Consider the following 288,358-nt stretch of genomic DNA (forward strand, 5'->3'; position numbering starts at 1 on the left):
CTCCTTATCACTTATTCTGCAGGAAGCCAGCTGCCACGTCATGAGGACACTTACACAGTCCTCTGGAGAGATCCATGTGGTGAGGAACTGAGGCCTACTTCCAGAAGCAAATAAGGAACTAAGTCTTCTGCCAACAACCAAGTGAGTTGCAAGCCATCCTCCAGACCCAGTTAACTACCTTGTAAGCAGATCTTCTAGATCCAGTTTAAGCCACAGATGACTGCAGCCCTGGCTGAAAGCTTCACAGCACCCTCCTGAGAAACCGCAAGCCAGAACCACCCCATTAAGCTGCTTCTATTTCTGGCTGCAGAAACTGTATGAGATAATGCTTATTGATGCTTCAAGCTGATAAATTTTGGGATAATTTACTACATAGTAATAGATTAGTAATACAATAACCCAGCCTAATCCATGGTGCTAGAAGTATTTGTTGTAAGCAAGCATGCCTTGTGAAGCCCCTGTCAAGCTGAGAGGTATCACAGTGACGTCTTCAAGGGTCATACGGCAGCAGAGAGCTAGTTACTGGTCAAATAGTAGTTTCTAGGCATGCTACTGCATTCATTCTAGAACTGGGAGCCTGAATTGAACTCATCCTGAACTGAGTACCATTAGACCCACCAAGCAATAATGTTGGGCAGGTAAAGCAACAATCCATCTCATGATGGAAATGGTATATGTTGGCTCAGATTTAAGATGGCTCATAAACTGCATAAACAGTATTAATTTTTAATTAGATTGCAGTAAATTGAGGATGCGATATTGTAATCTCCAGGTTAACCACTAAAAGAATAGAAAAAGAATGTGTAGTCTGATATTTTATTTTATTTTATAAATTTATTTATTTTATTTATTTATTTTTGGCTGAGTTGGGTCTTCGTTGCTGCGTGTGGGCTTCCTCTAGTTGTGGTGAGCAGGGGCTCACGGGCTTCTCATTGCAGCGGCTTCTCTTGTTGCGGAGGATGGGCTCTAGGCGCGCGGGCTTCAGTAGTTGTGGCACGCAGGCTTCAGTAGTTGTGGCATGCAGGCTCAGTAGTTGTGGCTCGCGGGCTCTAGTACGCAGGCTCAGTAGTTGTGGCACACGGGCTTGGTTGCTCCGCGGCATGTGGGATCTTCCTGAACCAGGGATCAAAACCATGTCCCCTGCATTGGCAGGCAGATTCTCAACCACTGCGCCACCAGGAAAGCCCTGATATTTTATTTTTAATCCCACAATTACTGAAAAGGATGAACAATTTATTCCAATTACAAACATATGGCTAACAAATTTTACTTAATCTCCTTTTTAGAGAACTAATGGAAATATATCTCATCTGTATGAAGAAAAAGATTTGCTTTAAAATGCACTCCTCAATACTAGGCACTTTTTGTTCAAGAAAGAAGGGCTTCTAGTGGCCATGATTGGAAAACATTATATTAAATACCATTTGCAGAAGAGCACACAACAGAAGATATGATCCTTACTTAAGTAATCTAAAACTCTACCAAAATTGAACACACAATTGAGAGGGTGTTTTTAATTAAGTTCTTAGTTTTAAACAACAAAGACCCATTCAAATGGGCTCAAGTGAAAGCACATTTATTTCAGGATCCATCAGATGATCTTATAGCTAAGAAACAGAAAACACTGATCCATAGATTAGTGCAGGGCTGCGGTTTCAAGCTGAGGCTCTGGAAGCAGACACATCTAGCTTAGCTCTTCCACTTACCAGTTATGTTACCGGGACAAGTTAGTTAATCTCTAGGCTCTGATTTCCTCTTATTTAAAATAATAATAATAGTTACTTCATAGAGTCTCAAGGATTAAGTTAGATCATGTATGTAACGGGTAAAGTGGCTTTCTCAAAGAAAGTGCTCAATACATGTCGGCTGTTAGAGGTGACCCTTGAACAAACTTGGGTTTGAACTACTCGGGTCCACTCACATGCAGATTTTTAAAAATAAATATGTAGCACTGTACTACACGCTCCACAGCTGGTTGAATCCACAGATGTGAAACTGACAATATGGAGGACTGATTGGGAAGTTATACTTGGATATCGAGGAGAGTCCTAACCTCTGCGTTGTTAAAGAGCATTTGTGCCCCTTAGGAACTATACCTACCATCATAGACCGAATGTTTGTGTCCCCTCAACATTTTTACATTGAAATCTAATTCCCAATGTAATAGTACTTGGAGGTAAGGTCTTGGGGAGGTAATCAGGTCATGAGGGTGGAATCTCATGAATGGGATTAGCACGCTTCTAAGGGGCCAGAGAGCTAGCCTGCCTTTTCTGACATTTGAGGACACAGCAAGGTGGCCCTCTGTAAACCAGGAATAGGACACTCACCAAGAACTTGACCATGCTGGTACCCAGATCTCGAACTTCCAGCCTCCAGAACTGTGAGAAATAAATGTTTCCTGTTTCAACAACCCTAATCTACAGTAATTCGTTTTAGCAGCTCAAACTAGGACACCTGGTCTGTTAGGGTTCTTCAGAGGAACAGAATCAATTGGGTGCATGCATATATAGAGAGCAAGTTACTTTAAGGAATTGCCTCATGGCATTGTGGAGGCTGGCAAGTCCAAAATTTGTAGGGCAGGCTGGTGTAGACTCGAAATTTAGGTATGATATGATGTTTCAGTTTTGAGTCCCAAATCCACAGAGCAGGCATTTGTCTACTGGAGCTTATTTTTGTCTGTAGTTGTTGGTGCTTCCATGTTGCTGGCTTCTTCCGCCTCAAATCTGCTATATATGAGGCAAAAAAAAAGCCCAGAGAAAAAACCAAAGGGTCATTGCCTGGATCCTGAGGGGCCTAGCCAATCTGCCCTCTTCTGATTGTTTTATATATAATGTTTAGGGTTTTTAGTTTTACTTAGTACAAGGAATAAGGAAAAGTATGTCTACTCCATCTTCCCAGAAGCAGAAGTGTTCAGATTTTTTTTTTTTAAATGTAGTTCAATTTGTTTCCTTTTGTGGCTTCTGAGTTTAGTGTCACATTTAGGAAGATCTTCTTCATGCCAAAGTCATTAAGAATATTTTCATGGTTTCTTCCGGAATTGATAATTTTTTTCACATTTAAATCTTATCCATTTGGAATCACCTTGCGATTAAGTAGTTTTATGTGAGTTTATGAACTAGCTAGCTACATTGCCCTGAATTGATCAATTACACAGCTACCTGATTTATTCTAGACAAGTTAAGATCACTATTTAAAAAGATGCCTTTATTGATTTATAAAACTAGAACTTAGTCCTTAAAGGCCATAGAAACTAGGCTAAGAGCCACCTTTTGGCGGGGGTGGGGGCAGAATCTCCTGTTTATCTGCTAAAGTAATTATTATGAGAAGAAATCTGCTTTTTCTGAAATTAATATCTTGCTTTTCATCTGTGCAAATGATGCTTTAATATCATCTTAATTTACATAAGGATGCATTAATCTCTATACAATTTCAAGTAAATACGAGGTTTTCCAAAATAAACATCAGTAAAGAGGTGCAAAAACACCTTGTACTGAGCTTCTTTTCCAACCAAAATAACTATAATCTAACGTAAAACTTGATGTGCCTTTGTACTTTTTCTAAGAGCATATAAATCTCAAAAATTTTAATTTATGTGCCTTCATTTTCCTGTTATATTTACATATATTTAACTTTTGAAATTTGATCCCATTTGTTTTCTAGTTGTCACAAGATGTATTACTGATTCTTTGTTTCTGACTTATAGAAAGCCAGATGAGAAATTTGCTCATGTAACCAAACCCCATAAACCCAGTGCAGAGCCCAGTGGATTCAACATTTTCCCCTCCTTTTATCCCTCTCTTGTCTGTGTCTGCTCAGTGGCTACATTCTCTCAGGTACCTCTACATGTCAGCTCTAGCAGCTCTGGAACTGAATCCCCGTAATTTATAATTGTCCCAAGGGAGAAACAAACAAACAACCTCCCTCTTTGGCTTCAGGAATGTAAACTTTCTGAAAAGTATCCTTATTGGCCTAGTTGCAAACCATGAGAACTGGAAGACATCTACCTCCCGCTCAAGAAGGGGACTGATTTGCTTCAGAAGCAGGGGAGATGATCCTGAGAAGATAAAAACACTGCAAGAACATCTACTTTAAGAATTTCTATTAAGTTTAATATCCAATAATATTAAAACTCAAGTAAACTCATATACATCATGATGACTAAAATCACTCATCTTTTTAAGAGCCTAGGGATTATCTACCACATCCTGTAAAATAATGGCTTGTCTTCAGAGCTCTGTTATTATCTTACATCTGCAGAGAAACTACAGTGATGGTAACATATTAAGAGTGTACAATGTTGTAGTCAAAACTGCAGACCTTGTTGAGTTCCAGTTCTGTACTTTTGGATACATTAGTAGACCTCTTTAGACTTTAACCTCCTTATCTGTGTTATGGGGATAAAAATAAAGTCTACTTCATGGGGTTGTTGTGAATATTAAACAAGATAACTTCAGGGATACAGTAACTTTCAGTGGTAGCTATTATTACCACCTATTGGATCAAAAAGCAGAATCCAATTTCCTAATAAACACACTGGCTAATTTAATATTCTATTACATCTGCTCTAAGTATAAGACATATTGGAATAGTAAGGCTATTCTTATCCTTTAGGTCTATTTTTGTTTGAGAAAAGTTTCTTGATGGCATATTGAAAAACAAAAAAACGGGTAACACCTGTTTTGATGGTGTTACAATGGAAACATCTATTTTTGGTTATTTATGAAAAAGGGAGTATAATGAGAACCAACCTCATTTCTCTTAAACCCCTCTTCTGACCACCCCTTTCTTGAAATACATCCATGGAAATTTTGATATTGACATGGCTTATATCTAAAGTTCTCTTTGTCCAATTGGAAAGTTACTATTAATGCCAGTTGTAGCTGTGTTAGAGTTCTGATTCATATTAGCATTCATTTCAATGAAGGGAAAATTACCTCTACGTTGCCTCATCTCTTGACTTTCCTATTCCCTTCTGCTGTTTCATAACCTTCCATGCTATCCAAAGACAGGGACCATGATAATACCACACACCCAGAAAATAATTAGAATCAGGGAACTCAGGTTAAAAAACATACTTGTGGAAGAGGAAGGCCTGGGAGGACTATTTTTCTGGTCAAAGATAAATGTTTATCAGTGTGTAGATTTAGGTACCTTGATGAGTGAAGGGAGGCTCGTCATGATTGACAAGTTCAGGTAAAATCTGCCTGTAGAATTCCTACCCACTTAACACTTAACTGTGATTTACTCACATGAAGTCTTCCTAGAGCAGCATGGTACAGAGTGTGCAGAAGATGTATGTGCTGGCACTGGGAGAAAAGTAACTGAGTGTAAGGAAGAGGAAAAGCAGCAAGACAGAAAAATCTAATCAGTGAAGTGAGGTGAGAATTCTAGTCATTTTGATTTGTAATTGTGAATATTAAAATAATTATACTGTGTTCTCCAGTATTTGCTAAGTTTCCTAAAATGTTTTAAGTTCTCTAGTATTTCTTTAATATTTGCCACCCTCGACAGCAAAACACTATGAAACAGGATGTGAGGTGGCTATATCAGTAGGCACAATTTATTTTACAAATCAACACAAGAAACTTTGAAACACAGCACTATCTTCAGATCTCATACTCTAGCTTTATTTAAATGCTCAGACACTAAAAACTGATGCCAGGACAGTCTATAAGTGACAGTTACAAATCAGTTTGTGGACAGGAAGAGCCACATGAAAAGCTTACAGGAAGGTAAAAGCCTTTCAAGTGGAAAATGGCACATGAGTTAGTTTTATAATTGTGGACACAGTATGTTTAGCCTTTGTTTAATTGACAGTTTCGTCAGACATCTTTTTAAATGCACATGCTGAGATAACTGTGGCTATGCCTTAGTTCCTCCTGGGGGATTTGACATTTCTGAAGGTACAAAGACTGTAGATAAAACACCACTGCAGGAACTATGTAAAGTTCAGGCTGCTCAGGATAAATTCTATAGAAAAACTACAATTAGCTGAACTATGGCAAAGATCCTTTAACATGTAGCTTTTCTTCATTTCATTGCATCTTTTTTTTTTTAACATCTTTATTGGAGTATAATTGCTTTACGATGATGTGTTAGTTTCTGCTTTATAACAAAGTGAATCAGCTCTACATATACATATATCCCCATATCTTCATTGCACCTTAATAAGTAGAACTTCACTATTGTAAATGCTATTTATATGCATTTTACTTACATATAAGTTATGATTCTTTTAACTACCCATCTCTATGGCTATAAAATTTTTCTTTCCTGAAAATCTCCTCTCTCCTACAACTGTTCTGCTTGCCTCTTTGTTCCCTAAAACCTATATTTCTTCTTTAAAAGGGGATTTATTTTCCTTTGAGAACAACTGCTGGGAGGCCTGCCTCAGAAAGGGAATAGAAATGTTTCTCCTATATTTTGGAAAAAAATTTTTCTCCCTAGGAATATGTGACCAATTATTGAACAGAATCAGTAGGAAATTAGGGCTTGGTAGACAGAGCTTTGCTGGAGAGCACGTATTCTATGAAAAGTGGAATCCTGCCACAGTGCCATGCAGGTGTGGAGGCAAGGAGGACACAGTCTCGTGAGTTTTCCAGCTGCCTGCCAGGGTGAGGACTGTCCACACTGGCACTTGCTCCGGCTCTTACTCCTCGGACTGCTGTGGACCTACAGGAGCATCCTGTAAGCATTCCAGCCCAGCATCACTCTGAAGAGATTCTCTCTCCCCTTCCACAGACTCTTTAGGATTGCAGTCGTCCTGGGAGATTCCTGTTTCAGCCTCTGGCTGCTCTTCATTAACACAGTTAGAATTGACATTAAGTTTGCCATCTGATAAAAAGAAAAAAAGTGAGTCATTTTGTTCCTACCGTGTGCTGGACACTCTTCTAAGTACTTTACGTGTATTCAATCATTTAATCCTCATAACAACCATGAGGCCAAGTATTATCTCTATTATCATTTTTCACAAATAGAGAAACTGAGAAGAGAGGGGTTTGTTAACTTGCTCATAGTTGCACCACTAGGAAAAGAACAGAACTGGCATTTGAACTCAGGCCTTGAAATCAGGATTGCTGACTGGCAAAATCCACATTCGAATACAGTTTTGCCATGAGTTAGCTTGACGTGCTTGGTTAGGTAACTGCCTGTACAAGGCTGTTTCCTTATCCATAAAGTGGGGCATAATAAAGCCTATCCTACATTTGTGGAGAATAAAGGTGTAGAATGGTGTGTGATACGGGCTGATGTCTAACAACCAGGAGTTCCCATTCTACTGACTGTCCTCCCATATGGCTTCTCTAGTACCTGTCAACATAAAGGATATACAAGTTTGGTTCAGAAAACAGGAGAACGCACAGCAGTCAGAAAGTCTGACTATTCTCTTAACAATTTATTTCTAAAAATTTAATTTTGTATGAATTCAGCTTTGTACCGATCATCCATTCCCACTAGTAGTGTTTCTCCACCAGGTGGTAAAGTGGACACAGTCCCTTGAGGGGTGGAGATGGACGTGCTTAGTGTTAGAATCACCTGGGCAGTGTTTTCAAACTATCACTCCCCAGAATGTGCTATATATCCTCTGGGTAGTGTGGGCGGTTCTCTTCTCCAATATATGAATCATTGCTCAAGCAACTCACTGTTCCTGATGAAAATGAGTCATATACTTCAGGAGGGAGGGAGAGGAAAAATAATATGGAACTCACTGCCCTCACACTTGTAGAAATTTAATTTGTTCAAGTTAATTTGTAATTTATAGATTTACTCTGTAATTTCACCTGAAGTTTCATAGTTAAGAAATTTAAAGGCTTCCGACCTTAAAATTTTTGGGTAGCCATTAGGGGAAATTTAATTATTTTCATATTCAAAGACCTTAAAATCCTTTGTGAGCAAAATATAAGTAACAACTCGTTAAGAGTGCATGGTTCCAGGGCAGTCTCATAAGTCATAACGTAGAATGTGGAATAAATGATATTCCTTAGAATCTTTTTTTTTAAATTAAATTAAATTAATTTATTTTGGGCTGCATTGGGTCATTGTTGCTGTGTGCGGGCTTTCTCTAGTTGTGGTGAGTGGGGGCTACTCTTCGTTGCAGTGTGAGGGCTTCTCATTGCAGTGGCTTCTCTTCTTGTGGAGCACAGGCTGTAGGCGCGCGGGCTCAGTAGTTGTGGCACACGGGCTCAGTAGTTGTGGCTCGTGGGCTCTAGAGCACAGGCTCAGTAGTTGTGGCCCACGGGCTTAGTTGCTCCGCGGCATGTGGGATCTTCCCGGACCAGGGTACGAACATGTGTCCCCTGCACTGGCAGGCAGATTCCTAACCACCGCGCCACCAGGGAAGTCCCATCCTCAGAATTTTATGTCTTTCATTTTCTAGTGATGGCTAGGCTGACTACAGTCTTGTACATTATTCCAGGGACTCAAAACAGGGATACATTTAAGCGTGATCCTTATGTTGGTTAACCCCAAGCTTCCTTGGTCCCCTGAGAAGACTCAGTTCCTGTGTGTCCTGTGTTAATATCATTGATCCTTCCTTTCCCCACTGACCAACAGTATGATCTTGGTTTTTATACACTTACGCTTCTCCTCTTCACTCTTTTCTTTGGCAGCCTCCAACTGTTGCTTCTCATAAATGTCCTTGAGACTCTTACAGATTTTCTTATGTGCAAACCAATGTGTTTTCTGGCAGGTTTGATCGCAATATATTACCTGAAGGCAATTGTACGTTTATTTTCAAGAGGTGTAATCGCATAATTTTTCAATTATGACATTCAACCAAGTACTGTGCTGTAAAAACGTTAACTTTTCTATGCTTTATTTTAAAGGACCTCCTGCTGGTCCAAGGAGGATGAGAAACACATGGAACACAAGTGCCCCAGCCAACCCCAGACATGAGAGAAAAAAATAAATGATTGTTGTTTTAAGTAAAATATTTTAGAGTGTTTTTACATGTGGCAATAGTTAATCAATATAGATGGTCACATTTAATTCTCACAACTCTAGCCCGATTTCACACATAAGGAAACTGAGGCTCAGAGAAGTAAGTAATTAAAGGAAATGAAACTGGAGAAGTAGGTTATAGCAGAATATGACAAGTTACAGAAGAATATGCTGAAGAATTTCAACCTTAAAAAACAAGAGGAAGTTAACATAATCTATAGGGTAAAGTGAATGTATAGACGCATGCATGTGGGTGACACTTGTATGTGAGAAGAAGAACCCATTCAGATATGCCCTTTATAAAGATAATTCTGACAAAAGTGGGTAGTAATCCAGAAAGCTTAAAGAAAGATTGGTGACAGTCAGAAGGGAGTTGTAGTTTTACAAGGAAGAGTTGATGAAGAGATTGTAGTTAAAGTCAACATCAGAAGATTTAAGACTGCATATTTAGAACTGTTCCATTGTAGGTTCTCATATCTGCACCAGTCTCAGTCCCCTATGTATAATTTTTCTCTTGTTTTCTTATATTGATTCATTCATTCATATTCTTTCCTTTTTGAGGATAGTCAGCATAGAAGTTGGGCAGCCTGGGAGTTTGACAGAAGGTAGAGAGGGCACAGAACTACATTTATCCTCTAGTTCTCTTCCAAAACTATTTTAAAATATTAGATGCAATACTTTATATCTAATGGATTAGAATTTATTAGAAAACAGACATCAACTATTATATTTACAGAATATTAAAACTGAATTATCAATTTGGATGAAATCTAAACCAGATGTCAATGAACTGAAAAGAACTTCATTCTTACCATTTTGCACACTGAGCATCTTTTACTTGCTCCTTTTTCTCCACAGGTGGTGCAAAATTCAACATCCACGAAACCCACCTGACCAGTGATGGCTTGGGTAAGTACCGAGAATGCAGTGGGATCAGAACCCTACAGTGGGTTAGAAGAGGAGGAAAAAAACCTCTGAAATCACCATTGAAAGACTACAGAGAAGACATGTCAAGAACAAGAGACAAAATTATTAAGGTGAGAGACTGCACAGACTATGACAAAATGATAGATGCCTTTCTGAGTACGCCTTTTTCTATACAAAGTACATGGCAGGTAAGTCATGTATCCAAATATTCAGAGAGAAAAAAACTGGCCTTATTCTAGAATAAAAGTATTTTTTCAATTAGGATTATTCAGTAAGCACACAAAGATTTCAGATATATGACAATGAGCTCAGAGTGGAATTTCCTTCTGAGAATTAAGACAATATACATATTCTGAGGGACAATTTATAGGGCACATCACAAATGTTTATCTTAATTCTTAAATGTTTAGTGCAATTTAAGTGTTTTAAAGACTTTAAACTATTTACTTGATGCTGGTCTGCAATTCTAATAGTTAAAAATTATCACCTTTATTACTGAAATTTTCCAAACTCTTAAAATTAAAAAGACATAGATGTGATTGCATTAGGGTATTAAGAAAGACCAAAAATATGAAAATTATCATATGGCTACTGAAAATCAGAATGGCTTGCTAAAGAGGATTTATGAAATTTTTTTACATGGGAAATTATAAGGGCAAATATTTATCTGCCTGGGATAATGCTATTAAGACCTATTTGAATGTTTATCAGCCTAGCATAATACTATTAAGACCTATTTAGAGGGTATGGAGCTGTCTTACCTACCAATTATAGGGTATCGAGCTGTCTTACCTACTCAAAACAGTTCTTGTTTCTGAGTTTTTCCAATTTGCTTCTTTATTCCCAACTAAAGTTTTGCCAATTTTCATAATTTAAATTTTCATTTGCATTTGCCTTTTCTTCCTAAGTTTATTTGTTTTAATATTATCTTATCAATTGTACACAACAGAGCTTTACAAATACCACCGTGGAACATTGTTTTACACAGTACTCATTTTGAAAACCGCCTTACTCCTCCTGAAAACAAATGATGACTGAGTTTCCTTTCACATTCAAGGGCTGAGAATTCTCTTTTGGAATGAAGATAGTATAACAGTGAGAAAAAAATAGTGAAATAAAACCTCAGATACTAGATATAAGTTAATAATTTCATAAGGAATGAATGTCTATGGCAGTTGTGCTCAGAAGAGAACTTGTTAAAAATTCAGATTGATCTATACTTTCTAAATTAGAATCGCTAAGGATGTGGTCCATGTACCTGCATTATTACAGGTAATTCTGAAACATACTAAAAGTCTGAGAATTACTGGTACTTAAATGTTACAATGAACACTTATTAATCTATAAAATTATTCTGCCTTAAAAGTAGAGTATTTGATCAGACAACAGTCTGGCCCACAGAGTATGATATATTCAACAGATTTTACAACAATTACTTTTTTTTTTTTTTGTAAAAGTGACTGAGGCATGTTCAAAATCTCCCCCACAATAGGACTTTTGTGGGAGTCAGAAAGCAATGACATTCTCACAGATGTAACCGGAGGTAAAACTAAAGGATTTTTTGCTAGAAGTATGGCTGTTAATGTGAACTATTGCTTCAGAAAAAAATTGACGGTACAGTAGAGTAACCACATGAAATCTTTCTTGTCACAGTTGAATGACAAGAATTCTTTCTTGCTGTGCAAAATCTTGTCATCTACTTTGTTAAATAAGAATCTGTTTAGGCACCAGAGCTCTACCTATAGAAGATATTCAGCCTAAAAACGAACAGGATGCTTTATTCAATGTATCCTATAAAATCAGAGACATTAGCTAGCCTTCCAGATGTTGAAATACACACTGTCAATTGAGAAAGCAAAATATCTTTAACAGTTATCATCTGTTACAATGCTGGAGCAGCATTTCTTAAGTGTAGCCATGCCTCACACTTCCTGCTGAATTCTGTCACAGGTGGAAGCCAGAGTTCCACAGTAGGCAGAGGGAATCAAAACCCCTCCGTGAAGGCCCAGGCATCAGCACTGTCAGAAAGTACTATAGGGGGCCCTCGTGGCAGCCAGCCATGAGAACCACCATGTCACGGGACAAGCTTAACACTGCTTCAGAGGCTTTTGAACTTGCAGGATACCGGAAGCCATTAGGCAGTAAACAGTGGCTATCTGGGACACTCACAACCACAAGCATTGCAGATAAATAAAGTTTTCCGGAGAGCAGAATATGTAACTCTTAAAGAACAAAAATGTTTAAAGAGAGAAATTTTTCTAAATTGCATTAAATAAATACTATCTTTTTATTGATGGCTCAGATCACTAGGATAAATATCAATCACACACCATACACTCTAACTACATTATTTTATGATACAGGGTTAAAATGGATTGTTGAGCCTTACACTGACCTGCTCTGTCTTTTTAAAAAATACTCCAGGCTGCTATTTTTAGTTTTTCTGTTTTCTCCCTTGAAGGTACAATGTCAGCTACACTTGTTAGTGCTGGAAATATCCCACAGCAGCCACTGTTAATTGCTTCTCTGATAGCCATTCCCCCAACTCCTTACTAACAGAAACATAATTTTGTCAGAGCAGCAGTGTTTAGACCAGCCAAAAGCCTTTCCCCAGAATACCCATTTCTCCAAAATACTCACTTCCACCTGTGCCACTAAGAGCACAGGTCAGCATGCGTTTCAGGGAGAGCTTATGTTTTCCAGCTACAGACCAATTTCCTTTGCTTGTCTGCCTAGGACAGGAATGTGAGCTTGGAGGAAGAGCATGAGATGCCTTGCAACTCTGAGGTCATAAGCATGTGTATGATAATCCGTATGGCTAAAGAATATCGGGTGGAAAAATAGGAAAGTGTTTGGGTCCCCAGTCCACTTCTGAGCTACTGTACCAGATCTGGTCTGCCTACCTTTGGGCTTCTGAGCATATGAGAATAAATAAACCCTTATCTATTTAATTCATAGTTGGCTGGAGTTTGATATGCACAGTCAAAACACATTCATAATTGATACACCACCCTCATAATTTGCTAACTTTAATCTTCCAAAAGCTTAAACACCAAATAGCCAAGCATATTAAAGAGCAAGGGGAAAGAATCTCTATGTGAAATCATGGAGAGCTCTCAGGAATAAATCAGTGCATGAACTTCATGAGATCATCTTGTCTGCTTAGGTCTTTCTTCTTCCATGGTTCTGAGTCGGTTAAGTCAATGTATAAAGGAACACCTGGAACCCATTTTTAGTCCTGATTTTTCAGACTGAGAATGATATAACAGCCTAGAGAAGGCAGAGAAGAACCAACATTGCCAGATGGAGGGAGGAAACCAGGCATGGGAATAGTGTCAGGATCAGTTTCTTGCCTAGTAGACAAAGGCTGATAAAGGATTTGGTTGAAATGCATAAAGCATAACTGGTGTAGATAAGGTAAACTGAAAGTTATTCAAAATAGGGAAGGCAGGGAGTGTCTTTCATACTACTTAAATAAATATATGACAAAAGGGCAGTAAATAATTTAAAGGATAGATAATAAAGTTAAAATTTACTTCCCATAACTGGCAAGTATAAATAGATTTTTTTTTAACGTATGGAAAATTTATAAAATCAGAGGTATTAAGGTAGAACATAAGAAGCTGGGACATCCTTTGAGATTGTTTAGCAGGACACACAATGAGCCTTCTCATGACTTATCCTCTCACATCCCCTGACAGGAAACCATCAACGCAGACATTCAATTCTTACTTTCATCTAGTATGGGATTTTGTACTGGTTTTTCACACACTACACCTGAACGAGTGTGGATCTGTATTACATAGTGGATGTGTACCCACCGTTAAGGTTTCACAGAGGCATTAAAAATGTACGTATCCACTGTAACTATCTATATTCTGACATAAGGATATACTGTTTATTAAACCATGAACCATATAAATGGAAGAAGAGGATTGAGAGAGGGGAAATGGATAAACAGAAACAGTGTTAACAGGCAAACCTATCTCCATGTTCACTTCTGAAATTTTTCTAAGATAATAAAGAATTAAGTCTTTATTAAATAAATAAGTAATGCTAAAGAGAACATGACTTTAATTGTACAAAATACGGTGATTAGGTCTTACTGATAGAGTTAACTTAGTTGCAAAGAGCCTTACAATTTCAACAGGAGCAATGCTTCGCACCAGCTGCTGGAGGAGTGTAGCTTCACAGTAAGGAAATTTTCTGATACTTTCTCTAATGATCTTTTCTTGATATATTGGAAAGCCATCAGAAGGTCGGCCTTTTAACAAGCTGAAAGATATTTTTTAAAAAGTAACTAGAGTTACTTTTTAAAGGAGTTGAATTACTAAGCATTTCCTCCCAGCTGAACCCATGAACTTTGAGTAGTTTCTTCTTTGCTGCGTAAGATTTTCATTGGGTCTTCACATCATGAGGATAGACTCAATTCAGATTGCTACTCTACCTGCACATTAGGCTAGGCCTTATCAGGTTTAGGGGCTCAGAGATGTATTTATAAAAGTAACCCCTGACATAAAACATACTAAACACTGTTATCAGATTAGCTAGTTACTTATTACCATGTCAGTTATTTGTACAAAGAATGAAAACTCTCATTGAGTCACACCCTTCTGACTTAGTTCTCTTTTCTTAGTAAAACTATCGGAGAATTTGACCCCCAGGGGTCAGAGAACAAGGGTAACACACAGCTCTCCCAGGTACAGAAACAGAGATACATTGAGCGCCGCTGTGAATCCAGAGCAGCAATTATGGCATAAGCACTCCTATCCTCAAATTTGGACTTGGGCTGCTTTCTAGCTGTATGATTTTACACATGATATTTAACATCTCCAAACTTCAGATTTCTCACCTATAATCGGGGATAACAAAAGCACTGTTGTAAAGAGTATAGAATGGAATAATCAATTTAGTTATGAGTGCCCCTTGTTTCTTACAGATGAAATGTGATCTCAACATTAACATCTGCTGCTAAAATGTTTAATTTTTAAATCCATAATGAGATCTCATATAATGGAACATTATTCATTTGAGTGTACTTTATACATTGACATGGGAAAAAACAGTACCTTTTGATCAGAGTGTCCAATTTATTCTCTCCGTCTTTTAAGAAGTTAATACATTTCTGAAAGATACAGCTGATGTAATGCATTTTCATAGCCAGTACTTCATTCATGTCTCTTTGCTTCATACATTTCTCACAAATCAAATCCATCACCTTGTAGCATTTATTCAGAGCTGCTGCTTCTGCCAGCAGAGGATTCTCATTTATAAGCATCACAATCTAGAAGAAATCCCAGTGAGCTTAGAAATTCATTGAGAGATTTTCCATGTGCAAATTAGGTAGTCAGTTTTGATTACCAAATAAAGTCTTTCTTATGGTCACATATTTACTGTGTTAATTTAAATTAGAATGCAAATTGCCACTGATCAAGTTGTAAAACTAATACAGAAGGACCCTGACATTATGGAATCTCTTGAATTCTGTGTATCAGTTATCGAGTGATTTGCCATCCAGCTAAACTAGGGTGTTAGTTGGCCAGTAGGAATCATGGTTTCACCATCTCTGTTAAAAGCACTTTCACTAAAGATAAGCATGGCATATTTGTACACCTTTTATATATAGAATCAACTAACAGAGCAATCACTACTTTTAGTTAACATTACTGTTAGGATTTCATGGCTAGGAAAACCACAATTCTCATTCATTCTTGTTAATTATAAGGAAATGAAGAATTTTACTGACAAGAAGTCTAAAAATAAAAGGTGTATTACTTACTGATTGACTACATTTCTCTTTGGAAATTTTCCTAATATGCTTCTAATCACCAATGCGAATAGGTCAAAGCGGAAAGCAAAAATAGCTTTAAAAAGGGATTCTAAGAGAGTTATCCAATCTGATGCATTATGAGTCCCACACTTCCCATATATGCCCAGATTAAGCCCAAATTTAGTGTAATAAGGAGTATTTATTTTTTCTTTATTGGTTGTGGTAGGCTTTCATAGGACAGCTGTAAAAATCCATAGTGAGATACAGTAATGTAAACGTGTGTAACATAGGCACAGTTGTATTCTCAGAGCAGAAGTTCATTCAGTATTTGTTAACTTACGTGTTACAGCTAAATACCTGTCCCAGGTAATCTTAGGAAACAACAGGTGGCAGATTTCATGAATTAGATCCTTTTCTTTAGACATGAAGATAATTTGTTAACTTAAGTAAAACCCATGCTGAGCTTCCTACTTGAAAATTTAACATATATTAAATGTTCTTGTTAAATTAAGATTTTTTACTTATTTTTGACACTACTAAATTGATATATAACCTAGTATTTTACTTAAAATATAGCACTCAATAACAAATTATTAGACTTCATGAAATAAGTATAATCAGAATCCTTATTGGTAACAAAAAGTTTGCTGAAAACTTTCCCTACCGTAATATATATCATTAATTACCTGTTTATATTTCTGCTGTCAACTGCAATCAATTGAAGCTGTTTGCTCAATATTTTGTATACAGCATTTGTAATCAAAGGATAGGATCTAAACTTACATGTAAGAATTCTTTAAAAAATCCCAAATAGAACCCAGATTAATGATTGATTTTTTTTTTGTTTAAGACATTATTTTATAATATACAGCAGTACACACAATAAAAAATGATATATACCCACAGCTCAACAGTGAGCTCACTGAAGCATTTACATAGCTGCACACAAAATAATAATATTTGAATTACTTTCCTTCCTTTAATCTCTGCAGCATTATAAAATAATATATTTATTATAAAGGGAATCATTAATTACTGAAGAGGAATAAATAAATTCTGGGCTTAAAAATCATGTTAATCAAAAGATAGGATCACTTGCACACATCTGTTTCCTAATCACTTACAGACTCTGCTAAACTCTATTGTCATTTTTCCTGTGACTCTGTTTTTCTCCATTATAATCTCTGTATTCTGGGGATTAGCACAATTCCCCAAGTCCCTGTTGAAAGCAAACATCCTTATTGCTATAGCAGCCACTTAACCTCCATGCAAATGTATCTGTGTTAGGTACAATGCAGCAAAAAGGTGCACTGTTGGATCGAGTGTTGTGCTGTGCTTATTTTAAAAGGTCTTTGATTTGGTAGAGTGGCTATTAGTTACTTTTTTATAATAAGCCCTATGAAGACCTGTGCCAGCTTGAAAAGGGGTAAAGCAATGAAAACGGGCCACCACAAAAGCAACTGGGCAGCTTTTATCTAAAGTATGGATAAAAGAAAGGTTTTCAAGTGAATAGACTATTTATACATACAAAAAGCAAGGTGTGGTCTGAAGGAAGGTACTATAATCATAGAATAGTCTCTCTTATAAGACCAAGTGCTCTAAAAAATACAATGTAGGCTATTTTAGTTTATATACCTTTACAATTTGTCTGTATAAATATACCCCTAATCAAATTTACTCAAAATATGTGCCTTTAAAGGTAATTGGAGGTACAGTAATTCTTAGGATATTTAACCCTGAGAAACTAGGTTCTGTGCAAACATCAAAAATTACTCCATAGACTCAATTATCACAATAATTGAGATTACTGCAATCTCAAAGGGTGGACACAGATATAAGACACAGTGAATCAGATACATACAGGAAACTTCTTCAAATCAATCATACCCAGAATATTCTGTAATGCTTAGGCTAGAGGGGGAATGACAAGGGCCTTGTAAAACCACACACGTTCTCTACATTGAGAAATACTGTATCCCTGGGAAAAATCCTGTCTTCCCACTCCAGCTTGCTCCACTTCTAATAGAAGAAGTGCCACGGAGAGGGAGTCACTGTTTACAGGAGTTCTGTCTTTCCTGTGTGTGTTGGGAGGGAAAGAAAGACTGAAACAGAAGAGGCTAAATATTTTTTAGAGGTTAAATTCTAAGTCCTATAAAATCTCCACTAGAAACACAAACACCTGATTCATGACTGAATTTCCTTTTTGCCCGATTAGGGTCATAAGTGTTGCCTCTAGCGGTTCTTTCAGAATGTTAAGTAAAACATTTGAGTTTTGAAAAATAAAAACAGAATAGATACCACTTGTCTGTTGTATGAGAAAGGATCTGCTAGTCTGTCATCTCTCTAGATGGTCCAGAAAATTAATTTGGGTGAAGGACCACATGAAAGGTATTTTTTGATTTGTTTGTTCCTCGAGCTTCAAAGACCATATGCAAAGGGATGTAGCAATAAAGTAATAAGATTATACACAATTTGGAACTTGAGTGTTAGTTTTCAAAAGAGTTACTTTATGAGAGTTGTCCACTTACTTTAATGACAATAAGTATATTCCAGATTCTTCTGTAACAGACAAAGGAAGTCTATTTCACTACATTAACACTTTGTATTAAGGGAAAACTTCAATTTTTGACCCAACATACTGTCTTGCTCACCAAACAGCTCTGAATTACTATCAAATCTATACATTATGAATGAAGACATATGGTAGACATTGAAGTTTGAAAAAGGACAGCATCATTGTTGCACACATGGAGTTTTATGTGATGACTCACTGAAAAAATAATATTAATTTGGATCAATTTAAAAAAAACAATCAGTTTATAAATAAACACAAAGGTCATATATAAAACATGAAGAAAATAGCAGTGGAAATAGTTCACAATAGCCCTTGAAGTTTCCCAGTTAAGCCATTTGAACTTCCGGGTTGGTCTACTGAGTTTGAAAATCTGTGTGATTTGACTATTTACTAGAAGTGTATCACTTAAATGCATCAAATACCTACTTGCATGAAAAAAAAAAGTGTGTTCATTGTTACATTTCAGAACATTTCCTGGAAGGATAATTAGCGTAGTAGATGCTGTTGGTTCCCCACCCAGATTCTCTTTACCAGGCCTGTGTACCAGGTCCCTGCTGCTGGATTGTTGGCTGCTGTGGGCTTCGAGCTGCCTCCTTCCTCAGGGAACTTTCTTCATCCAAAGACAGCCACCTCACTTGTCACTATCTGGGAAGCTGTCCTTTCCCTCTGGGGACAGACCTCAGCCAATTACAGACTGACATATGAAAGCCTGGCTCCCTTGCCTCTCTGGAGCCATTAATGATCCGGAGCTCACTGTGAGATGGGGTGGAAGCTAGGCTTCGGCTGAACCCATCTCTCTGCCTAGCTTTTCCTCTTGCTCTAGGCTGTGTCCCTCACTCTCTTCTAGGTTTCAAACGACAGCACTCCTTCACTGTATCAAGTGAACAAGAGAGTCTATCACAAGCTTTACATCAGCAAAAAGCAGCCCAAGACAATTATGATCCTATGTACTAAGAGCCGTTTAAATTCTGAAGCAATATTTGAATAGAAAGCAAATACAGTAGACGTTACAGTACCTTGACAGGATGCAGATTTGTTGTGGTGATAATTTTGTGCAGGGGGCTTGCCAACTTCGGGGGCAGCCTCGGCTCTTTATCCAGTCCCTGTGGTTTAGTGTAATAATCCAGTTTCTCTCGAGGAAAGAAATTGTTGATTATAGTCACACAATCATGTTGACCTTTTAATAGAAAAATAGGAAATATATAATTTCATTATTCAAAATAAGACATTTTCCATTTTTTTATTATGTTACTCTGTTTTCTGAAGTAAACATGCATCAACATCTTCAATTTGTAGGAAAGTAGAGTACAGGGGGAGGAGGAGAGGTAAAATGTTCTGGGGAACATCTATAAGCATGCTTTGTGATCAAGAAATAATCTTTTTTTTTTTTTTTGCGGTACACGGGCCTCTCACTGCCGTGGCCTCTCCCGTTGCAGAGCACAGGGTCCGGACGCGCAGGCTCAGCGGCCATGGCTCACGGGCCCAGGCGCTCCGCGGCATGTGGGATCTTCCCGGATCGGGGCACCAACCCTAGTCCCCTGCATCGGCAGGCAGACTCTCAACCACTGCGCCCCCAGGGAAGCCCAAGAAATAATCTCCTTTTAAAGACACAGAATTCACAATACATGAGAAGATTATGTGGATAACAACAACAAAAAAGCAACGTTCAACTTAAAATTGACCCTAAATGTTTAATAAAAGTTGCTTGTAATTTAAATGTCTCTTCTTCCACCCCTACACAAATGATATTCATTCTTCCCTAATCACATCTGGCTTTCTTTACACAGAATTTAAATTTATTCTGTATAAAGTTATTATCATAATAATTACTGTTCATATTGTTAAGCTAATCTCTTCCCCCCTTGAATTTGAGAAAAACTTGGCCTCTTTGTGAAATGAATTAGAGAAAAAGCTTTTGCCCCCGTCAGCTTGGAATCCACATTACGGCTCCTCCTAGATCCCTGTGCCACTTCTCTAAGCCATCTCCAGAGGTAAAAATCGTTCTAGGAAAGCAAAACCTTCCCTGGCGAAGCTGGTGGCCTGTGTTTTTCTGCTGCCTCCCCCTCCCTGGCTCCCTCTCCACTACTTCTCTGGAGCAAGAAAGTGGCCACTCTGGGCAAGCAGGCTGTGCCTGCAGGGCACATTTGCAGGTGCAGGCTCTTCCAGAATCTCCGGAGGACAGACTTCTTCCTCCGCTCTGCCTGATGAGGGCTGAGGGACCAGCGGCGGAGAGTCCTGGGGAGCCGGCCCAGACGCCGGGGCTCCCAGAGAGGGGTCCACTCTGGGTGGCCCTTGTGTCCCCTGCCCACTTGTACACAGTCCAGGGAGCATCTGCTCGATCCTGCCAACAACAGGTGACCTGTGGGGGGATTGCATTGTGGGCCAGGTGGACCCTTGAGGTTGGCCAAGGGCTCAGCCTGCCTGAGAGTTCAAGGAGAACTCAAGAGTGGACCGGCTTCCCGCTGTGTCTCAACAGAGGACAAAATATCTCGTGGTTTGTTGACCCTAAGACCACAGGTATAGAGAGATGGCACTTCCCTTCACTGCTCCACGACGCTGTCGGCTTTACCTGACTGCCTAGGAGATGCAGACCAAAGGGGATCCAATCTCGAAAGACTCCGCAATGCCTCCAGCAAAGGGCTTCTTCCGTGGAACATGTTCTTACAACTACAACCACACCACAACCAAACCATAACCACAACCACCAAAGAAGAAAACGTAAATTAAGCAGATCAACTACAGTATGTAAAGAGACTTTCATGGACCACAGAAAGATTCCATTTTTAAAAGTTAACAGACAAACTGAAAGAGGTAATCCTGGTTACTACCGAGAACTAAAATAGTAATGTAGAAGATGAAGAGGATGAAATATCTCAAAACAGAGAAAAACTAGGATATAGAAATCATTATGGAAGAGATGAGCTGAAAAACAGATCCAGGAAAACAAAGAAATGGATGGAGAATTAATAATTAAACAAATGATAAAAGAACACATCCATGATATGAAGGGAAATTTTAGTAGTGATCACAGTATCATTTTTGGTATTTGATGTTATTCTTAAATGCTGAAACACCAGTTTCTCTTTCTTTTCTTGTTTTAAAACCAGAAATCTCCATTGTATATATCTTGAGGAGAAGTCAAACAGTAACAGGAAATATTAAAAATATGAAGTGTTCTGTTTAGAAAATGATCATTTCTACCTACATAATCTTCAAGAAGGGAGAAAAATGACAATCAAGCAAATATACTACAAGTAGGATGTAAACACGACAGCACCAAAAGTAACAGAGAGGATGGCGTGCAGGAATTTACAACTGTACCTGAAGAAATTAAGAAGATGAAGACAGATTGCACTGCTTTCTAAAACACATCCAGCTTCAATAAAAAGATAGAGGTTCCTGTTTTAAAAAAAAATGGTGCTCTAAAATAGCTTCTAGAGACTTCCCTGGTGATGCAGTGCTTAAGAATCCACCTACCAATGCAGGGGACTCGGGTTCGGGTCCTGGTCTGGGAAGACCCCACATGCTGCGGAGCAACTAAGTGTGTGCACCACAGCTACTGAGGCCGTGCCCTAGAGCCCGCGAGCCACAACTACGGAGCCCACGTGCCACAACTACTGAAGCCTGCACGCCTAGAACCCATGCTCTGCAATGAGAGGCCACCGTAGTGAGAAGGCCGTGCACCACAATGAAGAGTAGCCCCCGCTCACCACAACTAGAGACAGTCTGTGCGCAGCAACGGAGACCCAACGCAACCAAAAATAAATAAATAACTAAATTTAAAAAAATTAAAATAAAAATTAAAATAGCTTCTAACTATCAAAGTAGTCATAGGAATATTTGAAGGTAAAGGGATCAGAGGAAAATATAGACTTACCTTGTAACTACATCTTCTCATCAGTCCCCCAACTAGTATACCCAGAAAAAGCCTTGTTAGCAGTTGGAAATATTTGTACATAAAATACTGGCTACCTAACAATGACACTGTCGTAGGACTAGAGGTTTGTTAAAATTACACCTTTGTGAGAAGGAAAAAAATAATATTACTTTACTTTTTTCCAACATTAATCTTTCTCATTTTAGGTAGTATTTAGGTAATTTTGATATTTAATTTTTAAAGATCTGCCAATAATTTATATTAGAGTTATATACATATATATTTAAAGTTTATCTTTATAAATTTTTAATTTATATTTAAATTTTAAAATTGAAATTATTAAATATTTAGTTTTATGAGTTTTTAATTTATGAATTGTGAATACCTACAAATAAAATAGTACTATTAATATAGAAAATGAATGCTGGGGGTGGGGGCTGGGTGGGGACCAGTGCATCATTTTGCGCCATTATTACTATCACTGGACTTGAGTCTTCTAGACTGAATGGGCTCACTGAGTCAGCCCTTGGCAGGATTAATGAGAACATACACACAACCAGACACATGCTAGTAAAGTTTTTTACTTTCAAGGATAAACTGAAATTGAAATACAGTTCCAGACTAAGAAATGAAAAGTTGACAAAGAAAAATAAATCACATTCTCACTTACAAAACCAGGATTTAGAAAACTGTGGAGTAACTTCTACATATGATTGAGAGAATAGAACAGTGATATAAGAATCATGAAACTAGCCAACATATGACTCGCATTTCAGAGAAAAAGAGAGTTTTGGTTATGATGGGTTTCAAACAATATACAACCTACGTACCATCTGAGAATGTCCTGTAACCAAAACCTAAATGAGAACAGAGATCTCAAGATGCAGCAACGAGAAAAGAGAGGAGAGAGTGAAGAACAAGAGCCCTTGGCAGCAGAGTTAGTTAATTCCAATGGGTGGAGACAGCACGATGGAGAAATTATACTGTAGATGGTGAGGACTGCTGAAGCAGAAAGAACACACCATGAATGACACTCTAATGACATATTGGCCCAAACATTCTAGACTTTCTCAGGCAAGTCCACAGCTAGTCGTAGTGGTGGAGGAGGAAAGGAAAGGCCTGTTGCCTGACAAGGCAAACACAGAGAATGTGGAGAAATAAATGAGTTACAAGGATTTCATCTTGTTGGGGTTGCTAAATGGGCAAATGCAAAACCTTAAGGGTAGGGCACAGGGTATAGTTTTGCTCTTGTTTCTAGATAGTAACTGAGAAATATGGGTTTAACTGGGAGCATTGTGAAGAGGAGAGTACGCACTGGTAGAATATAAAAGCATTCTTGATCTTTCAAGTTAATAAAAGGAGAAAGAAAATTTACTCTAACAAGACCAGGCCAATCACATTAAGGAAACACACACACACACACAAACAGTCACATACTGAGTGAGACGGGAGGGACTTCCATGGTGTACTGGTAAGTGAGGAAAACAAGTTGCAAGGAATATATTTGTATGACCTTATTTTTAAAAGATGAAAAGATCTTGCACGTGTGTGAGTACGTATGTATACATATTGATCTGCTTGAGGGGAATGAAAGTGGGAGAATGAGCTTTTAATAAGACTAACTATAAGGAAAATATAATGTCAACTTGAAAGGGTACAATGTAATTTTCTGTCTATGAAATTAGTCTAAATAGATTCAAATGGAATGAAAGCATTACCCTCACTTTAGGATGGAATTGTGGACAGGCGTACATTAGATTTTTATTAACGTAGTATTGATAGTATTAAGAAAACAGAGAAAAAGAAAAGCATCGTATTAATGGTTTAAAGTGCAGGCTCCTCCACTTCCAGCCCTGTGATCTGGGGAAAGTTACTTAACCTCTATCTCAGCTCTATTTCATTACATTGTGGATATAATGAAAACTTGTAGAGTTAAAGAGAACTTCAGATCATCCAATTCCCTGGCTTCTTCGTACATATCAGAAAACTGAGGATCTGGAGGTGAAGGGACTTGCCTGTGATCTTGTAACTAATTAGGAGCAGATATGAACTAAAGTATGAGTCTCATGATTCCTAGTTTAGTGTTTTTTCTTACTAAACGGACACCCTCAAAATTAGCTGAGGGCTGAGGTGGTAGCAACCGGGGAGCCCCTAACTGTGGGAGATAAATATTTCTCTGAAGTTTGCACAGCAAAGCCATACCTTTTTCAGATCCTCCTGAACTGAAGTAAAATAAAACAAGAATATTTGTTCTTAAAGAGCTGTCATAAAGTGACTCAGTGACTGTTTTGACTTAATCAACAGTACTTACTATTAGTAGTTTTAAGTAATATAATAATAAAATTTAACACCATATACAGTTACTGTGCCCCATATCTGACTAATTCCCACTGTACCTTAGCTTACATGTAATTTCTCTCTTGAAATTCCCTTGGAATGGGAGAGAAGATCCCTCTCTTTGATGTATTTTATGGAACCCTTAAGTCACCCATTGGAATACATTTTCACACAGTCATTGCCTTTATCCTCTTAGTGCCATGAATGGAGGAACACCCTCTGTCTTATTCACCAAAGCATCTAGAGTGATGCTTGGTCTACAGGTTGTGAATGTTAAGTATCTGTTTAATGAATCATTAGGCCTCACTGAGCTACTTACTACATTCCCGATAAATCAGATATTTCTATCATTGCTTTTCTATCAATGGACTCTTCTAACTGCCAACTCATTGGGGCCAAAATACCAAACATCAAATATTCATTCCCACTCTCTTCTAAACCCCCTATATTATATCAAGTAACAGGATTAACACACCAAGAAATATTGGGCACACGCAATAAATGTCTGTGGTTGATGAGGATGATAATGAAACAGCTGTATATTGTATTATCATTAATGCTCCTTCCTAATCATTGTTGTAATTATTATAAACAGCAATAACTGATGGCATTTATTGAGAGCTACGTGTAAAGCTCTTTCGGTCTCTCATCTCATTTAATCCTTTCAATAACCATGTAAACATTTTTGCAATGGGGAAACTGAAGATCAGAATCATTAAGTAACTTGCTGTTAAGTGGTACAGCCAGAATTTCAACCCAGGATCGCTGACTCCACAGTTCCTGTTCTTAAACATTAGGTTAAACTACTTCCTTAGAGGAGTAAAATATTCTCATTCAGGCATTTGACTGCAACAAAAAGGCCTCACCACACTCTGTATTTCAGAGTGGAGATTCAAAATAGCTTGTTCATGTTATCCAAAGTGTCATTAGGTGTTTCATTAAGTTAGACAAAACTGTAAACATTTGCTTTTTTAAAAATAAACATGACAGGGCTTCCCTGGTGGCACAGTGGTTGAGAATCTGCCTGCCAGTGCAGGGGACACGGGTTCGAGCCCTGGTCTGGGAAGATCCCACATGCCACGGAGCAACTGGGCCCGTGAGCCACAATTACTGAGCCTGCTCATCTGGAGCCTGTGCTCCGCAGCAAGAGAGACCGCGATAGTGAGAGGCCCACGCACCGCGATGAAGAGTGGCCCCCACTTGCCGCAACTAGAGAAAGCCCTCGCACAGAAACGAAGACCCAACACAGCCATAAATAAATAAAATTAAAAAAAAAAAAGTGAAAGGGAGACAAGGTCATTTACATGGCTGTTATAAAAAAAAAAAAAAAGAAAGAAAAATAAACATGACAGTATTTACACTCTGAGAAGCAAAGTGGTATTTTTTTCCATGGGGGAACTCTGGGTATAAGCTAATGTAAAACTGCCATAAAAACTCACCCACAAAGGCTGCCATCTGAGCTGCTGTTCTTCCTACAGAGTTGACAACATCTGTCTCGGCACCAGCTTCCAACATTACCCACGTGATGTCTTTATTACCTAGAGTTAAAAAGAAACATACTTGTTAAAATTAAGGACTGCACAATTCAAATATTCCCTTTTAAATAATCTGTACCCTTTTTTTCCTGCTGAGTTTTAGGTTTCTATTTTGTGGATATTTTCATTTTTTCCAAAATATAAATCATAACTATAGCAAAAAGTAAAATGCTATAGAACCTGCATAGAAATTAACCTTATTTTCTAGAAAACACATCAAGCAATACAAAAATGGTATGGAATTGAATATAACTTTTTTTTTTAACAAGACAAAGTATGTTTTTCCTATGATAATACTTAGTATTAAAAAAAAGAATAATGCTTAGTATAAAGTCAAAACAAAAAATAAAAAAAAAAGACAGAAAAAATAAAATGACTAAAAGTCTCCCCTTAATGTCTACTAACTCATCCCATCCTTCACACCTACAGGCCCTGAGATAACTACTGACAGTTGAGGATCGATCTTTTTATACTTTGTCCTATCTACACATTCACAGTGATTCTATTTGTGTTCTTTCACTAAAGGAATCCTTACAGATAATCTGCTATTATAAACTATACTCAGTGGACAGCATTTCCCATTACTTTTTGCAGGCTTGAACTATGATTTCCTTAGGAACAGTTCCTGGAAAACACTGTAGGATCAGAGGTTATGCATATTTTAAATGCATTTTACCAGGCTGCCTTCCAGCAAGGTTGGGCTGATGTACACTCCCCAAAACAGTGCACAAAAGTTCCTGTGCCAAGACTGGGCATCATCATTCCTCCTTAACCTTCGCCAATATGTTTAAGTGAAAGGTTATCATTTGTTGTTCTAATCTGCAGATCTTTGAGAGCGTTTTAAGCGTATTAGCCAGTTGTATTTCTTTTGTTCTCTGTTCAATTTTCTGTCTAATTTCCTACTGTAGTATTTGTTTTCTAACTGATTTATAAGAACTCTTCATATATAATGATACAACCCTTTTAGAAATAGTAATAACTATTTTCCTTAATTTTTTAATTTATATTTTAACTGTATGGTATTTTCTATATATGGAAATGTTTTAAGATTTTATGTAATCAAATTAGGCAATGTTGCCCTTTTTGAATTCTATATTTTATACTATGTTTAGAAATGCTTCTTTTCCCCGTGGTTTATAAAAATACAGATTACTGCTTTTAAAGCATGGTAATATTAAGTTACATATTTATTTTCTTAAAAAACTGTAACAAGGACAGATAATTCCACTTAATTTTAGATATTTCCCAATTGTCTTTATTCAGCAAATTATAAGCAACATGAATCAGAGTAAGTTTCTAAATGGATCATCATATTTAGTACTTAAATGTCACTGAAGCAAATAGCCCTATCATAGCAGGTATTCTCTCAAGAGAACAACAAAGAAGCTTTCATATTACTTCAAAATATAAAACTATAGAACAGCAAAGGAACTAAATTGTAAGAATAATAGATCTAGCTCCACAACTCTAAACAAAATATATTGTCAATACAAAGAATCAAGTGATTTAAATAACTAAAGAAACATCACCAAATAAACTATATAACATACTTCATACATTATAGCTTTTCAAAACCGATTCCCACCATGTCTTTCCACAAGACATGATCTTAAAATTACTATAACAAAAATGTGCTTAATTTAAAAATGTACACATAACAAATTTGTATAGGTGACTATTATTGGTATATTAGAATAAATGCTAAAACTTCACCAGAAAGTGCAGCAAACATGAGGGCTGTGTATCCATGTTCATGTTGATGACAATTTACATCAGCTCCATGTCGTAAAAGTAATTTGCACATATCAAGTTTTCCTTTATATGCAGCATGCATTAGAGGAGTCATTCCATTCTTTAACAGAAAGGGAAAAAAAGTATTAAGTTTACTTATTTACCTTTCCCCCTGCCTATTAACAATTCCTGCAATTAAATTAAAACACAAAATAAAATGAATTAATAAAATCATCTTTATAATCTGCATTTTTATACTCAATTCCCCACTTGGATCTTCCATAAACTGCTGAAGAAAAAAGATGGTTTTATTACCTGAGGTTTTCTACAGATTAGCAAACAGATTCAGAGAAGAATTGCTCAACTTCACATGACTAGTAAAATGGCCAGGGCAAGGACCAAAACTTAAATTTATCAGGGCTTTCATCTCTACTACACATACTTAGCTCCTGGGGAAACAAATGAACAAGCAGATACAAATGCGTTAAAAAAAGAAAAGAAAAGAAAAAAGTAAGGAAAAACCTTAAAGCAAATAGAATGCTTATCAAGGGGAAAGTTGAATATGGTATATCCATAGCATGGAATAGTACGGACTAGTATGTTACTAATTGAATACATTTGTGTCTATTGAACTGAAAAAATTTCCATGAATTACTGCCAATGAGAAAAACAAGATGTGGGTAATGTATATTAGAGTGTTCTCATTTTTAAAAAATGATCCTCAAAATCACATTTATATTTTGATCATATATATGATTTGGTTATATATATGATTATATGAATATGGAGAAATGATTGATAGTGTTTACACCAGGCTACACTGTTTAGTCTCCATATGTTTTGTCCATATCCAATGAAACATCCAACTTTATATGTTGAGTACCTAATACTATTTGGTGGATAAATAAATGAGATGTTCCCTGTAAGTAAATCTTCTCAGAATCCAGGAGAGACTCTCTGAGTGCTGGAATTTCAGAGTTACTCTGGATGAAAACCTCTCTAAAACACATAATCTCTTTTTTTTTAGCAAATCTTAGAATACTAACATAATTTGAATTGTTCTTGATGATTCTAGACATTATCTAGATAATATTATTTATTATCTATTTAATACATATCTATTTAATTATTATTAAATTATAAATAAATTATAATTTATAAATAAATTATAAATAATAATTATTATTAAATTATTATTAAATTATTATTATTATCTATTTAATTATTATTATTATCTATTATCTATTTAATAGATATCTATTTAATAGATATCTATTTAATATCTATTATCTAGATAATATTATTATTATCAGAGGCTTGTTGATGTGAGAATCATAGGAAGGTTCTACAAGAGGCAACTTAGTAGTAGTCAATGTTTCTTGAGAGTAGTAATGGGAAAATGATAAGGAGATTAAAACTTTAGTAGTTTTAAAAACTTTAAATATGATGATCCTAAAAATAAAGTTTCTCTCCCATAATTTTTAAATCAAAGAATTCATCAATATTAGTCTATTGAGTTACAACTCTATATCATTAAATGCAGCATTCATTCATTCAGCAAATATTTATTGAGTGCCTAAGATATGTCAGACACAGATCTATGCACTGTGGGTGGCAATGAGCAAATTCCATGCCCCTAAAGTCTAAGTCCCTGGCACTAAATTTTAGTAGGGGTGACAAGGCAGATGGTGATAATAAGTGCTATAGGGAAACAGCATCGAGTAAGGGGGAGAGGGAATGGCAGAAGGTAAGACGAGATTGTTATTTTTAAAAGGACAGTCAAAGAATGTCCCTCTGAGCAGGTGACATTTGAACAAAGCCCTGGAAGGAGCAAAGGATGTAAATAACTAGAGGAAGAATGCTCCAGTAAAGAGAATGCAAGTGTAAAACTCTTTGAGGGAGAGGAGCATTGGGTTCAAGGAATACCAAGGAGGCCAAATCTGTGCGCAGCTCACTCATAGAAGCTCCAGGAACCTCCTTGTCTTGAATCTGGTGCCCCTAGGTTTAAACATTAAGTACAGGAGTGTGTCTCATGTTTTAACATTAAGTAGGATGCCAATGCTTGTGGAAGGTTTCTGCAAACTTATTCAAGTTACAGAAAAGCCATTCTATCTTAAGTTGTTAAAAGGGTTTTTAATGCATTATATCTATTGAGATGATCATATTTCTCTTTTATTCTGTAATATAGTGAATTTTTTCTAAACTGAACCATCCTATCATTCTTGGAGAAACCTTACTTGGTTAAGTCTTATTATTCTTTTGATACACTACTGGATCAAGTTGGTAATATTTTATATAGTGTTTTTGCATCTGTATTTACAAAGTGAATTGAGCCCACAGTTTGCTTGGGCTTCTTCCTGTTTTGGCATCAGCATTATGCTAACTTTATCAAATGAGTTAGGCAGCTTCCCATCTTTTTATGAACTAATGGTACAATCTGTGTAAAATGAGAATTAAATAGTCCTTGAATGTTTTGTAAAGCTTACTCAGGTGTGCAGCTTTAGAAGGTAGTTGGCACTTAAATACATTTATACAAATCTTCCTTAATTATCCCAGTTTTTCTATTTCTATACGAGATAAATACGTTCATTTTTATTTTTCTAAAAAATCACTACTTCCATATGGGTTTTCAAATGAATTGGCTTTAAAAAGTTATGACAATTCCTCTTATAATTGCAGTTATGCTCTCACTTCCTTGGTGTTTATTTATTATTTTCTTGCTTATACTTTCCAAATTGTGTCTATTTTTTTGGTCTTAAATTGATAACTTTGTTTTATCTTTTCTTTTTTAACAGCTTCACTGTGATATAATTTACTCATTTAACGTTACAATTAAATAGTTTTAAGTATTTTCAGAGTTGTGCAACCATCACCACAATCAATTTTAGAATATTTTTGTCAAAACCAAATGAAATACCATACCTATTAGCAGTCATTCCCGTTACCCCTCCCCATCCCATTACGCAGCCTTAGGCAACCACTAATCTACTTTCTGTGTCTATGAACTTGCCCATTTCGGACATCTCCTATACATGAAATCATACAATATTAGTCTTGTTTGATTGGCTTCTTTCACTTGGCAGAATGTTTTTGAAATTCACCCATGTTGTAGCATGCACCAGGACTTCATTCCTTTTTGTGACTGAATAATATTCTGTTGCATGGATATACTACACTGTGTTTATCCACTTATCAGTTGATGGATGTTTGGACTGTTTCCACCTTTGGCTCTTATGAATAATGCTGCTATAAACATTCATGTTCAAGTTTTTGTATTGTCATATGTTTTATTTTTCTTAGTTACATACCTAGGATTGCTGAGTTATATGGTAACTCTATGTTTAATCATTTAAGGAATTGTCAACCCATTTTAAAGAGCAGCTGCACCATTTTATATTCCTACCAGCAAAGCACGAGGGTTCCAGCTTCTCCACATCCTCACTAATACTTGTTATTATCTATATATATATTTTTTTATTATTGCCATCCTAGTGGGTGTAAAGTGGCCTCTCATTGTGTCTTTTTTTTTTGCGGTACGTGGGCCTCTCACTGTTGTGGCCTCTCCCGTTGCAGAGCACAGGCTCCGGACGCGCAGGTTCAGCGGCCATGGCTCACGGGCCCAGCCACTCCGCTGCATGTGGGATCTTCCCAGACCGGGGCATGAACCCATGTCTCCTGCATCGGCTGGCAGACTCTCAACCACTCTGCCACCAGGGAAGCCCTCATTGTGGTTTTGATTTGCATTTCCCTGGCAGCTAATTTTGAGCCGTTTTTCATGTGCATATTGGTTATTCATATGTCTTCTTCAGAAGAAGAAGATCCTTTGCCCATTTTTTAATAGGGTTATTTGCCATTTTTATTATTGAGTTGTACGAGTTCTTAATACGTTCTAGTTACAAGTCCCTTACCAGATATGATTTGTAAAACCATTCTGTGGGTTTTATTTTTACTTTCTGGATGGTGTGCTTTGAAGCACAAAGGTTTTAATTTTTATTTTTTCTTTATTTTTTCTTTTGTTGCTTGTGCTTGATGGCTTAAAAATTTTTTTATTTCTATTTTATTTTTCTTAACTCACTTCTTATATTTTCTGAGTATACTTTATTCTTTTTATCTAATTTCATGAGTTGAAAGCTCAGAACAACACAAAGATTTAAAGTACAATAACAAGTGCTACAAAATTTCCTCTGAATGTGACTTTGGCCACATGACACAGCTTTTGATAAACAGTAGCTTTTGATAAATGTTGTGTTTTCAGTTGTTTATAGTAGGAAATTTCTATTTCTTCTTTTACCCAAGAACTATTCAGAATTTTTAAAAACATTCAGGTTATATGTTTTATTCTTTGGAACATATTTTTGTTTATTTTCAGTGTTATATTGCATTTGGTAAACTTGTTTAAAGTTAGTTAAATTTTTCCTTTACAAAATAGTATAATACAGGACTTCCCTGGTGGCGCAGTCATTAAGAATCCGCTTGCCAATGCAGGGAACACAGGTTCGAGCCCTGGTCCGGGAAGATCCCACGTGCCGCGGAGCAACTAAGCTCGAGAGCCTCAACAACTGAGCCCGAGTGCCGCAACTACTGAATCCCACGCACCTACAGCCTGTGCTCCGCAACAAGAGAAGCCACCGCAATGAGAAGCCCGCACGCCGCGATGAAGAGGAGCCCTGCCCTGTTCCCCGCAACTGGAGAAAGCCCGCGCGCAGCAACAAAGACCCAACGCAGCCAAAAAATAAATAAATTTTTTTTAAAAAAGAAAAAAACTCGTTTCTAAAAAAAAAAAAGTATAATACATAAACCAATTTTTTTTTTTTTTTGCGGTATGCGGGCCTCTCACTGTGTGGCCTCTCCCGTTGCGGAGCACAGGCTCCGGACGCGCAGGCTCAGCGGCCATGGCTCACGGGCCCAGCTGCTCCGCGGCATGTGGGATCTTCCCGGACCGGGGCACGAACCCGTGTCCCCTGCATCGGCAGGCGGACTCTCAACCACTGCGCCACCAGGGAAGCCCATAAACCAGTTTTTTTTTTTTTTCATAAACCAGTTTTTAACAGTGTTAAATGTAAATGGAGATGTACTATTTCTGTCTTATATAAAGTGCATAGACTGTTAGGTTATTCAAATTTTCCATCCCTTGAATACTTTTTTCTACTTATCATTTTCTAAAAGATGCTATCGTGGTCTTACAAATTTCTCCTTTGAATTCTACTTTTTTCTTTATAAACCTCAAAGCTTATAAGATTATTAGTGAAGGCTTAAGGCTGGTATATTCCTGGTGGTTTATCAACTTTCTATAAGAAAGAGTCTTCATCTTTTTTTGTTTTTTTTTTTTTGCTTTAAACTTTTTTTTGCGGTACGCGGGACTCTCACTGTTGTGGCCTCTCCCGTTGTGGAGCACAGGCTCTGGATGTGCAGGCTTAGCAGCCAAGGCTCACGGGCCCAGCTGCTCCGCGGCACGTGGGATCTTTCCGGACCGGGGCATGAACCCGTGTCCCCTGCATCGGCAGGCGGACTCTCAACCACTGCGCCACCAGGAGAAGCCCTTTAAACTTTATTTTGTCTGATATTAACTTTACTACCCATGTGCGGGTAAAGGGTTAACAAAACACCTCCTTTGCTGCATGAGAAACTGAAATTCAGTTAATGTTCTAGTACTAGAACTGTCCTGTATAATATCTACTAGCCACACATGGCTAATGGCTGCCATACTGGACAGCTCTGAAGAGAAACTACCATCTCAGAAAGTTATTCTGGATTGCAATTCTAGAAAGTTGAGTTTAGGTCAGTTAACCCTCCCGAGAAGTAGAATTGCTGGATCAAAGGTATATACATTTAAAAATGAGAAATATTCTAAAATTTTCTCCAGAACATGATGCCAATTTATACCTAATCCAGTAGCATATAAAAGTCCAATGTTTCACAAGAAATGATATGGAATTGGTTTAACGGTCACTTATTCGATTACCAGTAAAATTAAACATGTTTTTACATCCTTATTATCTTTTGCAACCTGTCTGCTGACATTTGCTTTAGAGCTTGGTATAACTTGAGCACAAATGCTAGAAAACAACTCTTATTATTAGATTTTATCCATTCTCATAGGAAGTAAAACTTTATTAAATGTTTTAAATTTTACCTCATCCAAGCAGTTGACATGAACATTCTTGCTGGCTAACAATGTTCCAGCTTCTTGGACAGTACCTTAAAAAAAAAATAAAGAAAGTACAAAGGTTTTTTATATCTAGAACAGAAAAAAAATCTAACGTCAAGGAAACAGACTTCAAAGGGTTATCTGTAAAACTAAGATGAGTCAGGTCAGGTTGCTAAGAAATAAAGCATCAATCGCATACTGTTTATTCTGCAAAGTAATTATCCCAGAGAACAGATACATATAGACTAAAATAGCTGCATCTTGTTTTTACTTCCACTGGCCTTATAGTATATTAAACTGGCCACATTTTCCTTTCGGCAGCAATACAATAACCACAAAGCATAACATTTTAATACTGAAACAAATCTTAAAGGGCATCTAATCCAACCCACCATCTGAAGCTTAAATTACAGTCAATGTAATAACAGTTCAAAATACAGTCAGTATTTATGTACCTTGTCACCACTACGTCCTGTGAATTGATGGCACGCTCCTAATAGAATTCTTGGTTTGGAAATGCTGAGGTAAATGTATCTTTTATGCCTCGTACTATATAAAAGTGCCATATGGTCAGTATTCAGACTCTCATACTGAAAGCCATCTGATGTAAACCTGAAGGTCAGTCTCTGTAAATTTGTAAATAAGCTGTAATTGGGCCACGACTATCAGGTTTTCCAGCCTTCTGTAAGGCATACTAAGGCATAGTTGCAGGAGAGAATGTTGCTATTATCATCCTTAATAGGAGCCAATCACATGTTCTGCCAAAAAATTTCTGGTGTGACAGGGAACAGGATAATGAAATTGCATGTTCTCAGGGAGAAAGGATGAGATAAGCCTCTCCTCTAAAAGGACATAAAAGAATAGAAGCATCCTCAACTAGGAGTTATTTCTTGTCTTTAAATTTAGAATTATAGTTCAAGAATGTGTTAAACTTTGCAATTCTTCTAGAGCTAAAGGTGGAATGCAGAATGAAGCTTAGCCTGCTTCTTTCTACCCAACCTGCTTCTTAGGCACATGGTCTGAGTGCCCCTCACCAACAGAGGGGAGATACAGAAATGTCTCCTAGATTGATAGCGAAATAGCTCAGCTGGGGAAATGTCAAGTGAGGGATCTACGAGGCCCCGAATTATGACAGCAGCTATTGTGCCAATAGTTCATTTGTCTGGTCCCACACTCCACCTGGGCAGTTGGTATCACTGGCTGAATGGCTACAGAGGGAGAGGGGAAAGCCTTCAAGCATGCAAGCAAGTTGTGCAGGGCAGCTTATCCATACCTGTGGCTTCTCACCAGAGATTCTCAAACATCTTTGGAAAGGAATTAGAACAAACTCCTGCACACCAATTTCACTTGAGGAAGATGCTTCAGCTGAATCCCATTATCCACTGAGGAATAACTGAAGTTATTTTCCATCTGACTGAGACATGTTTATGCAATAAAGGGAGAATACTACAGGGATTGTGATCATGCCAGAGCCTGCTATATGTTAGGGAAAGGATGGGGATTGCAATCATAAACATTTGGCTCATATTAGACAACAGGCCAATAATTCTATAAAATGTTTAGCCCAGTGGCTAACAATGCATGGTAAATCTGTCCAATCGCAGGGCAATTAAAAAAAAAAAAGTGAGTTGTTCACTCACATACCATGGAATACCAGTTAGTCTTTTGAAATGCAGGGACCAGGATGGGAAAATTTTTCTGAAACTGTTTGGGCTTCTAGAGAATGAAAGCATATTTTGGAAAATAGATGAACAAAATACCCACAAGAGGAAAAACTTTTGATGATTTCTAACTTGGAGTTCCTAATTTAATGACATTAGGAAACTGTAGAAGGTCTAGAATAGCATGGAAATGGGAAATACATAGTTTACACAGAAGGATTTTTATTTTTTGTCATTCCTTACTGTGCATAGTATACTCTCAAACAATATTTTGCAATTAAAAGATTATTTGCTTTACTTGGGAAAGAAATATGTTAAATCTGATTTAACAAACTCTTAAGATGAGGGGATGTGGTACTATAAGGGGGATGGGAAATGAGTCAACATTTATCCTCACTGGAGACAAAAAAGAATAGACATAACTGACGAAAATAATATTTAATAATTTGTTTCCCTTGTGAGAATTTCTCCAAGCTGCTCCAAAGAAGAAAACACAACCCAACCTGCTCCATTAGGGTGGGATAGATAACTTATCTGGATGGACCAGCATTTTAGCAGAGAAGAGATGATGATAAGAGTGATATTCTCACTGTTACTGCCCTCTCTTATATCACACTAGAGCCCTTTCAGGACCACTATAAAACTGAACAAGTCCTATAAAACCCTCAGTTTTCTTATATAGGAAGCAGAAATAATAACATCCATCCCACAGTGTTCTTAGGACTAAGGGCTTGTCTTGGTGCGGGGCACAGGGTACAACCTCAGTGCATATTAGATGCTCTTGTTATTTATATTTACAGCAGCATAATATAATTCATTGCGACATTTCTAATATCTAGTTTGGGACCACTGGTCTCTACTGAAGACAAGGAGAAGTAGCCAAAACAAACAAAAAGGGAGAAACAAACTAACGTGTCATTTTCTGTTTCCAGCAATCCATCAGATAGTCATGAGATCTGAATATTTATGAGTTTCAATCACTTAGTGGGATCCCTCAACAGGAATGTTTTGAGGAATCTATATCTAAGTTAAGTATTTAAAAAACGATTGGCTTGTTAGTTGCTGTTACATTTATGTATAAGTAAAATCATGTATAAATTAAAGTGTCTGAATTTAAAAATAATATATGGATACAGACTTAATCATAGATACATAGTTATAAATGTATTTTAAAATAGACTTCTAATTACAACATACATTTTGAAATAGTGAATCTGTTTAAGTGTAAAGTTTCTAAATTCTCCTATGTGTATCTATTTTTAGACTTTGTAACAAAATGTCTTCAAGTTAGGATTATGAATCACTATATAAAAATTAGAGTAACTAAAAGAGCTGTTGTTTTGTAAAGGAAGACAATGAAGCCCACAGAGGTTGCAAAACCTGCCCAGTCATATAGTTAATGGTAACTATGTATTTGAATTTAAATTTGTCCTTTAACTCTATTCTATAATTATTAGTAGACCTGAATCTTTCTATATACCAGAGGTACTAGAAATAACATTATTAACTACACAGGACCTTAGAGCAGGATCTCTTAACAGCCCCAAATTGTAAACTGAAATGTCTATCAGTGTCACCAGATAAGCAAATAGTAGTTATATCCATATATAGAAAATAAAAGAAAAAAATAAGAAACAAATTATTGGTGCAGTATGGATGAACATCAATATCATGATGCTGAGTGAAATGTCATGCAAAAAAAAAAGGAATATTTATTATACTTACTGTATAATTCCACTTACATAAAATTCCAGAATAGAGAAATCTAATCAATAGTGACATCTATCAGTGGTTGCCTGGAGACAGGGGTGGAGGGAGTGACAGATTACAAATGGGTATGTAGAACCTTTTGGGAGTGACAGAACTGTTCACTGTCTAGATTGCAGTGGTTTCATGGATGTATACTTATGTCAAAACTGACTTTTAAAAAACTGTACACTTGAAATATGTACCATTTATCATACTTTAGTTATACTCCAATAAAATTGGTAGAATAAACCTTATTGTCCAAGTCCGCTTCACATCTCCTTTAACACAAACAATAATAATAAAAAAAATAATTACGTTACTTTCTTGTGAAATTGGCAACAGTGATCCCAGGGATTTCAAGTACTAAACAAGATAAGTAATGAAAGACTTTCTGGTTTATATTCTTAAAGTTTAATTTATTTTGAAATAGTGCTTCCTCAGTGTTTAATGAAAAAGATATCAGAGCTTAGAAGAATGGGTCAATCTACAAATAATATAACCCAGTTAACTGTGCTTAAGTGATTTCATTTCTCTTCTGAAATGTTGTGAAATGGATGCTGTTAGTGACTATCATTTAAATGGATATGTGAGAAACAGCTTCTCAGTTTCATCTGGAACTTCTTTTTGGCATTCTAACAAATAAACAACCTGTAGAATACCTAGGATGTGTATTTACTCAGAAGAAGAAATTGTCTAAAAGTGTCCGGTAGCAATGTGCAGTATTCTCTGGACTGTAAGTCCCACTTACAATCGGCTTAACTTCTGGAGGGCAGTGGTTAGCCGGAGGGAGAACTCAAAAATTTGTTGAGTTTATTCCAGATTGGCCAAGATGACAGGTCACACGTGGCTGGAAACTTATTGTTAGTTCCACGTACTAGTACTGACTAAGCCAGTGGTTCTCCAAGTTGAGAAATGTACTGAAGGGAAAAATATCAGAACTTTACTCACCTCCTTTAAAGAAAATTGCTTCTTATGAGCACGAATACAAACTTTGCTTATGAGCTTCGTTCAACTGTAAGCCAAAAATTATTTTACAAATTTTAAATGCACACAAAACTACAAAATCAATGACGTTTACAATTAAAATTAATTTAACTTGACAGATGAAAATATTTTGCTGCAATTAAATTGCCTCTCAAAGTGAATAAGATATGGTATGGACTCTGGTGCTGGTTTCATTTTTTCATTTTGTTTAGTTTGTTTTCAAGTCCAGCATATTTCTAGGACTGTGGGCCATATGATATCTCTGCTCTGCCACTTATTACCTGTATTATATTGGGCAAGCTATTTGAACTTTTCAGTTTCTTGGTTTCTTCTCTATCAAGTAGAGACTGCCATATTTACCATAATAATAGCCAATAGAGTATTTTAAACACATTACTCATACTAACTCATTTTATCCTTATAGCAGTGTTGTGAGGTGGGTACCATTTTTCACATGGAGAACCTAAGGCTCAGAAACAGTAATTTGCCCAAGGCCAAGTCACCAGCAAATGAATGAGGTAGGATTCCAAATCAGACTTGAAAGGTTAACTACCATCCTATGCTGTCCCTCATAATGTTGTAGCTTAAAAATAATTCCTAGCTTATCAAGTTTAAACGCATGGATATATGTAAAGTGCTAAGAATTATGCCAGGCCCAAAGTAACAATCAGTAAAAGTTGGCTATGGTTGTTACTTTCTCTTATCTCCCATTACATTTTTTTAAGAGTATGGTAATGTCCCACAGACCTTCACTTGACAAGAATGTATCACATACTATGTCTATCTCACTTCTTCTCCCATCAGCTTGGACCAATTAAATAGGTGAGACAGTGTCCGTGTAATTTGTTGCACGATGTAGGCCCAGAAAAAAATCACAGTGCTAACCAGGCAAAATTCACATTAATTCTTTTATTTAATTTTAAAAAATAAAAACTAGTGGACACCTAATAATGTATCCAAGGATTCCCTCCCTACGTCTCCACACACACCACCTGCCGCTTTCAGAGACCCCCTTTATAAAACTGCTCACTTGTTTACACTTTTGAGAGAGGGTGATAGCTCTGGACTGCTTAAAAACAGAATTTGCATCCCTGGTGGATTATAAGTTGATGCGTTGTCTCCTTTTTTTGCCCAGCACTGTACTTGGCACAGAGCTGAGACTCACATGGTTGCTGAGCTGAACCCCAGGGCCACCAAAGGCACGGAGACATGAACCAGAGACAGGCAGAAAAGGGAGACTGCAGTGCCAAAAAGGTCAGCGAGGACCGTGCTGGACAAACAATCTGCAACAACTCCAAGTCCCACAATTCTAGGCAAAGAACACATCATAGCAAATTACAGCTGTGACTGAGTTCAGCCTGTCGAGATCAGATGGAGTGGGCTCAGCTCATGAGCACCTGTTGAGTTCCAATTCGATATTTCTCTCCTTTACGTTTAGACTTTTCTTGTCAGTATAAAGAATACATGTGCCTTTCTCTCTGTAGGTCCAGATGGGAGGCAGGCTACTTAGAAAAAAAGACTGGAAATTGGGAAGTTTATATTGCAATGACTGGCTCCTCTGCCGTTCGAGGGAGCTTAAAACAGCCAAATGAACAATGCCCGCAGTTCCCACACATCCGTATCGCCGCGCCGTGACAGTGCAGAAGCCACGTAGTCACGCTGTTGTCACCTGCCAGGTAACGGGACTTCGGGAACTCTTCTGGGACGTCCACTCGGAGACGGAGCGGAAAACATGGCTTCTGGCTCGTCCCCGGGGCCTGCGTCTCCCTCCCTAGGACCCAGAGCGGCGGAAGTGGGACGCGCGTTGGGAGAATGGAAGGGAAAGCGCGGAAGAGCGCGATTAGAAGGTCGCAGCCCTGCGAAGTGCGCAGAGCGGTGTGGACGCCTCCCCAGCCCCCTCGCTGTTCTGCGAGTTCCAGCGGCGGCCGGGGGTTTCTGGAAGGAAGCCAGGGTGGCCCTGGACTCAGAAGCCTCAATGCGGCAAATTACAGACCTTGTTTTGTGCCCTTGTAAAGAACCCTTCTCCTTAGGAGCTCCCTCCACCCGCCCCAAGCGAGGGCGGGGACAGCCAAGGGATCCAGATCTTTCGGCCTCCGGAAGTCGAAACGGCCCTCAGACACCGATCTAAGAACCTGAAACTTCCAGGCCACTACCGCCCAGACGGACTGTGGTCAAAATCACCTTAGGAGTTTTGAAGAATGCACATTCTGAGGCCCCACCCCGGGTCGCTCATTATCATCCGAAGTGGAGCCTGGAAATGTGCACCCTTCCAAAAGCTGATTTAGAAGACGAACGTCTGCAACCTCCGCTCCCGTCCCAGCGGCGCTTCTCCTTCCCCACCTCTCCGCCCCCGCAACCGGTCCCAGATCAAAGGTAGGAGTGCTGTTTCCCGGTGGCAGGATGTCAGCCTCGCAAAACCGCAACCCAGGGTCAGCCGGGCCGGGGGCGCCGCCCGGGCTCCGCCACGCCCCCCTTCCCTCCCAGGCCAGGCAGGCAGCGCCCCCGCCGCAGCCCAGCACCCACACCTTTTCCGATGACTTCCAGCAGATCCTTTTCCTCCTGGGTCAGCTCGCCTTTCTTTATGTGAACCATTGCTTCCGCCAGCTTGACAGGTATTGTTTCTTTGGGAGTATTAAAAAGAAACGACGTGTCTGTATTAGGAACGCCAGCCGCAAGGTTAGGCAACTTGAGACTAGGACATTAAGTAGCCAACCGCGGAAGCGTTCGAATTCTCTCCACCCTCCCAGGGGCTGGCGAGCAGCGGGCGAGCTCGGGCGAGCCGGGCGGGCAGTCTCTGCAGGCCCAGCAGTAGTCTCCGCCCCCCGCGAGTCATTGGCCCGGCCGGGAGGAGGAGCTGCAGGAGGCGGCAGCGAGATTCTCCCATTGGAACAGCCTGGGAAGGAAAAACCAAATGGAGAAAATCAGAGGGGGGAAATTAAATGCCTGTTACACGTCTCCCACCGCCATCCTTTCCGGTGCACGTATTTAGGGACACACAGTATTTAAATTCTCTTTCTGGAATTTCTGTGTTCGGCAGTTTCTGCTAGGGGCATGCATCTCCCTTGCTCTCGCTATACACCCCCCTTCATTTCCCAGGGAGTGGAGCGGCCCGGGACGGGGGCGGGCTGGGAGGCGGGGCGGCGTGGTAGGCGGGTCTGCGCCGAGCTCAGTGTGTCGGTGTCAATGTGTCTGTCCTTCACTCCTCCATTGTCTGCCGCCACCACTGCCGCCGCTGCCACCGCCGCTGCCGGAATCGCTGCAGCCCCCAGCCTCGCGCGTCGCCGCTACCTCCTCGGACAGGTGAGAAGCAGCCCAGGTAGGGCAGCGGGGGAGCCGGGAAGCCTTCGACAACCGGAGCCAGAGCCCCACCGGGAGCTTCCCCCCTGCCGGTGCTGGCCCTAAGGAAGCATGTGCCTGCTGGGGCGGCTTCCTTCCTCTCGGTGGGGAAGCCGCCCCTCCACCCCATTACCATCACTTATACCGCGTATCAGTGCCCCGGAGTGAAGACCCGCCACTTGCCACATTTGGCCGTCCCGGGAGACCGAGAGCGGCCAGGCGCCGGCCACGAGGTGGGAAGTGGCGGGTGCCCATCGTCCCGTGCGTGGCATCGCCAGATGTAACTCCTGGGGAAACCAGGGTTGAGGCTTTGGACTCGGGGTGGGGTGGAGAGGAGAGCCTCCCATTACGAGCGAGATGAACGCATGTGAGAGTAGTCTCGGGAGAAGGTAGTTCTCATTTGGCAACCTGCCCTCCTCACCCCTCCACCCACCCACCCCCACTTGTCATCTCCTCTGGCGTCTGTGGGAGCTGTAGAAGAAAACCGGATCTGATCGCTCTATGGTGCCCGTTAAGGACGTTTGGAAGCAATTTACACTTGAACTAATACTTCGTTTATGAAAGACAGCCGGGGATGAGGGGGGGAAGGAGGGCCTCTTCTCTCTTCTAGAGTTCCCAGTCTCTTTGTAACTCAGATCTTGAGATTTATGGAAATAGGAAGGGGAGGGAGAAGGGGCGGAGATTAAATTGGTGTTGCTGTCTATATATAGCATTAGATTAGCCTCTTAATCCAACCTTCATTCAACTGTAATATGTAGCTTCAGGCTTTCACTATAGGAAGCCAGGAGCCAAATACAAGCGTGTACCCTCCTGTGACTCAGAGACAGGACTTGCTTGCTAATACGAAGTCAGTCGTTCCTCCCGGGTGCACATCCATAACATATTTACAGCATCAGCGAAAGCTTCTGTAGAAATTAGTGTTTACTGTTGTTTCTCTACAGTCTAGTATTAGTGTTTCTCCCAAGACGCGTCTGCTTCAAAGAGAAATATTTGTATAATTATGTAGATTTTTTTTGTTAAGCATCCCCCCCATACCATCACTTTCTCCCCGCTGTGCCATATATGAAGTGAAGTGTATTTTCCTCTGGCCTTACGCCTTCATTTCTTGGAAGCATTCACTAACACTTGTGAAATCCTGGAAGATGTTCATTATTTCCTGCCTTTAACAAAATTTTTTCCCCAAATCCCAGATATTTTCTTGTCTAAGGCTTCATCTTTACAGGCTGGGGCAGATCTGAGCCAGAACATATCACATGAAAATGGTTTGAAATTATTCATCGCAATGTATAACAAAGAAACTTTTGTTTGGGAATGCTTTAATAATGATGTGACTGTTCAAACAAGTAGTAAGGCTTTTGAGTGACCCATCTTTTGTAACACTTAGAATACTGCTATTGCCACAGTTACAACTGATTGAAAACACAGTATTATGAAGAAGAAACCCAGAGACCTAAGAAAATGCTTGCGGAGTAACCTTTCCTTACCATGTGACTTAACATTTTACAAGGGATGTTACAGAATTGGGTGCTTCATTGACAGTATTTCCATCTCTTGTGCCAAATTGGGGCCATGATTACTTGAAGGTCACACCTGTTTGTCTCACTGAAGTTGTCAGTTCCTCGAGGATAGCAACTTATTATCTATTTTCCTGGTGCCTTATGGCACCTCCTTGGTATTTAGTCCTCTGTGAGTACATGAATTCAGTAAAGCTAGAGTCAATGACATTTAAAGTAAAAAAGCTAACATCTGCCTAGAAATGTATATAAATAATATGTTAAGTTTAAATTTCTAGAAGCAGATACGTAATGGATTGTGTTCATCAGATGGATTCCATTAATCGTTTTTGGCCAGTGTTAATATTTAATGTAGGAATAAGATTAGCTAATGACCATACCTTAGACTAGATCAAGGAACTTTTTTTGTATTAAGAATGTATTCCCATCAAAGGAGTTTTGTTGGTAATAAAATAGCTACTACTTATTGTGTCCTTAGTCTGTGCCGATATTCTACCAGATGCTTTGTTATAAGATTTGTTTAATCATTGTTGTAGCGACCTAGGAATTAGCCAGTATTACCCCTGTTTCTGAAAATAAGAGGACAGAAACAAAAAGAAGTTAATTTGCCCACAGACCCACAGTTTGGAAGCATCAGAGCCAAAATTGGAACCTAGATCTGTCTCCAAAACCTTTTCGCTTTTCATTATTCTCTATCTCTGTGGCTAGCAATAAGGGGGAAATTATATATTCTTTAGCTAATAGATAACACATTCATGTGGTTTAGCGTGACAAAGGTACAAAAGACTCTCTGACCTCTTTGCACAGTTTCTTCTCCATGCCCTACAACCCATGGTGTCTATTTTTCTCATACCTTTCTGAGAAATTGTATGTGTTTATATAGCTTATATGTATAGTTCCACTTTTTTTTTTTCTTACAGAAATGAGAGCATACTAACACATTGTTCCACAATATGCAATAGAATTTATGTGTTGCTTTGGTCTCTGTTTCTTTCTTCTCCTTTTAAAAAATAATGATTTCTGAAATGTATGAAATCCTTATATGTGTCCCCATCATCCCTTTTTCTACTGCTACCACCCTGGACGTCTCTTGGCCTGTTGCAATGGATTCCTAAGTAGCCTGCTTTCCAGCCAGCTCATTCAAGGCACCACCATTAAGGCACCACCACCAATATACACTGAGCACTCATCATGCACCCAAGGATGAGACATACTTTGTAAAGACAGAACTGATTCACTTAAAGCATGTCAATGGCTCTCCACCTGCTGCAGAATAGAGGCTCTGGTCTCGTACTTCTGGTTCCTCTCCACCAGCCCAGGTTCGGTCTAGGAGGCTCCGACTTCTGGTCCCAGCCGGCATTTCCAGTCAGCCAGCCCCTCCCACATACTCTGCTCTAAGGTCACCTCACTGCTGATTCCCTAACATGCCAGTAGTTTCCACCCCTTTGTTCCTGCTTTTCTCTTCCTGGAGTGACCTCCCTTCCCTCTTTACCGAGTCTTTCTCTCCTTCCCAGATCTGATGAAGTGTCAGCTTTCAAGATACTTTCATGGTCCCCTCTCCCACCCCATCCAGGAGGGGAATACAGGCCCTAGTAAACATTTTTATTCCCGTCCCTCAGCCAGGGCGATAAGAACAATCTTTCCTCAGGAGTTGCTGGTACAGTTGCTGACATCCTCTAATTTTCTCCTATCTTCTTAGGAGCCCTGGTCCCCACCCGCCTTGCACCCCGAAATTAACATCATCTTTGCTTCTTCATCTGGATCCCCATGAAAATAACCTAAGGCAGGCACCTTTTTCATGACATCCTAGTTCAGTTTTTGGTAATCTATTTGACCCCTTCTCCTTCTAGACTGTAAATTAACTAGAATTAGTTTACCTTTGCTTCTCAAGATTGTGACCCACGTCTCGCACCTAGTGTATGCTCAGTACATGCTGAGTTGAATTCAGTTTGATCTCCAAGTTATTTTAGGTGGATTTGTTTCCCTACTTGACTAATCCTTCCCGGCAATGTGAGGTGATGTGGCCCTAAGCACACACAGTCATAACCAAGGGCAGAAGGTCTGTAAATGTTTTCGGTCTCAAGCTGCTTGACATTCTGATGAATGCTACCAACCAAGAAAAAAAAAATTGTTCATATGTACATGTTACAAATTTTGCAGACCATTCCTGGACTCCCTCTTTGAAGCCCTTGACGTATAGCTCTGTGCTTTAAGAGAATGCCTTTTTCTTTTTATTGCAGTGTAATAGCTCATTTTTGAGTGTTGTAACTTTTGGGGTAATGTTTTCCTTGACATTTAACTTTCTTTTCTTAGGTACATTTCTTGACTGAGTGGATATTTGATGATATTAAGGATTTTTATTTTCTTTGAAACTAATATTGTGGTTATATGTTTAAAAGGTCCCTTATCTTTTAGAGATATGTACTGAATTGTTTAAGGGGGGGAAATGGTAGGACATCTAAGACTTGCTTCAATATAATTTTGTGACAGTGGGGGACAGGGACTGAGTAAGAGTATTAATGAGACAGAGTTCACTGTGTTGTTAAGGGTTGAAGGTGGGCAATGAGTACATTGACTTCATTAGACTGTTCTCTCTGCTTTTGATATGTTTGAGATTTTCCATAAGGAAGTTTTAAAAAGGAAATCTGGATGTATTACAGCCCCTAAGAAATTGTCGTTGTAGTTTAAACCAAAAAAAGAGAGAGAGAGAGAGAGAGAGAGAGAGAGAGAGAGAAAGCAATATGGATACAAATGCTCTTTCTCTATACTTAGAGTTGAGCTTATGCGGTTATCCATTTAATGTTAAAACAGTTACACCTAAATCTGCAAAAGACTGTCTTGTGAACAATGCATTTCCATAAACTGTTCACATCACCCTTTAGCTTCTCCACAAAACGAAGAGGTAGGTGGCATATCTCAGTGCTGTGTCACAAGCTTATGAATATCCTACTGGCAGCTAATCTTCATCTTTTTTAGACCCTGACGAAGTAATTTGCAGACACGTCTCAACAAGGGGTGCAAATATATTTCGTTTAACTGAGAAAATCAAGACATGAATGAAGTGGAGATACTGATTTTCTTCTGTGTCACATAAATCAAGTCAGAAGGCATTTCCAAAAAAAGAAGTACTTTGGTAATGTCATGAGCAATAGTTAGAGGAGGTATCTCACTGCATGAAAATCGGAAGCACACTCAGGTGTGTCTGCCACGTCCTTCCTCGGGATTTGCTTAACTAAATGCCTGCTTTGACAACTGCTTTCTGAATTCTTAAAACTTTATAACTTGCGTGTCTTGATGTTTATGTTTCTTTTATAATGTTTTGCACTTATGAAATGTTAATGTTTCCAGAAGCCAACATGGAATTTTTCGGTATCATTTATAACATTTCTTCCCAGATTTGGTTTGAAGCATTCTTAAAGAATATTTAATTAAGCTTCAAAGCCAAGCCTTCACAGTGTCTAAGGGCAATGTAGCCAGTCCAGTCTCATTGCCAGGTAATGCTGAAGCACACATTAGTGTATATCCACCTTCAACTCATATATATTTATATTAGCTATGTCACTGTGGAATTTAAAACTCAAGGCTGGTGCCTCTTATCTCTGAGTATAGTAAAACAGTTCCAGTAATTAAAAATAGAAAGCTATTTTTGCATCAGAAGGGAAAAGGTAGCATTCACCTTCCCAATAAATACATTTAAGCTAGAAAACTGGTGTTTTTATCTCTTGTTATTTGGTTATCTATTGCGGGGTTGTGTTAAAAAGACCCGGCAGACAAAGCAGCCCTTAAAACTACATTCATCAGCCTCTGAGTAAAATCTCTTCCTGGTCTGTTGATGGTGGAGTAAAGCAGTCCCATTAAGTAGCCTCTTCTGACCTGGTAGGAAATGATTATGGATGAGCCCTGGGAGACAGCCAAGCACAGCCATAGCTCTGAGAATTAGAGTGGGAGAACCAAGACTCAGTGATGAGATGGCTTTTCCAAGGCAATGTCTCTTGCTTTCACTTTCTTCATATATAAAACAGGGATACTAACCAAACTTACAGGATGACTCTGAGGACACTTGAGGATCCCCTGTGAACTATAAAATGTTATATAAAAATTAATTGTTATTTTTAGGGCCAATTCTACCTGTTTTTACAGTTGAGAAGAAGATGAATAACACAATTACAGGCCTAGTTAAGAAATCATTTTAAAGTAAAATTGTATAGACGTTAGTATTTGCCATAAGCCCAACTTCCTACATTTTGGAAGAGATTTATTTTTCAAGAGAGACTTTCATAAAAGATATAATTCTAGTAATTCTATCTCAGGATTAACTTATTAAAAATATTAATCAGGATTAACTTTTTTTTAATAATAATAAGAAAGTTCTTGGTATGCATCTGTTGTTTTCAGCGAATCCCAAATGATAAGACATGATATTTGTTCCCAAAAGGCCTCTATCCTTTAGGAGAAGACCCGCCAGCCCCTGAAACAACAGGGACTAAAGTCATCATCCAAAAGCCGCCCCCCGGCCTCTGTCAGCCGACAGGTTAGACCCCTTTGAGAACTTCCCTTTGCCTGTTCAGGTAGCTGTCCGGCTCCGTCCAGTCTTTCAGCTCTAATGTGAACAATGTGGTTACTCCCTACCCACCCACTGGCTTCCTGCTCCCAGAATACCCTCCTCCACCCATTTCTGCATATCACATTTTACTCCAATCCTTCTCAGCTCAAATGACCCCTTCCCCACACAGCCTTCTCCAGTCCCCAACCAGAGCAGTACAGTCACAAGTGCAGATTCCAGAACGTGTGGAGCTCAGTGGGAGGACTAGAGAAAGTGAGATTCTGAACAGAGTCTGGAAGGATTGGTGAATTTGGGCAGGTGAGCCAGAAAATGGAGAACATTCCAGGGAGAACAACCCCCAAGAAAACAACTCCATACAATATTATAACATGTTATAAATATTTATAAAATAAATATTGGCTGTAATTTTCTGGCCAACTGTATTGGAACTAGAAATTTTTTCTTTCAAAGGCACATTTTCTTCAGTATGTCAACTTTTTTAAAATCATGGAAGTGGAGATTATATTTTAAAGCACACTAGGTTTGTTCTTGCTCTCAAGTAATTTATGACATCACATGTTTTAGACTAAACTGAAAATTATAAAGCAGTATCTTCAGAATTGGTGGTAGCAGGAAAGTTAATAACGGACATAAAAAGAAACATAGAAGAGAAAATCATATACTTATTCGGATATTTTGCCCTTGAATACAAACTAATTTGAAATTATCCAAAATAGCTAGAATATCAATAGCCAAAATAGCTAGAAAATAAAATGAGTAGGAAATTGTGAAATTTATTTTGCAAGTAAACTATGATGCATGGAACTGTTTTTATCTATATAGTGCCTTAAAGGAATTTTATTCTCTCAGTTTGATTTGTTTTCCAGTTGGACTGTTCTGATTTTTTGTTTTCTACTTTTATTGATGAATGGAATAAAGACATGGCTGAAACAGTTAAACCTGAGAGATGCAACTTGGGGATTAAATAATCAGGTTAATGTGAATCATTTTAATGCGGGATTGTGGTTGTCGTTAGGAGTTTCCACAGCATTTTTCCTTTGTATCTATTAGGGGAAAAAATACACGACAATTTAGAATAATTTCTAAATTAAAAAAATCTGCTGCATACCAGTATCAGCAGTATACACAAGAATACTTTTCTTTCTTAACTCATTCTGATGTCTATGTTGGGGCCATGGGTCTCTTCAGCAAGTATCTTTTAGGCAGTTAAATGCTAACTGGAATAATTTGGCCTGTTCTAAATTTGGCATGTGTTGAGTGAAAAGTGCCAAAAAATATTCTGATAGTCATATTTGTAAACTGCTTTGGAAATAAAAGGTTTAGGTAACTCACTGAGTGAACCATTCTTTTGGCAAATGCCAAAGAGACAATGCTTTCATTGTTCTTTCTTGATTTTTTAATTTCAGGTGTATCCTTTGGTGTTTTTTGTTTTGTTATCTTTCATTCTCTTAATTATATATATATAATAATATATTAGTAGGAAAACAATAATAACAAATTTGTGAGATGTGTAGAATTGTGTTTCCTCTTTTCGTAGTTCGACTTATTTTTATGTTAGAAGAGGACTTTTAAAAAATAATTGTTAGATGCACTGTTATTTTGAGGACTTCTAAATAAATCTCAAGAAAAGTGCTAGGCAGAGGTGAGAAACAGTAAGGAATATTAACTCTTAGCACTATGGAGACTATAACATAAGCCACCATGGGGTGTTCAGTTTTATAATATCCTACTGTATCCTCTTCTTTTTTGCATATTCACACAAAAGACTTTAATGCTTTTCAAACCAACCTCGACAGCTTCCTGGATTTGTGATCATTTCTAAGGAAAAAAGAGAACATGACATATGTTTTTCTCAGTATACAAGGTAATAGAATGGGGTTATTGTAAACAGGAAGGAGAAGCCCATATTGCTGGTACAGAGGAAGCTGCTGGCTAGAGGAAAGGACGCCACATCGGGCGTGGAGGAGTATGAAGATGGTGTTTACGTTAGTGTTGAGCCTCTGCAGGAAAGAAGTTGAGAACCAGCTCCAGTAGTACCAGAAACCATGGAGCCATAAATTTCCTACGATTTACATGTCCTTAAGAGGCAGGATTTCTGTTAAATCCTCTTGCTAAAGACAAATGTTTTTCTCCTTACTAGAACTCCACGGAGAACTATTTGGCATTTGGGAGGTAACATATGTTGATTCAGTTTATCCAAGTGCTGAACTAGATGTTAAAATTAATATTTATGCTTCACTTTCTGACTCTAAACCATAAAATTCATGAGGCAAATAATAAAAAAGCTGCTTTCAAGAATCATATAAATGTTACCCAACAACTTCAGTTGGTTCTTTGGAGAAGTGCACTGCAAGTAGACAGTTGACGGGTTCTGGCCCTGACCGTTCTGTGTTTGTGAGGGCCTGATTTTCCTGCTTTGATCTCTGCTTTATCACCAAGGTTAGAATGGAATGCCTGACCTCAAGGCAAGTGGCGTGACATCTCAGAACCTTATCAGAGTGTGAGATGAGGGTCTAGGTTTAGCTCTTCAGGTTTCAAAGTGTTCCATACCTCATGGATATCCATTATAAGTTAAAACGTAAAAAAACAAAAATGCAACACACATTTAATTGTTAAAGCATTAATAAATGCAACTCAAATTCATCATGTGATATACTTTAACATACTGGAGACCATTACTTCTTCTTAACTCACACTGCCAGGTTTTTCTGTGCAGTGCTTGGGTCAAACCTCACCTGCTAGAAAGTGAGCACCATGCATCTTGCCTATGTATTTTGTCTGATTGGTCCCATCTGCATCCCTATTGACCAGTACCAGATAGAGGTATGTTTAATAAATGAATGCAAATGAATGATTTTAAGCCTTTTGAAAAAGTATACTTGAAAGTTTGTAATGTGGCACTGGTCTTCTCTCTCTCTCTCTCTCTGTCTCTCAATTTGAGTTTCTGTAATTCACTCCTTTAAAATTGTATCTGGGAATACAGTTTCATATCATCAGTGTGCTGTGTCCCATTAAGTCCCAGGCTAGGCTAGGGCATTTCTATCCATTTCACGCTGTCCTCATTGTAAAATAGGCATGTGTATGGTAGGTAACTTTTTGTGTGTGTGCAGCCTTTCAAATAAAGCTTCATCTGCTAGACAGGCTTGGGCAGGTCCCCTCCTGGGAGGATGGGGGCCGGAGTGGCCTGGTTGAGAGAACTCACAAGTGAGAAGACATTTGGACTCCTGTCCGTCACCACCTTTGAACTTCCTGAAGTTTCATTCCCATGTTTTGTAAAAGCCATTGCTCCAAAGCAACATTCTCCCACTAGTAACCAGTCTAGGGTGTTTTTTTTTTTTTTTCCTGAAGATTCTGTCATCTTCTCTTCCTTGATTACAATGCTAAGAAGAGAGGAACAGACTTCAGTCCCCCTCTCCATAATAACTTATCTCCTACTCTTCTATTTGTACTGATAGTCATAAACACTCCCATCAGTTTTGTGTTTGATACAAAATTAGCCTTAATCAACTGAATGCTCTCTGGCATTTGACACCACTCCCTGCTGATTTTTTTTTTTAACTTAATTTTTTTTTTAGAGCAGTTTTAGGTTCACATCAAAGTTAAGAGAAGGGTACAGAGATTTCCCATATACCCTCTCCCCCCATACATACGTAGCCCCTCCCCATTATCACCACCTGCCAGAGCTACTCGGTGATGCATTTGTTTTGTCTACAATTGACATTAATGTTTGGCAAACAGAAATAAGTCTTTCAAGGAAATATCTGGCTGGTTGCTGCTCTGATGTGTTTAGACCTGTGTGCACAATTTTCAATTCTTGAGAGCAAGGCCCATCTCTGGCTTTGCTTACCTTTGTTTCCTCTTTAATGCAGGGTTTTCCAACCTTGGCACAATTAAAACGTTGGGCGAGATAACCCTTTGTTGTAGGGGGCTCTCCTACAGCGTTGTAGATCGTTGAGCAGCATCCCTGGCCTCAACCTACTAGATTCCAGTAGCAGCCCCCTTCTCCCAGCATGACAAGCAAAAATGTCTCCAGACACCGCCAAATGACCCTTGGGGAACAAAATTAACCCTGGATTGAAACCAGTGCTCTAGTACAGTGCCTGATACACAATAAGCCCGCCCTAAAATACTTGATAAATTAATAAATATATTTAAACCACAACTAGACATTTAATCATTGGATATTTCTGTTTCATGCCACCATTTCCTCTAAATTCTCTGAACTTACAACTTGAAATACCATAGGTATGCAATTGTTATCACTATCCTGTTGTCTTGCAGACAAAAGTTCTAAGGGTCTTAACTAGAACAGAGGTTTTAAGACATTTTGCTATTAAGATACCCTGAAATGTTACGTTTGAGGAATGAGTTTTCTAAAGGCCAAAGTATGTACAGTGTGTGTAGTTGAAGGTGTGTTTGTGTTTTTCAAAGTGTTGAGACATAAGAATGACATCAGCAAGATTAGGCCATCTGGGAAGCTGAGTGGGGCTGGTCAGTTGCTGGGGGAAGGGAAGGGCCTGGGAGAGATCCCAAATGGGGAAAGTGGAAGGGCCCAGAGAAGGACATGTGCTTGCCCCAGGGACTGCTTACAGAGTCCCTTGAGTAGATGGCATGAATTGATAAGCAGAGTGAAACTATTTCAGAGTTAATTTATACTTCTTGAAAGTTTTTGAAAATAACTTCATTGAGATGAAATAAGCGACATTATGTAATTGTCTTTTTTTCAGTGAAGAGGTTGTACATTAATACTTAAAATGTAATTTCTGGAATATTTTTATTTACAGGGAAGCAAGAATCATTATTCAAAAATAAGATAAAGTTTAAGAAGTGAAATCAATTTGGAAATGTCATAATGAAAATTTAATCATGATGCTTTTTTGTCTTCTTAAGGCAGATTTAAATGAACATAGTTAACTTAGTGTACTTTTTTTCGCAGCACAATTCCTTTGGGCTTCGATCCCTCTTTCTTAAAGGGTCGTTGCTTAACACAATTTAAGTTCCTACCATTAATGTCCCTTGCTGCAAACTACCGTTGTAAAATTTTGAGGAGAGAACTATAGTTTAAGTTTTGTGCTTTTTAAGAAAGATATCTTTGTTCTTTTATATCATTAATTATAAGAATGAAGAGGATATGAATATAATAGTAATATTTTTGTATTAAAGAAGTATTTGAATTTATTTAGAAACATTTTTATAGGTAGGCTATTTGTTATTTTAAATTTTTAATGTTTTTTCAATTATTATAAATACTGAAACTTAGACAGAATTTTCTAGGAGCTATAGCGAAGTTTGTTGTAGAGGCTGGGTGATTTTGAGTCCAGAGAGGCTGTTAGAAAATCATGGTAAGGATATTGAACAAGCTAATGTTATTCTGGACAACAAAATTGTGTAGTGTAATTATAGGCAGATATTTAGCGTATCACTTTAGAATGTTCATAATTTAAAGTTTCACAGAGCAATTTAATTTTGTTTTTCTTTTGAGAGAAGGATGCTACAGTGTTATCAATTCAAACGATCCCTAGATATGACAACTTTTTGTACAGGAGTTTATGATGTTTGTTCTTGCAGTTTTAGCTTTAACGGAAAGGAGAATAGTTTATAATTATGGGCAATTTTTAGTTTTCTTTTATGGTATATTATTTTACCCATTTGAAATATAGAATAAAAGGTAGTTCTTGAAACTTACTCCCAAACACAGAGTACATCCTGAGAACGTTGCAGTAAAGTGGGTCAGTTATATTTTGAGTTTTGTGTGCTGGTGTTATTGCATCTTTATGACACACTTTATACTTTGGGGATAATATTGTTGCCCTATAATTTTTATTATCTTAAAATCGGAAGTCTCTCTCTTCCCATTGTCTTAAGTAATATTGACGGTACAAAGAGAGTTTCACTTTGAGCTTTGGTACTTTTTCTTTTCTTTCCTGCTGTAGCCACATAGTTTTGAAATTTGGGCAAAATGCTCTGCAGAGCTACTTTATTTGAAAAATATTAATTAAAAAATTCCTATCCTTTGAGTGTGTTTTCACCTTTTTATCAAGTTTGTGTGTTGGGCCATAGGGAATGCTTTAGAACTGGGTTGCCTGACATGATAGCCACTAGACACGTTGGCTATTTCAATTTTAATTTTAATTAATGAAAATTAAATAAAATTAAACATTTAGTTCCTCAGTCACACTAGCTGCACTTCAAGGGTCCAATAGCCATATTAGACAGTGCAGATAGAGGACATTTTCACGGTCACAGATAGTTCTGTTGGGTACACCTCTCCAGGATGGGTGTTGGCAAACTGCAACCTGGGGGCTCATTCTGATCCACTGTTTGACTGGAATATAGCCATGACCACCTATTTATATATTGCCTATGGCTGCTTTCAGGCTATAACAGCAGAACTGAGTAGCTGGAACAGAGACCATGTAGCTCACAGAGCCTAAAATATTTTCTTTCTATCCCTTTATAAAATAAGATTGACTCCACTTTAGAGTATCCATATTTATAATGTAAAGGTTGTTTGAATAGCATAGTTATTTTATGTGTAGCATATATTAGTAATATTAAATGCCTTACATAAGGCAGATAATCATACTTCAAAGATGAGCCAGACCAGAAGAACAGGCAAGAATAGAGTATCAGGCCAAATCTCTTGATTACTAGTTGAGAACAGGCATCCACTAGTAGGGACAACTAGAAGGTACAGCCTTCTGTGATAGGTCAGACACTTTCCAGAATGGAGAGAATTAAGGAAGAATACGAGGGAAGACAACATGCAAGGTGTCAATCTACTCAGGGTGGGCAGGGCAAGTGGCAGAATTAATACACAGTAGCCATGAGACCCTTCAATGCTGCTGGCCCATTGTCACACTTGGACCCAGAGTCTGGTTGGGAGTAAGGGGTGGAATATGAAAAGAGCATGAGGGCAGTTAGAAGATAAAGTGAGGTGGGGGCGATATTTATCTAATATGTTAGATTTAAAAATCTTTCAATTAAACTTTTCCATTTAGACTTAAATAGAAATTGATTCAAAAATGTTTATTTCATTAATAAAGTACGTGGTTTCTAATGTTTGGTTGATTGTATCGCTTTAGAATTTTTATGGCCTTCTTTTATCTTCTAAACTATCCAAGAAATTTAGTCTCTTAGATGACATGTGAAATACTTAAATCCATTTTGTTTTACCACTTTACATACAATTTTTAAAAATTCTATTTTAAACCGTGGAGCTTTTCCATTTTGGTGGGACATAAGCTTCTTTTCTTTTTATTTTTTTAATAATTTATTTTTATTATTTATTTTTAAAATTTTGACTGTTGGGTCTTTGTGCGTGGGCTTTCTCTAGTTGCAGCAAGCAGGGGCTACTCTTTGTTGGGGTGCACAGGCTTCTTATTTTGGTGACTTCTCTTGTTGCAGAGCACAGGCTCTAGGTATGCGGGCTTCAGTAGTTGTGGCACGTGGGCTCAGTAGTTGTGGCTTGTGGGCTCTAGAGCGCAGGCTCAGCAGTTGTGGTGCACAGGCTTAATTGCTCCACGGCATGTGAGATCTTCCCGGACCAGGGCTCGAACCCGTGTCCCCTGCGTTGGCAGGCAGATTCTTAACCACTGCACCACCAGGGAAGTCCTTTGAGCTTATTTTCTATGTGAGTGTTTGGGTTATAGTTTTTATGGAAGCGAAATCATCATGATTTCAGTTGATTTCAACTTGTAAGTTGTAATGCAGTCTAATAAAAGTGAGCTTTTGGGCTTACCTGGTGGCGCAGTGGTTGAGAGTCCGCCTGCCGATGCAGGGGACACGGGTTCGTGCCCCAGTCCAGGAAGATCCCACATGCCACGGAGCGGCTAGGCCCGTGAGCCATGGCCGCTGAGCCTGCGCGTCCAAAGCCTGTGCTCCGCAACGAAAGAGACCACAACAGTGAGAGGCCCGCGTACCGCAAAAAAAAAAAAAGTGAGCTTTTCACCTTGGCCTAAGAGAACTGCCTTTGTTAGTCTTCCTTTGTTACTTACCCAGGTTTAAGCCAGCACAGTTTCTTAGTCATCTTCCTTTGTTACTTTCCCAGGTTTAAGCCAGCACAGTTTCTTAGTCAAAGTGCCCTTGCTCTTCTTCAGCCAGAGCTTCAGTGAGTGCCTTATAAAGGCTGACCCTCACTGGAGCAGATTATAATGTAGCACCAGAGCTAAATTTAGAGGGAAGCCAAGCCTCTACTCCAAATAGTAACAGCTAAACGATAGAGACTTTTGGTGAACAGAATATCTTCATTTAGTCTTTCAATACCAGTAGGTGAGTCTCTGTGTTTGTTTTATTTTGCATGTCGTGTGTGTCAAAATCTTTGCATACTTTTTTTATGTTTATGTGTTCTTTTATTATTTTCCCCATAGACTATATTGAGGTTGTGTAAAATAAGCCTGCATAACTGGGCTATGAAGAAACAAACTTTTGTATTTAGAACTAAAGAAAGTATAAACAGAGCTAAAGAATTTTTAAAATAGAGTAATTCTCTCCAGTGTAGGCTGTGTTTGGTAGTAATTCCCCATTAGCAGGAAAATAGAAACAAGGTGTAAAGGTAGAGTTAATTAGGGAATTCTATATGTTTATATTCTAGACGTTAAAATAAGTCTTCTAGAGGGGGCTCCCACTTTAAAAATATTTTTAAATTCTAAAATAAAAACATCTTTGGCAAAAAAAGAAACTCCTTCCTTGCTTGTTCACCTCCTGGAGGAGTTTCAGGCTCTATTTTTGGTTTTGTATCTCAGTAGGAGACCCAAACTCTTTAACAGGTATTTTTCTTCGCTAACACAAGAAAATATTTTGTATGGTATTTCGGTATTTGTTGTGTTTTGGGAGGTGTGGAAACATTAAGAAGAACACACACACACACACACACACACGTATATTCATTACTTGTGCTCCAATGGAAATGTTTGCTGGTATAGAGTGAATCTGTTGAAAATTCCAACAGGGAAAATTCTGAATGAAAGAGTTTTGCAGTGAATATAAATAATGCATTAGAAACTCTATTTCCAACATCTTGCAAATGAAATGAGATTTCATTGATTAAAGTTATTGCTTTTGTAGTTATTTCACTGTGCAGCTGCTGCCCCATACACATACAGCAATCATTCCCTTCTCTATACTGGTTAGCTAGGTGTGTCCCGCTGTTGTTTCACCTGTCACATTGTACTGTAGATGTTTGTGTTTTATCTCTGCTGGGCTCTGTGTTCCTTGAGGGCTTGGAATCCGGCTTAGTCACCTTTATATCTCCAAGCAGGATGTAGTAAGTTCACTTTATAGGATTGATAAAAATTCTCTCTACTTAAACCATAAAAGAAATTACTTTTGGGCTTTGTTACTTTATTTAAAACATTTTTTTTAGTTTCACTTTAAAAATGGTGATTCAAGTTTTCAATGATAAACAGATTGATTTCTATGTGAAAATAGAAGTTTCTCTTTTTTCATGGGGTTGGAAGAAAGTTTTAGTATATAAATTGAATAATAATTTTTCCACATTCTTGAGGATTTTTTTAAATTTTTGAGATATAATTAGTGGTATAAGTAATGGAGAAAATCTATACACTTTCAAATCACAATTTTAAAAATCTTTGAAAGATAATTAAATCATTTGCTTGACATTCTCTTAATCGTTTGGTCCTCATAATTTAGGCAATCTAGACATATTTTCAGATTGTAATATTTATGACAGCAAGGTTATTCTCAGTTTGTAAAAGGTCTTTTAGAGCAGATTTTTCACTTTTTTAAAAGATCATTTTTGATATTTTTAATTATATATTAAATCCAATAGGAGAATTTAAAATACCCAAATACTCATCCTTTGAGGTTAAGCAAACAAATGAAAAGCTTACTAACAGTTTCTTGTATCGTTCTTAAATGTTCCTTGCCTAGAAAAGGAAATATTACATGTACCCCCGTTTTTAACCGAAATATTATGCTTTACACTCTTTCATTCAACTTGCTTTTTTCCTTTAACAATTTTACTTGAACATCTTTCCATATCAGTGCAACAGCTTATTTGACAATTATTTATTAAATTTAAATGCTTACTCTCAGTATTGTTTTAGGTGCTAAAGATACAGTATTGAGTAAAACCTACAAAATCCCTACCCACATGGATGTTGCTCTTGGGGGAAATAGACCATGGCAAACAGATGCTAATGAAATGACAGGGTCTGCTGTGAGCTATGAAGAGAAATAGAGCTAGATGAGAGGGAGATAGAGAGAAGGAACCTTGTTAGTCAGGGTGGTCTGGGAAAGTCTCTGAAATGGAGGCATTTGAGTGAGTGCAGAGAGTTAAAGCCATGTGAATGGCTTCCCTGGCCCACTGGAAGAAGCAAAGAGGGCAATGTGGCTGGAGCAGTGAATGATGGGACGAGGTATATGTAGAAAACATAATCAGAGAGGTAGCCAGGGCCATATGTAGTACATTGGATATAATTTATTTTGTAAAGCTTCATAGTTCCATTTGATGGCTTATTATAACTTATTGAACTAGATAGGTTTATGAGTATTCAACTTCCATTTTTTTATACATCCAACAATGTTGCAGCTAAATCCTTTTATATATACACATACACGTATATTTGCATACTCGTGTGGGTATAAATTGTAAAGGGAAAGTTATACAAATTCCTTGTAAAGGAATTGCTGGACCATAGGTTATGCACATGTAAATATTTATAGATATTCACCAAATGCTTCCCAAAAGTATTGCATGGAGTTTATCCTTTATATCAAAGTTTATGTCTGTGGTTATTTTCCTTGTGTCTTTTGTCCACACTAAATCTTAAAGTTTTGCTAGTTCAGTAGTTACAATTATCTCATTTTTAAAAGTATATTTAGTATGGGTGAAGTCAAACATATACTTATTAGCTATATATTCTATGAACTGCTTATTCGAAGTGCCTAATCTTATTTTCTTTGTTTTCAGAAATTTTATGAATAAGCATCAGAAGCCAGTGCTAACAGGCCAGCGGTTCAAAACTCGGAAAAGGGGTAGGTAGTGTTGTGTGTTTGTGTGTGTGTGGCGGGGACAGGGTTGGGGGAAATGTGTGTCTCAAGTTCTAATCAAAATATAAGGTTGGTGAATGTCACGTTTAACAATACAACAGCCAGTTATTTTACTAGCAAAAGCGAGTTTCTTCGGAAGAGCCCAGAGGAATTGCAGTTCGGGGTATGTGAACAATGGGGCAAGTCAGAGAACAAGGAAGAGGAACTTGCTATTATAGGGAAAAGAGGAGAGTTGAGAGGAGCTATAATAACCCAACAGTCCATGTGAGGAAGCTGGGAGTCCAGAGTATGGAGGCTACTCATAGGTTGGTCTGGTACATTCTCTGATTGGCTGGGCTGTGGTTAGGTGGAGAGAAGTTCTCTGCTTCTTTCCGGATAGTTAAGTAGGCAACACCTTTCCGTTGGAGACTAGAGAGGAAGGCATAAGTATCTTCCTGTTTGGAGTAATTGATGGTGCATGGCAGGGTATAAGAGCTCCCCCTACAGGTCTGCCCGGACTCCAATTTTAGCTGAAATTTCTTAATTAATTCCACAAAGAGGAATTGGGATTATCTTTGTTTCCACCTGACCTCACTAATTTCTGTCTTTTGAACTCTGACTGTAAAATCTGAAGGTGTGCATTCAAGCCTCAGAACCACCAGTTACTTAGGTGTTTGATTTTGGACAAGTCATTTAACTTGTCTGAGCTTTGTGTCTTCATCTACAAAATGAGGATGATTATATCTGTTCGGGTTGCCTTACTCTCATGTGAGGCTATGAAGGCAGTTGATAAACTTTACTGTTTTTAACATCAGCGTTTGCATTTGGTTTTTGCTTTCTTTGTGTTTTTAAGAAAACATTCATAAGCCAAGATAGTAAAACTAAGAGAAGAGTAAATTAGGGAAGACATTAAAGAGTTTTAGCCTTTTCAGAATTTAGAAAGTCGAATTAAATTTACTGCCCTAAATATCTGTAAAACTCAGGATATTTTCAAGTGTCTTTTATCGTGGGAAGAGAAGTGATATAGCCAGTTTGATGGTGGCTGGTACAATTTCTATATGTGAGTGACTCCTTTTTGTTATGTTCATCTTCCCATTCTTTTTGTGTAAAGAATTTTTAAATCTTTTATAATATTTAATCAGTTTTGTATAATTATGTAGATATCCTCTTGGTTTTAAGAGCAGTTGAGTCAAAAGTTGATAGGGAAACTTTTTAATCTATTTATTTATTTAAGCTGTGCCAGGTCTTAGATGCGGCATGTGTGCTTCTTAGTAGCGGCCTGCAAACTCTTAGTTGCGATATGCATGTGAGATCTAATTCCCCGACCAGGAATTAAACCCTTGCCCCCTGCATTGGGAGCACGGAGTCTTACCCACTGGACCACCAGGGAAGTCCCAATAGGGAAACTTTTTAAAATATGAAACATGGTATGAAATTATTATGTTGACTGACACTGAGGAGAGTGACTGAAAAATATTTAAGGAAGTATCATGTGTAAAGATAAAGGATGATTGAATATCTTTTTGAAGGCCTCGTAGCTGATTATGAAGCAGAATGCCATGTAATGGTCATCGAGTGCTAAATTGTTGAACTGATAAGCTATATCACATGCCTTTGGCATTTTCAGCCAATGCGTGTAGCTGAAGTTCTCTTGCAATGCTGTGACTATGTAAGTAGCAAGTGTAGCCATGTAGAAAGAAAAGAATTCTCAGTACAATAGATCATTTGAATTAGAAGAGATTGCAAGAGTCACTAGGTAACAGTAAGGACTAAAATGCTGCCTGCCAGAAAGCTTCACATTCCCACTAAAAAAATGAAAATTAAAAAATATTTTAAAAACCAAAAGATACGGTTATTTTGTATAGTATTTCTGTCTTATACTCTTTTTTATTTTTATCTTTTGCATCCTTGACTCATCCCCATAAGCTAAGTATAAGTATAGTCTGAACCACCTCCTTCTATTATATTTAGCCCTCTTACAAACTGTGTCCCCACTACACAATGTGGATTGAAATCTGGAAGCAGGTAGCAATGCAAGGTGCTGCAACCAGCGTACGTTCTTTGTCTCATTGTTTAAAGCCGTCTTGAAAAACATAAATGACGTCGATGATTTCCAAAGGACTTAATCAGAAACCTAGTTACAGTTAAGCTATTGTTGCGCCTAGTAATGTGATAATATTTAATGTATGCCCAACTGTCAGGTGAAGGAAGGTTTGCCATCGCCTGCCCGCTGAGGGAACGTGTTAATCTCAGACCTGGATCTCCAACTCGGGCAGCTTCCTTAGTGTGACGCTGACTCACGGTAGCTGAGCTCCAACGCCAGGAGAGGGCCCAAGGATGTCTTGCACAAGAGCAGGCGTGATTCAGCGAGTAAACTGGCCCTTACGGTCCGTCTTCAGTTTTGGACTGGAAAGGTTGCCTCTAGCACTGAACTGGTTTGCCTCTGATTCATTTGGTGGGCAAGACTGTGCCTGTGTCTGATAGCTGCGGGAATACTCACAGAGAGCCACCCAGAAATATGTTATCTATCATTTGTCAGTTGATCTAGATTTATATAACTCAGGTCTGTTGGGGATTAGAGCAGCACTTGGGCCATTTTGTGCCAAACTGCTGACTGGAAAAAAAAAAATGGAGTCAACCTCATTTTCTGCTTTTCATAATAGTGAATTGCATCCTGACGATTCATTGTGCTTTGGCTTTTCTTCTGCTAGTATGATGGGGCTGAATTCAGGTAAATGGTTGGCAGTTTTGTAGAGCCAAGAAAAAAAATCTACGGAGGATATTTCAAGGTCATTTTAATAGGCTGTCTTCTGAAGCTCTGTCTTCAGTTTGTACCTATTTCCTAGCAAAGTTAATGCTCTTCCCTGCCAAGTTAGTATAAAAATGTATTTCTTTTTGCTTAACATCAAAATTAAACATTATGGTTGGACACATCATATCAAACATATCCTTTGTGAAATATGCACATCTTGCTTATAATATTTTCTCCAGAGAGATTATGTTTTCTAGTGTGACTTGGAGGAATCTGAAAGGATGAACACTTCTCCCTTGAGCCATTGTTATGCTTAGTGAAATGAAATATTTAATAATTGAACTGGCCTCCCTCTAAATTTTGTGGAGAAATTGGATTAAAATTAGTGAAAATAGGAGGGAAAGAAATGACCAAACTTCAGGCCTCCAGAGGGACCACAATACTCAGGTTTCTCTTTGAGGCTTTAGATCCGTTTTGGTGGTTTTAAATCACTCTTAGATTTGTAATAAGTGGTGTTAGGAACTAATGAGGTAAATCTTTAAATATATACGGAAGTAAATCTGTGTGTGTATAGTTAGAAAACCCATGATCGTTCTTATTCATTTACTGTAACTCAGTGACCTTCAGAAAGGGAGGGTAGATTGTTATTTGTCGCTTAACACATTGGGAAAATGCTGTCTTAACAATTTACCATAGTTCTTAGAGAAAGCAATGCATTTAGATAACTTACAGGCGTATTTGAGTGTCGGAAATAGGCCTGTTTCTCTATGTTGTGTGAGGGTGATTATGACTGACTCTTCAGTGTCACACTTGTGATTCACCAACACAATATAAATGTGAGACCCTAATTGTGTACTTCCTACCTCAAGGGAGTTTTGACCTGCCAAATGGAAACTCAAGGAAGCAATGGCATATTTTCGTTAGGATTTTGTTGGTACTTCTGCTACACTGTCCTCAAATGAAATACAAATCATATACACTGTTGATTGTTTCAGATGAAAAAGAACCTATGGGTAAAATATTGTCTTGTTTCCCCAAACTTCCAGTAATGTTCTTGCCATTTTCCTGTACAGGAATTTAGTTTTCCTCTAGATGGACACTTATCTTAGCAGGTGGGAGTTTTGCTTTTCATCCTGCAAGAGAATTATTAATCCTCCCAGGCCATCATGACTTTTTAAGATTCCTAAGCTATACTTGATCATTTTGACCTAGTGCATTATTACTCACTGTTGAAATATGTCTGGCCATGATGTGCTGTCTTCCTCCTTTTACTTTCCCTCTCCCTTAGCAAGTCTTTTGGAAAAGTATAGCTGGTGGATGAGGGCCTTTTTACAAAGAAGAGTTTTTAAGTTGTCTCTTAGATTCAAAACAAAGCTGTCTGCATGAAGTTGTAGCTTACCTTATTGCTCAACTTATATTTTCCAGTGTCTTGAATTTATAATTTTCAAACCACCAAAGTCTGTTCTAACACCTGAGTCAATGTCAAAGCATGTTGGGGTCCATTGTGCAGATGGCCTCAGTTGATTTTGGGAGCTGGTCACGAGACTTAATAAGCAGCTCGTGGTCTTTTTACTTATGCTTTTGTGTTCAAGGAGAGGGAACACAAGGTGGGTGGTGAATTACCCTTTGGCTGGACCCCGAGTAGGGGATGATGCTTGCCAATGAGTTCATCCTGTGGGTCACAGTTACCCACTTCTTCCGAGCCCCGTGATCTACGCTTCTAGGGTGCCCATTCTCTCCCTCCCCCGCTTCACAACAAGACCCCAATTATGTTTTTCCTGCGGTCAACATTTGCATGTTCTTGGCTGCATAATGTTTTGCTTATGGCATCAAAAGGACTTTTATCTCTTGTTCATGACGAATAGTGTTCAAGTTAATTTACATCTGTCTTCATGGTATCTTATGCTGCGTGACTCTGACTGGTACTGGGAATGCCATTCTTCTCTGTTTCTGAGGCTGTGGTATTAACCCCTTACAACGCATCCCTTCTGTTAGGCTGTAGGTAGGCAGTCTGTACAAACCAGGCAGCTGCTGTCTGGTTTTTACATGTAGTTTTTAATTGTTATCAAAGTCATGTGTGTACGTGGTTTAAATAGTCAAACAGTTCTGCAAGACCCCAGCGGAGCTCTTTCTACTCTTTAACCGCTTCTTTTAGCATTTGCATTCCTGTGGCCAAATAACACTGCTGTATGGCTGATGCTTGATGTTTCTGTTGGAGGTATTCTAGATGCATTTCCTCCTATGGGAGATAAGGGTTCAGCTCTTTCATGCCTCACCCACCTGCAAACCTCTTCTCATTTTCCATCCTTTCATTATATCACAGTTTTAGCTAGACTCCTGTTTAGGGTGTATATTATTGTGACTTGGTACATGTTCTTCAGAGCTGAACTATTATTTGATTTATTTTTCTGAACACCATTTTCTCTTTGGATTTAATGAGTTTAATAATAATCAAAATCTTTTTTTTTGCTTAGTCTTCTGTACCTTAAGACTAGTCAACCCCATCCTTTCCCTTGTTATGTAAATCTCTTAATATAAACACTTTAGGAATTCTAACAATGATATTACATTGAAGGAATTCTGACTACGTATCATATCATATTGTATGATTGTATTGAAAAACCCTCTTCCATTTGGTTTGCTCTCTAGGCCAAGTGTCCAGCTGTTAACCTGAAATGCTTGAAATGTCCTTTCACCACTGTCCTGAAGAGTACTGTTGTCTGTCTCTTAGATTTTTTTTCTCTTTTTCCTGGGATCTCGTGACTTACTAAGATTGTGAAATCATGAGTTATTCTCTCATTTCGGTGTGGTGTCTGTTTCAGTCGCTTTTAAAAAGAGTGTATCAGAAACATAATTTTTGAGGCCTTGAATGTCTTGAAATACGTTTATTCTGCTCTTATGTTTGATTAGCAGTGTGACCGAACACTGGAATTCTAGTTTGGAAATTGTTTTTCCTCATAATTTTGAAGGAATATCTTCAGGTTTCTGGTATTTCTGTTGCACAATTCAAAGTCATTCTGTTTCTTAATACTTTATATGTGATTTGGTTTTTTGCACCTGAAACTTCAGAGAGTTGCTTTATTCCCAGTGTTCTGAAGTTTCACGGTAATGAATGCACCTGTGGATCCATTTTCAGTCCTTGTGCTGGGTCCCTAGACAATCCTTTATTGGGAAACTCATGTCCTTCAACACTGTAAAGCTTTCTTGAAATTTTTAAATCCTTTCCTTTCCTTTTTTAAAAAAAAATATTTTTATTCACTTATTATTTGGACATTTGATGGGTCGGCTCTTTTTCTTACCCTTCTGCTCCTATTTTGTAGGTCTCTGACTTTTTTCCCAGTTTCTAAGAGATATTCTCAGCTTTCACTTTTAACTCTTCAGTTGAGTTCATATGTTTTTCTGTCATATTTTTCATTTCTAGGAACTTTTTCTTTTAATTCATGAAATGTTTCTTTTTCTATAGCATTCTTTTCTTCTTCTCCTTCTTCTTTTTTTACAGTTGCAATATCTACTTATCTCTAAAGACACATGTGATAGAATTTTTTTTCTTTTTTTAACTTCTGGGTTCATCTTTTGCCCCTCTCTCCCCATATGCAGACTCTGCATAAGGGTGGGGGGAAAGGTGAAATCCTTTGAACTGAATCCTACATACTTTGCCTTTAACCTAGCCTTTTTTTTTTTTTTTTACACCTCTTCTGACCTCTAGTTTGCTAGCTTCACATTTTTTCAACAGCATATGGTCTTTATTTTGTTCAAGATTTTGCTCCAAACTGACCTTCCACAAGATGTCTCCCTAGAGTCTGCTGAGGAGAGGAACTTACCTAATATCTGTACCCCTAAATCCTCTGAAATACTTCAGGGCGTCTGCAAAGTCCAAACTGCTTTCGAATTAAATACCGAGATATCATTTGCCCCTTTCACACATTCTCTCATGAGTTTACAGTGGGTGGCCACAGGTTGTGTGATATTGCAACAGATTGCATGCAGCATGTTTGGAAATCTGTCTGCCATTAAGCCAGACATTAAAGAGCTTTGCAACAGTGTAAAACAGTGCTTCTCTTCTCACTAATATTTTTCATGTAATAAGTAATTTTATGCTCTAATTTCTATAAAGTAAGTATCCATGGATGTAACCTCCATAAACAAGAGCTCTTTGGAATCTTTAATACTTCTGAAGGGCGTCAAGGGGTCATGAAAACAAGAAGGTTGAGAACATCTGCTCTGAAGCTGGATATATAAACGTATATAGCTCACGATATTTTTTAAATATTTAAGTACTCTGGAATAATATATCTTATTAAAAAAAAAAATTCCTCCAGGAAATAACAAGTGTTTGGTGAGGATGTGGAAAAAGGAGAACCCTTGAACAGTATTGGTGGGAATGTAAATTGGTGCAGCCACTATGGAAAACAGTATGGAGGTTCCTTAAAAAATTAAAAATAGAATTACACATGATTCAGCAACTCCACTTCTGGGTATTTATTGGAAGAAAATGAAAACACCAACTCAAAAAGATACATGCACCCCAATGTTCACTGCAGCATTATTTACAATAAGCCTAGATATGGAAACAACCTGTCCATTACTCGGCCATAAAAAGAAGGAAATCCTGTCATTTGTGACTACATGGATGGATCTGGCGGGCATTATGTTAAGTGAAATGAGAAAGGCGAATTCTGTATGATCTCACTTACGTGTGGAATCTTTAAAACAAAAACAACAACAACAAAACAGCTCATGGGGCTTGCCTGGTGGCGCAGTGGTTGAGAGTCCGCCTGCCGATGCAGGGGACACGGGTTCGTGCCCCGGTCCGGGAAGATCCCACATGCCGCGGAGTGGCTGGGCCCGTGAGCCATGGCCCCTGAGCCTGCGCGTCCGGAGCCTGTGCTCTGCAACGGGAGAGGCCACAGCAGTGAGAGGCCCGCGTACCGCAAAAAAAAAAAAAAAAAAAAAAAAACAGCTCATGGATAACAGATTGATGGGTGCCAGAGGCACACTGGTGGGGACGTGGTGGGGAGGGGGCAGTGGGTGAAGGTAGTGGTCAAAATGTACAAACTTCCAATCATAGAATAAGTAATGAGGATGTGATATACAGCTTAATAACTCTAGTTAATAATACTGTATTGCACAAAACAGAAACAGACTCACAGACTTAGAGAACGAACTTATGGTTATGAGGGGGGAAGGTGGAGGGAGGGGATAGTTTGGGATTGACATGCACACACCGCTATATTTAAAATGGATAACCAACGAGGACCTACTGGATAGCACAGGGCACTCTGCTCAGTGTTATGTGGCAGCCTGGGTGGGAGGGGAGTTTGGGGGAGAATGGATACATGTGTATGTATGGCTGAGTCACTTTGCTGTGCCTCTAAAACTATCACAACCTTGTTCATTAGGCTGTACTCCAATATAAAATTAAAAGTTAAAAAAAATACTGTATTGCATACTTGAAAGTTGCTAAGAAAGATCTTAAAATTTCTCATTACAAGACAAAAATGTGTGACTATGTAGGGTAATGAATGTTAGCTAGACTTATTATGGTGATCATTTTGTAATATATACAAATATCAAATCATATTGTATTCTTGCAACTAATATAATATCATATGGCAATTATATCTCGATTAAAAAAATTTAAAAAGAGATACCCCTCTTGATTTTCTTCCTCCCAATCTTTATTTTGTTTGTTTATATATTCTCCCTTATTCTTAAGTGATTCTCCCCGCATCATTTTCTTTTTCTGTCTTAAGTGGAACAAAATTTTAAGTTTTGATTGTTATACTTTATTGTTTATCAGATAGATAGGGTTAGTAGTTTACATTGGCCTATCCTATGAGTGACACAAATGATCAATCATCAATTTTTTAATGTATTAGATAGAGTGTGGCCCCTTGCAACAGAAATAAATTGCTTGAATAAATATTTAAACAAGGGCTTTAACATGAAAAACTAGTAGAAAAACTTAGTCATCCTTCAACTTTTAAATAATCATACTATCAAATAAAAACCAGTGAACAAAGGAAATGTATGGTTGCATTTGGGAATATGTTGTGTAAGTAAAAGGATAATTGTATTCTGTATTTATTTTAGATGAGAAAGAGAAATTCGAACCCACAGTCTTCAGGGATACACTCATCCAGGGACTTAATGAAGCTGGTGATGACCTTGAAGCTGTAGCCAAGTTTCTGGACTCTACAGGCTCAAGATTAGATTATCGTCGCTATGCAGACACACTCTTCGATATCCTGGTGGCTGGCAGTATGCTCGGTAAACCATACATTAGAGCACCTTCTTGTAATATTATGTACTTTCAATTCTACTGAAAGATTTTCTTATGAGATAGAATCTTTATAAGCTTACATTTATGATAGTTGGTAAAAAAAATGTAAATGGGAGTCTACAACTTTTGCCTAGATTACGATTTAGAATGGTATTAATGTGGCTATGAAATGATTGTTAGTTAAGAGAGGCATAGCATTGAGGATTTTTGTTGACATACAACATGATTGGCCCCTTGACTTTAGGTAAAAGCCAGTTTTTCCATGTGTCCCTAATATTTGAATGTTTCTGGAGTGGACTTACGAGGAGTAATTTCTACAGTAGAGTATAACTTTATGTTTGTCATCTAGATCCTTCCAGTATATATCATTAAATGCCAATTGCCATAGCACTTTTCTTTTGAGTCCCACCCTTTTTTTCTTTTTCTTTCTTTCTTTTTTTCTTTTTTGATATAGTGAGCAGTGAGATTTAACTGTGTCAACAAATTTAAAAAGAATCCCCATTAAATTTAATTCTCATTAAAATTTATTTTATCCATAGAAAACTGTCTACGAAATATAGTTTAAATCTAGTTTTTAAAAAATTCTTTTAATTGTGAGTGTATAGGTAAAAGGATTAAAGATAGAAGTTTGGAAGTTGTTAAAGATAGATAAAAAGCAAAATAAAAACTATGTCTTATAGAGCAGGGACATCAGGGGAAAAGGCTTCAGAATACTATTTAAGTGGTATGGTATATTGTTCTAAATGTTTATTAGGTATCACAACCACCCATTTTTCCTTTCATAGTTATTCTTAGAACTTGGTTTTCATAATTAGTTCCTATGGTAACCATAAATCACTGGAAATTGTCAGATCCCCAGGCCAGTGACTTTCAGCTGCCTAGGGGCCCTTCGCAAATGTGTGGAAGTGTTTTGGTTGCTACAAAGACTTGGGAGTGGAGGCCAGGTATGCCACCTACTTTGCTATGCGAGGAACATTCAGTACAATGAAAAATTGCCCTGCCCAGCGTGCTGTGAGTGCCTTTCATTGAGAAATGCTGCTTAAGCCAATCTACTTTAAGCCAGGGTGTATACATGCATTTTTAGGTAGAGCTACCCTTTAATTCTTCCCAATGAGCTCTTAGATCTATCTGTACTGGTACATGGTCCCCTTTACTTTCAGACCCCGTTTTGATCTGAACTGCTTGTTTTCACTGCGTACCAAGTTTATTTTGTTTTATCATTTATGAAAGTCTCAGTTTATCCCTGTAGATAATTCAAGTCCACATATAAAAAGCTCTTTATCGTGTGTTCAAATCCCAATACACAGAGATAGCTATTGTTAATATTTTGGTTAATCCTTTCCTAGAAATCTCTTTACCGAAATACATAAACTTTTGAGAATGGGATGATATTATACAAATGTGATACTCTACATGCTGTTTTATATTTACTCTGCAGTATGTTGTTGCCTTTCATGCCCATGAGTGTTATGTTACCTTAGATGATTCTAAAAAGAATGAAAACCATAATTAACAGTGAAGTTGAACCTTTCCTGATGTGATTATTGGCTTTTTCCATTTCCTTAGTTACGGTATACTTTTATCAATGCACTGGTAAATTGTCTGCAAGAATAGTCTTCGGTCGGTTTTGGTTCTTGCCAAAGTCACACATGACTTCATCATTCAATTCAACGCACGCTTTTCAGTTCTTAGCGCCTTCCTGGCAGCACTGTTGACCCTTTCATCATTCGTGAAATGCTTTCCTTTCTTGCCTTACATAGGACCATTTAGACTCCGTCCTACCTCTCTAGATGCCACTTCTCACGTGACTCCTAGGTTTCCATACTTGTCCCCTTACATATGTTTAAAATTATATGCTTTGCATTGATTATCTCAAGACTTCATTTACCATCTCTATAATGATGATCAACAAATTTATATCTGCAGCCTAGATTTCACTCCTTCACACCACACCTATCCATCCAAAAGAGGGGAGGGCAAATGTTTGGTACAACTTATGAGCACAGGCAGTACAACCCCAGATGTCTACTGAGGCCAGACCTATGATATAATGAATAAAGTCAGCCAGCTGCATTCTTTTTATATAAACATTTTGTTTACAAATGGAGTATGTAAGAATTTTCTTCACACCTACAAAAATATTTACCTTCCCCTGTTATTCTTGAGACAAGTTACCTTGGTTTTTCAGTCGTACCCTTTGAAGAGTAGATACAATAAATACTTTACTTTTCCCGGGGCTTCCCTGGTGGCACAGTGGTTGTGAATCCGCCTGCCAATGCAGGGGACACGGGTTCGAGCCCTGGTCTGGGAAGATGCCACATGCCACGGAGCAACTAAGCCCATGTGCCACAACTACTGAGCCTGTGCTCTAGATCCCGTGAGCCACAACTACTGAGCCCATATGCCGCAACTACGGAAGCCTACAACCCGTGCTCCACAACGAGAGAAGCCACTGTAATGAGAAGCCCGCACACTGCAATGAAGAGTAGCCCCCGCTCTCCGCAACTAGAGAAAGCCCGCGCGCTGCAACGAACACCCAGCACAGCCAAAAATAAATAAATAAAATAAATACATTTATAAAAAAATTTTTTTAAAAATTCTTTTACTTCTAGTTTGAGAAAAACAGCAGGATCACCAAAATTTTTAGAAATGGCAATTCATACTTCGTCCCGATATCAGGGAACAAAATTTTAAATGTGAGGTGTAGCAATATTATCAATGTGTAACAAATATTTTCTTTTGTAAGGGATTGCAATTTTTAAATCTTACCTCTTAAGAGAAAAGACTATAGTTTCAAAATCAGACTTTTCAGTTATGTAACTTCTATCAGATAGGAATCATTAGCCCAGGGTTTTTAGAAGATTATCATCTTAATAAAATTTTGTTCCAGGTGGTTGTATTCATTACAAAGAGCTAATTAAGTCTTGTGCATAAATTAATTGCATGAGAATAGACTCCTGAAGGAGCGGACTTTTCTAAAAACTAATTTACTTATAAAACTGTATGCCGGGGCCTGTAAAAAAGTTGGTTATGTGTAGCTCATTTCATCCAAAGATCTGAAATATGACTCAAATCAAAACACTAAAATAAATAGAGTGGCCTATACAAGTGTATACTCTGCAAATACTTGTTGAGTGTGTAATAGTTATTACTCTAACTTGGCTTGCTCAAATTTCTACCCTTATTCTGATAAAGTAGAATCAGAAAACAAAAATACCTAGTGTTCTGACTCCGGTCTTCTAATCAACCAATGTTTGTAATGACCACCATTGAAACTTACAGGAGGAGCCTTTGAATGAGGAAAGTGGAGTAACGGAAAAAAGGCATTCTTTTGGTCTATCCATTTATTCTATGATTACTGTATAGGCCATGGGGAAGAAAGGTTAGAGAGGATAAAATACACTCTTTCCTAGCCAGTGCAACTGCTGGGTGATCAAATACAAATGACAAGGGGTCAGAGTGTATACTGTTCAACCCTGTGTGAATAACTGAGTTGGTGGAGGAGGGAACATTTTTAATGCCTACTGAAGTAGAAACCAGCAAGATCTGTAAAAGCCAGGTCTGGGCAGTTCCAGTATTGGTGAACTGGAGTCCAGCAAAATATCATCAAGCCTAAAAAGTGAATCATGTCCCGATGTGGGAAAACATCAGGAACTGCACTGAGAATAATCAAGTTAAATTCACTGAACAAATGTTATTGTTTAGCTGCCATGGTTAAAGATATACTTTGGAAAGAACCAGACTTGTAGTGGTAGGATCTAGTGAAGGCAAGTATGTAGAACAACAATCTCATCATACACTATGGTAGGAATAGAAAATCGAACAACCACTTTGCATTATGTTAGAAATGTAAACAAATCATAACATGTATGCATCTTTTATAAGTAAATTAGTTTTTAGAAAAGTCACCTCCTTCAGGAGTCTATTTTCATGCAATTAATTTTTGCACAAGGTTTAATTAGCCCTTTGTAATAAATACAACCACCTGTACAAAATTTTATTAAGATGATAATCTAAAAACTGTGTGTGTCTACACATGCACATCATTCTATGAAACTTTATGTGACGTCTACCTTTATCGTTTTCCTTGATGTGCAGGAATTGATCTCTTCTGCAAATGCTCTTCTGATTTCAGCATCGTCCTAATGGTCATTACCTTTCCCTTTTTAGCCCCTGGAGGAACACGCATAGATGATGGTGACAAGACCAAGATGACCAACCACTGTGTGTTTTCAGCAAATGAAGATCACGAAACCATCCGAAACTATGCTCAGGTAGAGCCTGTCACTGAGAGATTGTTGTACTGGAAGGGAAACATTTGAACAGGATTTAGGAAAACATTAGGTTCAGAAATTCTACAGGCCACTTTTTAAATAGGGATATTAGATATCCCTATAGGGATAATCTTAAGCATAGGAAGAGACACTGAATTGCATTCGTAATAATGGACATTAAAGCTTCTCCAAAGTAGAGTTTCTTTACCTTTCACCTATAAGAGATAAGGGGAATCATAATTTCTGGAGGAGTATATATTGGTCCAAGCTTTAGGGAGAGCAGTTTAGCACTCTCTTTCAAAACTAAAACTACACATTCCCTTTGACTCAGCAATTCTACTTCGAGGACTTCATCCTGCAGACAGTGGCAGGTGTAAAGTGACGCAAACAGCGGCAGTTATTATAGTGTTGCTTGTAATAATATCAAAGGATGAAAACAATATATAAGTCAATCCATAGAGTTTAGTAATTCATATTAACAGACTCTCAGGTAACTGTTTAAAAGAAAGAGGCAGGAAGATACTTGTAATACATAAAACCGATAAAGGATTCATATCCAGATTAGACAAAGAACTGTAAGTCAATAAGAAAAGGACAAGCAACCTATTAGGAAAAGACTTACAGGCATTTCAGAAAAGAGGAAACACAATTCCTCCAAAAAACAAAGGAAATGAGTTCAAACTCATTGAGAAAATTTCAATAATATCGAGATACCCTTTTGCATTCATTAGATTGGTGAAAATTAAGAAGTATTTAGGCCCTGGTGAAGATCAGGAAGCGGTGGTAGTGTAAAATGGGACAACCTTGTAGACATTACCTTCTAAAGCTGAACATATGTGCATTGTGACCAGCCAGCTTAGGGTTGGTGTGTTCCTATTCTGATTCTTTCACTGACTCTTCTTAAAAGTCAGTTTTTATTCCCATCTAAACCATGAAGGCAAGTCCCAGGTCAACAAGTCTTCTTGTTTTACACATTTCATTATATATATATATATATATATATATATATATATATATGAAAAAGGCCATAGGAATCCCTGGCACCTACGTGATTTCAGATGCTAGAAACTGTCTTTACTTTGTTTATTAAAATGTGTAAGGCATGCTAAGCTGAGTAATTTGGGATATGTGGCCATTAAGAATTTAAACTTCAAAAATTATTATTTTAATCACATGCTATTTTAGCATAGATATTTCTTCCCCTTTTTTATATTTAAGAAATGTGTAATAGATAAAAACCAAGGAAATCTTTAAAAATGGACCAAAAGGTTAAGCACGTGGGTTCAGTGGACGATGTTCTAACCTGTCCTCTCTAAATCTTTGCTTCTACTGTCTTATGTCAATGGCCACAAACACCTTGGGCCAGGTGGATACTGAAGCAGATGTTCTCAATTCAAAAGCTGTTCGTTTAAAATTCTCTCTTGCCTTATGATATATTAGATAAGTTCACTGAGGATCAGAATTACTGAGTTCTGTTCCTGCTCTGATACTTAGTAGCAGTTTCCAGGTCTGTCAATGATGTTAACGCCTGCCTTACCTTCCTCAGAGAATTTTTGTTAGGATTCAATTAATGCAAGTACAAGGTGTATTATTTGCTATTTGAGTCCCACTGGGAAAGAAAGATAAGAAGGCCTGGAAGAAAAATCAGTACTCTACTATTCTCATAAAATTGAAAAGATCTATATAGACTTAACCTCATCATTATTTCTAAATAGGATAGTTTCTTTTACTTATGATTTATTTTTTCATATGGAATATGTATATTTGAAAGAACTTTTGATACATTATTGTTTCTAAGTTTATTAAACATTATTATATACTGATAGACTGACAGAGGTCAATGGGGTAGTCAGGGAGAGAGATTAAATTGAGAAAGGTATTTGAGTGGAAGTTAATTTTATAAGCTGTTAGTTCATTGAAGAGTACTTTGGTAGTATAATGACTTTTGCTTTCATATGTAAACATTTACCTGTGGGGATTTGGATAATCATTCTTGGATAAGGAGAATTCTTTTTCCTGATGATAATCACACTAAGAAATATGTGAGTGCTCGTGTAAGTTGGAAATCACATCTGTGGGACTTCAGTATAGTTTATTTATTTTTTTCCTTATTGCATTATCAATTCCCTCCTGGCTCATTTTTCTTTCCTCATAAAGGGCAACACTATAATTTTTACTCTTGAACTCCATCTTGATCACATTAAGGAAGAAACACAGAGTTTTAGATGAGAGTATATCACGTGGGTATAAGAGAAAAGAATTGTATTCAGAAATCATTTTGACACTTATTAAAATAGTATTTATAAAATCCCCATTTAAATAAGAACATTGTATTAGTCTGTTCGGGCTGCCGTAACAAAATACCACAGACTGGGTGGCTTAAACAAGAGAATATTATTTCTTGCAGTTTGGGAGGCTGGGAAGTCCAAGATCAAGGTGCCAGTGGATTTGGTTCCTTGTGAGGTTTCCTTTCCTGGCTCTTAGAAGACCATCAGTCCTGTCAGACTAGGGCCCCACCCTTATGACCTCACTTAACCCTGTCCCGAAGTCCCTACCTCCAAATGGTCACATTGAGGGTAGGACTTCAACATATGGATTTAGGAGGAACAGGAACTCAATCCATAACAAACATCATTCCTCTTAAAAACAGTCTAGAATTCCACTGACACAGTTGCAAACCCTGCTTGAGAATTCTAACTAGATTGTGGAGGCCAGTAATCTTTATTGCTTATCTGCTGAAATCATGTTTGTGTTCACCTGGAGTATATTCTCTCCTGAACTCTGATCTCCTCTTCATCATATCCAGCGTGTAAGTGATTCTATCTGTGATCCCCTTAGTTTCAGTTATTTTCAATCTCTGCATCACACAGTTTTAAAATTATATTCATTTCATTTTCATCAAAGTTATTTTTGGTTCTCACCTGTTACATTCTCAAATGAATCTGTTTTATTCTACATGTGCATTTTGATCCTCTTTTTCCCTCAGGTCATAATAACTCCTTGAAATGCTGATAGTTCTCATACCACAGTCTGAGAATGTTTAACTACACCTTTTTATTAGTGTAGACCCTTGTAGTTAGGGTGAGTTTCTACACCTCCTTCTGTTGCCTTTTAAAATTGTTCACGTAATATTGACTGGTTCTCTTTTATGTTTAGGTCTTCAATAAACTCATCAGGAGATATAAGTATTTGGAAAAGGCATTTGAGGATGAAATGAAAAAGGTAAAAATTCAACTGTAATGCTCTGTTTGCTAAAATGATGAAATGATGAAATGAAGAGGGACAAAAATTTTGTGATGGTCCAGAAGTACCATGGACCTCTTAAGTTTTTAATAAATGTTTGTTGAATGAAGGAATGAGTATGACAGATCATTAGCTAATAGCTGTAGAAAGAAAACGTGATTAGCCTAGAATTTTTCCTTCATGTTTAATGTAAGCCAGCATGCTTTGTTCAAAGGAATAACTTTACAGAATATGTAATTAGTTAAAGCTTGTGAAAGAGCATAGCGCAGCAGCTAATACTCAGTAAAGTTCCTTAATTTTAGAAGATACAGTTTAGCAAAGGGGATAGAAGCACATCTTTGGAAATAGTGTCTGGGTGTAAATCTCAGTGGTTTTTCTCATCTATAAAATAGCTGCAATAAAAGTACATACTTTATGGTTGTTGTACTAATAAATGAGATGAGCTGTAAGGTACTTAATACAGTAATTGGCCTCTAATAAGTAGCCAAATAAACAATAGCACCTTATTAAAGAAGCCCTCTTTTCAGAAACTGCAGCATGTTCCTCCTTCTAATTTGGAGCTCCTCTGTATTTATATATAGCAGTCACTACATTAACTTGTTACTCTGATTCTAGGTATATGCCTAAATTATAAACCAAGAGAATAAAGAAATCATCTACTTTGTTACTTTGTTACTTTGCAACATCTACTTTGCTGCTTACCTACTCTTACTTCCCTTTGTTCAAAGCGGTTCCATGTATAATGAAGAACATTTAAATAGTAAAATCATTGTTTTAAATTTACATTCTCCATGACTCAACTTTCACACTTAAAAGAATCCTTCGGCATGGATACATACAACTATATGTATAAAGACGTTCATCACAGTATTGAGATGTAACCTAAATGTTCATGGTGGGAGATGGGTTAATTAAATTATGATCTCTCAATACAGTGGAATAATATGCAGTCATTTAAAGAATGAGGCATAACCACATGAATTGATAAAAGAAAATGTCTATGATGAATTGTTGAATGAAAAAGCAACCATTTGGTAGAAGTTTAACCTTAGGCAGGTCACTTAAGTTCTTTGTGCCTCAGATTTCTTTGTCTTAAAGCGAGGATCAAGACTTTTGTAATTATTAATACACATGAAGTGTTCAGAAGACTGTCTGCTTCACTTAAGAAGTTTGAGCTATTATCAGTGCATAATTCAGTAAAAGCATGTGTATATGCATCTAGTTATTTATAAAATGTAGACATATATAATTGCATTTAGAAATCTGAAAGAACACGTCAGACTGTTAATAATGTTAATTCTAAGGAAATAGGATTAAAGAGGAGATTACTCACATTTTTATATTATTCTGTGTTGTTAGATTTGTTCTACTAGCAGGTATTACTTTTTTTAACATGAAAAAACATTTAAATGGATAAAAGTGGTCCATTATATTGATAGATGTTTAGAAAATAACAAGTGCATCATTAAAATAGAGGGATAGATATGACAAAAAAATGATGTTAAAGCATTCAAATAAACATCTTATCATTTTGCCTAATAATATCACTCATGTTTTTCTTTTAGTTCATTTGAACCTTGAAAACTTTCCATTTGATTCATTTGATGAACATGCTTTCAAGAATTATTTATTTTTCACAGTGTATCCTTTTTTTTTTTTTTTTTTTTTTTTTTTTGCGGTACGCGGGCCTCTCTCTGTTGTGGCCTCTCCCGTTGCGGAGCACAGGCTCCGGACACACAGGCTCAGGGGCCATGGCTCATGGGTCCAGCCACTCGGCGGCATGTGGGATCTTCCCGGACCAGGGCACGAACCCGTGTCCCCTGCATCAGCAGGCGGACTCTCAACCACTGCACCACCAGGAAAGCCCAGTGTATCCAATTTTTAGAGAAAATTCTGCTGCAATACATGTAGCATCTGATTTTAATGCTGACTAGTATAATTGAGCAATGTGGATATTAATTTTAAGAAAAGATATAATTTTTGCACCATTTTGTTACAATTGAGGGGTTTTTTGATGCATATGAGTATATTAATGTGCTTAAACAAGTAGTGTTAATATTTTAATCTTGGGGGCTATTTTTCATTATTTACTTCAATCTTACTTATTTTGATAATAAGAGAAAGAAGCCAGATTAATATAAAGTAGCTACAGTTTTGTCGGTTTTTTTTACCCCATTCCTGGGGCTTACTGGAGCTTTAACCATTGATACCTCCTTCCCTCACTCCCTCTTTTCTTGTGAACTTAGAAAGTGACTTCTTTTTAAATCAGTGAGATTTTAATAGGCATAAATTGGGAGTGAAATGGACTGGTTGGTTCCAGTTCTGCCACTTACTCATCATATAAATATTTGGGGTCACATAACCTCTCTGTAATGTAATAATCCTTTAACTGTTGGGAATGGTAAGTTAATATAGTCCTACCCACTGCACAGAGCTAATGGAATTTCATTGGCCCTAAAACATTTAATAAGCCTTTATTGATGCCAGTGATTTTTTGTCAGTACAGAGTAATGAAAAAGTCAACAGGGCCCCGATAGTGATACTGGGCCCTGGGGAATCTCAGTAACATGCCCAAGGTCTGTTGAAACAGAGAAAATAGCCATGGAATATAAATATAATGTAGTCAAAGCCCTAAGTGGAGGAGGGTTAGGAAGGAGGGCATTCTATAAGCCTGGATACTCTTAGAATTCAAAATGGCAAGTGGGGTCTAATCCCCTTTGCTTTGGCTTCCCTTCAACCACTCTGGGGTTGCTACTTTGTTACTTTCCCTACTGCTGGGATAAGAGGATGGCAGCATTGTGACCCAGAAGGACCCAAACAACACTGTCATCCTCTCACTACAAAATCACAGCAGAGGCCTTTACTCTGCTAGGAACTTTTCTTTATCTTACATCCGTCATTACCTCATCACCAGGGCTGGTGGTAAAACTGTATGATCTAGGAAATACCTAGTTTGAATTTCATTTTTGTTTGTTTGTTTATTTATATATCTTTTATTGTTTTTATTTTTTATTTTAACTTTATTTTTTTATTGAAGTATAGCAGATTTACAATGTTGTGTTGAATCTCATTATTTTAAAAGAGGCATCAAGAACCTAGAAAACCCTTTTTTCACTCAGCAGTCTTGTTTTTAGAAAGTTTTTTGTGCTGTGGGCTCAGAAAAGTATATGCTACATGTCAAAGCTTATTGACTCCTGTTTTTTTTTGTTTGTTTGTTTTTTGTTATAACCCAAAGAAGATGGGTTAGATGTATTGTAGGATGAGGATGGAGGGGGGAGCATGCATAGAAGTGAAAAACATGAAAGACAATAGTGTATTTCAGAAAACGCTTTGTAATACTTACACTTTGTCATATACAAAGTCGAATGTAAATTATTTATGTGACCCATTTACATTGTTCTCCAAATGTCTGTTTTCCTTCCCATGAATGCTATCTATAGCTTTGTTGTAAGTGAACTTGGAAGAAAGGAACTATGATAACGCATCCAATTTATAATCGAACATATGGGTGTGTCTCCAATGAATAAGAAGTGTGCTGCATAAGACCCACCGGTTGTGTGACGTCTAGCTATGGATGTACATTGTGTGTTATTTTTCTACCTTAGTCCTTTACTTTATAGACATGGTTTCTTTTGTTTGACCCACAGCTTCTCCTCTTCCTTAAAGCCTTTTCTGAAGCAGAGCAGACCAAGTTGGCAATGCTGTCTGGGATTCTGCTGGGCAATGGTAACCTTCCTGCCAACATCCTCACCAGTCTCTTCACTGACAGCTTAGTCAAAGAAGGTATTTATGCTCATTTTCTTACCTGTCAGATGTGAAAAGAAAAGAAAAGCCAAAGATAGAAAAATACCAGTACCTCTTCTTAGTGTTCTCTACTTCCCACCCATCCTCCATGTAAGAGACTTGTGTGTGTGTGTGTGTGTGTGTGTCTTCAAACAATAAGAGAATTGTACATATTTATTGTAGGCAATTAGGAGAAAAAATATGCACACCTATACAAAGACAAATAAAGAATAATAATAAGCTGGAAATTTTGGTTTAAGACTCAATGCCTAGGTCAAATACCCTGAAATTGATCTGGTCCAACGTAGATGCTTACTGGCATACTTCGTTGGGACAGTGCTTCATTGTGCAGGACTCTTTTGTGCTTTGTGAGTCATTTAACCTTTTTGCCCTCAGACACAGAATGCCAGCCTAAAACACCCGCCTGCATTTAGCAGAATAGCCAAAAATGGCCCTTCACATTCCTAAATGCCCCCTTAAACTGTTTTTCATTTCCCTGGTTGGGGCCATTCTTCTGAACTGTTTCCCCTCAAGATGTTGTGCTCAGATGTTCATTTTGATCACATTTTTAAGATATTCATTCTGTTTTAGAAGTCCAGGTGGCTGCCTCAGAGTTTTGCTTTAATTTTAAGACATTAAGAGTTTGATGGGCATACATACGATTACTTGATTATAGAATAATACAAAAGTGGGCTTTTTTTCTTGCAGGAGGATGATGATATTCAAATTATAATGCAACACAAAACAAAGAGTTCTTTTTTTCTTAAAAATAAAAGAGCTTTTGTGAAAACATCTGTTTCTTCTTAGAACTTGGTTTTTCTCCTATAAATGTGAAGTCCCAGCCCCATTAATACCTGCATTGAAATGAGTTATAGTTTCTTGTAGCTGAGAAAAGAATAGTAAACCAGGGCTTCCTTGGTGGCGCAGTGGTTGAGAGTCCGCCTGCCGATGCAGGGGACGCGGCTTCGTGCCCCGGTCCGGGAAGATCCCACATGCCGCAGAGCGACTGGGCCCGTGAGCCATGGCCGCTGAGCCTGCATGTCCGGAGCCTGTGCTCCGCAACGGGAGAGGCCACAACAGTGAGAGGCCCGTGTACCGAAAAAAAATAGTAAACCAAGAGTCAAATGATATTACTTAGAGATTCTCTATAGTTTTCAGGCTCTCTAATTGTTATTAATATATTGTTAATACTATAGCACTTTAAAGTATTCTCCTGAAGAGAATTCATGATCCTTCATGTTTTACTTATGGTGCTAGACATTTTATACTAGGAAGACAAGATAAAATGTAAATATTAATTACATCAGATTATCCCTAGTGTTTATAACAGAAAATAATTGCCTTTCTGGTTGTATTAAAAACCTAAATGATGTATACAATTTCTTTTGAAATGTATTAAAAAATAAATTATTAGAAGGATAAATGGACAGACCAAAAGCAAATGCAGCAAAATATTAACTGTTATAGAATCTAGATGGTGAGTAAATGAGTGTTTATTGTTCAACTTTTCTTATGTTTAAAATTTTTTATGGTAAAATGTTAGAGGGGTAGGAAAGGAGAAGAAAAATACCTTTGTTATGGAAGTGACGTAGTACCTATGTCATTATGGTTTTTCTTTATACTCCTGCATCTCTAGAAACAAAAGTATTAAGCTTCTGCTTCCCAAATAGGAAGGGATTATGAAATTATACCTTTTCCCCAACCTCCCACCCAACAAATGGCTATGGGGAGACCCTCCACTCAGTAGAATCTCAAGTACAAAGAAATTTCTCCAATCCTTCCACCAAGAGCCACTTTTAATGTAAAATGATAGGTTTGAGCCTGGTTTTTAGACTCCTAGTTTCAAGCATGCTTTATTTCTCTTACTTACAATGAGGATTACAAGATCTGTTATCTTTATTTTTATTTAATTACATAAATTTATATTGTGTTTTATATTGACTTTTGGAACGAATGGTAATGTTAAAAATCCAGGTCAACAAGTTGATAACATAAAATTCTCCAGGTCATATCACAGGTGTTATTGTCATAGACAATTTGGGGGGCTTAGTTTCTCTGCTATTCAAAAGAAAAGAATTGGGTAAAGTTGGTGTCTGTATAAATTTTATTATATATATATATATATATATATATCTCAATTGAATTTGTTTACCAGCAAGTAACTGGAAGGCAGGACTCAAATTTGTATACAAGGGCATTTCTTTTTTTCTTTCTTTCTTTTTTTTTTAATTTTTTTTTTTTGCAGTATAGTTGATTTACAATGTTGTGTTAGTTTCAGATGTATAGCAGAGTGATTCAGTTATACACACACACACACACACACACACACATACATACATTCTTTTTCAGATTCTTTTCCCTTATAGGTTACTATAAAATATTGAGTATAGTTCACTGTGCTATACAGTATGTCCTTGTTTGTTATCTATTTTATATATAGTAGTATGTATATGTTAATTCCAACCTCCTAAGTTATTCCCTCCACCCAGCCCCACCAAGGGCATTTATTTCTTATGTAACAATAAATATAAAAGCAGAGCAGACTTCAGGGTGAACAGCAATATCATTCAGGACTCAGGCATTTTCCCCCATTACCATAGCATCGACTTCATTCCAAGGGTGGACTCCTTAGCCTTTAAAAGAAGTCTGCTAGTCCAGTTATGGCACAGGCTTCTTCATTCAGGTTCAGTGGAAGAGCACTTCTGAACATAGGATAATTTATCTTGCCTTCAGCTGATTGGCTGAAATTGGTCACATGACCCACCCAGTAGTAATTGTTGGGGGATGCTATGGCCAACAACTTAGATCACTAGGCTAATCATTGCAGAAGAAGGTGGTGCCAGGGCTTAGACTAATTAGATGGAAGTCGCCTGGCCTGAGCAACATGGGAACTCTCTTAGGAAAGAGGAAAGGAGAATAGACACTGCTTAGACCATCAACGATACTGAAGCCTTCAACTCAGAAAAATCAGTTTAATATTTCAACTACTCCTTAACTCTTCATTGAACAAATGCAACATTAATTTAGAAATCTGGAGTGTTCACAGAAAAGCTATTAGTTATCTGATTATTTATATTGGAAATAAATCTTATTATAAATATGGGTATGTAATTGAGTAGATTCCTGATTAACATAGCTATTTTTTTTTTTTTTTTTTTTTTTTTTGCGGTTCGTGGGCCTCTCACTGTTGTGGGCTCTCCCGCTGTGGAACACAGGCTCCGGATGCGCAGGCTCAGCGGCCATGGCTCACGGGCCCAGCCGCTCCGCGGCATGTGGGATCCTCCCGGACCGGGGCACGAACCCGCGTCCCCTGCATCGGCAGGCGGACCCTCAACCACTGCGCCACCAGGGAAGCCCAACATAGCTATTTTTAAAATCTCTTTTAAAATATCCAGAAAAGATTTCAGCTTAAAACAGCACTGACATTTTCATACCTTAACTCGTGAATATTTTAAAATGCTTTTTACAAAAAGCAAAACTGGGAAGTAAATGATGCATGTTCATCTATAGCTTTATTTATTTATACCGGTCACTATTGATGTTCTTTCACTGGTATTATTTATCAGCAAATTAGTTGACACATTGACATTTCAGTTTTATGGCTTGCGGTTTATTTGGTGTACCTCAGGATCACGGTTAAAAATATGAAATACTGGTGAACCACAGGGTGAAATAGAGGCAAAACACTAGAAGATCCTTGGCTTTGAATCTGGCTTTGACCAAGGTAAAAATAAATAAATTTACAGTTATAACAGGTTGGAATTAGGGAGTCCAACTTTGAAAAGTACTTTAACATTTTTTTTCCCCTTCTTATGAAAATATTTCCTTGAGTAATGAATAGTACAGTGCCTAGAGAGCTTTCCATTTTTCCTTTGTGCCAAATCAAGTCTTTGAGTTATTTAGTCATTTCAGGACGCCTAATGGGAAATGTTGCCTTGTACATCATCACAAGTGGTTTTTGTTATAAAAGGTTTACTCTTTTTTTTTTTTTAACAGGCATTGCAGCCTCATTTGCTGTCAAGCTTTTTAAAGCATGGATGGCAGAAAAAGATGCCAACTCTGTTACCTCCTCTTTGAGAAAAGCCAACTTAGACAAGAGGCTACTTGTAAGTGTTGTTTGGGCAAAGGATTGTATGTTTCGTGCTTCTGCCTTGGCTCTGTCAATTGTGATGTATGTAATACATAACTGAAATGCCCGAATCTATGTCGAATTGGAACATGGTTCTTTTTATTTCTGTGTTGTTGGCAGAGAGAAACTAATTCCAGTTTAATCTTTGTTGCATAAATAAATGGAATGATAAAATTAAAGAGTCATAGGGAGTACAGAGACTTTCAAATTTAGAAGTTTGTTGACGTGGTGATAACATTTATCAGAATTAACTCTTTTGCAGCTAATAACTATAGAAATGTAAAGTTTTAATATGAAATTTAAAGTCACATCGATCCCACCTAATTAGACATTTGTGATTATCTTGGGTCGTAGGTGAATGACACTGACCTCAAATACACGTTAGTTTGTTAACAAAATAAAAAGTTAAAGAAGATTCCTTGTTTATACTAAGATTCCTTGGAAATACTTAGATATTTAAGAAAGCTAACAAGTTAATAGTAGTAATTTGAAGCTCCCAGTGTCATGATTGCTTGATTATATTTTTACTTCTCTTTGTATTTTTCAAAGAAAAGAAAAATATTTTGTCCTCATAATTCCTATCTGCTCCCTATAATTTCTTTCTGCCAGAACCAACAGCTGTGCAGATGACAGAGATTGCTTCAAGTGAAATTGCTTTTAAAATTTTAGGACAAAGTCTAAAATTGCAAGACATGCTTGCCATCTTCTCTTTACCTAGTTACTTATCTGTTTTCTCTTCCATTGTGTTCTGTGCAAGGGTGTTGATTCATGGGATAATTCCAAATCTGGCTCATTGTAAACTCTTGTATTTTCAATGACTCAAAATTCCTTTATCTCTTGAGGTTTACCTAAAATAGCCCTATTTGGGTCTTGGAAGTCTTTAGAATATGATAAAGAAGAAAAATTAAGTCCAGATTCTTGTTAATTTCTGCCACTGATAATACTTTTCATTTAACTTATATATATATATATATTTTTTTTTTTTTTTGTGGTACGCGGGCCTCTCACTGTTGTGGCCTCTCCCGTTGCGGAGTACAGGATCCGGACGCGCAGGCTCAGCGGCCATGGCTCACGGGCCCAGTCGCTCTGCGGCATGTGGGATCTTCCCAGACTGGGGCACGAACCCGTGTCCCCTGCATCGGCAGGCAGACTCTCAACCACTGCGCCACCAGGGAAGCCCTAACTTATATTTATTAAGTGCCTGCTCTGTGCCAGGCACAGTCCTAGAAGCTGTGGAGCCAGTAGAGACAGGACAGAAATGTTTCTTGCCTTCACGGAGCCTACTCTCTACCAATGAAGGGTATATAGAAGTCACAGAAGACAAGTGAATAGGTTGCTGATGTGGGTGGAAGTTCATATGAAGGAATACATTCGTGTCCCTGAGTCTGTGGATTAGCTGTATCTTGGCAAGGCCCCAGCCCTTTCATTCTGGGTCCCAGGCTGAAGGAACAGCTCACATCTGGGCTATTCTGTCCTCATGGCAGAGGACAGGAGCACAGGTGACTGAAGGGAGACATTCCGGTGCTTTAAAAGCTCACCTTCTTTCGTCAAAAGAAGTCACGGAGAAGCCTGGCATGGGGTAGGAAGATTTAGTCCACTCATGGGCTACTTCTCCACCTGTGAAGACAGATACAGCAAGGAGGGTCTTCACTGAATACTTGTTTAAGGGAGAGGGGTGGGGGATGAATTATTAGGAACAAAGATACAATTACAACTTAACCACAAAAGACTCAGTTATTTCTTAAATCATGGTTCCTTAAGGATGCCAATAGGCAGAGCTTGGTTAACTTAATTAGGTTACTTCATTAAAAAATTTTTAATGTATTTCCTTTTTGAAAAATACATATCATTTAACTGTTCTTACTAGGTTTCTTTGTCTGCATATGTTTTGAACATGAAAAGCATAGGTAGCAGTTTCTACCAGAAACTCCATGAGGACAGGGTGGCTGTGCCTTAGAACCATGCCTGCCTGATATCATGCCCCCATCCCTGGAAAAGGGAGCAATGATCAAGACATTGGCTAGAAACTTTTCTAGGAGCTGAAGATATTGAAAGAAATCAAGCAGGCAACCTGTGCCTTTATGGGGCTTACATTCTGTTTCAGGGGGACAGGCAATAAACTAAATAAACAATTAAAATAATACATGGTATAATAAAAAGTGAAGAGTGCTCCGAGAGAAAAACTAAATAGGGAAGCACTGAGGAGTGTCAGTGTGGTATGAGAAGGCCTCTCTGATAAGGTGACATTTGTGTGAAGAAGCGATCTATTTAGATATCCCCAGGAAGAGTATTCCAGGCAAAGGCAGCAGAAAATGCAGAGGCTCTGAGGCGTGGCATGTTGGGGACAGCAAGAAAGAGAGGGTAATTAGTAAGAGCAAAAATGTAGGAGATCAGGTCAGAGTCATAGCAGGTCCCCTATCATCTAAGAACTCCGGCTTTTATTCTGAGTAAGGTGAGAAGTTTTTTGGAAAAGTCTCTGCAAAACGTGCATAATGTGATTTTGGGGTCTTAACAGGATCTCTCTGGCTGTTGCATTGGGAGCAGATTCAGGAGGAAGGGCAGAAGTAGGGAGACCTTAATCTAGGGATGAGGTGATAAAGGTTTTTACCTGGGTAGGATTTTTTTTTTTTTTTTTTTTTTTGCAGTACACGGGCCTCTCACTGTTGTGGCCTCTCCTGTTGCGGAGCACAGGCTCCGGACGCGCAGGCTCAGCGGCCATGGCTCACGGGCCCAGCCGCTTCGTGGCATGTGGGATCCTCCCGGACCTGGGCACGAACCCGTGTCCCCTGCATCGGCAGGCGGACTCTCAACCACTGCGCCACCAGGGAAGCCCTGGGTAGGATTTTTGTAACAAATGCAAACTATGTTCCAAGTTAGTAAAGGTCATGACATGATTTATACTGATTTTAGCTCAGTTTAATCTGAATAATAATTTTTAAGATGTTATGTATCATTCATAAGGACTGTGGTTATAGTTCATAAAAATAAATAAAAAACCACTAGTAACATGTTTGATGATGTCTTACTCTGAACATAACTTTCCATCAGAATTTGCAGTCAGATTCTCCCTAATTTGAGTATTGAATGCTGGCACGAGTAACAGAGTAATTATTGCCTTTGGGGTCACACAGCTATGCCCTTAAATATTTCTGGCTGCATAATTTGGGTCAAGCTGCTTAGCCTTGTTGAGGCTTAGTTTATTTTTGTAGAAAAATTTCTACTTTTTACAATTATGAGTAAAATGCCCACCACCTCTTGATTCATAGAAGAAACTCAAAATTAAACTAGTTCCCTGCCCCCCAAAATTTGAAAGGCCTCTTGAATGATAGAATAAATATCAGTGACAACATTTCAGTCAGGTATGAAATGTTTGCTTTAACATGAATGTGTGTTTGATAGCTGCTCCCACCAACTCTGTTCTGACATTTTGAAACTGATGACTCAACAAGGCAAATTATGGGATGATGGTACAGAGAATATTGAAATTTGAGTCATGACAGAAGCCATCTGGCTATGTCCCTATGCTTGGTGGCAAACTCGTTGCAGATCTTTCTTCTGAGATTTTTATTGAAGCCACGTAGCCATTGGCCATCTATATATGCAAATCTCACCATCATAAAAGTTTGGATCTATTTTATAGACTCTGCAGCAGTGTGAAAAATGTGAGAGCTTTGAAAATTGCCTTCCTTTCTTAGTTGGGTGTTGGCGTCACACAGGGTTAGAACATGACTAAGTGTTCCTGAGACTCTGCCGAGCTGTGTAAGGTGAAATGGAAGTGAGGTGAGAATATGAGAGCAGCCATGGCGTGCTGCTCTTTTAAAAAATTTCCAACAGAATTATGTAATGAACTGAAGAGACAGTAGGGCGGATTTAGATTAGATCTTGCCATGAACTTAATTTAGAGCCACCGCCATTAAGAAATACAACAAAAATTCCCTTTAGCTCTGAGCTGTTATTTTAGAATAATAGCAGCATTTTCCTTAATGAAATGCTGAATAGAGGTCCTTGAGATGATAATAGTCAATGTTGTTTTCCTCATATTATCTCACATCATTTCAGCATTACTAAAACTGGCTTTGGTCTGTTAACTCATAGTTAAGGAAACAGTGTGGTTAATGATTTCAGTTTTTTCTAGTCGGTTTAAAATAATCCCAACGTTATTCAGGGTTATCATCTTATTGGTACTTAATAGCAAATTTAGCTCTGTTTTTGTACGTGCTGCACTTTGATTAAAGTAAAAGAAAAAGTAAATAGCAGTGCCAAATGAGTGCAACTAGTTTATGTAAGTTGCTTAGCATTTTTTATTCTCTTTCTTTGTCAAATTGCCTAATTTTGGAAGGCACCTTAGCAGATGCTCAAGAAATATATCCGAGATTTATTCTTTTGAAAAACTCATCCTTCTTCTTTTCTTCCAAATATGAGATATTCTAAGTGTTCTCTTAATATGAAAATGTTGTTCTTTACGCTTGCTGAAATGTGAATGGCATGTTGTATAACAGTCTCTCTTCTTTTCTCTCCCAGGAGCTCTTTCCAGTTAACAGACAGAGCGTGGATCATTTTGCTCAGTACTTCACTGACGCAGGTCTTAAGGAGCTCTCTGACTTCCTCCGAGTCCAGCAGTCCCTGGGCACCAGGAAGGAGCTGCAGAAGGAGCTCCAGGAGCGTCTTTCTCAGGAATGCCCGATCAAGGAGGTGGGGACCATGGACTGACATCACTGCAAACCCGTTCAGCGAGAGGGATGACGTAGCCTGTGCAGCACAAGCTTGACCTCCCTTAAGGAGACCTCCCTTTGTTTATTGCTATGAACTCGAGGCCCTTTTCATACCATTTAAGTGAGCTCGCTTTCAAAGTATTGATTCAGACTCCTCCAGGATGTTCCAGAAAATAATGAGTGTTTCCACACAAGTGCCTTATTTACCAGGTTGCTATGGTTGTCAAAATGTTTCATCTGTTGAATAGATTTACTCTCCACTAGCAGTATACCTCGATTTATGGTGGTTTTCCCATTTTATTGCAGATTACATAATATGGTTAAGTATTGGGTTAATATACATAGGTTTTAATTTTAAGACAAAAAAGGGGTGATTTTGCAGTCATATCATGGGTAAAGACCAGTTGGACCAGTGACTCATTGGATCCCACTCATAATAGTCACGTATTCACATAACATAAATACTACCTTTTTGTATAGCTATCTTTCATACAGCTATGATTGTATCTTTTTTTTTTTAAGTCCTGCCTGAAGAAAACTTCCTATTTGAACTTTAAAAACTTTTACATGATAATTCAAAAATTGCATAAAGAGTCCTTTCCTTTTGCCACTTACTCCCAAGTCCCAAATCCTCACTATCCTGCGTGCTCACAGCCTTGCAAGATACCTTTTGCGGTTTAAGGCTAGAGAATTCCAGACTGATGCTGTCCAGCAGGTGGAGGTGTTGGTCCTAAGTCTCATGGCATTAAGGTCAGCAATATATTCAGTAATCTTTCTCCAAGCAAAGAACTTGAACATGATTTAACATGGGGGAAAAAAAGCAAACCAAATAACACTGCGATACCTTTAGGTGCAGAGATGCCACCTTTCTTTGCAGCTGGGGGACGAGGACTTCCCAGTTCCTTCGGTTCTCAAAGGCTGCTTAACCCACAGCTGACCCCCTCTGTACCCCAGGCCAGCAGGAAAGAAAGCAACGTATTTTCATTAAAAAAAAAGGAAGGGAGAAAAATAGCTGTACTACTCACAAAGTAGTACACGTGAGATATATTGACATTATGGTTTTTAATCACTTCTGAGGCCCTCACCTCTATTTGTGATTCTATTCAAAAGGAGAAAGATTTTTCCAAACAAGTTTAACATAAGATACACTGTTAGGCAGATTTTATTCCATACGATCAGGTTTTAGGATACATTTGCACATTTAAAAGTAATTCTGAAGGGAAAATAGCCTGCTGAGGGTTGCTGCTTTGATATGTATCATATGTAAAGTCTTTGCACTTCACAGTTTATTTACATGAGGCACCAGGATCATCAAAAGCGATAATTAAAGAATGAATTGCAGAGAATGCCTTGTACAAGCCCAAGACATTTTTCAAGAGGTTTAAAGTTAAGGATCGGAAGTAAAAATTCACAGCTCTGTTGCCTTCTTCAAACCCCAGAAAGTCACACTGGCTTAAATAATCTTGGCCCTGCTTTACTCAAAGGGGTTCCTACCTGTAAGAGAATAGCCCCTAAGAAACCACGATTCTCTTTTTTTATTTTCTATTATCCAGCACCTCCTGGCCAGAGATAAGCCTATTAATTTGGGGACTAAAAATAAATCTGCTTTGAGAACAAATCATTGTGTTTTTCCTGCCTCTCGTAACTGGAGAGTATATGCCAGGAAGGGAGGAGCTGAGCAGAATATTTGCCCCTAACCTTTTACTGATTGGGCACAGTGAGAGGGGAACTCCCCATCTGTCTGTTACTCTCTGACTCCTTTTTTTGTGAAATTTAGGTGGTGCTCTATGTTAAAGAAGAAATGAAGAGGAATGATCTTCCAGAAACAGCAGTGATTGGACTGCTGTGGACCTGTATAATGAACGCTGTGGAATGGAACAAGAAGGAAGAGCTCGTCGCCGAGCAAGCCCTCAAGCATCTGAAGGTACTGGGTCCCAACAAGGCACAGTCTTGGCTGCAGGCCAACTGCAGCTCTTAACAATGTGATAGATGGGTTCTAATCATAATTCGCCCACACTCAGTCCAAACACGTACTTCCTAGTGTTTTTCTTTTCAAATTTGCCACTACCTAAAATGTTTCAGATGTAAGAGCTTATGAAATACCTAAGGGTAAGTTCTTACTAAAAACAATGTCAGAAAATCCACAGAATAGTCATATATTCAATATTTAAAGGGAAATGTAGTCGAACTATTGGTTCTCCTTCTACATGATAAAAATTCTTAATGAGTATTTTTTAAGTAAACTACAAGCTGACATTAGAATTTGAAAACTGAGTGGTGGAAAAAATCAACCGATTGTTTAAATTATATATTTTTGTGGGGAGATACATATGTTTTTGCTTTTATTGTCCTCTCCCTATAAAAGTGTCTTAAGACAAGTGGAAGACTTAGAGCCTGCCTTCAGAGTTTACACTTGAATTGGGAAATCAACAGGTACCTAGTTTAAACTAGGTAGGATGTAAATTCAGATAACTCTCAGTATTTAGGAAGACAGAGCAGTGAGTAGCCTATGCAGGTTAAGTTGACCAGGGAAGGCTCAGAGGAGTTAAGCGTTGAGCTGAGTAGGTCTTAGAGAAAACAATAGCCAAACATCAACAACTGGAAGCCAAGGTCATTTGGGACGAAGGGAACAGTATGAACAAAACCATAAAGATGACATGTGGGGGGTCGGATGTTTAGGAAGGAGACGCCCACTCTTCCAGTGGCAGAGCCACACTTCAGTGATGGAGGGGTCACAGCAGCCCTGGGAGCCTTTGGAACTTAGGAACTCTGTCTTGTTTTCACAGGACCCATTAGACAGACACAGTAGCATAGCAGTTATCTTTAATATAGTCAGAATTTCATATTTGGTTTCTTTTAGTGGGTACAGTGAGAGAAATCTGATAAGGTGCAGGGGTAAAAAATTCATTTTGATTGGTCACAATATTAGAATAAGATAATCCTCAAAGTGAAGATTTTCTAAGCAAACCTCCAGATTATTGTTACGATTCAAGTGGTGTCAGCCCTGCACCTCTCACGAGAGTAAATGGTTTTACTCCCCACTTCTGTTCCAGCAATACGCTCCACTCCTGGCTGTGTTCAGCTCCCAAGGCCAGTCAGAGCTGATCCTCCTCCAGAAGGTGCAAGAGTACTGTTATGACAACATCCATTTCATGAAAGCCTTTCAGAAGATCGTGGTTCTTTTTTATAAAGGTGTGTATCTATGTCGTCCTGCCACTATGTTTCTATGTTTTGTTGAAGCTTTTCGAGGGACAGAGTAGGGGGTGAGGCGAGGGGGATATACGTTAATGATAGTCTTTGAGTTTTAGTCATGCAGCTGTATTATGTAGAGAGAGAAGATTGCAAACACCGTAGACATGCGTGGCCTCAGGAACCAGCCTGATTAGGCCCCTGTACACTTGTCACTGGTGGAAATTGCTAGAAGACTGGTGATGAACTAATAATTTTGGTGGGGCGGGGATGGTGAAAAAGACTGTAATTACAAAGAATAAGGTCTGTTTTTGCATTGTAAGGATTAGCTATAACAACGGTGATTACCAAATGGTTACATATAGTATGTTCGTGCCTTTTCAGATGCCATAAAGCTGACTTTAAAATTACTGAAATAACTAGCTTTTCACTTTGCATTTTAGTTATTTGGCCCAGCCATTCTCCTGTTTTCCAAGGAAATGGCTATTTTTAGAACTTCACATTTACTGTCTTGTTATTGTATTTATAAGGATTAGGTTGCCATGACAACTGGCACAGCCAGTTTATTAAAAATGAATGCTGTTAGGGTTTTAACTGATCTCAATCTCTATACCTATAGTATATGAAGAAAATGATCCTGGACTCTTCTTTGGTCTAGGTGTTTGTAGTTTTATGAGGCGGGGGGGAAAGGAACACTTAAGAAACGAGACGTTTTGAACATTATAAAATGTTAATTAGAAGTTACTGCTATCTTAAATGGCATAACACAGAAAAGGCTAAAGTATAAATTAATACCAACCAAGTGTTTCTTTTCTTTTTGATGTGTTCTTAAATTTGTCTATCTTGAATGACAAGTTGGGCATTTGGAATGTAAAAATTTTACATTACTGATTACTAGCTATTTTTAAAACGTTTAATAACATTTCACAAAGAGTTTTAACTGGCTGTCCAGATTCTTCAAATGCATACGTCTTGCCCACAAGGGTTTGGGTGATCTTTTGCTTTCTCAGCACTAAGGTATTTGGCAGAATTTCCATATCAGTGGGAGACTGTGATGACTGCCAAGTCCCATTTGAAATTCAGTAATAGGTGTTTTTCTGTGGCCAGATCTGAATTGGCCCTCTTGGATGTGGTCATGAGATAGCAATGTCCTAAAACTAGGGCTTAAATGATACCCAGGGTCATGAGATAGCAATGTCTTAAGTCTAGGTGACCCATCAGAACCAAACCTGCAGGTTCTATGGCCAACCCACCTGTGGTACCGAGGAGCCAAGAAAGAGGAGCAGCCCCCCGCAGCCAGTGGCCATTCTGTCCACACCGGCCACACCTGGCCCCATGTTAAACTGGTAGAGAGGCCTGTGAGATAGGTTTTACATTTGCTTCATGAGTGGTCAATATTTTCCACTACAGAAAAGCAAATTGTTTATAAACTAGCTGCCTAAACACATAATTTCCTTTCTTGTTGTCTAATAGCCAACCCAACCAAACAGTGTCTCTTACCAAATCCTTGTTTTTTGGGGTTTTTTTGCAGTACGCGGGCCTCTCACTGTTGTGGCCTCTCCCATTGCGGAGCACAGGCTCCGGACGCGCAGGCTCAGTGGCCATGGCTCACGGGCCCAGCCGCTCCGCGGCATGTGGGATCTTCCCGGACCGGGGCACGAACCCGTGTCCGCTGCATCGGCAGGCGGACTCTCAACCACTGTGCCACCAGGGAAGCCCTAAATCCTTGTTTTTAACTGAGATGTAGTTGTTTGAGCCTCGTCTGCAGCAATACCTCATTTCATTATTATACTTAATTCAAAACAACAAAAAATAAACTACTTTTTATCAGTAAAGGCATTTAAGTGGCATATAAACTATCAAAATCCTATTCTTCAAATTTCTCATTTTAACCATTAATGAATGCCAACATCCTTCCCCATTAAACTTTTTATAACAACTACGAACAGCTAGCAAAACTGATTGCTTTATTTCCTATTCTTCAGCCCCAAATGCTAAGGAGCAGTGACCTGAAATTATAAAATAACCAAGCAGTGGGCCCTGAGAAGTAAAAAGAAGAGGCATTAGCTCTTCCTTAGGCCATTGATTAACTAGGTAGTCAGCTTTTTTAAATAGATTGTTTCAGTTAGTAAGGTCTGTGGCAAGTATGAGCAGGCCTAAGGGAACACAGGGGGATAAGTGTCAATAACAGTTTTATTCTGGCTCAGTTATTTGGAAATGAAATCAGGAAGCTTTTACAAATGGAAACCTAAACTATATCACTGAAAAGTTAAAACTAAATGTCATTTTCTAGGTAATTTCATAATTTTCCGCAAAATTATACATACAGGCTGCTTTTTTTTTAGTAAAATAATTGCTCTTGAGAACATGGAATCCCCAAGGAATGATTGTTCCATACTACTATTAGGAGAGTTACTGTGTTTACCTTCCTTTTTGAATAGTAGCTTTTACTTTGACCTTATTTCATCCAACAAACACTTGTGCACCTGGAGACATATATTTCATTTGTTTTTATGAGGATTTGGGTGCCCTTGTTGTGTATTTCATATGCCTAGGAAGGCTTGAGGACAGCATGTATTAAAGCACTCCTTTCCCAGTGCTCGTGTACACGTGACTCACCTGGAGCGCTTGTTAAAACAGATTCCCCAGGGATTCTGATTCAGTGGGTACAGCACTGGGCCCGCAAATTTGCGTTTTAACAGATTTCCAGGTGATGCTGTGACTGTTCATCCGGGACCACTGGTCTAAAGGGTATCGGATGTGAGAAGTGACAAATCCCATGAACCATGGTAACATGGTTAAGATTATACTTATCATTAATTCCATACACACATATACATTTTACAAATATCAAATAGTGTCTTTGTTTCTTTTATCTAGTGATGTGGATCCCTTGACATTTTGCTTTCAAGCAGGTTTTCAAAAATGTAATGGAAATCATTTCTTCTTTCCCATTTTAAGTCTCTATTACATACACCCACCTTACTGTATTTCCAGAACTTGAGGATAACAGAAACATGAGGGTATGATTCCTCATGTCCCCTTTGAAAACCTAATTACTTAAATGAATGATATTATTAAAGTATTTTTAGATGTTTTATATAAAAAACAGTGGAATAAAAGTGAATAAACTTTAAATAATAATGCTTTTCGGCAATGAAAGGAGAAAGTGGTGATTGGTCACTCAGTGAAGATTTACTTTTTGTACTAAAATATAGATTTTTATATTTCTAAGGCAGTAGGAAAAATAGTAAATTCATCACTACTTTTTAAATATCACATTATTCACTTTCTAAAATAATTTTCTTTCTTCCTGAAGCTAAGTACCATAGTCTCAGCATGCAGGTCTGAAAAATATATAACTACCTTCTCAGGTACCATTAGTATCTCTATCATGGCTTTTATTGTTTGCAGATATTTCTTAGGTTAAATTCTGTTCCTCACGCACATTTTTCTAAAAGAAGTTTCTTATTCTTGTTCTAAAAAAAAAGGTTATTTGCCTTCTCACCATATAGTGCCAACTTTCTTAAGGTAAATTATTTTTGACTTGTGTCCCTATGTGCCACTGCTAATAAAAAGTACTGAATTTTCTAAGTTCCAAGTGACACAGTTTTCAACTTAAATATTTAAATAACTAACGTTACCTAAAACTTTGCAGTTCTCAAACCACTTTTACAATATTGTCTCTTTGACCCTCATGAAAACCCAAATTTTGAATTATAACTCTACACATTGAGACATATTTAGTTTTTTCTCATCATCGATTTGTACATTATACATTTATTGAATGCAAACTAGATGGCAAGTCTTATGTTGTTAAATGCTGGGAATGAGATGCTGAACAAAATAGCACTTGACTTCCTAGATTTCAGAGTGTAGAAGAAAATCAAGGATCATAAATCACCCTGTCGGTGGCTAAAATAAGGCTCGTACAGATAGATGCTGATGAAGAGTGAAAGGATGTTAAAGGAGGGGCCCCTAACTCAGAGCTGAAGCTAACTTGGAGAAAGAAAAAGGAAGGCTCTCAAGGGACACAAGTATTTCACCAGAGATGATGAAGAAGTTGGCCACATCGAGGGGAGAGAAGTGTACTGTAATGTGAGGGGGTTCTGTGCAATTGTAGAATGTCTTCCTTTCTTGCTGTACTTTTACTGATCCTCCGTATTCCTAGTATGCATTTTGGGAGATCCCAACACTTTGTCATCTTCATCTCCCAGTTATAATGAACTCCTCTCCCTACTTTTCCTTAGTGGGAAAAAAAAGTTCTCTCTCTTCTTCATTTGTCAAGGAGTTCCTTCCTTTTTAGATGAGACTTTTCCCTACACAAAAGTTGACTTTCTTTTTGGTGTTCGTGCTTTGCCGCAAAGTCGCCCTGTGTAGGTGCTTATGTCCCTTCTTTATTATTTTATTCCCCTGGGACTAGAAATTTGGTCTTGCAGCAGGTGTTTATTACTAAATTAGCTTCTTCTAAGAACTCAGCTCTGCACAGTTTGTCTGATTTTCAATGGATGAGACATCCTATAAGTTTCACCTGTCATGTACTGTCCTTTTCACAAGCACAGTCACTGACAAGGATTCTAGTGGTTGCATGGCCTCTTTCGGCCTCTGCGGGGCAATAAAACTCTCAACCTTCAGAGAATGAGCTCTCAGCCTTCAGAAGGAAAACCTGAGACAAAGAGTATCGCTAAACTACACTCTCCGTTGCCTTTCCAACCTGTACATTGTGTCATAACACGATTCATTAAGGCGAGGAGAAAAAAGAGAATTTCTCTTTACATGTTTAATTCTATGTTTTGTTTTATAACATTAACAATAGCAGTTATATAGTACATGCATATAATTTATAAAACAAAAAATACACATATGTTGTGTGTACACACTCAAAATTGTCTTACTGATAGGGGAGCGTGATCAAAACAGTTTGGAAAATATTGGTCTAAATCACAGGCATTTTAAAGATGTGATAAAAACAAATTATATAAAAGGGACTTTAAAAATCCATGTTTGAGCTAATTAGCATTCCTGAAAGGTTTCTGCAAAGCCATCTTACCCAGTAACAGGTCACTTCCTTGAGCTGTAAAGCATCTGCTCCTCATTGGTATGAAAACTGGACTTTGATGGCAAGAGGTAGGAGAATTCTTTCATCATTGTGAGTGGGGAGTGTGGAGCTGGAAGCACGAGAAACTAAAAGACTAGAAGCTAAGAGTAATTCCTTAGGGCTCCTGGTTATAATTTTTATGTCTAGTCCTTATATATGAATAAATCTAGACTTCCTTCTTCCTTTGCAAAATGTAGTGTATTTAATGACCAAAATAAAACAAACTTTATATTTTCTAAAACCAGTCATGTGCATTTTTAGTCAATTTCACCTCTTCAGTTGAATCCAAGAGCCAATTATTAATTTTAAAAAAACAAAGTTTTTGTTATGAAAAGATCACTGAGGTTTTGAATGAAACCAGTATCAAATCATTTCTCTTGTTTTCATAAGTTAAAGGTATATTTTAACTGCAAAAACATCATTAGAATGATTTATCAGCATTTGCAATGGATTGGGAAGGCGTTGGGGACGATAATAAATCCTTTTTATCTGTTTTCCATCTCATTTCCCACACAAGGATCCCAAAAGATAACCCATTAGAACATTGGCAAAGTCTGTAGGCTATTTTTTTCATATTCCCCTTTCTATTCTTAACATTAAATATTCTAAATTAATGGTAACTTGAGGGTATCAAGGAATATTTGTGGAATTTAGAGTTCTAGGTAATAGTTAATAGATAACACTTTTTGTTTCTCTCCTAACAGTGTACAAGGAAAACATTACTCATGTGATTTAGATATTGTGCTGTGGGGAAGTAAATTTAGGACTTAGCGATAGAGTAATGTAGAACTTTGGATTATGTGTGTATTGGTCCCATGGTACACCCAGGAAGCTCATCATTATATTTAATTATTAACATTATTATTGCATCCTGTCTGCATTTTTTTTCATTTGCTTTCTTTTCCTCCTAAAGTAAATCCCCTTAAAAGACCAGTCATTTGTGGTTGCTGCTTAATCAAGATGTGTTTGCAGTTGGTGGCAGGACACAGAGTGTTCTGAAAGGCTGGAATTGATGATTCATTGGCAAAATTACAAAATAACCTAGTTTCCTGCCACCAAATTAGCACTGTGAGATTTTCAAGTCCCAGTCCCATCACCATCACTCCCCTAACTACTAAAATACACAGGGCACTGCGCTGTATGGAAATAAGCTTGGTTCTTGTCTTCTGATAAGTTTCAATACGAATTTCTTTTATAAAAGAGCTTTAATATTTGACGTGATTGCTTCCTATTAAACTATAAGACATGAAGTTGCTTTAAAACATGACATGTATGTAGTAGCTTTGAAACCTTTGATTTGAAATTGCAGCTGATGTGCTGAGTGAAGAAGCGATATTGAAATGGTACAAAGAAGCACATGTTGCCAAAGGCAAAAGTGTTTTTCTTGACCAGATGAAGAAATTTGTTGAGTGGTTACAAAACGCAGAAGAAGGTATGATTCCATTTAACAACTCTGGTGACCATTTAGCCAATCCTTTCTCACTGTAATTCAAAATAGCTCCCCCCTCCACAGATTTTTCTTGCCTTCCTAAAACTAGAGTTCTGAGGTGTGTTCCACAGCAGACATTTTGTCCACCTCTTAGCCTTCCTTTCTGAATCAAGGCAATGAAAAATTCTGCAAGATAAACAAAACAAAACCAAAACCTCTTAAATTATTCCTAATTTAAGGGACAGAGAGGAAGAAATAATCAACAGCTGTGAAAGGAAAAAAAATACATTGGCTTAATCACTTTTATGGGATTATATCGATTTTTATGGCACCTTTACCAGTTGACTGGTATTTAAAATGGCAATACAAGTTGGAAGAACAATAATGATGAGACTTAATCCAACTAAGCATGAAAAGATGCAGATCCAGAAAAATATAAATAGTTTTAGTCACCAATAATATTTCTGAGCATGTTGCATTTTTAGAAAGGTAATTTCGTTTAAAGGCAAAAAGGAGCAAAAGTTCGCTGCCTGCCCTCATATATGACTCTCTTACCTAGTAAATGGATGCCTAGGCGAAATGTCTTTTTTAGTGGGGGAGGGAGATAGAGTAGAAATTCTTTCATGGCCTTATTTAAAGGTGTCTCAGAAGAAATGACCTGACTTTTCTTTCTTCTCTCCTAGAATCTGAATCTGAAGGTGAAGAAAATTAGACAGCTCAAGAAGCACAATACCTAGGTCACCACACAACACTCTTACTGGGAATGCTGAACCATTTGAGGAGAGAAACTCGGCTTCTGTTTTCACAAAGGAAAAAAAAAATAGGATAGGCTTCCCTTGTGCAGAGGGGGAAATGGTTTTTGTTTTTGTTTTGTTTTTAAATGGAGCCCTGAGGCATCAGCTATTATACTTGGGACTCTACCTCTCACTCACTATATGCTAACTTAAAGCCATTCAACAGGGAGTCCAGTAGGTGTCTGAAATTAAATACTCCACAGACTCCTCTTTTTTAGCTGTATTTTTCAGGTACTGTGTGGTGAATGCCCCACTGGTGTCTATTACAGGGCCACTTTGGTAGTTGTGTATCTGCTCGTGTATGTGATTTGACAAACGGTTTTTTAAAATAAATGGCTTTTTAAAAATCTGGGCTTATATTTTCAGAGATTTTATTTCTTTACTGTCCTGACTTCTTACACAGATGACATTTCAGTGTTAGGCTTTTTTTTCCCATCCAAAATGCTGAATTGTTCTTGTCTATGAAAACACTTCTGTTCCTTTTGTCATCATAAGTAATACACTTCACTTATCTTTGTAGTGAAATAGAAATCAACCCCAAAATACAGGCAGATAGCAGTAATACCAAGAAGTGATTTTTTTTTTTTTGGGTGGTATGCGGGCCTCTCACTGTTGTGGCCTCTCCTGTTGCGGAGCACAGGCTCCGGACGTGCAGGCTCAGCGGCCATGGCTCACGGGCCCAGCCGCTCTGCGGCATGTGGGATCTTCCCGGACCTGGGCACGAACCCATGTCCCCTGCATCAGCAGGTGGACTCTCAACCACTGCGCCACCAGGGAAGCCCTAGAAGTGATATTATTAATAATAATTATTATGTATATGTGAGAATGTCATTTTCATTACACAGGAAATAATAAGGACAGAATAACTGCAGCCAAGAATGACTGGAAGTCATAGGATAAAGAGCTTTAAAAGTATTAACTTGGGCTTCCCTGGTGGCGCAGTAGTTGAGAGTCCGCCCGCCGATGCAGGGGACACGGGTTCGTGCCCCGGTCTGGGAGGATCCCACATGCCGCGGAGCGGCTGGGCCCGTGAGCCATGGCTGCTGAGCCTGTGCGAACAGAGCGTGTGCTCCGCAACGGGAGAGGCCACAACAGTGAGAGGGGCTCGCGTATCACAAAAAAAAAAAGAAAAAAATATTAACTCATCTACTGCAATATAGTACACTGCCCTGGAGATGAAAACCACGTGGTACTAAACAAAGACAATTCTAGAATGCATTGCCTTTATAGCATAGTCCCTTGAGAGAAAAGCAGGAAACCGAAGGGAGGGGTATCTGATTTCTTCCAGTCCGTCAGTTCATGGCAAGCCTCCATCATCTACCTACCCTTCCACCTATCTAAAAATTAGAACTATGAAGTTAAACGGTAGTCACGTTATAGAGTGCATATGTAATGTGTTTATTTGAAGTGAAAAAAATGAATCATTTTCATTGAAAACAAAGTTGGCAAACTAATTTGACAAGTGCTGACTACCAATTGGGATACGTGACAGGCACACTCTGTAAAGTAAGTTCAATCTTCATCTCCGATGTTTTGACGAATATATTTAAAGATAAAATAATGCAAATTATATTCAATTTGTAATAAAAATTTTAGATGTCAACTTTTATGTATTTTATATTTAATTTTATGGCAGTATGTCCCCCTACATTTTAGGGGATCGTGTGTAAAGCATGCGAAGGGCACTGCAGTAGAGGATAATTTCCAAAGGGTCCACACTAAGACCTAGAAAAGCAGAGTTGTCCAAGGTCTTAGAGTTAGTGACCAAGATGGAACTAAAAGTCCCACTTTTGAGTCCCACGCCTTTGCTCTCTTTTTCCTATATTCTGCTGTCAAGTTATTCATGAGAATGTAAGTTTCTACAGTTCAAAAATTTTTTCAACTAGCACTTCTATCGAATAAACATCTGAGAAATCAATTTTGTAGCTTATAAACTATAGGAGTTGTAGAATACTAATACTTATCTCTTCTAGCGCATAATATTTTCCCCAAACGAACTTAAGGTAGTGATTTTCAGGTAAGCAAGCATCGGGGGAGAGGGAGGATGCTTATCAGCAAGAACTTAATAACAAATCATTCAACCAAAGCCCTTTCTTTCTCTGAAAGACGTGTCTCTTTTTCTTTTTAAAAATAAAACTTGTCCTAATTATAAAAGTAATTACATTAGTTATCTATCGCTACACAACAGATTATCGCCGCATTTAGCAGCTTTAAACAACAGATATTTATCCTATCCGTTTCTGTGGTCCGGATCTAGGAGCTGCTTAGCTGGGTGGCTTCCAGCTCGGCCTCTGCTGAGGTTGCGGTCAAACTATTGGTTGGGAGTGCAGTCCTCTGAAGGCTGTAGCATCTGCTTCCAAGCTGACAGCGGTTGTATGATCAGGCCACTCAAGATGCCTGCTCTCTTGCTCTCGCTACATCCCCTGCTCAATCAGTCCCTGCCTCACGTGACTGACCTTCCCTCCTAATCATAGTGTCTAATCAGTAAATGCCTACTTGACCCTGGCCCCAGGTGGTGATTATTCTGATCTTTAGATCAGAGCCCTACTAAGATAGTTTGAAAGGGGCGTGCCCCTCAGTTGGTTTCCCTGGTAACCAATGAGCCCACCTGATGTCAATTCCCTCTATAACTGGTAACCTCCCTGTCCCCGTGGTACCGAAGACTGCTGCCGCGTCTCACCCTGGTGTCCTGTCTGCCGTGTGCCGCATCCTGTGGCATGTCACTCCAGGACTTTGCTTCAGACACGTAAGATCCCCCATCCATTAAACCATTAATGTCCCTGTTGCTGCCTCGGGGCTCTTTCTTTGGTCTTGAGGCTGGGGGAGTACAGGGCTTGCCAGCCTGTGGGGTGTAGCCCAGCAGCAGTGGTTGGTGGACCTCAGTTCCTCACTGACTTTTAGCCAGAGACTTGAGTTCCTTACCACAGTGTCCTCTCCTTAGGCTGCCTGAGAGTCTTCATGGCCTAACAGCTGGTTTTCCCCAGAATGAGTGGTCTGAGAAAGGGAGCCCTGGGAGGAAGCCATCTTTAATAACCTAGTATTTGAAATGACCTCCCATACATCCCATCTACACATTCTTTGGGTTACACAGACCAACCCTGGTACAATGTGGAAGGCATCTGCCTGAGGTGGACTACCAGGCAGTGGGGAGAATTGAGGGCCATCTTGGAGGCTGGCTACCACAGTATTACGAATCTACATACTAAAATAATTCCTGGCTAGGTTAAAACTGTATGTTAACCATATTGTTTTTCATCTGGATCGATTAAAACTAATGTTAAAACAATGAAAGCACAAAAGACAATTTGGAAATATCTTTATAACTGAGGCATGGGAAAAGCATGACACAAAAGCCAAAAAAATCTGATTATAAAACGTTAACACTTTTTCTCTGTATTGAAAGATATGCATAAGTCTTGGGCAGGGATGGGAGAAGGAAAGGGGAAGGAGAGTTTTTTTCTTTTTAATCTATATACTTGGATTTCTTTAGAAAGAGCATGCAATATCTTTATAATTTAAAAACTAATACATGTTTATTTTGGAAAATATAGGAAAGCTTTTGGAAGAAACTAAACATCACATAGTATTCTGCCACAGAAATGAGAACTTCTAATGTTTTTATATTTTTACAAATATGGTTTTGCTTAATTCTTTAAAAAATTAAGTCCATTCTGTACCAGTTCTTTTATTCTGCTCTTTATTAAGTGGTACTTGGTACTACATCAATAACTGTCCTTCAAATACATGATTTTAAAATATATATAATTGGTATGGACGGGGCATAATGACTCTATGTTCAATATAAGGTATTATATAAATTTTTGCTTTTAAAAATAGCCATTTAAAAGATTCTTACATAAGTCTTTGTTCATCTTACGGTTATTCAGAAAAAATAGAAATGGAATTTGGGTCAAGGGATTTAAATAATGTTAACACAACGTGGTCTTATTTTCTGAATTTGCAGTTTATACATGTGAAGGTATTTAACTCCCAGGCAATATCATTTCAATAAGAAATTGAAAAATTATCTGTTAACCTCTAAAAATATGAAAGTTTTAAGATTCTGGAATTCAGGTCCAATTAGTAAAATTCTAGAAGTGGGGAACTGAAAATATTTCATTGTCAAGCCAAGCAAAGCAGCAGTCTGGAAGCACATCAGGTCCTGCATGGTTATAGACTCATGCGGTTTGAGCCACAGTGGTGTCCCCGACTCAGTTGGTTCAGCGTGTCTGACCTCAACTTCTCCCCGCTGATAGCAGCTATTTCTTAACACTCTGTCTTTCTGAAAAATGATAGGCTTCAATGTTCCTCCTGATAGATGCCTTTAAACTGCCATGGCCCTCTACTTGTGGAATAGATGGAAATAAAATATTTCTTCCGTGAAAACGTTAGAGCGAATCTTGGCGTCCTTAAAGTCTCTACACCTTGATTTTGTGTGTTTCAACTATTTATTGATGTACAAGAAAGAAAAACGCATAGTCTATGGATTGAATAGAAATTAAGCACACCTGTGGGAGCAGGGCTCAAATAAAGAACGTAAACATGAGCAGAGTCCCAGAAGATGCCGCCTCCCAGCCTCCACTTCTACCTCCTCGAGGTAAGTCATCATCCTGAGCCCTGACAGCATAGGTTCATTTGGCCTGTGTCTGCATACAGTATTGTTTCGTTTGTGCTTTCTTTTATTTGACTTTACCTTGTTCCGTTGTCTTTTTTTGTGTTTAATTCTTTTCTGGTATGTGATTAAGCACACCCGGTCAATCAAGAACATAAGAAACATGAGGACACTGTTTTTTTTAATTTTATTTTACTTATTTATTTTTGGCTGCGTTGGGTCTTCGTTGCTGCTCACGGGCTTTCTTTAGTTGTGGTGAGCGGGGGTTTCTCATTGTGGTGACTTCTCTTGTTGCAGAGCACCGGCTCTAGAGCGCAGGCTCAGTTCTTGTGGTACACAGGCTTAGTTGCTCCGCAGCATGTGGGATCTTCGCGGACCAGGGCTCAAACTCGTGTCCTCTGCATTGGCAGGTGGATTCTTAACCACTGCGCCACTAGGGAAGCCCCGAAGACACTGTTTTTTAATGAACCAAAATGCTGCACTATTTCCTTTTGGCACAGGGAATAATTCCTAGGTGCATATCTGCTTATCAGAGATAGTTTTGGAGTGCACATATTTCCTCATAGTAGTCATTACGAAAAAGAAAATTATCCCTGCCTTCTCTGAAGGAGTAGTCCCATTTGATATGGGCAAGATAGATTCTTCAATCAAATTAGAAATTCTTGTGGCTTCAGTTGGGTGTCCTTGCTCCCACACTTTGCTTTTGCTGCTGTGTAAGCAGAGGAGTAGAGAAACGAACTTGGAATTGGTTGGCTTGAACTTGGAGGCACCATTTTGTCATTCATTATCTGTTTAACTTAATTAGCAAGTCACTTAACTCTTGGTATTTACTTTGCTTAATTGTAAAATAAGGGGCTGGACAAGATCAGTCCTTAAACTGGGTCTTCATCGTTCAGAACATCCAAAGTTGAAAGCAAAACTGTTTTCATCAGCTTCTCAGATTCTTAGGGCTGGGACCTAAGAAAGGTAAAATATAATGAGGCTAGATTGCTGGTTCTTAAATCTCAGCGTGCATCAGGACCACCCAAGGGACTTAAAATTGATTGTTGATCGCACCTCCGCACCTCCGCTGAGTTTCTGACTCAGTAGGTCTGGGACAAGGTCTGAGGACAACTTCTCGGTGATAATTGATTCCCCTGGTGTCGGGACCACACTGAGAGCCACAGAGCCAGATGGTTACTAAGGTCCACTCCTGTGCTGACTTCTGCAGTCCATTAGGTCTTCAGTAAAGGAGGTGGGTTGTATCTTGGTCATCACTGTATCTCTGATTGCCATGCATAGCTTCCAGAAAGTTGGTGTTCAGGAAATGTTTGAATGAATAAATGAACAAATGTGTATTAAGAATTCCTTTTTAAAGGGTTCATCAGAAATTCATCCTAATGTGTTCCTATACCTTCTTTAAAATTTTCAGCATTGGGAACACAGCCTGACTGCTACTTGGTGAGAATTTGGATTAATGTGCTATATTAATCATCATTATTGATTGTATCATTCTCTGAAACAGAGCCAATAAAAGGTGGGGCTATAATTTATAAAATGATCTGAACTTATCATTTATTTGTTTCCAAAAGAAGCAGAAATATTTTCTCATGAGGATTGTTTAGCCAGGCTCTGCAACAGTACATTTGTGGGTGTTGACCACACAATGTTGACCGACTGTGAACCCCTCAGCCTACCCTCTCCATCGTAGAACAGGCCTAAGAAAGGGAAACTCCCACTGGGCTAGATCACTAGTTTTCAAACTTTACCGTGCATCAGAATCATGGTAAAGGACTTGTTAATCATTCATCATTCAAGAGGGCCTGTTAATTACAGATTGTTGACAACAGGGCCAGAGTTTCTGATGCAGTACACCTGGGTTAAGACCTGAAGACTTGCATCTCTAACAAGTTCCCAGGTCATGCTTCTGCTGAATCAATGACCACAGACTGAGAACCACTGGACTAGCTGGTTTCTAAACCCTTGGGAATAGGCATGTTGAAGAAACCCAGCCTCACAGAATGGGAACTTGATTTAGACTAACTCAAACGCTGTTGAATTTCTATAATTTCTTCCCTAGCTCTCTCAAGCTCCCGTCTCCTCTGTATCCTTAAGTATTCTGAAGAGGTATGAGAGAGAGTTTGAAACATTTCAACTCAGACAGTCTTGACTTCTTGCAATAGAAAAAATCCTTTTGAGTAAATGCTGGAACCTTTCTTAATATTCTCTTTCCCTTTGAACAGGAAAACCCAATGGTTTTTCTAAGTGTAGACCCCAGACCAGCGGCATCAGCATCACTTGGGAAGCAGCTAGAAATGGAAATTGTCAGGATCCACTCTTGACCTGCTAAATCCAAAACTCTAGGGGTAGACCCAGCAATCTATTTTAACAAGCGTTCCTGGTGATTCTGACCCATGGTTAGGTTTAAGAACCACTGGCCTAAATTAAACTTCAGGTGTCAGATTATCTTGAAACACATCCCTAAAAGACATAAGGGTAGGAGGAAAATTAGAACAAAGGCAGGACCAAGCTTTGGCACAAAATAAGGGGTTACTGAGACGATAGATTTCACTACTTTTGAAGGCTGGATCAGAGACTGAACAATATGTCTGGGGTCAAGCTGACCTGGAATGCTTCAGGGAGGCATTTTTTGTGGTTTTTTTTCCTTCTTCTTTGCTAATTTAAGAGAATAAAGGATGTCAGTGCCCCGTAACATATTATATAACTCAGACCAAGCTATGGAAGTGGCTGTTAGCTAATATGAACTCATTCCCAAGTGCATGGGAACACCTTCTGAAAAGTTATAGTTCTTCTAAAAACTTTTTCTCTCAATTTCTTATCTTCTTACTGAGCAATGAAATGAAAAGGTATTGGGGTTTTTTTTTTCTTCTTCACAGTAGCTTATCATGGATAAGTACAGCAGCAGTTTTAGTAGGAATAAGCAGCACATTTTCTAAATACAGTAGAATCTGGAAGATGAGTATTCTCAAATAGACTTCTGTATAATAGAGAGGAACATAGGCGTATCAGAGTAGGAAAAGATGAATTTTATATGTACATGCATATGGGGTCTAGATAGGAGGATTACATTTAGGCTAACTGGCTTGTAAACAAAAGATTTTAAAATTCGCATGCCATATTAATACTGAGGATAAAATAACAAATGAAATTTCTGATCATTTATCTTTCTTTTGGCCGAAACTTTAAAGGTTTTCCATGGATTTTAGAAAAGGTGTTTACTTTGCCAATACAGCCTCTAGTCTTCTGTTCACATCAAAACCCATCATAGTTCATGTCTGTTGATTCTGTTCACAATTCACATCATAGTGAATACTAAATGGCTTCTGAAATATTATAAACTGTGACAATGGCCCATGAACTATTTACAAGTGCATTTTACAATTTCCAGATATTTGAGTTTTTCTAACATATTATTGTTGCTGCTTTCTGGTTTAATTTCATTGTGGTCAGAGAGCTTGCTCAGTATGATTTCACAGCTTTTACATTTATTGAGGCTGTTTTACACTCACACATTTCGTCTGTCTTGATGAATGTACCACATGCTCTTGAAAATAATGTGTAATCTACAGGTGTTGGATGGAATGTTCTGTAAATATCAATGAGGTCATTGTGGTTGATGGTGTTCAGAGATTCTGTCTTTAATGATTTCTTTGCCCAGTAGTTGCATCAATTGCTGAGAAAGGGGTATTAAAATCAACTCTGGTTATAAACTGTCCATTTCTCTCTTTAATTTGACCTGTTTTGCCTCATGTGTCTGGGAAGCTCTGTTATCAGATGCATACATATTTATGATTATGATGTCTTTCTCATGAATTGGCCAATTCTTCATTAGAAAATGTCCCTTTTTACCTCTAGTAATAACCTTTGTCTTGAAGTCTGCTTTATCTGATGGTACAGCCACTCCACCCCTTTTAAGGCATACTATTTGTTGGCATATCTTTTTTCATTCATGTCCTTTTCAATCTGCGTCTTTATATTTAAAATATGACTCTTGTTCACAACATAACTGAGTCTTGCTTTTTAAAAAATCCATCTTGATAATCTCTGCCTTTTAAATGGTGTGTTTGGTTCATTATTGACATAGTTGGATTTAAGTCTACAATTTTAGAATTTTTTTCCTATTTGTCCCCTCTGTTTTTAGTCCTATTTCCATCTTTTCCTGCCTATTTTTAGAATTAATTGAATAGTTTTTAGAATTCCATTTTAATTTACCTATTGCCTTCTAGCTGTACCTCTTTATATTTTTAGTGATGGCGCTAGGGGTTAAAATGGACAATCTTAAATTTTCAGTTTAGAGGTACTATTGTTATACTTTGCATAAAATATAAATATCTCATAACTGTATAGGTCTTCCTACTATCTCCTCCATTCTTTGTGTAATTGTTATCATATATATGACATCTATAAATATTGTACACTGTAGAATACAATATTATCACTTTTGTTTTCAACAGTTCTGAGTATTTTTTTGATGAAAGAAAAACTTGTTTTATGCCTACCCATTGATTTGCCATTTCTGGCGTTCCTCTTCTTTCGTGAATATCTGAGTGTTCACCTGGTGCCATTTCTCTTTATTATAAAACAAAATCCCAAATCCTGTTTTTACAGTTTGTAGAGGTATAGATCTGCCCACATTCTTCATTATGAAAGAATATTTTCACTGGATGTAGTGTTCTGGGCTTGCAATTTTTTTGTTGTTGTTTTTTTTTTGATTTTTTTTTTTTGCGGTACGAGGGCCTCTCGCTGTTGTGGCCTCTCCCGTTGCGGAGCACAGGCTCCGGGCGTGCAGGCTCAGTGGCCATGGCTCACGGGCCCAGGCGCTCCGTGGCATGTGGGATCTTCCCGGACCGGGGCACGAACCCATGTCCCCTGCATCGGCAGGCGGACTCTCAACCACTGCGCCACCAGGGAAGCCCTGGGCTTGCAGTTTTTAACTCGCAGTGCTGAAAGATCTTGTTCCACTGTGTGACTCCATTTTTTCCAACGAGTTGGGAAGGTGGCTGGGGAGGGGTGAGGAATTCAAGTCATTGTCCGGGAACTTCCCTGAAGCTAAAAGGTACACATAGACATAGATATTATTAGATAGCATACATATCATACTTCTGAAAAAAGGGGAGTGGGATACACTCACCAGGTGCTCTTCTCTCCCTCCAAGTGTCAACTCCTCCCATTGCTTGTGTCCCCACCAGTATCTGCCTGATTTTTTGTCTCTCTCCAGTGCCTTCAAGTAATTATTTTTCCTAATGTGTTTACAGTTTATATCTGTTATCTATGGGGAGTTCAGTCTTACAGAAATTAGCCGTTACCAGAAGCAGGACCTTGAACAATGAATTCTTTAGGGAATTATTGACCAGCCCATCACTGCAGCTTGCAGCTGTAGTCACACAATACCCACACCTGTCCTTGTTCGTTTACATACTTATTAGATGTAAGCTTTTTTCGACTCAGCTACATTTGTCTTTTAAACACCCTGGGAAAAGTCTGTAGCCTCCACATTTGGAGAGCTAATTTAAGGAACGATTTATCATGTTCCTGTTAATGGCTTAAAGTGGGGTTCAGTTTGCCCCCAAAGTCAAGAGAGATCTAGGAGATAACAAAGGAGAGCGTGTTTCTGCTATGAACTTGGCATCTGACTATACCACACTCAAACAAAAATTCACATCCTACTCTGTGCTAGATCCTAGTCAGAGGTATGTATGAAAGTTGGTTAACTCATGTTCAACTTGATTGCTCACAGCTCCGAAGAGAAGGCTCTGGTTCCAGAAATCCTCCTTCATCTTAGATTACCATCTCTGTCAGGTATTAGTTACTTTGGCAGAAGTAAGAAAAATCTAATGTTTTGTAAAAATCATTGTAGGTTCCGTAGGAAACAAAAATCTCTATTAAAACTTAATCTGGGGGCTTCCCGGGTGGTCCAGTGGTGAAGACTCTGTGCTGCCAACTCAGGGGGTGCGGGTTCGATCCCTGGTCAGGGGAGTAAGATCCCACAGGCTGCGCTGTGTGGCCAAAAAATAAAAAAGCAACTTAATCAGGAAGGCAGGTATACTCGCCACCATAAATAATAACAATAATCAGGGACTGGAAATTGATGGTGTCATGGGAAGAGAGAATTCCTTTTGGTCATAATTTATATCACAAAATTAATATCAGTGAATGAGTATCAATATCACACCTGGGGTGGGGTGCAGTTATCAGGTCTCTGATAGTTTTGTTTCATTAAAGCCACCTTTAAAACCTAGTATGACTTCTTACATTCTAGTTGACGGAAAAAAACAAAAAAATACAAATACTGGCATATTTCCTGGTAATTGTAGTATCACCTCTACTGGCAACTTGTTGAAAGCACTTAAAAATAATGATGATAAACCACTGTAGAAATAGATTGTGGGTTTCATTACATCCCAGAACTTCTTCAGTGAGCTATGATTTCGAGATATAAGGATACCAAAATCTGTACTGGTTAGAGTTCTACCAGGGAAATAGAACCAGTAGGATATACATATATATCTATAGATATAGATATAGACACAAAAACACAGATATATACATACATGGGGACGTATACACTATTTTGCATAGGAGCTACATGGAATAACAAAATTATATTAATCCCATTTTAAAGTGCTGAAAATATGACTTCAGTTTGTCTTCAGGTTAAAATAAAATCAACAATGTCAACAAAAATCTCTAAAATGGATATTATAACCTTTTTCATTCTTAAACATATTCTACAAAACTGTGCTATGTTTGAAGTCTGCAGTAAATGGTTTTGGAGACATTTAGTCTCCAAGTGCATCAGATTGGGATTCAAAAGACCATGGTCTCAATTGTTGTTTAATTAAAAAAATGAGAGGCCATGATCTCTCTGTTCTTCATTCTTCTCTTCTCTTGATGGGTTTCTTCTTGCCAAATCAGAGGGTTAGACATGATGACCTCTAAGAACACAGATCTTTCTAAGTGTCCGTGATTCCATAATTCCATACATAGGAACTGAGACTTGGAGCTGCTCTAAAACTGCCTTCTGATCTCTTTGAACCATATCGATATGCTCTCAGGATACCCTAAAAGAATGGTTGTAATAGGAAAATTTAATATTTGCCAATGTCACAAATCACCATTTTTTTTACATGCTCCATCAAATTCATAAAAGCCACTGATAAATTCCTCTACCACACTGTGGTTAAAAATAATCATTTAAGTCAAATGTTAATTCCTGAAGTTGTTTTAGTTAGATGAAGTCCAAAGGCTTATTTATTTTTTTCCCCTTGTGTATATAGACAAGTTATCTTCCATATACAATGACCAACAAAGTTTCAAGCAAATAAACTCCCAGGAGGTTTTTATGATTTGTGTATTGTTTTAAATGTGGGGAAAATATTCTTGTTCTTAAAATCATGCTGAAAATAAAGAATGATTCTAATGGTAAAAGATTTGCTAGTTACTAAATGAATACAGTAGATGTCTCTAAAGATTGGACTGCAAAATATGTTAGAAATGTGTACACTCAGGAAAATTACACAGAACTCATGAAAGAACGTACTGCTTCTTGGAAAAATAAAATGAAATAAAGAAGCCACCTGGCAAGGGCTTGCCAAATAGTGGTATCAAGGTAGCTCAGGCAGGTAGTTAACAGCAAGACAGCCCCACTCCCATGGGAAATGTATGTGCCTTTGTCAATATCAGAGTCCCCTACTAGCATCTCACTTTTGCCCTGGGGGCCATTTTTCTTTCCTTCGGACATAATTTCATAATGCAAAAATGAAGAGGAAAGGGAACTCGGGGTATAGAGAATGGAAGGGATGGGAAAAAGGAAGAATTGAGGCTGATTTAATGAAATGCTTGTTCCAGTGACCCACTTACTATTTGTCCATCTCTGTTAGGAGGTGGCCTCAGAACAGGATACTGTTTCAAAAAAAGTAACAGCCCATTTTCCAAGAAATACGGAGTAGTTTAGATAACTCACTGTACCTTTCAGTTGTTAAAAACTCGGGTAATAAACTTGATTTGTCCAACACAATAGCCAACTAAAGAATGTGGCCTCTTAGTGTCCGTTTGGGAAGACAGCTATGCTCTCTAGCATATCACTGACGCTGCACATACTGGTGTCTGTTTTGGACGAATTGGGTTTTCTTTTCTTCACTTTATAAACACTGATAAAGAATTTTAAAAGTAAAACACATCGTGCTAAAGATCCAATTTTTGAAACTGGATTGGAATGTTTAGAGGGGTTGCTGGCCCTCAGAATTGCAGAACCCAGAGTGAATTAAACGTGACTTCATGCCTTAACTTAAAAAAAAAAAATTGATCTCTTACAGGCCATCTTTCACAGGATTTTAGCAGAAAGTGCTGTAAGACATGGACACACACACACACATACACATGGAGCAGCTCTGAGGTTATTATCTTGGAAGGTAAATGAGGGATAAGATGAAGAAGCAATCACAGAATCCAATCCAGGAGAATGAAGGGAGACAAAATAATATTTTTAATTCTACATGGAAGCAGAAGGAAGCCACAGGCAATCTGGGCTCTGAACCAAATAGGAAAGAGGATAATCAGAGAAAGCCTTAAAGATCAATATTTAATTAAAGAGCATAAGAGTATTGCAGTTAGGAAACACTTTTCATATCAATTTGGTCTCATAGTTCCAGACTTATCTCAGAGCAATACAGGTTCAAGATGAGTTTACTCCAGTGAAATTTATAGAAACTCAAATTAGCTTAAGCAGTGTTGAAGAAGAGCTAAAACTTACTGCTTAGAGTCACTGATTGGGCTTAAGTATTAATGTTTCCTTGAATCTTTCTCTAGGTGTCTATCTTATTCAAAATTAATTTTTTAGTATTTCTGATAGTGAATAGCCTTCTAATCTGTATCTTAGGTAGTCACACATAGGAGAAACGGAGCTCTTTATTATAAGGCAGCTAAAGCAGCACCATTCACCTAGGGTTTCAATCACCTTTAGGCCAGTAACCAGAGGCACAGGCTCGAGCAGTGCTGGCCTCAAAAACACACCTAAAAGCAGCACTAGAGGCAACAGGTACAGATCCCACAAAGGAGATGAGTGAAAGCTGCTTATAGACCATTGTTGGATTAATTTCCTATTGGCAGACAAATCACCACATGTATAGTAGCTTAAAACCACTGTCTGGTGGTCAGAGTCTAGAATGGGTCAGCAGACCTGTGTTCTTGTGTAGGCTGTAGGGAAGAATCCAGATCCTTGCTTTTTTCAGCTTCTAGACACTGTCTGCCTTCCTGGGCCTGTGGCTCCTTCCTCCATACTCAAAGCCAGCAGCATAGCCTGTTCTGTGTATGCCTACTCTCCCTCTTCTAGGACTCTTGTGATTACATTACACCTGGATAATTGAGGAAAATCTCCCCATATCAGAATCCCTAAGTCGATTACATCTGCAAAGCTCCTTTGCCGTGTAAGTAACATATTCACAGGTTCTGGAGACGAGGATGTGGATATCTTGCAGGGGTATGTGTGTGGCGTAATTATTCAACCTACTACAGTTGTCAAAATGTCAATCAGAATATAAGGAAGCTTCCTATTGTATATAAGGAAGGTTACAATGCTCATTCGCAATGAACTAAGAGAAAAAAGAAATTATTAGCCCAGGATACTTTAATTCAGCCTTGATTAAGAAGGGGGAAAAAAGTCCCTATTTGAAGATCCTTAAGTGAAACAGAAGAAAAAATAGAAAGATGCTGAAGGAAGTGACGCATGAACTTACGTCACTAAATTAGTCACTACTATATGTTACAGAGAAAGGAAGACAGATAGAGGACAATATATAGCCTTTATTTACCATAAAAAGTAAGTTAAATCTACGTTTAGTCTGTTCCTTATCATCCTAAAGTGAATATCTTTGTACTAAAAGGGGAAGGAAATTTCCCCTAATATTTCAATTTTCTAACTTTTTATATTCATATTTTATATTTGTTTTATTAGAGATTCCCTAAGCATTGTTGACCCTAGAATTGTTTTGTTTCATGGAAAATGGTGTTTGTGAAAATATTTGCTTTGGAGAACAGCTTGTTCACTTAAAGTTGTAGACAATGTTTGTTTTTAGGAGGATGAATTTATTCACCAGCCTCCTGATAACTGCTATGACTTCACTGATCTTGCAAAAGCAACTCAGCCAAAAAAAAAAAAAAGGAATGACAAGAAAAATTTAAATTAGAAGACTATCTCATGGACTTTTTATTTGTGAAAGTTGATTTTGCAAGTAAACACTTTTTTATTTGATTTTTGATTTTAATAGCAGTTCATTTTCATTTTAAAAAGCAGTTATTTTTTAACAACTTAAAATTCTCTATTCCTCAGTAACATAGTACTTTTGAGTCTTCTGATTCTTCTATCAATTCTTCGGATAGTGTGCTATTGGATCTTGAACATAAGTCTCCAGTTATCCCAGCATCTCTGTTCTTCTTTTATATATTTGAAATTTTTCATAATTAAAAGTGAAGAGATTTTAACTGTTCTTGCAACTATTCTAAAATACATATTTGAAATTATATTTTAGGATCTGATGGCACTTCACTTCTTTCATTGCCAAATGAAATACTGAAAGTTCTGTGATAATGCAAATGGATTTCAAATCCATACAAATTTTGGAAATATCAAGTATTTCAAAATAATATTGAAGCTTTTATTTATGACATGGATTTTTATCACGGTAACACTTTGGCTAAACTAAACTTAGTAGTGAATACCATCAGCCATAAATGGAAGGAAGACCCAAAACATAGGGTATCTCCAAAGTCTAAGATATTCTTAAGTTTCAATAATCTCAGAAGTATAAATGGTTCAAAATAAAAGAAAATTGAAAATGTAAATTATTTACATTTACCACATCATGCAGTTTTGAGAAACATTGAATAATAACTTTTTTATTGTGGTAAAAATCCCATAACACAAAATTTACCATTTTAACCATTTCTTAATGTACAGTTAAGTAGTATTAAGTGTATTCACATAGTTGTGCAACCAATTTCCAGGACTTTTTCATCTTGCCAAAACAAACTCTATACCCATTAAACAACAAGTGCCCATTTGCTCTTTTCCACAGTCCCTGACAACCACCCGTACACTTTCTATTTCGATGAATTTGACTCCCCTAGATATCTCACAGTAAGGAAATAATTCAATATTTGTCTTTTTGTGACTGGTTTATTTCACTTAGCATAATGTCCTTAAGGTTCATCCACACTGTAGCATGTGTCAGAATTTCCTTCCCTTGCAAGGCAGAATAATGTTATAATATGTATATAACCACATTTTGTTTATCAACTCATCCATTGATGGACATCTGAGTTGCTTCCACCTTTTGGTTATTGTCATTAATGCTGCTATGAACATGAAAGTATGAATATCTTTTCGAGACTCTGCTCTCAATTCTTTTGGATATATATCTAGAAACAAAATTGCTGGATCATATAGCCATTCTATTTTTAATCTTTCGAGGAAACGCCATACTGTTTTCTCTAGTGGCTGCACCATTTTGCATTCCCACCAACAGGGCACAAGTGTTCTAATTACTCCACATCCTTGCCAACACTGGTTATTTTCTATTTTTTGATAGTATTAGCCATCCTAATGTATATGAGGTGATGATATCTCATTGTGGTTTTGATTTTGCTTCTTCCTAATGATTAGTGATGAGCATTTTTCATACGTTTGTCGGTCAAATAATACATTTCTAATTTAATTTTTTGTTTTAATCAGTGTCTGCCATCTTCAGAGTGACTAAAAAAAATTAATTTTTCAAATATTTAAAAACTAAATAAGTACAGATAAATAGTCTTCCAAATCATGCTCACTTTATAAATTTGTAACATCTATACTACTGAAGATATTAAAACTTAAAACTGAACGAAGAGTTTTGGGATCCTGTGAATGTAAAACAGAGATCAGGTTTGCTGTTTGAAGCTGTACTTGGGCAGAGCCCCTACTATGCCTCTGGGTGTTACCTGAAACTATTTGACTTGCTTCCACCTGGGATACAGCTCCTATAGCTCCTCCCTGGACAACTTGTCCATGATGGGCAGTGTCACCCTCGGTAGCTCATTGTTTGGGAGAACCAGGGACACATCCTTAAACTCCTCTTGCTTCAGAAGCCCCTAAGTCAGCTGGCCAGGGCTGGATGTCACCAGTGAGGAGTCTAACACCCCCAGAGCCTGCTTGGTCACCAAGGAGCTACAGATGTCCTGCTGCGTTACATAACTGAGTCTTCTTTCTTTCAGCGTGATTATTACTTAGCTCTTAAAATGTTGTATCAACCTAATTGTTCTCCTGTAAGCTGGTAAAACTTTTTGAGCTTCATATTTCTCTGGACTTTTGAGTATTCAACATATTTCTAGCATCTTCTTGGCTTTTGATCTCATCAGAGAACGCATTAGCTGGCAGCTTTCTCTAAAGACTAACAGATACAAACCCAAAGAAGGAAAGTCATAATCGTATTTTAAATGTACCCTGAGTGTCAATGAGCCCAAATCTGTAAAATGTTACTTGCTATTCCTTCTAAATGATTTGATACCCTGAGTGGTACATAAATAATTGAATAGTGACTTTTAATTAAGGGTCTGAAGTGAAAGCTGCTTTATGCAAAATTAAATGCTTTTTAATAGCTAATTGAGAAAACACTTTTAAACACTAAAAGTACCGTATCAGGAAACTGAGCAAATTGCCAATTTGATTTGGTAAAGTGTTCTCTGATGACACTTAGGATTTAGTTTCTTTTTGTAAATGAATGTTTCTTTTTGTTCACAAAGCTCAGAATTTTATTTCAATATGGCCAATACTTCAAACATAGGCCATGTAATGTATTAAATAATATATTAATGTGAAAAATCAATATATCCTATGACTACTTAGGAACTGAATAATATGTTTCATATCTTTATCTAAGTTTTACAGATAGTAAAGGTAACTAAGCATTATGTATTGAATTGTGCCCCCCTTATTCATATGTTGGTGTCTTAATCCCCAGTACCTTAGAATATGACCTTATCTGAAATAGGATCATTGCAGATGTAATTAGTTAAGATGAGTTCATTCCGGAGTAGGATAGGCTCCTAATCCAATATGAGTGGTGTCCTCATTAGAAGGGGAATATTGGATACAGAGACGCACACAGAGGGATGCCAAGGAATGCCAGAGGTTGCCAGCAAACCACCAGAAGCTGTAACAGTGGCATGGGACAGATTGCCCTGTGCTGCTCTCAGCAGAAACCAACCCTACCGACATTGATTTCAGACTTCCAGCCTACATAACTGTGAGACAATAAATTTCTGTTGTGTAAGCCACCCTGCTTGTGGTAGTTTGTCATGGCAGCCCTAGCCAAATGTTATGAACTGAATGCTTGTATCTCTCAAAATTCGTATGTTGAAGCCATAATCTCCATTGTGAGGGTATTTGGAAATAGGGCCTTTGGGAGGTCATTAGGTTTAGATGAGATCATGATGATGGGGCCCTGAGTTGGAATTAGTGTCCTCATAAAAAGAGCCATCAGAGAGCTTGCACTCTCTCGTTCTCTCTCTCTGCCCTATGAGGATACAGCAAGAAGGTAGCCATCAGCAAGGCAAGAAGAAATTCCTTCACCAGAACCCAATGATGCTGGCACCCTGATCTTGGACTTCCAAGTCTCAGATCTGTGAAAAAATAAATATCTGTTTTTTAAGCCACCCAGTCTATGGCATTTTGCTATAGCAGCCTGAGCTAAGACACCAACAAATATACTAGGTAACCCACATGGAACTCCAAGTTGAATATGGAGCACAAACAGCTCTGCTGAGTGTCTGAAATCAAGTTGACATAAAAATTTCTTTTAAAACATTGAAGATAGTTATAATTAAATGTCAAATTTGTGAGCATCCTAAAATTGATCAGAAATTGTTTTTAGAGACAGATGAATAAAGCAAATATTTTTAAATTTGAGTGTAATACTGTGTTCTAAAGTGCTTCAGTATTGGGAATCTTGCCACTCAAAGCTAATTTAAACATTTGCGAAATTAAAGCACATAGTAATCAAATAAGTACACAGGCTTCTGTAAATGTGAGTAGGCAAATATAATTGTCATTTCAGTAATTATACTTATACCCTAAGGCCAAATAATCAATTTTCATTTTATCTTCAAAACAACCCTGTAGGGTAAAACTATTATTAGTCTGACTTTACAGCTGATGAACCAGATTAGCAAAGCTAAATTACTCATCCAAATTTTTACAGATAATAAACCATGTGTGACTTTTAGGTGTGGATATTTAAATGCTATAACACCCTTAAAGAATATGCATAAATTTCAAAATACAAATTTTAGTAAGTTTATTTTACAAGTCTATCATTATTTTTATAAAAAACTTAAAAATGAAAATTATCCTTAGAATTTCTATATCTGAAAGGCTGGCTCTTTGAAGTATGTAGTCATTTTAAAGTTGACCCTTGAACGACGTGGGTTTGAATTGCATAGGCCCACTTATATCTGGATTCTTTTCAATAAATATAGTACTTGTATTTTCATTTTACAGCTCTTTAAACAGAGTGTGGGGGGAAAACCCTGTGTTGGATTAGAGATCACAATATGTGGGATCCAAAAGTACTAGGATTTGAGTCCTGATTCTATTCAAACTGTTTAAGCTTCCTGCCCTTGGGTGAATCATTGGTTACTTTCTTTGTTTTTGAGACAGAGATAATACTTGGATTTTTTATTTCACTGGAGGTTGGCACTTCTAACCACTGCATTGTTCAAGGGTCAACTGTATATTTAAATATATTATCTCAATGAGGTTTTTTTTCTTAAGTAAAGAAGAATTTCTAACTCATTGGTGAGATTCTTATTTATTTATTGTTTTGATTCTGTAACAGACTCTTAGTTAGGATTTTATCCTTAACTTTTCTATCTAGTGTTTTGAGAATTATGTAGAATGGAATAAATTGTGTTTTGCAAGTGTAAGTTGCTGTTTATTATGACTGATACTCTAGAATATCAATGCCATCTTAAAGGTCTCTAATCTTATATTCTGTTTAAGATCTGTTGGCTTTCCTTACCAAATACATCAAAACAAACTATTCTGCTCTTATTTGTCAAAGGTTTTACCACAATTATTACTTTTTCACAAATATTTCCCAACCTTCCTTTACTGTAGTTATTGTAGTCCCTATTACAGAAGTTTATTAACTTCTCATAGGGTTGCTGTCACCGTCGAGTGAGATGAAATTTATTTCATAATATAGGTCCTCTCATACACAAGATTATGCAAATTACCCAGCTTCTCACAAAACTTTAGTGACAATTAGATGAGATAATCAATGTAGTATGCTTAACACATTGTCAGCACATAATGAGCCCTCATTACATATTAGTTGTTAATAATAATAATGTTAACAACAAGATGAGATTCTTTTAATAATAGAGATTTATGTTGTAATAATGGGTTATGATCATGTACATACTGATAATAGTTCATTTTAAATGTTAAGAAAAGGAATGGGAATAAATCTTTTGCTTATGTTCAATAAATTAAAAAAAATAATAAATAATTTATTCTTTTTCTTTATACTTTTACCTATTTACCAGTAGGGCTACCCCAGGAGGTTAAGCCAAGAGACCCAGCTTGCTACTGGGGACCTTGGAGGAATCATGGTGCCTGCGCTGGTGTGGCACTTGGTGCCTACCGGTGCTTTATGACCTGAGTCTCATTCTCTAGGACTCCCTATGGGACCAGAAAATGGTTTCCAAATTGTGGATGACTCTATTGGTCCATTGCCCTAAGACTGCTTCCTTTGCAGTATTTGCTGAGTGGAGGTGCTAAATAACTTGAAAAGTGCAGCTCCTCGTGCAGAAAAATAAGTTCATGGTATCAGATGCCTGGAAGGATGAGGGTTTGGGGTATTTCTGTTGGGTAATGCCTTTGGAAGTCCTCAGAAATTTCCATGGTGAGTCCTAGAACTTAGTTAACTATATCAGTGCCAAGCGGCTGAAGAAAATTATGTCTGTGCTGTCTTCCTTCACAGTTCTAGGTATTATGATCTCAATTTTTTTGACTGATGACTGTAAAAAAGTAGATTGTTCTTCGATTGGTAATTAGATGATTGGATGACTGCCAAAAAAGTGTAGATTGCTCTTTGATGGTTTTAATACCTGGCATATATTTTTGGGCCAGAACAAGACTAGCAGAAGCATTTTATTATATATTTCTGTGAGTAACCTCTGAAGCAGAAAAGATTCAACTATTCAAATTAAATAGAAACTTTAAATAGCTAATATAATAGTGGAGGAACTTTAGAAATGTCCATGTAGTAAAAGGCAAAGACAATTCTGGACCATTCTAAGAAAGATCTTAAGCATTTCAGCAAGAGTGTGTCATAAACAAATTTATGTGGAGCATGAATTGTATGAGAAAAAGAGTGGAAGAAGGAAAACTGGCTCAGAGACTATCCTGGTAATTCAGGTGCAAAGTGAGTGTTTTGTGTGTGTGTGTGTGTGTGTGTGTGTGTGTGTAATATGAGATGTGCAGGACCTACTCTGAAGCCATTGAATCAAACTGTGTGGAAGTGAGGCCAAGAAATCCATCCATATTTTTTAAAACTTCCTCAAATGATTTCAGGGGCAACCAGGACTAAACTTCCTGGCTGAGATGAGGATAAAGCTAAAATTAAATTGTTGCTTTTTGCCCTATCTCCAAATTTTATCTTGTTCTTAGGAATCTTTGTGCTGACATTGCTACTGAAGCAACCTTGGGTCCACTTGCCTGCTGTGCAGCAAAGCCAACTGACTGACAGCAGGCTGTGGTGAAGGAAAGTACAGTATTTATTTGCAATGTGCCAAGGAGTACGGGAAGCTCGTCTTCCAAAGACCCAAACTCCTCGATGGCTTTCAGGGAAGAATTTTAAAGGCAGTGTTTGGGGTGAGGGCTACAGGGTGTGTGGCTTTCTTCTGATTGGTTGGCAGTGGGATAACAGGGTGATGTTTGAGGAGTCTTAATCAATCTTCTGGTCCCCACCAGGGGTCTTAATTTCCAGCAGAACAACTCAAATATGTGTGTCAGATTGTTATGCATTTCCTTTGAGGAGGAACTAAGAATGTTTATAACTAAACTATTGTCATTACTTTTCTTCTTTAACTGCTTTTCCTTTGTTTCTGCAGTCCCTCACTTCCCTAATTAGTAACTGCTTGAGTCTGCTCTTTGGAACTCAGGGAAGGCCTCAGAGACTAAAGCCTTTTTCTACAAACAAGAAATGGCAGGCATGGAGAGGCTTTTGTACCCAGGAGGGCCCCTCAGGGTCCTGCTCAGTTTCAATCCCCCCTTTTTCTTTGATGCTTCTCAATCCTGAGGGCAACAAGGGAGGGACAAGAAAGGGAATAAAGTTTTGGATAGAGAGGTTCATCTTATACTCGGCAGAGGAACTCGGTTTTAGGGGACTCAGTGTCAATATCACTTAACTGATGATGGACTTCCCTTCCTCACAGACCCTTCCTTTTGTCTATATAGCCCTGTACCCTGTTCTTGCTTTTCCTTATTGCCTAGATGAAATCTCTTGGTGTTGAACAAGAACAACAAAATTTTACAATGAAAAATCTAAAAGATATCATCAGTGGAACAACTTGAAAGTTCAGGGATCTTCTGAATAACTAATAGTCAGAGGTCCCTAATAGTTACAGAATGAATGACCCTGGATGACATTACCAAACAAAAAGGATCATGTGGAAAAGAACAATGTTATTGCAATACTGTGTAACATCTCTTTTCAAATGTAAACATTTCAGATGCTGGATAACCTTTTACTCATTCTAAAGAAGAGATGGATGGCCTCAGACCTTGACAGGGCTTCACCTCATCACCCTGGTTCTTTAGTCACTGTCAGGGTAACCAAAAGCATCATTTCCCACCTGGGGAGTTGCTGTGGCCTGCCCTTTCAGAGGCCTCCTCTAAAAAGTTAAGTATAAATAACAAGTTCTGGAAAGTCTTTACTCCGTGAATTAGCATTTCAAATATCAAAGATAATAGACCTCTGAAGTCTCTCTCTGTACCAAAGAGCTGTCACCACGCTAATAGTTCAGAGGCTCCTGGTCTCCCTGTCTCCTTCCTGTCTCTATCTCTGTTCTCTCTCTTTTTCTCTCTCTCCCCTCGAACTGTTACAGTTTTAGGAATATGCTCTTTGTTTCCTTTCCCTTGGTGGTTATTCTACGATTGTCTGTCTTTCTCTATTTTCTGTGCTCATCCGGCCGTCCTTCCTCCTGTGCCTCTCATGAAGCAAATATTGTTTGAGCTTCCACTTTGTATTAGGCTCTGGACTAAATTCTGGATATTCAACAGAAAATAAAACAAACGTGATCCTTGCCCTCATATGTATATATGTTGCTTGCATTTTCCCTTTCCTTCAATCTACTTTCTCTTGCTCTTTTTCTTTCTACTTCTTTGACCTCCGTTAATTGGCTATAATGCAGAATGAAAAAAATATTTAATGCAATTTATATGTATATATTGCTAATCTCTCTCCTCCCACTGCCCTACGTTTTGATGTTTGTTTCACTTAAAAATCAAAGTAAAACAATAACTGAAACTAACCAAGCAGAGTCTGGGATATTATCCAGTATTCAAACACATTAATAATTCTCAGTAAAATATATCAGGATTTATTTATATCAAGTGGAGTAAATGAAGGTTAAATTGATACTTAGTCTCATGATATTTTTGGTCAAATTTTGCTACTAAAAGAATCTCAGCATCAGACTGATAAAAAACTTTGCTAATTTCAGAGCTTCCTTATTTTAGAAAAAGGACGAAGGATTTCAGACCTGCTTAGCACATGCCTGGCGCATAGTAGGTAGTCTTAGAAATATGTGCTGGATGAAATTTCACCCACTTTATTGTCCACATGTGTGCAGCATGTAAGGACAAGTGTAACTCAAAATTAAGAGGTTGGATTCTCCCTATTGACAATAAGGGAAGAGTTTTCCTCCCTCTCTTTTTCTTGGAGCATTTATTTTAGAAAACTTATAATTGGAAGTACTTTCTTCTGTTTTTGAAATGTACATAAATCCTTTTGAGGATGACATTGGCATTTGGTCAGCTTTGTGACCCAAGAATATGTTTCTCAAGAACCTGGGAGCCATCTCTCTGAATATGAACATCAAGGGAGATAGCACCCCTCTCTCCCAGTTTCTGGGGGATGGTAGTACACTAACTTAGGTGGGTGCTTTGTTCTAAGTTGCAGAACTACCTCCTGTCATAAAGATCTGAGAATTTTGTTTTTTTTCTTGGTAAAGCCAGCTAGCTAATATAGATGGTTACCTAATTACCAGGTAAAGTAAGGATGAACTATGTGTGTGTGACAAATGGTGCTGTCAAGTCCTCTTACTTGAGAACTAGTTATTAGTTATTTTTTTAACATGTATAAGGTGAGTTGTATCTGCTTGGCTAAATAAAAGCATAAGATTCCTCTGTTCTTGCAACCTCTTAGAGGGATTTAATGCTTATGCAATTAAAAAAAAAAGGTGTTTCTTTCTCTACTGTCTTTGTGGAGAGGATTTCTGAGTTGGGAGATGATTTTGTTTTTAATTCTATTTCCCCAACGATTTACACCATGATGTAGTAGCCGTATTTTAAAGATAACGTTCAGCTAATTGTAACTCTTTCTTACTGAAATTTTTGTTTGCTAGTGATAGATTTCAGTTAATGTTAAATTAGCCTTTTGTGTAAAGCATGGGCAGTTGGTAGGTGTCACTTGTAAAAGTCATATGTGCACTTCTTAAATATTGTGGTCTGAGACGGAGATTGCTGAGGTGGGGGATGGTCTACTGATATCTGAGGAATTTGAAAGAAGAAAAGAAGGAAATCTTCTAAAGTCAATGGCAAAAGCTAAAAAGAGAAAAGAAGTGTGTCTGAGCTGAGCAAGTTTGAGAGATTATTTTACTCCGTGGGTGTGATGGTTAATTTTATGTGTCAAATTGACTACTCTAAGGGATGCCCAGATAGCTGGTAAAACACCATTTCTGGGCATGTCTGTGAGGATGTAAAGAAGGTCACCCTCACCAATGTGGGTGGGTGCCATCCAACTGCTTGAGGGACTGTGTAGAGCAAAAATGCAGAGGAAGGTCGAGTTTGCTCTCTTTGCCTGAGCTCAGACATCCTTCTGCCCTTGGACATCAGTGCCCCTGGTTCTCTGGCTTTCAGATTGAGACCTGGACTTGAATCACCGGCCCCCTTCTGATTTTCGGGTCTTTGGACTCAGACTTACACTACTGGTTCCCCTGGTTCTCAGGCCGTCAGACTTGAATTAAATTACACAACTGTTTTTCCTGGTTCTCCAGCTTTCAGACATCAAATGATGAGGCTTCTCAGCCTCCATAATTTTGTAAGCCAATTCCTATAAATAAATTCCCAATGCCTCTCTCTCTCTTTTGGTCCTGTTGCGTCTGTTTCTCTGGAGAACCGTAACGCAATGGGACTCACTACAGTGTCCCTGTAGAGTTATTCATTTTAACTCATTTAGGATCACAGACACGGGTGCTCTCATGTAAACTTAGTTTTATCCAGACTTTTGAGTGATGTTTCTTTGGTCACCTCTGCATATTTTTGAAATAATTGTGTACATTGTAGATCTGCAGGTATTTTTGGAATTTAGATATTTAATCTGTTAAAATATCTTTGGCTGCACATAATAAATACCTGACTCAGTGGCCTTATGAAGACATACGTTAGCTCCTGTGCAAGTTTAGAGGAAGGACAGGGCTTCATGATTGGCTAAGCCCAGTGGCTCTGATTTCATTTCTCTTTTATTCTGTTGGTTGTGCCTTCTTTGTGTTATCATAATCCTTAGACTGGTTTCCCTTACCATGGCATGTGCCATGCTTTAAAACTGCCTACTATGAGAAGCAACTTTTGCCCCAGTATTTCAAGTAAGACTCCTGAGATTCTCCTTTATCAGACCACTTTGTTCGCATATATACACCTGAAGCGAAGCCTGTGGTCAAGGAAGGCCACTAAACTAGCTAAGAACCAGCCTTGTAGATAGAGTGAGATTCCCCTTCCTTTGCATCACATGTGTTACTGGGAAACAGTGTATACTTTCAGCACGGGAGAAGGTAGCTGGAGTAAATGGGTACTGGATAGGTACCAAGGCACAGTGTGTTGAATAGGCCAAGATGTGTCTGTTACGTAAAATTTTACAAGGTATAACCTGCCAAGGCACCCGTGAGCTAGTGTTACTAGGTGCTAGAGAAGACTCAGGGTTCGCACGCTTTGCATAGTTTCTCACACTGTTATTATCTTATAGGAATGATTCATCACCCTGTGACACATCTCTACTGTGGTAGAGATGAATGGTGCTGACTGCAGTTCATTCTCTGGAAGACTTCACAGTCTCTTGCACCAATTACCTCAGAAAATGAGCTATATGGAGTGACTGGGACATTTAAGAACAGGTGCAAGTTTGCTTTTCTCCCTTCCTCTTCCCAGGATATGACAAGCCTAGAAGCCTTGTATTGAGAATAGTCACATCACTAGATAAGGGAGCTTCTGTCATCCCGAATCCAGTGGCAACACAAAGCAGAAGGCTCTGCTATCTCTGATGAAACAGCATAAGCAAGGAATAAACTTCAGCTGTGTTAACGCATGAGATTTCAGGGTTAACATGACAACATCATAACCTAGCTTATCCTGATTGACTTATTATGTCACATTATTGGATCACATCTGGCATTATTCAAGCCCTATTATAAGTTTAAGTGCTTTTTTCTCATATTTATAAAGTAATATTTATATTTGTGGGGGTTGGCCACTGCTTTATTACAACATTTTCTCTTTATGGTCCAACCTTATTATCTTTCGGAGCTATAAATTAATATATAAAACATGCCTTTCCTTACCTAGCCCTGCCACTTGGCCTATAGGCTAACAACATAAGTATATGTTACTTTTATGGGTAAAATGGTTAAAGTTTTAAATATGAGTCTTATGGTTAAGAATTCAAGTAATTACTAGAAGAGAGTCCACTTAAAAGCAGTTTCTTAAGAGCACAAATGAGCTACCTTGAAAATACTGCTTTGTTGCCGTTAAGTTGAGAACATAAAATAATGTTTTACATTCACATACTACTTTAATGATTCCAGATTTGTTTCATATGTTTTATCTCTTTTCCTCCTCACTCTGATTAAATGAGATATTGGAAAAGTGGTATCACTTCAGGCTATAGACGAGTAAACTGTACGGTCAGACTTACCCAAGGCCTAACCCATGGCTAAACAAGATTTATAGACTCCCAAATAAGTGGTATTTATATAATGCCACATGTCAAAACCACTTCTATGAATATAATAGTTGTATTTCCTATGATTTTCTTAAAAGATGAGGCAATAATCAGTCTTACTTTTTACAGCATAAAGTAATTTACTGCATTTTTGTCTTAATACTTGATGCTTGCCAAGAAACACAAGAAATGATTTAAAACTCTCTTGTGTGCTATCTGGTGAGTTCTTATAACAAACTTCAAATCTCAAACTATGTATCTCTGAAAATAGCGTGGGAATATTTTATTATAAAGAAGTTAATTATAAAAAGCATTTATTTTCCAACTGAAAATCTAGGTTTACAATGAACGTACTTTAGAACCTGGCAAGGCAGGTAACATGGTGTATTAGATATTGTGCCAGGGGTCCCCAAATCCACCCTGTATCAGTGAGTCACTAGAAGGACTCTGAAAAGCTGTTAAATGCATGGTTACAAGTTATTACAGTGAGAGCACACAGATTAAGATCAGCAGAGGGAAAAGATGCATGGGGAGAGGTCCAGGAGTAATCAGGTATAAACTTCCAGGTGTTCCCTCCCAGTAGGGTCACATGGGGACATGCTTAATTCTCCCAGCAGTGATGTGTGACAACACATGCAAAATGTTGCAAACCATAGAAGCTCCCATTAGCCTTGATGGTTTTTCTTGGGGATCAGTCAGGTAGGCATGCAGCCCTGTGTGAGTGACCACAACTCAGACTCCAGTCCCCCCAACCCCTGCCAGAGCAAAACAGGCATTCACCACAAGAACAGCATGGCCTAAGGCCACAGGCATACAAAGCACTTATCAGGTAGAATATGCCAGGGCTCAGCTCGTCTCCCAGGAACTGGCCAAGGGCAGTTCTAAAGACTGGCCTCTCTTTGCAATGTGCAGGGTTTGAGTAACTCAGGCCTGCTCAAAAAATTGAACACTTTTGTGCCTAGATATAAAATGGGACCTGGAATTAGGAAGAGGCAATTCTGCTGTGTGACCAGTAGCAAATCCCTTGTGATCCCTAAGCCTCAACTTTGTGATCTTTAAAATGATGTTAATAACATAGGAAACCATAATGATCTCATTGGAGTATAATAAAAAAAAATGAAGGAATGTATATAACGGAGTCTTATAGTTTATAATTTATTCAAGTGATTATGGAAAGTTGGGGATAGGAGCCTCATAATAAACATATGATAGTGTAAATGCATTTATTCATTCATTCGATAAACATTCATTGAATGCCTAGAATTTGCTAGGTACTAGGAGAGAACAAAATGTTAAAGCTTACTAACATGCTTCTTGCTCTCACAGAAGTTATTATATATTAAGAATGGGTAGAGAGCACTCCCTCTTGCGAGAGCACCAGGATCACAACTTACTGCTGAACAATCATCGACAGGAAGACACTGGAACTCACCAAAAATGATACCCCACATCCAAACACAAAGGAGAAGCCACAATGAGACGGTAGAAGGGGAGCAATCACAATAAAATCAAATCCCATAACCACTGGGTGGGTGACTCACAAACTGGAGAACACTTATACCACAGAAGTCCACGCACTAGAGTGAAGGTTCTGAGCCCCACGTCAGGCTTCCCAACCTGGGGGTCCGGCAACGGGAGGAGGAATTCCTAGAGAATCAGGCTTCGAAGGCTAGTGGTATTTGATTGCAGGAGTTCAACAGACTCCACTCTTGGAGGGCACACACAAAGTAGTGTGTGCATTGGGACCCAGTGGAAGGAGCAGTGACCCCATAGGAGACTGAACCAGACCTACCTGCTAGTGTTGGAGGGTCTCCTGCAGAGGTGGGTGGTGGCTGTGTCTCACTGTGGGGACAAGGACGCTGGCAGCAAAAGTTCTGAGAAATATACCTTTGTGTGAGCCCTCCCAGAGTCTGCCATTAGCCCCACCAAAGAGCCCAGGTAGGCTCCAGTGCTGGGTTGCCTCAGGCCAAACAACCAACAGGGAGGGAACCCAGCCCCACCCATCAGCAGACAAGTGGATTAAAGTTTTACTGAGCTCTGCCCACCAGAACAACATGCAGCTCTACCCACTACCAGTCCCTCCCATCAGGAAGCTTGCACAAGCCTCTTAGATAGCCTCATCCACCAGGGGGCAGACAGCAGAAGCAAGAAGAGCTACAATTCTGCAGCCTGTGGAAGGAAAACCACATTCACAGAAAGATAGACACAATGAAAAGGCAGAGGACTTTGTACCAGATGAAGAAACAAGATAAAACCTAGGAAAAACAACTAAATGAGGTGGAGATAGGCAACCTTCCAGAAAAAGAATTCAGAATAATGATAGTGAAGAGGATCCAGGACCTCGGAAAAAGAATGGAGGCAAAGATCGAGAAGACGCAAGAAATGTTTAACAAAGACCTAGAAGAATTAAAGAACAAACAAGCAGAGATGAGCAATACAATAACTAAAATGAAAAATACGTTAGAAGGAATCAATAGCAGAATACCTGAGGCAGAAGAACGGATAAGTGACCTGGAAGACAGAATGGTGGAATTCACTGCCACGGAAAAGAATAAAGAAAAAAGAATGAAAAGAAATGAAGACAGCCTAAGAGACCTCTGGGACAACATTAAATGCAACAAGATTCACATTATAGGGGTCCCAGAAGGAGAAGAGAGAAAGGACCCGAGAAAATATTTGAAGAGGTTATAGTCAGAAACTTCCCTAACATGGGAAAGGAAATAGTCACCCAAGTCCAGGAAGTGCAGAGAGTCCCAGGCAGGATAAACCCAAGGAGAAACACACTGAGACACATAGTAATAAAACTGACAAAAATTACAAAGAAAAATTATTGAAAGAAACAAGGGAAAAATGACAAATAACATACAAGGGAACTCCCATAAGGTTAACAGCTGATTTCTCAGCAGAAACTCTACCAGCCAGAAGGGAGTGGCATGATACATTTAAAGTAATGAAAGGGAAGAACCTACAACCAAGAGTACTTTACCTGGCAAGGATCTCATTCAGATTTGATGGAGAAATCAAAAGCTTTACAGACAAGCAAAAGCTAAGAGAATTCAGCACCACCAAACCAGCTCTACAACAAATGCTAAAGGAACTTCTCTAAGTGGGAAACACAAGAGAAGAAAAAGACCTACAAACCCAAAACAATTAAGAAAATGGTCATAGGAACATACCTATCAATAACTACCTTAAACGTGAATGGATTGAATGCTACCACAAAAGACACAGGCTCGCTGAATAGATAAATAAACAAGACCTATATATATGCTATCTACGAGAGACCCACTTCAGACCTAGGGACACATACAGACAGAAAGTGAGGGGATGGAAAAAGATATTCCATGCAAATGGAAATCAAAAGAAAGCTGGAGTAGCAAAACTCGTATCAGATAAAATAGACTTTAAAATAAAGAATGTTGCAAGAGACAAGGAAGGACACTACATAATGATCAAGGGATCAATCCAAGAAGAAGATATAACAATTATAAATATATATGCACCCAACATAGCACCTCAATACATAAGGCAACTGCTAACAGCTATAAAAGAGGAAATCAACAGTAACACAATAATAGTGGGGGACTTTAACACCCCACTTATACCAATGGACAGATTGACCAAAATGAAAATAAGGAAATACAAGCTTTAAATGACATTAAACAAGATGGACTTAATTGATATTTATAGGACATTCCATCCAAAAACAGCAGATTACACTTTCTTCTCAAGTGCACATAGAACATTCTCCAGGATAGATCACATCTTGGGTCACAAATCAAGCCTTGGTAAATTTAAGAAAATTGAAATCATATCAAGCATCTTTTTCGACCACAGTGCTATGAGATTAGAAATCAGTTACAGGGAAAAAACTGTAAAAAATACAAACATACGGAGGCTTAACAATACATTACTAAATAACCAAGAGATCACTGAATAAATCAAATAGGAAATCAAAAAATACCTAGAGACAAATGGTAGTGAAAACATGATGACCCAAAACCTATGGGATGGGGGCTTCCCTGGTGGTGTAGTGGTTAAGAGTCCACCTGCCAAAGCAAGGGACATGGGTTCATGCCCTGGTCTGGGAAGATCCCACATACTACGGAGTGGCTGTGTCCGTGAGCCATGGCCGCTGAGCCTGTGTGTCCGGAGCCTGTGCTCCCCAATGGTAGAGGCCACAACACTGAAAGGCCCGTGTACCACAAAAAAACACAAAAAAACAAACAAAAAAAACCCTGTGGGATGCAGCAAAAGCAGTTCTAAGAGAGAAGTTTATAGCAATACAAATCAACCTCAAGAAACAAGAAAAATCTCAAATAAACAATTTAACTTGACACCTAAAAGAACTAGAGAAAGAAGAACAAACAAAACGCAAAGTTAGTAGAAGGAAAGAAATCATAAAGACCAAATCAGAGCAGAAATAGAAACAAAACAGTAGTAAAGATCAATAAAACTAAAAGCTGGTTCATTGAGAAGATAAACAAAATTGATAAACCTTTAGCTAGACTCATCAAGAAAAAGAGGGAGAGAACTCAAATCAATAAAATTAGAAGTGAAAAAGAAGTTACAATGGACACCGCAGAAATACAAAACATCATAAGAGACTACTACAAGCAACTCTATGCCAATAAAATGGACAACCTGGAAGAAATGGACAAATTCTTAGAAAGGTATAAGCTCCCAAGACTGAACCAGGAAGAAATAGAAAATATGAACAGACCAATCACAAGTAATGAAATTGAAACTGTGATAAAAAATCTTCCAACAAACAGAAGTCCAGGACCAGATGGCTTCACAGGTGAATTCTATCAAACATTTAGAAAGAGCTAACACCCATCCTTCTCAAACTCTTCCAAAAAGTTGCAGAGGTAGGAACACGCCCAAACTCATTCTACGAGGCCACCATAACCCTGATACCAAAACCAGACAAAGATACTACAAAAAAAGAAAATTACAGACCAGTATCACTGATGAACATAGATGCAAAAATCCTCAACAAAATACTAGCAAACAGAATCTAACAACACAGAAAAAGGATCGTACACCATGGTCCAGTGGGATTTATCCCAGGGATGCAAGGATTCTTCAATATAGGCAAATCAATCAGTGTGATCTACCATGTGAAGAAATTGAAGAACAAAAACCATATGATCATCTCAATAGATGCAGAAAAAGCTTTTGACAACATTCAACACCCATTTATGATAAAAACTCTCCAGAAAGTGGGCATAGAGGGAACCTACCCAACATAATAAAGGCCATATATGACAAACCCACAGGAAACATCATTCTCAATGGTGAAATATTGAAAGCATTTCCTCTAAGATCAGGAACAAGACAAGGATGTCCACTCTCACCACTCTTATTCAACATAGTTTTGGAAGTCCTAGCCATGGCGATCAGAGAAGAAAAGGAAGTAAAAGGAATCCAAATTGGAGAAGAAGTAAAACTGTCACTGTTTTCAGATGACATGATACTATACATAGAGAATCCTAAAGATGCCACCAGAAAACTATTAGAGCCAATCAATGAATTTGGTAAAGTTGCAGGATACAAAATTAATTCACAGAAATCTCTTGCATTCCTATACACTAACAACAAAAGATCAGAAAGAGAAATTATGGAAACAATCCCATTCACCACTGCAACAAAAAGAATAAATTACCTAGGAATAAACTTATCTAAGGAGGTTAAAGACCTGTACTGAGAAAACTATAAGACACTGATGAAAGAAATAAAAGATGACACAAACAGATGGAGAGATACACCATGTTCTTGGATTGGAAGAATCAATATTGTGAAAATGACTATACTACCCAAAGCAATCTACAGATTCAATGCAATCTCTATCAGATTACCAGTGGCATTTTTTATAGAACTAGAACAAAAAGTCTTAAATTTGTATGAAGACATAAAAGACCCCGAATAGCCAAAGCAGTCTTGAGGGAATAAAATGGAGAGGGAGGAATCAGACTTGCTGACTTCAGACTACACTACAAAGCTACAGTAATGAAGACAATATGGTACTGGCACAGAAACAGAAATATAGGTCAATGGAACAGGATAGAAAGCCCAGAGATAAACCCACACACATATGGTCACCTTATTTTTGATAAAGGAGACAAGAATATACAAGAAAAGACAGCCTCTTCAATAAATGGTGCTGGGAAAACTGTTCAGCTACATGCAAAAGAATGAAATTAGAACACTTCCTAACACCATACACAAAATAAACTCAAAATGATTTAAGACCTAAATGTAAGGCCAGACACTATCAAACTCTTAGAGGAAAACACAGGCAGAACACTCTATGACATACATCACAGCAAGGTCCTTTTTGACCCACCTCCTAGAGAAATGGAAATAACAAAAATAAACAACTGGAACCTAATGAAACTTAAAAGCTTTTCCACAGAAAAGGAAACCATAAAAAAGATGAGAAGACAACCCTTACAATGGGAGAAAATATTTGCAAATGAAACAACTGACAAAGGATTAATCTCCAGAATTTACAAGCAGCTCATGCAGCTCAATATCAAAAAAAAAATCCAATCCAAAAATGGGCAGAAGACCTAAATAGACATTTCTCCAAAGAAGACATACAGATGGCCAAGAAGCACATGAAAAGCTGCTCAACATCACTAATTATTAGAGAAATGCAAATCAGAACTATAATGAGGTATCACCTCACACCAGTTAGAATGGGCATCATCAGAAAATCTACAAACAACAAATGCTGGAGAGGGTGTGGAGAAAAGGGAACCCTTTTGCCCTGTTGGTGGGAATGTAAACTGATACAGCCACTATGGAGAACAGTATGGAGGTTCTTTATAAAACTAAAAATAGAATTACCATATGACCCAGCAATCCCACTTCTGGACATATGCCCAGAGAAAAACATAATTGAAAAGACACATGCACCCCACTGTTCATTGTAGCATTGTTTACAATAGCCAGGTCATGGAAGCAAGCTAAATGCCCATCGACAGATGAATGGATAAAGATGTGGTACATATATACAATGCAGTATTACTCAGCCATAAAAAGGAACGAAATTGGGTCATTTGTAGAGATGTGGACGGATGTAGAGACTGTCACACAGAGTTGAAGTAAGTCAGAAAGAGGGAAACAAATATCGTATATTAATGCATATATGTGGAACCTAGAAAAATGGTGCAGATGAACCGGTTTGCAGGGCAGAAATAGAGACACAGATGTAGAGAACAAACGTATGGACACAAAGTGGGGGAAGTCATGGGGGGGTTGGTGGTGGTGGGATGAATTGGGAGATTAGGATTGACATATATACACTAACATGTATAAAATAGATAACTAATGAGAACCTGCTGTACAAAAAAATAAATAAAATTCAAAAAAGAAAAAAAAGAAAAAGAATGGGTGGAGAGATAAGTGAAAAGACCTGGGCAAAAGGAGTGATAAAAGTGATGATGGGGTTGGTAGAAGGTGTGATGGGAATAGCTTAGATGGGTAATGTCACCTGGTTAGTGTTCCTCACCAATTATTCCAGCAATTCAGTTTATTCTGGCCCAGGGACTGTGACCAGAAGGTGTTTGGACCCCTTATGACTGAAAGCTTTATAAGCAAGTGTGCACTCTGCAGGCCCTCACCGAGACGTGATAAGATAGAAGCTGCTTGGGTTGCTGGGTCAACGCATAAAGACAGCTGTTTTGACTTTCAGTTTTGCATGTGTGAGGAATAAACCTTTGTTAGAATTATGAAAGTTCAGGGTCACATTTTCATTGCAGCATAATCTACCATATCTAATAGAGTACCTAACCCAGACTCAGGAATTAGGAAGGCCCAGAGTGAAAAGAATACCAGGGAATTAAAATACTTCAGTGTGCTTGGATTAAAGAATGCTTGAAAGGCCAATGAGATGAATTAGCATGAAAGGTCCAGGCTTTGAAAAGCCTTGTAAACCATGTTAAGGAATTTGACAAATGGCAAAGAGCCATTGAGAATTTTAATTTAGAATGACAAACAGGTCAAATTTATGTTTTAGAGTGATTATTCTTGTTGCAGGATAGGGAGTAGATTGAAGCAGGACAAAATCTGAGGAAAGGAGGCATGTTAATAGAGCCTGTAGCAGCAAGCCAGAGGAAAGCTATCCTCAAGTGTTGGGGAGACTGGAGGTGAAGGAAAAGAGTGTAAATAAGCCTTTACAAAGGCTTTGGGAAGGCGTTCTAGCAATGTGTTCAAATAGTCCAACGTTTCTGTAAAACATGCAAACATAAGATATTTTAACCCTAATCAGCTGACATTCTCTGCTCCAACTTCTCCTCTGTCACACTTCTCCCTCCTGTCAGGTGGCTTTGTAGAGGCTGTCCACATATTTGAATTAAGCTAGGGACATATTTAGTTTGGGTTTAGTGTGATATAGTTATGTAGCCTGAAGTCACTTCCATATACAGATATTCCATATATATATTCCATATATAGTTTAGCTATTTTCATGTAGGAATGTCTTCCAGGAAAACTCATATTGCTACCATGTTAATCCACTCCATGAAACACAAAGGTGCAGTGCCAGAATCAGAACCTGTTATGAATTTATCCTATGGAACCCAGCACAAAAAGAACATGGAGGAGAAAGATTGTGATTTGCAGAACCAAAAGGAAGTCTGTGGAAAATTCTTTCAATCATTAGATATGTAAAATTGTAAATGGAAGATTCTGTCTCAACTGTATGTATCTCATCAAAATGGAAGTTTTCTCATATCAGGTACAATTGCATAAAACCTATAATATGTCACTACTTATGGACATCAATGCAAACTTACTGAGTTGTCGATTCAAGAGTATTTAAGATTATGAAATGCCTTGAAAGGAAGAGAATATATATGAAAGAAATTTGTTAGCTTGAGACCACTAACATCAAAGATACCCCCAATGCCTTCTGGTATTCATGCCCTTGTACAATCTCCTCCCTTAAGTCTGGGTTGGCCATATTGCTTGGCTTTGACCAATGTGGTAGAAGTGATGAATTCTTAGTAGGTGAATTCACCTACCAAGTAGTAGATTCACCTTAGTAGGTGAATTCTGAGGCTAAGTCCTAAGAAGTCTTGCAGCTTCTGCCTGGATCTCTTGAAACATGTACTGTAGGGGAAGCAATACATTGTATAAGAAGTCCAATTACCCTAAGATTGCCATTCTGTGAGGAAGCTCAAGCTAGTCATGTGAGAGGGCATGCATCCTCCACCTATTTCAGCCATGACAGCTGAGGCTCCAGGCATTTGGTGAGAAGCCATCTTTTATGTCCTGCCAATTCAAGCCTCCATGTGATTGCAACAGATTGAGAAACCTCAAGTGAGAAATGCCTGACTGAGTCCAGAAAACCCACAGAACCATGGGTGATAATATCAAATTATTGTTTTAAGCTTCTCTTATTGGGCGGGGGGTGGTTGTTAGGTAGCAATAGGTAACTAAAATAGAATCAATGTGGTATAGTAAAGACACCCCCCAAAAATCTTTTCCACACTCCTATCAAGAGATTGGGTCTAATTTCCTCTCCCTTGGAATCTGGCCTGACCAGTTAATTCTCTGCCCAGAGTACAAGAAGTGATACTGTGCCAGTTCTGAGGCCTGTCTTTGAGAGGACCGTAAGCTTCCACTCTGTTCCTTAGAGCACAAAGACGTTATGTGGTAAATTCACACAGAGACCATGTGGATAGTCCCCAAAACTAAGTGGAGAGAGAGAACATCTCAGCTGAACCCCAGCAGGTGAGGATGTGAAAACAGACTCTGCAGACCAACCTGGTTGCCACCTCAATATCACCTAAGAGTCCTATCAACGTTATAGGGAGCAGAAGAATTGGCCAGCTCAGCCCTGCTCAAATTCTTGACCTATGAAATTATGAGATAGAATAAAGAGATTATTTATTTATTTATTTTTTTCGGTACACAGGCCTCTCACTGTTGTGGCCTCTCCCGTTGCAGAGCACAGGCGCCGGATGTGCAGGCCCAGTGGCCATGGCTCACGGGTCCAGCCGCTCCGCGGCATGTGGGATCCTCCTGGACTGGGGCACGAACCCGTGTCCCCTGCATTGGCAGGCGGACTCTCAACCACTGCGCCACCAGGGAAGCCCCAAGAGATTATTTTTTAAGCTATCAAATTTAGGGGTAATGTAATATATTATGCAGAAATAGATAATGGAGATCAGGGGTTTCTCCAAATTTATGTAACATTACCAATAATGCATTGTGACTGTAAGTTGTAGAGCAAAAAAAGTTAAATTATTGATAATAAATAAATTTCAATCATACTAGAGAGAAGATAATGACTTTTCTATTTTCTCTGTGGAAAATATTACAAAACATTTACCACATAAAAAAGAGATCAAAGTAAGTAGCCAAAAAGAAAAAATGTATTATACAGTTATATAAGGCAGTAAATTAATAAAAGCTATGTTTTTTTTTCAGGATTTTGTGAGGTTTTAGGACTGATCATTTTAAAAATTTATAATTTGTTGTGTTTACCTATTCTAGACAATTACTTAATTTTGTACCAGATTTTATTTTTTGCACTTTGTTATTCTTTTTCTTAAAGTGTTCCTCCAAATTTTCAGAACACTGAGGTCAAAGAGAAGATTCTATAAAGAGAATAGAATCTTCAAAGAGAATAGAATAGAATAGAATCTTCAAAGAGAAGATCAAAAAAATACAAAATGTCATGAGTTAAGTATCAGGAATCATAACGGCTTTGGACTTTTCAACAACACTGCAAGACAGAATTTAATAAAGACCTTCAAACTTCTAAGGAGAAATAATTTCCAACCTAGATCAATACACTGGGCAATTTCAATAAAATGAGAGAGACGAAATATTTTCTGACCAGTTGTATAAAGTCTCAAAAAATTTACCATGCTCCTTTATTTTAGGAAAGTGCTAAACAATGTGTTCCAATATATTTGAACTTGTAAACAGGATATGACTTAACTCAGACACACTTTTATTTCCCAAAATTATGTGTCTTTGCCCTAAATAGTACCTGGTAGATTGCCAAAAATATCATGAAGACACAGTTGGCATTTTATGGCAGTAACAGCTACTATACAAAACCCCCTGAGTTGAAATGACAAAAGTCACCTTACGAACTGTACTCCTTAATAAACAGTTATTGTTTTAAAGAAAAATTTGTGCAAGAAACTAAGTTTGAAAAATACACAGGTGGTTTTACTATTTTTTTTTTTTTTTTTCGGTACACGGGCCTCTCACTGTTGCGGCCTCTCCCGTTGCGGATCAAAGGCTCCGGGCGCGCAGGCTCAGCGGCCATGGCTCACGCGCCCAGCCGCTCCGCGGCATGTGGGATCCTCCTAGACTGGGGCACGAACCCGTGTCCCCTGCATCGGCAGGCAGACTCTCAACCACTGTGCCGCCAGGGAAGCCCGGTTTTACTATTTTTTTTTTTGAATACCATTGTTTATATAATTTAAAATATCAGATTACTGCTGCTTTAGGCTGTAAGTATTTCTCTCCCCGCTCTCAACTCTTTCACAGTCTAATCCCAAAGTGATCATCCAGGAACACTGTCAGCGCCCGGGGAGTCCCCGCTCACCCTTTCCCAATCACTGTTTCCACACACACTCCCTCAAATGCACGACTACCTGATATTTATGGTTATCGATCCCTCGATTTTATTTATAGTTTTTAAGTCATCTCTAAATACTGTCATTAAATTTACGGTTTTGAGTTTTATATAAATGGAATTATAAAATCTACATTCTTGCGTTTGGGTTTCTTTCACTCAACTCCACGTTGGTAAGACATATCCATATTGTTGAGTTAGCTGGATTTTGTTCATTTTTGGTTTGGGATAGGTTTCCACTATGTGAGTGTACCATGGTTTAGTTATCCATTTCTAGTATTGATGGATATCTGAGTTGTTTCCAGCTTGGACGATTTCCAGTGCAACAGAAGCTGCATTAGACTATATCAATCTCACTTTTAGATCTCATAAACTGTTTATAGGTGAGGCAGAAAGATACATTTTTATAAAAATTAAGAACATTTAGTCACCCTTATAAATGCTAGGTTTCCTTCCATTTTTCTCAAACATAATGATAGCTTATTTAAATAAGCTATAAAGCTGTTGACCACTTTAATTGCACCTTTTCCTGTTCATTCTAATATATTTGTATTAATTATTATTAATTATTCGCTTTCAAATAAAAATAATGTATTTACTGAAGTAGCCATTGGACTAAATAAATACAACACATACTGATCTACAGCACTTAAAATGAAACACATTCAGGCCTCAGAATTGAAATAGGGTAGATTTCCAGAAAGATTTTTTTAGGTGTGATGGAACATTAATAAATTGCATCAATTCCCTCTAAATTGTAATCTCACTGGTACATTGTTAATATAGTGAATAAAGAAAAATTGGAAGGGAGAATGTGGAGACAAAAGAGGCAAAGGGCCAAGAGGATTATCCTGTCACTAAAGCTGATTGTCCCACCTCTTTAAAGTCAGCTGATCAGGTTGGATTTGTCTGGCCATCAAGCTGAATTTGCCCATTAGGCCCTGGAACTGTATGTAATTTTGTAATAGCTGAATATGCCACCAAAAATAGTCACTTACAGACATTTAGAATTGAGATTTTAGTGTCATATATGAGAAGATAGTCATATATATCTATATGTTTTAGTCTTCTTGGCATCATATGGAGGGGAAAATAAAGCAAGTAAAAGCAATAACAAACTTCAAGTTTAATTTGTGGTTAGAAGAAAAACATTTTCTGAAAATGAATTATGATTTGAGGTCTTTTAGCATGAATTGTGAAACATCCTGCATAGCAAAAGGGAGTCTGAATATTATTGTAGGAGGGATGAATGTGTTGCATTTAATTGCTAAAGTTTGGCAAAACATCAAAAAGGATAACAGAGAAAATAGAGCAAGAGATAGACTCGGAAGAAGACAGACAGTTATTGATCAGCTCCTTCGTCTCCTTCTTGGCCAAGAAACTCCCTTCTCAAGCTTCATTCAATGCAAAAAGCTGCAAATCATTACAAAGGAAAGTTTCTACAGTTCTTTCCTTTATTTCCCTGGAGACACAAGAGTATCAGAGGAATAGATGACAAAGAAGTTTGTAATAAAAAGAAAATCGTTATAAATAATTTAACTGGATCAATTCTAGTAAAATCACTGAGAGACATTTAAAAAATTGGCGCTTAATTTATTTAAGGATATTTTATTGACTAAGGAAAATACAGTGGGGTTTAGATATAGCAAAGTGTACTGTAGTTGAAGCAATTTAAATTTGCAGTATTACTGATATTTTATTTGACTATAAATTGTGCACGAGCAATTTTATGTTTATCAATTTCATGTTTATATTTCTGAGAAGTCTAGAAAGTCTTTTGGTAACATAGTTAAAAGTTCTGTACAATACCTTAGGAGTAATTTTGCTTAGGATTTGTTGAACACAATCAAGTCTTGGTGTTGAATTATTAAAAAAAGAAATGTTGACCTTAAACTGAACTGATAGAAAAAGAAAAACAGAATTAAAAAAATTAAGATCATGTTAAGCTAAACCTAAGCCACAAATAAAGAATTTTTAGATAAGGATTGTTAAAACATGCAATAGATTACCCAGATGAAGTGAGAGAATTTCCTTCCATGGTAAAATGATGAAGACTGAAAAATTGAAAGATCGTTTGAAATGTGACTAGAGAAATATTTTTAGGACAGAAGGGGAATATGTAGTCACAATTATTTTTCAGGAAAACACACCTCTCAGATCTCTCGTGGGAGCATAACTGAAGCCAGCCCCAACGCTATACTCTGAAATTCATCACAGCATTTGTGCTGATGTTTCTAGCCAATTACTGTGGCAGAGATACCAAGGCAGGCTCATTACAGGAGGGTGTGCTGGATGTCTCTGACATTTGGCTTTGGCTTGAAGACTCCCTGCTTTCCTTGCCAAAGCTTTTAAAATGTGCACTGCAGTCTAAGACTTTCCTTCCTTCCTCCCTCCCTTTTCTCCTTCCTTCCTTTCCTCCTCCTTTCCTCCTTCCCTCTATCCCTCCCTCTCTTTTATCCTTCCTTCCCTCTGTCCTTCATAGAGGTCAGACCTGAATTGTGTTCTTTTAGCTCTCCTAGCCTCCTATGGCTCCTTTCCTATTTTCCCTCACAGATGTTTCTCCCAATGAATCTCTTGTGCATCTAATCCAGTCTTGGTGTTTGCTTCTCAGAGAATCTGGACTAATGCATGAGAATTCTGTTTGAATTAGATCAAAAACAAAACAAAACAAAACACATTTAAAACAAAGGAGAAAGAGAAAGGAGTATAGCAATCTCCTAAATTGTTAGAAACTCATCTCATATTAAAGATTTATTTAAGGATTAAGAAATTATATGTAAAACTGATTAGATTTAGTTTGTTATTCCTATTTAAAAACAGTTTAAAAAGCTGTTTTCTAGGAGACTCAATTTTTTTTTTTTGCTGTACGCGGGCCTCTCACTGCTGTGGCCTCTCCCGTTGCGGAGCACAGGCTCCGGACGCACAGGCTCAGCGGCCATGGCTCACGGGCCCAGCTGCTCTGCGGCATGTGGGATCTTCCCAGACCAGGGCACGAACCCGTGTCCCCTGCATTAGCAGGCAGACTCTCAACCACTGTGCCACCAGGGAAGCCTGACAAATTTCTTTTATAAAAATAAAACTTCCTCTTCCACTTAACAAAATAAACAGTCTCTTACCTTAGTCTCCAATATAATTCTCTGAGAAGAACTACAGTCCAATGTCCTATTTTTTTTCCTCACTCAAAAACAGCAATTTGTCAACAAAGGTGCAACATCAAAGCATAATTTGGAAAAAGGACATTACCTGTGGCAGATTTTATTTTCCAAAGATACACTACAGTACCTAGCATCCTCTATGCTCTTCTGCAGTGTGACTTGTAACCCTCCCATCACGAGGTGGGTCTGCTTTCCCCTCACTTTGAAACTTGTCAGGCTTGGGTTCTCCTGACTAGTAGAGAATGGTGGAGGTGATCTTCCTTGGATCTGTGCGTTGATATCTCTTACTAACTTTGGAAAATTCCTGACCATTATTTTCTCTTTACATATTCCTTCTGCCCCGTTTTCTTTCTCTTTTCCTTCTGGAACTATAGTCACACACACACTACTAGATTTTTGTCTCACAGGTATCAAATGCTCTGATCCATTTTTCCACTTTTCATCTTTGTGTTTTAGTTTTGACTTATCTTCAAGTTTACTTTTTTCTTCTGTTGTGTCCAGTCTGCTGAAATCACATTTTCAAAAATCTCTGATTATATTTTTCATTTTATTTTCATTTTCCCCTTAGTAATCTTTATCTTTCTGCTGAAATTCTCCGTGTGCTCCTGTATGTTTTCCACTAAATCCTTGAACACATTTATCATTTTGAGTTTTCAGGACCTGTCTGATAATTCTAATATCTGGATCATCTCTGGTTCTGCTTCTACTGACCATTTCTTCTTTTGACCATAGGTCAAATTTTTTTGATCATCCAAGTCTTTCATAATTTTTGATTGTGTGTCAGGTAGTGTGTATAAAAGGACACTGAGAGTAAAGTAAATAATATTTACCAGCAGAAATGGGTACATCCTTTATTCTGCCAGGCTGCTACTATGGGTACCTAAGTCAGTCTGCACTATAGTTGAGCTGGATCAGGATTTGTTACAGGTTTAGTTAGGTTCAATTCAGCATTGGCTTCAAATGTTTTTGAGGACACAATCAAGATTTTCCTTTTATAGGAAGGAGACCTCATACAGATCTCTTTGTACTTTACAGCTCAGTCACCAGCATTCTCAGCCTCAGATGTGCTTTACAACTTGGCTGTTACTTTTTTTTTTTGCTGGGGAGTGTTCTTTGCTCTTCTGTCATGTCCTTGGCTTTCACTCATGTCCTTATGAGTCCTCTCCCTTTCTTGCTGTTTTAACTCAGCTTTGGAGGGCTCTTGCAGTATACTGTAAAGAGATTTTTCTCTTCTGCTAATTCCTTAGTCTTTGGCAGCCACTGCTTTGGATTAGGTAAAGACCCAGATTGCTTTGTCTTTCCTGTCCTAACCTGTTTTTAGCCACTGTCATACTTGAGGATGTTTGTGCCCATTGAGATAGCTGGGGAGGGAGCTCTCTTGCCTGACCACAGCCTATAGAGCTTCAAATCCTTGTACTATGTGAAGGCCCATGGGTTAGAGTTGGCAAGTAGTTGTACACTCACTCTGTGGCTTTTGATCCTTGGATTATAAACTGTCACACTAGACCATACACCCACATTAAAAGATGGTTAAATGATCAGCTGGTTTCTCTTTATCCCTCTCTATGGCAGTCTTCTTTCTATAGCTAATCCATAAGAGATAAAAACACTGTGGGCTTTTTCTTCCTAAGAATGTCTTATTACTTCTTGGATTTTAGTTCCTTTAGATGTCTTTGGTTCCTGAGTTCCATGAGAGATTTTTTTTTTTTAGTTGAGGTGAAATTGATATATAACATTTCATACATTTCTGGTGTACAACATTATAATTCTACATCCACATACACCACAAAGTGATCATCACCAAAAGTCTCATTATCATCCATCATCATACAATTGATCCTCTTCACTCACTTTGCCTACCTCCCCACCCCTTTCCTCCCTGGTAACCACCAGTCTGTTCTCTGTATCTGTGAATTTGTTTTTTGTTTGTTCATTTGTTTTGTTTTCTGATAGGTTTTTTTTTTTTTTAAAAAACTATAGTTTTGTAGCTTTTCTAGCTCATTCTTGTTAGGGTGGGAGCAAATGGTCTTTTGCAAATTTCTACATTCAAATTCTAAGGTGGAATCCCAGTATGTTCACTTGTTTTGTTTTCCAATTTGCAGTACTTTCTTTGTTTTCCCTCTTAAAGGCCACAACTCCTAATGCAACCCTCCTACAACTTTAGCTCTTGCCTGGTTTCCGTAACTGCTCCCTTAAATTGCCCCCCAGACTTAAGGGGAATTATAATAACTACCTGCTCTTGCTAGCTCTGAGCTGCTTCACTATCCTTTGTTGGCTTCCTTTAACCTTGTCCATATTTTTCAAAACAGTCCCTTTATTAAACTCTTCTCAGTCATTGAATGAGCCACCTCCTTCCTGCTGGGCCCCTGACTGATAGGGGACATTCCTATGAGAAAAAGTAAGAGATTCAACCCACAGACAGATAGTAGAGTGTATTATGAGGAAAGCAAATAGAGAATTGTCACAGTTGGTTGAGTTATGTTGAAGTGGTAGTAACATTGGTGACATCCACGAATGAGAAGAGAAAGAATAGATTTCCTCCCTAATTCTTCTTTAATAAGCCTCTGGCTTCTCAAATGGAAAGCTGAGCCACAAAGTTTTATTTGGGTTTGAAGGTCATTTTCCAGATTAAAATTAAAAAAAAAAAAAGGAACTCATTTGGGTGTATACAAAAGGTTAATGTGGAATACCAAGGCTAAAGAATTAATGTGGCTTTCTTGGTGAAGTCGGGTCTGGGAAGGTAAAGAGAGATTAGAAGAGGAAGCAGACAATTCCAAGAAGACAAATTATTTTTATCAGCTGCAATATTTTATTTAACATATACAGTATCATTTGCTATCACATAACTTACTCAGCATGAACCCTTAGGTTTCATATAAGTACCTGAATATTTCTCTCTAAGAACCTTTTATGGTAGAAGGCACCATGAAATAACCAAACCTTTATTGGCTTAGCTTAGTGCTTGGAACACAGCAGGTTTTCAAAAACTGTTAGATATATTAATACTAGCTGACATGTATTAAGGACTAGCTGAGTCCTTACACTGTGCCAGGCGCTCTGCAAAGAGTGCTTGACATACCGTTAATATCCCAATTTATAGGTGAGGAATCTGAGGATACATGAAGCATTTCTATAATAGACACTCAAAATGATAATGAATTGACAGAGGTGGAGACTGTGTCATTAAAATTTTTTCACAGTTGTTTGTGGGAAAAAACCCCTCAGCTTATTGAAATGCAAGATTGGAAGACAAAAAAACCTCTTGATTTTCTTTTGCATGTATGATAAAGTTTATCAGCATTTTTGCAAATCCCTGAAGGATACATCTGACCTGACAAGAGTCACAATTATGGGCCATATACCTTACCTATTTTCTGAGAAAAGCAGAGATTTCATCTCTCCGTTTATTCTTTCACTTATTTCCTTCCTTTCATTTTCCCCCACTTCATTCTCTCTTTTAAATCGTTCACGTTCATTCATTTATTGCTTCATTCCTTCCTTTTTTCCTTCATTCAAACAAGGCCAGGTGCTTAATTTTAAAATCTCATTCAAAATGGTGCCACGTCACCCGCTGGGGCCAAGAACCGAGAGGTGCTGTCATCTTTCTCCCTGCCAGCGTGGATCTCCGTGGAGTCCCGCCCTCTTCTCCTCACCTGCTCCCCAGGAACCCGCGGCGAGGTCGCTGCCACACACTCTGGCCTCAGGCACTCTCCCTCAAGGCCTTCGCCCCTTCTCCCTCTCCCAGGGACAGCCCCGCCCAGCCCCTGCCCTCCCTTCCCCTCCCGGATCCCAGCTAGCTGAGCGCATTTATTTGCATATTTCTACCTTTGTTCCCCGCCGGCGGCCAATCAGCACGCGGGGCGAGGCGGGGGGTCTGGGCGGGGCTCGGGCTCCGACTCTGTCTTCAGCTGCTGCGGCCGCAGGTTCCAGAGCGGGTAGGAACCGCCGCGGGCGCGACGCGCGCTGCAGCCACTGCCCAAGCCCCGGGCTCCCCACCGCGTCTCCGCTGCTGCGTCGCCTCGGCCAGGCCCCGAAGGCAAGGACAAAGAGGCTGCCTGGAGGCTCCGCCGGAGCCAGACTTTACCTGCAGTTGCCGGGAACCTCAGGCTCCAAGATGGTTTGCGGGGGCTTCGCGTGTTCCAAGAACTGCCTGTGCGCGCTCAACCTACTCTACACCGTGAGTATCCCGAGTCCATTCCTCCCCGCCTGGGGGCTTTGCACCTGTTCGGGTGCTCCGTGACTTCCCTGTCTGGCCAATGACTCTCACTTCATCCCGCACCCCCTTTCTGTCTTCCCACGCTCTGGCCTCCCCCGCTCGGCCTCGCCATCCGTCCCCGCCGGGGACCAGGAGCCGGCGACTGTCGCAGTCTTTTCCTTTCATTGTGAAGCCGCCGTCTTTCTGGCTCACTGGCCGCGTCTCTTCCCCATTGCTCTACCCCGCCCCCTCACCCACCGCCTTGTTTTTCAGTTATTTGAACAGACCTCTCCACTTTCCCATCCTTATACCTTCTGCAACTCGCTCTTGGCTCCCAAATCCATCTGGGGCGGATTTGGAGGCGGGAGCCGCCTTGGGTTTGAGGACAATTTTGCAAAAATAGCGTGATCTGAAACTGACAAGGCGGCATATGGATGGTGTGCGTCGTGTTTAGCTCTACGTGCGCCTGTGATTTTAATTGAGGCCACCGTGTAGGTTCACAGGATATCCGCAGCTTCCGAAGTTTGTTTCGTGCTTACATAAAGGAATGCCTTTTTGCGGGGAGCGGGAGTTGGGGGGGGGGAGTTTTGCTTATACCTGATGCTTTTCCCATGTATCTCCCCTCTTATCATTATCCTAAATCCATTTTAAGCTAAATTCTCCAGTAAATAAGCGAGCCTCCACCCAGGTTGTTTCTTTCCCTGCCAACCAGCTTGGGCTTTTTAGTTTTAACCCTGCAGTGTATGTTTGTAATTTTTGAGGGGCAATTCAGGGTGAACAGGAGAATGGGAGAGTAGATTGCCGTTTACCAATGGCCTACCACGTCCCAGATTTTACATACACTTTCCTTTTTCTGACAATCATCCGAGGCAAGGGGCATTGTCTAAATTTTATACGTAAGATAATAGACCGAAAAGGGCTTTAATAACTTTACATAGTTGATAGTTGGCGAGTCAAGAAGTGGAACCCAGGCTGTGGGATCCAGATCTTTCCACAGGCTTCTTTACCATGCAGAAGAAACTTCATCTTCTGTCATCATCCCTCCATCATAGTCTTGCTCCTGTCTATAAATACACCTGGGTTTGTTTTGCAGCACCCACCCTGAAAACAAGCCCAGCTCCTGTGCATTAGCAGAGAGCTAGGCCATCTGTGCAAGCTTAGGTTACATCCTTGGAGTGCGGAGTCTGCCTGTGGTCCCCAGCAGGAGGGAGAGGCTGGGTCCTTTTAGCATTACTGTTCCCTTGTATGTGAACAGGGTTGCAAAGCTTTGAAAGCAAGACATAAACCTGTAAAAAGTATGTCTTTCTGACTAGTTAGTAGGAATCTAATCAACATGTCACTAATCCTAGATTTGGGAAAAATTCTAGACCACCTGGTGATTCAGGTACTTGTAATCGGAGATCCATGTCAAGTTTCAGATGAGAATCCACCTTTGTCTCACCTGAACATGCCTATCACATTGATTATTTATTAAGTAAAAGCTGACCAATTCTCCAGGTATTTTCTTTTGTTAGCATGAATGGCCTGTTTAGAACTTCACATTCCCCATTTTATGCTGACTTCTGCCCCTCCCCCTCATGATTTAGCTACCTGTTTGCCAGACATTTAACCTTATAGTATCTGCTTACACACAGTAGAATGTCTGCGTTGCATACTTACGTCACTGAGGAGGTCTATATAGATTAATATGCCGTATATATATTTTTTTCTAAAGGCAAGTTATTTTTAAATCTGGTTCTGTTGCTTTTGAGATATGTCATTTCTGCTTGAATCTCTTGTGTATTAGGAAAGCAAAGAGAAAGGTAACTCTGAAGGAGCATATTATATAAGACTTTTATATCTGTTCTAAATGATTGACCTTCAGAGTGTATTCTATTGATTTTAATAGCACTGTAGTAAAAATTAATCGGAAATTCACAGGACTGTAAAGATGGTTGGCCCTTTTAAATCTAAACATTTTTATTTTTTTTAAAATTTATTTATTTATTTATTTTTGGCTGTGTTTGGTCTTCGTTGCTGCCCGTGGGCTTTCTCTAGTTGCAGCGAGCAGGGGCTACTCTTTGTGCGGTGCGCGGGCTTCTCATTGCGGTGGCTTCTCTTGTTGCAGAGCACGGGCTCTATGCCTGCGGGCTTCAGTAGTTGTGGCTCGCGGGCTCCAGAGTGCAGGCTCAGTCGTTGTGGCACACGGGCTTAGTTACTCGGGACCAGGGCTCGAACACGTGTCCCCTGCATTGGCAGGCGGATTCTTAACCACTGCACCACCAGGGAAGCCCTAAGGCTTTTTAGAAAAAGGATATTTCTTGAAATGAATTACTGTCTACTGCTTATACATTGTGAACAAGTTTAGATGAGTTCAGCAGTTTAAACTGGAAATGAATGAAAGGTAAACATTGAACCAGGACTTAAATAGATGATGAAAATGTGCCATTGCTATTATTTAGATTCTGTATCTTCCCTGGTTTCACCTCAACATTTTAAGATGGGAAATGTCAAGTGGTTGGGGGAAGGGTTAAGGCTGAAGACTTGGGAGACATTTATTTTTAAGGCATGAATAGGAGGACCCTTTATAGGTTCCAATCCCACCTGGGTCGCTGCCTCCGAAATAAGCTCAAAGTTGTGGGATTGGATCTGAGATTATTTCTAAAAGTGTTAGTAAATCCAGGATTGCATATGGGTGTGGTAGGTGTAAAGGCCATGGTCTGCTTTGAGTCATCACTCTTGCCTTGAAGCATTTTCTTGAGGAACTTAGGGCAGCCTAACTGTCCACATGCTCAGGTGGCCTGCTTATGACCTTGAGATTAGGGCAGAATTCATGACCAGTCCAGAAAGCATGTCATTAAAATAGGTTGGATGGAACATCCCCCAAACTTGTCATGGATTTTTGATCACTAGCCAAAGGTGGGGCTGATTTTTGTTGTTGGTTATGGTTTGGTTGTTTTAATTAATAGAATCCCTAGTAATGAACAACTTTACATTAGTGTAGTGAATATCAACAGTTTATAGATACAGGAGGAAAGGGAGAAGCTATGGTTTCTTTATGCACTTTCATGATGTTAAACAAAAGAGAGTGACTTGCTCTAGAACTTCCTACATTTATAGAAACTGAATGTTTCTTCACTCAACAAATATTTATTGAGTGTCTACTGTGTGCAAGGCACTGTTCTCAGTCTGGGAATACAGCAGTGAACCAAACTGGGCTTTGAAATCAACATGCCTCATGAAGCCTCTTTTTCATTCACTATCTTCTCTACATACGATCTCAAGAGCTTTCTTCAGTCAATAAACATTTGCTTACTGTGTGCATTCTGCTGAGAACTGTGGGAAATAATAAACACATACAAAGGCAAGTACCTCCTCTGTGAAGACAGGATCTAGTGGGGATTTATGGAGTGGAAAAATTAATATTGTATAAGGGAAGGACTGACTTTAGGTGCCACAAAATTTAGGACTAGGGTAGGTCTTTGTGGGTTGGAGAAGAAGGCATGATTGAATTGAGGAAGTGTGGAAATAGCTTGGTCTTTTTGATACTGTTCAGGATATAAACACAAGTGAAAACTGCTTTGGGAAAACGGTCTATTTTATTTTTAATCGCTTATTTTAAAATAATTTTGATTGAAAGTATTTTAAAAAAGTGAAAAATAACTTTAATTATTCCTAGTGATTTGTGGGGAATTTTAGAAGGTATGAAATAAGTGTTATATTAAAATATGTAACGTTTTGCATATGTCTCCTTGTGCTTCTTAAGCAGAGAAAAAAGACTTCTAGGAATCGACTGCTGTTTATATGTATGTGTGTGTGTGTATGAATAGTTTTAATTAAGAACATAAGGAACAGAATATAACTCATGGTCTTTAAATAAGGGTCATTTCAGAAGTTTCAGTTTTGCTTCTTATTCTATATTTATTCTTCTAAAATCTAAGTTTGCTTCTGTTGGTTTTTTGCAATATTTTTTCTATATCTTGGGTTGCTTTGGGGAAAAAATCTCCATGCAGTCAAAAATTATACCAATTTACATTCATTTTAAGACATATGTTTATTTGCGTTTTAGGTATCTCTGAAATTGAGGTTGTCTTAAAATAGGTAAAACATAGCAGATAAATATATATATGTATGTATGTATATATATATGTATGTATGTATGTATATATATATACATATATATATATATATCTATATCTGTACAGTCTATGGAAAGAAAAACAGCTGGGTTTCGGAAGAAAACCTAAATTTGAATACCAACTGTACAGCTTGCTTGGAATTTAACCTTGGGCAAACGTCTCCATCTGAGTTTCACTTTTTTCATTTAAACTGGTGATGATATTTTTCATTCTTCCCTTGTGGAGTTGTTAGGATAAAAGGAGAGAATGTGGATAAATGCTTTGAATGTGCTATAGAAAAAAGAGCAAGTTGTTACAGCTTCGTGGAAAAAGTTGAATTATTTTAAATTTCTGAATTACAAACCTGTAAGTTACAATGGAAAGGTTTTCAAGCTACTGGGATTTCTAACACTTACAGGCTGGTGTTAACTCAAGCAGGCCCTACGGGGGCAAGAGTTCATACCCTCAAAGCAGTAGTATTAATCTTTCAGTTGTAAGAAAAAAATGACTGAGGTATGGTGAGTATAAATTTGGAATGATTTTCCTGTACATTTTTAAAAGTCCTATTCTGGTCATTAGAGGGCTGGAAAAGTATAATTTTGTTCAGTTTCTACTCCAAAATAAATGAAAAACACTAATACTTCAGCCAAAGAAAAAAAATCTACTTTTGTAATTGCCTTCAAATTATTATATTTGACATTTTTCAAAATTCTGATCATTATTTTTCAAATTATTCTTATTTAATATGTGGTTAGGCTTATGTTATTTCTCAGCCCTTGTTCAAACTACTGAATGAATTTAAAATATTTAAGTGGTTGCTGAATATTTACTTGGATTTTGAATTTAAAAATGATTCACTGTTTACAGAACCTGGAATTTTCACGTGATGCTGTTGAGCTGGTGTTCATAGTCGGCCTTTGTGCCAAATATGTTTGTGAAATTTCCCAACTTTTGATTTTAAAACAGTTACCGAAATGTGCTATTTATGTCATTTCTTACTTGAAATGAGGTCATTTTCTTTCACAAAGTTTAACAACATAATTAAGAGGCTTTTAGAAAGAAAGCAAATTTATTAGGGGAATAATTGTATTTCAGCCTACGTTTGAAAAGTGAGATTTGAACATCTCAGTGGTTTAATTTGCATACAGTTTTAGGTAGTTTAAAAGTGGGCCACATCACCTCAAACACATATGAATTACTGGTGAAGACAGGCTAGGTTTAGTTCGTCTTCCTTCTTATCACATTTCACCTGAATTGTTCCTCCATATTGTCTTATCACTGTAAAATGAATAATGCACTTGTAATAGTGGATGAAAACTCTCAGAGAATAAACCCGAATTCCTTAGCATGCCATTTAAGATCTTTCACCATCCGCTCTTCCCGTGTGCATGTCTTCATATATTTCAGCCACAGAGGGTTCCCCAGACATTTTGCCCTTTGTTGCCTGTCTTTGCTGATCCTCTGCTCTTGACCTATAATACCTTGTTCTGTCTTTGAAAACTACTCAAATAAAGCCTCCCGTTTCTTAAGTCAGAAAGAATTGTTTCCTTAAATTTTCACTTGGGAATCAGTCTTACTACTTGAGTGCCACCCCAGACTAATTCAATGAGTATTCAGAGAGAGGGAGAGGCATGTGATTTTTTTGGTTTAAAAAAAACCCTTTTTAAAATCTTCCTAGCTAATTCTAAATTACAGTGAGGGCTGAGAGTCAGTGTTGTAAGATTTAATTTACTCTATCTTTGCCATTAACCATACCAATGCTCCATACTATAGATTGCTTTGTGTTTGCTTTTTCCCCAGCTAGACTATCCACCGTTTATTGGCGGAGATCATAGCTTTCTCTTTGTTGCATCCTTTGGTTTGTAGCATTTTTTTTTTTTTTTTTTTTAGCACAGAGCTTATACTTTCTAAATACTTCTTGAATGGAATTTGCAGAATTGGCTGTTCCCTTTTCACCAGAGGTTAAAACATACCTAATGAAAGCTTGCATAAACAGGATAATTTGCTCAAAATTAAATCTAGAAGGCAGCCAAATATTTTAAGACATGAAAATTAGCGTTGGGTTAAAAATAATAAATAGGAATTGCTTTTATCTGTCTACTGTAGAGTCTAATATGTTTCTTGAAATACTCTTTTCTCTTTTCTCTCCCATTGTTGGCCAAGCTCTCCTATGCATCTGAGGTTTTCCTGTAACCTTTCCCGTGAACAAATCAGCTTTCCGTAAAATTGTACTAGAATCATTGTTGGATAGGGTTCTTTATATTATTAGTCTAATTTATTATTATTAGTCGAACATAAATGTTAAGACGAACCCAAATAATTTTTCTTTTATTCATTCCAATAATATTAATTAAGCAACAGCAGCAGTAAGCGAAACAAACCAAAAGGTCCTGCGTTCATGGATCTTACGTTTGGGGAGGAAGGTAGATGATAAGCAAATAAGCAAATAAGTTATACGTCATGGTAGAAGGTAAAATGCTATGGAGAAAAATGGAGTAAGAAGGCTGAAGCACAGTGGGGCAGTGTTGGGGGGTAGGGGAGGATAAGGGCATATTTTTATGTGTGGTGGTCAGGGTTAGCCTTCTCGGTAAGATAGCAGTGGAACAAAAACTTGAAAGAGATGAAGGACAGACATCTGGAAAAAGTCAGTGGAGGGAACGGCCTTTGAGAAGATCCTGAAGGAGTATTTCTGATTTATGCAAGGGACAGAGAGGACGCCTGTGGCTGGGACCGAGTGAGCAAGCTGTGGGTGGAGTGGTTGGAAATGAGCCAGAGACTTTCTGGGACCCAGATTGAAGGAACTGAACTTTTACACCAAGGGAAATGGGGAGCCATTGGTGGCTTTGGGCCTGATTTTCATTTAAACGTTTGTCTGGCTCCTGAATTGAAAATAGATTATAGATGGCAAAAGTAGAAACAGTGAGATCACCTGTAAGGCTACTGCAGTAATTTAAGCAAAGATGATGGAGGTTTGGACCAATATGATAGCAATGGAAGTAAGAGAAATGGTCAGATTTTGGGTGTATTTTGAAGGTGGTGCCAACATAATTTCCTGATAGATGAGAATGGGGTGTGAGAGAGACCAGTCACAGATTACTTGTGGTTTATGGCCTAAACAACTGGCTTGCTGAATCTGCTATTAATGGGAATGGGGAGACTGGGTGGAACAGGCTTTGGAAGGAACATAAGAGGTTCAGTATTAGATGTGATGCCAATCAGATACCCAAGTGGAGATGTCAGATGGCAGGTAGTCTAATAACAGTGGAGTTCAGGGGAGAGGAATAGCTGGAGGTTGAAATTCAGGGAGCCATCATTGTAGAGAGTGGTATTTAGAATTGCTACTAGATGAAATCAACCAGTTAGTGAGGATAGGTAGAGAAGGGCAGTGATCTGTGAACTGAACCAAGGACACTCCTTTTCTTTTTTTTTTTTTTGTGATACGTTGGCCTCTCACTGTTGTGGCCTCTCCCGTTGCGGAGCACAGGCTCCGGATGCGCAGGCTCAGCAGCCATGGCTCACGGGCCCAGCCGCTCTGCAGCATGTGGGATCCTCCCGGACCGGGGCACGAACCCGTGTCCCCTGCATCGGCAGGCGGACACTCTACCACTGCGCCACCAGGGAAGCCCAGGACAGTCTTATAATAACAGTTTTCGGAGACAAGGAGGAACCAGCCAAGGAGCCTGAGAAGCAATGGCCTGTCAGGTAGGAGGAAAACCTGGTAGAGGTGGGTGTCTTAGAAGCCAAATGCACGTCATTTTAAGGAGGCAGAGTTGAACATCTGTGTCAAATGCTGGTAAGTAAGATGAGGACTAAGTTATGATTCTTAAGTTGGTCAATGAAGAAGTCACTGAAAAAAGCAATTACCCTTTTATTTTGTCATATGATAGACTATATGTCCCTCAACAGTAAGGACCGTGTCCCAATCACTCCGGCTTTCCTGAATGCCCAGCACAGCCTTGCCATATGGTTGACATTTAGTTGATTGAAAGAAGGAGGCAGTGCAGGGCTGTTTTGCCCATAATTCCACGTCTTCTCTCCCAAAACTGCTCCGAAGAAGGAAGACGTAGGGTGGGGTTGAAACTTCGTTGGCAACTGTGAGTGCTACCTCAAACCAGTTATCCTTGGAAAATGGCAAGTCAGGATGCCTTACTTTTGATTCTCTTTATATAATTTCTTCACAGCAGATATTATATATTATGTATTCTGTGCCTTGTAAGTATAAAGCAATCTGCTTGGCACCAAGGAGAACATAGAGAAGAAAAATATGTGACAACAGCACATGAGCCTTCCTTGTATCACTTGAGGAATGAAAATGAGACGAAGAACTGCAGTCTTGGCTTCAACACTAAATGTCTGGATATTTAGCAGTATCCAGATTATTTACAGAATTTTCAAATTTCCATCCAGATGTTTGGTATCAGAGAAACACATGCTTCATAATCACTGAATTGTTCTTCAATTGTTCACATTAGGCAGAAGTTCAGAGGGAGAGTTCAGTGTCACGTGTAATTACTCTTATGACTGTTGAAGCATGGAGAGGTCTGGGGCCTTAGTTTTTAATGTATCGGTGGATGCTGCGTTACATTTTGGTGGTATAGTCTTTGTAAATCTTATTACTGTTTTAAGTTTCTTACGCTCCACTATCATCACGTCTTCTCTCTTGCTTTAGTGCTGACAAAACATTTGTGAATGATTTAACTGCAGAATCGCATCCAGTTTTTTCAAAGTTCTACATTCCTCTTTCGTCCTCAAAGCAATTCACTTACCCTGGTAGAATTTGGATGCTCAAAAAGTGTAGCTGCTCTAGAAATGATTCAGGTCTCTCTTTGCATGTTGTTTCTGCAATGTGGTGGATATTTGGTGAAAGAATGAAACTCTCTTTTATAGGTTATATAGAGAAAGAATAATCTGGAACACACGAGGCTGGATTTCTTCACCCCAAATATTGATTACGTTAGGGAATAAGCATTTTCCTATCCCTAAAGCATAATGAACAAGATCATGAGCTCTTTATGTCTACAGTGTATTTTGAGTACCTCTTCTGTACCAGGCACTTAGCCACATGCTAGGAATATCAGGTCAACATGTGCTTTGACTGTATGGCTCTCAAAGTGTAGAGGGCTCATTAGAAGAATTCAAAGTATGACTGGAGGTGGGGAATAGTGGCTAATGAGTTACCTTGAGAGGTAAGCCAGGCCCTTCGCATTCTTGGATTTGTCAGCCTGGTATTTGGACTTTATTCTGAGATTAGAAACAAAAGATAGCCGGCATGGGAATCACCTGATCTATTGGCTTTAAGTTAAAGACCATCAAAGACTACCATATTAGGAATAGAGTCCAGCTGCTGGTAAGAGAAACCCAGCTACTGCTGCTTCAAATAGTAAGCTCTATTATTTTCATGTAGCAAGATGTCTAGAAGTAGGTAATCTAGAGAAGGTGCACAATGCAAGCATGTTATCAAGGTCCCAATTATCCTGCCCTACCATCCTTGGTATGTGACTTTCTTCTTTGTCACCCAATTACATCTGCAACCCTAGGCATTAGGATTTGTTCCCTGCTGGAAGAAGGATAACGCTGTAAAATGCTTTTCCTCATAAAGCTCTCTCTCTCTCTCTCTCTGTGTGTGTGTGTGTGTGTGTGTGTGTGTGTGTGTGTGTTAGTTCTATTGAAGTATTAATGACATACAATAAGCTGCACATATTTAAAGTATAAATTTGATAAAGTTGTGACACATATATACACCTGTGAAGCCATCATTGCTTTCACGACCTTGAACATATCAACCCCCAAAGTTTCCTTATCCTCCTTTATAATCCCTCTCTCCTGGCACATAACCTTTGCTCCCAATTTGCAGGCAACCACCGACCTGCTCAGCAGTAAAATTGAGGCTGGAGTTCAATTTGGTAAGCCTGGGGCGGGTGTTTGCAGGAGGGAGATGGCCTAGGACATTTCTCTGGCTCATTGAGTCCCTTCTCGTTTGGTCCTTAGAGTAAAAAGTTTCAGGAAGGTCTTTTAGGCTAAAAGGGAGTGCTCCTGTTTTGTAAAAGCCCATTGACAAAGTGAAGTATTTAGAGTTAGTCTAGGCGGGGAAGGTGGTCCCAGTGGGGAAGGTAGACAGGGTCACTGCAAGTTTGCAAATATTAAAAATGTTACGATAAACACTTGCAAGATGAAGCTTGCGTTGACCAGAATTCTTTATAAGTTATAAATGAACGTAAAAGAATGTGTTGGCAAGATAGCACAAACTCTTAGAAGGATATAATTGGGAGATTCAATAGTTGGATCATCAAGTATGGCTGGATCAAGGGGCTCAGAAAAGGTCAGAACTCTCTTGTTCCTTCTATCCACTTCTCAGCCCAGCTTGCCTCTGCATAGATTCTTTTTGAGGCCAGAACTTTCCATGTGCAAGATGGCCACTGACAGAATCAATTTTAATTGTCCTTATGGCTTGCTATACCAGAGGAACCCTTTTTTTCTCTTTCAATATTCCTGTATGATCATATGGGACATACTAATTAACGCTGTTGGTTTATGGACCCAACCCATGAACCAGTCACTGTGTGTAGGAGGATGAGCAACCATGATTGCTGCTGGCAGTGGTTAGAGGGGGCCAGTGAGACGCTGTGATTATGGGTTTTATAAGAAATGTATGTGCTGGGTTGTAAAAACACCGTATGTCCCCTACAGAGATCATTTGTCCTCTGAGTAGGAATTTGAATCTTCTATTCCTAATTCTAGAATGTTCTAGCAACTCCATCATTTGAAAGGCCTACTGTAGTGGTTTAATTGTTCAACACCTACTTAAGCTAGATTGTAAAGAACATTATGCACAACACTTCTTTTCTTTCTTCTGGAGTGGCATTGTGTGTAGTTGATCCAAAAAGTGCGTAAATACATGTTTATTAGTTTTGAATAATTTTATTTGCTAGAGTGATCTCAGAGATAAAGACTGTGCATCCCGACTAGGATTTCTTGCTCCCCTACTCCAGGCAATGCACTGTGTGCTTGTGTATGAATGTTGGCATATGTGACAAATTTTCTAGGTCGGGTAAAAGAAAAATAAGTACAAAATGAATAAGCAAGGATTTGGTAGTTAACTAATAGCAAAGTTGCATGAGTGAGGACCTTATTGTTCGTTTATACATGACTGTGCAACCAGATCTCATAGGGAGTAAGTCAAGGAGACGCTAATCAAACCTATATCAATCGGGCTACAAAGCAAGAACTACAGTTTCTTATGCATTGTAATATTGTCTTTACTATTATATCTCGATGTTAAAAATTACTTAACTATGTTGCTAGGCACTATGATATGGTCCTACAGGAAGAAAAAAATGCACCAAACAGAAAGGTTGCCACAGTTCTGCCTGTGTCATTGGGTATGTCATTTTGCTACTCCGATTTATCACCTATAAAATGAGGGGACTCGGTTAGGGTCACTGGCCAGATAGCTTTGTGCCGCTAGTGCCCTCCTTCATCAGAATCTATGGGATTTCCCTGGCAGTCCAGTGGTTAAGAATTCGCCTTCCAATGCAGGGGATGCGGGTTCGATCCCTGGTCGGGGAACTAAGATCCCTCATGGCACGGGGCAACTAAGCCCACGCACTACAACTACTGAGCCCACGAGCCTCAAGTAGAGAGAAGCCAGGGTGCCACAATGAAAGATCCCGCGCAACTAAGACCCGATGCAGCCAAAAATAAAAATAAATAAATTTTTTAAAAAAAAGAATCTATCCATGTGCGCACTAATGGTTTTGCCACCACCTCCTTTTTTAAGGATTTGCTTGGGGAAGCAATACCAGTTGTAGACACTTTTATAATCTTGCCTTGGTGTGGCTTTTCATAAATTTTAGCTTTTGTACTGTCTCTTTCAAAAGCTCTTTTTTGTATGGTTCACTTTTCTTTGTTTTAAAGAGAGAACAGGAAAGGTTGGTGCTTCCTGTTCATAAATAACATTGCTATCAACAAGTTAACAGATCCATAATTTGTTTTTATCAGCCTTCTGTCTCCCAAAGGAAGGAAACTATTTGTCATAGGTCTAAATTTACTTTCTATTACCATTGGTCTCATAAGGAAACTGTTGTTATTATTACACAAAAAATTCATGCAGTTTCTTTGTCTACCAGGTTCTAGTTACAAGCAGGCTTTTTAATTATACAGTTAGAATCTTATTGGAATCCATAATTTGTATATCACTCATTTGGAAGACGTCACATAATCCCATTCTCTTCAAAATTAAAAACCAACCATAACATACAATTACCACTATTCAGAAATAAATTGCTTCATTATTACCTTTAAAAGGCTCCTTCTTAGTAAAAGTTAAAGAAACACTGATAATAAGATCTAATTAGAGGCATATCATAAAACTTTAGGTGTTGTTTCTAATTTAAAAAGTTAATTATGAGTACTTGGGGATTTTTGTTACAGTGTGTTAGAGACAGCAGTCACACCCAAAAACATTTATCTTGTTTTCAATTTTGCTTTATTAAAAAAACCAAACAGGGCTTCCCTGGTGTTGCAGTGGTTAAGAATCCACCTGCCAATGCAGGGGACACGGGATCGAGCCCTGGTCCGGGAAGATCCCACATGCCGCGGAGCAACTAAGCCAGTGCGCCACGACTTCTGAGCCTGTGGTCTAGAGCCCGCGAACCACAACTACTGAGCCCCTGTGCCAAAACTACTGAAGCCCGCATGCCTAGAGCCCGTGCTCCGCAACAAGAGAAGTCACTGCAATGAGCAGCCTGCGCACCGCAAGGAAGAGTAGCGCCCACTCACCGCAACTAGAGAAAGCCCGCATGAAGCAATGAAGACCCAATGCAGCCATAAATAAATAAATGTTTAAAAAAACCCAAACATATTTTGGGGGTTTATCATAAAATTGAGTCACTTAAGTAAGTTTATGTTTGGACAGTTTCTCTGTTGTGGTAATAAATGCAAAATTTGTTTTTGATTGGACAGTTAAATCATGTTCTCTTCTACATTACAAATGAGAATGTGTATTTAGGAGTCGGGTACCAGAAGGAGGTGATGGGTGGTGTCAAGATGCATACGTGAGTCTACCCAAGTATGACAGACCTAGAGCTTCACTTTCTGTTATAAACAAGTGGAGAATCAGTGAATTACTGCCTACTGTCTTCAGGTCTCTACCACCTTCATTTGAAAGCTTTCCTTTTTCTTAAGTGGGTGCAAATTGTAGGGGAGAATGTGGGCAGTACCTGGAGATGCACAGTTGGGAATTAATGTGAAATATTTGAGAGACAAATGAGAATATCTTGATGTGAGTAGCCATGTTTGGGGAATTGTGGGAAAAAAGGCTGGATGAGGCAGGTTGGACAGATTTACAGAGGAAAGCAAAGTGGAAGAGTTTAGTATTGGTGTTCCAGTAAGAAAAGGGTTGTTACATTTTCAGGCTACTCGTAACTTGGAAATGCTTTATATGCACAGAAAGTAATATGGTGGACTCATGTGATCCCAACAGCCTGATTTCACAAATGCCAGTGTTTTGCTATGTCTCTTCTTAAGAGGTTCAAAGTTATAAAGAGCCCCTCTCTGTTCCCTTTCCCAATCCCCACCAAAAGTATCATACTCACTATCCTAAAATCAACATACGTCATTTCTATGCATGTTTATATATGACAATTTGATCTGGTAATCAACCACAGAGAAACTATAGTGTTTTTTTTTTAAAATAATTAATTTATTTTTGGCTGCGTTGGGTCTTCGTTGCTGCGCATGGGCTTTCTCTGGTTGCCGAGAGCAGGGGCTACTCTTCCTTGCTGTGCTCGGGCTTCTCATTGCAGTGGCTTCTCTTGTTGTGGAGCACGGGCTCTAGGCGCGTGGGCTTCAGTAGTTGCAGCGTGTGGGCTCAGTAGCTGTGGCTTGTGGGCTTAGTTGCTCCATGGCATGTGCGATCTTCCCGGACCAGGGCTCGAACCTGTGTCCCCTTCATTGGCAGGTGAATTCTTTTTTTTTTTTTTTTTGCGGTATGCGGGCCTCTCACTGTTGTGGCCTCTCCCGTTGCGGAGCGCAGGCTCAGCGGCCATGGTTCACGGGCCCAGCCGCTCCGCGGCATGTGGAAATTTCCCGGACCGGGGCATGAACCTGTGTCTCCTGCATCGGCAGGCGGACTCTCAACCACTGCGCCACCAGGGAAGTCCTAAAGTGTAGTTTTTGTGTTTGAAAACTTATGTAAATGGTCTGTTTTATCAATATTTATACAATTTGTTTCATTTTTATGTTTGGAATTTATAGATTTAATATGTGAATTCCCTAGTCATGGTGTTTGAGGTTGTTTTACATTTTTTACTGTTACAACCAAGGCTGCAGTAAAATCCTGATACATGTATGTCTGGCTGGGGACATGGGCATTTTTCTTGGATATTAACCTAGAAGCAGAATTGCTGGGTTAGTAAGAGACACGTATCTGTAACTTTTTGAGGTGCTGCCAAATTGTTCTGTAAAGTGCCTGCAACAGTTGACACTTCTACTGGAATGTGAGTTCTAGGTTCTCTGCATCCTCGTGTCATCAGGCTTAATGTTTGCCAATCTAGTGAATGTGAGATCCACTCTGAGGTTCACTAGTGAGTACCTCATTGTTCTAATTTTTGCTTTCCTGATATATAATGAGATCTAACATCTTTCATTTGTTTATTGGCCTTCTTCTTCAGTGAACTGCCTCTCATTACCATTGACCACTTTTCAGTGTGCTTTTTGTCCTTTTAAATTGATTTGTAAGTAAGTGTTCTTTAATATATACTTCTGTGCTGGAAATATCTTCTAGTCCTAGGTATATCTGACATTTTTCTGTTTTTTTTTTTATCATATAGAATTTAAAATTTTAATGTGAGGTATAGTTTGGTGGGTTAGAACATGGATTCATATCACAGTTCTATCCCTTCCTTGCTGTGTAACCTTGAGCTAATTTCTTAACATCTCTGTGCACAACTTCCCCCATCTGGAAAATGGAGGCAATAGTACTACCTACCTCTTAGGGTTGTTGAGAAGACTGAATTAGTTAATAAATGTAAAACATTTTGAATACTTCTTGTATGTAGTAAATGACATATTTGTATTATATGTGCTTTTGGGGGGTCTTGTTTAAGATTGTTTCTTTAACCACAAAGGCAAAATATCTTCCTGTATTTTTTTCCCCAAAAGTTAAAAGTTTGCTTTTTATATTTAGGCTTTAAAAGAGATTACTACTGTTATTTTTCAAAATGGGAAGGTAGTTGTGGAAGAGCTATTAATTAAAGACTGCTCTTTCCCTACTGATGTAGAATTCCATATCTCATCAAGCCCACACTGTTGGTTTTAGTTACTTGATTTTAATTACCAAACCATTATAATAAATTCTGATATTTGTTTGGATTATTTTTAACTTCTTTAGTTCTTTTAGTTTTATTTATATATTTAATCTTACTAAATAAAAAAAATAAAACACATTCAAAAGCTATAGAGTCAGGCTCAGGTTTTGAAGAGCATGGTGAAAGCAATAACAAAGACAGAATTTGGGACAGTTAAATGTGACCACTGACAAAGGTTGATTTGCCACTAGGAGCATTTCTTATGCAGGGTGCTAGTGACAGTGTAGCTGGGCTGGGAAAAAGTGCAGCAGACACAGGTCTTTCTCTTTAATCTTCTTAAAAATGTTCCTAGCTCTTTGATGACATTTATTCTTCCATGTAACTTAACGGATCATTGTATAAATTTTTACCCAAAACCATGAGACTTTGACTAGAAATACGTGAAATTTGTAGGCTAAATTGGAGGTGAATTGATGCTCTGTTATAACGAGTGTTCCCACCATGAACATGATAAATCTCTTCATTTAATTTAGGTCTTTTCCATGTTCTTCAATTCATCTCATAATTTTCTCCATGGGTGTGTTGTAATACTTCTTTTAGATTTATTTATATGTACGTCATATTTTGGAGACCTATTACAAATTGCTTTTAAGGAAGTGCATGAAGAGATATGGAGGTGCGTCAGCATGCTGTTGATTTTGTATAGTGACCTTTCTGTGACCTTTTACACTGGAAATACAGCTTTCTGGAGGTCTAGACATGCAAGGGTCTTAGTTCAGCTTCCCACTTCTGCATGGTTTAAAACCCAAGTCCTTCCCCTTTAGGGACTGTTCTGATCTGGGAATTCCTTTGCACCCTCTCATGGCCACACAGTGCCAGTTGTATGCTTGCCGTCTGACTTTCAGTTCTCCTTTCCTTTCTGGCCTGTGGGAATTTCCCATAGTTTCTCTGCACTCATATATATATATATATATATAAATAAATATATATTATTTCAAAAGTTATTTGTTTATCTTTTTTGTTAATTAATTAATTTATTTTTGGCTGCATTGGGTCTTTGTTGCTGCACGCGGGCTTTCTCTAGTTGCGGCAAGCAGGGGCTACTCTTCGTTGCGGTGCACGGGCTTCTCATTGCGGTGGCTTCTCTTGTAGCGGAGCGTGGGCTGTAGGCGCATGGGCTTCAGTAGTCGTGGCTCAAGGGCTCTAGAGCGCAACCTCAGTAGTTGTGGTGCATGGGCTTAGTTGTTCCACGGCATGTGGGATTTTCCTGGACCAGGGTTGGAACCCATGTCCCCTGCATTGGCAGGTGGATTTTTTACCACTGCACCACCAGGGAAGTCCCTCAGCTAAATATTTAAATAAAATGTTGTCTTTTTCAATATTTTAAAGTATGAGTAGCAGGAAGGACTCAAGTTACATGGGTAACTCAGTTGCCCAAGTTCTATAGTAGGATGAGTAATACTCTTCTCCCACCAAAGTAAGTTTCACATCCTCATCCTTAGAACCTGTGAATATGTGACCTTATATAGCAAAAGGGGCTTTGACGATGTGATTAAATTAAGCATCTTGAGATAGGCGATTATTGTGGGTTACCTGGGGGCCATATATAATTACAAAGGTCTGTATAAGAGGGATGTAAGTGGCTTATACTCAGAGAAAGTGATGTGCTTAGAGAAGCAGGTTGCAGTCTGAGAAATTTGAAGATACAACACAGCTGGCTTTGAAGATGGAGAAAGGGGATATACTGGCCAAGGAGTGCAAGTGACTCCTAGAAGCTAGAAAAGGCAAAGAAATGGATTCTCCCCTAGAGCTTCCAGAAGGAATGAAGTCTTACTGACACTGTTACTTTAGCTTAGTAAGACCCATGTTGGACTTCTGACCTCCAGAATTACAAGAGAATACGTTTGTGGTGTTTTAAGCCACTAAGCTTGGGCTAATTTGTTAAAATGGCAATAAGAAAGTGATACATCCTCTCAAATGTTTTTGAAGGAGAGGTGCCTAGTATCATTGATGGGGATGACTAAAACTATATTAGAGACACAGCAGAGTGAACTTGGTGAGGAATACTCTCGAGTGAGAGGTACATAGAAGGGTGTAACCTTTTTCTTCTACCTAGAAAAAAAAAATCAGAGCAAAGATACTTGTGAATGTTCTAGATAATGTTTTCAATAACAGCATAAAGCCTAGTCTGGAACCTAGAACTTCTTATAGAAGTGATAAAGTGCCCTACCCCCCTTTTAGTTATAGACATTATTTTTCAAAGGGGAAAAGATTCTCATTATTAATATGCCTGTAACTTGGGTAGCTGAGAGAGCAGAGAGCAGTTTTCTCCTTTTGTTGAAATGCTGCTGTTGTAAATAAAGGATTTGGTTTGCTGGGAGGGTACTGACAAGGGATACCTGAATAATTCACTCCAGCTATATGGTAGGGATAACGTTGATGGTAAAATATCAGGCAGCTTTCTGTAACATGCATTCCTGACTTGTTCATCTCCAAATGCGAGAATTGTTTTGTGTGGGCTACTGTGACAGATTACCACAAACATGGTGGCTTCAAAACAGCAGAAAGCTATTCTAACAGTTCACGAGGCCAGAAGTTAACCATCAAGTTGTTGCACTCCCTCTGAAGGCCCTAGGGGAGAATCTGTTCCTTGCCTCCTTGCCACTTTGCCTCTTCTGTGTTCTGGTGGCTGCCAGCATCCCTTGCCTTGCGGTCACATCACCCTCTGCCTCTGTCTTGATATTGCTGTCTCCTCTCTCTGTCCCTACTCTCCCTCTGCCTCTCTCGTAAGGATACTTTTGATGACACTTAGAGGCTGCCTGATAATCCAGGATAAGTTTGTCCCTTTTAGACCCTTAATTGAGTCACATCTTTTGCCATGTGATATAGCATTCATTCTTTTGCTGTATACGGTAATATTCAGTTGGGGTCATTTTTCAGCCTACTATGTGTTCTGTTATGGTTCCTTTGCAGTCTTTGATGTGTTCTGTTTATCTGGATATTTTTGATTATTGTTCTCTACTCTGACCGACTTTGTAAAAATCTCTGACATAGCAATGATTTGTCCCATTGTAGTTTTTCATTCTCTCCTACATTGAATTCTAGAATGAAAGTCAGCAAGCTGCAGCCCATGGACCACATCCATTCCATTGCCTATTATTGTACAGCCTGCCAACTGAGAGTGGTTTTACATTTTTAAATGGTTGAAAAAAAATCAAAGGAACATATTTTGTTCCACATGAAAATTATAAGAATTTAAATTTCAGTATTTAGGGGTAGCTTGTCTCTGGCTTCCATGTGTAGTGGGCACCAACCATTTGTTGATGAATATTTAACTTGTGGTAAGAATTTCATTAATGTTGTTAAGGATTTGGTACAATTCCCAAAGGATTCTTTAAAACTGTGGGTTAGAAGATTTTTATGTGTCATATTATTCATGCTTCTGATCTTTTTGGCCCTAAGACTCGAAGAAATATAGGGTAAATGTCCTGCCCCTGAATTTAATTAAGTTAGTAAATAGTCATCACACCCAGGACTTGAAGCTGCCAAGTGTTGGTTAATTTTATATGTCACCTTGGCTGGGCTGTGATGCCAAGATGCTTTTTCAAGCATCAGTTTAGATGTTGCTTTGAAGGTATTTTTTAGTTGTGATTAACATTTACCCTCAGTTGAGTTTAAGTAATTATGGGCCTCATGTACGATATGAAACATGAAATCATTAAGAACAAAGACTACGTTTCCTGAAGGAGAAGGAATTCTGTCTCAAGACTGCATCACTGAAATTGTGTCAGAATTTCCAACCTGTCATCCCGTCCTACACATTCTGGACTTAGTGGACCCCACAATTCCATCAGCCAGTTCCTTCAAATAAATCTCTCTCTCTCACTCTCTCTCAATATATATCCTATTGGTTCTGTTTCTCTGGAGAACCCTGACCGACACAGCAAGTTACAATGATGTGTTGAGACTGTGGACCATCTTCAGTGTTGTTGACTATGCTAAGCATCACTCTCTCCCCTCACTGAGGTGAGGCCCCTCCGGCATTATCTTCCTCTCCTTCCTTGACACCTCCTTCAGGCTTCTGCCTTTTACACCTCGTGAAAGGAAATGTGTTATATTCGAGTATAACAAAGTCAGAAATAAGCTCATTTGTGATGGGCCCAAGGACTTTTTCTCAATCCAAGATTGTTTGAAGTTGTGAGAAGACTGTGAGTTGATAAAAATGAGACAGAAGGAAATGGATCTGCTGAGAAGAAGCATTTGAGAAGATGAGGAGGACTAATTTTGGGTAGCAGTATTTGTGAGAAGTTTTTCCTCTTCTCCCTCTAAAAAGAAAAACTTCCTCTGTGTACTAATTCAGTGGAGAACATCAAGTCCATATAACACCATAACTTGTTCCTATCATGCTACAGATAGTTGCTTTCATTCTCCAGTTTTGCTGCTTTATAATAAATGGATAAAAATGCAAATAGCTGGGCTTCCCTGGTGGCACAGTGGTTGCGAGTCCGCCTGCCGATGCAGGGGACACGGGGTTGTGCCCCGGTCCGGGAAGACCCCACATGCCGCGGAGCGGCTGGGCCCATGAGCCATGGCCGCTGAGCCTGCGCGTCCGGAGCCTGTGCTCCGCAACGGGAGAGGCCACAACAGTGAGAGGCCCGCGTACTGCAAAAAAAAAAACCCCAAAAAACAAAAAAAAAACAAATAGCTGCTGTATTTGTCCGTATTTAGCCATTTTACTTGTATGTCTATACATATAAGAAGTTTTACATACCAAGGCATTTAAAAATTGTGTCTGATAAACAATGACTACACTTATAAAAAATTACACATTTGAGTAAAGAACCATTTGAGTGAGTGATCATTTATTTTGTACCTCAAAACAAAGTTTATTAGGCCTTGAAGTGGTGCTAGAAAGTTTATTTTACATACTTTGATTCCTCCCAACAAGGTATTAAGCTGTCAGCTTGCTCCAGGAAATGGCTGACTCTCGATTGACTTGAAGATACTGTCTCTTTCCTGTTCCACCCTCCACCCCGGGCCCCCCCCACACCTATTTAAGTTGTATCTTCTATCAGTTGATTATAATCTTTATATGGCATGCTATTGAAGTGTTATTTTAATGAAGTAACTGTAACTTTGAGTTGTACAGGTAATGACTGATTGAGACGTGTTTTACCTCTTACCCTTGATTTTGTTTTATAAGAATATAAATTAAATGATTGGGATGTAAAATAATTTCTTCTTGCTCAGAATGCCATTTTTACTCTGAGTAGCTAAAATCTCTTATACTCTTTTCATCCTAAAAGTTTTAATAGTCTCTCTCTATGTTTGAATTTTCACAGAATAGCCAATGATATCTAAAGCAATTCATTTCATCAACAATATTGTAAGATAATTTGACTGTTCCAAAGACGAGGTTCTGTGACAGGTTCTGGGGATAAAGAGAAGTGAAAAGATGGGGTCTCTAAGTTGCTCAGAGACTCCTAGGAGAGACAGGCTTGGAAACAGAATGTTAATGTGTTGAAGGGAACAGTGGAACCATATTTGAAGAACAGAGATTGCTCAGAGAATAGAGAGATGAATTTAGTTTGCTGGGGACTAGGAAGGCAGCATAGAGAAGGTTACAGTCCGGGGCTTTTTTTTGTTGTTGTTTTTTTGCAGTACACGGGCCTCTCACTGTTGTGGCCTCTCCCGTTGCGGAGCACAGGCTCCGGACACGCAGGCTCAGCGGCCATGGCTCACGGGCCCAGCCGCTCCGCGGCATGGGGGATCTTCCCGGACCGGGGCACAAACTCGTGTCCCCTGCATCAGCAGGCGGACTCTCAACCACTGCGCCACCAGGGAAGCCCCAGTCCAGGGCTTTGAAGGAAAGATATGTGATTTCCACGTGAAGAAACCAGTATGTCGGACTGAGATGTGTTGGTGTCTAAAAGTTTTACATACGCTATTATTTCAAAAGCTTAAGTAGAAATCGTTTAGGTTTAGTAAGCCAGATGGCCTCTGAGGCTCCATAATAATTTTATAGATTATTGTTTGTATTTTAAAAACACGGCCAAGGGGCTTCCCTGGTGACGCAGTGGTTGAGAGTCCGCCTGCCGATGCAGGGGACACCGGTTCGTGCCCCGGTCCGGGAAGATCCCACATGCCGCGGAGCAGCTGGGCCCGTGAGCCATGGCCGCTGAGCCTGCGCGTCCGTAGCCTGTGCTCCGCGACGGGAGAGGCCACAACAGTGAGAGGCCCGCGTACCGCAAAAACAAAAAACAAAAACATGGCCAAGGATTAATATAACTTGTTAAGACAATACTATCTGTGAGATCATGTGTGTATTCTAGTATTGTTAGCAATCATTAGTAAGATACTAAGTAGGTGCCTGAAAAATGTTCTTGATATTAATACATAAATTGACGCTCTTCCCCTCTTTCTTCTCCCCGCCCCCCGCCCCCCCCCCCCCCCCCCCCACTGCCCTTTGTGGTTGTTTCTGCAGTTGGTTAGTCTGCTGCTCATTGGAATTGCAGCGTGGGGCATCGGCTTCGGGCTGATTTCCAGTCTCCGGGTGGTCGGCGTGGTCATCGCAGTGGGCATCTTCTTGTTCCTGATTGCATTAGTGGGGCTAATCGGAGCCGTGAAACACCATCAGGTGTTGCTTTTTTTTGTATCCTGTTTTACAGGTGGGATTTATACCCCACTTGGGTTTGCTCTTATCTTACTGATTACTCCTGTGATAACTACAACTAATTTAAAATAACCATTAGGAAGTTAATTGCCAGAGAGCGCCTCCTGGCAAGCATCATGTGTATTTGTCCAACCAACATTAGGAACATTTCTTAGGGTTAAATTATTGTATGTTTACATATTCTCTGTCCATTTCACATCATGACGAATGTATTCTGCAAGTTCAGTATCATCCTATTTATGTGTTGAAAATTCAGAGTTACATTGAACTGATTCAGAGACTTCTGTGTCCTTTCCAAGTCATTAATATTTGGTTGAGAATTTCACAATGATTATTTTAAGAGTTGATATTAAGAAAGCTTACATACATTTATCTCTACTTATTTCCTATTTTATCTATGTAAGAATTTTTATTTTAATCTAAGTGAAATTATAATAGATCAGCTTTTATTTATTTTTAATAATTTATTGAAGTATAGTTGATTTACAATGTTGTGTTTAATTTCTGCTGTATAGCAAAGTGACTCAGTTATACATATATATTGTTTTCATATTCTTTTCCATTATGGTTTATCACAGGATATTGAATATAGTTCCCTGTGCTATACAGTAGGACCGTGTTGTTTATCCATCCTATGTATAACGGTTTGCATCTGCTAATCCCAAACTCCCAATCCATCCCTCTCCACTCCCCTCCCCCTTGGCAACCACAAGTCTTTTCTCTATAATAGATCAGCATTTAAATAATTATTGTTGTTAGTATTTTTCTATATAATTATACCTACAGTGTATTATCAAAATAAAAATTACGTGTATTCTTCTTGGACTTTCTCTAAGTGCCATTTGTTCTGTTTTCGGGGTGACTTCCTTCTAGGGAGTTGTGAAGTTGCCAGTAACTCTGTTTTATGTTATTTTAAGCATTTCCAGAAATATCCTTAACTTTGATTCTCAGTACATGATTATTCTCTTACTTGTATTTATTGTCCAGTTTTCCGTATCATGTGCTTGCTTAGCCCTGAACCAGGAGCAACAGGTAAGCAAAGATTTTTTTTCTTTCTACTTTATTATACCACATAGTACATGTAGGAAGAAAGGGGGGGGGAATGATTGGAATATAAAATAATTTCTTCTTGTTCAGGATGCCATTTCACTCCACATAGCTGAAGTCTTTTGTTCCTCATTGCTTTAGTGGGGCTGCTTAGAGCCCTAAAACACCACGTGTTGCTATTTTCTGCATCCTTGAAGTAGGATTTTGCCCTCACTGGGTAAAAAGTGCTCCTGCTAATGGATATTCACCCAGTCTTTCCCTACTTTTATGCAATGAAACATTTGCTCCAGAATGTTTGTGGTTTCATTCTGGCAATTATTCTCTTCAAACTCTAATTTGTTTGAAGAATATGGGTCTCTCTTTTGGGGCAATGGAAAATTTGTCTTGCTACACTCTGAAAACTAGGCCTTTGACCTAAGTGCTTCTTTTAAATCACATGTGAACGTGAAGACGTTTTATTCTTGGGATAGAAATCACGCCTTCTTTTTGTTGCAGATTGAAGTGTAACCCTTTGAAAAGTTTTGATGGTCTTATAAAGAGTATTATATTAGGTGCACTCAGTTTTAAGAGTTGCAGGCTCCAGCTTTATACATTTTATGCAGGGATGACACTTTTTTTTTTAAGAGTTTTTTTGATGTGGACCATTTTTAAAGTCTTTATTGAATTTGTTAAAATATTGCTTCTGTTTTATGTTTTGTTTTCTTGGCCACGAGGCATGTGGGATCTTAGCTCCCCGACCAAGGATTGAACCTGCACCCCCTGCCTTGGAAGGCGAAGTCTTAACCGCTGGACCTCCAGGGAAGTCCCAGGGATGACACATTTTAATGTATGTTTAAATGCGTTTTCTAGGGTCAGCTTTTGGAAGTTGGTTGGAACAATACAGCAAGTGCTCGAAATGACATCCAGAGAAATTTAAACTGCTGTGGGTTCCGAAGTTTTAACCCAAATGACACCTGTCTGGCTGTAAGTACAAAGTATAAAATGTTTTTTGGAGATGTATTGCCTACAGATGCATAATGGTTAACATGGAAGAAGTGGACTTTCTGATGCTGAATTGTACTTTTAAAGTGTTTTTTATATACCAGCATTACATTCAGTGTACACTATTGTATCAATTATCTGTTCTCAAATATCCATCCTGAGGATACTGAATATTCCAGGGCCCAGCCAGGCACGGATGCTTTTGGTTCTTTGCCCCTAATTCCTTCCCAGTCAAATCCTCCTAGAACAAGTTGTGAAAGAGAAATAACAGCAGATCAGCAAGTAAATATCTTGGTTTGGAAGCCTATCAGGGTGGTAGGAGGGGAGTGGTCTGTATTAAATTGGGCTTCTCAACCAGCTAAACATCCCCAGGGTGGAGGACACAAGTAACCACCCTCTTTCCTCTCTCCCTTTTTCCCCATCACAACTTCATGCCCTTTCTCTCTGGGAGCTGAGCTAGCAATAGATCAATTAGAGCCATCCTGTTGCCCCAGGCCAGACCACTGACCCAAGTCCAACCCAATCCCGTATGGGGATGGACTTGGAGCTTGGCTCTCTTGGGAAGTTTACATGTGTTTATATTTTGGGGAAAATCCTATTACCCCCTTGCTGAGCCCTGAGCTGGACATCCCCTTGTTGTGTCCTCTTTTGTGGGTTATTAGTTTTTTATTGCTATATAATACATTATCACAATTTTAGTGGCTAAAACAACACCCGTTTATTGTCTTAGTTTCCCTAAGTCAGGAGCCTGCGTATAGTGTAGCTAGGTCCTCTGCTCATCAGGATCTCACCAGAATGAAGTCAAGGTGTTGGCCAGGGCTACAATCTCATCTCAGGTTTGGGGTCTTGTACCAAGCTATTGTTGGTTGAATTCAGCTTCTGGTAGTTGTAGGATTGAAGTCCCATTTGCTTTCTGGTGTCTCTAAGTTCCTAGATGCTGGTCAGGTCTTAACTATACAGCCGTCTCACAACATGGCATCAAAGTCAGTGTGAGAATCTCTTCACTTTATTAAGACAGTGTCTTATGTAATGCAACATAAACATGGGAGTGACAGTGCATCATTATTCACAAATCCCGTCTGCTCTCAAGGGGTGGTTATTCAGGGCATGTACCCTGGGGGTGGGAATCTTAGGAGCCTTCTTATGATTTTGGACACTACTAAAGAACCGTGGCTCCAAGTTGTATATGATATTCGAGACAGTAATTTTTATGTGGGTGTTTTGTTTTTTAATCTGCTCGTTATAAATGTACTTTGAAATAAAAGTTCTTTTTTGAAAATTAATACAGAGCTGTGTGAAAAGCAGCCACCAGTGCTCACCCTGTGCTCCAATAATAGGAAAATATGCAGGAGAAGTTTTGAGATTTGTTGGCGGCATTGGCCTCTTCTTCAGTTTTACAGAGGTATGTACAAATAACTCAATATCTTCCGTTCTTTGTCATGAGATTCCTGTTTTACAGGGCAAGAGGGCATGGCACTTAACTTTTGGAATGTATCAATGGATGTTTTCACTGGGAGCTAGTACTGTAATAGGAGGAGCTGTGGCTTGAAATCAGACGTCACAGATTTAGCACTAAGTTTATACAGGGTGAAGTGCTTGATCATTAAATTATGTAAAATTAAATGAAGATATTAGACTGGGTTATCTCTTGGGTCTCTTCTATTTCTAGAGTTGTATGATAAATTATAATTTTGGAATAGGTAGGACATTCACATTGTTTAATATATATATTAATGTGTAATAAACACACATTTATATACAGGTATGCTTTGAAAAGTTGCCTTCCAACCCTATCCGCACTCCCCTTTGTTCCTAGCCTTCTAAAACCTGTAGGTAATCGTTGTTATTAATTTCTTACCTATATAACATATATTTGTTATATTAATATATTTACTATATTAATACATTTATATAAATGTCTAAGCAAAACCACACACATATTATTTTGATAATTTTTGAGGAATGCTAATTCCTCGTTGTCTTTATTAAACACTCAATAACTCTGGACATTTTTGATGCATCTGAATTGGCAATATGTATTTAAATTAAAACTTTTTTCTTTAACTCATCAATTCTACTTGCAGTGCTTTATTTCATGGAGATAATTGTATAACTATGTAAAATGAATACACAAGAATGTTTATTGTTTATAACAGCAAACCTTTGGGCCAGCTCATGTTTGTCAATAATGAGCTGGTGAAATTAGAGTTTATTAGACAAGAGCAAATAGTTAAAAAATGCACTGTCTGGGTTGGAAACCTAGTTCTCCTGCTTTATTAACTGTGTGACTTTGGGCAAGTTCCTTAAGCTTTCTGTGCTGCTGTTTCGGCTTTGCAAACAGGCATAATAATGGAAAGCCTCTATTTCATAGGGTTGTTTTGATGCTTAAAGGAGTTAGTATATGTAAAAACTTGTAATATTTAGAAAAATGCCTGACATAATGGCAAGTGCTGTGTGTGTTAGCTGTCATTTTGTAGACATGAGTAAATTATTGATGTACAAGTCCCCATATTATACCCCCTTAAAAAGAGATGATGGGACCCCTGTGATGGCTGTGTTAATTGCCCATGTCACACCTGTTTTAAACAAAGAACAGCATGTGTAGGATAATGCTATTAAGTAAGATTGTGCATATAACTGTGGAAGTATATGGTAGGCTATTGTAAGAATGAGCATTTATCTTTAAAAGGAAATCAGAAAAATCTTAAGTGTTTTGTATATTTGAAGTTTACTGTGTCATTTAATTTCTTGCACATTTGATTTTCCCATCAGTATGTCCCTATAATAAGTAATTTCATGGTCAACTTCCTTGTATATATATATATATTTAATCTATATTCCCTAGTTTTTCTTTAGAGTATACCTCCAGAAGTAAAATATGACACGTTCAGTATATGGGCATTTTAAAAGAGTTTGATAAATATTGCCAAATTGCCTTTTGGGGGAGATTCTACCAACTTTTGGTTCAGGCACTAATTTTCGATATTTTTATCTTACAAAATATTTGCCAATTTGATAGGTAAAAATAGTGTTACAGTTCTGTTTGCTCTTTTGGAAATGTGACTAGTGAATTTGAAAATATTCATGTGTTTTTGGACCACTGGTATTACTTCTTTTGTGAATTGCCCACCTACTGTCTGTCCTGATCAAGGACCTTTGGATCGCCTGTAACTCAGTCTATGCAAAAAAGGGGAATTTTGTAAAAGAATAGGAGAGTGGGCCTCAGGGCCTAGAAGGTGTTTAGAAAAGAGACCTCAAAGCTGGGGCTCACCGGGTGCTTTTAGAAACCCAGGCGCCCCAGAAAGCTGCCCACTCACCTTTTATTTCCTCCGTTCCCTTCCTGGCTCCCTCCTCCTCTCATCACTCACTCTACTTGGTTTCTTTGTCCTGCTTTCAATTTCTTTTGCATTTACTTAACTTTTTCTTGATTTTTAAATAAAATTTATAGGTTTTACTTTTTATATGGTTCAGTTTATTGCTTTTTGCCTATATGCTTTATCCAGTTGATTTTTATGTTTAGAAGGCCCTTTCTCATTTTGATTATATATGTTAAAAATGATTAAAGAAATCAGTTTAGGTGATACAAACATGGACAGTCTCCTTTCAGAGAACTGCAAAATAAGGCCGAAGGCAAGGAGCTTTTATAGGATAAAGAATAAAGAAGGGAATAATAGAAAATATCTGATTGGCTGGGGCCACATAGTCAGTCTTGTTTGGGGTGAGAAGGCCCAGAGTTGGCTTGGCCTTTGCGGATTGGCTGACTGAATATATTGCACTTCCGGTCAAGAGGAGCATTTACAGGGACACAAAGGTTACCCAAGTTTCAGTTGGCTGATGTGGCACCCTGGATAAGAGCAGCTTCATCTTGGGCCTAGAAATTTATTTCTCTCTGTATAATTAAATATAAAAATACAAAAAAATGTATTTTTTGTTTTATCAAGGTATAATTGACAAATAAAATTGTAAGATATTTAAAGTGTATATCATGATGATTTGATATACATATACATTGTGAAAGGGTTTCCCCCTATCATCCATCACCTCACATATTTACCTTTTTTTTTTTTTGGTGAAAACATTTAAGTTCTACTCTCTTAGCAAGAGAGTAGATTGTACAGTACAATACAGTATTTTGTACAATATTGTATTGTACAATACACTGGTACAATACAGTGTTATCAACTGTAGTCACCACGTTACACATTAGATCTTCTCATTTTGATTGTGCGTGTGTGACATGTATTGAATTTGTGTATATAATGTATATATTACATATATATGTATAAAATGTATGATTAAGATAGCATATTATATATACATAGATGTTTGTGTATATTGTATATTCTAATTCAGTTTCTTTTTCTCCCTTTGAGAATGAAAAATCCGTACATGGCTGTTATTATCAAACTGGAGATAAAGACCAAGCTTAGTATTCACTTTTTTTTTTTTTTTTTTGGCCTCACCACATTTGCGGGATCTTAGTTCCCCGACCAGGGATTGAACCTGGGCCCCCTGCAATTCCTCCCAGGAATTCTCATTAGTATTCACTTTTCAAAAGAAGTTTTCACTGACATCCCTTCCTACTCTAAGCATATTTTCACTTCACTTTTTCTCAGGAAGGAGCCATCTTACTTCTGGGTTGGTCATGGCATTGATTCAAGAAAATTCATATGCCGTTTGAAAACAATCCTGTGCATTTTTCCTTTCTTTCTTTTAAAATAAAACATGGATTTAAAAGTAAAAAAAATTTGTCATAAAAATTTAAAAATATAGGTGGGAAAAAACCAGAATGAGCAACCTCCATACACTCCATTAGCCAGAGTCGGTAATGATCAGAATTTCGCCGCATGGTTTCTTTTTTATATCTGGGATTTATTTTGAGAATTTAGTTCTTTTGAGCAGCTCCATTTTCTTCTCATCAGATCACACTGCCTTCAGCTATGCATATATTATCTTAAAAGGAGGTTATTTATTTATTTTTAGAGGAGTTTTAAGTTCACAGCCAAATTGAGAGGAAGGTCCAGAGATTTCCAGTATCTCCCTGCACCCACACAAGCATAGCCTCCCCACTGTCACCATGACTCACCGGATGGTACATTTGTCACAGCTGATGAAACTACATTGGCACATAATAACACACAAAGTCCATAACCTACATTAGGGTTCACTTTTGGTGTTGTACAGTCTATGAGTTTGGACAAATATCTCCATCATGGTATCATACAGAGTATGTTCACTGCCCTAAAAATGCTCTCTGTGCTCTGCCTATTCATCCCTCCCAGTCCCTGCTGTCTTCTAAAATATTAATCATTGAAGAATATAAACTCATGGATCTTAGATTTGTAAGGTGTTCTTTCATACAGTCCTGCTCTGAATTTATACACCATGTCCTTTTGAAACCTAGCTAGAGATTTTTTTTTTTTTTTTCCGATTCACAGGCCTCTCACTGTTGTGGCCTCTCCCGTTGCGGAGCACAGGCTCCGGAAGTGCAGGCTCAGCGGCCATGGCTCACGGGCCCAGCCGCTCTGCGGTATGTGGGATCTTCCCAGACCGGGGCACGAACCCGCGTCCCCTGCATCGGCAGGCAGACTCTCAACCCCTGCGCCACCAGGGAAGTCCCCTAGCTAGCGATTTTAACAGTAATTTATCCAACCTGGTATTTTTTGGATAGTGACTATTTTATAGGCTCTCTCACTTTTAAAATTTTTATTTTATTCAATATTTCACAGAATCAGCGATTCTCAGAGTTTGAAGGGATGAAACTAAGTAGCTGATGATTTCCTGACATAGATGAAATAGAAAGATTTCCTTTGAACTAATTGTAATACATGAAAATAAATTTAAACCATCAAAGAAACATTGATTTAGAATCCCCCCCAAAAAGTTATAACAATTAGTACATGTGCTTTGTAGAAAATTTAGAAAATACAATTATGAAGCTGAAAGAGTAAATGTATCTACTAACTAAAATTACTTCCTCAGAAATCATCATTAATATTTTGTCATATTACCTTCTGCCTTTCTATATTTAATAAATATAAAATAAGTAACAAAGGACATGCCTTTTGCACACTGTGTAGACATTTCATAGAACTGTACTCTGGTGACCTCTTGCATCCTGGGTGTAGGTTCTAGAGTCAGCAGAGTTTATGATCGGGTCAAAGTTACCCTTGAAAATCTTTAAATCGTGAGCACCTTTGTAAGCTAAAAATCCAGTAATTATCTAACTTTGATCTTTTTGCATTTTGGGCATGACCTTTTCATGCTCTCTCTGGGTGTGAGGAGATAGTGGTCCAGCAATGGGACACAAGAAGAGGTTGTTCCGTTTTATCACAGCTTAATTGGAGGAATTCTGGTAAAACGTGACTCCAGATTATGAGTATTTTATTTACCCGATAGCTTTGTTTCCCCTAAGAACTGTAACTTACACCATCGGCACGTATTCTGGGGTGATTATAAAAATATTTAACAAACTCAAAAATTCTAACCACAAGTTCCCTGTGTGCCGGTATTTCTGAGGCAGGGTCAGGGAAATGGTGCTCGGGCAGGCTGAGAGGTGTCAGAGAAGTAGCTGCTTGATAACAGGTGTGTAAGTATTTCAGTACTGTAATAACAAGCATGGCTGAAACGGTAGGTGGAATGTTGTTAGCTTGAGAATGGCCTGTAACACATCAGATTATCATATAAAACAACATACGTAATTAAGAGCTTGGATCCAAGATTTGAATCCTGGTTCTGGCACTCATGACCTGTGTAGCTACTATCCAGTTATTTAACCTCTCGATGCCTCAGTTCCCTCACTGGTAAAATGAGGATAATGACAGTTCGTATCATGTAGGGTTTTTGGTCAAATTATATGAAGTTGTGAAATGTGAAGAATAGAGCCAGTCACAAAGTACTCTTCATAGGTTTAAGTAAATTCCTTCCCCCTAACCCCCATCATACAGACACCAAACCAGACTTTCCACTTCCTTAAATTAGACTTATGTTTCCTTGATTCAACACAAAGCATAGTTCCATCAGCCCTTACATGTTATAATAAACATTGCCAGTCATGAGTTTTATAGTAACTCAGAAATTATTATTGTGGTAAATGGAGAAAATTTTAGATTTACCACAATTCTCTACACGTAGTTTCAAAAGCTAATGAGTAGTTATGAAGGCAAGTGAACAAAATTTAGATTAAAAGTTGGCACGGGTCTGAAACGGGAAATATAATTTGAAATTCATTTTGTTCCATTAAAATTTTGCATCTTATTCAGTCTAAGAATTTTTGATTATTTTAATAAATAAATCAACTTTGAGGTAGCCGAACCAGAATGAACACATTTCTCAATTTAAAAAAAGGCAGGTTATATTGGTTAACTCGTTAGTGAATGTGGTGTGAGAAATGGCACGATAACTACTTATTACTTTTCTAAAAGTATACGTCCCCCTCCCTTGGAGAGGTAGGAATTATGACATTTTTTATGATCTGTGTTGGAAAATGTATTTATTGTAGGATTTTTGTTATTGCTTAAGTTTTGCCAAACTCTGTTTCTGATTTAGCAAAATCTATGATTTTTTAGCTATTAAGACATTTCAGTCTTATTAGCTAATTTGTATCACTTTCCTATTGCCACTCTAACAAGTAATCACAAATGTAGTAGCTTAAAGCAACACAAATCTATCGTCTTATACTTCTGGAGGTCAGAAGCTTAAAATGGAGACTCATTCTGGAGGCTCTAGAGGAGACCTCTTTTTTTGCCTTTTCTAGCTTCTAGAGGCTGCCTGCACCCCTTGGCTCGACTTTGGCTTGACTTTTCTTCATCTTCAAAGCCAGCAGTGTTGCATCTTCTCTCTCTGAATCTGCTTCCCAGTGCTTCTGTCATGACATCACCTTTTGGCTGTGTCTCTGATTTTTGTCCTTTCTGCTTCCCTCTTTTAAGGACCCCTGTGATTACATCACAGAGCCCACCCAGATAATCTCCCTGTCTCACGAGCTTTAACTCAGTCATGTCTGCAATGTCCCTGTTACCACGTAAGGTTGAATATTTGCAGATTCTGGGGATAATGGTGTAGACAACCTTGGAGGGCCATTATTCAGCCTACCACAATGTTCCTATTACTTTTTCTTAGGATCTCTAATTTGGGTTACATACTACATTTTTTTTTTGCGGTACGCGGGCCTCTCACCGTTGTGGCCTCTCCCGTTGTGGAGCACAGGCTCCGGATGCGCAGGCTCAGCTGCCATGGCTCACGGGCCTATCCGCTCCGCGGCATGTGGGATCTTCCCGGATCGGGGCACGAACCTGTGTCCCCTGCATCAGCAGGCAGACTCTCAACCACTGCGCCACCAGGGAAGCCCCATACTACATTTTAAAAACAACTCTCTTCCTCTTTGAACAAATAATACAAAGTGCTTCAGAGGTTCCAGATTATTTTGCTGATAAACTGAATAAATACACACAACTGTTACTTTCTCTTTCTTCTTTTCTTTTTCCCGTTCCAGATCCTGGGTGTTTGGCTGACCTACAGATACAGGAACCAGAAAGATCCTCGTGCTAATCCTAGTGCATTCCTTTGATGAGAAAACAAGAAAAATCTTTCATATTCTGATCTTGTACATTTCCTCTAAGTTAAGCTAATTTGCCTGTTTAAGGAAACAGTATATGAAAAATTACATAATTGACAGTGAATGATATATTTTTATGTTTCTCTAAATGTTTTTCTTTTTCCATTGCTGAAAAAATCTGAAACTTGTGGTCTCCTCTGAACCTCAGTGGTACCTTGTAATCTACTGTTTTTCACAGTGTCTGGCACTGTCCACTGTGGCCTTTCTTAGCGTTTTTACCTGCAGAAAAACTTTGTATGGCACTATTGTGTTGATCATATTGTGAATCTAAATGTACATCTCACTGGAATAATTAATTGTATGTGGCACTGTGCTGTGTAGATAGTTCCCACTGGAAAAAAGAGTTGAAGTTTATTAAAGCCAGAAAGTATGAGATTCTATTCTGTTAAGTTCAATAAGGGAAATCTAAATTCCTCAATTTTTTTGTCCTTTTATTAGGAAAGATGTTGTGGTGAAAATTGTTAACATAAAAGTGATAATTTAGTTCTAGTAGTCTTTCTGATTACACTAATGTACTCTAGAAATAGCTAGGTCTTTAGGAAATTGTGGTTTAGTTTTTGATTTTTACAGGTAAGTGCAAAGGAGAAATGGTTTCACGAATGTTCTAATATGTAACATTTGCCTTCAGCCTTCAAAATGAAATGAGTTTGAGAAATTCAGAAAGTATATCTATATAATGTTGATATTCTTTTATAATAATTTGAAGTCCAAAAGACTGCCTTTTTAATCAAGTTACTATTAATGCATTGGCCCACATAGCAAAAAGATATTTGACTATCTTACAAATTCTATATACCTCTTCCGTGAAATTTCTCTGTATTGTCACAGCAACTCGTCAAATCCAAGCCTATTTGAATGTGATCTCCCATAATTTGGAATTTAAATAGTATTGTGGTTCTGTATATTATGTTAAAAAATTAAGTATGGAAACCTTTCTTCGTCTATGAATGTTTGAATTAAAAGAAAGTAATGGAAGGATTGATAAATGAATTAAGTGAAGTGGAATTCTTCTCTTTTTTGCTTCGGGTTCCCTTTGACTGACCTAGAGCTGAGTGTTGCTATTTCAGTGTATAATCCAGCCATGGAATTAACTTCCAGCACCAGTAGTCATCCCAAAATCTTTCCTTGAAATGTTTCAGTGTCTAATATTTTCTCCATAGCGAAAATTGTTTTTTAAAAGAGAAGTCGCTCATTTTGGGGGGAAAAATATGTAAAAGTTCTTTCCTGTTACTAAAAATTACTAATTTCCTGTCTTATATTTTATGTAGTGTATGGTATTTCATTAGTAATTGTTTTGATGGCTTTTGGACCAAGAAAGAGGATAAATAGTTAATCTATAGAATTTTAGAGCATTTTGAGGGTGAGTCACGTACATGCCTCTGGAAGACTGGCTCATCTTTCAAGAAAGCTAAATTCCCTTGGTGCAATTTCCATGCTGTTGTAGGGGAAGAAAAATAATTTTTTCTCTGTTCTTCTGAGTTCTTGGCTGAGACCCCGTGTAGCAAATGACAGATAACAAGAGAAACAACAGAAATTTATTAACATGTATACCTCATGTATACATAGGAAATATCCAGAAAAACTGCTTAACTCCTCGAGATGGCTCAAGCCATCATCTTAAATACCACATCTTCAGCTAAAGGCAAAAGAAAGGTGTGTGTGTGGGGGAGGGGGGCCGTCAGGAAGCCAGTTATGGGAGGTTACTAGGAGAGACACAGTAAATAAGGATAAGGTTTGTTAGCAGTTTTAAGCCAGTGCCATTGATAAAAGAGTTTCTTGTGATTTCGAATCATCCTTTTCTTCCTGGTACAGAGAAGGAGACACCTTCACAAATGGAGATTTAAGTGTAAATTTACCTTACAGAAGAGTAAATTTCTACTCTGTTTTCAGAGCTTCTCCTGTCTGTTCTTTCTCAAAAATAATCAACTCAAAATAATCTTAATGCCGAAGAGGCATATTGTGGGGTGGCGTATTCTGCCCTCCTTCAATTTCATATTGAGCTCTGGGCGACCGTCTAAGTGTTGCCACTTGTACCATAAGATGAGATTGTAAGTGACTCATGAAAGAAGTGAGATTTTTGGACTCCGTCTTCCTTTAAGGCATTTTGTATTTTCCCGGTTTGCTTTGTTGCATTTTGAAGTTTCCATGAAGTTCTGGAATCTCCTACTAGAATACTTTTCTTGGCGTGAATGATTTTATGTGGCAAGGGCTGTTCCAGAGAGAACCAACCCATAGCCTTGGTTTATACTCTAATTGCAATGGCCTTATTTAGGTCACCCTAGTTACAGACCAGGGACTGAGAAGCAAGAATCTTTAGGACTACTAAACTCTGAATACTGTCCCGAGTTCCGAATGGCTGCTGGTGAGCCTGCCGAGGTCAGGCCGATCCCAGGATGACAGGAGGGCCACTGCCTCTGGTGCACAAAATGTTGCCACAAACACATTTTGTGTCCTCAGAGGAGGGTACGTTTCAAATCAGGGTCTGTCCTGGAGCGGTAACAAATGTCTGTAAGGCCAACTCAAGACTCCAGAGCTTCTTTCTTCTAAACCTAGCATTTATTAAAAAGCAGACAAACAAAAAACCTATTTTAAAAAATTCTTTCATTCTCTATGGACTTATTTCATTTAGAGAAATGTTTCTCAGAACATTTACCCAGTCAGCCTTGATGTTAAAGTTGAAATTTTAGAAAATATAAGGCTAATACAAAGGGAAACAAAAAGTTAGGTTATAAATTCTGGAAATCCAAGCTCATATAGCTTAAATTCATTTCAGCTACTGTGTTATCTAAGCGACAGTGAGTTTGTGAAAGCCAGTTATGCATGTTCAACCTAAGTAATATGCTGCTGAATGGAACCTTTCAGAAGAAAAAGAAACCAGAAGGGTGGCTTTTAGTTCTTAGTTTCTTCAGCCAAAAACCTCCTCCCACAGTTTTTCTAAATATTTGTTTAACCCTGTTTGAGTTTTTCATCCTTTTGAAAATGCACTGACTAAATATATGAAACTGTTTCACCCTTTAGCTGGTACTGAGAAAGTTAGAATCACGTTTTTACTTAGTATTTTCAAGGGGAAAACCACTTTTGGGCATCGTGATTATACAAATAGGATCATTCACATATCAGTTGTTTTATTGCGGATGACAATAAGGTTAAAGACCAAGTTGTCCAGGTTTCTGGATAAGTGAAGGGATTTGTGTAAAGTTGTTCTGCACTTGGCAGTTAACTTTTACACCAGGCTCTCTATGCCAGATGCAATTACAAGGTGGGTTTTCAATGAATGTTTTCTAAACAATTTTAAAGGGGCAGTGCCCTTCACCCCACACCTCCACCTGACTCCAGAGGGAGAGGGAGGGAGAAAGAGAAAGAGAAAAGAGACCACAGCTTTTCGTGTTGAAGTTTATCTGGAATGTCATGATCACAATTGTAGTCGTTGAAATGACTCTTGAAACAATGGGAAAGGGGAAGAGCGGCCCCCCCTAAACCATGTGCCAGGCTGCTTCTCCGGTCCTCTCCTCTGCTGAGGAAACTCAGCTTTTGGAATTCATTTTCAAAGAAGGGCTTGAGGGAGTTCCCTGTGAGTGAAAATATATGTCAAAGAACGGACTTTGACATCACTTGGAGGGTGAAACCGTTTCTGCTTACTTTTGGGATCTTGCTTTTGACAGGTCGATGACGTCACAACTTGACAGGTGGCCTCTTAATAAGTTAGGCTGACTTCATCTGGACTTTGAAGTCTGCCTCACTAGTGGGGTACTGGAAGGTTTCGTGCTTGCCTTCGAGCTCTTTCTCTTCTCCCTCCAGCTCCCATTCTCAACAGTGATTACTAAATACGAGGACCTCAGTACCTACTTAGGATTACTGGAGGCATCGAACAAGCAAAAAACCAAAGCAGAGATAGCTGGTTATAGGTGATCGTTTGAAGAAGACCGCGGTTCTAAAACAGGTAATAAAGGTTTAGTCAGGTATGTTGATCATCTACGTAAATGACTTTTACAGATGACTTCTGTTACTCATTTTTCAAAGTTAGTCCTCTCCCTCCTACCCTCAGATAAAACTGATAAAAATTAACGTGGTAACATATACATAGAATAAAAAGTATCATTTTAACTGTCTTAAGTGCATAAGGGGTTCAGTGTTATTAAGTACATTCACATTGTTGCACAACTGTCACCACCATCCATTTCTAGAAGGTTTTCATCTTCCCAAACTGAAACTTTGTATCTGTTAAACAGTAACCCCCTCATTCCTCCCTCCCCTCAGCTGCTGGCAACTACCATTCCACTTTATCTGTATGAACTTGACTGCTCTAGATACCTCATCTTAGTGAAATCAGACAGTATTTGTCCTTTTGTGACTGGTTTATTTCACTTAGCATAATGTCCTCCATGTTCATCCATATGTCAGAATTTCCTTCTTTTAAAGGCTACGGAATATTCCATTCTATGTAAAGCACATTTTGTTTACACATTCATCCATCAGTGGCTATTTGGTTTGCTTCTACCTCCCAGCTATTGTCAACAATGGTGCTGTGAATGTGAGTATACAGATATCTTTTTGGGTACCTACTCAGAAGTGGAATTATCAGATTGTATGGTAATTCTGTATTTGTTTTTTGAGGAATGGTTATATTTTTTTCATAGTGGCTGTCATTTTACATCCCCCCCTAGGTTACCAACATTTTAATTCAGCTGTTCAAAATAATACTCTAGTCTTAAGGCATTCTTCCATTTCTCTCTCAAGATATGCTCTCACTTAAATTTATTTAAACACAAAGGAAAGATTGTGAGATGACAGTAAAGGGTTTGGTAGAAAGAGCAGGCATTGTTAACATTTCCATGAGCTTAAAACAACCATTTTTATGTTTGCAACTTCTCTTTCTAACCTTTGTTAAGTACACATGTCCTATAGTTGCAATTATAGCATAGAAATTCTTAAATTCTTTTTCACTTACCCTTTTTGTTTCTCTGTGATGTTTATAACTTATAGATGACAACATAGTGCACTTTGTGTTAATTATGTATTCATTAGATTTGGAGGTGGCCCCTTTCTTTGGGTATGTTTAAATAATGTTGCCATTGGCATCTTCACAGAACAGTTTCTCTTGAATGATTTTCTTAGGACAAATTTTCAGAAGTAGAGGAGACTGGGTCAAAGTTGATCAATTTTTTTTTTTTAATGACTATTGCTCTGTCACTTTTCTAAGGGAGACTCATTTCCCTTGCAGCCTTGACATTTGACTTCTCAGAGATGTATTTATATTTTAAAAAGTATATGGGTGGCTAAAATAGCATGTCATTCAATAAATTTTAAGGATTTAATCTTATTTCACATCAGCCCAATTAAAAAAAAAACTATTTTGCTGTACAATAAAGGAAACCTGAAGAGCTTAGAAGTTGTCATTCAAAATATTTGTTTATACACGTGGAAACTGTTTTTTTCCTCCAGTTAACCCTCAGAGAGCTTTCTAAATGGGATATTTTACCTTTTTAAGTACATGTAGCTTACCTACTTACAAGGAGGGCACCCAGTCCCTCTGGTGATATTTTTGCTGAGGATTTACATGTCATTAAATCAACAACATAGGTTTCTGTTGCAGAGCTCTTTGACAGTACTGTGTGAGGGAAAAGTATTTTAAAAAGTATTAACTGGGGAAAGTTAATAATGCCAAAGAATCTATTCAGAAAAGGCTGTATCCAAACAAACAAACAAAAAAAGTTAATTAAGACAAGCAATAGATAACCAATAGACAAAGCATTGCACAGACTGTCGCAGCCATTCAGGGGCCAAAGAAGGCAGTGGGGTTGGGGTGATAAAGGAATTTTATCTAACAATGAATGTGAGAGTAAATATGTAGTGAAGTAATGAATACATGGTTCTAATTTTTGTCAGCAGAATAAAGAGTTAAAAGTAGTTAAAGTGCTTCCCTATCTGATGGCACCTCCTCTTTCACCTCTTCCAAAGATAAGTAGTAACCTCTGATCTCTACCCCATGGACATGATGTCAGTGCCCTTTGCTCTTGACCCAGCAGGTCACATTTGGGTGAAGAAGATGGGAACATATCAACTGAATTTATTCCCGGCCAGTACTCTAAAACCTTAAGAAAACAAATATATTATGAGTTTAATTTTCACAATTTCATTAGGGTGTGTTTAAGGATGCAGATGTTCTTTGAATGACTTTTTTTTTTTTTTTGTGCGGTACTCGGGCCTCTCACTGCTGTGGCCTCTCCCGTTGCGGAGCACAGGCTCCGGACGCGCAGGCTCAGCGGCCATGGCTCACGGGCCCAGCAGCTCCGTGGCATGTGGGATCTTCCCAGACCGGGTCACGAACCCGTGTCCCCTGCATCAGCAGGCAGACTCTCAACCACTGCGTCACCTGGGAAGCCCTGAATGAACTTTTTTTTACAAAATTAGTCTTCTGAAGGAGAAAGCTACCTGCCAGAGGCTTTCTCAGAGAGCAAAATCTAACTAAAACTGGATTGCTAAATTCAAGAGTGTCCCTTGGGGTTTCTGGCCAGGGTGAGGAGGGGTGGTCTTCAGTTAGGTATTGATTTTCCTGGGATGCCTTTGTAGATATTCTTTCACACTAGAGCGTATTGTTTGATACTTCTGTTGTTCAAGCTCATGTCTACTTTTAGTCACCCAGTGAGAAACTGTAGCGAGATGAGATGATAACTTTGTTTTTGGGCTTTGTTGCTTGAACTAGGTTTGTCTTGTCCTCTTTTGGAACATTTTGTGTGTATGAAAATCCTATTTGGTGAATGAACCGAATAGCTTTTCTGTGAAAGACCAAATTGGGGGAAAAAAGAACAGTTTGAACACCCCTAAAAGGATTTATTTTTAAAAAAATCATGGCTCACTATCATAGTATAAGATATTGTTTTCATGCATGTATACTTAAGACAAAATTTTAAAAAAGAGCTGTTGTAACATGAAACCATCATCTAATCAGTAGGTTCACCAGTGCTTCTGCCTTCTCCACAGTCTTCTAAAATCTCCTCTGGTTCCAAGTCTCAAGGCCCAACACAAAGGGAGGAGCTTGCAGATTTTGTTTTTTCTCTACAATTCAGTCTTCAGGAACTTGAGAGCTTTCCTCATGTTGTCAAGCACTAATGTGGGAAAAAGTTAAGAGAGTCAGCACATCATCAGAAATCACATTGATAGATACAGCATGAATGTTGGTAACCTTGTAAATTTTTTTCTAAAAGTATGTGAAATGGCTTTTATTATTATAATCTAGTTCTCTTCCAATGTTTATTAACTGCCTTTTTGGACAAGGCACGGTGATATTACCTGTGCGGAATACCTGCCTTTAAGGAACCCAAAGTCTTATTAAGATCTGTACTGTTATCTCAAGAATGGTCAATACATTTGGAATGTGCTTCCCTTGGCACACCCAGAACCTACTGGAGACATTGATAATGGACCAGGACATTCTTTCCTGCTGCCCAGACACAACTTCCTAATCCTTCCCAGCATAACGTTCTAGGTTGGTGCCACCCAACGGAAATTTCTGTGATGATGAAAAATAGTCAGTGCCTATTCACTGAGTACTTTAAATGTGGTTACCGTGTCTGAGGGTCTGAATTTTAAAACCTTAATTAAAACAGCTACATGTGACTAATGGCTGACATATTGGGCAGTGCAGGTCTACATAGTCACTAGTCATTGAGTGAATTGGTTCTTATGACAAGACTCAGTTTTCTTCCCAGGAGGACTAATTAGATGTCACAACTAGGTACAGTCTCCCATTGAGGTTCTTCATCTGCCTTGAGTCTCACATTTTTTTTTTTTTTTCATGTTATGGCAACCCCAGGGGAAGTCAGTATCTTGGCAACTCTTTGGAACCATCTTTCCTACTGATCTTTAAAATTGAACTTGAATTCAACTTTAATAAGCTGGACTAAATGATTTCACTTTTGTTACTTGGAGAAAAGCATTTAACAAAGCATGCAGATTGCTACTGTTGCTATTGTAATGGTACGATTACTATTGCGCTCAGGTCTGTGGTAGAAGGAGTTAAGTGAGCCTAAGAGAAACCTGAAAAGGAGGTAATATGGTCCTAGGATTCTCCTAGAGGAAAAGATACCTGATCTAAATAACTCATCTTTAATTGAGTTTTTAAAAAAGTGAGATCAATGCTTGAATGTAATTTGCTGGAGGACACAAGGCCAGTTAGGGTCAGACTGGTTCTCTGGGGTCTCTGAGCACAGCTTTTTCTCCCCTCCCCATGTGAGCTCTCCTCCCAGTACAGCAGTGAAACAGATGTTCAAAGGAGGTAACACTTACATAGAGCCATATCCGAAGGTTCGTAAGCATAGAGACGATTTGAGTATCTTCCAGTGATGTCGGCTCTAACTGTCAGGGATGGGTCTACAAAGAAAAAGCCAAAGGGAATGGAGTACTATGTTTCAAAATAACCCCTATTGCATGATGAAGCCTACACGTTTATCCACATCCCACGAAGAGAACACAATGTGTCCTGCTGGATGAGATTCTACTCCATCCAGTCTGCAACCTGGCCTCTGCAGCTGGTACCCAAAGCCAAACTGGGAGCATTCAAGAGCCATGCAGTGCTATTTGTGGAAAAGGTTAAGAACCCTGCTGCCCTATCTATAGTAACCTGAAAATAGGATAATATACATTCTTGGGATGGTGTTTTGTTTTTTTGGTGAAACCATTGGCATTCTCTACTAAAGAATTATTTTAAATTTTTGAAATGATTATATTGTAATTGAAATATGTTACCAAGAGCAACCTGGATAATTAGGAACTCACATCAAATGCTAGTTTTCCAAACCAAAGTTTTTTTTTGTTTGTTTTTTAAATGAATAAAAGAATGCAAGCCCTTAAGACCAGCCAAGGTGAAATAAGTGTGTAGTTTTTTTACTTTATTGTTAAGTAGCTGCATTTTAAAAATAGAGATTTAGGCATCTTCCCTTATACGTATATTCCTAAAGGTTTAAATCCTTTTTTTTTTTTCGTGTTTTATATTTACTTGAAGTTATCAGTTAATGAGGAAAAAACAGGTATAAATAAGATGCATCCAGAAGGGAGGTAGTAGGATATGCAAAGGCCTAGCAACCTTGCCTTGAGATAAGTGATTGAAGGAGGCTATGGGCCGTGTCGTGAGAATTAGGTGAAGAGGAAAGATGAGGCCCAGCCACATGGATGCCAAGTCCGTCACCTGAACTTGATGGACAATCCCTGTCGTTTCAGAATGTTGGACTAGGACCAGCAGACTTAAATTACAGGACTTTCGTTTGTTCAAGAAAGACTTAAGACCTACTCTACTCCTGCTCGGTGTAGAGGATACAGACACAGGGTCTCATCTTCATAGTACAGTGACATCAGAAAAGCTTTTTCACCTCCCAAGCATTGGCTAACAGCCTAGGCTGCACGGTGGAGTCATCTGCAGAGCTTTCAAAGACTGCCACCTGCGTCCTAGCCGCTGAGATTCTGATTTAATTGGTTTGAGGTGTAACCTGGGCAGCTTGATGTTTAAGATCTTCCAGGCAATTCACATGTGCAGGCCTCGTGGAGAACTACTGAGCCGGAAGGAGCAAGCTTCCTGGGACCTAGTTCTTATGACGAAAGGAATTGAACGGGGGTTAAAAAGCCCTTAGACAGGAGCATTCTGAAAAGAATTCCTGCACAGGGTGTGACTGGATGATTTATAAGGGCCCTTTCATTTAAGGGTCTAAATTTTCTAAATCGTAACAAAACCAAATCTGTAAGATTAGCTCTAGTTCAGCCTTCCTCCTTTTCTCCCTTCACTTTTTCTTGCCCCCGTTTTATAGGTTAGTGTAACTTGGATGCCTTACAGAGGTGATCTGCTTGATCCGTGTGAGCTCTGCTATGTGATGGCTTTAATTATGGATTGCCCTTTTATCAGTATCACTTTGATCAAAGCCAAGCTCAGTTCATTTGTTCAGTCATTTAACAAATACTTATTGTGAGCCTACCACAGGGTCATGCTGAAAATATGATGGTGAGCTGAAGAGGATCTAGTCCCTGCCACATGGGGGGGGCAATATTTATTCAACAATCACCCAATAAATACAAAATTAAAACTGAGGAAAGAGTGACCATTGAGAGGAACATGGTGCCACAAGAGCACATCGTGGCAGTTTGAGCAGGTCAGTGAATGACAGTGATTAACCAGGTGAACTGGGGGTACCGAGGGGGGAAGCAGAAAAGCTTTCCAGCAGAGGGAACGGCACGTGAAAAGTACCAGTGGCCGGAAGGAGCATGTCTCCTTTGATTTTTGTTTCTTTCAGCCCATATTCATAACTTGCCTAGAAATAATGATCAGAAAATGTCAGAAAGAAAAATCCAGCACAGGAAACAAAAGTTTGCCTGATTAAATATTTACAGACCTGATACAATTCAGGGAAATGATTAATACGTTTAAACAGTTAACAGGGTGCTTCTTTCTCAGGTGTACTTGTGGCAGAAGATGAGAAGTTAGAATTAGCAGATGAAGAAAAAATGTCATGTATGGAAATAGGTAGAAGCTTGCATTTCCTAATGAAAATAGGTTGTGAAGCTGAAAGTTAAACCTCCCCAGTAGAGCTTCGTCGTGGCCTTGGCCATGGTGGAGCAGCACATGACGGTGTGGAGGACAGAGGCAGAGATGTGGCGGCACTTGTGTAACGTTCAGAGTGTGTCTCATCTCATTGTCACTTTTACTTACCAACAAACATAATCCTGGGGACGTACTGGCCATCAGGAGAAAGGTGTTTGTCAGTTGTTTCATACTAAGATTTAAAAAAAAGCAGCTTTCAGTTTGTTTATATTCTTCAGTTATTTTCAAACTTGTTAAAACAGTGTGTCCATTACTGGGCTAGGCATATATATATATATTTTTTTGTGCGGTACACGGGCCTCTCACTGTTGTGGCCTCTCCCGTTGCGGAGCACAGGCTCCGGATGCGCAGGCTCAGCAGCCATGGCTCACGGGCCCAGCCGCTCCGCGGCATGTGGGAACTTCCCGGACCAGGGCACGAACCCGTGTCCCCTGCATCGGCAGGCAGACTCTCAACCACTGCGCCACCAGGCAAGCCCTGGGCTAGGCATCTTAAGACACTATAAGGCACATCTCTAACACAGAGAGTTTATAATATAGATGGGGAGGCAAGTTACATGCATGAAATAATAAGACAGAGCAGCCTGTGAGGTAGAACATGAGGTAAAAAGCTGATGCATGTGGTGAACAAAGAGCCAGAAAACTCAGTAAGGGAGAATTTGGAAGGAATACAGTGTTTGGGGAAGGAGCTTGGATGAGGTAGGAGGAGCTAGCATAATGAAATAAAAAAAGAAAGTCATTTTTAGAGAATCTGTAAAAACAGGATTATCTTGAGAATTCGTTTATCCATTTATCATTTTTTAATTTTCTTTGTTTAACAGGGAGATACAGGTAGGAAAAGGAATATTTAGGATCCAGGGGGTGAAATGTTATGATGAAGGATGTACAGGTGCATTGGATGCCCAGAGCAGGACATTTAGCTTTATCTGCAGGTTCCGCTAGGACTTTCCGAAGTGGGTAAAGAGGAATCTTTAAAAAGTAAATAGGAGTCAGTTATATAGAAAAGGAGGTCACTCCAGGCAGTGGAGGGGGGAAGATTATACAAAGGTAGAGGAAAGGCCTACCACTTTATATAACCAAGTGTTTGGATGGGACTAAAGGATAGGGATACCTGAGGCGGTAGTGAGAGAAGATGCTAGAAAGCTACTTCAGGGGCTGGCTTGTGACTGGCCTTGCACACCATGCCACAGTGTTTACGTCTGCTCATAAATAAATAAGAACCACTGAGACTGTCATACAGAGTGAAGTAAGTCAGAAAGAGAAAAACAACTATCATATAGTAACGCATATATGTGGAATTTAGAAAAATGGTACAGATGAACCTATTTGCAAAGCAGAAATAGAGACACAGACATAGAGAACAGATGTATGGACACCAAGTGGGGAGAGGGGGGTGGGACGGATTGGGAGATTAGGGTTGACATAAAAATATACACTACTACGTATGAAATAGATGGCTGGTGAGGGCCTACTATATAGCACAGGGGGAAGAAAAAAGAAGGTACAATCTGTTAGTAGGACACATATTAAGTTAACCTTAGAAATGCATTCCAGTATACATTAGGGGCAGACAAATACTGTTTGATTCCACTTATGTGAGGTACCTACAGTAGTCAAATCCATAGAGTCAGAAAGTACGTTGGTAGATGCCAGGGGACAAAGGGGGACAGTGTGGGGAGTGGGGAGGGGGAATGGGGAGTTAGTGTTCAACGGGGACAGAGCTTCAGTTTAGGAAGGTGGAAAATTCAGGAGATGGATGATGGTGAGAGTTGCCCAACAATGTGAGTGTACTTAGTGCCACTGAACTGTACAGTTAGATATGGTTAAAATACTATGTTTTACATTATGTGCCTTTTATCACAATAAAAAGAAAAAATATTAAGAAAAAAAGAACCACTGGAGGGGTGTTAGAAGTGCCATGATTGAGGTTTGGTTTTTAGAGTGATTACCCCGACAATCATGTGGGATTAGATGGGATTTATTTTGTAGGCAGGGAGCCACTTAGTAATACTGCAATAAGCTAGGCAAGGTGAAAAACTCTTAGGCTAAAACAGCGGTCCTCAATTGATAGGGAAGTGACCCATAGCAGGAATATTTCAAAGTTAGAACCTCAGGGCTTCTTGACTGCCAGAGGTGGGTGGGAGGCTCAAATCTAGAATAACACTCTAATGGAATAAGGAATAGAGAAAAAAGAGCTTTTTGAAAAACCTGGGCCTCGCTGATCAATTCGGTGTTGAACGTGTCGAGTTGAAGCTGATGACGAGATTTCTGGAACTAGGCTGTGTGCATAAGTTGGAAGCTGTTGCGTGTTTGGGGAAGATGTGGGAGTTATCGGTAAGCAGGCATTGATTAATGGCCGATGAAATTGTCCATAGAGAATATAAAATATAAAAAGAGAAGTAGGTCAAGTAGAGACTCATGAAGTCACTCATATTAAGGGGTAGAAAGAGGAAGAGGTGCCTTGGAAGGGAGGTGAGGAAGAACCGCTGGCGTGCATGCTCCTTGAAAAAGCCAACTTGTCAACCTGGAAAGAGGATGACAGAGAGAAGCTTCAGGGACATAGAGTTAGGGAGAGTAGTTTTCTGAGTAGTTTACTGATTGTTTGCTCTCGGAAGGAAAGTGGATACCGTTTGTATACCAAGCAGAAGAACTTGTAAAGGCAGAAAGCTTGACCATCAGGAGGGGTGGTGATGGTGAAGTAGGACGGGAAAGCATGAGGCCACAGCACGTGTGGAAGGATTAGATTTGGACACCTGGAGAGCCATCCCTTCTGGGGAGAGACGGCACACGGACTAAGAATGGGTGGAGAGCAGCCAGGACTGCAGGCGAAAGGGGCACAGCAAGGAATTTTTAATGACAAAAACGTTCCACTTATTACAGCAGCAGAGAAATTCTGGACCACAGGAGAGTATTTTTCAGACAACTTAAAATTATTAATTGCTAAATAAAAATGTAGACACGCAAGAAATAAAATCTTTCCTCATTGTAATCTATGAGATGAGATATTTGGAGCACATCCCCGTTCATGCAGTATGACTAAGATGTATAGGGAAAATGAACCATCCATTTCAAATTGTAAGCCACAGAGAAATGGCAGGATGAAGAGTAAACTTACAACTAGATTGAGGAGGACAAACTGCTCTGCCAATTTCTGGATTTCTTTATTTTCAGCAAATGCCTTCTTTAAAGCTATAATGTAAAGAAAAGATTGTTAAGCATTCATTTCATCACCAGTCAAAACCATCATTCTCCGTTGGATTTGAAGTTGAACTGTATTTGTAATACAATATTCAACTCCGCCCTTTCTGCAAATGGTTAGTGAAGTAATATCTAGGCCATTGACTAGCTTTGCTTCGCTACTGACTCATCCAATCATTCATTCATCCCTTAATTTTTTTACCTATATTTACGGAGTGGTTACTATGTGGCAGGACTGTTTCATGTACTGGGAATAGAGCAGTGGGGGAAAAAAAATAATGTGCTTCCTTCATAGAGCTCAAACGCTTGTGTAGGAGACAGGTCATAAACAAGGAAATAATTTTAGGTGGAGATAACGGTACTTTGAAGAAAAATAAAGCAAAACAAGAGGTTTAAAAGCTACAGAGTGGTTAGGGTAGACTTCTTTGAGGAGGTGACATAGAAATGAGAGGGCGCTGCCTTCTGAGATGTTAGGGATATGTCACACATGGCAGAGGGGACTGCAAGAGCAATAGCCCTGAGCTGGGAATGGGTTTGGATGCTTTGAGGGAAAGCACAATGGCCAGGCTAGATGCAGTGGAGGGAAAACACAGCGAGAGTGGTAAGAAAGGAAAGGCAGCCAGGGGCCAGGTCATGTCCAGCCATTCGGGCCATGATCAGGAATCTGGATTTAATTTTACCTGTGATGAGAAGCCACTTGAGCACATGAGTGTTAGGATATGATGGCTTCCGTGTGGAGAACTGACTGTCGGGTGACCAGGTAGGTGCCTGTTACAGATCAAGGCAAGATCTAAACTTGGTTTGGATGAGGGCAGTAGCAGTGAGGCAATCGGAGGTGGCTGGATTTGGGCAGGACCTACATAATATATGGGGCCCATTGCAAAATGAAAATATGGAGCCTCTTGTTCAAAAATTATTACGAATTTTAAGACAGCAACAACAGAGCTTTACAAGCATAGGAACCTACTAAGCACTGGGTCCTGTGTGACCGCACAGGTGGTGTGCCCATGAGGCTGGTGCTGGCTTTCAGATAGATGGTGAAGATAAAGCAATGGTATTTGCTGATGTATTGGATATGAGATGTAAGAGAAAACAAGAAGTCAAGGATGAATTCTAGAGCTTGTTTTTGAACCAATGGCTAATACAAACTGTGGAAATATTTGAAGTTACTTTAAAATATGTTTTTACTACATAAAATATTCTTTTAAATTCAGCTGTGCTAGGTGCTAAGGATGTAAAGATGAGTGATCTGGACCCTGGCCATAGAGCTAAAAGCCTATAAAGAAAATTATATTTAGAAGTATAAATTACCTTGACTGTGTGGGCATTCATCCAAGTGATGAATAATCATCAAGGGTTTATTGCTTTAAGAGACAAAGAGAGATTGGATCATCTTTAATGAGTAGGATTTCATGTGTAGCTAAAGATCACTAGATGGTGCTCTTGAGAGCTTTGAGGGAATTCTGTAAAACTTGTCTTTACCTTGTCCTGGATTTGTGTAAAGCTTCTTCATATGTCTGAGTCCAGATGAGTTGATCGCCCCAACCTAGAACAAAATGAACCAGTATATTTAAAGTGATTATATTCTCAGGTCCAAAGCTGTTGAAAAGCACTGGTAAAGCTGGGATCAGTATATACTTGATGCTAAAGAAGAGCAAAAACCTCTAGAGAAAGCAGAAACAATGATAAACTTGGATCAATCTAGAACCAACACGTAAAAAATATGCTCAGCACACAACTCTCGGCTCTGAGTGTTAAATCTTTACCAATTGAGTATAACTGGAGGCCGACAAGAAGCTGACTCCTACCTCTGGAGAGGGTCTGGGGCAGTTTGGGTTGAGAGTCCTTTGTGTCCTTCTTAGCTCCTGGTTTGACTGTGGTTTCTTTGGCCAGAGTGTAGGAGAGGACCACGAGTAGCAAGAATGCTGACACTGAAATCTTCTCCATGGCAAATCTGATATGGAAGACAAACAGATAAGCAAAAAGTCAATAAAACAAAAGAGAATTAGCAGTTTTCGAATCTTCAGATTGTAGCACAACCATGGGATACAACAGGAATTGAGGCTTAGATGAGATTGAACACGTGCAATTGGAGTAAAAAACTACCTTCCACAGAATTTTCCTAAGAATACATAGTATGAATATCTACCATCTATCTATCTATCTATCTATATCATCTTCTACCTCTATATGCTATAGATAAAATATGAAGATCTCCATAGAAATCGACAATATAGAAATAGATATATTTCTATAGATATATATCTATATAGAAATAGATATATTTTAAGAAAATAAGTAGATAGATGTATATATTCTTATAGCTAAGGGAATTTGCTTTTAAATTTATATTTAAAAAATTGTTGTACTGGAAAACACCTTAAGGGTTATATCCTCTTTTCCCACCTCCCCATTGTCTCATTTTGTAGATGAAGAACCTGAAATTCAGAGAAGTGAAGACTCATGAGATGGGCATAGAACCGAGGCTTTTGGATTGTGCCGTTTTGTAGTGCTGGCTCCCATCTTCCCATCCTGAAAAAATTCCCCTAAACATACATACTTCTTTAACATTTTGTTAAAATGGGGACACTGCCACTGAAGAACAAGATCTGAGTAAAATGATTTATTTCATTTCGAAACTGCCAGCTTTATCTTTGAACTAAAAACTTGCACCCAGAAAACTCTCTCCCTAGTGTAATATTTACTCAAGTTCTATCTATTGGTTTTGAATTGGTTAAAATACATCAGTGCAGGTTTCTTTCAGTGAACTAATTCTTTGACTCTCAGTGCAGGCCTGTTAGGGTAGGTGGTTGTAGGCATGTACTTTAGCGCACAAAAAATATTCTATGGGACTCATAACACAGAGAAACCAACCCCATGATGTCTCTTTGTTATTTTTTTTTCCTTCCCAGTATTCCAAATTTAATTCTCAGGGATTGTCACACTACTGTGAAGCAGATGCTTATGAATGGCAAAGTGAATGACAAGGTAAGATCCATGAATGAGTGAGGAAGTGAGCTAGCTAGCTAGCAAAGTGAATCGCACTAGCCAATCACTAGGGTTATCCAGGGACCATAACATGCAAAGCTGGATACTCGGGATGCCAATAAAGCCAAAGACTGAAATTTCCTAAAAAGAAACACCTGACTCTAATATTCGTGTATGTTTCAAATTAAATCAGCTGAACTCTGCAAGGGAAGCAGGATGGACCGTCAATGCTTAGTATTTTTAGGGAGTAAAGTTTCTCATGTTCTGATAGAGCAAGTGGGAACCTTTGTTAAGCATTAGCCAATTCTAAAAAAAGACATTGCTAAGTCACCTAATCCAGATGATGCCTTGTATTAAACTGACCAGTTGTTACCTGTGTTATAGTACGTAGCCACACAACATCTCACTCAAAAAAGACAAAAGCAAAAAACCAGGGATACACTTTGTTCATTTTCTATACCCATAAAGATATGGAAATGCCAATAACAATTTTTATTATTAAAGAAACAACTAAAGTGTGCTCCAAGTCTTCCAGCCTTTTTGGTACAAAGGCTTCTTTTTTTTTTGTGGTACGCGGGCCTCTCACTGTTGTGGCCTCTCCCGTTGCGGAGCACGGGCTCCGGACGCACAGACCGGGGCACGAACCCGTGTCCCCTGCATCGGCAGGTGGACTCTCAACCACTACGCCACCAGGGAAGCCCTGGAGCTATTGATATCTTATACGTGTTTTATGGCAGGACGACTCAAGGGAGCCGAATAAAACTCCTGCTGTATAGACATCCTGCTCTGAGCTGACTTTCTGAGATTCACTGTACTGAGTTTTCATTACTGAATAGACTGTGATCTGCAAACTGCCTGCATAAACCACCTCAAAATAGAAAGGTAACCACCGAGGACATTGATAATTTGGAGACACGCACACACACACACACACATCCTTCAAAACCAGAACTTTTCACTTTTCATTATATCTGTCTTCTTATCTTCAGCAAGGAATGCCTTGCAAGAGGTTTCAGTGTCCCTGTTCATAAATGCCTCAGGAAAGCAACCAGATCTCTCCTTGTACAGCCTATCCCATGAATTTAAAGACTGAGGAAGCAACAAGGATATCTTTGTATTAGACACAGAAAGAAAACTGTTTTCTGATTTGCAATAATATTCTGAACTGTAATTCCGAGCAGCCAATCTGAGCTGAGCTTTCACAGTCCTGCGGGTCTTTGCTTTCCAGTGGGAAAGAAACAGAGCATGAGATGGTGATCAGGGCTCAGTAACTAAGACAGGGGATCCTGGGCCCTGTGGTGGGCTTGAAAACTCCTGGAGTTCGCTCACTCTTAAACCTTTCATTTCCTGACCGAGAAAGCATTACCTTCAACCAGCTCTGGAGCATAGCTCTGCCAAAGAGAGGTCTCAGTAAGCCTCTGGTGGAAATCCCATGATTCCTTCTCCAAATCCCATTTCACTGCCCATGGAACTACCCTGCACTCCTCTGCCTGTGGATGGCCTGCAACTTTACGCAGGAACCAAAGGCCAAAGCTCATTCTAACAAGTGCCCTTCCAACACTGCTGTCAGGAGCCTTACCTGGATTTTCCCACCCACCTGTCTGTGTGAGCCAGATGGCCTCAATGCAGTCCAAGCTTCCTAGTATGCTGGCTCAGCCCAAACCTGTATTTATGCACCTGAGCTCACCTCAATCCCACCCACTAATCCCATATTCACATGTTGCAAAGTCGGAGAGGAACTGTTCTTTTCCCAAGTCTTCCCTGGGCTAAAGAGTTCCTTGTTTTTAAGGATAAGGTTGCAAACGAATGCCTTTCAGTATGCATGTTTTTAACTGTTTGTGAAAGTAGATTGTTAAGAGATTGAGAAAAGATGGGCAGAGTGCCAAATCCAGGTAAGCTTTGACTGAAGACATTTGATTTGCCTGAAGGCTGATTTGTCTTTTTGCGATTGGATGGAGTTTGTGGTTTGTAGAATTTTTTTTTCTCCCTCCTGGGGAGATTGCCTCTATTTAGTTGGAAACACACAAGAGGTGATACACAATTCTAACCCCTACAGTCATATAAGCTGCTATCCTCCATTATGGTATAAATTACTTTACACAATGTACTTCCTCTTTCTGGCAAACAAAATGTATAGTCACTATAGGTATGAAAACAATCCAAACCAAGCATTCACATCATATTTTAAAACTAAGGAACTTACTGAAAAAAGATATCCTAACACTATGAGTTTTTATTAATTACCTTGCAGCAACTTCCCTCCAAAGAATTCAAAGGCATTTCACAGCTATTCTTTTATTTAATGGCAGACTTTCCTGCTAGGCCTGCAGGAAAGTATTTACATCATTTTTCAGACCTAGAAAGTAAGGTCTGCAACTACTTTCTCATTCAGGGTTATACAATTATTCGCTCAACATTTTAAGACTGGACTTGGGTTTTCTGTAAAAAAATTTTAATCCTGTGTTTTGTTCTTGAAACTATGCGCAATCCTTAAAAGTTCAGAATAGAGAAATCTTTAACAACAGAAAATTAACTAATGGGATGCAAGCCCTATAAAAATAACTTTTGAAATGAGTTAAGATAATATTTCAAAACATTTTGAAGTATTTAAATTTTTGGATAGAGCCTTAATTTCTGCAGGCAAAATATGAAGTGATTCCCAAAACGGTAAATTTTCACTAGAAATGAGTTTACAGAGATCATTTCTTTAGGAGTTTGAGTGAAAACAATGATTTGAGCTCAACTTTTAAAACTGATAAGCCTTTTATATAGACTCAGTCTATTTAGTCTTTAGAATAGTCAATTCAACCCCCTCATTTTGCAGATGAAAAAAATGATGTTATAAAATAAATGACTGTGTGAAGATCTCACAACTTGTTAAGGGCATTGCTGAGACCAAAGCTGTGGTGTCCTCTAGTCTGTCACCTGCTAGGAATGGAAAGTGGGTAGCATGTGGGCTCCATAAGATTCTTGTCTCAGTCCTGCATCCTGTGTTCACTTGCTGGATGATCTCAGAGACATCATTTAACATCTCTGAAACTATAGTTTCCTTATCTACAAAATGGGGAAAAGATTACCATACATGTCTGTTTTGAGTACGTTGAGATTTTAATGAAATAAATGGGAAAGTACTTGGTACATTCATTTGCTAGGCTGGTATATAGCAAAATACTATAGACTGTCTGACTTAAACAACAGCAACTTATTTTCTCACAGTCCTAGAGACTGAAAGTCTGAGATCAAGGTATCAGCGAGTTTGATTTCATCTGAGGCCTCCCTCCTTGGCTTCTAGATGCCACCTTCTTCCTATGTCTTCCCACGGTCATCCCTCTGTAGCTATCTGTGTTCTAATTTCCCCTTCTTGTTAGGACACTAGTCATCTGGGATTAGTGCCCATCTTAATGACATATTTTACTTAATTACATCTTTAAAGACTATCTCCAAATATACTCATATTTTGAGGTACGGGAGTTAGGATTTCAATGTCTGAATTATTTTTATTGTGATAAAAACAGATCATGTGAGATCTACCCTCTTAACAAATTGTTAAGTGTGCAATACGGTATTGTGAACTATAAACATAATGCTGGGGCTTCCCTGGTGGTGCGGTGGTTGAGAGTCCGCCTGCCGATGCAGGGGACACGGGTTCGTTCACCGGTTCAGGAAGATCCCACATGCCGCGGAGCAGCTGGGCCCGTGAGCCATGGCCGCTGAGCCTGCGCGTCCGGACCCTGTGCTCTGCAACGGGAGAGGCAAAAAAAAAAAAAAAAAAAAAAAAAAAAAAAATAAGGCTGTATATCAGATCTCCAGAACTTGTTTCTTGATGTTTAATTAAATGAAATTAAAATGAATATCAATGGATTAAATTTACCTAAATTAGGTAAATTTAATCCATTGATTACATTTCAATATATTAAATTTAATATATTAAATAGCTGCTTGTACAAAATTCTTTAATGAAATACCCCTAAGTATTTTTACCTACATTTAGAAATTTAATACCAGTACATCTAATTCTTTTAAACTTTTTTTTTTTTAATTTTTTTTTTTTGGCTGTACGCGGGCCTCTCACTGTTGTGGCCTCTCCCGTTGCGGAGCACAGGCTCCGGATGCGCAGGCTCAGCGGCCATGGCTCATGGGCCCAGCCGCTCCGCGGCATGTGGGATCCTCCTGGACCGGGGCATGAACCCGTGTCCCCTGCATCGGCAGGCGGACTCTCAACCACTGCGCTACCAGGAAAGACATCTTTTAAACTTTTAAAATGTCCAACAGGGCAGATTTGCAAAAGTAATTACCAAAACTTTTCTAAGCACTTTAGCAATTCTTGTAAATATCATAAATTAAAATTACTGATTAACAATTCAAGTTATATTAATCATGTAAATTTTGCTCACAGCCAAATATATTATGATTATCACTTTCAAAATATGGTGAAAAAAGTATGGTGCTTTGGACAATAAATTATATGGTCTAGATAATAAAATCTACCAATGTTCTCTGCAAAAAAAATTTGCCTGTACACACACACACATAATTTTACACTTATTTCGGATATCTCATTTATATACTGAACTTAATCCGAGGAGCCCTTTGTGGGATCTGTAGACCCAGGTTTTAAAAAAACTCTTGCTCAAGCGTTCAAACGTCTCTGTGTAGCCATTTTCAAAGAGCCCACAGCTTTAGAATTTAGCATTTAGCGCTCTGCCCTTGTTTTATAGCACAACCTTGTATTTCTTCCCGTCTATCAGCAGTTTTATACTGTGGTCTAAGTTGGAAAGAATCCTAGCCTCACAGTCATTCAAGTCTTTTGTTGTCCCTGAATAAAGGCCCACAGTCGGAAATCCTTTTAGATTGCAGTGCAGGTGGAGATTATAAGGAAGGAGGAATAAAAAGTAATTTATAATGTATGAACATCCAAAGTGGGTGAAGTGATTTCCCCACAAACTCTATCTTTCAGAAGATGGGTATTTATAAAGGGAGCACAAACATCATTCTTTGGAGTTTGAAGGGAATAATCTCATGACTCCTTAGAACTTCCCATTGAAGTGCTTTGCTGCTAATGAATTTGGATAGGTGGGAAATGGGTCATTTAAACAAGTATATCTGGATCTGGTAACTAGCTGTATTTGAAAGAAGGGTTTCACATGCATTAAGGAGACGTGTCCTTAGCAGTTGGAGTCTGACCCTAGAGTCAATATTGTTACATGACCTACACACTCCTTAGGGCGGAGCCGTGAACAAGCAGAGATGCTGTTGAAAGCTGTCATTCCTCCTTAAGGATGCAAGTGACTTTTTAAAATAGCCTAATCCTACCTTCTGAGGTAGGTTTACTTTGGCTTAAGCTTTATGAATTTCTTCTGATAATCTTTTTTTCACCTTTACTATTTTCCTACCCAGTGTGAGCAGATTGTCTTGTGGTCATGACAAGAGTTTTCTATCTTATTATCTAGCCATCTGTATACTGAAATGGCTGTTGTTTTGTGAGGGACAGTGGTAAGTGAATACCAATGTAATACGGAAATAAATACATTACATATTAATATCATCATGGTAAATATAACACATGGTGTACTGTTACATCATGTAATATAACACTTCAAAGTTTGTCAAGCTTTCTTGAACAAGAAAAAGTATACATTTTCATATTTTGTATACACAGTAGAAAACACACTTTACTGTTTAGCAAATGGGCTCAAAAAAAGTGCTTATGATTTTCTAATTTGACAAACAGTAATAAGTAACTTTCCAAGACCTCAGTTTTTTTGTGCATATAATTGAGTCTGTTTCTTGAAAGATGAAAAATAATCTGTGATCTGTGATTCCAGACTTGCTTTGATTCTGCTTGTGTGTATCTTTTATACCAATTGATTCCATTATACTGTTTCTCCAAATGAAATAATTGCTTTCAAAAAACGGGGTTTGAGTAATTTTGGGGTTTTCAAAAAACTTCTATGATTGTTATTTAAAGAAATACAATCGCTTTCAGGAATTGATCTTCTGGGGACACTTTTTACTGTCCAATTGTTATGTCTTATCCTTAAAGTTAGCTACCAGTGAGAGAATAACACGTACTTGTATTCTCAGTATTCTTCTGTTTGCCTGTGTTTTCCATATGACTCATTCTGTAATAACTATTCTCATAGTCCAGAGCAATAGGTCAGTCCTGAAAGCAAACAGAAAAGAAACTTGTCACATTTACTTTCTTCCTGATTTCTGTAAGACCTTGTCATCATTTCAAGGCTAAGCTGTGCTGTGTTCACCATATTACATTTTTTTCTAATCTGTGCTTATAGGAAAAGATACATTTGTTCATTATCAATAGGCTCTTAGACTCTGCACGATGTGGAAAAATGTGGTCCAGTTCAGTGAATATTTAAGACGTAATTTTAGAAGTGTATCAATTACAGTTAAATCAGTTTTCTATTATTCCTATTTCATGTTGGGTTGCAAAATAAATGTCTCTTAACACAAGAAATTCTGCCAACAAATTACTATAAATGTTAAAGCATTTGGTGGATTTGGTAAATCTCCCGAGGCTATAAGGATGGTTTGAGGGATATTTGAATTTCCAGGGCACAAAATGCAGATATTCTATAAGAAGATTTCCATATGGGATCATTCAGGTCACTTTTTGAATTAGAATTAGCACCAGGATGATTTTTGTTTTTTAAGCATCAAAATAGGAATAGGATTTTTTTTCAAATGAGTGCATGGACATCTTTTTATGACTTAAAGTTTAGTCTTACCTGTTTCATTTCACTAGCCCCCCTCAGGCTCATTTTATACTGGTCTTAAATGAAAATCTTCACTTCTTCACAGTTCTTTCAAACGAGCTTTAGGTAACATGTTCAAAATATGTATCATTTATATCCCGGATTTGTTTAGAAAACTGGGATCAATGAATTTCTGAAGATGGGGAAAGAAAATAAAACAGAGCTGTGAAAATATTTAAAATTTCTAAAATCATACATTTTAGTGTATGTCTTAAATTGTTATTAACTCTGGCTGTGATTTCTGTAGTTTTATTATAGTGCTCAATTATTAAGCACGCTACCCTTAAGATGTAATTGGCCACTCATGTTCTATATCCTCTTTATTCCTTGTTGTAAATTGGTTTCTGTCGTTCAACCACTTTCCTTGTAGCACCATTTGTCAACTTTTATCATAAGTTTTTCCTGCATAATTTTGCCTGTTAGAGTCATTTAGATAGCTCAGTGCTACTGGACGATGGAGAAGTGGATAAAAGGGCCTAAAATGATTGCTTTGGGATTTCTAAACTAACACATGAATTTTAATGGAGACTTTTTACCTACAAAATTACTCTCAAAAATTTCACAAATGAAATTTTTATTCCTGGTGGTTTGGGGTGTTACTTTTGTACCTATTTCAAACAGTATACTTTACTGAATTTTGGCAAATCTGCCTCCCTTTGTTGACTAACTACATGTTCTGAGCTAGAATAAACCAGAGACCATGTATGAAATAACATAATATTTATTCTGTCACATGTGATCCAAGAAAGATTAAACTTCAAAAACTAATCCCCAAAGCATCTCAGAAACAAGAGTACACCCCCTGAGATCTTGTCGCTCGGAAACACTGCAGGTTTCGGTGGAACGAAAGATAGATCTATTTTTTAAAATAACAGCTTTCACAAGGGAGTTTTACACACCTTCTCGGATTCTGACTTTGTGGCCATTTTTCCTTTTACAAGGCACTCTGGAGGCACATTTCAGGTTAGGTAATAACACCACACAGATTTATTAAGCTCAGAAGAAGGAAGTTACCAATGGGAAAGTGGAGCCCAGGAGGCCAGTTGGTGCTTGCTAATTGCTAGAATTCTGGAGTGCTGGATAAGTACAGAGAGTTTTATATTTTATTTCCAACCACAGGTCAGTGCCAAAGATATGGCCACAAAAATGTTTTGTTGAGTCTATCTTGTTATCTGAAATCCAAGAAAGAAGTAGTTCCAGGGTCATACTTGTACTCAGTGCTTAATGCAAGAGGAGAAGAAATGAAATAGTGCTTCCTGCACCTAATGACATGACCCGGAAGACCCTTTGCCCCTTTTTATACCTTCAGCATCTGTCTCAGCAGCTAGACTTGCTACCCTTAAAGTGCCTCTTCCAAGGATGCCTGTGTATTCACTAGGCAGAGCGCTATATTACGACAAGAAGTTGTGTAAATCAGAACTGAGTCAGGATTCTCCTATGTTGTTCTTGTGTTAGCATAATGCCACTGGGGCTTTCAAGAGAAATATTGTGTCCTTCTTATTGCTAGAACTGGGGCAGGGTGCTGTCCTTTTCATATCCTGGGGAAGTTTCCCTTTTATAGAATGTAAATGCAATCATCCCAAGTCCTCCCAGAGAGCACCAGGGTGCTACTCCCCTTTCCCAACCCCATTTCATAGAACTGGGATGCTCTGATCATTATTAATGGTTTTGTTTTTCATTTCTAGAAGTTTTATTACATTCTTTCTTGATCCACCTGTTTATTTTTATAGCATTCTACCCTTATTATTTCTTTCCTTTTAACCATTTCTTTAATACTAATTTGATTGCCAGTGCTAAACAAACCTACGTGGTTTGCTTGTTGACTCTTCTTGGGGGGGGTGCATTTTGTTTGCAATGGTCTATACATTTTATTTTTGAAATCATCTCTCCTAGGGGTTATTTTTCTGTAGGAGTCCAGTGTGCTGGGTCGTATACAAGTTTTTAGAGACGATTTTTGAATTTGTATCCGGCAGGTGCCTGAGTGGTATCTCTGATTCGGGACCATTTTTACGTTACTTGCTTTCCTCTAGAAGATTCCAGCACAATGAGGATGGTGTAAACTTCATTTCCACACCCACACATAGGACAGGTGTAGAATTTTCTTTTTTTTTTTTTTTTACACGACGAGGTTTCTTTTCTTTGGATTTTCTGTACCAGGTCTCTGCATAAAAATTGATTTCCTGTGTTTCTGGGCCACAGGGTGGAATTTTCTAAACCCTTTTCCCTAGGGCCCTCGTTTCAGCAGAGTTCTCCGTTTTAGCTCTCTACCCTGCACCAAAATCACATTTCCTAAACCCATTTGGCCCTTCTGAATGCTCCTGGAACTCTCAGTTGGAGATGATAGGATATAAAGGCAACCCCGTCTCCTGCAATCTTCAGGTCTGAGTTGATTTGTATTCATGCAAGCTCTTGTAATTCCTTTTCACTCAGTACTTGCTCCCTGGAAATGAGAATCAGCAGAAAGAGTATTGTCTAAGCGGTGATTATTGCCATGGTGATGCGGGAGTGACTTTATTTAAGGTCCTGTTGGAGCCGGACTGGTGGAGCCAATATGGATTTTACTTATAATGATTGGTGAGAGGGAGACTAAGGAAGGGAAGTAGAGGAGGTGGGGACCTGGCAGCAAGCCTGGGGTGATTCGGGTGGTGATTAAAACTGTGCTGGCAGCAGATGGGTACCCAGACAGAGGCCTGATTAGGGGTGGGTAGAACAACAATGCCATCTAATGCTTTCCGGAGAGGTTGGAAAAGGGCTCTGTTTCCTGCTTTTATGTATTTATCCTCAGAGTGAGAAGTGATAGCATTCAGAATATGTGTGCCCCTGCGTAAACATCTAAGAAAAGAAGCTGATGGGACAAGGGGTGAATTAGAGTACCGTGTACTTCCCAGGATGTGCCATCTTTATTCCAAGAACACTGAGTGTCTAATATTAACCATGTTCTTAATATTGTATATCTAATATACTATCCAAGTGTGTGTGTGTGTGTGTGCATACGTGTATACACATAAATGTATACATATATAATACGTATCTATACATGTGTGTATATATCTACATATCTGTATCTATTTGTATATCTATATATATGCACATACGAGGTGGTTAAGTATCTTTGGTGGTAATGAAGCTTTAGTAAAGGTGAAGGAAGCTTCATTCCATCAAAAAATAATTGTGGGGGCTTCCCTGGTGGTGCAGTGGTTGGGAGTCCGCCTGCCAGTGCGGGGGACACGAGTTCGAGCCCTGGTCTGGGAGGATCCCACATGCCGCGGAGCAACTAGGCCCGTGAGCCACAACTGCTGAGCCTGCGCGTCTGGAGCCTGTGCTCCGCAACAAGAGAGGCCGCGATAGTGAGAGGCCTGCGCACCGCAATGAGGAGTGGCCCCCGCTTGCCGCAACTAGAGAAAGCCCTCGCACAGAAATGAAGACCCAACATAGCCATAAATAAATAAATAAATAAAAAAATAGTTAAAAAAAAAAAAAAATAATTGTGACTTGCTACCATTTCCAGGCACAGGAAATTCAGCAGTGACTAAAACAGAGAAAAATTCCCAGCCTCATGAAATTTACATTCTAGTGCAGAAAGGCAGACAATAAATAAAATAATTTAGCAAAACATAAAGCTTGTTAGATGGAGATAAGTAGGATGAAGGAAAATAAAGCCAGTGAGGGGACATGGAGTGTTGGTGGAGGGCTCCTGTAATTTAAATAGGATGCTGGGGGAAGAGATACTGTTTGGGAGGGAAAACTTACTGGTAATTTTTAAAACATAAGGATATAGCAACTGTGAAAACTGGTCTTGTGTCGAGCTGTGGTCATCCATGCCCTGCTTAGACTGGACGGTCTGCAGCACTGCTGGACAGTATGATGCAGTGATAAGAGCATGGGCCACAAAGACAGCACCTGGCTTTGAATCTTGGTTACTAGTTGAAGGACCTTAAGTAAATTTCTTAATCTCTCTGTAGCTCTGCTTTCTTACGGGTAAACTACGGATAAAATAGTAGCTACTGCACAGGGTGTTTTAGAAGAAATGAGTTCACATTTTAACGTACTAAGAACAGCAATACAGGGCTGGGACACAACAAGCCCTCTGCAAATGTTATGTATTACCCTAAGCAACAAATTCATTCCCCTCTTCTAGCCATTCCTTCTCTCTAGCACACTATCTTTATTGATAACTTCTACTTGCTTAAACAAATAACACAACTTCCTGCACCTTAAGAACAATCTGGAGGCTGTAAGAGAGAAATATATGGGCGAAACCTCTAAACCCTGGGAAAAAAGTTCTTAATTCCCCCAAATGTTAAGTGCTCTAGAAATTTCTGGATTTCTGTAGCTTCTAGAATTTAACTTTTATGGATGTTACTTAACTGTCTTTTGGTCTATCTTTGTTTATAGCAGATATTTTAGTAAATAAAAAATGATTACAAGCAAGAATATGTATGTGTATATAAATAATATTCTCCGTGCCTTCAAGTCATTTGTAAATTAGAACTTAATTTTTATCTCACCTGCATCTGTAGAGGATTTTTGGAGTCTGTCTTAGAATTTGTAATATACAACATAAAAGGAAGCTAAGAATGTGTGATTGGCTCAGAAGCTATGGTACTATTGTAGACTTGTCCACTTCCAGTACATCTGTAATACGAGAATCACGAAACTGTCTGTGAATAAGCTGATTCAATGCATGCTTGAGTTTGCAAAAAATGCCACCCTTTGTAGTAGTACAGCTGCTATCAAATAAAATTTGGTCCAGAGTTTGCATAATGGAGCTTATGATTGAGGGAGGACAAAACACAAAAATAGTTAGCAAAAATTGGCAGAAATTTATGGTTTCCTACAAGAAGTGTGTGTGTGTGTGTGTGTGTGTGTGTGTGTGTGTGTGTGTATTTCAAAGCATAGCATCAATATATGAAAATCAAGGGAGTCTAAAATATTTTGCAGGAATCTCTGAAAGATCCTGTGGTGGGAGAGAAAAAGTAGGCAGCCCCAGTCTCAATCAGAACAACTCTCATTTTGTGTGCTTACACAGTGGGCTTCCAAGTAAAAATTTCTTTAGAGCAAAATGATTTTAGGGACAAAATATTTGAAAGCCACTGGTGTAGACCAGGCTTTTCATTGCCACTCTATTTCGTCCACCACTGAATGGTCAGCACCTAGCACGGTACCTGGAACCCAGAAGAAATTCCGTAAATATGTAGTGAGTGACTGAGGGGAGATGGGAACATGCACACCAGCCATTTGTTGGGAGACTCATATGGTTCAAGCCAGGCTTTTAAGCAAGATGAATAATCTGTTATACTGTTTTGAAAGGGGAGAGAAGGTAGTGGAGAAGACGGAGACTGTAGATGAGGCTTTAATGACGGCTTCAGTTGGGTTCAGTGACACTGGGTTGTGCCAGTGGAAATGAAGAGCAGAGGACAGGGGAGGTAGAACAGACTGGGCTGGCATCCAATTTGGTGTGAAAATGGAGGAGAAGGATTTTACTATCAGAGTTTCGAGCCTGAAAAAGCTAAGAGAGGGGGCTTCTCTGGTGGCGCAGTGGTTGGGAGTCCGCCTGCCGATGCAGGGGACATGGGTTCGTGCCCCGGTCCGGGAAGATCCCACATGCCGCGGAGCGGCTGGGCCCGTGACCCATGGCTGCTGAGCCTGTGCGTCCGGAGCCTGTGCTCCGCAACGGGAGAGGCCACAGCAGTGAGAGGCCCGCGTACCGAGAAAAAAAAAAAAAAAAAAAAAAAAAGCTAAGAGAGGGGCTTCCCTGGTGGCGCAGTGGTTGGGGGTCCGCCTGCCGATGCAGGGGACACGGGTTCGTGCCCCGGTCTGGGAAGATCCCACATGCCGCGCAGCGGCTGGGCCCGTGAGCCATGGCTGCTGAGCCTGCGTGTCCGGAGCCTGTGCTCCGCAACGGGAGAGGCCACAACAGTGAGAGGCCCGCGTACCACAAAAAAAAAAAAAAAAAAAAAAGCTAAGAGAAAGGCAATAAATATGGGATGGGTGTATTGTGTCCAAGGAGTGGTGGAAAATAAAGACTGAAAACTGACAATGAGACCTGGCAACAAGGAAACCCTTGACTAAATCTTTGAAAGAACAGTTTCTTTTATAGGAACTTGCTTATATTTGCTCTGTGCAGTTCAAAGACTCAGACCAGGGAGCTCAGCCACATCCTGGTTTCCAGGACAAATCCTGGCCTCAAATGGGAGGGAAAAGGGAGTCTTAGCTGAGCACACTGACACTCAGAATCAAGTCACGTTGCTTTTGTTGGTCTCTAATCTTGTGTCCTCACTGATCACTGGACTTGTGTGTCATCCCTAACACATCGTTTCTGCAGGTTACCTTGATTCTGCTATATGGATTTCTGTGTTATTTTCTATCTTTAAATCTTCATCTAGGTGCCTTTGCCTAAGGTTCACCTCCTGCCTCGATTGCCCTGACCCCCAAAACAGGGCATCAGCCTCGCTCTTCTAGTCCCATCCTGGAACTGGCCTTCGGTAACTGGGGCTTGGCGCTCTGCTCAGCGAATCCCCCTCGTGCTGGCTGTTGCAATCGTTGAACCTGGCCTGTTGCTGAGTATTTGCATGCTGTGTTTATTTGTTAGGGCATCCTGGTCTTCCACGATAGAACTCTGTTCTGCAAGTGTTTGACTGAACTTAACTGCCACTTCCAGGTAATGTTTTCTGCCTGGCAGACTGGATTTTTTACTAAAACTAGCATTAGAATCTGAGCCTGCAATGGTTCCTAACTCCAGTGGGTCTGTTTCCAGGATCCATGGTCCCTTACTTCATGTCCTACCTGCTGTATTGAACTGGATCGTTCCTCAAGGGCACCAAGCTCTTTCTTGCTTCAGGTCTTTATAGATCTGATTGCTCTAATCTAAAGGGTCATCCTACATTCTTCATAGAACAACTGGCTATTTTTTGCCACTGTTTCAGAAAAGCCTTTCTGACCATGGTACCCAAGTAGGTAGGCTTCCCTTGCTGTCACCAGCTGTCACCTGTTCATCTCTTTTACGGCGTGCCGTGTTATTTCCAAGTATTTTTTATTTGTTTACCTGTTACTTAGCTGTCTTCCCTGCTAGATTGTAAAATCCACGTCACCATTGTATTTCTAGCACCAAGTACAGTGCATGCTCCGAAAGTATTTGTGAGTGAATAAATGTGCCCTGTATATGACGTAAAAGTAGATCATTGAAAGCAAAAGCCAGATTTTAGGGTTTTGGTATATGATTGGGCAGAGGATAATTTGTGGAAAACCAAATACTGCTAACTCAAGAAATTAGGATCAAGAGCGGGGGTTGTAATTTGAGGTAATAACAGGGCTGATGAAGGTTTACTTTAAAATGAAGGCCATCTGAGTTTGTTAGAGATAACAGGAAAAGGGTCCCAAAGGGCTAGAGGAATTGAAGGAGAAAATAGTTTTGTCTGCTTAAGTGAAGTTGGGAATTGAAAAAGGAAAATATTCATTCATTCATTCCTAAATGGTAAAAAATCCATTTCCCAAAAATCAAGGTAACTTGCAGAATCTATGTGTTGGGGAGGAAGCAGAAGTTGTGAATGGGCTAAGATTCAACAAAGGTGTATAAAGGAACTGTCACATAGGAAGGGCCGAGCTGAGGTCGGAGAGCATGACTTTGAAGTATCCTCAGACAGCCAGGGTTTATGATATTTCTTTAGAAAAGCGAATTGCTGCACTAGAGAAGTTCACAGGACAGAGGCTGTGGACTTGCAATTCACTCTCGGCGATTTTCCCCATTTGCTTTTAACCTAAGGTTTTTCGTCACCTGTGGGTTTTTTTTTTTTTTCTCATTTTTGCAATTTCATGTCAGTCTGAAATAAGTTGATCGCATATTTTATGGGTAATTTAGCAGATAATTGGGATAAAGGGAAAGGATATGGAAGAGAGAGGAGGAAAAAAGCTTAGTAATATTTTTTATTGTATGGCACCAGATTCATATTTTATCTGAACGCTTTTTTTTTTTCTTGCTAAGCTTAAATTTTCTTTGCATGGTCGGTTATACTTAGGAGATAAAAGAAAAAAACCCCACAAAAGCGGTCATTCAGCTTGAAGACTTGATCCTCACTTGACTGTTAAGTAGAGTATTGTTGGCTACCCTTAATAAAGGGTATGTGCCTTGGGGCCTCAGCTTCTTCATTTCTATACAGAATGGGGTAGTAATGAACTCCTTTGGGTTGCTAGGAGGAAAATAAACAGTCAGATCGGAAAGGATTGGCTAAATATTAAATGCTATACAAATACCTTTGGTACTGCTATTGAGGAAGGATGCATGACCTTTTAGATAAAGTTTATTAAATTTCTAAGGGAAGAAAATGAAGGAATAACAAAGCAGGCATTGCAGTTGGAAATCAGTCCCCTGATACTTTACTGATAAGTAGACTGGTTTTCAGTCATACTTTCCTTTTGAGGAAATGCAAACACTTTAGTAATATGAGCTTGCAAATAGTCCTAGTCTCATGAAGCAGAGGGCCATTTTTACGAAGAAGGAAGCTTGAGCAAGGAGTATATGTGACTTGATAAGGATCAGCAATATGGCAGGAGAGAGGGGAAACTTACATCAGCACCTGCTTCTGTAGGTAGTGAGTCACATACCCCACAATTCAACCAGAGTTCCACCAAGAACAGCTACTATACCTAGTAGGCGCTCAATAAAGGTTTGTTGCTTGACTGAATGTTGTTTCCAGAATGTCCTACTGAACAACCACCGGTCTGCTAATCAGTATGAAATATGCTCTGATTTCCTCTGCAGCAACAGATTTGTTCATGACTCTGGGTTTCGTGTGGGTTTTAGGACTGTAATTCCGAGGTTACATCCCACAAACACAGTAAGCAGTGACCTAAGTGGAGTGGCAAACAGTCCCCTTCCTGAGTGCCACACGTTACCATTTGCCCAATACTTTTATATTCATTTTCTCTTGATTCCATGAGGTAAGGAGTGTAGGCACTTCTTCCACTTCTCTGAAGGGGAAACTGAAACCTCAGAGGTTATGCCCTGGCCTAATGTGTTATGATTAGTACTTTGCTAGAAATTAGTTTGACCAGAAATGAGGTCTCCTGGTTCATAGCCTCATGTTTTTTTTTTTTTTTTTCCTTTTCTTTTTCCTAAAAAGATCCTGTGGTAAAAGCAAATGAATACGTAAATAAAATTTGAGGGTCAATCCTTTCATGAAACTTTGGATTAAAACACTGAGAGCTTTTGTTAAATAAAAATAAATTGCCTAGAAGAGGTCTATCATTAATACTCACAGAATATTATATCATAATAGCCAGAAAAATAGGAATAGCAAATACTCCCTCTGTGCCAGACAGTCTCAAAGTGCTTTACAGATATTAACTAATTTAGTCCTCACAATGACTCTGTGAGCTAGGCACCATAAACATTCCTTACTCTCAGATCTATTTAGTTAGTGAGTATGGATAGCAAAGTTGGAAAACGAGTGATATTATACTGTCCAAATCAATTTGATTCCTGATTTCCAGACAGCAAGTAGTAGAAGTTTCAATAGCAAGGGACTTATTCAGTTCCTAAATTTAAATAACAAGGATAGTTATACTATTATATCTGTTCTATACTAGAGGAAACTGAGGCCAGGGAAAATTAAGTAACCTGCCCAAGGCCACCCAGCTCGCAAACTGTGGAAGCTGAACCTAGGACTTGAATCCAGACAGTCTGGCTGCCAATTCATTTCTTATTTACTATAATACACTGTCTTTCACTAGGACCCCCAACTGTGCCCCAGAAAGTTTAGGACCCTAAGTTTTGAATAGAAAAGAGAAGGACACAGTGAGAACATGGGATGTTAGAATATGGGTGATGGGGGGTGGGAAAGAGAGCAGCTCTGGGGATACAGGTGGGGGACTTTAGGCCAATGACATCCACTTACCTATGGTTTTACTTTAAAAACTGGGAAGCAAAAACATGACTTGTCTCTAAAATATCTGATGCCCAGAACCTGTTTATCTTAAGGTGATCAGAAAAGTGATGAACCCAGCTGGAATCAGTGTTAGCTCCCCTGGCTTCTTTCTATGTGCCTGTGTGGAGTTCCAGGTCTGAGGCACATACTGAATAAGTTCTGCTTCATTCAGCAAGTTGTACACGAAAAAAAAAAATTTGTTAGCGCTCTGTTTCCTAATGCTACTCACCGGGCATTATTGCCAAGAGATGTTCTCTAGGAAAATAGTTTTAGAGTCACATAGGCTTAGAAATCACCGCATTAAAGAGTGCCCATGGGGCTTCCCTGGTGGCGCAGTGGTTGAGAGTCCGCCTGTCGATGCAGGGGACACGGGTTCGTGCCCCGGTCTGGGAGGATCCCACATGCCGCGGAGCGGCTGGGCCCGTGAGCCATGGCCGCTGAGCCTGTGCGTCAGAAGCCTGTACTCCGCAACGGGAGAGGCCACAACAGTGAGAGGCCCGAGTACCGCAAAAAGAAAAAAAAAAAAAAAAAAAAACAAACAAAAACAAAACTACCAAGGTAAAAAAAAAAAAAAAAAAGAGTGCCCATGGAGTATTGCATATTAGCATATTAAAGGCTTTAAGAAGTTCTGCAGGAATGAAGTCTGTTTAATTTTGCTTAACCAAACATTTTTTCAGACTATTTGATCAAAAGAAATTTGGAAGGCGTTTCATTGTTGTTGTTATTTGCATAATATCTATTAATATTCCAGGGAACAAACTTTAGAAAATCTTGATTTAAGGTAAAAAGAAAAATCTTTCACCAAGACTGATATGTTTTAGAATCAGACTGCTGCTTAGTTGATATGACAATGTGCAGCCTATTTCTAGGAAGATAGAGCTACTTATTCATTTCCATGGCAACATACTTCTGTGTACACAAAGTTCTTTTATGTACATCATGTCGTTTGACTCTTAAAACCACTGTTAGAGAAAGTAGGGTAGCTAAACTTATCCCACTTGACATAAGAATGTGGCTCAAAAATGAGGTGTCACTCCAACTCCTCAGGCACCCAGAGCTGTGCTGATGGCCGTCACTTTTTTCACAAGTGTGTTGAATCACTTGGGGTTACTTGGGCTTTGAGTTTTATTTTTCATCAGGGTGAATGCTTGCTGTTGATCTATGGTCATCCTTTGTGGTGGTTGCCATTAATGGTCAAGGGGAAACATCTGGCTGATGTGGAAAGGGAAGTTTATGGCTATGGAACCGAAAATAGAAAAATAAAGTTCTATGAGAAAACAGAGGTAGTATTGTGTGTTCTAGACAGTTGAAATAACTAAACAACACTAAAGCACTAAGAAACTATAAAGACTGGTCATTGTGAAGTTGTATTAACTTTCACGAAAATTACTGGATATGGAGTAATAACCCAGAAGCCAATGAATTTATAAATATCATGTTTTTCAAACTATCAGGACTAGAGTTTGTCTCTTGAATATTTTCAATAGGATCATGGATTTTACATTTGAGAATGATTTTAGAGATCAGTTACTCCAGATTCCTTATCTTACAAATGGGAAATAGCCTCAGAAAAGTTAAGGGGCAGACCAGACACTCACTGCTTTAGCACAAGATTGGACAAGATCCCCAGTTGTTTCACTCTTTAAGAAAAGGTTTCCTGTTACAGTGAAGGACAGTGGGGGAAATTTCCAGGGCCAGATCTGAATTGCTTTTGACATGCAAATATATTAAGAACCCTCAAGAAAAAATAGAAACCCAGCCACTGTGTCAGAATCTGATTCACCCCTTCAGTGGTCCCCTTACATCCAGTAGCATTTAGATACTTGCTATCCTACAATTTCTAGATTTCCCATACATGACTGTTTCCTGCCTAAATAGGATTTAGGAAGTTCCTCCTTGTGTGAGAACCTGTCAGGGTAGTTTGATGCCTTCCTCTCTTGCTTATAGCGGCCATAAGGATTTTCCTCTTGTTCCCTGTTTATTGGGTGTTCATAGATTCAGTCTACTCTCTTGGCTACATGCCCTATTTACTTTGTGTTATCTTGGGATTATAATTCCTGTTAGCAATTATTTTCTCTCCTAAACTCAGAATTCCTCCTGGTATCTCCTCCTAATGGGAACACTATGAAGTAGTGAAAAAACATTCTTACAATAAAATTCTCTGTTCAGTCACAGATTGAATATTGAGTAGAGACAGATTCAAGTTTATCTTTTGGCCCATACACTTGTAAATGAGATCTGTCTTCTTGGGCTTGTTTAAAGGATTAATGGTAATTTATACAAGATGCCTGGTATGTTTGAGGTGCCCAGTAAATAGAAGACACCAATATTTTTTTTGAATTTTATTTTATTTATTTTTTTATACAGCAGGTTCTTATTAGTTATCCATTTTATACATATTAGTGTATATATTTCAATCCCCATCTCCCAATTCATCGAAGACACCAGTATTGTTGTTAATATTAGATGCAGGGCTGCCTCTTTGAAAAGGCTTGCTGATACCTTATATCAAAATGCAGTACCGTAAAAGCTATTCTGTTTGGGGAGGAGGGACAGGGGTACAATTCAATGCAGTCCAAGTGCCCTTATTTCTTGTGATTTTGCTTGACCTATTGACTCTCGAGGAAAAACAAGACTCCTGCCCTTCAAACAATCAGCGCTGAGTATTATTTTTCTCAATACAACTTTTAATTAATACTGAATCCAACACTGTAGTGGTTGTTAGTGGGGCCCACAGTGTATAGACCCATGTGTTATGATCACTAGTCACAGGAGAGGGAGGTTGAAGCTGGGGTACAGCTTGTACTGATGAAGGAGATGATAGCTACCAGCATATTTTCCCCAAACCTAGGCAGAATAAGATCTTTTTCCTGTCTTCCTGTAGTTTACTTGACCATTTTTAGAATTCCATTTTGAATCATCTAAAGTATTTCTGAATGCATCTCTTTGTATGTATTTTCTAGTTACTTTAGGTATTATGTTACACATACATAAATTAACTCAGTTTACTGGCATCAACATTTACCAATTTGAGTGAAGGGTAGAAACTTTACCTCCCTTTAAGTTGCTTTATCTTCCCCTTTTTTATAATAAAATAGTTTAAAATATTTCCATTACATATCTTGAGCACTGCATGATACATTATAATTTTTGCTTCAGGCATCAAATATAATTTGGAAAACTCAAGAGGAGAAGGCACATGTATTGTATTTGTCCATATTCTTACTCCTTATCTTGTTTTTCCTTCCTTTTTGAGGTTCCCAGATTCCTTCTTTTAAAATTAACATTCTGTTTCAAGGATTTTCTTTAGCCATTCTTTTAGGTAATTTCCCAATACATAGGTAATATATATAGGTAATGTGTTGTTTCACTCTCTGTTTACAAGACTTTGCCTTTAGTTTTCAGATGTTTGATTATCATAAGCCTCGGTGTGGATATCTGTGAGTTTATTCTATTTGGATTCTGTAGGTTTATGTCTATTGCCAAGCTTGGAATTTGTCAGCCATTGTTTTTTTCAATGACTTTCAATCCCAGCATCCTTTTCCTTTCCTTCCAAGATGCCAATGGCATAAATGTTAAATCCTTTGTTATAGTCCTATGCTGAGACTGTTATAGTCCCTGAGTCTATGCTTTTTTTAAAGTATGTTTATCCTCTGTTGCTCAGATTGTGATTTTTTCACTTTTGTCTTCAAGTTCATTGATTCTCTGTTGTCTCCATTCTGCTATTGAGTCCATCCATTGAGTTAAAAAATGCAGTTATTATATTTTTCCATTTAAATATTTCCATTTGGTTCTTCTTTATATCTTCAATTTTTTTGCTGAGACTTCCTATTTTTTTCATTGTCTTCAAGTACGTTTGTAATTGCTCATTGAAACGTCTGTATAAGGGCTGTTTTAAAGTACTTGTCAGATAGTTCCAACATTGGTGTCATCTCAGTGTTGACATCTAATGATTATCTTTTTTCATTCAAGTTGAGATTTTCTTGGTTCTTGGTATGATGGGTTTTTAAATTTTTCTAATGGGTCCTGGATATTTTTGGGCATGATGTTGAGATTCTGGATGTTGTTTAAATCTTCTGTTTTATCACTGACACCTCTGATACCATACTGATGAGGGAACTGGGGAGCCATCTCATTACTGCACAGTGGTGATGGAAATTCAGGTTCCCCATTGAACCTCTGTTGACAGAACAGGTGGGAGTGAGTGCCTTGTTACTGCTAGATGCAATAGGACTTCTGACTCCCCACTAGGCCTCCAATGACTCTGTCTTGCCTGGGAGAGGAAGGGGTGCTTCATTACTCCTCCCTACACAGCATTTACTAACAACACAGGGGTGGAGAGATGGTGTCCTTGCTCTCCTTAACACCATCACAACTGAGAGAGGTGTCATATTATCACCAAATGGTGGTGGGAGTCTTTGCTATCTGCTTGGGCTTTGCTCACATGGGTGATAGTGAAGCTATAACTGAATAGAACAGGCTGGCAGAAAATATGTCTACTAATAACAAGTGAGTAAAGTATTCCCTGTTTTTACACTTGGATTGTTGCAATAAAGAATTCTAAATATATGAACATTAGGATGGGATTCAGTTCCATTTGTTTGACACATGGTTCTTTGTAGCTCATAATGGTAATACTGAATAAATATTTATTGAATGAATAATTATCAGTTATTAGACCCTTGTGAAGCCCTAAGCTAGGTACTTTGCTACATTATCCCTCTTCCTTACAACAGTATGTCAAGTGGGTATTATTACTACAATTCTGTACTTAAAGAAACAGAGGTTTTGAGACAAATTAGGTGACTTGTCTAAACTAATGTAGGTTAAAAAGATGGCTGAATTAGGATTTGAGTCCAGCACCACTCAAAGCCTGGGTGCTTGACCACAAGCCAAGGAGTGCTGAAGGGGGCCTGCCTGCTTGGGTGTGAGGATGAGTCACACAGTGAGCAGAGGCACCCTGTTAATTGTCCTTCATTCGAGCCAAGAATCACATTATGTTGTTAATTAATACCTGCCAGTTGAGTCGCTTAGGAAGGTACTTCAAGTTTGCCCTTTTAAGGGAGGGTGGTGGTTTTTCTTGATGCTGAGACCCAAAGACATTTGCCGCAAGTTCACCTTGGTTACTTAGTTCTCTCTGGAAAGCCATAGGGTAGCCTCATGATTCCTGAGGAGAGGGAATTGTTATTATATACCATTATTTCTGTCCAGCCCCTTTTTGTTCTTTTAATCCAAATCTTTGCCATTGATGAGTCTGAGTTTCTAGGTACAGCAGAGGGAAAAGAAAGTTAACTTTGGGTTCAACTTTTTTTATAATGCAACTGTATCAATGGTAAGTACCACTTTGGAACAGTGCCTTTTGTGTTGCCATAAAGTTGTACAGTCAATTATCATTAATTGAGACTTTATGATAATGGATATCCGGCTGGTTTGACGTTAAACTTTGATATGCCTTTGGAAATGTGAGTCTGTGCCAAAAAATAGTGTAAATAAGATTTCAAGTGGGAATATTTACCTATTTAAGACAATAAACTAATTAAAAACTGAGCAGTTTAACATAAAACCTGTTAAAAGTAAATTGAAATAAATGCTTCTCATGCAGTTTGTCTTATACCTTTAAAACAGACCACTTTTATCCATTCACTGACACTTTATTAAAGGCCAGATCCAGTTACTGCCTAAACTTGAAAATAAACTACTTCTCTCTAACTAGTCTATTTTATATTGTTCACTACAGTGTGAATGAGGTCTTCGTTGAGGATATGGGGGGAGTTCCCCAGTTCTGTTAACCAATTTAACAATCTATCCCAATCTAGAGACTAATGGTGTTGATGGGTTTCTGTGAGGCTTGGAGAGCTCTGAAGGTAACAAAAAAAACAACACCAAAAGCTACCTGTAGTGAATGGATTGGAAGGCTTGGGAGTATTTCTATTTATTTATTTGTTTGTGCTTATTTTTTTTACAGTAGGTCCTTGTTGGTTATCTGTTTTAAATATAGCAGTGTGTATATGTCAATCCCAAATTCCCAGTCTATCCCTCCCTCCCACCCTTCCCCCCGGTAACCACAAGTTCATTCTCTAAGTCTGTGAGTCTGTTTCTGTTTTGTAAATAAGTTCACCTTCATCATTTTTTTAAGATTCTGCATATAAGTGATATCACATGATATTTATCTTTCTCTGTCTGACTTACTTCACTTAGTATAATAATCTCCAGGTCCATCCATGTTGCTGCAAATGGCATTATTTCATTCTTTTTAAAGGCTGAGTAATATTCCATCACATATATATACCACACCTTCTTTATCCATTCATCTGTCGATGGACATTTAAATTGCTTCCGTGTCTTGGCTATTGTAAACAGTGCTGCAGTGAACACTGGGGTGCATGTGTCTTTTTGAATTATGGTTTTCTCAGGGTATATGCCCAGTAGTGGGATTGTGGGGTCATATGGTAGCTCTACTTTTAGTTTTTTAAGGAACCTCCATTCTGTTCTCCATAGTGGCTGTACCAATTTACATTCCCACCAACAGTGTAGGAGGGTTCCCTTTTCTGGCTTGGGAGTATTTCTAACCCAAGAGGACTTTCCATATCCTTTAATGTATACAGTTCCTTCTGAAAAATCCTTAGCCTTCTATAAAGCTGTCCCCAGCAGATGAGGGTGGGTTTCTGCTAACTAGTTACCTTCCCCTCGGGTCCCACTTGTAGTTCCCAATCAAAGCTTGAGAAAAAGGGTCAAATTACATCCTACTCAATAATGGATTTAAATCTAGATCCTTAGGTGCAAAAGAATAATGATGTTTACTTTCAAAAGAGAGTGTTTTTCCTATTTTTGAAGGTAAGTTGAAGATGGTAAAATGTAACCCTTTGAGGAGTCATCATTTATAGGAGGGTGAATGTTTATCCAATATCAGGGTCTGAAATTATCATCACTCGTTTTAGGGATGAGGTTACAGCAGCCAGTACATATATGTAGCCAGGAAGCACTGGATTGGTCTCTGGTTTTGTTCAAGCCCATCCAGCCTGAGTCAGATAACCTAGAGATGAATGAGAGACGGTCTCCTCGTAATACCTTACTAGCTGCAGAAATATTTTAAACGCAGTTTTTCTCTAAATGATAATTCTCACTCTGTGGTGAAATGGTAAGAAACACACTCTTCATGAGTTATTCTGGATTTTTAGCCTAAAGCTTAAAAACTCAGGTTTCAGATACAGAAGCTTTTGAATAGGAAAGGAATTAAACCACCAGTAACTAGATTTAGGTAATATAGAAAAACACTTAAAAAACAAACAGGAAAGATACCACTCCCTTTTCTGTTTCCTGACCCATTCCACTGTGTATGTGTGTGTGTGCGTGTGTGAATTTAAAATTACTTATGTGCAATTAATAACTTGAGTGAATTTGGCATTTTCTTATAAATGGTGATATGTGAACTGTTACTGGGAGAGGCCCTAACACAGGGCTTTGTTTTTCTAAATAGTCAGAGCTAGCTTAGTATTTGTGGAAAGAATGTAGTTTAATACTCTTAATTTGCTTTTGCATTTTCTGCTAGGGCCTGCTAGGGCCGGTACATTGAGAGTTGTTCTCACTTTTTAATTTTTTAAAAAATAATTTAATTTATTTATTTAGTTTTGGCTGCGTTGGGTCTTCATTGCTGCGCACGGGCTTTCTCTTGCTGCAGCGAGCAAGGGCTACTCTTTGTTGCGGTGCGTGGTCTTCTCATTAAAGTGGCTTCTCTTGTTGCGGAGCACGGGCTCTAGGCACACGGGCTTCAGTAGCTGTGGCATGTGGGCTCAGTAGTTGTGTCTCGCAGGCTTAGTTGGTCCGTGGCGTGTGCGATCTTCCTGGACCAGGACTGAACCTGTGTCCCCTGCATTGGCAGGCAGGTTCCTAACTACTGCGCCACCAGGGAAGTCCCACTTTTTAATTTAAGAATGAACATTTTCCCCTAACTTCTTCAGTAAGATTTTAGATAAATAGCTAACTTCATAAGAGAACTTGATGCACTACTTAGATGAAAGTATCAGTATTAGATTATCTTTTATAAAGTTCAGTTCTGTAATTTGTTTTGTGCTGTGACACATATTTGAAAAATACCCAGGATTCTTTTCACCTCAAATAATAAACCACAATAAAATGCCTCTATTGCACTATCTCGAAAGAAATATTTCTAAATAAAAAAGTTTCAATAGCTCAATAAACTATTATCTGAGAGAAATCTGGAAAAGCATGTTAATCCAGACAGTGAGAAAAAAGCAAATTTAACAACATCCCTATGGAAAGTCCAGGTTACAGAATAAGAAGAATAAGGGAAAAAGTGGGTTTATGAGAATGAGCCTGTCATGTTGAAACTTCTGGAACAGTTTCCTGTTGATGTTTATTTTTTAATTGCAGTAGTAAGCTCCAGAAATACTGATTTAACATCTATATTTATTTTTCTAGCTAGTTAACACAGATCAACTCCAGATTTGTATTTCTGTTACCCGTTTGTCCCTATTGATTTCTGGAACTACCTCTGAACGTTTACACTTTTTTGTTTAAAAATTTGTGTTTTGCCTCATTAAGAGATCTCCCTGAAGGTTTCTGCTTTCTGCCTGTTTCAAGTTAATTTATTTTTTCCTCTTGGTTCATACTCTTTGCAATTATACTTAAAGTCAACTTAGGCCTTGTGTGATGGGGCCCCTGTCAAAGCATGTTGCTCTAAAGGCCCACTGGATCTTTTGCAGACTGGGGAACTTAAATGCCTTCTTCTTTAGAATTTTGCAGTCTATTCCAAATAAAAAGCTTTCTGTGGTACGTTGAACTCTATTCCCCTGTTTTCAATTCTGGCCAGCAGTGTCTGATTGGTGCTTTTAATTTAATGTCCTCAAGAAGTTAATTTTATAAACAAATCAGAAGCATTGTATAGTAGTTGAAAATGCCCAGAGTTAGGGATCAGGTAGAATAGGTCAAATTATTCAGTCTTTCTGAGCCCCAGCTTTCTTACCTGTAAAAGGGGGGCAATTATACTAATCTCATAATATTGCAAAGTTCAGATATTAAGTAAATATTCTAGCAGAGTACTTTGTACATACATGCACTATAAAAGGCCACTATTTTTTAAATCATAAGAATTCTACAGTTTAATCTTAAAACCCAACAGAAGTTTTATGAATAGAGCTGTTTTTGCTCACCCCCTTTTCTAGGTACATGCTAACTCTACTGAATTTCTCCCTTTACCTAGTTTATGATGGGTTCTGAGTATTTGTATAGCTAACCACAACTTCATTTTTTCATTGTCTTTGCTCTGCTCAGTTTGAGAAGCACCTTGGACGATTTTTGTTGTAGTCTGCTTTCTTTCAAAGTACATGAGCCTAATAAACTTTTTTTTTTTTAAACCCCATATTTGTTTATTTATTTATTTTTGGCTGTGTTGGGTCTTCGTTTCTGTGCAAGGGCTTTCTCTAGTTGTGGCAAGCGGGGGCCGCTCTTCATCGCGGTGCGCGGGCTTCTCACTGCTGTGGCCTCTCCCGTTGCGGAGCACAGCCTCCAGGTGCGCAGGCTCAGTAGTTGTGGCTCACGGGCCTAGTTGCTCTGCGACATGTGGGATCTTCCCGGACCAGGGCTCGAACCCGTGTCCCCTGCATTAGCAGGCAGATTCTCAACCACTGCGCCACCAGGGAAGCCCCGAGCCTAATCAACTTTTGACAGTTCTCAATGAGTTTCTGTATTTAGGCAATGGCCATTTGACACTTTAAAATTAAGTGCCTCTCCAAAATGTTTTGCTGCACTGCTATGCCATAAGAGGTATTCATCCTTCAGGTTAACTTAAAAGTTTCTCTCTCTCTCTTTTACTCTCTCTCGCCCTCTCTAGAAGCTTGTATTTTCCAAACAGTATACAACATCTCCCATTCCACATGCTCTTCTTTCAATGTGACTTTTACACTCCTCCCATTAAAACGTGAGCTCTGTGCTTCCTCTTTGTCCCAATGGTGGTACTGTGTAATGTTATGTGACTTCCAAAGCCAGGTCATAAGAGCAATACAAATTCTGCCTGGTCTCTGGATATGCTTGCCCTTGGAACCCAGCCACCATGCTTTGAGGGTGCCCAAACTACCCCACATTGGTAGACCACAAGGAGAATACACATACACATTTTCTGACTGACAGTCCGGCTGAGGTCCCAGCATCAACTTCTAGACACAGGAGTGAATACACCTTAAGATGCTTATTACAGCCCTTGGCTGTTGAGTTACTCTCCCCTACCTTCAAGTCTTCCCAGCCGAGGCCCCAACATCATAGATCTGTGCTCTGTATGAAGTTCTGACCCACAGAATCAGTGCAAGTACTAAAAAATAGTTCTTTTAAGATAGTAAGTTTTGAGATGCTTTATAAAATTAGCAACAGTATCTAGAACACTTTCCTTCCCTTTCCTACTCCCCCTTCCCATGGCATGTCAATAGAAGTTAATTCTGTTACTTACCTGTATAGTTTGAGTAGATGTGAAATGATAATTTGCTCTGTGCTGTGCACCAATGATTCCAAGCACTTTATGCATCTTACTTAAATATTGTAGGAGAATACTACAACAATACCAACTATACTATAAGAGAACCTCCATTATTGTTATCCGAATTTACAAATGAAAAAACCCAAAGGTCAAACATCTATTAATTGTTGGCTCCAAACCTCTCACTTTACATCCAAAAGTGCAGAGGCCAGTGAAAGCAGTAATGTATAATTCTAGGTCAGAGAGCTCGGTTTATGTTTTAGGTACATAGATTGAAAATATTAGATTCCAAATACACTAAAAATATTCATTTAAAACCATTTCCTTTTGAACTTTAAAGAAAACATAAGAAGTTACTTTTTCTTTTAGTAACTTAATAACAAGTTGCTGGGATCTAGGGAACTGTGAATTAGTCAATCTAACCTTAGAAATCAAGATTAACATTATATTCTGTCCTTTACAAACATATTTCTTCTATTCTCAGATGCACATTTTTCAACATTTTTATAGCTCAAAAATGGGAATGCCTTTTACAGTTGATCATGTGTCATAGTTGAATTGGCAACACTTTAAATCATTTTTAGTGTTATACATAAAATAATGATCTTACAATAGACTGTCTTGTTTTGGTAAAATGCACATATTTTACATTTTCAAACTATTAGATGGTGGAATCTGGCACACACTGTTGCTGCAACAATGGCATACACATATGAGGAAATGACAAATAACTCAAGAATCCTTCTGAATGATTGATGCAGCAGTGTTAAACTGAATAGTCAAAGACTGTCAAAAATCTAGGAGGCTCTGAAATGAGACCAGCATTAGCCTCCCAGTATTGTCTTGCAAATACATGTATTTTTACCCAGAGAACTGTCCTCACAGATAGACACTAGGTAGTCAGTATTTAATAGGGTCTCTGCTGGAACCAAGTTTCATAGGAACACAGCCAAAACCCAGTGAAATTTATTGGGGCACCTGATGGTGTTGCGAATTACTGCCCTTTTCTGCAAATAAAGGCATCTCTTGCATCAAAGGGCTCCAGTACCTAGTTTTATCCTGACATTTCTCTTGTAAAATTTATTTTTTATAAGTCAATTATCATAAATTTAGCTTTTCTAATCTATCACAGCAGGTTTGCAAGATTTTATATCAATTTGTAGTTTTTAAGTCATTGTGGTAGTAATTGGGTTAAATATTATTGGTTCTTGTATTCCTCCACCGTATCTAATTTTCAGAGATCAGTCATGTTCCTAAAGACTTAACTTAGTGATTTTATACACTACAATAAACCAGTCTAAGATCTTCATATTCGCGGAAGGAATGATCACAATACAGTACGAGTTGGGATTCTTATAGACAGTGTTTTCAAAGGAAGGCATTTCACTGACCAGGTTGGCAAAGCAGCTGCCTGTAATCAGGACTATTGCATCTACTATGGCCATTGCAGATATGATCCCTGCCTCAATAACTCCAGATTTGTTAGTTTATATTCCTTCTTTTATTGGGGTTTTTGCTTGAAAAATAGAATTTCTTGACTGCTGAGGAAGCAAGGTTTTCAAGATTGGTTTCCTTTATGCTCCTCTGAGAATTTCTTGTTTTCAAAGTGGAAAATAGCAAATAGCTAATTATTTTTAAATTAAATGAAACCTCTATTTCAATTAATAATGTATAAATTATAGTAATTAAAGGTAAAATGAACTTTTAGGTCATTACACTCAATGTGATGAAATCCCTCAGAGATGTAGTGACATCTAAGGTCACATGGTTAGAAAGGGGGTGTGTATAACTGCCATGGTTTATTAAACAGCCCACAGCAGAAGAGGCAGTGCTCTGAGTTAAGATCAGAGGAACAAAAAGGAATAAATTGAAAAGCTGCCTGGCAAAGACTATTTTAGGTAGGAGCAGTGAGTGCAAATAATCTGAGATGGGAAAGAGCTTCTTGGCATGAGAGAGCAATATAAGTGCCAGTGTACGTGGACACAGTGATCAAGAAGAAGACTGGTACAAGACTGTTGGATAGAAGGCCGGGAGAAAGGAAATGGATCAGTGGCACCTTACAGGCCATGAAGCATGGACATTATTGGTTGCCTACCTAACTTTCATTTTCCCCTTATTGTGGACTACATATTTGTATTCCCCCAAAATCCGTATGTTGAAATCTTAACTCCCAAATGAGATAATATTAGGAGGTGGAGCCTCTGGAAGATAATTAGATCATGAGGGTGGAGCCCTCATGAGTGGGTTAGTGCCCTTAAAAGAAGAGACCAAGAGAGTGCTTTATTTGTCTGTCTGTCTGTCTCTCTCTCTCTCTAACATGTGAGAATACAAGGAAAGGACAGCTCTCTGTAGACCAAGAAGAGAGCCTTCACCAAAACCCCAAACATGCTGGCACCCTGATCTCACACTTCTAGCCTCCAGAACTGTGAGAAATAAATGATTGTTGTTTAAGTCACTCAGCCTATGATATTCTGTTACAGCAGCCTGAACTATGACATCCTTCTTCCGTTTTTCTGATTTTCTGAATCTTTTCTATCTTCATGCATTGCCCATATTCTTCAGTGAGAAGCTGACCCCGTCTCCGGCTCTATGAATGGGTCCTAGTTGGCTTAGGCCAATCAGCATATTCCAATCCTCTGGTCATAGTCATTTTTGTCAGGGGTGGGCCTGTGACCCAAGACATGCAATTAGGGCAAACCATGGGACACTTGTTCCCTCCTTTTGGACATGAACAAAAAAATTTGTTATCCTGATTGTGTCTGATAGACATTTTATGAACTATTATTGGGAGAAATTCAACACTGGATGGCAGAAGAAAGCAGAAAATGGGACTTTGATGACATTTTTTAGATGCTGTATTTCTGGATCTTCCTTATGTGAGTCAGTGAATTCCCTTTATCATTTAAGTCCATTTGAACTGGGTTTTCTTATCTGAACATGCAGAGACATAGTCCACTGGGAAACCATTAAGTGGGTTTATGCCAGGGAGTGGTCTGCCCTTGTTCCATTTTTTTAAAACGTTATTCTAGGTTAAATAACAAAGAAGATTTATTGGCTTACGAAGGAAAAACTGGAGCAAGAAGAATAAAGAAGCAACTGCAGTAGTCTATGTGAAATGTTATAGTGAATAAGTCTAGAGGGTGACATTGGAGGAAAGGTCATATGCAAAGAAATATATTTCGGTGGTACAGTCAAAAGGACTTGGTGAAGGGTTAACTGTGGGGAATGAGAAATAGGAATAATCATGGGTAAGTTTTCCAAAGTCACGGGAAGGTTTTGGTTTGAACCATTAAGATGGTGCCATTTACTAACATGGAGTCTGGCACCCAGTGGAGAAATCAGGACTGTAAATAAGATTTGTGAGTCATCAGTTTATCAGTAGGTTTTAAATACATAGAATTAGATGAGGTAACTTGTGGAGAGATTATAGGTAAAAAGTAAAGGAAGGCCTAGGATGGAGCCCTAGTGCTTTCCAAGTTTGGAGGTTGATCAGAGATTTGGGGAGGACGTTAGAGAAGATTGGCCAGGAAGGCAGGTAGAAAACCTACAGTATGGAGAGTTAAAATAACAAAAGTAGGGAAATATTTCAAGAGAGGCATCAGCGGTATGGAATCCTCCTGAGATTTTGAATAATAGGGAGAAAGGGAAATGTCTGTCTCTTTGCATGTGATGAAAATCTGAGATACTAGAAAGGTCTAAATAATCAAAGATTAATTTTATTATTTAACACAGATATGTTCTAAAATCTATGCTTTGAAGATATTTCATGGATCATGAATCATAATTAAGCAGAATATTTGATCAAAGTAATGATTCTAACTCAAGTAACTCTCAGGCCTTATAGGCTCCATCCAACAAAAATAATTAAAAATTATTCCCATTTTTACTTGCACTTCTCAAAGAACATAATGGATATTCATGTCATAACTCACTTCTCTTAAGTCCCTTTTTCCCCCCTCTAATTGTCTTAAATTTGTGAGAGTGAGAGAGAGAGAGAGAGAGAGAGAGAGAAACTGTCTTTCCCTAATATTTTCACTAAATCTCCCCCAGATACTCGTCTGTGGTCCTAGTCCAAGCCATGTCAGGCCACTCTTGCATGACTAGAAAATTCAATTACTGCATTTCTCTGGACTTTCCTTCTGGAAGGAAATATAAGAAGTCCTTTGGATATTCTATCTCACTCAGATTGCTTTCTCCCTGTGGTGAAAATCAGATGAATCAAATTATCTTCCTTCTTAAATCTAATTTTCCAGTTACCCTGGATGAGAAAGTTTATGGGTCAGACTATTTTGCTTTTCGGGGGAATAGTCATTTAAAGAAGTTTTCCTACTGTGACTCATTTTCAAAAGTCAAAATACCACATTTTAGAGGACCTAAAATATTTACTGTATTTATGAAATTAATTTTCATTCCAATGGCCAACTTGCTTTTCTTTGGTTGCTGCTTTGGAGAAGGTTATGTGTTTTCCATAATGTCACCATCCCATTGAAATCCATCTGTCTCCTTCCCCCTGCAGTGGGGCAGCTCCTTCAAGTTCAGCAGGGAAGCCAAATTAATTACCAGTCTCCCACCTTTTCAGTAAGTATAGCAAAAACAAAAGTGAAAAAAAACAGGCCTACAAGGAAGAGACGAGTATGTATACTCGTGCTCTAAAGGTGTAATGTGAAACTCATATTCTGTTAAACCTGTTGAACATTTACTTAAATTTCTTCACCAGTGTGGTTCACATTTACGATGAAAAATGACCATATCATACTGTGGAAAGAAACAACATAAATTACTAGAGAAAGAAGACTAGATAGGCCACACTTTCTGGCTCAAGTTGGGAACCTGACTTGTACCCTTTTATTAGAGCTAAAGTGTGCATGTACTTACGCATCAAGGGGCTCTCCAAATGGGGGAAATCTAGTAAATCCCCAACAGACCTCACTACACGTCTGCCTTCCATCCTCTTCCTTTATTGATTGGGGCAGGTTTTAAGCAGAAGAGAAAGGAACAATAGGACCCATGGTTCATTCCCCTACCTCCTACAGCAGTTCAAATGCTGAGGTGCCCTAAAACTTCGGATATACTTTGGAAACTAAGCTGAGGAATGTTTTCTTATTCATTCTGGTCCAGTGCAAATATTTGTCTATTGAGAAATATATAATACATTAGACTTGTAAACCCACCATCTGCCTAAAATGAGCCAACACCCACCTGTAAGGAGGCGGATACAGGCTGGTATCCTGTTCCTCCAGCTCCTAAGTGAAGGCCGCTGACGCTCTGCAGCCCGGGTTTGTTTGAGCTGCCCCATGCCAAGATGGCCTGATCAGATTCCAAAGGGTGTGGACATTTGTCACAGCCCATAAGGATTGCTTTCAGGTTCTGTTAGAGAAAACTTTCTGCAGCAATGGGGTCAAACAGAGGCTAAAAAATACCGTCAGCTTTGGGCATGTGGGTGCATTTGTGAATTCTTCAGGTGAATGATCTAGTGCAAGGGATGAAATAAACCAATCAATCACCTCCTGTTGTGCCATGGTAGCAACAGGTGTGACGGTCCACATTAGCTGAGAGAGAAAGAGATCGTCATTGGTGGAGAGGATGATAGCAAGAAAAGGATACTCTGCTCACAGTGGTTTGTCTTTTTAAATGACCAGAAGTCCGATTTGGCTGACCCTTGACCTTCGAGTTCTCCCTGAAAAGGTTGCTCTCGATACTTAACAATAAGCTTATAAAATCTGGAGAATGAATTTGTAGTGGAGCGGTGTTCCTTGAAGCAGCTGCCATTGCTTTGTTCTTTAGTTTTGTTTTATTGTTTTTGCACACCCTTTTTTATTGAAGTGTCATTGATTTACAGTATCATGTTAGTTTCAGGTGTACAGCACAGTGCCATTGCTTTTTAAAGAAGCCCCCCAGAGAACAAGAATTTCAGGATGATCACATCACGTACAGGGCTCCCCTGAAGGGCTTGCCTCTGAGATTGCCCTTCTTTGGAAAGACTAATACACAATGGATACAGAAAGATGACTAATTATTATATTTTAGGGCTTGAAAATTTTGAAACAAACCACCACATAATTTTTACAAAGGTTTTAGAGTGGTATTAACATGGCTGACCCAAGAAACGTGATTGTCTAAGACTCCTGTGTGATTTATACAAGTTATTTGCCAAATATAGGCATGAAAGCAAATCAAGCTACATAACTTGCTCTTTTGGGGTGTGTTGCTTTACTCTGCATTTTTTTCTTAGGATACCAAAAATTTACGGTTAGTGTAAATAAAATTCCTAAACGCCTTAGGATGAATAAAGTCAGAAGACAGTAGCTTCAGTATGGTTTCCAGGTTTTAGGTAGACAGAACAGGTGGTCTTAAGGGGTAGTTGAAAGCCCATTAATTGTTAGTACCTGGAGGCACTAAAGCTTCAATAGATAGCTTCAGCTTTCCATCGTTAAGGATGGGAACACAGGTGGAAGTACTAATCACAGATATCTTACAGAGGAGAGCAAAAGTCACGGATGTAAGAATTTACGCAGGGCTCGTCCCACAAGAGGGGCTCTGGGTAGCGCATGATTTCAAGAGGGCAATGTGTAACCCGAAAAGAGGTCTTTGAGAATGTGAAGAATTCTGCCAAAGGTAAGCTGTCTTCTTGGACGTTTTCCTATGGGTACAGCGCATAGCGTGATAAAGTAGGAATAGTGGGTCACTTAGATTCGTGATTTCAATGAGGAGGTGTGTTTGGGATTTGAAATCACACCGGCCTGTCCCTCTTCTCTTGGTTCCCTGGGTGCTCATGTTGAGAATCAGTTGCAGAGTCACCAAAAGCTGGTAGAGGCTTGTCCTTCGGTCTGTTGGGGGTGGAGGCTCAAAGCCAAGAATGGCAGGACCGTGTACGATCTTTCTATAAAATGTTAATTGGAATCGATGTGAACTGCCCTTCCTTTATAAAGGACATACTCTACATGTTTTCAGTTATTGCACACTGTCAGTTTTAATTAAATCATATATTTTTTTTACGACATACAGATCCAAAGCAGAATTATATGGTGGTGAAACGTGTTGACCCTGGAGCCAAACTTGCTGGGTTTGAGCACTGGCTCTGCTAATTAGCTGTGTGATTTTTTTTCTTCTTTTTTCTCTTTTTATCAGGTTATTGCACATTTTCAGGCCCCAGCTAATCATAAGTGAAATGAGGGTCACGGTATTTCACATTTGTGGTGAGGTATTAATAAGATAATCTCTGCAAGGACCTCAGCTCTGTGCCTGGAACGTAGAAAGAGTTCAGTATGTTTGCTTTAATAATAACGAAAAATACCAAATATAATAACTCTTTCTCTAGGTATGACTTTTTTTTCTGCATTAAAACCACAGTGTTAGATGTTGATAGTTCATAAACCTAACTTAACTGATTATATACAGCTCTGAGTACTAAAATAACATTTAATTTGGCAGAAATTTGTTTGGAGGGTAGACTAGAACCAGACAAACTTATTGTGAAAAATGATTCTTCAGTTCTAACAGGCCTTCTTTTTAAGTGTGTGATGAGAAGTTTTGGTGTTTCCTTACCTGCCATGGGAATCATGCAAACTGGGGATGGGAGAGGGGAAAGCAGCTGGATTGGTTTTCTAGGGCTGTCTAACAAAGTACCACACACAGCCCAGCTTAAACAACAGAAATTTATTGTTTCACAGTTGTGGAGGCTGGAAGTCTGAGATCCAAGTGTTGGCAAGACTGGTTCCTTCTGATTGCTGTGAAGGATAGTCTGTTCACGCCTCTCATCTGGCTTCTTGTGGTTTGCTGGTAACTTGTGGCATTCCTTGGCTTCTGTAGCATCTCCAGATCTCTGTCTTCATCTTCACAGTGTATTCTGTCTTTGTGCATATCTCTGTGTTCAAATTTCCCCTTTTTATAAAGATGCCAGTCATGTTGGATTAGGGGCCCACCCTATTCCAGTCTGACCTCATCTTAACTTAATGAATGATATCTTCAGTGACTCTATTTCCAAATGAGGTCACATTCTGAATTACTGGGGGATTTAGGACTTCAACCTATGAATTCTGGGGGAACATAATTTAACTTGTAACAGCATCCTATCCTTGCACTATAATATACTTCAGGAAGTTGCAGTAGTCAATACTCAGCAAAAATCCAGTTGCCTGATTTCAAAGCTGTGGGCAGTGGATTTATTTCTTCTTTGAAGAAAAGATGTCCATAAACTGGTATTCATAAAGTTTATCACTGCCAACATCGGGGGAGGTACACACTTGATGGCATCCTCCTGTGGGTGTTTGCTGCAATCCTGCTTCCCCGCACAGCAGTCACAGCTTATTTTGTGAGGGGGCGGGGTGTGCGTGTCTGTGTGTGTCTGTGTGTGTGTGTGTGTGTGTGTGTGTGTGTGTGTGTGTGTGAGAGAGAGAGAGAGAGAGAGAGACTGATTTCTAAATCCCCAAGGGCTTTTCACTTTGCTAAAAAACAGACATTGCATAAGAAACAATTTTTAAAAACAGAAAAAAAGCTTATCTTTCTCTACACAGTAAGGATGTCCGTAGATACACAGATTATGTATTACGCGTCACGTTAAGTGCGGTTGTGTTCTAAGGAGTGCTACTGAGGACTGTCATGCACATCTCTATCAGTCTCTATAGTATGTAATCCTATATGTTAAAGAAGTTTGTCTGAAGCTTGACACAGTATCTTAAGCCTAATCTAAAATTCTCAAAGGCATTACTAAGAAAACCTTGTATACTTTTGTATTTTAGAGTTAAACCAATGAATGAGAATTTCTGTAGCCCCTATAATGTGCTTTATTCTCTGTCTCATCATGTGAATTTCCGTAATGGTGGAATACATTCTTATTCAAGGTGCATGGGTGCTGCATCCTGTGTGAAGCCCCACTAGGAGTCGGACCATCTCTCCTCTGCTTCCACATTGTCCTATTACATTATTTCTTAGGGAATTGTTTCTTCTCAGTGATCTCTCTTACCACTAAATTATGAACTCCTCTCGGGAACAAAACAGCCTTATTTTTATCTAATTTATCTTTGGATGTATAATATCAAACACAGTGTCTGGCATAGAGTAGAAGTTAAATTAGGAGAGATTAAATGCTATAAAATAATTGAGGTTATTTTCTGGAACTCAGAAACTGAGAGATTGATTTGAAATATAAAGAAATGTTGCAAAAAAACCCCCAACAAAACAAATGTTGCTATTTTAGGCAAAAATAAGGGGAAAGAGGAGAAGGAGGGGCATCTAGTGCAGTGATTCTAAACTGGGGTGGCCATTGTTAGCAAATGAAAGCACAGGTCACCCAGTTAAAAGTGAATTTCACATAAACAGCAAATACATGTTTTGCATGACTGTGTTCCACATATTGCATAGGATGTACTTATACTAAAAAAAAAATGGTCGCTAATCTCTAATTTAAATTCAACTGGATGTTCTTTACTGACAATCCTATTCTAATGTCTTTTTGAATATGTAACTTTTTTATGATTAATTTCTTTTATTGCTGATTTAAAAACATAATACGAATAGACTTTTCACTCTCCCTTCTCATAAAATGTCTATTTAAAACCTCTTCCAGCCAACTCCTACACTATCTTCCCAGAACTGCATAACCACACTCTCCAACCCCGCCCCGCCCAGCTCTATGTGACTGCACAGAATCACAGAACACTCTTTTCTGGTGAATATCTAGAATGCCAGGGGATGCTCTTGACACACCATTTACAACCCACAGAACTCAAGCAAAGCGTCCTTTCGTTTGGCCGCGTCACAGAATTTCCTGGCTTGTGATCTCCTGATCTTTTTCTAGCATGTGATTCCAGCAAACTGACCCATTATGCCTAAATTTAAGTTGCAAATATTTCTATGCCCAGAGCAAATTTCCTCTAATTGCATTTTCTGTCTCGTATTTTTTTTTTAACATCTTTATTGGAGTATAATTGCTTTACAATGGTGTGTTAGTTTCTGCTGTATAACAAAGTGAATCAGCTATACATAAACATATATCCCCATATCTCTTCCCTCTTGTGTCTCCCTCCCTCCCACCCTCCCTATCCCACCCTTCTAGGTGGTCACAAAGCACTGAGCTGATCTCCCTGTGCTATGCGGCTGCTTCCCACTAGCTATCTGTTTTACATTTGGTAGTGTATATGTGTCCATGCCACTCTCTCACTTCATCCCAGCTTCCCCTTCCCCCTCCCCGTGTCCTCAAGTCCATTCTCTACGTCTGCGTCTTTATTCCTGTCCTGCCCCTAGGTTCTTCATGACCTTTTTTTTTTTTAGATTGCATATATATGTGTTAGCATATGGTATTTGTTTTTCTCTTTCTGACTTACTTCACTCTGTATGACAGACTCTAGGTCTATCCACCTCACTACAAATAACTCAATTTCATTTCTTTTTATGGCTGAATAATATTCCATTATATATATGTGCCACATCTTCTTTATCCATTCATCTGTCAATGGACACTTAGGTTGCTTCCATGTCCTGGCTATTGTAAATAGTGCTGCAATGAACATTGTGGTACATGACTCTTTTTGAATTGTGTCTTTCTCAGGGTATATGCCCAGTAGTGGGATTGCTGGGTCATACGGTAGTTCTATTTTTAGATTTTTAAGGAACCTCCATACTGTTCTCCATAGTGGCTGTATCAATTTACATTCCCACCAGCAGTGCAAGAGGGTTCCCTTTTCTCCACACCCTCTCCAGCATTTATTGTTTGTAGATTTTTTGATGATGGCCATTCTGACCAGTGTGAGGTGATACCTCATTGTAGTTTTGATTTGTATTTCTCTAATGATTAATGATGTGGAACATCCTTTTATGTGTTTGTTGGCAATCTGTATATCTTCTCTGGAGAAATGTCTATTTTGATCTTCTGCCCATTTTTGTATTGGGTTGTTAATTTTTTTGATATTGAGCTTCCTGCGCTGCCTGTATACTTTGGAGATTAATCCTTTGTCAGTTGCTTTGTTTGAGAATATTTTCTTCCATTCTCAGGGTTGTCTTTTGGTCTTGTTTATGGTTTCCTTTGCTGTGCAAAAGCTTTTAAGTTTCATTAGGTCCCATTTGTTTATTTTTGTTTTTATTTCCTTTTCTCTAGGAGGTGGGTCAAAAAGGATCTTGCTGTGATTGATGTCATAGAGTGTCCTGCCTATGTTTTCCTCTAAGAGTTTTATGGTGTCCGGCCTTACATTTAGGTCTTTAATCCATTTTGGGTTTATTTTTGTGTATGGTGTTAGGGAGTGTTCTAATTTCATTCTTTTACATGTAGCTGTCCAGTTTTCTCAGGACCATTTATTGAAAAGGCTGTCTTTTCTCCATTGTATATTCTTGCCTCCCTTATACCATAGGTGTGTGGGTTTATCTCTGGGCTGTCTATCCTGTTCCATTGATCTATATTTCTGCCAGTACCATATTGTCTTGATTACTGTAGCTTTTTAGTATAGTCTGAAGTCAGGTAGTCTGATTCCTCCAGGTCCATTTTTCTTTCTCAAGATTGCTTTGGCTATTCGGGGTCTTTTGTGTTTCCATACAAATTGTGAAATTTTTTGTGCTAGTTCTGTGAAAAATGCTACTGGTAGTTTGATAGGGGTTTCATTGAATCTGTAGATTGCTTTGGTTAGTATAGTCGTTTTCATTGATGTTGATTCTTCCAATGCAAGAACATGGTATATCTCTCCATCTGTTTGTATCATCTTTAATTTCTTTCATCAGTGTCTTATAGCTTTCTGCATTGAATATGTAACTTTTTAAACTGTTTTATCTCTTTGAAATGCAATTGAAAGTTCTCCAAACTCCTCTCTGAAAACGCCTATACACACAGAATTGTGCATACTGTTTCAGGTAGCTGGTGTAAGTAATTTAATTCTTAATATTGGATGCGTTAGAGAAAGAATAAATACTTTTTTGGAGGTTACAAAGCTAAAAGTAATAGAAGTAAAGTTATATATACACATATGGGTTCTATGCCTAGTCCTGCATTTCAAAGCTAAGGGTAACCACAGAAGTGATGGAATCTAAGCCACTAATTTTATAAAGTGAAGAAATTAGATAGAAATATCAACTAAGATATAGAATTTAATTGTTAGAGTAGAGAAGGAAACTAAATTGGTTACAAGACTACACTGATTAACATAACTTATTTTCAAATTATATATATATAAACTAGATGTACAGTAAATGTTAGTGTATGTATAATTATATGCATAATTGAATTATATGTAATTTAAATACATATGAGAAAAATATAAAGGCACATATATTTTCATGGTAAAGAATAATCAATTTATCATTTAGTAACATTTTTACACTAATTGAAGAAAAACAAGTGAATATTCTATTTTATTAGTTCTTAAATCAGCAACCTAATTGTCAACTGGTTCCTACTTAGTTCACTGCAATGACCATGGACATTTTCTGCTTCTGCACTGTTTATGCAACAATGAAATCAGTTATATTAGTCTTCATACATTATATTATTAGAGTATGCCAGTACACTTTGGTCTCCTAGAATGCATTAAAAAATTAACTCCAGGGCTTCCCTGGTGGCGCAGTGGTTGAGAGTCCGCCTACCGATGCAGGAGACACAGGTTTGTGTCCCGGTCCGGGAGGATCCCACATGCCGTGGGGCGGCTGGGCCCGTGAGCCATGGCTCCTGAGCCTGTGCGTCCGGAGCCTGTGCTCCGCAACAGGAGAGGCCACAACAGTGAGAGGCCCACGTACCGAAAAAAAAAAAAAAAAAATTAACTCCAAACTTTGATCTACAATAAAAAAATAGGATATTTAATATTCTTTTGCAGTGGGAATACATGGATATCTTGTGTTGATGGTCTTGTAACCTGTTTATATCCAAATAGATCAGTTGCAAAAAGTCTGCTTAAAATGAACTGAATAATGATGAGATAAAACTTGGAAGAAACCTTTCTTTCTCTGATTCATGAAACATTGGAATTAATCAGACATCAGTATCATAGATGTTGTATATCTATCTCATATAAAAGTGTACCTTTATATTTCAAAACTTCAAGTTATTTAAATGTAATCAAATCCTATGGATTAGGAAAAACTTTCCCATCTGAAATAGTCTCTTGTTTCTGAGAATTATTCCCAGCTGATTATTGGGTTTCCATTAGTAATTAGAATTACTCCAAATGATTAGGGAAATTTTGTTCATAAAAAATTAGGACTTTTGTGTGTGTGTTATTTAAAGGAATAGAAGACATGGATGTGATCCTACAAAAGCTTCCTCTGAAGAATTGAGTTGGTGGTTGAATGTTTAATAATTTCAGAATGGATAGATTCCTCTTCTGCTAGTTAACTGGAGGTATTCTTTAATATTCTGGAAGCAGTTACATTCTTCTTAAAATGATTAAAAGTGTTAAATATCCACCCAGTAATTAAGCAAAACATATTTAAAGTTTTAAAATATATTTTAAATTTATTGTAATTACTTTTTAAGCGTCTGTTTTAAAGTAAAAAAAAAAGGAAATAAATGGTTAACTCTAAAAGTTATGCTGCTAAAAGTTAAATAATAAGTGGCTAGAGGTGCATCCCTTTGCTTTGGCAACATGCAGATCATTTATGACCTAAACTTGCAGGTTCGATATAATAGAGGGATCAGAATTAAGATTAGCTTACTTGGTGGAATGGATGATAGATGAGGAAATAGAAACAAGCAGTGTAGACACCTCTTATTTAGGTCTTTCTGTCTCCACTATAACTATCAGCAAGCTTTCTTTGCTACTGATGCAGGCAGAAATCAAACCACAATATTGTCATGCTCTGGTTTTGATATTTATTGAAATATCATTTTACCTTCCTAAGAATACTCAAACACATTAAAAGTCTAAATGATAATGTTACAAAATTCATTTACCCGCCCATTAGTATTAGTCAATTAGCCAGAAGTTTTTCTTCGTGACATTTGACCTCTTAGAGGTAATACATTATAACTCGGATTGAATAAGTTTTAATGCTTTCTTCATGTTTTCTATCACTGTAATAGAAGTAAATATACATTATTCTATTAGTAAATGAGAGTACCAAATTTTTAAATTAACCCCTGAATCTAAAATTGGCCCATTAAAATTAACAGCTATAAAGATTTGGGGATTTATCTGCAACCTTAAAGAATATTATGCTAAAAGTGTACATGTAAATTTAAGGATTAGACCATTCAGAGCTGGTTAATTAACTTAATGTTAAAAAATTTTATCAAAGGGATTTTGAGGGAGTATCTATTTTGTTAACTGATTATTTTGTAGCAGTATTGCTGGATATGACGGGCATAGCTGTCTTATTGAACATAGTTGATAGTGAATGTTGCAGAAATGAAAGTCCCAAGTCAGACTGTACTTCCTTGCTTATAGGCATTAAAGGAAGAGAAAAGATTTAATTATGATCACTTTGAGGAAATCACATATAATCTTTCATACCAGAAGAATGGACTGGCTTTCTTAAGGTTTAATTTTCATGTGTACTCTATTCTTTTTGGTGGTGTTAACATTTAGTGATCATAAGAACTATTAGAGATCCCTGTTGAAGAAAGAGATTCTGAGGTGCCCCAGAAATTCTGATTTTGATGGGAGCTAAGAGTTTGCATATTAACCACTATCTCCACTACCAGCCCCAGGGACTGTGATGTGTGGGTAGCACTGTTTGTGGGGAAGCACCCATGTAGGGTATCATTGACCCTTCTAACAGTTAAGTGTTGCTAGTATCACTGTTTAAGATAATTTGTGAATACTTACATAGTGGTAAATCCTGAGGTTCATATGTATATAATCTGTTTGAGTATCTTCCAGTTATATCAGCTCTGACTGTTAAAGAAGGATCTGCCAAGAAAAAATAAGTACCTTACATATTATTTAAAATATTCTGAAAATCATTCTTGCCTCTTACTCTAAAACAAACGTTAAGCAAATTTATAAGCAAATCAGTTTTCATACATGTGAATTCATTGTGAGTTAATCTGAATTCTCATTTTAGTGTGTCACAGGTCTCTGTCAACATATAATAGTTTAGAGAACAATACTGAAACTACATTGGGATATTGATTTCATAGCATCAGTTAATTTAAAACATTAAAATTTAATATTTATAAGTTACAAGTTATAGATATAATGAGTTTGATTGTTGACCTAACAAGAACTGTTATTGACTGGGTTACTAGTGACTTCCCTTTAAAAGGAATAGTATTTGAACTAGCATTTAAAAGTAAATAAAAGCAAGAAGGCTACTGATTTTCTAAATCTGATGGAAAGAGATTGTACAATTACCCACAAACATGATTCTAGGCACGTATTGTCCATCAGGTGATAAATTCTTATCAGTGGTTTCATGCTAGGAAAAAGATGAAAAAAAAGAATGTTGTTGGATTGGATTGTTTTTAACAGTTGATTTAAAAATATTTTATGTAAACAAGCCTTTCAGTAAGTTATATATTTTGGCCTCTTACAATTCTATATAACATTCTATATCCACTAATACTTTATAGCTCTTTTTGTCTTCAAACAAAGACAAAAAAAGAGATTCAGCTTTTCCACTGAATTGAGATATTAAGAAAACATTGTAGAGGTCAGGTACCATGAGATTCAGCATGATGAAATTATTCTGAGCCATTTCTTGTATTTCTTTATTTTGGGCAAACACTTTTTTTAGTGCTGTGGGAGAAAACATAATGTCAATTAGTTTCAAGGATCAAGACGCCTTCAATATAATGTAGCAAAATTAAGCTAGTATTTTGCGTCTGTAACTTGGATGTAAATAGTTCATTGGCCCATTGCCACTTCATCTCTAACTGGAAATCAATGAGGGACAGAGTCTATCCAAGAAGACATCAAGAGAGAATCACATTGATGAAATCACCAGTTTTACAATGTCATGTAATTCATTGACTCATTGGTTAAAACAGCATCTTCTTTCAGCCATTTTTCCTACCTTTTTGGGGGGGGGGACAGGGGAGGAAGAAGGATATAAAATTCTAAAGGACATGTAATATGAATATATTCAATAGATTACTAACAATCATTGTAGTCTTTAAGCACCTTAGTAAAATGGTGGTACTCTAGCAGTTGTCCTTTTTTTTTTTTTTTTTGGAATAGAGTTTCCTGAGTGCCTTCTTAACAATTTGTAACCAGGTCACTTTCCTACTTCATATTGGAGATACAATAAGATCTCAGGAGCAAAAATTACCTTGGCAGTATTGACAGTCCTCCAAGTGATGAATAACCATCAGTGGCTTGTTACTAAACAGAGAGAGTGTGGAATTGAGCCAAGTGATTAATTTGAGTTAAAATGTACAGTGAAATTAGATTTAAGATTCTCATACTTTCTATGAGACATAAAGTAAACATCTCAGCCTGACAAATCACAGCGCTGTAGTCTGTAGTCCTCTTAGTCATAACATGGCCTCAGCACTGAAGCATCAGCGTCACCAGAAATGTAGCTCATTAGAAATGTAAATTCTCAGGCTCCCTCTTGGGCCCACTCGGTCAGCATCTGTGGGGGTGAGGTCCAGGAATCCTTAGCTTAACAAGCTTACCAGGTCGTTCTTATGTATACTGTAGTACAGTTAGAAAAATAAAAGTCAATTCTGTCTCCATAGATGAAAAGATATTATGAGCAAGGTAGTATTCATTTCCAATGGACATCTGGTATAAAATTTTGGAATTGTCGAAGTTTTTACTTAGGTTTTTTGTTTGTTTTTCAAAAAGTCTATTAATATTTGACCATTTTCACAACCTTTTATTCTTGTCACAACTTACAATTACCAACAGTCTCAGGGAGAGTTCCCTTCCTATATATTTTTCAGTGTCATTTTGATTTTAACTCTCTGAAGAAAAGTTTTGGTGGTAGCTCACTGACTACCCTGCTGTTTAGAATATGAGAAAAATTAGAATGTTAACTACAGTGAAGGACAAAATAATTATGATTCGGGTATATAAGATGTTTTAAAAAATGTTTCTTTAACTTTGCAAGGATGCTAGGTACAAAAAGAGATAGACGAGTGTATATGTATCAAGCATAAATCTTTTTAAAAACAACAGACGTAATCATGTGAAATACTTGTTACTGAATAATCCTGTTTTTTCAAACTTTAGTCTCAAAAGTGTTAAATAACACACTTTGAAGTGCAAATAATTTCATTTAATCCTCAAACTTAGAATGTAAGTTAATTTTAGGTAAGAATAAATCCTACAACTTATCTCTTAAAATTTATAACATAGAAAGCTAACATTTGCCAACAACTTCACATTTACTGGTGAAAGAGCAGATTGGATATCCAATGAATGAAATATTATTACCTCTTTTTAATTAGTAGAAAACTGAGCCTAAGAATATTCATTGACATTTCTTTAGAGACACATACAGAACTTAGACCTCCTAAGCACCAAGTAGTAATTCTTTTACTAGATAACTTTTTCTCTGATTGCACTTAGGTAGATAGAGGTGTCCTGTGATGCAGAACAATTCAGGGGCATGAGTCATTCTGATTTCCTGAACTGCTACCCTTTCTTCCCAGCAAAACAGCTGGAAATAAGGATAGCTCTGTGTAAGGAAACACATTGATGTAACTCTTGGAAAACTAATTTCTCCATCAGATTTCTGGCCAACTGGAGTCCAAGGAAAAATGTATCAAGACCACAGAATACTCAGTCTTAATAGTTCAGCTTTGAATGGGTTGTTCAGACAGTCAAACCAAGACAGTAATCCGTTTTAGGAAAAGCTTCTGTTTCTGGCAGACACTGAATTAGGAACACCTGAAAAAGGGCTCAGAAACTTTTAAAGCAAAGAGGCAGATGGTAAGTATTTGAGGTTTTGCAGCCCATGTGGTCTTGTTCACAACCGCTCACCTCTGCTGTTATTGCACGAAAGCAGCCGTGGACAATATGCAACAAGGTGAGAGTGGCCGTGTTATAGTAAAACTTAATTTATAACACTGGAATTTGAATTTCAAGTAACTTCTATGTTTCACAAGATATTATTCTTCTTTTGATTAAAAACATTCTTTTAATGTAAAAATCATCCTTAGGGGCTTCCCTGGTGGCACAGTGGTTGGGAGTCCGCCTGCCGATGCGGGGGACGCGGGTTCGTGCCCCGGTCCGGGAGGATCCCGCATGATGCGGAGCGGCTGGGCCCGTGAACCATGGTCGCTGGGCCTGCGCGTCCGGAGCCTGTGCTCCGCGACGGGAGGGGCCACGGCAGTGAGAGGCCCGCGTACCGCAAAAAAAAAAAAAAAAAAAAAAAAAAAATCATCCTTAGTTCACAGACCAAATTATCAATAAAACAGGTGGTCCCTAGTCTTACGGTTACCAGGGGTGAAGGGTAGGGGGAGAGATAGACTGGGAGTTTGGGATTGACATGTACACACTACTATAGATAACCAACAAGGACCTGCTGTATAGCACAGGGAACTCGGCTCAATATTCTGTAATAACCTAAATAGGAAAAGAATTTTAAAAAGAATAAAAAAAATAAAGCATTTTAAATTGGGGAAAAAAAATCTTATGAACTAGCACATCAGATTATGAGAAACTTGAGTGAGAGAAAGAGTAAAAATTTTGGGGAGCTGTACTTCTGAGATGCTCTAAAACCAGAGCCTTCCAAGCCTAGCTGCTTATCAGCATCATTTGGTGAATTATCTTTTAAAATTCTACATGTTTTTCATTGAAAATAAGTTATAAATTCAGATGGTTTAAAATTCAAAAGTTAAAAAAGTAAAAATCCTTTCCCCCATCCTGCCTTCAAGAAGTAAGCAGTGTTACCATTTTCTAAGTTTGCTTCCAGGGTTCTTCAGGTCATACAACAAAATACACATGTGCATATGCATATGCTTGTGTATATACTTATGTAAATGTATATGATTATGAATTGTGCATGTTCATATGCATGTCCATATGTATATATATTCTTTCTTTTTTAAAAATACAAATACTAGCACGCTATACACATGTATCTGCATTTGGCTTTTTTAGCATAATCGTATATCTTGGATGTTATTCCCTTTTGCTTTTGTATAATATTCCATTATATGGATCATCTTTACTTTATTAGTCTCCTCAAAACAGATATTTAAATTCTTTTCAATCTTTTATGTTTAGATTGTTTTCAGACATTTAAAAAGATGCTTTGGTGAACATGATGTTACTTACATATAATTTTCCGCATGGGTGGGTATATTTGTAAATAAATTTCCAGAAGTGGAGTTTCTGCGTCAGAGTATGTGCATTTATAATTTTGATGCACTGTATATACTTTCCTTAGAAGCTGTACCAATTTATGTTCTCTCTGATAATGTGAGAACTAAGTATTTACTCTCACTAAAACTGGTTATTGAGCTTCTAATTCTTTTATCCAGTAGGTGAAAGAGGGAAGTTAATGTGGTTTTACTATCTTATAAAAAATAGTCACCATATGATCCAGCAATTCTACTTCTGGGTATATACCCAAAGAAAATGAAATCACTATTTCACTATCTCAAAGGGATATCTGCATCCCCATGTTCATTGCAGCATTATTTACAATAGCCAGGACATGGAAGCAACCTAAGTGACTCTCAGTACATTTGTGACAACGTGAATGAACCTTGAGCATATTATGTTAAGTAAAATAAGTCAGAGACAAATACTATATGATCTCACTTATATGTAGAATCTGGAATTTAAAAAAAAGTAAAAACCAAACTCATAGAAACAGAGAGTAGATTGGTGGTTTCCCGGGGTTGGGGATTGGGAGGTGAGGAAAATGGGTAAAGGTGCTCAAAGGGTACACACTTCCAGTTATAAGATGAGTGAGTCCTGGGAATGTAGTGATGACCAGAGTTAACAATACTGTATGGTATACTTGAAAGCTGATAAGAAAATACATCTTAAAAATTCTCAACACACACACACACACACACACACACGTTAACTATGTGAGGTGATAATTAACCTTATTGTGGTCATCATTGTGCAATATATACATACATCAAATCATCACATTCTACACCTTAAACCTGCACAATGTTTATGTAAATTACATCTCAATAAAGCTGTAAAAAATCTTACTCATATGTTTAGGTTACTAATTTTTTTATTCTGTGTACTATCTTTCCTATCTTATGTTCATTTTTTCAAGGTCATTGCCTTGACCTTTTTCTATTAATTTATATGAGTACTTTGTATATTGGAGAAATTCACTCTTATAATATGAGCTATAGTTTTCTGTTAGTTTTGTATTTTTTGCCTTTTTCGTTTGCTTATGATAAATTTCTGGTTTGCAGAAATTTGCATAATCAAAAATATTAGTCATTTATTTTAGGATATTTCTTCTTTTTTTTTTCCTTTGGCCATACTCAACTCTAAAGGAGGACTAAGGTGAGGCAAGGGTAGCATCTAGGGCACAAAAATGAAGTGCTTTGTTTTTGCGTCCTAGACATCCCTCATGCCTCACCCTAATTGTACCCTACTCCAAGAATTTAAAGGAATAACAGTTTTGTAATAGTGTCTTCTAGTACCTTAATGGTTTCATCCTTATAATTAATCTTTATAATTTATTTTGATGTAAAATGTGAGGTATAGATACAAATTTTTTTATTTTTCACAAATGGCTATCAAATTCTAACAATTATTTTACATACTCTATCTCTCCTACTCCTGATTCAAAATGCCACTTAATCATGTAAACAATTTCTGTAGTATCCAGTTTTCTGTTCTCTCCATTCTATTCAATTCATTTACCGGTAACATACTGTGTTATTAAAATGTTTCATATTGATTAAGGGCTAGTCCCCACTGATTTCTTCTCAGAATGTTCCTAACTATTTAAGTCTGTCTGTGTTTCCGTTTCAATTTTAAAATCACTTAAAAACTTGTACTAATATATTGTGATTGTCTTAACAAATTTTTTAGCTATAGAGAGGATTGACATTTTTACGATATTGAATCTTCCTCTCCAAAAACATGATATCCCTTCACATAGGTTTGTAATTTCTTTCCTCACTAGTACATTTAGTTCATACAGATTTTGTACATTTTCTGTCAAGTTTATCCTGGGATATTTCATCTTTTTTATTGCTATTTTATATAAGGTATTTTATAACTGCCTTTAACTATTTTGATTATATATATATATATATATATATATATATATATATATATATATAAATGCTGTCGATTTCTAGGTATTAATTTAGTCTCATCTAATTTAACTGAATCTTCGTAGTTCTTTGGGCTGATTCTCAAGTTTTTCACAAACACAGTCATCAGCTGCAAATGAGGATTCTTTCACTCTCTCCTCTGTAAGTTTTTCTCATCTAATTGCATTGGTTAGTATCTCCAGAACAACGTTAGTAATTGTGGTGATTAAAGAATCCATCAGTGGGATACTTTAATTGTTTTTCCTCAGTAAGCATGATGTTGACTTTTTTGCTGGGATGGATAAGTTTTTTAACTTGAAATATGGATTTGGCATTGTGTTAAATGCTTTTTTTTTTAGCATTTGTGGAGATAGGAGATACTTGTATGATTTGTGTCCTTATAAATATTAAATTATTTTAATTAATAGATTTCTTAATCTTGAATCTTTTGGCTTTCCCAGACTGAATCTCACTTTATCAGGGTATATTCTTTAGTGTGCTGCTGTCTGCTCTTTGCTAATATGTTGTTTGTTTTTTACATTTCTATTTGGAAATAAGATTATTCTGTAGACTTTTTTTTTTTTTTGTAATATTTGTCTGGTGTTGAGAGTGTTTTAGCCAATTCTTATTTGGAATCTTTTCTTTTTCTTCAAAGAGTTGAATTGAACATTCTTTAGATATTTGATAAATTCTTGGGGTGCTTTTAAAAGTACAAGTTTCTCACCTCCATCCCCAAAGATTTAGTAGATCTTTAGTAAATCACGTCACTCTTGGTCACTGAGTGCCTGGGACATGGAAGTGGATACTCAGTAAGTAGTTGACCCTGAATATGGATTTTTAAAAAAGCTCTCTGAGTTCTTCTGATGATCAGACAGCCTTGAGAAGTGCTGCTATAAGTCAGGTTCCTGTTTAAGCTTGTATAATGCCCAGTGAGTGATGCTGTTTTGTTTATACAATTTATATTCAAAGTTTGCTTCGTGGATGTTAACTAGACTTATTGTGGTAATCATTTTGCATATATACAAATATCCAATCATTAAGTTGTATATCTGAAACTAATATAATGTTAAGTCAATTATTCCTCAGATAAAAAAGCTTGCTTGGATAATTAAGAAATTAATAGAGAAGTGTCTAGAGCTGTTGTTTATAAAAAAAATTCTAATAGCAACTCTTAGTCCAAACAGCATACAATATCAGAGCAAATTCTTATTGTATCCTCTGAAAAGCTAACATGCTAGTGTTTGGCTCTCCTGTGAGGAGGTATCTGTATCATCTGTCAAAGTTAACTGAGAGGTGTTTTACCTTTTTTGAATATGAAAGAGACCTTCCTCATAAGTCTGCATCCAAGTGATGTCATCTCCCCATCCTAAACAGAAGAGAGAAATCAATGTGTTAACTCAGGACTACCAAAGAGTTCTGAATTGGGGGTGTGATAAGCAGGTATCTATCTACAGATATTTAAGCTACCAAGCAGCTGTCTGACATAAGGTATGGAGGATACATAATTATAACTAGATACAAAGAGGTTGTGTCCTTTCAGGTGCTATTACTGAGGTTTTGTGTCTATGTTTTAAATCTTAAGGCCCATGGCCTTGAACCCAGTAAGTGTTCAGTAGATGCTATTATGATTAGTGGTGACTGAAAGGACATCTCTGGACCATGCAAGAGCGCTCACTTTCAGAACGTACAGGAGGAAATAACAGTTAATCTTTGCATACTTTGTAAATCTATCGGGAATACTTTGGGCTATACTGAACAGCGTCCTTGAATCTTGAGTGTCAAGAGATGTTGACTCCTTCGAAGTCATAACACATCATTGAAAAAAAGGAATTTCAAATTTTGCTTTGAGTTTTAACAGGGAAAACAATTCTGGCATGGGAATTCATGGTTGAGAGACTCAATAAAACCTTTGTTTTGGAAGCATCCAAAAGAGTGGAGGAGAGGGAAACAGAACACAACGAGTAGAGAGAGAACCCACTAGCTTTTTTTTTAAAGAATCAATTTTATTTATTTATTTATTTATTTATTTAGGTTGCATCGGGTCTTCGTTGCTGCACATGGGTTTTCTGTAGTTGTGGTGAGTGGGGGCTACTCTTCGTTGCGGTGTCCAGGGTTCTCCTTATGGTGGCCTGTCCTGTTGCGGAGCACAGGCTCCAGGCGCACGGGCTTCAGTAGTTGTGGCGCACAGGCTCAGTAGTTGTGGCTCACGGGCTTAGTTGCTCTGCAGCATGTGGGATCCTCCCGGACCAGGGATCGAACCCGTGTCTCCTGCATTGGCAGGCGGATTCTTAACCACTGCGCCACTAGGGAAGTGGTATCTAGCCTTTAAAGAAATGATGTGAGTAGTTGGGAATGTGTATTAGAGATTGAAGAATAAGACCATTGAAGAGACGAATGCACAAAACATCCAGAAATATTTCAAAGTATTTTCAGGAAATGTCTCAGTCTATGGATGAAAAAGGTTGAATTAATTTGAAAATAGAAATAGTTTCAGCCTATTTTGGACCCAGATTTTTTCATAAGTTTCATATGTTGTCAGACTGGAGTTCCTGGTTTTGAGACCATGGCTTAAAGATGTCCAGGACTTATGAAGCAGAATTATGAAGCAGGATAAATATGATCCCATGATTTCTGCCTGCTGGGTTTTGTTTTTTAATAACAACTTTATTTAAATACAATTCATATTCCAATACAGTTCATCCATTGAAAGTATATACATTCTTTTAATATATTTACATAGTGTGCAATCATCACCAAAATCAATTTTGGAAGATTTTCATCACTTCAGAAAGAAACCCTGTACCCTTTAGTTATCACCACGCAATTCTTTCATTTCCTACAACCCTAAGAAATGGCTAATCTACTTTGTCTCTATAGATTATCTTATTCCAGACATTTCATATTAGTGGAATCATATAAGATGCGATGTATCTTATGACTGGATGCTTTCACTTAATACAATGTTTTTAAGGTTCATCCATGTTGTGGCATGTATTAGGACTTCATTCTTGGGCTAAATATTATTCCATTTTATGGATATACCGCATTTTGTTTATCCATTTATCAGTTGATGGACATTTAGGTTGTTTCTAGTTTTTGGATTTTATGAATAATACTGCTATGAACATTTGAGTGCAAACTTCAGTGTGAAGATATGTTTTCATTTTTCTTGGGTATAATCCTTAGAAGTGGAATTGCTGGATCAAATGGTAACTATAACTTTAACTTTCTGACAGTTTTTCCAAGTGAGTGCATTATTTTACACTCTTACCAGAAGTGTTGTTGGTTTGTTTTTGCCTGACCTTAGAATCCTAACATTGGAAGACATCTTACATTAGCTTAGTACCCCAACCTTAGCAGGAATACTTCCTATCTGTAATAACCCTGAGAGACTTTCTTTACAACTTTGCTCAAACACATGTAGTAAGCTTATGCCACGTTTTGCATTAGATAAAAGTTATTTTGGTAACAGCCAGTGAGACTGTGTTCCTACTTAATTTCCCTATTCTGTTGCAAATATAATTCAATGCCAGAATGTCAGCAGTGGGAAGAATTACTGTTCTCTGCTACTGTTTAACTTAGTTCCACAAATATTGAAGGAACATCTGCTATATGCCTTGCTCCACTTAGCACTGGGTGTATGCAGGTAAGACAATACAGTCTCATTGTTCTCTGTTCATTATCATGATTCCTAATTCCTAATCCATTGCTGGCTATGCTTACTTATCTTCTGAGATTTTATTCATTCTCCAGTATGTATTTATTGAGTACTTACTGTATGCCAGGCACTGGACCAGGTGCTGGACGCTGAGCAGTTTTGGTTTAAAAGGAAGTTAAGATTTGGGGTTCACTTTTTTATTGAACCATTTCTTACTTTTTTCTAATTAATACTCCCTTTTCTCCCTAACACTGTGTCTGTTTAAGTGGGGCTGCTCTGCACTCTAAGAGGCTCCATATGCTACTTGGTACACTGTAGTCAAATTTCCCTTTCACCCCTACCTTAAATCCTCATTCTCAGTTGTTTTCTATGTGCCAGTAGAAGATAAAGGCTTAACCAAATGCAAATCATTTCTGAATAATGGAGTTCCCAGCTGCTATCAGTCATCTACCCTATTGACATAGTTTAACTGAAATAACAGACTCATTACGTTGTTTAAAATTTATTGTATGTATTGAGTATATTTTTCATAAAATTCACCAGTTTTAATGGACATTTGGAAGTGAATACACAGAATATTGGTACCTTAATTATAGTTACAGCATGCTGCTTAACTCAGCCCTCGAGGGTCTTTAAGGGCAGTGAGTTTGATCTTTGGCACTTTAAGGCTACTGAGTTCATTGTTTTATAACTGTTGTATGTATATATGGAGGTACATGATAAATTACACTTAGGAAAATATTTCCCTCTTTTATTTATTTTGCAAAAACTTACCAATTTTTTTAGACTTATAGTTTCTGTGATTTTAAACTGAAGTAGAATTAATTATCTTGGCTGAACACTGACAGGCAATTGGCTGGTACCCAATACATCTGTTAAGGAATGAATTAACTTGGAAAGAAAGTCAGTATTTTAAATTTTGAAATTATGCTATAGTTGATCTCCATTTGTTTGCTCCAGTCACATTACCATTCCAAGTACCAGTCAAGTGTTTTTTGGTTTGTGTTACTAATTTAGAATTAGCTATTTGGAGACAAATGATTTTCTTTCCATTTCTGGTAGCTGGAAATGTAGGAATCAATTCTGAGAATTTTCTTTATGAATTATTTCTTTGCAGGTGAAGATATAATTGTTTCTCAGGCCAAAGTAAAACAGTTGGTACAAAATAGAAGTGTTTTCAATGTAGCCAATGACAAATCTAGATTATGTCCTCTAAAAATACTGCAGCTGTTTTCTGGAGTCAGCATAGCCAACACTTGGTTAACCAAAATTCTTGGAGGATGGAGATAAAGTATAATTTTCTGGGGACCCCAGTGTAAAATCATTCCAAATTATTTTCTTGCCTGAATAAAGAGAGGACAGGGCACTGGAACAGATTTTGAGGGAATCCTGATTGCATTTAGGATGTCAATATAACGTATCAATCAATAGCATTTTGCGGGACTCTGGTTACCAAAGTTATAGGCAATGAAACCAGTTCTCCACTATTTCTATAGAAGATGCAGCAAATTGTGGTTTTTCATTTCATGTGGCTCACTCTTTAAAATTAACTGATCCTCTCTGTTGTTGTTTTTTTTCTTCTATTTTAAAGTGATACACAACAAAAAATTTCAGTTAATTGAGTTGGCTTTATAACTAGACTACAGGCAAGAGATGATGAATTTTAAAACAATCCAAATGACTGAGTTCAGAAAATAAAATGAGATTCCAGTACCTCTTGAGAGTGTCTGAGGAGGTCTTTTTCCCTTTTTGATTGCCATGGCAAGGTTAGAAGAAACCGTGATGAGTAAGAGACAGACGACCAAAGCTGAGTGTAACATCATATCTTCTCAAGAATCCCTCCGAAGCAGCTGGATGGTAAAAAATAATTGTCAGAATTTGGTAGGTTACCTCAGGCTGTCATTAAGACATTTGTTAAGAGACCAAACCTATGCTGTCAGATTGCTCTGCTTGTGTGAATTGACATGGTACAACCACCTAGAACTTTCATATTTTATTTGTAAATTATTGTAAAAATACAGTCAACTCAGTAGATGTCCACTTGATGAAAAGCCACATTCCTGGCATCCTGGGAGCAGTACAATGAAGTTGAAAGAGCACTGGACCAGGGCACCCAAAGCCTACTTCTGTTGGTATTCTAGTGCTCACGGAACTGCAGTAAAACTCAAATAAGATGATATTGATTAAAGGCCTTGCAACTGCTAAGTGCAATGGAAAGGTGATGTTTGTCATGCATAAATATTCTTTGCCCTTTGATTCTTCTTGATCTGATAGGTTAAAATGACATTTTAACTCTGCTAAGACAGTAAGATTAGGCATGAACAAATACTGCTTAAATTAGAACTGAGGAAAAACAGAATATGGAGGTTCTTGTTCTTCAGTTCCTCTACAGTTGCTTATCTTTTTTATCCTTCCATCATTTACTCAGCCTTTTGCCCTTAAATTTACAACCCTGCCCTATTTAAAATTCATTCCTCTCATTTTAGTATCTTTATCTAGCCAGCAGTACATCCCTCTCCTGGATTGAAAATGGTTAGTTTGGTCCTATTTAAATTATTTTCTTTCCTAATCTGCAAGGGACCCACTTTTAAATTATTTTGTATTGAGAAACCCTGTTAAACAATAACCATGGTGCTGATAAGGATAGCAGTTTAAGTTCCTATAACTCATTAATACTGTGAAACATTTCAGCATGCCATCTTTTACCTTATGGGTGTCATCTTGTACCATAAAGACTGAAACAAAGAAAGGGTAGATTTCAGTAGGGGATAAAGACAGCTGACTCTGGAACACAAAGTCCAACGTGGGGAGGGCAGACTCTGTCAGAGTGAAAGTTGCAGAGGAAAAATTGAAGCAACCATCTAGGGTAGGGTCTTAACTTGGGTCCAGTGAGCTTCTAGAAGGTCTATGATTGAGCTCCTGGAGTCTCAAAAATCCCTGAATTGTCTGTAAAATTTTATGTGCCTTTGTTCTCTTTTCTGGGGAAGAGAGCCCCTAATTGCCTTAAGATTCTCTGAGGGATCTCTAGAAGTCAAGATTTAAGAAAAAGTTAATCTGAAGGAAGCATTAGGAAAAGTTCTTTATGAGAGAGACAGAGATTAGTAGGTAGAATCTGTATCAAAAGAGAGAAATGATAACTTCACCATCTTCTTATTTTAAAGCTGCCAAATTTAGAATGAATAGGAACAGAATTTTTTTTCAAATTTCAAGTTGCTATGTATTATTGTCAGATTGTTCTACTTAAAAATCAAAATATTTTTTTCTGTTTGACATTGATAAATTGTAAAATAGATAGTAAATATATTCTATGACAAAGCCAATCAATTTATATATTATTATCTTTGGATGAACAGTAATTTCCCTGGTAAACAGAACATGAATTAGTTATGATCCTATAGTATTAGATGCGTGGGTAAAGCTCCTTGGGGGACACAGATGAATACGACATGGTCATGGCCCTGGAGCAGCTCACATTGCCCTCCACAGGCAAATAACCACACATCTACAATTAGGTGTTAAAAACACGGATAGTTAGCATTTTCTGACACAGTATTTCACTTTTCAAAAGTAATTTAACGTAAGTCATTTACTTAAATATTATGTAAAAATTCGCTATAAAAGAAAACTGGGAGTGAGATTTTACGTTCTTTTTTAATATTCTTTTCCATTATGGTTTATCACAGCATGTTGAATATAGTTCCCTGTGCTATATAGTAAGATCTTGTTGCTTATCCATTCTATATATACTAGTTTGCATCTGCTAACCCCAAACTCCCACTCCATTCCTTTGTGCTCTTTCCTGGGGAAGAGGGCCCCTAAAGAATATTAAAAAAAAATGTATATATATGTATAACTGCATCACTTTGCTGTACAGCTGAAATTAACACAGCATTGTAAATCAACTATACTTCAATAAAAAAAATAACAGGGAGGAACAATTGTTACTTGCAGCATAATTTTTAAAGGATCACTTGGTGAATGTTAGTTTATTATAATATCATTAATACACATAAAGAATAAAAGTATGAAGGCAACAAAGGAAATCTAGTTCATTAAAAGAAGAAAAATATCATTTCATTGAACTTGCCCTCTGCTTTACTGAAGACCTCACTTTTGTACAGCGATAATTTGATCCTTTAAATATAACTGAGCTTGACCACTGATTAAGTAATCTGGAAATTTTGCTTGCTTACCTGAACTCGTCAGTGCTCTTGCTGGAAGTGTATTCTGGATATTTCTGGTTAAAAATGGGTGTGGATTTATAGACACACACAGGCGCACACACACCTGATCTACAGCCCCACCTGCATTGAAACAAGAGCACGGTCCACCTGCGAACTTAAAAAACAGCCTTGTCTGAAAAATCCGTGCTTCTTTCCAGTTCTCATGCTCTCACACTAAAAAAAAAAGTGTCCCTTTTCTTTCCCTAAATTAAGATTGAGTGTCCTCATAGAATGAGGCCAAATACCACCTTTGTGCTTTTTTCTCGTCTACCTTTTGCTTCCCAAGGTAATTTAATGTTTGGCTGGAGTTCAACACCCAGAAAAAAAAAAAAAAAGAAATGGTGGCGAGAGTGGGGAAGGAACGGGTATAAATGTAGGAACTGTGTGTGCACCATTGTTCTTGATGAAAGGTCAGTGAGGCTTGCGGATTAGATATAAAACAAATGGAAATTCCTCAGGTTTACTCTCTTTACAGGAGTATAATTAACAGCTAAAGAGAGCAGGTCCCCCACCCTTTTTTTTTTTTTCCTGAGAGAGAGAAAAAGGAAAAGAGAGAAATAAATAAAAATGCTGTTTTAAAATTTAACATTTTTATAATTTGATGATTCTTTATAGTCTCTCTGTAAAACCCCTTACCTTACCATGCCAAAAAATAGGAAAACAGGCCATATGAGATTATATTTATCTAATAGATTTTTAAAATTGTATAATTAATCCATGATTATGGTAAAACATTTTTAAAGTGTGGAATTGTGTCAAAATAAAAAGTAAAATTCTCTTCCCCTTCACCAGCATCACCTTTGTCTGATCACTCCACCCCCAAAGACACAAACACACACACACACACACACACACACACACACACACACACACACACAAATTCTACTTCCTGGACTTAATTACTGTTAAAGTGATCTAGGGCAGGGTCATCAAATCTGGCCCACCTAGTTTCGTACAGACCAAGAGCTACTAATGGTTTTTACGTTTAAAAATGTCTGGGTGAAAAATAAAAAGAATCATACTCTGTGACATCTGAAAACTGTATGAAATTAAAATGTCAGTGTCTGTAAATAGAAATTACTGGATGCAGTGCAGCCATGTCCATTTCCTTATTATTGTCTATGGTTCTTTTTGCATTCTAAGTGAGACAAGGACTATATGGTCTGTGAAGTCTAAAATATTTACTCTCAGGTCTTTTATAGAAAAAGTTGGCTGATCTTTAATTTAGGTGCTTGTTCAACAAATTTTTCCCTTCCTTCCTCCCTTCTTCCCTCTCTTTCTCTTTTTTTTTGCTTACTTACTCACTATATTAATAAATGTACTGCTAAAGAACGGAGGTGGTGGCTATCTTCTGACCTTAAAGAGAGTATGCTTTGCTTCTAGTATTTTAACTTTGGATATAGAGCTGGTTTGATTTACCATAAGAAGGTAGCCATTGTTCCTATACTACATCTCTTGAAAGCAGGAATGTTGGATTTTGTTCTATAAAGATGGATAAATGTATATAGGGTAGCAAATTGATATAGTAAATGTATTCATTTCATATAGTAAATTTATAGTTTTCCTATTGAACCTTTCTTGTGATCCCAAGAGAAACTCCATGTAGCCAGGTTGTATTATTCTTTTACTGTACTACTGATTCATGTATTCATTTAATTGTGCTTTCTTCCTTCTGTAGAATTCTTAAAGGGAACCTTCCTTGGAACATGCTATTGAAATAGAATCCTCCTGCTGAAGGTTAAGGAACTTGACCAACAATTATAATTTTATATCCAGCACTTACAAAGCAAAGAAACAGCTATGCAGTCATCCCTAAGTTTTCCTCTTAAAGAGAGTGACACAGCTTTCACTTTCTTCTTGACTGGTAGTGGTTTATAGAAAAATCTTTTTCTTTTTTCTTTTTTTACCATCTATATTGGAATATAATTGCTTTACAATGGTGTGCTAGTTTCTGCTTTATAACAAAGTGAATCAGCTATACATATACATATATCCCCATATGTCCTCCCTCTTGCATCTACATCGCACCCCTCTAGGTGGTCACAAAACACCGAACTGATCTCCCTGTACTGTGCAACTGCTTCCCACTAGCTATTTTACATTTGGTAGTATATATAAGTCCATGCCACTCTCTCATTTCGTCCCAGCCTCCCCTTCCCCCTCCCCGTGTCCTCAAGTCCATTCTCCACGTCTGCATCTTTATTCCTGTCCTGCCCCTAGGTTATTCATGACCATTTTTTTTTACATTCCATATATACATGTTAGCATATGGTATTTTTCTCTTTCTGACTTACTTCACTCTGTATGACAGTCTCTAGGTCCATAATCCACAGTTTCGTTTCTTTTTATGGCTGAGTAGTATTCCATTGTATATATGTGCCACATCTTTATCCATTCATCTGTCAATGGACACTTAGGTTGCTTCCATGTCATGGCTATTGTAAATAGAGTTGCAGTGAACATCGTGGTACATAATTCTTTTGGAATTATGGTTTTCTCAGGGTATATGCCCAGTAGTGGGATTGCTGGGTCATATGGTAGTTCTATTTTTAGTTTTTTAAGGAACCTCCATACTGTTCTCCATAGTGGCTGTACCAATTTATATTCCCACCAACAGTGTAAGAGGGTTCCCTTTTCTCCACATCCTCTCCAGCATTTATTGTTGTAGATTTTTTGATGATGGCCATTCTGGCCGGTGTGAGGTGATACCTCATTGTAGTTTTTTTTTTTTTTTTCAACATCTTTATTGGAGTATAATTGCTTTACAATGGTGTGTTAGTTTCTGCTTTATAACAAAGTGAATCAGTTATACATATACATATGTTCCCATATCTCTTCCCTCTTGCATCTCCCTCCCTCCCACCGTCCCTGTCCCACCCCTCTGGGTGGTCACAAAGCACCGAGCTAATCTCCCTCTGCTATGCGGCTGCTTCCCACTAGCTATCTATTTTACCTTTGGTAGTGTATATATGTCCATGCCACTCTCTCACTTTGTCACAGTTTACCCTTCCCCCTCCCCATATCCTCAAGTCCATGCTCTAGTAGGTCTGTGTCTTTATTCCCGTCTTGCCCCCAGCCTCATTGTAGTTTTGATTTGCATTTCTCTATTGATTAGTGATGTTGTGCATCCTTTCAGATATTTGTTGGCAATCTATATATCTTCTTCAGATAAATGTCTATGTAAGTCTTGCCCATTTTTGGATTGGGTTGTTTGTTTTCTTGGTATTGACTTGCATGAGCTGATTGTATATTTTGGAGATTAATCCTTTGTCAGTTGCTTCGTTTGCAAATATTTTCACCCATTTTGAGGGTTGTCTTTTCATCTTGTTTATTGTTTCCTTTGCTGTGCAAAGGCTTTTAAGTTTCATTAAGTCCCATTTGTTTATTTTTATTTCATTTCTCTAGGAGGTGGGTCATAAAGGATCTTGCTGTGATGTATGTCATAGAGTGTTCTGCCTATGTTTTCCTCTAAGAGTTTTATAGTGTCTGGCCTTACGTTTAGGTCTTTGATCCATTTTGAATTTATTTTTGTGTGTAGTGTTAGGCAGTGTTCTAATTTCATTCTTTTTACATGTAGCTGTCCCGTTTTCCCAGCACCACTTATTGAAGAGGTTGTCTTTTCTCCATTGTATATTCTTTCCTCCTTTATCAAAACTGAGGTGACCATATGTGCGTGGGTTTATCTCTGGGCTTTCTATCCTGTTCCATTGATCTATATTTCTGTTTTTGTGCCAGTACCATACTGTCTTGATTACTGCAGCTTTGTAGTATAGTCTGAAAACAGGGAGCCTGATTCCTCCAGGTCCATTTTTCTTTCTCAAGATTGTTTTGGCTATTCGGGGTCTTTTGTGTTTCCATACAAACTGTGAATATTTTTGCTCTAGTTCTGTGAAAAATGCCATTGGTAGTGTGATAGGGATTGCTTTGAATCGTTGATAGCTTTGTGTAGTATAGTCATTTTCACAGTGTTGATTTTTACAATCCAAGAACATCTCTCCATCTGTGTGTATCATCTTTAATTTCTTTCATCAGTGTCTTATAGTTTTCTGCATGAAGCTTTTTGTTTCCTTAGTTAGGTTTATTCCTAGGTATTTTTTTCTTTTTGTTGCAGTCATTAGTGTATAGCAATACAGGAGATTTCTGTACATTAATTTTGTATACTGCTACATTACCAAATTCATTTATTAGCTCTAATAGTTTTCTGGTAGCAACTTTAGGATTCTCTATGTATAGTATCATGTCATCTGCAAACAATGACTTTTACTTCTTTTCCAATTTGGATTCCTTTTATTTCTTTTTCTTCTCTGACTGCTATGGCTACAACTTCCAAAACTATGTTGAAAAATAGTGGTGAGAGTGGGCAACCTTGTCTTGTTCCTGATCTTAGTGGAAATGGTTTCAGTTTTGCACCATTGAGAACGATGTTGTTTGTCGGCTTGTCATATATGGCCTTTATTATGTTGAGGTATGTTTCCTCTATGCCTACTTTCTGGAGGCTTTTTATCATAAATGGGTGTTGAATTTTGTCAAAAGCTTTTTCTGCATCTATTGAGATGATCATATGGTTTTTCTCCTTCAATGTGTTAATATGGTTTATCACAGTGATTGATTTTCATAAAGAAACCTTGCATTCCTGGGATAAATCCCACTTGATCACGTTGTATGATCCTTTTAATGTGCTGTTGGATTCCGTTTGCTAGTATTTTGTTGAGGATTTTTGCATCTATGTTCATCAGTGATATTGGCCTGTAGTTTTCTTTCTCTGTGACATCTTTGTCTGGTTTTGGTATCAGGGTGATGGTGGCCTCGTAGAATGAGTTTGGGAGTGTTCCTCCCTCTGCTATATTGTGGAAGAGTTTGAGAAGCATAGGTGTTAGCTCTTCTCTAAATATTTGATAGAATTCACCTGTGAAGCCATCTGGTCCTGGGCTTTTGTTTGTTGGAAGATTTTTAATGACACTCTCAATTTCGGTGCTTGTGATTGGTCTGTTTATATTTTCTGTTTCTTCCTTGTTCAGTTTTGGAAGGTTGTGCTGTTCTAAGAATTTGTCCATTTTTTCCAGGTTGTCCATTTTATTGGCATAGAGTTGCTTGTAGTAATCTCTCATGATCTTTTGTATTTCTGCAGTGTCAATTGTTACTTCTCCTTTTTCATTTCTAATTCTATTGATTTGAGTCTTCTCCCTTGTTTTCTTGATGAGTCTGGCTCATGGTTTATGAATTCTTTTATTTTCTCAAAGAACCATCTTTTGGTTTTATTGATCTTTGCTATCATTTCCTTCATTTATTTCTGATCTAATCTTTATGATTTCTTTCCTTCTGTTAACTTTGGGTTTTTTTTTATTCTTTCTCTAATTGCTTCAGGTGTAAGGTTAGGTTGTTTATTTGAGATGTTTCTTGTTTCTTGAGGTAGGATTGTACTACTATAAACTTCCCTCTTAAAACTGCTTTTGCTGCATCCCATAGGTTTTGGGTCATTGTGTTTTAATTGTCATTTGTTTCTAGGCATTTTTTGATTTCCTCTTTGATTTCTTCAGTGATCTCTTGGTTATTTAGTAGTGTATTGGTTAGCCTCTATGTGTTTGTATTTTTTAGAGACTTCTTCCTGTAATTGATATCTAGTCTCATAGTGTTGTGGTCAGAAAGATACTTGATATGATTCCAATTTTCTTAAATTTACCAAGGCTTGATTTGTGACCCAAGATATGGTCTCTCCTGGAGAATGTTCCATGAGCACTAGAGAAGAAAGTGTATTCTGTTGTTTTTGGTTGAAATGTCCTATAAATATCAATGAAGTCCGTCTTGTTTAACATATCATTTAAAGCTTGTGTTTCATTTATTTTCATTATGGATGATCTGTCCATTGGTGAAAGTGGGGTGCTAAAGTCCCCTACTATTATTGTGTTACTGTCGATTTCTCCTTTAATGGCTGTTAGCATTTGCCTTATGTATTCAGGTGCTCCTGTGTTGGGTGCATAAATATTTACAATTGTTACATCTTCTTCTTGGATTGATCCCTTGATCATTATGTAGTGTCCTTCTTTGTCTCTTGTAATAGTCTTTAAAGTCCATTTTGTCTGATACGAGAATTGCCACTCCAGCTTTCTTTTGATTTCCATTTGCATGGAGTATCTTTTTCCATCCCCTCACTTTCTGTCTGAATGTGTCCCTAGGTCTGTAGTGGGTCTCTTCTAGACAGCATATATATGGCCCTTGTTTTTGTGTCCATTCAGCCAGTCTGTGTCTTTTGGTTGGAGCATTTAATCCATTTACATTTAAGGTAGTTACTGATATGTATGTTCCTATTACCATTTTCTTAATTGTTTTGGGTTTATTATTGTAGGTCTTTTCCTTCTCTTGTGTATCCTGCCTAGAGAAGTACTTTAATATTTGTTGTAAAGCTGGTTTGGTGGTGCTGAATTCTCTTAGGTTTTGTTTGTCTGTAAAGGTTTTAATTTCTCCATCAAATCTGAATGAGATCCCTGCTGGGTAGAGTAATCATGGTTGTAGGCTTTTCCCATTCATCACTTTAAATATGTCCTGCCACTCCCTTCTGGCTTGCAGAGTTTCTGCTGAAAGATCAGCTGTTAACCTTATGGGGATTCCCTTGTATGTTATTTTTTGCTTTTCCCTTGCTGCTTTTAATATTTTTTTGTTGTATTTAATTTTTTATAGTTTGATTAATATGTGTCTTGGAGTGTTTCTCCTTGGATTTATCCTCTATGGGACTCTGTGAGCCTCCTGGAATTGGCTGACTATTTCCTTTCCCATATTAGGGAAGTTTTCAACTATAATCTTTTCAAATATTTTCTCAGTCCCTTTTTTTTCCCTCTTTGTGTTCTTGGACCCCTATAATTTGAATGTTGGTGTTTTTAATGTTGTCACAGAGGTCTCTGAGACTGTCCTCAATTCTTTTCATCCTTTTTTCTTTGTTCTGCTCTGTGGTAGTCATTTCCACTCTTTTATCTTCCAGCTCACTTATTCGTTCTTCTTCCTCAGTTATTCTGCTATTGATTCCATCTAGAGAATTTCAAATTTCATTTATTGTGTTGTTCATAATTGTTTGTTTGCTCTTTAGTTCTTCTAGGTCATTGTTAAACATTTCTTATATTTTCTCAATTCTGTTGCCAAGATTTGGGATCATCTTTACTATCATTACTCTGAATTGTTTTTCAGGTAGACTGCGTGTTTCCTCTTCATTTGTTTGGTCTGGTGGGTTTTTACCTTGCTCCTTCATCTGCTGTGTGTTTCTCTATCTTCTCATTTTGTTTAACTTACTGTGTTTGGGGTCTCCTTTTTGCAGGCTGTATGTTCGTAATCCCCGTTGTTTTTGGTGTCTGGTCCCAGTGGCTAAGGTTGGTTCAGTGGGTTGTGTAGGCTTCCTTTTGGAAGGGACTAGTGCCTGTGTTCTGGTGGATGAGGCTGGATCTTGTCTCTCTGGTGGCAAGGTCTACGTCTGGTGGTGTGTTTTGGGGTGTCTGTGGCCTTATTATTATTTTCGGCAGCCTCTCTGCTGATAGGTGGGGTTGTGTTCCTGTATTGCTATTTGTTTGGCATACAGTGTCCAGTGCTGTATCTTGCTGGTCGTTGAGTGTAGCTGGGTCTTAACGTCGAGATGGAGCTTTCTGGGAGAGCTTTCACCATTTGCTGTTACGTGGAGCTGGGAGGTCTCTGGTGGACGAATGTCCTGAACTTGGCTCTCCCGGCTCAGAGGCTCAGGCCTGACACCCAGCCAGAGCACTAAGACCCTGTCAGCCACACGGCTCAGAATGAAAAGGAGAAAAGAAAGAAAGAAAGAAAGAAAAGATAAAATATAATAAAATAACTAGTTATTAAAATAAAAAAAATTATTAAAAAAAATAAAAAGTAATAAAAAAAGAAATTAAGAAGAGAGCAACCAAGCCAAAAAACAAATCCACCAATGATAGCAAGCACTAAAAACTGTACTAAAAAACCCCTAAACAACAAAAACGGACAGACAGAATCCTAGGACAAATGGTAAAAGCAAAGCTATACAGACAAAATCACACAAAAAGCATACACATACACACTCACAAAAAGAGAAAAAGTAAAAAAAGAAAGAAAAAAAATATATATTTAAAAAAAAAGGAAGAGAGAAAACAAATCAGTAAACACATCTGCCAGTGATAATAGGCTCTAAATACTAAACTAAGATAAACATAAAACCAGAAACAAATTAGATGCAGAAAGCAAGCCCCAAGTCTACAGTTTCTCCCAAAGTCCACCACCTCAATTTTGGGACGATTCGTTGTCTATTCAGGTATTCCACAGATGCGGCATACATCAAGTTGACTGTGGAGATTTAATCCGCTGCTCCTGAGGCTGCTGGCAGAAATTTCCCTTTCTCTCCTTTGTTCGCTCAGCTCCTGGGGTTAAGCTTTGGATTTGGCCCCGCCTCTGCGTGTAGGTCGTCTGAGGGCATCTGTTCCCACCCAGACAGGACAGGGTTAAAGAAGTAGCTGATTAGGGGCTCTGGTTCACTCAGGCTGGGAGCAGGGAGGGGTATGGAATGTGGGGCGAGCCTGTGGTGGCAGAGGCTGACATGATGTCGCAACAGGCTGAAGTGCACCATGTGTTCTCCCGGGGAGGTTGTCCCTGGATCACGGGACCCTGGCAGTGGCAGGCTGCACAGGCTTCCCGGATGGGAGGTGTGGATAGTGACCTGTGCTTGCACAGAGGCTTCTTGGTGGCTGCAGCAGCAGCGTTAGTGTTTCATGCCCATCTCTGGTGTCCACGCTTATAGCCATGGCCTGTGCCCATGTTTGGAGCTCGTTTAGGTGATACTCTTGAATCACGTCTCCTTGTGCACCCCGAAACAATGGTCTCTTGCCTCTTAGGCAGTTCCAGGATTTTTCCTGGACTTCCCCCCAGCTAGCTATGGTGCACTAGCCCTCTACAGGCTGTTTTCATGCAGCCAACTCCAGTCCTCTCCCTGGGATCTGAACTCCGAAGCCTGAGCCTCAGTTCCCAGCCCCCATCCGCCCTGGTGGGTGAGCAGACAAGCTTCTCAGGCTGGTGAATGCTAGTCAGCACCAATCCTCTGTGTGGGAATCTCTCCTCTTTGCTCTCTGCACCCCTGTTGCTGTGCTCTCCTCCATGGCTTTGAAGCCTCCCCCCACCCCCTCTTCCAGTGAAGGGGCTTCCTAGTGTGTGGAAACTGTTCCTCCTTCACAGCTCCCTCCCAGAAGTGCCGGTCCCATCACTATTCTTTTGTCTCTGTTTTTTCTTTTTTCTTTTGTGCTACCCCGGTACGTGCGGGGTTTCTTGCCTTTTGGGAAGTCTGAGGTCTTCTGTGTTCAGTAGGTGTTCTGTAGGCGTTGTTCCACGTGTAGATGTATTTCTGATGTATTTGTGGGGAGGAAAGTGATCTCCACATTTTACTCGTCTGCCATGTTGACGGTCCCTCTATAGAAAAATCTTAAAGCATTCTGACATCCCTGTTAAAACTCCTCACAGATTATCTATTTTATTTATTTATTTATTTAATAGATCTTTATTGGAATATAATTGCTTCACAATGCTGTGTTAGTTTCTATTATATACCAAAGTGAATCAGCCATATGCATACATATGTCCCCATATCCCCTCCCTCTTGAGTCTCCCTTCCAATCCTCCGTATCCCACCCCTCTAGGTCATCACAAAGCACCGAGGTGATCTCCCTGTGCTATGCGGCTGCTTCCCACTAGCTATTTTATATTCGGTAGTGTTTATATGTTGATGCTACTATCACTTCTCCCCAGTTTCCCCCTCCCCCTATGTGTCCTCAAGTCCATTCTCTATGTCTATGTCTTTATTCCTGCCCTGCAACTAGGTTCATCAGTACCTTTTTTTTTTTTAGAGTCCCTGTATATGCGTTAGCGTACGGTATTTGTTTTTCTGACTTACTTCATGCTGTGTGACAGACTCTGTGTCCATCCACCTCACTACAAATAACTCAGTTTCATTTCTTTTTATGGCTGAGTAATATTCCATTGTATATATGTGCCACATCTTCCTTATCCATTCATCAGTCTGTGGACATTTAGGTTGGCTCCATGTCCTGGTTATTGTAAATAGTGCTGCAGTGAACATTGTGGTACATGTCTCTTTTTGAATTATGCTTTTCTCAAGGTATATGCCCAGTAGTGGGTTTGCTTGGTCATACGGTAGTTCCATTTTTAGTTTTTTAAGGAATCTCCATACCGTTTTCCATAATGGTTGTATCAATTTACATTCCCACCAACAGTGCAGGAGGGTTCCCTTTTTACCCCACCCTCTCCAGCATTTATTGTTTGTAGATTTTTTGATGATGGCCATTCTGACTGGTGTGAGGTGATACCTCATTGTAGTATTGATTTGCATTTCTGTAATAATTAGTGTTGTTGAGCATCTTTCCATTTGACTCTTGACCATCTGTATGTCTTCCTTGGTGAAATGTTTAATTAGGTCTTCTGCCCATTTTTTATTGGATTGTTTGTTTTTTTGATATTGAGCTCCATGAGCTGTTTGTCTATTTTTGAGATTAATCCTTTGTCCATTGTTTCATTTGCATATATTTTCTCCCATTCTGAGGGCTGTCTTTTCATCTGGTTTATGGTCTCCTTCGCTGTGCAAAAGATTTTAAGTTTAATTAAGTCCAATTTGATTATTTTTGTTTTTATTTCCATTACTTTAGGAGGTGGATCAAAAAAGATCTTGCCATGGTTTATGTCAAAGAGTGTTTTTCTTATGTTTTCCTCTAAGAGTTTTATAGTGTCTTGTCTTACATTTTTTAATCCATTTGGAGTTTATTTTCATGCATGGTGTTAGGAAGTGTTCTAATTTTATTCTTGTACATGTAGCTGTCCAGTTTTCCAAGCACCACTTATTGAAGAGGCTGTCTTTTCTCCACTGTATATTCTTGCCTCCTCTATCAAAGATAAGGTGACCATATGTGCGTGGGTTTATCTCTGGACTTTCTATCCTGTTCCATTGATTTATATTTCTGTTTTTGTGGCAGTACCATACTGTCTTGATTACTGTAGCTTTGTGGTATAGTCTGAAGTCCGGGAGCCTGATTCCTCCAGCTCCGTTTTTCTCTCTCAAGATTGCTTTGGCTATTTGGTGTCTTTCGTGTTTCCATACAAATTGTAAAATGTTTTGTTCTTATTCTGTGAAGAATGCCATTGGTAGTTTGATGGGGATTGGATTGAATCTGTAGATTACTTTGGATCATATAGTTATTTTCACAATATTGATTCTTCCAATCTAAGAACACAGTATATGTCTCCATCTGTTTATGTCATCATTGATTTCTTTCATCAGTGTTTTATTGTTTTCTGAGTACAAGTTTTTTGCCTCCTTAGGCAGGTTCATTTCTAGGTATTTTATTATTTTTGTTGCAATGGTAAACAGGATTGTTTCCTTAATTTCTCTTTCACATTTTTCGTTGTTGGTGTATAGGAATGCCAGACATTTCTGTGCATTAATTTTGTATCCTGCAACCTTGCCAAATTCATTGATTAGGTCTAGTAGTTTTCTCGTGGCATTGCTGGATTTTTTATGTGCAGTATCATGTCATCTGCAAACAGTGACAGTTTTACTTCTTTTCCAATTTGTGTTCCTTTTATTTCTTTCTTTTCTCTGTTTGCCATGGCAAGGACTTCCAAAACTATGTTGAATAAGAGTGGACGTCCTTGTCTTGTTCCTGATCTTAGTGGAAATGCTTTCAGTTTTTCACCATTGAGTATGATGTTTCCTGTGGGCTTGTCACATATGGCCTTTGTTATATTGAGGTAGGTTCCCTCTATGCCCATTTTCTGGAGAGTGTTTTTTATCATAAATAGGTGTTGCATTTTGTCAAAAGCTTTTTCTGCATCTATTGAGATGATTATATGGTTTTTATTCCTTAACTTGTTAATGTGCTGTATCACATTGATAAATTTGCATATATTGAAGAATCCTTGCATCCCTGGGATAAATCCCACTTCATCATGGTGTATGATCCTTTTACTATGTTGTTGGATTCTGTTTCCTAGTATTTTGTTCAGGATTTTTGCATCTATTTTTATCAGTGATATTGGTCTATAATTTTCTTTTTTTGTGATGTGTTTTTCTGGTTTTGGTATCAGGGTGATTGATGGTGGCTTCGTAGAATGAATTTGGGAGTGTTTCTCCCTCTGCAGTTTTTGGGAACAGTTTGAGAAGGAGTGGTGTTAGCTCTCTCTAAATGATTGATAGAATTCGCCTGTGAAGCCATCTGGTCCTGGGCTTTTGTTTGTTGCAAGATTTTAAATTATGGTTTCAATTTCATTACTTGTGATAGGTCTGTTTATATTTTCTAATTCTTCCTGGTTCAGTCTTGGAAATTGTACCTTTCCAAGAATGTGTCCATTTCTTCATTGTTGTCCGTTTTATTGGCATATAGCTGTTCGTAGTAGTCTCTTATAATCCTCTGTATTTCTGTGGTGTCAGTTGTGATTTCTCCTTTATAATTTCTAATTTTATTGATTTGCATTATCTCCCTTTTTTTCTTGATGAGTCTCGTTAAGGGTTTATCAATTTTGTTTATCTTCTCAAAGAACCAGCTTTTAGTTTTATTGATCTTTGATGTTGTTTTCTCCATTTCTATTTCATTTATTTCTGCTCTGATCTTTATGATTTCTTTCCTTCTACTGACTTTGGGCTTTCTTTGTTCTTCTTTATCTAGTTGCTTTAGGTGTAGGGTTAGATTGTTTATTTCAGATTTTTCTTGTTTCTTCAGGTAAGATTGAATTACCATAAACTTCCCTCTTAGAACTGCTTTTGCTTCATCCCATAGTTTTTGGGTCATCCTGTTTTCATTGTCATTTGTTTCTAGGTATTTTTAATTTCTGCTTTGATTTCTTCAGTGATCTCTTGGTTGTTTAGTAGTGTATTGTTTAGCCTCCATGTGTGTGTGTTTTTTAGAGACTTTTTCCTGTAATTGATATCCAACCTCATAGCGTTGCAGTCGGAAAAGACACTTGATATGATTTCAGTTTTTTATAATTTACCAAGGCTTGATTAGTGATCCAAGATATGATCTATCCTGGAGAATGTTCCATGAGCACTACAGAAGAAAGTGTATTCTGTTGTTTTTGGTTGGAATGTCCTATAAATATCAGTGAAGTCCATCTTGTTTAATGTATCATTGAAAGCTTGTGTTTCCTTATTTACTTTCTGTTTGGATGATATGTCTGTTGGTTGTAAGTGGGGTGTTAAAGTCCCCTGCTATTATTGTGTCACTGTCGATTTCTCCTTTCATGGTTGTTAGCATTTCCCATATGTATTGAGGCGCTCCTGTGTTGGGTGCATAAATATTTACAATTGTTATATCTTCTTCTTGGATTGATCATTTGATCATTATGTAGTGTCCCTCCTTATCTCTCGTAACAGTTTTTATTTTAAAGTCTATTTTATGTGATACGAGTGTTGCTACTCCAGCTTTCTTTTCATTTCCATTTGCATGAATATCTTTTTCCATCCCTTCACTTTCAGTCTGTATGTGTCCCTAGGTCTGAAGTGGGTCTCTTGTAGACTGCATATATATGTGTCTTGTTTTTGTATCCATTCAGCCAGTTTGTGTCTTTCGGTTGGGCCATTTAATCCATTTACATTCAAGGTTCTTATTGATATGTATGTTCCTATTACCATTTTCTTAATTGTTCTGGGTTTGTTTTTGTGTGTCTTTTTCTTCCTTGTGTTTCCCACCAGAGGAGTTCCTTTAGCATTTGTTGTAAAGCTGTTTTGGTGGTGCTGAATTCTCTTAGCTTTTTCTTGTCTGAAAAGCTTTTGATTTCTCCACTGAATGTGAATGAGATCCTTTCTGGGTAATCTTGGTTTTAGGTTTTTCTCTTTTTTCACTTTAAGTATATTCTGTTACTCCCTTCTGGCCTGCAGAGTTTCTGCTGAAAAATCATCTGATAACCTTATGGGGATTCCTTTGTATGTTATTTGTTGTTTTTCCCTTTCTGCTTTTAATATTTTTTCTTTCAATTTACTTTTTGTTAGTGTGATTAATATGTGTCTTGGTGTGTTTTTCCTAGAGTTTATGCTGTATGAGACGCTCTGTGCTTCCTGTACTTGGGTGACTATTTCCTTTCCCATGTTAGGGAAGTTTTCCACCATAATCTCTTCAAATATTTTCTCAGTCCCTTTCTTTTTCTCTTCCTCTTCTGGAACCCCTATAATTTGAGTGTTGGTGTGTTTAGTGTTGTCCCAAAAGTCTCTGAGGTTGTCTTTAATTCTTTTCTCTTTTTTCTGCTCCTCAGCAGTTATTTCCATCATTTTGTCTTCCAGTTCACTTATTCGTTCTTCTGCCTCAGTTATCTGTTATTGATTCCTTCTAGTGTATTTTTCATTTCAGCTACTGTGTTTTTTTATCTCTGTTTGCTATTTAGTTCTTCTAGATCTTTGTTAAACATTTCTTGTATTTTTTCAATTTGTGCCTCCATTCTGTTTCTGAGATTCTGGGTCATCTTTACTCTCATTACTTTCAATTGTTTTTCCGGTAGATTGCCTATTTCCTCTTCATTTATTTGGTCTTGTAGGTTTTTACCTTGATCCTTCATCTGTGACATATTTTTTTGCCGTCTCATTTTTCTTTCTTTTTTTTTTTTTGCAGTATGCGGGCCTCTTACTATTGTGGCCTCTCCCGTTGCGGAGCACAGGCTCCGGACACGCAGGCTCAGCAGCCATGGCTCACGGGCCCAGCCGCTCCGCGGCATGTGGGATCTTCCCAGACCGGGGCATGAACCCACTTTCCCTACATCAGCAGGCGAACTGTCAACCACTGCGCCACCAGGGAAGCCCTGTTTTTTTTGAGTGGGATTGTGTTCCTGTCTTACTGGTTGCTTGGTCTGAGGCTTCCAACATTGGAATTTGTAGGCTCTTGTGTGGACCTGGATCTTGGTTCTGAGATGAGTTTATCTGTGAGATCTCACTCTGATGAATATTCCCTGGGGTCTGAGGTTCTCTGTTGGTCCAGTGGCTTGGACTCTGAGCTCCCACCACAGGAGCTTTGGCCCGACCCCCAGCTCATGAACCAAGATCCCGCAAGCCATGTGGGGTGGCAAAAAAAAAAAAAGAGAGAACAATAACAAGGTAAAACATAAAATTAGACTAGGAAACTAACAGATATGTTAGAAAGAATATAAAAATAAAAATATAGATGAAACAACAACTGGAAGGTACAACAGTACCACAATAGTAAAAAAGAGGAGGAGGGAAAAGAAGAAAAAAGGGGGTGAAAGGGCTTGGCTGTGGAGGATGGGGCCTAAGCAAGAGCGAGGTTTTGGTGGTGGATGGGACATATGCTTAGGACCCACAGGCCTGGAAAAGGCCCTGGGGTCTTTGGGGGGTGGGTCTTATGCTCACCTGAACAGAAGGGGCCCAGGTGTGCCCCCATCCCCTGTTATCAGAGGGTGGGGGACCTCACCTGGGAGCCCCAGAGCCTTCCTGGGCTTGAGCCAGCAGGGCAAATGCACTCCTCTCCTCTCCTGCTTCTCCCAGATGGCCCCATCTGCCTCTCCTGCTCTCCCCGGCCAAGGACCCATGCAGACTGGAGGGGTCTTTGGAGGGCAGGAGATCAGCCTGGGAGCTCAACAGGCTCCCCGTGTCCAAGTGGACAGGGCAGATGCCCTTTGTTCCTCTCCTCCCAGAGGGCCCCTCCTGCTTGCCTCTCCTGATCTCCCCAGCCTCAGGGATGCCGATCCTGTCCAGCCTCCACTTCTCCTCCTTCCTCAGTCCCCCCATGTCCTACTGGTTCACTTGGGGCTTCCTCCTGTCTCCTTGGGCATCAGGGTCCCTCCCCCCAGTGGCTGGCAGGCGCCCTAGTTGTGGGGAGACACTAGCTCGGCATCTTCCCACACCACCATCTTCCAGATTGTCTATTTTAATAGATAGTGAGTGAGAATAAGAAAGTCAAGTACTTAAGGCGTAGTTAAATTAGGTCTCAATGTGTCTGCACTGATCAACATCATTGTTTTTTTCCCACTAGTGTGACTATGTAATATATCCTGTAAACCAGGGCAACTTTGAGAGTAAACGAAGGTAGTAAAAGCCATTGGAATTATGTAATTTTAGATAATATTTTGAAACACATATTTGTCAGCCAAAATTGGTTTTATTGTATAATAGATCACAAATAGCTCTATTTTTTTTTTTTTTTTTTTTTTGCGGTACGCGGGCCCCTCACTGCTGTGGCCTCTCACGTTGCGGAGGACAGGCTCCGGACGCGCAGGCCCAGCAGCCATGGCTCACAGGCCCAGCCGCTCCGCGGCATGTGGGATCCTCCCGGACCGGGGCACGAACCCATGTCCCCTGCATCGGCAGGCGGACTCCCAACCACTGCGCCACCGGGGAAACCCACAAATAGCTCTATTAATGACTATCTCTGTGTCCACCTAGAGGGGTGGGATAGGGAGGGTGGGAGGGAGTTGCAAGAGGGAGGAGATAAGGGGATGTGTGTTTATGTATAGCTGACTCACTTTGTTATATGGCAGAAACTAACACACCATTGTAAAGCTGTAATACTCCAGTATAGTTGTTAAAAAAAAAAAAAAAAGATTATTCTCGAGAATAAAAATCTTTAAAATATATTCATGTACATTTTGGCAAAAATTTAAAAAATATTCTTTGTATATATATTAATGTTAATCAATTTCTTAATTATACTTGTCTCTTATACCAGGTGGTTGGTATTTTTCTGAAGATTTTTGTGGTATTATTGGTTTTTATTTTTCAGTGTGATCTTATATTTATTTTTTCGTAAAATTGCATGCAATCATCTTCAAAGTTGTCCTTATGGTTAATATATTTAGAATTGTCATCAGCTTCAATTAGTACTCCTCTGTAGACCATACTATTTTTAATTAAGAAAATACACTTTCCATAGTTGCTTGGTTACCTGCTAAATTCAAGAAAATTTATTTCAATGGAGAATGATATTTTTAATCTTATAATCAATTTTAATCTTACTGAAAAGTGCTCTCAAATACTTTCTTTTTTTTTGCGGTACGTGGGCCTCTCACTGCTGTGGCCTCTCCCGTTGCGGAGCACAGGCTCCGGACGCGCAGGCTCAGCGGCCGTGGCTCATGGACCCAGCCGCTCCGCGGCACGTGGGATCTTCCCGGACCGGGGCACGAACCCGTGTCCCCTGCATCTGGAGGCGGACTCTCAACCACTGCGCCACCAGGGAAGACCTAAAATACTTTCTTTTAGTTTCTGTTTAAAGTCATTTCTTCAACATTTCATTCCATTTGGGAATAGAATACAAATTTATCTAATTAAAGACTCCTTTAATAAGTCAAGCTGTAGTCCACACTTGTTAATTGTTTCAAGGTCAGTGACCCATATTTTTACAAGATTAATAGGTCACATAAACCATAAATTGAATTTAGGATTAGGATTACCTATCCACTGTGTGTGTGTGTGTGTGTGTGTGTGCGTGCATGCATGCACACATGTATTTGTCCATCTGTCTGTCTGTGTTTCAGTTTGTCTCTCACTGAGAATATATAAAAAATAAACAGTACAAAAAGGTTGACAGTGGAAAGTGGGCCTCCCTCTATCTTCCAGTGTATGAGTCTCCTTCTTAGGGCAATAATGGTTATCAACTTCTTGAGCTTTCTTCAGGAAATACTTTCTCTGTATTCAAGCATGACACTATCCATTTATTATCTATCTATCTATGTATCTATCTATCATCTCTGTATATATCTACATATTATATTTTTTATTTTAAAACAAATGGTACCATTCTATCAATATTTCTAATCCTCTCTTTTTCATTTAATAATATTAAATATTGTACCACATAAAAAGAAGAATTTTTGAAACTATTCAGTAAATGAAAGAGAAAGAATATACTGTCGAAAATGTTTATCCATCTTTATTTTCTAAATCCTGTAGAGGCAAATATTTATTTTAAAAATATTGATTTTTGGGGAAAAAGAGAGGCTTTGCTTTAAAGGAATAGGTATCTCCAGAATTGGTTATTGAGCCGTGTTAATTTATGTCAAACATTTAAAAGCGTAGTCTTTTTTTATAAGCTTCTCATGTTCAGGGTCTGCAACCTACAGTTTCTTGCTCTGTCACGAATGGTTACATTTCCCAATGCAAAACAATAGCCCTTTCATTTCCAGTAAGTATGTTAAGTCTCTTAACTTTCGGGATACTACAACTAAACACTTGATAAATGTGCAGTATTTTCACAACATGGATAAAAATGGGATTTATTCCTTGGTACTTGCCCTGTGGCTACATAAGATTAAATAGAATTACAAATGTCATTTTTGGACTACAGATTCGGTCCTTCATTTAGACTCTTACCTGTAGCCTTTTCCTTTTATCCGTAAAAATGTTCCTATGCCTACAAATAGGCAACACATTTTTCCTCTGATGGAGGGAGATCTGGGACCTAGACTGGCCACTCAGTGTCCCCAGATTCAGTTTGGGGAGAGCCTATTTTGGAAATTGTGGGTGACGTTAAAATGGAATGTAGAGAGCTGGGAGGCAGCCATGGCAAGTCCTCAGAGGGATTTAAAAATAGTTTTCAAATGGATGAAGCCAGTGAGTCACAGAACCAGGGAAAGGAGAGGAGAAAGCAGTGAGTCTAAGGATAAATGGGGACAGGGCTCTCAGATGATGTTAGGACAGCTGGCTTTGTTTAAATAGGTAGAGAGAGTGTAGATATGGCCTTATTATCATGAGATTGGAGGATGAAGAATCTTAAGATGGCATCTGTAATGTTCATAATGAGATAAATTTGAGTTTCAAAGCTTATGGTTTAATTTGTAAAAAAATAAATTATATTCATAAGGTGAAGTTGTGAAAGCACCAAGACACAGAATAAATTATGTTTCTAGGGGAATGATACATCTTTGTGTACATCTTCAAAAGATATTAGCAGAGGAACGTTCCCTGAAAAGGATACTGCTCTTGCAGCTGATCTTCCCCTTCACACAGCCAAATGCAGTTCTTGGTCAGGGTTCTTAGGGGCTAAATATTGTACATACAGACCCACAATGAAAATTAATGTTTAAAGACAAATTCCTGTAAATCAAGTAAATTGCATATTATAATTCTTCTCATTACGGACTGATACTTTGTGTGCTTAATGTGTAAACAATGTAGTAGCAGACCTCAGTCCTGTCAAAGCTCTTCATTCATCTTCCCTCTGTTTTGTTTCAGATAATACAGGATTTTAATTTCATATTTGACATTTGCTTATATCCCTTTTACAGAATTACTGAACTAAATACTACTGGTTGCTTACTTAAGACTATTTTTCTTTCATATAAGTCTCTTTTCTGAAAGACACGGATTTAGTTCAGATATTCCCTTGTCTCTGTGCTGCTATATATTTAGGGGAGGTGGGCCTCATAGCTAGTCCTAAAGGGAAATCTTGATTGGTCTATTCCAGTGGTTTTCAATCAGGGGACATTTAGCAATGTCTAGAGATGTTTTTGATTGTCACAACTGGAGAGGGTATTGCTGGCATTTAGTGAGTAGAGTCCAGAGGTGATTTTAAACATGCTTCAATGTACAGGACAGCTCCCACAGCAAAAAATTATACAGCCCTAAATGCCAATAGTTCTGAGGTAGAGAACTCTTGGTTTATTTTAACCCAGTCATGGTGGTTCCATTCTAAATTAGTGTTGGTTTACGCATGAACGTGTGATATGATTCTGGCCAATGAGCTGTGAGGGGAAATCTAATGAAAGTTTTTTTCTCATTAATGCCATCAATAAATGTAAAGAAAATGGCTCCTTTTCCCATTGTATATTGTCATCTCTGGATGTAATACATGCAACCGTGGCAGCCACCTTGGTACCATGAGGGTGGTTAAGGAGGACAAAGTGGATATACTTTAAAGAGCCTGATAGAGAGATGGAAAGAGTACGTGTACCTGTGTGTGTGTTTAAATATCAGAGTCACCGTTTTAACCCGTCTTGGAACCATCATGATTTAGGGCTTGTTATACCAAAAAAAAATTTTTTTCCTATTGTTTAAGCCAGCTGAGTCAGAGTTTTCTGTCACTTTTAGTCAGCAGCATCCTAATTGATAAAATCTTTTAGCATTTGCTTGTTTTGTAATTAAACTTTCAACCATTTTGGCATTTAGTTACATTGGTTTCATTTCTTATTGACATTTCTCTTTTGTCATATCTTTCTCATCAGAATTTTGTTACTTTGTGGAATTTTAGAGCAAGGGTACGTGGGTGATATTTACTGATCTGTGTAAATCTAGAATGTCTTTCACTCTCATGGGAATGAGAGTTTGGATGTTGAATTATTTGTGGTTCAGTAAATTCTAGATGTAGCTGTTTAGTGTTCTGCTTGTTTAGTATACAGTATTTTTTGTTTAGTGAAGAAGATTCAAGGCCAATCTGACTCTTTACTAAGTGACTTTATTTTTCTATCCAGATACTTATGGGAGTCTTTTGCTTATTCTTAAAATTAAAAAAAATATTAATCAAGATATTGTAAAGTATAAATTTCTGCTCCTTAATTTTGCCTAGAACTCGATGAATTTGTTTAAAGTAAACACCCAAGTCTGCATTCAGTTCCTAGAAATGTTTTCTCTTACTGTGTAGCTGGTCATTGATTTTCATTCTGTTCACCTTTTTCTTTCTGGAAAACTTGTTTTGTATATATTGGATTTCAGACACTATTATCTCTGTGTCCTTGATAATTTTCATCTCTTTAGCCTTTTCCTCAGAGGCCTAAATTTCTCAAGATTGTTTTCTAACTAACTGATTTGATTCTTGTAGTATTGAATTTATTACTTATTGCTTCCATTACAGTTGAAAAGTTAGCAGTCACACTTTTAAATTATAAACCTTTCTGTTTTCAAATTGTTCTCTGTGTATGACTACAGATCTTGTTGTATATGTGAGGCAAGATGACTTTGTAGATGTGTGTCCTTCCAGATATTACACCTTGGGAGTGACCTCACTTTCTTAAGCCAGTGTCTTTGCCAAATTTACACTGTGAGTGCCTTTGTGGCTCCCACTGTTCGAAGGCTCCAAGTTTTATTGCACTTGCTGGAAATTCCAGCAAAATTGAAATTCACTCCCACCTAATGTCCCACAACTTAGCCTTATTTTCAGGCCCCACTGCAAACCTGCTGGAGGGGTCCCTTCATTTATGCCCCTTTATAAATTTTAGACCATGGGCATATCAGTCCTCTCTCACAGTGATCCTGCCTGTGCTGTCTTAGAGAGATTCTTTGAATTTTCAGCTTGGCTAAGTATATCTTTCTGTAGTTTATAAGGAGGTATAATTTTTTTCCTACTGTATTCAAAGGAGAGTTTAGAAGCATGTGGGCTTAAGTTGCCATCTTGAACTGAAAGCTACCATTTACTGCATTTTAAATTGAGCCTAAAATGGGTTCAGTGACTTGCCCAAGCTCACGGTGACAGAGCCTGGTTTCATACTTAGGTCTTTTGAATGCAATTTTTGTGTTTTTCCCACTCAGGGAGACATCGTACATGGTGGTGAAGAGTGGGGGCCCTAGCGAAGGGGAGCAGACAGGTTCTAACAGCTGGAAGGGTGGTCCCCATGATGGGTCACCATGGGGAGCTGATTCTCCAGTGCTGATTGGAGGGAAATCAAGAACTTGAAAGGGGAATTCTCTGTTTTGTTATATGCTTCACAATGGGACCACTGATTTTAATCCCATGTTTTATAATTCCTCCTCGAACATTTTCATCACTGCCTTAACAATTGTCATGACAGAAGGATGTCACTTAAGGAACAATGATCATGAGACCATTTGTCCTCTCCTGCCAGCCTCTAGTTGTCCTTCTGCTCTAGGGACAGGATGTCTGAGCTCATATACTTGATTAGTAGCTGGATAAATTATTAATGTAAATAGAAATAATGTTAATGTTCATCTTACAGAGTTGTGAGAATTACATGAGAGAAAACCTGAAAAGGGACAGAAAATGAATAGTATCTTCCCAAACATGTGGCTACCATACTTTCTTATAGTTACTGGAAATAAGACAATATAGAGAATTGCTTTCTTTTTTGGAAGAAAAAATAAATATTTTAAAATGCTGTTTGATGAATTCCCAATAAATATTAGTTCCCTTACTTATTATTATAACTATTATTCAAATGAGCCTACTAAGCCCAGAAACTAAATAAGAAAATGCTTTATCAATAGGATGGACTGATGTAATATTTTAGTTATTTTCCAAAAATGTACACTTTTGTAAAGGGGAGACTTCCCTCAAGAAAAGGCCCACTTTGAAAATGTATCATTCTTATATAGTTTCAAATACTAATTCTATTTTCATTTTAAACAAGTTTAACTCAGTTTTAGTCATGTTTTTCATGGCCCAGCAAATTATTCTAGTGCAGTCTGTGTTCACTAGAAGGTGAGGTTGTAATCTGAAGAGCCCCGTCAGTTGGGAAGCTTGACGGAGGTTGAGCTGATCTCTGATTCTGACGTTAGGTGTCGCTACAATCAAAGAAAAACAGAGCAAACAAATGAGTGGTGAGGTGGACCTTGAACCTGGAGGGAGAAAGATACACATTTAAATTGTAGTATGAAGTACCTGGAGAAGAAACGACGTATCCACATTGCCGTGGTGAAGAAGGAACATCTTAATACATGGATGGCAACAGCACCCATTTTCCTAAACGTTGATTAGAAACAACTAGTAACTACTTTGCAATTTTTGCTATTTCTTCCCCTAAAAATGCTGAAACTGATAGTGGCCTCCAAGGATTTTTAAAGCCGAATAATCCCAATAGGTTACAAATGAGATTTTCACAGACTTGCTCGCTGAGAGTTTATTTCTTCTAATGAGCTTAAAGCTTAAACTTTAAATATTTAAAAAAATATTTAGAACTTATCAGGCGTTTCAAAATTCCTTTGCTTTGTAAAGATGTGAAAAATCAAGAGATTCAATGGGCTTAAATTAAAAACTTGTTTCATACTTGGAAGGAAGTTATTTTTGTTTCTCGCACATTACTGACATTTCTGTGTTACCAGGTATGTTCACATTTGTTTATTGAAGCAAAATATCTACAAACAGTTGAAGACAATGGTACCCACCTAATGTTTTCTTTTATTGTTAGGCAACACTGTGAACTGAAAAGTCCATCCTCCCAAGAGATGTACTAAAATGTATTTTCCCATGTATATGAATCGGCACACACTGTTGGAATAGATTCAGAGTGTTTAACAATTGATACACTGTAGGTACTGACAAATCTAATGAATGCTAACGTTAGTGCTTGGGGTTCCAAGGGAAGGGAAGGGTGCTCCATATGTGTGTGGCGGAGGGGACTTGGTGGTGAGCAGTGGTGACAGCACCTATTTATCAGCTCAGGGAAGAAGTATTTCAACAATTTAACAACTGGGATGGCTGTACGAGTACCTACTATTGAATATCAGCCTTGTGTGTGTGTATGGAACTTGGCCTATCAAGGGCCCACAAGATCTCTGGTTTAGACTCCAAATACAAGTATCAAAATTCAGTCTTGTTTCCCTCTTGATAATGGTCTCTGCTGCCAATTTTTGGTTAAGAGTGACCTTAGTGGTGGGAAGTTACACCTGGGGAAAAACTGAAAAATACAGGGAAAAGCTTGGTCTGTTCATTTCTACAACATCTTCCTTCCTCAGGCTGTGATGGAGGCCTTGATTCAACTTCTGTCATGATTCTGGTGGGCATGATGATTAAAACATTGCTGAAGATTCAGAAAGCCACATTAATATCTGACATAACTACATTACCTTGGCGTTTGCAGGGGTACACTGATATTGGGGACAAGGGTGAGGTTCTCAGTATTGGTAACATATTCATTTGTTTTAAAGTATCTTGAACACTGATCTCTTTTCTTTGTTCTACTTGGTAGCTAATATACCAGCTTGCATTATATGCAGACTGTTGCATTCACATTGGATGGACAGGAAAGACTGAATTGTACAGGCTTAGAGGGCAGGCGTTGTCATGTTCAAAGTGTTTCTGTGTCATTTGCAGTGATTAGATTATGAGTCCATAGTAGTTGTCCAACTCTTATTTGATATTTGATACTTCTGTTGATTGTCCTTGTTGAAAAGAAAGGGACATAAGACATATCTCAGACCAGTGATTCAGTATTGTTTGGAATCTGCTATAATTACTGAATACTGAATTAGTGGATACCTGTATCATTATCTTGATGAATCACAAGCAAACTTACAACTAAATTATCCAGGTTATATTAACCTTTATACTGTATTAACATGCCTTAGAAGTGATTGTTTTCTATAAAAGGAAGGTGTGACATATCTATGTATGTCTCATGCTGCCTCTGCCAAGCTGTTTCAACAATTATATTCACTGCCTAAATGTGGATGTGTCATACAATTTAGAAAGTATGAATATATACTTTGACCTTATGACTTTAAGAATTAATGATTGTCATGATGTTTGAGGGCTTTTTCTCACCTACATCAGGCACCTTTTGAAGTCACAATAAGTGTATTTTTTTCTCTGTATGTGAAATTACTCTCTTTTAATTCCACCATTTAGCATTCTTTACCCACTTTGACTTAGGTGTTTTTCTCTAAATTTCGTTGATACACGTATACAGTTTGTTCCAGTGTCTTGACAGTTCCAATTCATAAGGTTGATCCCATTGTACATTTATGGATTTCACAGTATAAGTTAGTGGTACTCTTGTCATGATGTGAAATTACCTTGATGCTATGGTAGCTCCAAGCATGCTACCAGTAAACTATTTTAGAGGTTGGAGTATGAAAAGTCTCACAGACCAAATTAAGGTTCTCAGATTACATGGTTTATTGAATCAACAGAGAGAGAAGCAAGCGGAAGGAGTTAGCATAGGTTAACATGACTTGGTTGGGTTATATACTGAGAGGAGAGGACTATGATACCTAAATCATGTGCTATACAATATCCATACTTCCTGCTGCTTTCTACTGTATCACTCTTTTTTTTGCTAATGGTAGGTTTATGATCATTGAAGTTGGAGATGGCCAAGGGGACTCAGCAGAAGGAAGGTGCTCAGAGTCAGCTTGCTCTATCCAAGAGACAGGACAAAACGTCTGACCAGAAGCTCTCACCAAATAGCAGTGGCTTTTTTCTGTATGGGGTAGAAAACTTGAGGGACCAGTCTGAGTGTCAGCAACGGGTAACTGATTTAAGGTTGCCACAACTGAAGATGGCATGATCTGAACCTAGGAAATTTGTCTATTTTTACACCTTAATTGAGAGTAAATTTGCAAACAATTAAATGCATCCATTTTAAAGTTACACTTCAGTGATATTTTGAGGACACTTTTATCTCATATAACCACCCTCAGAATTAAGATACAGAATATTTCCAACTGCCCAGAAAATTCCCTTATGCCCTTTTACAGTTAATCTCCCACCCCCAGTCCCAGGCAACCACTAGTCAGCTTTCTGTCACTATAGATTAGTTTTGTCTCTTCTAAATAAATTTATATGCGATGTAGGCTTTTGTGTTAGCTTCTTTTGCTAACCACAATGGTTTTGACATTCATCCATGTTGTTGCATGCACCAGTAAATCATTCCTTGTTATTACTGAATATTATTCCATCATATGGAAATACCTCGATGTGTTTACCTGCTTATCTATTGTTGAACATTTGGGTTGTTTCTAGCATTGGGTTATTATGAATGAAGCTGCTATAAGTATCCAAGTACCAGGCTTTGTGTGGATATGTTTTCATTTCTCTGGGACAAATATCTGCAAGTGGAATTGCAGGGTTGTATGATAAGTATATGTTTAACTTAATAAGAAACTACTAACCTGTTTTCCAAAATTGTTGTACTAATTTACACCGCCACGTTGTTCCACACACTAGTCAACAGTTGTGAATCTTTAACTTTCGACATTCCATGGATGTTTAATAATGTCTCATTGTAGTTTTAATTTTCATTTTTCTAATGATCAGTTATGTCAGGTATCTTTTCATGTACTTATTGGTTATTCATGTATCTATTTTGGTGAAAAGTCAATTAAAATATTTTCTCCATTAAAAAAAATTAGGTTGTGTTCCTACTCTTGAGTTGTTAAGAGTAGTTTTATATTCTGGATACAACTTCTTCATCAGAGAGAATACTGTCTCCAATGCGTAGCTGCCTTTTTATTTTCCTATGTTGTACTGAAAACTGGTTTTAATTTTTATAAATTCTAATTTATCATTTTGAATTTTTTATCTTTTCTGTGTTCTAAGAAATCTTTGCCTACTTCAATATTGCGGATTTTTTTCTATATTTACTCTAGAAAGTATATAGTTTTAACTTTTATGTTTAGGTCTATAATCCATTTTGAATTAATTTTCGAGTTGGTGTGAGGGAAGCGTTGAGATTCATGTTCTTTACATACGACTATTTAGTTGTTCCAGCATCATTTGTTGAAAAGACTAATCTTTCTCCACTGAATTACTTTGGCACATTTGTCACAGTTGAATTGACCGTATAGATGTGGATCTGTCTGGACTCTGTTCTATTCCACTGGTCTATATGTTTATCTTTATACCTGTGCCATACTCTTGATTGCAGTAGCTATGTAGTAAGTCTTGAAATCAAGGCACTGTAAGTTTTGTTTCTTTTCAAAGTTGTTTTGGCTGTTCTAGAAACTTTACCTTTTTGTATAAATAACAACTTGTCAATTTCCACACATACAAAAAAACAAAACAAAACAAAAAAATCTGTGGGGATTTTGATTGGGAATGCATTGAATCTACAGATTAATTTGGGAAGAATTGGCATTTTAAAAAATCGAGTCTTCCAATCCAGAAACATTTTATATCTCTCCACATCTTTAAGTCTTCCTTAATTTCTCTGAGTGATGTTTCACCATTTTCAGTGCACAGATCTTGTACATATTTTGTTAAACTTATGAAGTATATCATATTTGTGGATGACATTGAAAAAAACATTTTAAAAATCAGCTTTCCAATTATTTTTGTTACAATATGGAAATACAATTGATTCCAGATATTGTCCTTATACCCCTGTGACCTTGCTAAATTCACTTAATAATTTTAGTAGTTCTTGGCAGATAATTCACAATTTTCCACATATGTATTTATGATTCTATGAATAAATATAGTTTTCTTCCTTTCCAATTTTTTCTTTTCCTTCCTTATTGTGTCATCAGTACAATTTTGCCTGCTTGTAGTGAAAGCAGAGATGTTTATCTTGTTCTTTATCTTAGGGAAGGACATATAATCTTTCATAATTAAAATGATATTAGCTATAAATTTTTTATAGATGCCATTTTATCAGATTGAGGAACTACTCTTTTATTACTAGCTCCCTGAGAATTTTTTTTATAATGAATGAGTGTTGAAATTTTTCAAACGCCTTTTTCTGCATCTGTTGAGATGATCATATGTGTTTTCTTTTTTCTTCTGTTAATATGATAAAATGACACTGAATTTCAAATGTTAAACCAACCTTGCATTCCTAGTATGAACTCCACTTGGGAATGATACATTATTGTTTTTATATATTGTTGAATTCAATTTGCTAACATATTTTAAAGAATTTTTGCATCTATATTTATAAGGTATATTGACTAGTAATTTTGTTTTCTTTTTAGTATTGGCATAGAGTAAAACATAAAAATAATTGAGAAGTGTTCCCTTCTCTATTTTTTGAAAAACTTTGCAAACAACTGGTATTATTTTTCTATTTTAACTATTTGGTAGAGCTCACATAAAGCCACCTGGACCTGGAATTTTTTTAGTGGAAAGTTTGAAGAATGTTTCAAAGTTTTATTTTGAATTAATTGTATATTTACAAGAAATTGCAAAGACAGTACAGAGAGGTTCTGGGTAGCCATCATCCAGCTTCCCATATTGGTCACATCTTCTTACTTAATTATAGTACAGTGTCAATACCAGGAAATTGACATTGCTTATAAAGTGTGCAGCATAGTACTGTGTAATTTTGTCACATGTGTATATTTGTGTAACTACTACTGTAATCAAGATACAGAAATAATCTATCATTACAGAAATCTCCCCTGTGCTGCCCCTTTGTAGTCACAACCTGCCCTCTCCTTGTCTCCATCCATACCCCATGACAATCACTAATCTCCTTTTATGGCCCTTTATTCTCCCCTACTTATAATTATCTTAAATATTTCCTCTATATAAATTGAGAATTACTTCAGGGAGTATTGAAATATTTGTTTTTACTTTCAAATATAACTTAGAAGACTCAGTACAAAAAAGTAAGTCTATTGTATTTAGCCATATTCTTACTCTTGCTGTTGTTTTCTCTTCCTTCCTGATGTTCCAGTATTCCATTTTTTATCATTTCAATTCTGTTTGAAGAACTTCCTTTAGCCATTCTTTTAAGATAAATCTACTGACAACAAATTCTCTTACTTTACTTTTATCTGAGAATATCTCGATTTCTCCTTAATTGTTGAAGGGTACTTCACTGGATATAGGATTCTGGACTGATAATTTTCTTTTTTCTACTCTTGAAAAATGTCCATTTCCTTCTGGCTTTCATGGTTTCTAGTAATAAATCTGCTGTTATTTGAATTGGTTGTTTTTTTTTCCTCCACCTTTAGGTAATGTTTAATTTCCCTTCTCCTTTCAAGATTTTTTTCTTTGTATTTAGTTTTTAGAACTTTGACTATAATATGTCTTGGGATGGATTTTTCTGGGTCTCTTCTGTTTGTGGTTCACTCAGAATCTTGAATCGGTAAGTTTATGTCTTTTACTCATATTGGAAACATTTCAGCCATTGTTTCTTTGAAAATTTTTTCAGCCTCACTCTCTTTCTCCTCTTCTTCCAGGACTCCAGTGACATGGATATTAGATCTTTTGTTATGATCTCTGAAGCTCTGTTCATTTTTTTTCCTAGCTCATTTTCTCTTGGTGTTTCAGATTAGGTAGTTACTTTCATTCTGTTAGCAAGTTCACTGATTCTTTCCTCTGTTCTCTCCATTTTGCTCTTGAGTCTATCCAATTAGTTCTTATTTGAGCTATTATGATTTTCAGCTCTAGCATTTCTTTTTGGTTATCACTATGTTCTATTTATCTATTGAGACTTTCTCTTTCTTTGCTAAGGATTTCTACTTTTTCCACTTGTTTTCTCATGTTAGTTATTGAATAATTGAATAATTGAATAGTTTTCATTGAATAATTTTAAATGCTTCAAAATCCTTCTCAGATAACATCTCTATCATCTCAATGACACCTTTAGATTGTTTGTTTTCATTCAGGTTGATATTTCCCTGTTTGTTGGTGAGTGATTATACACTGAAACTTGGACATATTTGGTATTTTATGAGAATATCCACCATATTAAATTTTCTGTTTTAGCTGTTCTCCTCTGACTCCATTCTGATAGGGGCAGGAGTTGAGGAATAATGCCCATTATTTCCAGGGAAAGATGGAAGTCCAGTTTCCCCAAATGACAACTGAGTTGAGAATGCCACCTCCCCACAATGCCTTCACTAATGCCATTCTGCCTGGAAAGAGTAGGAGGGCTTTGTTACTTCCCCCCATTTGGCTTCCATTTATGCATCAGCAGAGATGGTCTCATTACACTGGGTGATAGTGAATGTCTATCTCTGGGCCTCTGACACTAACCCCACAGGGAATGGGAGGAGTAGTTTGTTAGCACCTGGTGGGTAAGGAGGTCCACGCTCCCCATGTGATATCCACCAACACTGTAAGAGTGGGCCTCATTATCACTTCATGGATATCAAAATCCAGATCCCTTCTTGGCTTTCTCTGACATCACTGTAATAGGTGAGGTGAGGTACCTCTTTCCAACCTGGCATGGTTCAGTTCCTCACTCAACTTCTGCTGGTAGGAGTGAGTCTTTTGTGGTTTTTTTCTGTGATGTTTGGCTGGAGTAAAGTGGATATTGTCTAAACATTTTTTTTTTTCTCTAGAGCCCGGTTTCCCCGTTATTGCTTTTGCCTAGAGTGAGCTGGCTTTTGTTGGGATTCTTTTTGCTCTGTACTTTTTGGTATTTTTGGCTTGCTGGCTTCTGTGGCACTAAGTTTGGGATATAACAGGCAAAAAGAAAATCCAGGAAACTTCTTATTACCATGTCATTTCTCAGGGCCTGATTTCCTTAGCTTGTCTGTTTTCATCTCTCCATGTTTCAGGGTCATCTTATCTTCATTTTATGTATAATATCCAGAGTTTTTAGTTGTGCTTAGGGGAAATAATAGGAAAGAGTATTATTAATTCTGTATTTCCAGAAGTGGAATGTAAAGTTTTTAATTATGAATTCAGTTTTGTTAAACTGGTATAATGTTACTCAGGTTTTCTGTTTCTTGAGTCAGTCGTTGTAATTTGTGTATTTCAAGGAATTTGACCACATCATTTACATCAAGTTTATTGACATATGATTCTTCATAATATTCCTTCCTTATGCCTAACAGCTCTGCCGTGTATATATAGCACATCTTGTTTATCCATTCATCTGTTGATGGACACCTAGTTTGTTTTCATATCTTGGCAATTTTAAATAATGCTGCTATGAACATTGGGGTGTACATATTTTTTCAAATTAGTGTTTTTGTTTTTGTTTTGGGGTATATACCCAGGAGTGGAATTGCTAGGTCATATGGTAGTTCATTTTTTAATATTTTGATAAGTCTCCATACTGTTTTCCACAGTGGCTGCATGAATTTATATTCCCACCAACAGTGTACGAGGGTTCACTTTTCTCTGCATCCTCACCAACATTTGCTTTTTTTGTTCTTTTTGATGATAGCCATTCTGACAGATGTGAGGTGATATCTTGTGGTTTTGATTTACATTACTCTGATGATTAATGATGTTGAGCATATTTTCATGTGGCTATTGGCCCTCTGTGTATCTTCTTTGAAAAATGTCTATTTAGGTTTTCTGCCCATTTTTTAATTGAGTTGTTTGGTTTTTTAATGTTGTTGTATGAGCTATTTATATATTTTGGATATTAACCCCTTATTGGTCATATCATTTGCAAATATTTTCTCCCATTCAGTAGGTTGTCTTTTTGTTTTGTCAGTAGTTTTCTTTGCTGTGCAAAACTTTTAAATTTAATTAGGTCTGATTTCTTTATTTTTCCTTTTATTTCCTTTGTTTTAGGAGACAGATCCAAAACAAAACTATGATTTATGTCAGAGTGTTCTGCCTATGTTTTCTTCCAGGAGTTTTGTAGTATCCAATCTTACATTTAGGTCTTTAATCCATTTTGAGTTCATTTTTGTACATGGTGTTAGAGAATGTTCTAATTTAATTCTTTTACATGTAGCTGTCCAGTTTTCCCAGCACCACTTGTTGAAGAGACTGTCTTTTCTCCATTGTATATTCTTGCCTCCTTTGTCATAGATTAATCATGGGTTTCCTTCTGAGCTCTCTGTTCTGTTTCATTGATCTATATGTCTGTTTTTGTGCCAGTACCATACTGTTTTGATTACTGTAGCTTTGTAGGATAGTCTAAACTCAGGAATTATGGTTCTTCCAGCTCTGTTCTTCTTTCTCAAGATTGTTTTGGCTATTCAGGGTCTTCTGTGTTTCCATACAGATTTTAAAATTATTTGTTTTAGTTCTGTGAAAAATATCATTGGTATTTTGACAGGGATTGTATTGAATCTATCACTTATCTCTCTCTTTCTCTCTCTCTCTCTCTCTCTCTCTCTCTCTCATATCTTTATTGGAGTATAATTGCTTTACAGTGTTGTGTTAGTTTCTGCTGTGCAACAAAGTGAATCAGCTGTATGTATACATATATCCCCATTTCCCCTCCCTCTTGAGCCTCCCTCCCTCCCTCCCTATCCCACCTCTTTACATTGTCACAAAGCATTGTGCTGATCTCCCTGTGCTATGCAGCAGCTTCCCACTAGCCATCCATTTTACATGTGGTAGTGAATATATGTCAATGCTACTCTCTCACTTCTTCCCAGCTTCCCCTTCCCCCATGTCCTCAAGTCCATTCTCTATGTCTGCATCTTTATTCCTGCCCTGCCACTGGCTTCATCAGTACCGTTTTTTTAGATTCCATATATGTGCATTAGCATCTGGTATTTGTTTTTCTCTTCCTGACTTACTTCACTCTGTATGACAGACTCTAGGTCCATCCACTTCATTACAAATAACTCAATTTTGTTACTTTTTATGGCTAATATTCCATTGTATATATGTGCCACATCTTCTTTATCCATTCATCTGTAGATGGACATTTAGGTTGCTTCCATGTCCTGGCTATTGTAAATAGTGCTGCAGTGAACATTGTGGCACATGTATCTTTTTGAATTATGTTTTTTTCTGGGTATATGCCCAGTAGTGGGATTGCTGGGTCATATGGTAGTTCTGTTTTTAGCTTTTCAAGGAATCTCCATACTGTTCTCCATAGTGGCTGTATCAATTTACATTCCCACCAACAGTGCAAGAGGGTTCCCTTTTCTCCACACCCTTTCCAGCATTTATTGTTTCTAGATTTTTTGATGATGGCCATTCTGACTGGTGTCAGGTGATACCTCAGTGTGGTTTTGATTTGCATTTCTCTAATGATTAGTGATGTTGAGCATCTTTTCATGTGTTTGTTGGCAATCTGTATTTCTACTTTGGAGAAATGTCTATTTAGGTCTTCCACCTATTTTTGGATTGTGTGGTTTGTTTTTTTGATATTGAGCTGCATGAGCTGCATGTATATTTTGGAGATTAATCCTTTGTTGTTTCATTTGCAAATATTTTCTCCCATTCTGAGGGTTGTCTTTTTGTCTTGTTTATGGTTTCCTTTCTGTGCAAAAGATTTTAAGTTTCATTAGGTTCCATTTGTTTATTTTTGATTTTATTTCCTTTACTCTAGGAGGTGGGTCAAAAAGGATCTTGCTGTGATTTATGTCATAGAATGTTCTGCCTGTGTTTCCCTCCAAGAGTTTTATAGTGTCTGGCCTTACATTTAGGTCTTTGATCCATTTGGAGTTTATTTTTGTGTATGGTGTTAGGAAGTGTTCTAATTTCGTTCTTTTACATGTAGCTGTCCAGTTTTCCCAGCACCGCTTATTGAAGAGGCTGTCTTTTCTCCATTGTATATTCTTGCCTCCTTTGTCAAAGATTAGGTGACCATATGTGCATGGGTTTATCTCTGGGCTTTCTATCCTGTTCCATTGATCTATAGTTCTGTTTTTGTGCCAGTACCATACACTGTTTGCAGATGACATGATACTATACATAGAAAATCCTAAAGATGCCCCCAGAAAGCTACTAGAGCTGATCAATGAATTTGGTAAAGTACCAGGATACAAAATCAATGCACAGAAATCTCTTGCATTCCTATACACTAACAATGAAAAATCAGAAAGAGAAATTAAGGAAACACTCCCATTTACCACTGCAACAAAAAGAATAAAATACCTAGGAATAAACCTACCTAAGGAGGCAAAAGACCGGTATGCAGAGAACTATAAGACACTGATGAAAGAGTTGAAAGGTGATACAAAGGTGATCAAGAGATATACCATGTTCTTGGATTGCAAGAATCAAAATTGTGAAAATAACTATACTACCCAGAGCAATCTACAGATTCAGGGCAATCCCTATCAAATTACCAATGGCATTTTTCACAGAACTAGAACAAAAAATTTCACAATTTATATGGAAACACAAAAGACCCCGAATAGCCAAAGCAATCTTGAGAAAGAAAAACGGAGCTGGAGGAATCAGGCTCCCTGACTTCAGACTATACTACAAAGCTACAGTAATCAAGACAGTATCAGTTATCTCTTGATAGATTTCTCCAAGTTCAAGTTCATTTGAGTTTACAGATGGGAAACTGTGAAAACTAAGATTTATTGCCAAACTAGCAAAAACAAAAAACATAGTTTTTCTTCCTTTTTCCCTTCTGTTTTCTCTCTAATCATTTCTCTAGGACAACAGTGACTCTCTTCCGTTGTGCGTAGTTGACTTGTTACTCTGCTTCTAGATTAGCAATGGTAAATACACTATATGAGTGCCACCACTCCTCCATTCCATCCCCATGCACACGTTGTTCCCTGATCACAGCCTCTTTTGATGTTGGGGAGAAGCCCTCTAGCTCTGAGCAGCATCTCCATCATCAAGAAAACTGGGGTGCCTAGATCCACTCAGCTATTCTCAAGTGTTCATTGACTTTTGCTATTTGCATTAGCATTTCTAGGGCTCCATAATCACCAGAAGATACTCCTGGTGTACAATAATTCTCAAAGTCTCTATTTTAAGGTTCTGATTATTTAGGATCTAAGTTATTGGGGAAGGATGTTATGAAAGATACTGTAAAGTAGAACAGGGTTTAAACTATGTTAAGTTTGGTAAATATTACTGTCTGAGCTGAAATTAAGATATTTCCTTTACTACTCTGATGATGCTGGCTTGTGTCATGAAGTAAATAAAACTTATGAGTCCAAAAGCCAGAGTGGTTTCAGTCTCCATGATGTTACTCCCACAATTTCTGAGAAGCCAAGACTATTTACTATGAAGAATTGTAGAACTGGTTAAAACATTTCCCAAAGCATTGTCAAAAAGTGTTAAAATGTATGATGTAACATATACCATAGACTATGGGTACAGAAGAAGCCAGAATCTTCTCTGTGATTCTGGAATCCTGGTATCTTCATGAATATAAAATATTTGGATGGGGTCTCTGTGCTGACGATGAAGCTGCAGCTGCAGTAGACTCAGCCTCGCCCCAAGGTTTGCTGGAATGACATGGGGTGCATAGTTGTTTCCTGTGGTCTAGATGTGGGCTTTACCGACAGGGATATCTTGTGTTCAAAGAGAGCTGCCCGCAGGGGAGCAGCAGTGCACAGGGAGAAAAATCCAACACTTCAGGCTCGAGGAAGGAGTTGGGAGTGACAGCCCAGCATGGAGAAGCACCTGCCGTAGTCGAGGGAACTTCAGATAAGTCTCCAGTGAGAAGCCCCTCTGAAGAGCCTACGTCCGTGTCCCTGCAAGAGAGTTAGCCCTGAACTTCTGCCAGCCCCAGAGTGTGGGAAGCCCGCTTAAAATAGTCCCAGTTCAAGTGAAATATTTCCCAGCCGTTTTCTATACTTGGCACTGCCTCATCTTGTCCGCATATTCCCCCCTCCTGCATGCTTACCCATCTCAGAAGGAAGAAGAAACTAGCTAGGAAACAGGGAGGAGAAAGGAGGGAGAGATGTGCCTGAGGGAGAAAGAGAATCCAGCTGTGCTTTTTTCCCCCCAGTGTAGGCTTCTCCTTAAAGCTAGCCTAAACCAGGGGAAGGGCGAAGACTGATATTTATTCAAAAGAGATTTTTTGTTTGTTTGTTTGTTTTTGCGGTACTCGGGCCTCTCACTGTTGTGGCCTCTCCCGTTGCGGAGCACAGGCTCCGGACGCGCAGGCTCAGCGGCCATGGCTCACGGGCCCAGGTGCTCCGCGGCCGGTGGGATTTTCCCGGACCGGTGCACGAACCCGTGTCCCCTGCATCGGCAGGCGGACTCTCAACCACTGCGCCACCAGGGAAGCCCATCAAAAGAGTTTTGATTAATATTTTGAATTCAGAGTTTAATTTTTGAAATGAGTCTGTAGACAACCTCCAGTGTATATGCAGAACTGTGTATCACCTAAGAGTGAGCAGAAACGGCACGGAACCTGCTGGTTTTCCAGGAGCAAAGAAGGGTTATCCCCACTGACTACATGCTAAAGTGTGAAAGGAGCCCAAAATACAGTTGTGTTTTGAATACGGCATGGTTTATGCTTGGTCAACATACCAGAAATAGTATCAAAAGGAAGAAAGCTGCTGGGCTCTGAGGCTGGCGTGGGGAGGACAGTGTGAGGGCTGAATAAGTCAGAAGCTGTGCTTTTGTGTGCCGGGCTCTCCGGGAGCCCTTGTCCTCGAGTTCCTCCCAAGCAATTTGTGTGATCTGTCAGGCATAGAAGCGCCTTACTGTCCTGGAAAAGCCCAGGAGAGTTTTCTCACATCTCAGATCTGTCCTGATTTGCTCCAGAAAAGGTATATGTCAAGAGCCAGTGTTTAGGTACAGCTTCTGATAAAGGGAGTGTTTGGTTTTTGTGTTGTAACAGGGAAATGAGAGAAACAACAGGCTCTGGTCTAGCTCACTAGGCTCCATCCCAGGCGCCTGGGGAGAAAACCTTACTCAACTTATTAAAATAGCGTTCATGACCCTGGAGTGTCCTTTCTTGTCCCGAGAGGTGATGGCATTAAGTGACTGAATGGGCTATGGAGTACTAGCGTGTAAGTCCCCAATTTATCTTCACTTCAGACATGACTAACAATTTTTTTTAGATTGAAGGATAACCTCTTTTGCTGTGTTGAATTTATTTTTATCAGATAACCTTTATAATCAACACATAGCATTTGTCTATTAGAAAAACGTAGATTCCTTATGCTTGCCCCTTGCTTGCATTTTCTTCAACTTTGGCATTACCTATCTAACTTTGTAATCAATAGTGTCACAACAGGCAAATTACTGGTTTTTCCCTGTCGCAGTTCAGAAAAATATCTGATCATGAAAAGGTCAAACTTTAAGTATGCAAACAACCTACTTCTTTCTCTTTTCTTCAGTACTGGACAGACTGTCTCATTAACTCAGTTCCTTTCTGCTCACACACTCAGTGGAGTCTGCATTATTTCTCTTTCAGGTTGCCTTTTATTTTGAATGCTGTTCAAGGTCTTTGTTCCCTTTGACTCAGTGGGATATCACTTTTCATTCTTTATTTTCTCAAAACAGAAATGGGGTCAGACTTGTTTTAAGCTTTGAATGGATTCTGGATACAAGCAGGATTTAGGAGTTAAATTAGCTTTTTAAATGGTTTGAATTAGGTCATTTGTGTGTTTGGTGGTTTGAGATGACCTGACTGTATATTCATCTAGCAAGCCTGTCTTTTGAGATGTCTTTTCCACAGTGTTGGCAATACTATAGCACTGTGGCACTATGTGTGACATGGAGGCAACGTGCTTAAGGACATGCACTTTGAAAGGGTGAGACCTCACTTTGAACCCTGTTTCTGTCTCTTACAAGCAGTGTGTGCCTCGGGCCAAGAATGTAACTTACCTAAGCCTCAGTTTTCTCCTTTTGAAAATGGAAATAACACACTTTCAGTTTGTTAACATTAAGTAAGAAACTTATGTGAAGACCCACTAAAGTGTCTACCCCGTAGAAAATACCCAATCCATGTTAGTTAATACTACTACTAATAAAGATAATGTTTTAAAGGCCCTTTCTGTGTATCAATTTAATTAAATTTCTTAGGATTTTAGAACTTCGGAGGTAGCTTGCTAATACCAAGAGTGATAAAGCATGACAATGAAAAAAAATTATTCCAAGCATGACACTGACAAGAAATTAATAACTTATTCCAAATATCCTATATAATAAAGGGATTAAAGAAAGTGGCCATTGTCTCCTTTTTAATTTCAGTAGAGTAATATGTTGGCAGCGCCATCTGCTGATCAAAAAAACACTTCTGGAATATTTTGCGAAGCAAGAAATGTAATTCCGTCTTCTTTTGCATCTTTTTCAACAAGGGTGGGCCAATCTGTATTTTCTTCACTTGGGAAATTTAATTTTATTGAAGAGCTTGATAACATATAGCTATAACATTCTTTTGAAGTATCAGTCACTGTCTGTAAGAAAATGATTCTCTAATGGTGTCATCATTAACTTCTTAATCCACTCAGTGACTGACTCTTATTACCAAGGGATTGAAGCGGGGCAGAATTTACCACCCCCAAATTTGCCTCCTTAGCACAAGGATTATTTTAGCCTGGTTACTTTTAAGAAACAACAGACAAGGGAGAAGCTATGAAAACCAAGTCGAAATTACCCTTTTGTAAGACACATTTACGTTTATAAGGGTGTCTCCTTCTCTGTACCTGGAAGAGAAGAATGACTGTATCTCCAGAAACTCTTCTCTGTGGAGAAGGCACAGACTTAGATCTGCACGACAGCCTAAGCCTTGTCGCTTGTGCTTTTCACGGTGACCTCCCATAACTGGCCTCTCTGTCCCCATCCACATATCTTTCTTTAGCCTTTAGTTGGAGAAGGTACTTAAGGTGATGGCTTGGGCCGTTTCTGGGAGTTGCTCAGTTTTTCTGGGTCTCTCCCATGCATCCAGGAGGCATATATATTATTAAACTTCTGTTGCTCTTCTCCCGTTAATCTGTCTTTTATTGGAGGTCGGGAGGTGGGGGGTGTCTCAGACAAGAACCTAGAAGGGTAGAGGGAAAATGATTTTTCCTCCCCTACGTGATCAATTTCTTTACGGTATCTTGATCTCATATTAAAATTAGAAGTAAAAGGCCTTTGTGAGCCTGAATTTTGCATGGCTTTTCCGGCTCACTCCGAGGCTAGTCCAGGATCAGGTTACTCTGGCCAGATGCCACTGATTAGCTTTCTACTCCTTTCTACAAAACAAGCCATACGTGGACAACAGATTTTAGGCTGACAACAGAAGCCCATGTGGTAGGAGTCCTGGGTCCGATTCTGAGAAATCGTACAGATGTTTGTGTTATACATCGTAGACTGGACCCTTGAGAGTGAATGAATAACCCGAGGCCCAAAGCCACT

The 288,358-nt window shown here is 38.3% G+C and overlaps 5 protein-coding genes across 18 annotated transcripts; 2 read left to right on the forward strand and 3 right to left on the reverse strand.

Moving 5' to 3' along the window:
* Positions 1 to 5,605: 5,605 nt before the first annotated feature.
* On the reverse strand, positions 5,606 to 41,057 carry ANKMY2 (ankyrin repeat and MYND domain containing 2). 5 transcript variants are annotated; one of them, XM_032642398.1, is made up of 11 exons: positions 40,757 to 41,016; positions 38,196 to 38,259; positions 33,823 to 33,887; positions 27,672 to 27,810; positions 25,863 to 25,961; positions 19,226 to 19,386; positions 14,934 to 15,148; positions 14,004 to 14,139; positions 9,750 to 9,878; positions 8,577 to 8,706; positions 5,606 to 6,834 (listed from the first exon to the last, which is right to left on the reverse strand). In XM_032642398.1, the coding sequence occupies exons 4-11, from the start codon at positions 27,802 to 27,804 to the stop codon at positions 6,650 to 6,652; spliced, it is 1,188 nt and encodes a 395-aa protein (XP_032498289.1). In that variant the 5' UTR covers positions 27,805 to 27,810; positions 33,823 to 33,887; positions 38,196 to 38,259; positions 40,757 to 41,016; the 3' UTR covers positions 5,606 to 6,649. The 5 variants fall into 5 exon arrangements, with proteins under 5 accessions (XP_032498289.1, XP_032498288.1, XP_032498286.1 ...); XM_032642397.1 differs by lacking the exons at positions 38,196 to 38,259; positions 40,757 to 41,016 and adding exons at positions 37,241 to 37,294; positions 37,996 to 38,171; XM_032642395.1 differs by lacking the exon at positions 38,196 to 38,259 and having other exon boundaries at positions 40,757 to 41,057.
* Positions 39,589 to 98,675, forward strand: BZW2 (basic leucine zipper and W2 domains 2). 9 transcript variants are annotated; one of them, XM_032642394.1, is made up of 15 exons: positions 40,351 to 40,604; positions 40,776 to 40,843; positions 40,979 to 41,531; positions 58,579 to 58,643; positions 60,839 to 61,051; positions 67,483 to 67,659; positions 71,843 to 71,946; positions 75,103 to 75,168; positions 78,837 to 78,972; positions 82,969 to 83,078; positions 87,623 to 87,793; positions 89,591 to 89,737; positions 90,867 to 91,005; positions 97,410 to 97,532; positions 98,213 to 98,675. In XM_032642394.1, the coding sequence occupies exons 6-15, from the start codon at positions 67,653 to 67,655 to the stop codon at positions 98,239 to 98,241; spliced, it is 1,032 nt and encodes a 343-aa protein (XP_032498285.1). In that variant the 5' UTR covers positions 40,351 to 40,604; positions 40,776 to 40,843; positions 40,979 to 41,531; positions 58,579 to 58,643; positions 60,839 to 61,051; positions 67,483 to 67,652; the 3' UTR covers positions 98,242 to 98,675. The 9 variants fall into 9 exon arrangements, with proteins under 9 accessions (XP_032498283.1, XP_032498281.1, XP_032498277.1 ...); XM_032642390.1 differs by lacking the exon at positions 60,839 to 61,051 and having other exon boundaries at positions 39,962 to 40,604; XM_032642389.1 differs by lacking the exon at positions 60,839 to 61,051 and having other exon boundaries at positions 40,339 to 40,604; positions 40,716 to 40,843.
* Positions 98,676 to 143,802: 45,127 nt separating this feature from the next.
* TSPAN13 (tetraspanin 13) lies at positions 143,803 to 177,854 on the forward strand. The gene is made up of 6 exons (XM_032642173.1): positions 143,803 to 144,128; positions 166,034 to 166,201; positions 167,174 to 167,254; positions 168,119 to 168,232; positions 169,539 to 169,652; positions 176,742 to 177,854. The coding sequence occupies exons 1-6, from the start codon at positions 144,066 to 144,068 to the stop codon at positions 176,814 to 176,816; spliced, it is 615 nt and encodes a 204-aa protein (XP_032498064.1). The 5' UTR covers positions 143,803 to 144,065; the 3' UTR covers positions 176,817 to 177,854.
* Positions 177,855 to 183,668: 5,814 nt separating this feature from the next.
* Positions 183,669 to 195,275, reverse strand: AGR2 (anterior gradient 2, protein disulphide isomerase family member). 2 transcript variants are annotated; one of them, XM_032643374.1, is made up of 8 exons: positions 195,232 to 195,275; positions 192,455 to 192,600; positions 192,129 to 192,192; positions 191,958 to 192,010; positions 190,564 to 190,637; positions 187,558 to 187,621; positions 185,151 to 185,234; positions 183,669 to 183,970 (listed from the first exon to the last, which is right to left on the reverse strand). In XM_032643374.1, exons 2-8 carry the CDS (start codon positions 192,591 to 192,593, stop codon positions 183,921 to 183,923), a joined length of 528 nt encoding a protein of 175 aa, XP_032499265.1. In that variant the 5' UTR covers positions 192,594 to 192,600; positions 195,232 to 195,275; the 3' UTR covers positions 183,669 to 183,920. The 2 variants fall into 2 exon arrangements, with proteins under 2 accessions (XP_032499265.1, XP_032499264.1); XM_032643373.1 differs by having other exon boundaries at positions 183,737 to 183,970; positions 195,214 to 195,263.
* Positions 195,276 to 234,753: 39,478 nt separating this feature from the next.
* AGR3 (anterior gradient 3, protein disulphide isomerase family member) lies at positions 234,754 to 247,409 on the reverse strand. Its single transcript, XM_032643897.1, has 7 exons — positions 247,301 to 247,409; positions 243,231 to 243,294; positions 237,002 to 237,054; positions 236,393 to 236,469; positions 236,086 to 236,149; positions 235,558 to 235,641; positions 234,754 to 234,803 (listed from the first exon to the last, which is right to left on the reverse strand). The coding sequence occupies exons 1-7, from the start codon at positions 247,407 to 247,409 to the stop codon at positions 234,754 to 234,756; spliced, it is 501 nt and encodes a 166-aa protein (XP_032499788.1).
* Between the last annotated feature and the right edge of the window lie 40,949 nt (positions 247,410 to 288,358).

This window comes from Phocoena sinus, chromosome 9, assembly GCF_008692025.1.
Source record: "Phocoena sinus isolate mPhoSin1 chromosome 9, mPhoSin1.pri, whole genome shotgun sequence".
NCBI classification, from domain to species: domain Eukaryota; kingdom Metazoa; phylum Chordata; class Mammalia; order Artiodactyla; family Phocoenidae; genus Phocoena; species Phocoena sinus.

Excerpts from the sequence above, each read along its gene's own strand:
- BZW2 (XM_032642385.1), top strand. The coding sequence starts at position 40,489 with ATGTGCACCCTTCCAAAAGCTGATTTAGAAGACGAACGTCTGCAACCT. Across the intron at positions 87,794-89,590 it reads AGGAATGCCCGATCAAGGAG|GTGGTGCTCTATGTTAAAGA; the intron begins GTGGGGACCATG and ends TGTGAAATTTAG. Across the intron at positions 91,006-97,409 it reads CGTGGTTCTTTTTTATAAAG|CTGATGTGCTGAGTGAAGAA; the intron begins GTGTGTATCTAT and ends TTGAAATTGCAG.
- AGR3 (XM_032643897.1), bottom strand. The coding sequence starts at position 247,409 with ATGATGTTACACTCAGCTTTGGTCGTCTGTCTCTTACTCATCACGGTT. Across the intron at positions 243,295-247,300 it reads TCCTCAGACACTCTCAAGAG|GATGGGGAGATGACATCACT; the intron begins GTACTGGAATCT and ends TCTTCTGTTTAG. Across the intron at positions 234,804-235,557 it reads ACCTCAGGATTTACCACTAT|TGATAGAAAACATGAAGAAA; the intron begins GTAAGTATTCAC and ends CTTCTATTACAG.
- ANKMY2 (XM_032642395.1), bottom strand. The coding sequence starts at position 40,823 with ATGGTTCACATAAAGAAAGGCGAGCTGACCCAGGAGGAAAAGGATCTG. Across the intron at positions 33,888-40,756 it reads GCTGGAAGTCATCGGAAAAG|GTACTGTCCAAGAAGCTGGA; the intron begins GTGTGGGTGCTG and ends TTTTTTTTTAAG. Across the intron at positions 27,811-33,822 it reads ATGTCAACTGCTTGGATGAG|AATGGAATGACTCCTCTAAT; the intron begins GTAAAATTTAAA and ends TTTCTGTTAAAG.
- AGR2 (XM_032643374.1), bottom strand. The coding sequence starts at position 192,593 with ATGGAGAAGATTTCAGTGTCAGCATTCTTGCTACTCGTGGTCCTCTCC. Across the intron at positions 192,193-192,454 it reads GCCCCAGACCCTCTCCAGAG|GTTGGGGCGATCAACTCATC; the intron begins GTAGGAGTCAGC and ends ATTTTGTTCTAG. Across the intron at positions 192,011-192,128 it reads TTACACAAATCCAGGACAAG|CAATAAACCCTTGATGATTA; the intron begins GTAAAGACAAGT and ends TGTCTCTTAAAG.
- TSPAN13 (XM_032642173.1), top strand. The coding sequence starts at position 144,066 with ATGGTTTGCGGGGGCTTCGCGTGTTCCAAGAACTGCCTGTGCGCGCTC. Across the intron at positions 166,202-167,173 it reads ATCAGGTGTTGCTTTTTTTT|TACATGATTATTCTCTTACT; the intron begins GTATCCTGTTTT and ends TTTGATTCTCAG. Across the intron at positions 167,255-168,118 it reads CCCTGAACCAGGAGCAACAG|GGTCAGCTTTTGGAAGTTGG; the intron begins GTAAGCAAAGAT and ends TGCGTTTTCTAG.